Below are 288,358 nucleotides of genomic sequence, written 5' to 3' on the forward strand. Positions count from 1 at the left end.
CTTTTTACAAGTGCTATTGTAGGGCATGTTTGATTTTGTATTTTGCCCATACAGTAAGCTCTCAAATGTGGACTTTGTTGTCAAGCTCAAGTGGGAGGACACTCGGTTAGTGTCTGACACATCAGATCCATCAGATATCCACTGGCTTGACTTCCTTGTGCCTAGTCCAGCAGTGTATACCCCAAAGTCTCTTGCTGCTTGGGTTACTGTGGCTGACAGGTGGCCTTCTTGGGTCCTGCCAAGACAACTCCAGCTCAGCTGCCTTGACAGGGCTCTGCCTGTCCCAGGGGCGTATGATGTATCCTTGTTCTCCCAATGGTGGAGATGCTTATTACCTGATTCACTGTTGACTCCTCTCTAGTTTTGTTCTGCTCTGCTCTAGTAACCACAGATGGCAGATCAGTAAGTCCACTGTGTGGACTCTAATAGAATAAAATGCCAGTTCCCTAATATCTATAATTGGTGTTCTCTGGGAGCTATCATTAGTTGAATTGGGAGAGGTGGACCAAACCCAGAACATTCTCACTCATCACTCACTTTTCCCAGGTAACCCTCCAGCCCATCCTCTTCTGCTTATGATGACTCTTAGGACACAGGAATGGAAGTTCTGCCACCAGCCTCTTAATGAGTCCCACAGAGTCTCCCGGAGGGTGGGGGGGGGAGGGCTTTTAGGAGAGAAGAACAAGTCTTCTCAAAGCACTGAAGTGATGATGAGCGGCATCTTACCTTTGCTTAAATAACAATATTTTATCATGTGTGCTCTTCCTATTTGAAAAGCTTTAACTCTGAATTTCTTTCTTAATACCAACAACAAATCCTTGCTCCTTTTAGGCTTACAAAAGACTACTTAGTCTTACGGGTTGTCAAACTTTCTATTAGAAATATAATTCCCAACTTCCCTTCCACAGTCCTAAAAGAGGCAGGGTTGTCGAAAGCATTAAATGCTTTGACACTAAGCTCCTTACACATAAAAAGGGCTCAATAATTAGTTCTTAAGCACTTATCATACAGGCGTAATTCTAGTACAGTGTGGTATGTTGTACACACATTTTTGTACTGGAATTACTTATGTGTATCTTCCATTTCATGGTATATGCTTCCAGGAAGTAATTGTTATTACTATGCACGGAACTTTGCATGTAACAATTAGTTGCACAATATTCTGCCATGATTCTTGATATAAAAGCAATTATTAACATTGTTATCTCTGTTGTTCTCTCCCCATTATATACTGATCGGTGAAACAATGATTTAAGAAATGAGGAATTTAAAGACCCGATGGTACTGTTGATCAGGAATTATCAATTATATATTATAGTACATCATCCTGAAGACTTTCAGCATTTCCCAGATATGATATTTCTTACTTGGAAACTTGATACACCTTTGACATTCAGATCTATGACATAGGGGCAATTTTATCTATTAGGCTATCTTAAAATTATGATTTTGGTACTTAATAACTAAATTACCTAGGATGGGTACACCTTGCACCACTTTGTTCAATTAGACATGAAAAAGAAAAATTACATCATAGAAATGCTCTAAAATTTTTGTGTTCATTTGAAAAATAAAGTACCAACTCTGCATTTAGTTAACGTTCATTTTATAAAATACTTTAAAAGAACAGATAAAGTACTTGAGGTTACATAATAACCAGAATTGAAAAGGAATGAATAAAATATAAATTAATTGAACATATGACTATTTTGCCACATTACACAAGTTTTAAAAAGGCATTTTAAAAAACAATAAAATAGTAATTGGGGAAAAAACCCTTCACTCTATTGGTATCTTTGTCTGGAAAACTTTCCCAGAATCACTAAAATTCCAGGTCAACAGGTAGTACCTGAATTATTCAAATATATTGTAATTTGCTTCCAAATCTGTTAGCTGAAGAGAGAAACTAAAATTTTATCCAAGTTAATTCAGTGCAAATCAAAGCTTCAAGTTGAAAATCTGAGAGAAAAAGTAACGTTTGAACTGTAGGAAATGCTTCTGGAACTGAAAAATTAAAAAATCACATTATGAAGAAATCTTTGCAAGTGTTCTTGGTATATGAAATGCTGAGTTAAGAAATGGGACCCTTTTGAGTTGCAGTGAGGGTTCTATTATGAAGACTATTTGCAATGTGGGCAAAAGGGAAACAGAGGGAAGAGCTGAAGGTTGTATCTGTGGAAGGAAACTCAAGTTAAGCAAAAACTGCTTTTATTCAATTCTAGAAAAATTTGGTGAGATATATCATACATTAGGGGAAAAAACAGATTATGGAGATAAATTTACTGGAATATAATTGAGGATAAGTCCTTCTATCTCCAGAACATGTTTGGGTTGGGTGAGAAGGGTTGATATTGGCCACATATCAATAAGTTAATTTGTCTTAATTTTATGTATTATATGAAATGCTGACTTAAAAAAAAATTGTTACCAAATCTTGAGAAATGGAAGGAATGTCTAACTTTTTGGATCACAGTGAAACAAAGTCTGGATCACTTCCAAACATCAACGAGCAGTCGCTTTTACGATAAAAAAATTTTTTAATTATTTTCTCAAAAAAAATTTTTTTAGGTTTAATTTCATAGGTGATAGATAGCAATGGGTCTTTCTTGACAGTGTTTAATAGAAAGTTTTCCTTTTTTCATTCCATTACGTATGAATTTTTGATTCATTCTTTTTAAATGACAATACTAATGGTTGCTATTGAGTACAAGATGCAGAGATTTTGCTGGAGGCTGGTAAATTTTCTCTGCAAAACAGATATCCCCCTACCCGCCCCCAAATTTCAAGTCCAGGTTTGCTATATCATCACTAGTTCTTCTTTTTTAATTCTCACTGGAAATTTTCAAATATTGTTTATAAACTGAATGAGAATGTGCTATGTTCTCTAACATTCTTATTTTACATCATTCTCTAATATATTAGGAATGTTGCAACAATGTTATCACAATGAAGTGGCAACTTTTGGCCTTTAGACTGTACCTATCATCAGCAATCATAAAAAGGCCAAAATAAACAGTGCTATTCCAAGGTGACATCTGAAACTGTTAAAACAAGTGAAAAATCATGACGACAAAACAGGGGTTCATAAAGCAAAAGAAAATTTGCCAATGCAATTTTAAAAGTGTAAGAAACTTCACTCATGTACCTACTCATGGGAAGAACATCTAAGGCAAATGAAAAATTCCCCTCCAGGGACATAACCAGCTCAGAACCATCTGAAAAAAATTCATACAAAAGCAGAAATTACCTAAGGCCTCTGAGTCCTCATCTCATACCATGAAAGCCAGACTGTCAAAAAAAGGGCACATGTCACTTTGCAAAGGAATGTATTAACTCCTCTCCCAGGGTCAACTTAGTCTACGTGTCTTTTGTATAACATTAATTTCCACCAGATCTACTAGATGTTCAGTCATGTCCTTTCAGGTCCTGAAGGCAGGCTCACTCTCTGATGCATCTTTGTATATCATGGTGGGTGTGAAGTGAAAAGAGGAGACACAGAAATATGCACAAACCCACAATTAGTCCATATTTAGAAAACTTTCTGTAGGTTCAAGCATTTACACAGAGATGATTTTATCTCATTTCTCCATTAATTTCCCATTTGAAATGAAAACCAGCTAATTCTAAATTCTAAAGCTCTGGGGGAAACCTTCCAGGCTTTGTCTATCAGACAGACTTTGTCATAAAAAACACAGAAAAACAAAAATAAAACATTACGCTGGAATCAGCTTTTGAGAGTTTGCGCTTTAAAAACACAGTGCCTAACAGCACCAAGCACATCATAGATGCTCAATAAATATTTGTAGATTTATTAAGAGTAATAACATGGTGTTTAAAGAACCAACCACCATTTTGTAAAAAAGGCAAAACTACATTAATTTCTTTCACCTGATTTGATAAAGCAGTGTGGAGCAATGAATGAGAGAATCTGCAAATTAAATAAGAACTCTAATTTGATTGCAGAGAGGAAATTACTGAGAACTTTGCAAAAAACATTGCCACAGTAGCCTTGACACTCAACAGTGCAACAAAGAGTTAATGTTTCCACTGCAATATGAACTGGTTCCCACAGCTCTTAGGAGATAGAGTGTAATCACTTAAATGGGAAATGAACTCTAATTCCACTTGAGAAAAGGTATGTTATGTTCATAATTTTATCTGAAAATTATTAATATATTTCAGGGAGATGGCCCTCTCATTCAGCATCCCTCAAAGTAATGCAGGCATAAGTATCAGGGGACCTTGTTATTTAACTTCAGTACAGCATTGTCTTATACAAGTGTTCTCTCTTCCACATCTGTAGTAGCTGCTTTCTAATATTGTAGATTTTTACAGTTGTGACACCCCTGGGATGACAGACATGAGAATATGGAGGATTAAAGGTTACAAAACTTAAACAAAAAAGGGAAGCTCCTCTATGTCATGTGAAAACCCCTTACAAAAGGCTGTTTATTGACAAATAAATGCTTTATACATTCAGGTTTTTCCCATCTCTCAATAGTGATGGTTTCCAAAGAAGAAACTCAGTAGTGAAGAACACATACTTTTTTTTTTTTTGCATTAGTTTGATCAGTTGAAAATCAGAACCTTCAAAGCATCTTGTGAATGGGAGAAATGGAACTGGACCTGGGCAAGGCATGGGGATGGTAGAGATCCAAATGAATAAATGATTTAGCTGTTGATGTGGACAGCAAGAGAGTTGGTGGGAAATGTTACAGCAGACCTGACCACGCTACAAAGGGTCTGTGAAGAACACAGTACAGGTATCAAAACACCAAAACAAAACTAAACTAAAAACAAGAACAAACTGCAACTTTGCCAAATTGTAAACAAGGTAAAGCATTTCACAGGTTCAAAGTTCAAGGGAAGTAAACGTCTTTAAATTATTTTTGTCAGTTCAACCCTGATTTAAAAATATGGCTAGCAAAAACAAGGAAGCCACAGCTGTCGACATCCTGAGCAAGCATCGGTCTCCTTTGAGAAGCTGCACTCCCAAGCCTCTTCTCAAGCTGCTACACGAGGAGGAGACACTTCTCTCTTGAATTCCATCTCAGTTCTCTTTATTTCCACACTCTTGGAATACGTCGATTGCTTTCCATTTTGGTGTCTACAGTTCTGGCTGCTATAGATTTAGACGTGGGGATACTGGAGGAGGGAAGGCAAATTCTCGGAGGATGCTCCGGGCAACTTCGACATTATTCTGGGCTATCTCTAAGGCTCTCTTCACCTCTTCAAAGGCATAACCCTCTCCCATGAGTTTTGCAATTTTTGCATCGACATTTTCCAATGCCGCCTCAGGCCCATGGGGTTTTCTGTGGTGAATTTCTGGTGCAGTCCTGCGGGGTCGTGGTTTAGGGGGTCTGGCTGGTGCCTGTGAACCATCTGTGTAGATTTTTAAAGAGAGATACTATTTAAACAGTGAAATAAAAATGAAGGCAAGATAACATAACAGCATTATCTCATTTCCTATGGAAATATTATTTCTTGTTTTCTTTACAAATAAACTTTTTTTCAATTTTTCCATACTATTGTGGGATAGGTAGTATTATCCTCATTTTGAACAACAGAAAATTAAGGTACAGTGTGTTGGTAGTTCCACTGAGAAATTTACACATCTCCTTCTCTATTCCACATTTTATTCTTCAAGCCATATGTGGTCAGAGAGATAGAGAAAGGAAAAAATAATTAAAATAACTATCTAAAAAGGGAAGGCTTTCACTTTGTTTAGCAATACAGTTCACACTCTACTACAGCACAGGCTCTGGTTGATGGTTCTCCAGAGGAACAATCTTGGGAGGTTTCTATGAGAGGAAACTTTGTTCACAAGCTCACAAATAGCCATGGCAGAACGTCCCCACAGGTCCTGAGTCCCATCCATGTCACAGCAGAACTGCTCTAAAACAGATGCTCTGTAGCATCTTCCTAGCTGATTTTTCAAGTTAATAATCTGTGCCTTGCTGATGCTAGGAGAAAAAAAAACAAAATAGTAGATGCTTTGACTCTACTGTTAGTCAACAGGCTGAACGGAAGGAAACTCAGTGCTTTGCTCAAATACTTTATACAGATTGCAATGTAGGAAGTTTTGCTCAAGAAAAAGCAAACCTAGAAGAAATATTAGGAGTAGAGAACTGGGTTCTAGATTAGTCCCTTGGTGATAATACAGCCTCCAATTTAAACCAGTGACATTGGCACCCATGAATGGAGAGTAACCTTAAGAAAAAAGAAAAGGTCCCAGGTCATGGGCTAGCTAACTTAACAGGGCACTTTCATCATGTATTTCCTGGTTATGTACAGCACTTTATCTCAAAAGCCTAGACAAAAAATACACACATACACACACTATACGTATACATGAGATGGAGTTTTACTCTTGTTGCCCAGGCTGGAGTGCAATGGCGTAGTCTCAGCTCACTGCAATCTCCACCTCCCGAGTTCAAGCAATTCTACTGCCTCAGCTTCCCAAGTAGCTGGGATTACAGGCGTGTGCCCCCATGCCTGGTTAATTTTTTTTTTTTTTTTTTTCCAGTGGAGACAGGGTTTCACCATGTTGATCAGGCTGGTCTTGAACTCCTGACCTCAAGTGATCCACCCACCTTGGCCTCCCAAAGTGCTGGGATTACAGGAGTGAGCCACCGCACCTGGCCCATATATACATTTTAAAATGTCATCTTTATGTCATGAAATACACTTATGGATTTAAGACTATCTAGACAACAATATTTAATACCTTTCTCTCAGATCACTGACAAATGCCAAACAATAAATTCAAGGACAGAGTTAAGTGAATGGTGATGTGAGGTTAAAAGCCAAACGTCTCATGCTTAATGTTCCCATCTTGTCTCCCCACTCCTGCTGCCTCAGCAACTTTCCCAATGGCTTCAGGAGATACTGTAAGCTGATATTTTCAATAATAATAAACTTAAATAATAAAAGCTAATCTGATGTATTATTCAATATTTTTCCTTTCTAAATCAAAAGATGTATGATATTTTTCCAGGAGAAGGTAACTTGTAAAAACATCATCCTATATACAATTCTAGCAATATCAATATAACATACATAAAACAAAGCCTCTAGGATAAAAGCATTTGTTTCCACATCAAATAGGATGTCTTCTTTTTTTTTTTTTTTTTTTAAATGAGATGAAGTCTCATTATGTTGACCAGGCTGGTCTCGAACTCCTGTCCTCAGGCAATCCTTCCATCTTGGCCTCCCAAAGTGCTAAAATTACAGGCGTGAGCCACCACGCCCGGCCATGATGACAGTCTTATTTTAAATTATTCCTTTTTTGTAACAAAATTCCAGTTTTAAAAAATATTATAGCTGTAGACAATGTATATTAAAGTATGCCCATATATAAGAACATATAATTTCTGGTTCTTGCTAATATCTGTACTGTTTCTTGCATCTGTAATTAAACATCTCAAACTATTATTGTCTGCTAAATTGCGTTTCTTAGTATGTTTTGTAGTTCCATTTATTTTCCTATTAAGTATTTTCATTATGTCATACAGGAATGGACAATAAATTATGTTTTGCTTTTAATCATTTTCAAAACTACTAGAAATTATTGAAAGCTTTCCTTTAATCAATTACCAAAAAATTCGTACATTTAAATCATGTCTGTTCTGAGACACTTTTAGATGAGAAAAGTACCTAGACTTTGATACAAAAGTACCTAGACTTAGAAAACAATTAACTTGTTTTCTACGGGTAATTTTCTAAGAGATTTTTAATATTGTTATTTTGTCTGTCCAGGATACTGAGATGTGCACATGAATGCCAGGCATGTTTGAAAAGAACAGCTGTGTATACAAGTGGGATGAATACTATGACGAATGCCTCTAATAAATGGTATAACTGGCAATTGAATCTTAAATCTCAGTTTGGCCGCTAAGATCTTGGGCTAAGCAATTTACTTTCACAATTCTCATTCTCCAAATCTACTTTATATATCTGTGTTTAGAGGTATTATTTGTCCCTTTCAACCAGGTAGTATAACAATTAATGTAATATACAGTATATGGACTGAGGAGACCATTAAAAAGAAAGAACAATGAATTAATATTTATAATGATAAGTGCTATACTCAAATGCTATAAACCAGCAATTACTATAACAGGAATGCCAGAGAAGTGTGAAAGAAGAAAGAACACAAAATTTGTTTTGAGTATCTGATTCTACAGAAAGCCTTCTAGCAGAATATTAAAAAGCAAGATCTGGTGCAACCTGAACTACTAGTGGAAGCTGTTAAAAAGTGGGGATGAGGAGATCATTTCCACGCTGACCATTAGAGCAAATTGCTTAGAACCGATTACTCTTTCTGTCTCTTCCCAAAGCCCAGACGCAGCCTTCACTTTCTCCACTTTTCTTTTTCATAGTACCTAAAAGTGGATTACACCAGGTCCTCATTTACTTTAGCACTTTCGAATGTGTAGGGTAGTGGAAGGAAGCAATGAAATGAAGATGAAACTATCTTCTGGTCCCCTAAGATTATTATATTGCAGTTTGGGAGCACACTGAAATAACTATAAATTTTATCAACCCTGTGGAATCTCTGTACCTGAATATACATCATCCTTAAAAATAGTTATTTTGGAAAAGCATGTGTTTGTTCTAGTGCTATCATCCACGTTCATGGTATTTTTGAACTCTTATGAGTAATTGCAGTGGTATCAAAATAAGTACAAGAATGTGAGCCACAGAATATAAATAGTACATCTTCTGGGTTACCAATTTTCTTAAAAGATATAAGGTCATTAATATTTTAAAGCACTGAAATGAATACAGATACACTAAGGAGTAAAATATAAAGTTTGCACAAATTTTTGAGACAAAATAGAAACAATGTCTTGCACTAAAAAACTAAATATTGTCTTCTTTTACCTAATGTCCCAGTTCTTGTGTTGTTCACTGTCAACTCTTCTTTGAGAAAGAAAGATTTGAGAAGCCCTGGTTTAGGAGTAAATTTTGATTCAGCTTTCCTTTTCTGAGCATATAAAAGAACAGAGTGATGTGGCCGACCACCACTGCTACTACCTGAGACCATCAATACTACAGTTACTATAATACTGTTACCACTTGAGACTGTCATTAGGAGAGTTACTACTGTTACTACTTGAGACCTTCACTACAACAGTTACTGCTGTTACTACTTGAGACCGTCACTACGAGAGTTACTACTGTTACTACCTGAGACCTTCACTATCACAGTTACTGCTGTTACTACCTGAGACCTTCACTATGACAGTTACTGCTATTACTACCTGAGACCTTCACTATCAGTTACTGCTGTTACTACCTGAGACCTTCACTATCACAGTTACTGCTGTTACTACTTGAGACCTTCACTATGACAGTTACTGCTGTTACTATTTGAGACCGTCATTACAACAGTTACTACTGTTACTACCTGAGACCTTCATTACAAGCTGAACTAAGGGAAGAACCTAGAAATGATAACAAAAAACAAAAGAAACTGTTTTAAGGAAAGGGCCTAAGGAAGAAGAAATGAGCAAAGGCAGCAGCCCTGAGCTTCTATAGCCCTTTGTATTTATTGGGGAGAAAGAGCAGGGATGAGGAGGTAACGATTGGTCAGCTGCGTCAAGCAGCTGATCACAGGGTCACATTATTGTTAACAGGCTTCAGATGTGCCTAATCACAAGAAACACTTGTGCCTGGGTCGTGACTGCCCTCAGCATTCCTCCTGGGCAGCAGATGCAGTTTGTCAGTTTGTCAACATTCTGCTTTTATGAGAACAGTTTGCTGTTCACTCATATAGCCTCTAGTGGTATAGTGAGTTGATCACGACCCTCATTCTTTCAGCCTCCAACTGAGTGACAAACAGAACATTCCTGGATGGCACGGGAATTAGCCTAACATGGTTGGAATAATACCCAGAATGATTACTCTAGGTCATACATTCTAGACGGGGGCAATTATTGGTTCTTGTGGGATGAAAGAAAACAATTTTAGATGGTAAAATGGTTTGTGGCCTTCCAAAGAGCCATGGTACATAGAGAAATACCTCTATCTCTATGTCTACTAAGCACATCTGTAGTTTAAACTTTCATTATTGCTGCGGACAGCTTATTAGGAAAAAAAAAAAACGTGTCCAAAAGGCCCATAGGCAGACCATATTTTTTTTTTAAGTGAGACACACTGCTGTATATCTACATAACCTCCATTTAAAGAACTGAGGATATTTCATTTCAGTGGCTGTCAATTATTTTGCCACAAAAAGCCTTTATTACTCCCCTCATCATCTAAAGATTGGGTTGGGTTTTCTTTTTCTATATTCTGAAAGATGTGTCTAATAAGCAAATGCTATTGTATTGATGAATACATTTTCCCATTTTCTATTATACTGGATCATGTTCAACAATAAATATAACACTGAGGTTCTGTATATCTAGGTAACAGCAAAGGGATTTAATGTGAAAGTTTTCTAGCATATAAAGTTAGGGTTTCTGTTAGACTTTCAAAATGTTAAAAATAGTATTTGATAGCACATAAAAATAATGGACTGTCATACAATAATTTAAAATGACATTTATTTTTTAAAATAATGTGGTAAATTACTTATAATACTCCTAAATGGAACTGAGATAGAATTGACATATTGAGTATGATCTTAAGATCATAAGTGAAAATGTGCATAGACAAAACATTTAGAAGGTTGCACTTGAAAATGGCAATAATGTTCCTTGTTGAAGATAGGGTTTTAAGTGATTGCTTTTTCTCATTAATTGTTTTCTCTGTAATTTCCTTTTATTTTCCAATGTGTGTATAATATGTGCATAATTAGAAAAACCACCACCAACAACAAAATAGTCTCCGATCTCCTCTGATACTCTTAAAGGCCTCAGCTGCACAAGTATCTAAGACTGAGAACCAGAGATCCATTTTGCTCATGTGAAAAATATAGGAAGTACATAGTGAGTGGCTTTCCTAAGGTCATGTGAAAAATAATCAGAATCTAGATTTTGAAATTTCTAGTACAGTTTTACTATTTCTAAAACCCTTCATTATTTTGTCATCACTACTATTCCATCACTATTATCATGATTTTACCACTGAACATCTCCAAACTCAGTCTGGAGATGTGAGATGCATGTGTACATTTTTTTCTAACTTAATTCTGGCATGATGATGGGATAACAACATAAACTTTATTAACAAATTTTTAAAAAACTGAAACTGATGTAAATTCTATCAGGCTTACACTTTCTGCAGTAGCTTGAGTTAGTTACTAACCTTTGTTATGTCTTTCTTTCTTCTATAAATTGACATTAATAATATCTATTTCAGGCCAGGCACAGTGGCTCACGCCTATAATCCTAGCAGTTTGAGAGGCTGAGGCAGGTGCATCACCTGAGGTCAGGAATTCAAGACCAGCCTGACCAATATGGTGAAACCCTGTCTATACTAAAAATACAAAAACTGCCTAAGTCCCAGCTACTTGGGAGGCTGAAACAGGAGAATTGCTTGAACCCGGAACGTGGAGGTTGCAGTGAGACAAGACTGCACCACTGCACTCCAGCTTGGGTGACAGAGCGAGACTCTGTCTCCAAAAAAAAAAAAAAAAATATATATATATATATATACACACACACACACACACACATATATATATATATATATATTTCAGAGTGGTTAGGAGAAATAAAATTATATCTATTTCTATATTACACAGTAAAAATAAATTTATATCTATACCATATTATATAACCATATATTTGTATAACAATATTAAATATATAAATGTATAATTATAAACAGATAATAAAAATATACATTATCAAATAAAATAACATGAATATTTATATTTTACTGCATAACTATATAAATACAATTATATATAATATTAACTTATATAAAATTTATATATCTGTATCTGGCTGGGCGTGGTGACTCATGCCTGTAATCCCAGCACTTTGGGAGGCCGAGGTGGGCGGATCACAAGGTCAAGAGTTCGAGATCAGCCTGGCCAATATGGTGAAACCCCGTCTCTACTAAAAATGTAAAAATTAGCTGGGCATGGTGGTAGGCACCTGTAGTACCAGCTACTCAGGACGCTGAGGCAGGAGAACTGCTTAAACCCAGGAGGCGGAGGTTGCAGTGAGCCAAGATCGTGCCACTGCACTCTAGCCTGGGCAACAGAGTGAGACTCGTCTCAAAAAAAAAAAAATTATATATCTGTCTCTAAAATACTTAGCAAAGCATCAGGACTATAGTAAATGCTTAACAAACTTAATGAATTTTAATTAGATAAAATAATATTGTATATATTATCTGAAACATACTGTCTAAATTTACTTAGTAAACCAGTGACAATTCTTGGGACAGATATCAAAACTCTTAGACTACTGACCTTCTCAACTATAACAATAACAGAATTAGAAAAAAATATAAATACATTTAATTGATCAAGGAATAAAAGAAATCTCAAACACATTATGATTAACTTTGTTATTCTACTAGAAGTTGGATCAATTAATTCTGGGATTCATTTTTATGCCATAAGGTTGAATTACTGCCTCTAGAGAAATACTGCTGGCCACGCGCAGTGGCTCAAGCCTGTAATCCCAGCACTTTAGGAGGCTGAGGTGGGCAGATCACAAGGTCAGGAGTTCGAGACCAGCCTGGCCAACATGGTGAAACCCCATCTCTACTAAAAATACAAAAATTAGCTGGGCATGATGGTGGTATGCCTGTAATCCCAGCTACTCGGGAAGCTGAGGCATGAGAACTACTTGAACCTGGGAGGCGGAAATTGCTGCGAGCTGAGATCGCGCCACTGCACTCCAGCCTGGGCGACAGAGCGAGACTCCGTCTCAAAAAAAAATGAAATACTGCCTATAGAAGGACATGATTTAATAAACTAAATTACAAATAAAAAAATCTTCACATACACTATTTTAAATATATCCAGAAAATGGTTATTTAATATTAGATTTGTAAGGAAAACAACTCTAGGTTCTCTGGCTTTCAAACTGAAGCTGTCTGTAAGCCCCAGTATTTCACATAGCTAAACTGTGGGAAAACTCAACATTGCCATTTCCTTTGTTGAAACACAAAATCTTAAAGACACATAATCTACCTTAAAATTCCAACCCTTGCGTGAAGTGAAGCCACGATTTCCAATTGAGATCTTAACAGAGATAAACTATTGAATATTTGGTCCTAATATAAAATGTATTCAACATTCCATCAATTCTCCTTTAAGCTAGTAAACTAATAGTAGTATTGAAATTAATTCATTTTGTAATGAGATCTCCTTTATTTTATAATGAGATTGGCTTATTTGGCAATAAGGTCTTTTAATGGTTTCAAACACATTTGAGTTGTGCTAAAATCAAGCATTGTTTTCAAGTGTTACCTTGAACTTCCTTCTAAATACTAACAATATGAAAAATCACCTCAAGAGTGAATGGTGCACTTCATTAATACAGCCTTTTAGAGTTTTCAAAGAATGGTATTCAAACTGTAGTACAATATGTCTTACAACAAGAGAAAAACTGAGAAATTTGTAAAACCTCACACATAGATAGAAGAGACATGTGCCCCACGTGAATAATACATCCATGTAAAGAAACAAGCAGATTACTAGCAAAAATGTTTGTCCTATATACAGATAATATGTGAATTTAACATGGGCTGGTAAGCTCTTCTTATATCTGGACTACCTATGATACGTTCATATATTTAAATTTCAATTATACATTTAGAAAAACTTTAAGAAAAGCATAAAATATTTTCTTTGGGAGGAATAAACATTTAGAAGGCTCTTTATATATGTAGACATACATATACATGCAGACATACTTTTTAGATAAGAAAACAAGGGAGATATTTTTAAATCAATGAAACTACATTTTAAACTTCTTTAGAAATATACTTTCCATAGAAGCCTATTCATAAATAAGTGACTATCAATTATTTAGACAGCCATAAGTGATAACAGAAGTTGAATTCATAAGGCAGAGCAATCATACCAGAACCCCACTTGGTCATCTTAAAAAGGCCTTAATAAAAACAGATTAATTACTGCAAAATAAGAGCTACCAGAATCCTAAAGGCACATATGCATTCAGTCTCAAGGGTTGAATGGAAAGACCTCATCTAGAAGGCAAGCTCAGTCTCTCTGCTGATGTAAAATAAACTAGTGAACAGCCTGGTAGGCCTGTGAACTTCATGTGAACAAACATACGTTGGAAAAAAGTATCTTATTTTCTGTGGTTGACTGTGTTTGTAAAGAGAATTTAGGGAGTAGATTGAAATATTTGATGTTACAGCTAGCTGGGCCCTCAGAGTAATAGTCAGGACTCTTTTATTACTTAGGTAAAAGCCAGTTCAGGCTTCTGGCAAATGGCTATTCGGGGATATTTCAACAAGGTTTGTGATTTGAAGTTCTTCCAGACATTTCTAGTGTAATGCTAATCGGGATTCATACTGCTTGAAATCATATATGTGAATGATGTTCCTCTGGGCTCTACAACACCCACTTATTGAGAAAACTGTAAAGAAGCTGTGAAAACACTGTGTTTTGGCTACAAGTTTTCCCGTAACTAAAGTATAGGTTTCTTTTCATCCAGAGCTGGTGGTACTGAATATGTTATTTTAAATCAGTCATAGCACTTTGCTCAAAGTTATATTTTAATACTATTTTCTTTAAAAAAAATTGCTTCCTTATGTTATACAGAAGCTGTCAGATATTGTCTTTCTTTCTTGACTTTCATGTTTTGTCATCAAATTATTTTGACTGGAATTACAGGCTACTCATGGATACATATGAAACCTTAGAATGACTAGAAATAAACTGATAAGAGAACACTGGCCAAAATTTGAAAAGATTAAAAAGATTTTCTATGCTTTCCTGAGTTACATGCAAGCAGTTAAACATATAAAACTACACAGGGATTTCTGCATCTCCCATGCATGGCATCGAGCACGTAAGAACTACCATACTGACAATTCTTAAAACAGCTCATTAATTATCTTGATTCAGAAGTTTCAGAATGTATTGCTATTAGTATTAGCAAATCTTCTACGAACTGAGGTTTTAGCTTAAAAAAATTTTGAAATCAGACAAAAGTTCATGTAGCAAAACTTCTGATATTCACAAATATGTGACAAAAATATTGCTTATCAGATATTTGCATTTAGTTTAATACAGACATCGGCTATTCTTCCCTCCTTTTGCCTATTTGTCCACTCAAATCCATCCATCCATCCATCCATCCATCCATCCATCCATCCATCCATCCCCAACTATCTATCAAAGAGACATATGCTGGGCACTATGTTGGACACTTGAGGATAAAGCAATGCTACGGACTGAATGTCTGTCCCCTTTTCCCTGCAAATCCATATGTTAAAACCTAATCCCTTTTGTAATGATATTTGGAGGGGAGGCTTTTGGGAGATGATTAGATTATGCAGGGGAAGCCCTCATGAAAGGGATTAGTTTCCTTATGAAACAGATCCCAGAGCACTCCCTTGCCCTTGTGAGGACACAGTATGAAGGCAGTTATCTATGAACCTGGAAGAGGGCCCTCACTAGACACTGAATGTTGGTAGCTTGATCTTGGACTTCCCAGCTTCCAGAACTGTGAGATATAAATGTTTGCTGTTTAGGCAATCCAGTCTATGGTATTCTGTTATAGTAACCTGAACTGACTAGGACAAGCAGTGAACTAGACAACATTCTTATCTCCAGTGTTAATACTTCAGCAGATGAGACACATAACCAACAATCAAGCAAATGAATTTGAATAACAAAATTTTAAGTAGTGACGGGTGCTATGAAGAAAAATAGAGCAAAAAAGGAAAGAAAATGACTGCAGAAGATAGGAGCTATTTAGATATGTTCAGGGAAAGCCTCCTCAAGAAGCAAAGAAGCAGCATTCCATTATTAACGGTTGTGAGTATGACTTGTATTTACAAAAATGGTACATCCTTCTATTTGATGGCTGTCAGTGCAGCACTGGTTGGAGCCCTAAATAACCTAAGAAAATGAATAGTTTGGTGTCAGTATTAATTCCATAGAGATTGCTATAAAACAGCATTGCAATGTACAAAGAGATTTTCCTCATTTCCTAAATCTGAGACAAAATGAAAGTTAGATAATGAATACATTTTGAATCAAAGAAGTGGCTCCACTGAGTGATCAAAGATAATATTAAGCTTGATATTTTTCTTTTCAATGAGGCAGTTCTGTAGCCATTCCTCTCACAATGCCAGCTTTATAAGCAAAATGCAATGATGATCAAAATATTTTCTTGGGTGGACAACATTCATTAAATTATATAATGAATAAGAAGGTGTTCTGAAAAGCAAAAAGCACTATATAACAATAAGGTATTACTGTTACTGTTATTAGCCAACTCACCTGAACATGAAGGAAGCTGATCATAGTCCTGTGATGTTCTGTTAGTTTTGACATTTTCACCTGGTAACCTTCTAGCGGGAGGCAAAGGAACTTGGCCACTTGCTAGATCAACAAAGGGATCTTAAAAATAAAAACAAGTTTCAAATTAAAAGGATGATCTCTGTTGATTGGCTGAAGAAAAAAATTCTAGAATTATTTTATGAAGATTATGGCTTTCAAAAATAAATTGGAAAATTAAATTCATGACTGATATTAACCATTTTTTACTGCCTGCATATTTTCTAATTTATTCATCACTTGCTTAAATATGCTCTTCACATTTATTTCCAGATAATAAAGACTACTTGTTTTATATTTATATTTTGCAGATATATTTAATTATAAGATTGTTGACAATAAAAACAGCCTCTAAATTTTATTTTCTGTCCCAATCCAACCTGTACAATGTATAGAAACTGTTCTAAAGTAAAAGCAAAAAACAAACAAACAAATATACATAAAACCATGGGTTTGGATCCTCCCTATAAGAGTATTATCAAATTATTTGATCTCTCTAAGCATTGGGCATACAAAATTTGTAAAACACACCTGAAACTTCGCATTTGTGTGGATTAAATGAATTTGTGCGTGTAAAATCTTCTGTACATACAAGGTGCTTATTATTATATTGGGCATCCTATGCTTAACATCATTGTTGTTAGTTGGCTCACAAAATAGTAAATTTAATTGTTAAAATTATGCCATTTAGTAATTAACATTTGAATATACAGTAAAATGTGATAATTTACCACCTTGGCAGTCAGAGACGGGGCATCTGAAATAGTAAAAAATATGATATTTACTAACTGGAACTAAAGGGAGAAAAAGAGATTTTGTCAGTGTTGCTGTATTAAATCATTAATACCATAAACCCAACTGGTTTAACATTCATAGTATTATATGGGTTTAAATTCTTAGAGAATTGATTCCCTTTTTGAGTAGACAAACATTACATCTGAAAATCTTGGTTCACTAATAATTTATCTAGCTATCACTCCCACCTCAGGCACCGCTGCTTTCCTCTCATAGTACTTTTATGTTGTCGATATCTCTGAAAGTACCATCAATTCTTCTGAGGACAGGGATCTGAGGGATCTTTTCCTACTTCTCATGTTTGAATTATACCTCCTAAATCAAACATAGCACCTAGAACACTCTTGGCAAACAGCTTGCACTTAATATTTACTTTTAACTACCACAAATAAATCCACACAAATTCAGACTGTTCACAATTTTAAAATCAGTGAAACCTGAATTGCTAATGTAAAGCAAAAATTGTAAATATTAAAGAAGACCTGATTGAATTTCATTGTTTTAACTTCCACTCCCTTAGACATTAATAATATGTAAGTATTTGATTACTTACGATGAAAACATAGGCTTAAATATTGACTATTTTTATATTAGTTTTTGACTGGATAATGTAAGGCAGGATTTGAAGCCATTATCTTTTCACCTTTTTTGGAGTATAATAATTATCACCAGCTTTGCTGAGGACTTTTTGACTTAGACAAGGCTCTTTAACTTGTTTTCATTAATTTCAAGATTAAAATAACTCTTAGATTTTGAGTTTTCAATATTTGAAGAATTGGTGGTCCGGCTCCATTAATTTTCCAGAAATATTTTTAGGAAGGAATGAGAAGATAAATCGCATGAGACAATGTTGATCTTTTGGTTTGTTAGAGAAACCAAAGGAAACAAATATGGTGATTTCAGCATAAATTTTGAAATTTCCCAAAGATTTTGAACTAGATATTTCATAAAATTTACTTTAGGTTCTTGTAGACTCTAAATGCCCCTGATACAACATTAAGTCAGAGGAAAGACTGTCTTTTACAATACATACACTTGCTTATTTCTTTACGGGAAATTTATAGGTTTGTCAAATACACTTAATGCTATTTCTAATCAACTATTTATTTAAGGTTAAAAAGTAAACTCTGGATACACTTCAGAGCCATACATAGACTACAAAATATACCACTCTACTATATTCTTCCATTAAACTATATTATTTAAAACGTACTAGATACACTCAAAATATTATTATAAATAGCAAAAATACCTGCTTATGGTTCTGTTTTGAATCATTATCATGTTCTATCTTGCATCATATCCTAAGTTTGCTATTTGTCAGCCATAGGGTAAACTGGGCTCTCTAAACCAAATTATAAAGTTGGAAGCATTCAGGCTTTAAAGGGAAAGACATTAGATATAACACAATTGCTACACAGAGTATAATAATTACCAATTGTCCCCTGATAAGAAAACTTTGTAAAGTAATAAAGCTTTTCTAAAATAAATTCTTCAAAAACTAAAGAAAAATATTATATCCACAGGATTAAAACAAACTGAAATGATCACAGCCAATTTATCACTTACATAATAATAAGTGTTTGAGAAATAAATGGATACACATACAGAGACTAATCTGTTGTAAAAAGCAAAGTACTACTGCCTGTGATTTATAGTATAGCACTGCAAAACTGAAAATTTAGTACTTATTTGAGAGATTATAAAAAACTAAGGGAAGACTGGGAGGAAATGGTATGCTACTTAAAAAAGAAATGAGGAAATATACATCAATAAAAATTATATTGTGTACAAATATTTAACAACTATATACATTGCTCATGACATATTAACTGGAAAATGGTTATAAATAGCATATACCATGAGAAATAAATTTTACATAAATGTGAACTTACATACTTATAGGCAAAAAACAAAACAAAACTAAACAAAAAAACAAAAAAAAAAAAGGAAGGATACCTATCAATGTTTAGGAGGAGGAAGTATGGATTTTTTTTTTTTTTTTTTTTTTTTGAGAGAGAGTCTTGTTCTGTCACCCAGGCTGGAGTGGAGTGGTTCAATCTTGACTCACTGCAACCTCTGCCTCCTGGGCACAAGCCATTCTCTTGCCTTGGCCTCCCAAGTAGCTGAGACTACAGGCGTGAGCCACCAACACCCGGCTAATTTTTGTATTTTTGTAGAGCTGGAGTTTCACCATGTTGGCCAGGCTGGTGTCAAATTCCTGAGCTCAAGCAATCTGCCTGCCTCAGCCTCCCAAAGTGCTGGGATTACAGGCATGAGCCACCGTACCTGGCCTGGAATGTTTTTCTTAATTCTTTTTTTTCTTCACTATCTGAAACACCTCCAAATTTTTACCAAGTGTAAAAACACAGGCAAATAAAATTAAATAATTAAAACAATGGCAAATTTCCTCCCTGGCCGTCCATAAACCACCTGGAAGATTTATCAATTATCCCCCAAATTTTAATAGAGTATATCAAAGCAGAAACTGATGCTAGAAAAGGTTTGAAGAGCCATTTAGGTGAAACAAAGTTCTCCCCTCTTTGCTGCCCTCATGCTTTAGCTCATGTTCATATCTCTAGTATGTAATGATCTACCATTGGTTTAAATCCTCCAGTGTCAGATAACTCACTACACTCAAGGTAGAACAATTCGTAATGATTTAGGAAATTTCTTTGTAGGATGAATGCAATTTTCATTCTTAACATTTCCCATTGATCTTACTCCTACCTTCTGAAGTGACATGGAAAAAATATAATCCTTCTTTCCCAAATACCGTAACTGAAGACAAATCTTGTCTACATCCAAGGTCTTCTCTTCTCTGAGCCAATTCTCAGTTCCTTTAATCCACTCTAAGTTTATCATCCTGGTTGCACTTTTTTGAGAATACCCCAGCCCAGTATATTTCAAACTTGAACATGCATCAGAATCACCAGGAAGGCTTGTGACCACTGAGTCCCATTCCCAGGGTTTCTGATTTATTAAGTCTTGAATTTTCATTTTCAAGCAAATCCCCAGGAGATGCTAATGTTGTGAATCCGGAGAACACAATTTGAGAATTGCTGCTCTAGCCCATTAATGCTTCAACATCTGAACACAGTGGTCTCCACAAAGGCTGAGTACTGTGGAGGACTTCACTCCTCAGATTTGAATTCTGTGAGTTCAAGCCCCAAATGGCATGCGCTTTCTCATCATGATGATGCTTTATAAAGATTGTAGTCAACAAAACCCCTAAAACCTTTTCAACAATTGTTGCTAATGATCTGGATTTTCTTCATATTTTACTTATGCAGTTGCATTTCTGGATCCAAGAATAAAACTTCCATTTATCTTTAATAAAGTCAATTTGGCTAGCTTTCAGAGTTGAACTGTGACTTTAAGATTAGATAAGATCTTCAAGTGAGATTACAGGTTAGAGAAACAGCAAAATAAAGGTAGCATAAGGACTGACAAAAACACTGTATTTTGTGCACTGCACAAAGACACCTAGTTACGGTTATGAGCAGGACTTAAATACAGCCTTTGCTTTGTTTCTTGAGCCCTGACCTGGCACAAAGTAGAGGTAGGGGTGTCTACTTCAATCTACCAGCAAAAAGGAAGTACTTTTTTGTAATATGGAAAAAAGCACATATACACTAGTGGTAGCCTTGGGATTGGAGACAAAAGAGTGTAAAGCTTTTGTTGGGGACTTCAGGTTTTGTTAAGATATGATTGGCCTGTCCAAAATTGAGGGCTCATGTACAGCTGTAGGCATTACTATTCTGCCAGAAGAAATCTTATATGAAAGCCTAAAATAGAAAAGAGATAAAAGAAGAATGAGAGCCCTGCCTCTTCTTGCCCTGCCCCCTTGATCCTACAAGAGTACTGAGGCACTTTTGCAGAGACATAGGACACTGCAATTTGACAATCACTACTACATAGAAGTCAATGAGCTATAAGGCTGAAAAGCTGAACCTGGCCCAACTGTGCAGGGCACTGAATGCTGGAGTAAAAATGTAGGCTTGATTAGGTACTTAGTATAATATCATGAGAAAATTCAACCTCTCTTCCTAAGACACCTATCATTTGTCTTTAATTAGAAATAATTATTTCCTCAGGAAACCAAATCTCAATAATGTTTAGAAAAGATGTATCATTACACCAGACTAAGATTTTACAGACTGAACAACGAAAACAATGGTAAAATGCTCACAGAGTTTGTTTAAATTTTGCAGTCCCTTTTATTTACCTTTTATAATTCTAAAACTACTGAGTTAAACTTTAGCATTTATAGCATATTCTTAATAAAGTCAATTCTTAGAGAGAACTGCTATAATGAATCTTTTACATTTCTTTAGACAGTATAATGTATTAAATACTTTGCAAAACAATACTCAAATGCTCATTTATCAGCCAAAAAAACCTTTATGCTCTATAATATGCAACAGCATTAAAATATTAAAATATTTCTTTTGAAAAGGAGGAAAGCTAATATACACGGTTTTAAATTTGAATCAAAATAATTGTCACAATGAAAGTCATAAAGGGGTTGGATGCAGTGGTTCACGCCTGCAATTCTAGCATTTTGGGAGGTTGAAGCAGGGGGATCACATAAGGCCAGGAGTTCGAGACCAGCCTGGCCAACATGGCGAAACCCCATCTCTACTAAAAATATAAAAAATTAGCCGAGTGTAGTGGTGCACACCTGTAATCCCAGCTACTTAGGGGGCAGAGGCAGGAGAATCACTTGAACCTCGGAGGCAGAGGTTGCAGTGAACTGAGATCGCACCACTGTACTCCAGCCTGGGCAACAGAGTGAGACCCTGTCTCAAAAAAAAAAAAAAAAGTCATAAAGGATCTGGTACCAGACTAGAAATCTGTCATGTAAATGATTATGAAAGACTGGAAAAGGAAACAAAAAAGTTGCCTTTTTTTTTTTTAAGAAATACTTATTATAAGGGATGTTGATATTATTGGGAAGAGAATTAGAATATGTCCACCTATTAATGAAAGTCAAGAGAGAGTCAACAGGCTTGAAAAACATTGCCCTGACCCCCATGCTATCCTGACACTCCAAGTTAAGGATAACTGTTGTTGAGCTCCCTGGCAGCCAAGCAAACACAAAACAGGCAAATCTATAAAATAAATACAATGGTTTATAAAAATTGCATTTTAGCTAATAAGAGGGGACATTTTCATTTTAAACTAGTAATTTTTTTAGCAATTAATCTTGAGGGGTTTCTTTATGAAGATTTTATATAAAAGGAAATGAACAATTAAGATAAAATAAATAACTAAAACCTTTTACAATTAATTCTTTTGACAAAAACAGGTAAAAGTGTGTATTTGTGTAAAATGTTCTCTTTTATTATAGCTCTTGGAAAGCTTGACTTTATTTGTCAAAAAAGCCACATCATCAAAGTTCCATCTATTGGGGCTTAAGTTACGCATATAAAAGGTAATAGGAGAGCCAGAAACTATCTTGAACTTAGCATCAGGAAATTTAAGTAACTAAGATTTGGAATGACTCATTGTTCTAAAAATCATGTTAAAGTCTATGTATAAGACAAAGTTTTGAATAAGTGAAACAAAATAGCGAAATACAGCAGCGTTTACATGTAACTATATAAATAAAAGCCCAAGCAGTTATGATATGGTTTGGCTCTGTGTCCCCACTCAAATTTCATTTTGAGTTGTAATCCCCACGTGTTAGGGAGGGAACTGATGGGAGATGACTGGATCATGGGGGTGGTTCCCCCATGCTGTTCTCACGATAGTGAGTGCTCATGAGATCTGGTTTTTGATAAATGTCTGGCATTTTCCCTGCTTGCTCACTCTCTCTTGCACCTGCTGCCATGTAAGACATGCCCTGGTCCCCCTTCACCTCTGCCGTGATTGTATGTTTTCTGAGGCCTCCCCAGGCATGCAGAACTGTGAAGCAATGAAACCCCTTTTCTTTATAAATTACCTAGTCTTGGGTAGTGCTTTTATGGCAGTGTGAAAACGGACTCATACACTATACTTCCTGCTTGGACCGGAATGGGTTATGACACTAGTGCTTTAATTGGCAGAATCCAGTAAACTCATAAGGTTCCACAGGTCAGGAGGCATCTATCACAAATGGGTAAACAGTGAATGGCTCAATCAATATTTAGTGATGTAAAAGCAGAAGATTATTCTTGAAAAATAAACCACTTTAAGAAAGTGAAGCTGTGTATTCCAAGTTGTACGTCCATAACTTGTGTGTCTTATCAAATCTCTTCAAACTTTCTAAACTATCAAACCAAGTTAAAAAAAAAAAAACTAAGAAAAACTAATGGTAGACATGACTAATAATCAACTGAGGAAGCTGATAAGGGAATCAGTTGGGAATAAAGATTCTCAAGTTTCCATGAGGCATATACGTAGCTAAAGGACAAACTGAGCACTTTTTAAAGATTTTCATGATTTATCTCATGTAGAAATGTAAGGAACTGTGAAAAAAAGAACATCTTTACCCTGTATTTTCCCAAATCAAGTCCAGGAGGCAAAGGTTTCAGGGCACAGTATCACTAACAAGACAGACTGGAACTGTTAATTAGTATCAGCAGATTCCATATAACATTTTTTTCTTTTTCCTGATAATTCTAACTAATGCAACAGATAGTTTATTAAGTCTTCATTTTTATTTCAGATCCTCTTTTGAAATTTTAAAATATACTAATATAAAAAATTAGTTTACTAATATTAAACAAATATTATATAATATATACATATATAAAAAATAATATTAAATAGTTACTAAGAAAAAATTAGTTTTCCTTAGAATACCAATAATTAGTGAGTAGACACACACTGAGGCATTAAAAATATCACAACAAAACAATAAAATGCAGCTATTTCAGAAAAACTTCTCTATTCTTGTTATAACAACATAATTTACCAAAATCTTATGTTTTGAACAAAATTATGACACTAAGGCATATCTAGTAAAATTTTAAAAACCTATTAAAAAACATTGCATTGGGAATCGGAAGACAAAGTCTAAATATTGTTCCCATTACTATTAGCCTAACCCCTTAGCAGTTCTGGTCCTCAGGGTTGCATTTGTAACATAAGGAGATTTCTGGACTGGACAATCTCTACAGCATCATTTCTACATTCTGTAGTTCCTTATTGCTCTTTCCATCTCTGTAATTCTGTTGGCATTAAACCAATCAACTGACAAACAAACATACCCACGATTGCTACTTTTACCACCCAGGGATTTTTCTGTTCTGCTAGGGAGGTAGAGACTAATGAATCACTAACATTTATTTGATAGTATGGTTTTGGAAATATTTTTGCTTTAAGTGAATAGTTTTCTTTGGCTTTTCCCTCCTACCTGAAGGAAGAAGAAAAAGATCCTGTCCTGAGGATGGCCGGCTACTGGAGCCAGGAGGTTTTGAATGTTCAATGAGACTATGCCTTGCAGGAGGTGGGGGAGGTGGGAGAGATGGAGGGAGGGCATCAAAAGCATCTTCACCTGCATTTAAAGAAAGGTCGATATCAGCAGCAGAACTTCATTAATCAAAATACACAGCATCTAACAAAAGTAATAATTGATTTTCTCTTGCTGCTTATAAAGAATTTCACTCGCAGGGTTTATCCAGCAGTTCACCAACTTTGATAATGGGATCTAATTATTTTGTGGGAGAGTCTGGAGAGAAACACACACATGCACACACATACATACATACATACATACATACAAACACACCCATGCAAACTTTTTCTATCAGGCCTTTTTATAAAAAGCAGCATTGTAACTTATGAAACAGCTCATAGTTCACTTGTAACCTTTATAATATTAGGACTCAGAGTTTGAACTAAAAATTATTATCAGTCACACTATGAAAACAGGATTTTCTGTGTAGCAAAAAGAGTTCACAGCTTTTAACTGGAAAATCACATCAAATACATATAATTTAATGTCAAAGAATAGTTTAGATTATCCCATATAGTTTATTCCACTGGATTTTAATTTATTTAACCTAATGTTTCATATATTTGATATGCTGTCAAAATATACATAAAATGTACCTAGAGCAGAGAATATGATATTTTTCAATTTCCCAGATTTAGCTACAGAAGAAAGAAGCTAAATACAGAACCTTCTCTGGTTCCAAGCACTACTTACATGTGCATATTTCCCAGCTTTAATAACTAGAATATTGCAGCATAGTTTTATATCTACTTATTTGTCCCCTGCCACACCTTACTATTCTACTCATAGTTTTCATTACCTTGAGTCTTAAAAAAAAAAAAAAAAAGCACATGTTTTGTAAGCTATCTCAAAATACTTTAGGAATGAGACAGGGTATACATAAACACATATTCTAATAATAAAAATTCACACTTTTAAGTTGAATGATTTAAACATAATGGCATATTTAAAGAAAAATGAGGCTTGACGTGGTGGCTCATGTCTGTAATCCCAGCATTTTGGGAGGCCAAGGTGAGTGGATCATGAGGTCAGGAGATCTAGACCATCCTGGCCAACATGGTGAAACCCCATGTCTGCTAAAATACAAAAAATTAGCCGGGCATGGTGGTACGTGACTGTAATCCCAGCTACTCGGGAGGCTGAGGCAGGGGAATCGCTTGAACCCAGGAGGCGGAGGCTGCAGTGAGCCACGATCGTGCCACTGCACTCCAGCCTGGTGACAGAGAAAGACTCTGTCTCAAAAAAAGAAAAGATATTACTATTTACTGAACTTGCTTTAGAAAAAATTTGCACACTAATTTCTTTAATCATATTTTTCTTATTAACACATCTGAAGATGCACGAGACAGAGTTTTGCTATCATTTTAACCTTCAGCTATTTCCTACATTATCATATTTATTCAAATCTTTTTTCAGCCCTTAAATATCTGACACTGGGCCAGGCTCATGCATGATATGAAAATCAAAATTATAAGGCTCTGACTCAAGGAGCTGAGATTCCATGAAAGGAGCTTAAAAAAAAGCTCACAAATAGGTATGATTTACAAGTGAAAGTGTTTGATTGGTCCCATAAAAGAGACATATGCATTGGATGATGAAAGAGAAATGTAGACAAGTGGTATTCAGTGAAGTGTTGAAGAACAGGAAGTCCTGGGATATCAGAAGGCTCAAAAATTTATTCATCAAATGCAAGGACAGGATCGTCTAAGTAGAGTAAACAGTATGAAGAAAAAAATGACACGCATAAGAAGACCTAGAAAAAGGTCAAGGTAAAAAGACAGGTTGGAAAATCTGTCTACTTTGTCATATAAAGTAGTCACCCATCCACATATAGCTATTTAAATTTAATGAAAAGTCAGTTCCATAATCACACTTAACCCATATGCAAATATACAGATCCTTTACATCACCACAGAAAGCTTTATTGAACAATGCTTATCCAGGTGATGAAGATCTGGGTAATATGTCAAAAACCAGTGTGCAGGAAGAAGTGGAAGGGAGAGAAAGACTGTAGGTAACAGAGTTAGGAGGCTTTTGTAATTGATGTAGGTGAGAATAAAGTCCTGAACTACAGAGAGAACAGGAGCAAAAGATACTGCAATTGTGTCATTCAAAATACTAGTCAGTGGTACTTGTGAGAAAATGGAAAGGTTCATTTCGTATTTCTGGTGGCCTAACAGCCAGTTCAGAAAAGCTTGTAAACTGACTTTCATCATATATTATTTTATGTTACAGTGACTTGTTATGTGAAGCCTTATGTAAGGTGTGCAGACATTCTGTCTTCTAAAAACAGGGTGAGATGCTTCCTAATTAGAATTAATGAAATTAACAGTGACAGTGACACCAGCCAACTTCAACATATACACACACCTACATATACCTTCACCTGTGGATACAAAAAAATACACATAGGATGTTTCTTCATTATTATAACTTGAAACAAGGAAATTGAGATTTTTTTGAATGTGTTATAGTTGTAATGATTAGAATAAAACAGAATTTATTATCAGTTCTCTACATACAACTATTTAATTTTGCATAATTTAATTAGCGTAAGTGGAACTGGTGCTCATGCTGCAAGAAAAGCAAGCTCATATTTATTAAGAATTATTATACTTAAAGAAAATCTCAACACTCAAGTCATCACTTCAAAACTACTAGAGCACAAAGCTCTCGTGTTTTTAGACTACGTTTAGTATGGACAAAACAACTTGCTTAAAACCTGACTGATGCCCAACTACTACACTACTACTTTAATCATCTACATGGAGTAATGGTCTCGTGAACTTGGGAGTCACCGGCACCTGGAGAACCCATTCAAATTTCAGGCAAATTCACAACCCAGTGAGTCTGTGTTATACTGAACTCTGAATTCTGAAAATTCTGAAATTAAAAGAAGGAGGGGTGGGTTGTTCAAAACTTTTTTAAAGGTTTCAACCTAATGGAGGGATGAGAAGATCATAATCAGAGGGCGTCCTGTTGAGTGAAGAACCATGCTTTGGATTGTCCCGAGTTGGAGGCCTGGCAGGTGGTAATGGCACTGGATCAGAGGCTGAATCAAAAACATCTCCTAGAGGATAACACAAAACCTTAATGTATTTTCAGTACAATGGCATGAAATTTTGCCTTTAAATTCTGACCATTAAGATGTACATCACAAAGGAAATTATATTCTATACGTACCCTTTAAATATATGCTTAAGTCAGGGATGTTTGATTTCTTCTCTGAAGATGGACCATGTGTTCCATTCAGCATACAGTGACCATTATCACAAGACCTAAAGGACAGTTCAGAGTAAAATTATATAAGGAGAATACTTTCCAATTAAAAGTAACTTGAGAGGTAGAGGGAACTAGTATTCCTGTTTATTTAATAAAGTTTGAACATATATTTTTCTTTTCTGGAAAATTACCAGTAATAACATCAAGATACTCATCCCTTATTTTAAAATGTAGAAGTAAATATCTCAAGTAACACAGTCTCTCTATTTTTAAACTATAACCAAGAATTACAAGGGCCACAAAAATTGTTGATATCCTAAACACTAAGTAAAATTAACTTATCTCTGTGGAAGAATTCAATAGAACCTGGTCAAGTTTTTGAAGTAAAAAAAGATGTATGTGCCAAGGCAAAAACATACAGCAGTCTCAATGACTTTATTATTTGTTGATAGTATTTAATATCATATTTTTGCTTCTGTAACTTAAAATTTCCTTGTAATAAAAATAAGCTACAGCACATAAAAGAAGAAAAATTATTGAACTTTCAATAATTCCATTACAATTCTGACAGGAACATTCAAAGAACTAGAGCCTGTGGTACTATTTCACCACTGCCAAGAACAAAATTCTGGCCCTCTGACACTACAGAAAATGACTTTAGCAAAGGCCTTGGGTACACGACAAGTACAGTTTTTAATGTGTTTGTAAACGGTACTACTTACCAGAAAAGTATGCTTGAGTTGTTGGGGCTTTTTTTGTTTTGTTGTGTGTGTATCTGTGTGTTGCAAAGGCTGGAGTGCAGTGGCATGATCTTGGCTCACCGCAACCTCCGCCTACCAGGTTCAAGCAATTCCCATGCCTTAGCCTCCCCAGTAGCTGGGATTACAAGCGTGCACCACCACGCCCAGCCAATTTTTTTTATTTTTTAGTAGAGACAGGGTTTTGCCATGTTGCCCAGGCTGGTCTCAAACTCCTGGCTGCAAGTGATCTGCCCACCTCACCCTCCCAAAGTGCTGGGATAACAGGCATGAGCCACCGAACCCAGCCAAATTATTGGTATTAATTCTTCGGAATCATACTATGAACACAATGGCTAAAATTGAGCCATGGGAAGATAGCAGCAGGAAGAGAAGATAAGGAGCATATTTTGCCTTCAGCATATAGCTCTATAACAATCAACTGACAAAGAGCTATAGAAATCAGAGTTTACATTTTACTTTTCTCTGATTTACTCTGAATTTTTAGAGCAAAGTAAAAGTGCATATGTAATGGAAGAGACAGTGGATATTTGAATAGATAATGCAAGAATGCTTCATCTGAAATTCATTTCTATTCTCTCTGGTGGCCACTTCTCTTTAAGGGGCCTTTCAAAATAGTTATCATGTATTGAATCTTCATAATAATGATGGATTTTTACCGAAATTAAATTGAATTACTCATTTACTGGGTCACTTTTTCTACATATTGACAATTCACTTCTCCTGATGTTCCAAAGGGGGAAAAATACACACAGGGAAAGAAAGTGTTAAGCTTAAAGAGCTCTTTGGAGAGCACAAAAGAAGATACTTCATCCATCAGCTTTCAAGAACAAATTAGATAAAGAATTCACTCCAATTACATTTAGGGATTATCAACCTTTATTACTTTTCTGTAACAACAGAAAAATGGTAATGATGGTTATACTTCAAATTTATTTTCAAGATTTGGGAGCTCTGCCACAAAAAATCACATCCAATATGATGTAACAATTAAAATTTAACGTATTAAAATTATACTCCTCACTTATCCAGCAATGAAAAAAATAAGACTCCCAAAGAGACCAAAAAAAGCTCATCCTACTTTAGTTTTTAAAAATTACTGCACATTTGTAAGAGCCAAAGAACCGAAAATTATAACAACTTATATTTGATGAGAAGGAATATCTTTTGTTCTCAAATACATCACTAGCTACTTGGTTCTTCTGATACATAAAATTACCTCCTGGTTATTTCTTTGTCTTCTCAATGATATGATTTTATCAACAGATGTCTTATCTAAACATCAGCAATAGCAAGGAGTGTTTAGGTTCTTGCTTTTAAAAAAATAAAGTCCTGCGCTGTAGACTATTAATAATTCTGGGTAATAATTCAGCAGAATGTTGATAATTCTAACCAGGGTCACTTATTAAGACAGACATCTGCTTAAAATGAAAATGTGCTTCTCTTTCCAAGTACTGCATTTCCTACCTCAGTGAGATGCCTGAAGAAACACATTAAAACATTTTTTAGTTTTTCATTGGAAAAGAAGGAACACTGTACTTATAAAATGTTTTCAGTTGATTGACTTGACCTCAAAAGGAAATGGCACACTAAGTAAAGATGGCACAGATGACTGAAGTAATTGCCATCTCCCCTATCCCTCAGTCAGTTATGGAGAGATGCTGGAATGTAGGGCCACCAGCAGTACTTGAGCCCTATTCTATGTGCCAAGCATGGCCCCAGGAATGTTATACAAAGGAAACCAGAACTCAGAAAGTAAGTTTTGTAGCTGGGAGTACTGAGTACCTCATATATGTCAGTCAGGTAAAACAAACAAACCCAGAAATAATAGATTTCAGTTTATAAATTCAATAATATAAATGCAGACTCATGCCTTTACTTAAAGACAAAGTAATATTTCAATACAAACGACCCATTATTAATAACTCTTATTTACCTCGATGGAGCTTCCAAGTCAAAGACCAAGGCTATCCCCATGTAAGTGAGAATAAGCCACAAAAGTAAGGAAAAAAACCCCATTATTCCTCACATTCTTTTTTTTTTTTTTTTTTTTTTTTTTGAGATGGTGTCTCGCTCTGTCACCCAGGCTGGAGTGCAGTGGCACGATCTCGGCTCACTGCAACCTCCGCCTCCTGGGTTCAAGCGATTCTCCTGCCTCAGCCTCCTGAGTAGCTGGGATTACAGGCGCCCACCACCACGCCCAGCTAATTTTTGTATTTTTAGTAGAGACAGGGTTTCACTATGTTGATCAGGCTGGTTTCAAACTCCTGACCTCATGATCTTCCCGCCTCAGCCTCCCAAAGTGCTAGGATTACAGGCGTGAGCCACCACGCCTGGCCTATTCCTCACATTCTTATTTGATCTAAAGGAAGGTAAATAGCACTTGAAAGAAAAACAAAAAGTTAAGAGAAACACCTTGGTATTTTTTTCTCACTTCTTCAAAATCTGAATAGAAGTAGGTAGCAAGTACATCAAGAAGAAAAATGAATTTAAATTATACTAGTATGTACACCATGAAGAAAAATTCTAAGGAAGGTCAGAATAATACCTTAGTTTCTGAGCACTAATTTTTCTTCATGAGATAGGTGCTTAGAACTGATAAAATAAAGTGACTTCCTGATTAATGAGAAATCTGCATCTTTTAGTTTTCTTTAAAAGTAATGCTGGAAATGGTATATAGGAAGAGAAGGATTTGAGCTGGAAATCAAGGATTTTTAACTAGACGTGAATCAATTGTTTAAAAACAAACATTACAAATGATAATGCTTATGCAGATGTAAGTGGCAAAAATCTGCCCATACTCTTACCGAACAGGAGGTTTTACATTATGACAATGAGATGGTTGTGAATTCAGGGAAACAGGGTGGGATGAAGGAATCTTGTATTCATCATCATCTTCCTCTACTGGGTCTCTTGTTTTCTCTGAAAGAGAATTTGCTAACGGACCAGTACACCTACCAGGGGAAAAAAATCCAATCTAGTTTAAGCATAATATTCAAAACAGGCAAGTCTGATGTGACATATTCAAGTCAAAGAAGCTACTTTATCACTTATGTTCATTTTTCAATTACAGGGTATCATCAGAGAAGCTGTTCTTATATCAAATACAGATGAAAACAATTTTCAATCTTTTGTTAAGACCCTTGATGGGATAAAAGAATGTTCATCCTCACAATTTTAAATGGCACAATAGGAAAAACTAGTAACCTGTCGAATAAAATAAAAAGATGTTGGATTTGTAAGACAAAATGTATAAACTTATTCAAACCAAATCTATTAAAATATTAATATTTTGTTCCAATTTAAATTAAATGGGTAAAATATGATGCTACAATAATAAGCATGGTTGTTTTATATATTAAAGAAGTCTTTATAGAATGGTCAAACTTTTTGTCTCCTGTGAATATTATCTATAGTTGGAAAAATATCCAGTTTAATTCTGTAAAACTTAACTATCCTGTGAAATTATAGTTGAAGTTGTTAGGTTTTTCTTCCTACCAACAACTGAGAGCTAGAAATGAATGGAATGATTAGATGTAGATAACGAGAGAACTTATTTTTAAGTCTTTGAAGTACATTATTTTTATGGTTTAAATTCCCTGGCTAAATAAAAGAGAATTAAAATGAGTAAAACCATCACCTAATATCAAAAACATTAAGCATTTCACTTATCCATAAGAGTAAATAAACCAAATAAAACAAACCCAAACAAATGGGCAAACATAAACAATGTTTTTCATAACTGTTGCTACCAGAGTTTAATCTAACCCTGGCTGAAGCCAATGAAAAATGCCAAGGCAGAAATGCACAAACTCATCCTGATTCACTTTAGGATGACCAACTAGTTTGCAAGGCATTGGGAATACACACATGGATCCAAATCTTTTTGTTAATCATCATGAACCTCATGAGAAATCTGTTCAATTTAAAAAGGAAGGAAAAAAAAAAACCAAAAAAAACTAAGTGACTGCAATTCTGAAGCACCTTCTATAGAGGGAGCAAGAGGCCTTTGGTATATTAAACAAACATGCCTGAATTAACATTCATTTTTATTTCTTTTTATTAGTTAGAACAGAAAGAATTTTAGGGGCTTTTCTTTGTGACCATTACAAGAAGGCATTTTGAAAAATCTAAAGATTTAAGTTTCAACCATATTATCTAAGTCATTAGATAGGACATTCAAAGATCAAAGAAAAACTAAGATTTTTCAAGTGTATGTTTATTGATACCTATCTTTGAAAAAAATTTCATTACTGATCTTTAAATTCTTGTTGTTTGAGCAACTTTAGAATTCACATGAGCGTTACAGGGAGACAAAAGCACACAGACAAAAGCATAGTGACAAAAGGTCCAGTGTCACTACCTACAGCACAAGCTAAGGGCCTTAATAATAATCTATTATTACACCTATTATGGTTTAACTTTGGAGGATTTACTTTCCAATTAAAGGAAGTTAAGTATATGGGCTGCAAAATGGTGATCTGATGGCACTGGAGCTGGGAGAGACTTATAATATTACTTTTCCATAAATTCCTGTAAACACAGACATCAATTTAGCTAAGTCAAGGACCATAATGGGTTCTATTACCAAATGAAATGAGAAATATATACTGTACATCCTCTCTATGCCTAAGATACTTTCATTTATAATGAATCCCTTTCTATGCAATTCAAGCATACACTATGTAAAAAGAAAACAGTATTTTTCACTAAACATTCAACAACTATTCAATATCAGAAATGTTCTAAGATCTGCCTGTTGCAGGTTCCCTCCAAAGATTTAAGTTTCCAAAGAAGCAGTTCATTATGAGTCAACAACGGACCATTTTTTAAATCACATATGTTGTGGCTAATTTGATATTTTACCTTCATTGATAGAGAATTTCTCGAGTAATTTCCCCCACTCTTTTGCTTTGCCACAAATCAGTAGATTATTTCAGAATGAAGTGAAAAGCAAAGCTCATCTAATACTTCATGGAATAATAAGGCTTATTGCTAAAACTTACTAGTATAAATTGTCAGCTTACACAGATTTTAGAGAATTATATCTAGAAGTGAAAAAATAGTTTTCAAGTGGTGTTTGTATCTAAATATGAAAAAAATACTTAGGTGTTCCATTTATCACCATTTTAATAAAGTTCTAAAGATTCAGATTTTATTTTTCTGCTTATGTTTTTTAATGAAAATGTTTAATATCAGTATAATAGTCTATTTGGATTAGAAATAAACCAAAAGAATAACATTCCAGTGTATTTTATTTAAGATTACATAGTTTTTATTAAAAATTAATCTTATCCAGTTCTGAAAAAAAAAACTGGTTTCTATCAAAAAAATAACAGAAGAGGATGGTACAAATGAGATAAAGAAGTTGTATATAAAATAGCAAAATAAAAAACTAGAGTCATGTAACTAATTATACCATCTGGAATTACATGTGGGGTTTTATTTTCCTCTACAAACTCATTCAAAAAACAGGTTTAATTTTACTTACTACTAAATAACAGGTAAAATAATTAGATTTATATTTAGTCATTATCTATTCATGTATGTGACATTTGGCAGTAGAAAAAATTTCTATCTTATGGGGCATGGGACAATTTTCAGTCATTGACTAAACTTATGGGAAATTTTTAGGATACCAGAGGAATAAAGCTGAACAAATTGTATTTGGCTGACTCCACATTAAAGCCTACCATTACACTTATTACTGCAATCCCTTTATATTCTCATCCTACATTCCCGGAGTGTTCTGCACTGTTGCTGTTATTACTGAGTTAATACACTGGTAATACATAGGGACATACACTCTCAAAGATGCATAGTCACCCCCCCACAACCTGGACATTTTATTAAATTCATTGTGTTAGTTATTTGAGCCTTCAGTGATAAATACATTCATCTTCTACATATGCACACTTGAAACAAACCAAGAAACAAGTGAATTTTCACGCCAGCACAGGAGATAGTATCCAATGCTATGCTTAATTAGTAAGCTTGTTTTCTACATATAAGAATCTATCTTCCTTTAACAGTATCTGAAGGCAAGTAACGAAAAATATCTTCTGTTAAAATAGAATCTTTAGAGCTTGCCCTATACATTACACCATATTTCTTATATTACATTATCCCGATCCTAACAGGGAAAAATGTCTAACTCAAATAAATAGTCCAGAGAAGAGACAAAACAAAATATAGCTATATTTGAAATGATTTTTGCACATGTGCCACATATAAATCATTTCCTCAAAACACTAAATTTTATCATATACATGCTAATTTTCAAGGGTCTTTCATGACATCAAAAAAAAAGTCTGTGTGGTATACTATCAAGCTTTAAGATAAGCTTTACTTATAAGCATTTTCACTAACTTGTTTGTAAATCGGAGAAACAGATTTGAAGTTGCTTTGTACTTGTGTTCTATCCAGCCTCTGTGCTCTTCACACAGATAACCTCAAGGTTTGCTCCCTTACTTCCTTCAAGTTTCTGTTCAAATATTAGCCTTTCAGAGAGGTCTTTCCTAATGACCTCATCTAAAGTATAAACCTCTCTATCATTATTTATCCTCTTCCCTGCTTATTTTTCCTCCTAGCACTTACCACTAGCTGACAACATACAATATAGTTATTTGTTTACTTTCTCTTCTCCCTAACTAGAGCTTAAATTCCAAAGAGGATAAAGGATTTTATCTTGTACACACTGAACCTCTAGTCAGTAAAGCAACTGAATGAAAATAGGACAGCTAGGTGAAATTTGTATTCTCTGTTTATGGAACCAAAAATACAAGCATTTATCTCTTTAGAAAAATATATATTATAAGAATATATATTCATAAAAATAGATAATACCACCTCCAACAACAAAAAACCTTTCTTACAAAAATGCAAAACCAAGTAATATTGGTTCATGGCTATTTGAAAGCCTAAGTTTAATATATCAAAAGTACAAAAGGTCCATCTCTAAAAGACAAGGCACACACACAAAAAAAATTCTTAAAAAAAAAAAAGATATTCCTCAGCATTTCAGAACATTATCTTACCTGGAAGTAATTACTCCATTATTACTTGTAATAATGCCTCTGTTCATTTGCCAACCTATTGTGTGCCAAGTAAAATAAATATTTCCTTAACTATTCAGAGTATCATTTAGTTTTAATTTTGAAAAATCAAATTATTTCAAAATAAATATAATTTAGTAAATAAATAATTTAAACTATAAAGTAAAAAGAATCCACATAGGATTATTTTGTTCTCCCTCCAAAAAAATAATTACCCATGTTTCTAGGATTTACTTAAAATTTTGTATTTATAGCTAAGTGTCAAAGATGTTAAGCAGAAACCATTTAGAAAAAAACATTAATTTAGAAAAATTAAGTATATAGATACAAATAATTTCAGATTACTTTTACAACAGTAGGTTTTTTAAAAGTAAATTTCATACTCTTCTAGGTCTGAAGACAAATTACACAATAAAAGTCAAATAATTGCAAAGATACAGTTTAACAGGAAACACTATGACAGAGCAGCCTCTGACATCATGTAAATGGGAATCAGAGTAAACAATATCAAATATTTAACAATTCTATTTCAGTAAATATTTATAACAACATAGTATAAATGTAAGGTAAATGTTAGCTTTGACATTATTGGATTTAACATTGGAGTTTTCAACATTTGTGAGAACTACAGAAGTGTACGTTTGGTAGCAATGCGTAATTTTGCTTTGGCCTGATTTTGAAACATATACCAAGAGTCTAAGATGGAAATGAACTCTCGAACATCCGACATTCCTATTTCTGTGAGTGGCATTTTGCTAAGACCTCTGTCCTAAGACCATCCACAGCCAGAACTCTTGACTCACTGTTATTGTCAGGTTTGCCATCAGTATCCTTTAAAAAAACACACTGTATAGAACCTAAAAAGCTGAATCTCAAAAGGATTTTGGAGATAATTTAAGTTAAACTGATCCTCTCTTCTACCAGATGGGGAAAGGCCCAGAGAAGTTTTCCTGTTAAAAATAAGACAAAGGCTGGGCATGGTGGCTCACGCCTGTAATCCCAGCACTTTGGGAGTGTGAGGTGGGTGGATCACAAGGTCAGGAGTTCGAGACCAGCCTGGCCAATATGGTGAAACCCCGTCTCCACTAAAAATAAAAAAATTAGCCAGGCATAGTGGCGGACGACTATAGTCCCAGCTACTTGAAAGGCTGAGGCAGGAGAATCGCTTGAACCCAGGAGGCAGAGGTTGCAGTGAGCCGAGATCGCGCCACTGCACTCCAGCCTGGGCGACAGAGTGAGACTCCATCTCAGAAAAAAAAAAAAAGACAAATACTTAATGGCGGAGTCAGGTGTGGTACACACAGTCTGATTTTATTCTACTGTTCACATCAGCATTCCATGCTGGTTTTGTAATAAACACAATGCATAACTAAACAATTAAGAAAAACGCTTATGATAATGTTAAGAAAGGAGGGCATAAAATTATCTCTACCATATAATCTAAATAAGGTAAAAACAAGTTTAAATAAAAAATGTCAAAATGTTAAAACTCTGGCCATTCATATTTAGCATATGCATATGCTTGTGCTTATGTATCTCACTTTTTTCTTTCTCTTATATACTTTGCATATTGTCTACAGTGAACAACTGCTACCCACAGAGTCAGAAACAAAAATAAACTGGAGAGATAACTGTGCCATTAAAAGCTAGCATTTGTACTCCTAACTATGGCTGACTTGCAGCATGCAAAATTGAAAACTAATTTGCTGGCAAGCATGCACTGTTAAAATATTTCTCTAGTTAAGTGAAACAATTGCACTGTTTCTGAGGGAAAATCAAGAGTAAATAGGGAGAAAGTATGACTAATTTTAGATGCACTTACAAACTGAAGTATTAGAAAAAATACATTTTACTATGAATTTGTTATTCTTGCTTCATTTACAGGAGAAGCAGGTATTTAATGTTAAATACAAATGAAGCACACTGCAACTTCCAGCTCGCTTGCCAATATGAATTTAATAAACAGAATGTGAAAATTTAATCTCTAATTAGCAAGATTTCATTTTCTAATGTTCTGAGTTATCAAAGGTAATTGAGCTTAGATGTTTTATTACATGCACATATATCCAGAGTTCATTTAGCACTAGAATATAATCATATGTTGTCACTGATTTAGAGCCTACTACCCAGAGTATGTGTAATTGCTTCCAACTCCCATGCCTGCTAAATATCTCGCAGTTCCAAGAGAAGTTCCCACTGGAGAATGATCTAATTCGCTGAGTTTCCCACCGTCCCCTGAACGATGCCAAATTTCACACCCTTGTTTTTTCTCATATTCCGCCTTTCCCAATTGTGCCTGTACTTCATGAGTCATGAAATGCCCATCCCTCCATGAAACATCCTTCATTCACAAAGTCTGCAACAGCCTCTCCTCCAAACTCATTTGAAACTACTAAGTTAGCATTATAAATGTTAGTGCACACCATTCTCTAGTGATTTCATATACATTAATGTTATTTTCTAAAGTAGACTGTAAATTTCTGGGGGGCTGGGATCTACCTTATTTTTCTTTTGCATTGATATGTATAGTGGGAGTTCAGTGAACCGCAGATGAAGGAATGAAGAAACTCTAAGACTTTCTATTGTAAATAAGGACCTCAGCAGATAAAATTTAAATCAATCAACCAAGCATCCACGTATTCTCTGTGTACTTACTTACTATATGCAAATCATTTACTTAGTATATATCAAATACAGTAAGATGTTATGGGAGATAGAGAACACAAAGTTTTTGTCCTCAAAGTCTTGTAATCTTTTCAATTGGAGAGCCACATTAAAATTAGAAAACAGTATGGCAGAGTATATAATTAAATGAGTAGGAAATAAACTGCAGGAAGAGGAATGTAAATCAGTCTTAATCACTACAATTGAAGAAGTCACAGAACATTTCACAAAGAAATAGAGTCTGAGATATGGACCTTTAGGATAAAGATTAGGAAAAGGTGAAGCACAGGAGGAACAGCATAAAAATCTCACAAAGTCAGAAAAAACAATCCAGATATAATTACAGGGCAAGTATTAGGAATCACTGAAAAATATTTTAGTTGGGTAAAATTCTGTAGGATCTTACTGTTAGCAGAAGTGCATAGAGTTAATTTAATGGAAAAAGGGAAACAATGCTGGTTTTTGAGTGGGAAGGTGACCTGGGGAAGGCAGAAGTTAAATCAAATGAACTCAGTGACAGTGAACAAAATACACTGGAGGAAAGGCAGACATCCTGACTTCATATAAAGAGCAGGAAAATTAGAACTGGGATATCCAGTTTATCCTGGTTTAACTTGGGAAGATATCAATGAGAGATATCTACTGTGCCTCTGGGGCCCCATTTTTCAAATGAGATACCCAGTTATCTCATTTTACTAGCCATAAACCCATTGATACTAACTCTCCGATCATATGAGATTATCAGATAAAAGGCTCTTTCAGTTGTCCAGCTCTGAGGCAAAGCTAGAGCAATGGAGAAGATTAGAGGAATACGAAAAACTCCAAAAGAATAATCAAAAGGACTTAGTAGCTGAATGGATGTGAGAAATGAGAAACCTGGTGGAACCAAAGATTATTTTATGATGTCAAACTGGGAAGCTGAGATAAAATGGGATACCTCTGAGGAGAAGAGGTAAATATGAAGGGATACCTCATTGTGCTACTCTACCCTCTTTGATGCAAGGAATGCGTAGCTTTCTCTCCCTGTTGCTCTATGCAACCTCAAGAGTTTAGGTAAGTCTCACAGATGTTGTGGTTACCAGCAAAGTATAGGGAAGGATCTTAATTTATGGTAATTTAGTTTGTAAATACAGCTGGCTGTTTACTATCAATGACTTTCTATTCATCATGTAGTGTCTGTACTGAGAACCTCTCAAAACCACTCTTTACCATATCTTGATGCACAGACAAGTGATCTCCAAATTCAACAAAACTCACTTTATGCTAGGGAGGAGGGTGGTAACTGGAGGAGGAGGAGAAAGCCGGGGAGGAACATCATATTCTTCACTTCCAAGGTGACCATTGGAAAAGACCTGAAAGTAAATCAAATTGTTAGTTTCCAAGAATTTAACTTCTGAAGGACCTTAAAGCCATAGCTGCTCTACCATTCTGAAGACAATATGTAAGTTCAGTATATTTAAATAAGTGAAATGTCATACAATTTATTCAGGAGTCAGTAGCACCACACTGATGATTCACCACTGCCCAAAGGGGTTCAAGCTTATACAAAAAATAAAAATGTTACACCATGATTCTTAAACACTGAGAGGGAACACTATAATTTATATACACCAGATACAGATATTAATGGCTAAATAGGTAGATAGTAAAATTCACCAACTATGATCAGTTTTTATTGAAAAGTTAGCATTCTCTATAAGGGGTAAAGAAAAAAGCAGCACTGATGTTATTCTTTTTTTAATTCCTTCCAAATTAAAGTGCTCTAAATTATATTTCTCCATGGTGAACAGAACATTCTTAAACTTTCTGATGAAACAGTACATTAATATAATCAGAAGTGCCTTTTGTTCTTTCATGGTTGAAGCTTCTGTGCTAATGATAACTAGAGACCTGTTCTGGCTTTCCAAGTGCAGGCAAATTTAAACAAAATTTTCAGTTTGTGAACACACAAACCACAATTTCTAACTTGCTCATATGGGACCATCCAAAGCCAGTGTTCAATTACTCTGAATTAGGAGATTCTGATGTCTAGATTTCTGTTACACTACAGGAAATGTCTGAAAAACTGTTCGTTTCTCCTACAATTTGAAATTACAGCAACTTAAAAGGGGGGGTGGTTATGAGAGGATAATTTTGCAGAAACATATTCACAAGAAAAGATTGAACACATTTTAAGACCTATAAGCAATCATTAGATTTTTATCATGGAGTTATTTTGCAAACTCTTATTAATTCATATTTAATAGGTAGACTGATGGTGGGGCTAAATACATGTAAAGTAATTTGAGCAGTGCTAGATAATTCAGTCAAGGACTTACCAATTACTTTCCCCCATCATATTTCTAAAATGATGTGGAAGCTTTAGAATACAAAATTTAAAAGACCATACCCTTACCTATCAACTTAAAATAAGAAACAAGTTTAAAGAACATATTTGAAATGTATCAACGTTCGTATTTCAAAGCTACAAAATCAAATTTTATAGCTTTAAAGTTTCACTAGAGACTGGTCCTATGCTTTAGTACCAATTTCTCTTTTTTCATGTTTCCCCTCATTAGACTCAATATACTGTAGCCATACCATGACAAAATATTACCTTTAAATACAATGATTTTATCTGGGCTTTTGACTGTGGCCAAATAACAGAACAAGGCAAAGTGTTCTGAAGTGTGCCAGAAAGAAGAAATTTCCTAATAGATATTAATCATTTTGAAGTTTAATAAAATCCTTTAACATAAAAAAAGGCCTTTTAACAGACAAACACACATATCAAACCACAAACGCTCATTGTGATATTGAGCATTGGAAGTCATTCTTCATTGGAATTCTTTGCATGCTGCAGGAATAGATACAATGTAAGATATCTACAATCAAATTTCCTTAATTCATATTACAAATACATATAAAACTCATTTGGGAAAATGTAATGTGGATTTTATATGCAATAGTTTGTTATTTTAGGACAAAGCATCCAACATAGATAGATGCTTAATAAAATTTCAGCAACAATAAAATAAAAGACAGATATGGGAATAATAGTTTCAGCTGTATTGGCTCTAATTTAACAATAAACCAACTATGATTTTATAATCAGAACATTATGAACATATCTTTAAAAAATACCAATACACTCAAACATTTACTGGTATTGAAATTGCTTTCATCTTGCACATTAGGTAAATGAGAATAAAATACTAATAACAGAGTTTGCATATTTTTATGTACTACTATTAAATTTCATGAAGACAAGTCATACAGGCAATGATGTCTATCACTAGTAAAGCCACAAAGTACAATTAATGAGGTAACTTACTCTTGGAGGGCAATACCTAAGAAAATTAAGTGACTTATTCCTAATTTTTTGAAACAATCCATTAATCTGCTTTAAAATGCAAATGGCACTTTTTCTAACTGTTTCAGAAATACCATTTGTTACTGATGTATAGTAACAAGGATTTCTATGGCCACTGAAATGCTGTAGTGTCTTTTCTGAACCATTCATTTGATGTTTGGCATCTGATAATATTTTGCTCATGTTCTGTGTACTTACGTTTTGTCAAGGAGAATTTAGGCCACACTGGGCCTCTTTCCGGACAAAAATTCTATTACTCCTTTACCATTTTATAGCATATGCCTTACGGTGCTTTACACACAGTAAGGCTTAAATTATTATTGACTGCTGATTGGCTCAGATGTACTTATTAATGGAAGTATTAACTAGTGAAATCACTTTCCTTAGGTTTAGCTGAAAGAAATTCATTATTACTGAAATACTCTCAGCAAATATGTGTGAGTATATATATGTATATATATATGTTATATATGTATATATATGTTATATATATACACATACATATATATACATACATATATACACACACACACACATATATATATATAATTTGCTTAATGGCTGTTATTCCTATAAACTGTTCATAAATATGTACTCAGAGTTGACAATACGCCTAATACAAAACTTGGAATAGAACTGTATAGTTCTTTCCTAATTAGTAGATTGAGATAGCAAAGGACCTAAATGTGCAGGTACTTTATAAAGTGATGATCATGTTTCCGTTCATCTAAAATGGCTGTTCATATTTATTGACGGTGGCTAGAGGACAAGATTTAACATTATGTCATTCTGAATTCCATGTTCTCACCTGCAACCATTTCATTACACCCAAAAATCATTTTAGCTGCCACTACCTGAGTGAGTACAACAAATCACAACTTTGGGGGCTAAAAATAAATACTTTATATATTTTCCAGATATCTGAAAAACCTGTTTGCAAATGGTAAAAAAGAACTATAGTTCCTCAAATGTACAGACTGATAGTATCAACTGAAGCAGTTCACACTGAAACCTCACTGAATCCTCAACTAAGAAACATCTTTTTGTCCTCTGCATTCTTAGCTGTCTGAAATCTATCACAATTGCATTGGAAATGCTACCAATTTAAATCTTCTAAATTCCCAATTCTGTTTCTAGCATTCCTCTGCCAGAAAAGAAAACTTTAAATATTCTTTCCTGCCTACCAAATTATGATTACTTAATGTAGAATTCAAGACACTTCATAATTGGTTTTAACTTACCTTGCCATGGTCTTACCTCACCTGCCTACTCTTTTTATGCTATAGGCTATCCAAAACTGACTACATTATTACTATACATATTCTCCCACCTCCATGCTATTCCTTTCTGTCATACCTACAAAAACAACAGCTGCCAATCTTTTAATGTTTATAGCCAGTGACCCTCTTGCATGAAGCTTTCTTTATTCCTTTTTCAGTCCTGCATCTTGGAATTTTTTTTCTTCTTGGGGATCCCACACATTTTCTGGATGCTTCTCATATGCCTTACCTCTTAATCACATGCCTGTCTCATCCTGACTAGCTTTTCTGTGCTTTATTCCTCTTTGTATTCCCCAGAGTGTCTTGAACATCCTAGGCACTCATATAGCTGAATTAGGTAATGAGGTTGAAGAACTAAGAAAACAATAGTGGAAGTGTAGACTTGTGAAAGAAGTATAAACTGGCTTGTATAATTTATTAGAAATCTAGGTTATCTTAGAGTAATATTTCTCTAAATGCCTCAAGGTATCATCTAATCCTAAAGTGTAAAATGTTTTTTTGTGATTCAGATATTGTTTAAAAACTGAAGATTAAAACATGTGGGACCCCTGAGATACAGAGAAAACAATTTTGTGAAAATCTTAGCACAATTAAGAAAAACATTTTTTAAAAATCTTACAAAACACAAGCCTTTACCTTATCCTACACATGTAAACCCCTACACATGCTACCTCAAAAGTATCCCTATATTTTGTCCTTCAACGTCAGACTGTACATGAAACCAGCACACACAGAGGACTGATTTTCTGAAAGACAGCCCTTGAAATTTATAGATAACTTTAAGGTCATGAATGTAAACATGTGCCTCTCCACCAAAAGTACAACAAGCCACAACTGCAAAAAGGGAAATCATTTGATATATTTATCTTGCAGCATCTTCAAAAGATTATCATGCAAAGGTCATCTTTAGGACAATGTCATTGTAAGTAACATGACCAGTTAAAGATAGTTTTATCATATAAGAAACAGCAGTATTCTTACTGCCTCAAGAGAACAAATAATGACAGTTGGGTATAATGTTAATATCTAGAGATAAGTAGATACATTGCAAGTTTTTAGTCATATTTTAATATACTTTGGTGAATTATTTTGCTTAGATAATTAAAACAAACCACCAACAACAATAAATATCTAGCCAACAAGATGTTTATTAAGGAACAGCTTTATAAGGTGACTAAAATCTGAGACTTTCAGAGAATGGAAACAATGCTATAGGATAGAAATCTCTTACCAACAAAATCAGATAAATAAACTTAATAACTCTTAGCTTGTAGATCCACATTTAAAGTAAAGTATTACCTTGGCTAGCTTTTGATTATGCTAGGTAGGAGGGGAAGAGTAAAGGGAGTAAATGAATATCACGAAAACTTCTTAGACTTCATTTTAACCATGAGCTAGAATAATTTTTTCCTCAGAGCTCTCTACAATTACCAAATGGAGTAATTAGAGCTTAATTTATTTCCATTTCCCCTATCATTCATTGTTCTAGTGACAATGCAAACAGAAAAGGCAAATGGTTCTTCTGGATGATGGGAACTGACATACTGACAGGACGAGTAATGAAGGGAAGCGAGTCCTCGCCCATCGACAGGGTATTGACTTTTATAAATTCCCTTGTGTTCCACATGTATAATTAGTTTTCACTTAAATTTTTAGTACTTATCTACATTTTCTTATCTCTAAAATGGGAAGATGCTACTAGATTTGAAGCTTTGCCGCTAATGAAAACTACTAAACCTAAGCGGCAGTTTTTACCATTTGACCAAAAAAAAAAAAAAAAAGCGTATTTGCTTATATTAGGGGCCTGATAAATTATGTGAATAAAACAGCCTCCAAATACCTAAATCTCCACACTCTTTAATCCAATGATAAAGTAAGACAAAATAAAATGGCACTATTAGGTATGAACGGTGAAAATACGTTAACATCTACTATTTTCATTAAAAATCTTAGTCTTTTTAAAAAATCAAAATATCTCCCCTTTCTCTTCACCCGCTCTCCTTTTCTTATTGTATATTATCTACATGTTTAAAATGACTACTCTTCTGCAGAGGAACAAAAATCCTATTTTAAACAAGAAAACTATGCAAGATACATAAAAACCTGTCCATTTGTAACTCCTTGCATATCACAGCCATCCTCTCCCTCCACCTTTTCTCTCCTGGCCTACACCTGCCCACACTCAAACCCAAGCACATATACTGTTTGTCTCCACCACTCGCTTTAGTGTTAGATTACTAGCACCAAGTAAGTATTATATTATAAGCACCGAGTTATTAACTTGGTTATTGAATGCTTAACTAAGTTATTAACTTGGTTATTGAGTGCTTACCAAGCATTCATTAGGAACTACGTTAAATAAAAGAAAAAAGGAGTGAAACAAAGAGAAGATGTTTTGGTTTAAAAAGCAGACAACTATTTTGAATAAAAATGCCAAGTGTTACAACTTATTTTGACACTCTATGTACAGCTGTTATTTTTGGTTTTATTCCTGAACCAAGGGATTTAGAAATTTAGATAGCTGGAAGCTAACTATTATCCTAGATACCAGGTATTATTATTATTCCATTTTATATAAAGGAATAAAAAATAAAGTTCCACTTTATTTATAAGGAAAATAAGTGAGGTTGGAGACAAAGCCAGTATATTCTAGAGCAAAAAGTGAAATCCAGGCCTGATTTTGGAGTCTGGTAACAAACTCCAACCCAGGATCACAGAAACTGAGAATTACAGGATCCTAAGTGATTATGTCAGTTGTTAGTTGAAGCCAACCTCTTAAGTCTCCCAACAATGAAATGAGAAGAGGAATTAGGCCTTTTCTACTTTATCTAAGTTCTGGTATGCCCTATGATCTAATGAAGTGAATCATTTTTGCTTTATAACAGTAATAAAAGAGGAGACATGGTCTGTTTTATAGTTTTGTGGCATTCAATACATCAACTATATATAAATTATTCTTTACAGCTCACTCCAGAAGTTAAACAATTAGGTTGAAATTAGAAATCTCAGAAGTGTAATTTTGGTTGAAACACCAAATCTAAGAGTAACATGAAATTAACTGGAGGATATTAGCATTGCAATATAAATACACACAATATATGAGATTAGAACTTAGGAAATCTTAATGAGAATTATTTAGAGAGAACTAAGCAATATTAAAGTTCAGCTTTCAATAAGAGATAAAATTTTCACTCAGTGTTCTCTGTTATACTAATCTGTTTCAATGATCACAACATGAAAGTTCACATAGAAATATTTAAAGGAATGCTTTTATAACTGAACTCACAATATTTCATACCTATAGTTAATAAAAACAGTATCTCATACCAATAACCTAAGAAATTGGGGTAACATCTCATAAAAAAACTAACAGCCAGTTTTCTAGAGCTTAGGAGGGCAAATTTATAATAGCATTAAAACTATAACATGTTATCTAAAAGAACCCCGAGACAAGATATCTTCAATGAAATGGCTGTAACAACTATTATATTTCAAGTATTTTTGAAGTCCATTTAGAAAATAAATTATAACATGCTGCTGAGATATAACTAGTTAATTACAGCTTCTTCTAACACTCTTCCCAAGACAAGTGTGATCACATATGAATAAAAAGTAAAGCTAAAGGGGAAAAAAAAAAACTGAAAATTTTTGAAAATAAATGGCAGGTCCTTCCAATCAGCATTCTAGGTTGTGGAAAAACTCTTCTGAGGAGGAGCTCCCCACTGACAGAGATTATTATAAAATTGGTTTTATTAGTATGTTCTCTTACATTTACATTATATTTAGGTGACCCTGAGGAAACCTTTAGAGATCCTCATATTTATAATAGATGAGACTGAAGGTACCAAGGTGAGTCATCAGCAAAGAGTCAAAGCAAACTGCCACCACTCCTTGCCTTTGTTTTGAATGCTGTGCTACTGAGTTGTGACTCTTCCTTTCCTGGCTACCCCATATCACTGAGGTTAAATACTGTCATACAAAGTGTTCATTATCACTGTACCTCCACACACAGAGGAGCTGAGTGCAAGTCACGCTTCTTCCTTATATCCTGAATACAAGACGAACTCACCAACTTTAACCATTATATTGAAGGACTAGACTACTTCTGTAAAATATCAATGTAAGGTCTACAAAGATGAGATCACTTTAATATTATAGTCTTCAGAAGAGCCAAGGCCTCCAACAGCAGAGGGAAGATGGCAAGGATCTAATCTCAGAGTCATAAGCATCCTGGAACCAAATACCAGAAATTATTACAGTATACCTCTGCCAAGGAACTCCCAAGAATTCTAAAGTAAATGATTTCTGCTGCTGTCTCTTCAGTTTCCTGCACACATAAACTCCTTCCTGGACATATAAATGATAGGAGTAACATCCGTCAAGTGAGAAGTCAACAAGGGTGAGAATCTCTCAATTTTAGGGGAAAAGAACTTGGGAAAAGAACTTGATTTTTAAGAGTGAACTTGGTTTAGTGTTTTTAAGTATATAGGAAGTTCATTTTACCTGGCTGCCTAATGTGTACTGTCCCAGGCAACAATAACTAACTCCAACAACTGATTTATGACATGTATAGTAACACAACTTATAAAAATTGGATGGAACTAAAGGAGTTTGTTAAAAATACTGTGCTAGCTGGGCACAGTGGCTCATGCCTGTAATCCCAGCACTTTGGGAGGCTGAGGCGGGCGGATCCCCTGAGCTCAAGAGTTCAAGACCAGCCTGGCCAACATGGTGAAACCCCATCTCTACTAAAAATACAAAAATTAGCCAGGCATGGTGGCAGGTGCCTGCAATCCCAGCTACTCAGGAGGCTGAGGCAGGAGAATCGCTTGAACCTGGGAGGCAGAGGTTGCAGTGAGCCGAGATCACGCCACTGCACTCCAGCCTGGGGGGCAAGAGCGAGGCTTCGTCTCAAAAAAAAAAAAAAAAAAAATGCAGGCTGATTATACCACCACTAAGTTGTTAACAGAAGAAATTTTTGGCAAATGAAATAAGGGAAGGTGAAATAAATCTCTGGCAAATTGTCTAGTGTCTTCACATTAAAATTAAATCATTACTCAGAACCTCCTGACTTCTCTTAAGTTCAAGTTTTAATGAGCTTCTGATTGTTTATAACTTGGGGATAATTAAATACTTACAGGGAAGTGCCATGCTAGGCAAAAAAAACCACTTCCCAACCTTTTATGCTACTGACCATCAGAAGCATTTATAAGCAGATTCTCTAGCTTCTGCTTTGCATATTTCTTACCTTAGCTCCTTCTAAAGGCAAATCATGGCGTCTGTGTTTCCGCATAAGCACTGGGTCAGAGCCCACTCTACTGTGCCTTCCATTGACATTTGAACTCGCTGTGATTCCAGGTTTTGGAGAGCCCTCCCCTAGGAGTCGACATCCCACAAGCTGATTAGTCCCAAACACATCCCGAGGGCACCATGCTTCAAGAGGCATTGGCGGGTCTCTGGAAGGCACGCTTTCCACATGATGGATGTGTCTACTCAGTCTATTGTCTGGTGGGATTGGTGGAGGTCTTTCAGGTGGCGGTGGAGGAGGATCTCTTAAGGGAGGAGGTGGTGCTGGGAGTGGTTTATCTTGTTTTCTCACCATGCAAGGAGAAGACTAAAGAAACAGAAGAGAAAAAAAAAAAAAAAACACTAAAGGTTGTACCATGCACTGAAAGAACTTCCAAACTAGTGTATTGTTGCTTTAATTTTCTAAGCCAAACAAGGAGTTTTACTAGATTCCTGTGCCATCTTTTAATAAGTTGCTTTTATTACCAGTTAATGAAATTTAAATGAGAATAAAAAACTCATAAATACATTTCATTAGGAAAAAGTAGAAATGAGTACATAAATCCAAATGTTAAGTTATAGAAATGATACAGAAACAAGTAGAAGATCAAAATCATACGATGACTTTGACATTAAAAGAATATGTCAATAATTTATTTGCACATCTCTATGATTTAGGAGAGAGGAGAAAAGTTGTCACGGTTTCAGTTTTTTTAAAGAGTAACTTGATTTGTAATATCTGTAATATTTTTAGAAGATTAAAAGCTTTTTCTTTATTTTTGTTTTCATCACTGTGATACAGCAAAACTGATATGGGGGCAAATGTGCTCTGCTTCTTTATTGGTTATTACCAGAATAGTAAAAGATCACAAGTAACAGAGCAGCACTACATATGGAATTACTTCAATTTTATGAATTCTTACAGTATTTTAAAAGATCAGGCTGATTCTTACATAGAAATATAAAGGTATAGATCAATGAATTGAATGTGTATGCTTTTCATAGCTTTTGACTTTTATTTACATGGTTAATCTGATGATTGATTTGTAATTTTAATGTTAGAAAATAGCAGAGAAAAAAGGAATCTGTTGTGTTTACATAATTCTAAATGATATTCTAATAATGTGTGATCTTAAAACCAGGTTAACTGGTAATACAGGAAAATCAAACACTACTAAATATATTGTGCTTCCAACAAATTTTAGACAACAGAGCATGTTACCAAATAAAATTAATTTTTAAAATCTTATACTTATCAAATTCGAGGAAAAAATCCACATGGTAAAATAAATTGTAGGTTTAACTGTAGAGTAAGAATTATGTCTTTAATATTAAACAGTAATATAATTACTCTGCAAATATTGCAATTCATTGTAATTAATTTCCCCAGGTTTAAAAACTACATATAATTTCCTCTTCTGAGTCACATTGAAACAAGGGTGATAATTTGTCATACCTTAAGCCCTTATGCAAATATACTCCCATCACATTTTTCTTGTCATGGCACTATAAAAATGAGCGTAAAATATCATTTGATAACAGCATGCAAATTATTTTAATGCATATAATGACCTTTTAAATCTATTTTACAAAATAACTATACTTAAACTCTGCTACTTATTCTGGCAAATCATGGGGCTACAGACATATGCTCTCTCTCTGCAAAAATTATGTGTAACTTTCACAGTAATAAAACAAGAAATATGAATGTGGGCTCACCATAAACTAAACGAGAAACTCATCAAACTTATTCACAATTAAAAGCAAAAAAATATGAGTAATGGAATTTAAAAGAATCTGAGCACTCAATAATTGTCTTACAAAATTTTTATCTGTGTTTCTAATAAAATTGATCTACCTTTGGTGAACCCGTTGGGCTGCCACAGGGAGATCTAACTATGCCTTTCTGAATTAGATCCAGGCGAGGAGGCACTGGTGGCAGGCTTAGATGTGGGATCTGGAGTGGGTCAGGCTGTGGCTTTCTTCTCTGGGCAAGGGGAGAGGATCCTGGTGATGTGACTGGTGAGTTCTGCCTGTCAGTGCACTAGAACAGAAAAAGAGAAAGATGCCGCTGTTTATTAGCTGTGCAGAGCGTTCTCTGTTCTTAAAGAATACATTTGGTTGGAAGAAGGTTTCTGGCACCATACATTTGTTAAAATGAATTCCCTTAGTTTACCCTGATTAATAGAAGCAAATAGTTCATACTGTCCCTCAAGGGTAGTATTACGAAAAGAAAAGACTGATAAGTTTTTCCTACATATTGCAGAAAGGGACTAAGAAAAAAGAACAGCAAAAGTATAGTATAAAGACAATCAAATGCAGATATTCTTCAAGAAAACCATCTATATTTTATGAGGAAGCCAGAAACACATAATGCAATAATGCACATTGCTTTTGGATCTCTATATTATAAATTTTTTTGCTCGAGCTTTGTACATTCTAATACTTAGCTATTGCTTTGTTCCAAACATGTATCTTGTATGTAGTCTATTTTCCTGCAAACCAATTAAATCAGGTGGGGTTTAAAAAAAAATTGTGTGTTTAAAACAAACTGATTTAAGCCTATTTTTTTTTCCTTAATACTACACATGGAAAAGATTCTCAAGTTAAACATTTTTCTTGAAACACAATGAACTATATCTAGGAAAGTCTGTCTGTACTTCTGGCAAAAACTAATTAAGTTTCTGTTACTACAAGTTTTCCATATTGTCTGGTAGATAAAGTAGCATCGAAAAGCCAGTAAGTATTTCAATTTGTACGTAACACTTCCTATTGCATAACGTTGTGTGTTTGTGTGTGTGTGTCTATGTGTTTTAATGCAGCATAACCTAATTTCTATTTGTTATAAAAGCCATACAGTTGATCAAGTAGCCTTAACAGGATAAACAATATTCTGTTCTAAAATACTGGGCAGTTTCCTTTTCAAGTCTAAGTTACTAGCTCTTTGAAGATTTAGGCTTAATGTTTACAACACTATCATGCTTTGATATTGTTCTGTTTCTGAATGCTAGTATTTATAGTTTTAAACTTATTTGTAAGCCATTTTCCTCCTAACATTACTTACCTTTGTACGAATTGCTGATGTCATCATTTGACAATTTAATATGAACTCAGCAGCTTTATCATTTAGTCTGTCTTTAACTGAGATAATGGATTTGCGTTCACATTCACACTTAGTTACATTGTATAAGGCTTTTGTTAATTAACTAAAATCCATAGTTTATTCAGATTTCCTTAGTTTATACCCAATGTCCTTTTTCTTCTCCAGGATTTCATGCAGGACACTGTATTAGTTTTTATTATTACATCTCCCTACTCTCCTTTTGGCTCTGACAGTTTCTCAGACATCCATTGTGTCTGATGACTTTGACAGTTTTGTAAAGTACTGGTTAGAGATTATACAGAATGTTTCTTTATTGGGATTTGTCTAATTTTTAAAAATAATTAGCCTGGGGTTAAAAGTTTTGAGGAGTAGGAGTAGGACCACAGAAGTAAAGTGTCATTTTGACCACATTATATCAAGGATCCATGCTATCAACATGATTCATCACTGCTGTTGCTGACCTTAATTACCTGACCGTGGTATTGTTTATCAGACTTCTTCACTGTTTCTTTTTTCTCCTCCTTCCCACAGTATACTCTTTGCAAGGAAGTCACTGCACAGCCCACATTTATATAGCTGGAAATTTATGCGTCCTTTGTAAAGACTTTTTAAAAATAAATCTGAGGCCAGCCCTGGTGGCTGATGCCTGTAATGCCAGCACTTTGGGAGGCCAAGGCAGGAGGACTGCTTGAAGCCAGGAGTTTGAGACTAGCCTGGGCAACATGGCAAGACCTCCTCTTTACTAATTTTTTATTTTTTTTAAATTAGAACAGTGTGGTGATACACGCCTCCAGTCCCACTACTCAAGAGGCTGAGGTAGGAGGATTCCTTGAGCCCAGGAGTTAGACTCTACAGTAAGCTATAATCGTATCACTGCACTCCAGCCTGGGCAACAGAGCAAGACCCTGTCTCTAAAAAAATAATAAAATAAATAAATCTGAGTAGCTGAACAGAAGACTATACCTCCGATATGCCTGAATATTGTCATGACATTACTAAACTGCAAAGTCTTTGTCTCTGTTGGTGCCGAATAACAAAATCATTCAACAAAATTCAACATAATTTTACATTACAATTTTTAGAAACATTTCTTTTTTAAAAATTAATGATTCTTTTTCATTTCTTTTAGCTTGGTTATGGTAAGTAAAAAAAAATTCAATTGTCACTGAAGGAGAAAATAAAGAATCTCTATAGTCACAAACTGACTTGAGTACAGCCAGTGATTCTTAACAAAAGAATAGTTCTACCCAGAAAGTCACAGGGCCTCACATGTTCCATAAATTTGAACCTTCTGGAGCAAAACTAATCCCAAAATCATCATAGATCAGAAAAAATTCCTCATGTAAAGCTATTTGCATCACAGCATCTTGACACTGTAGATCAGCAATTGTCACAGGACATCTAATTCTCCACCATTCCTATTAGGATAAATTATATTCTCTGAGAACTAGAAAAGCTGTTACCTGAAAAAAATGCTTTGTTGATATGGCTACTCTCCTTTACAAATAAGAATCAAGCAGCAAAGCTATCAATACTGTTTCTAGCCCAAACAATATATTTTTTTATATATAGAAAGAATGCACAGTTCTTTAGTTACTTGCAAAGACGCTTTTCAGGGCTAGATGCACACACTGCAAAGACTGCTGAATGAGACCTGTGCTCCTCCAAGCACTTTTTTTCTGCAAGTATTTTCCCACCTCTCATTAACTGAAACAAGACACAGAATTGTGATAGAGCTAACAGCCCATTATCAGTATTAGGACTTGACTTTCACCCTAGATTGGATTAATTACTAATATTTAAGCAGTTACTAAATTTCTAGCATGTTTAAATGGGGTAAATTTGATTTCAAATGTGTTGAAGAGCCTGTTGGATACTGAAAGAGTATAATGAAAATCCTCAGAACAGACATCCAAACCAGTGTGTGTGGCAAAGTAATAACCTTGAACTTTTAGATACTTCCAGACGAGCAGGCTCTCTGAAGCTTTGTGAATGTAATTGGAAGCATATCTTGCTTAGCACAATTCATACTGTGTTCTGAAGGTGATTATGTACTGTCCTTTTGAAGAAATAATTCATTTAGAAGCAACACAGTATCTGTAAGTTGGCTTAGTTAGAAGGATTTTATGGAGAGTATGTGAAGAAGCAAAGTATCTTTCATCTTTATTGATTATATGTACTAAACTCACCAAACCTCATTTTCCTGAGTTCTCCTAAATTAGAGTAAAATTCCTACCTAAGAGTAGATAATTTAACAATGCTCTTTTGATAGTAATGCATTATTCTTTGCTGAACCTTTTACTGTTTTTAAAAACAATTATGCAATTAGTGTACTGAAGCTTTGCCTTAACTTTCATTGCTGGTAAAATTCAAACACTATGAAGATTTGTAAACATTTTTAGTAGGTAATGTTCATATAGAAGGTCACTTTTAATTTATTTGAGTCATCACAAATTGTGTTTTTTCCTTCCCATTTGAAAGTCTATGGAAAAAAAGGAAATCTAGCACAATGTTGCACAATCCAGTCTGTAATTAATTTTTTGGATGAGATATTAAAAATTCAGGACATCAAAATTTATCAGCTCACTTTAAAGAATAAAAAGTCTGCTCTTTTTTATCCTTCTGAAAATAAAAAAAAAAAGTAGATCAATTCAATGTAGACCAAAATTATTTCTCCTTTAAAAGACAATGCTGTCTTTATGTAATAGCTGCATTTTTTATTTTTATTTTTGCATTTTAGAAGACTAAATTCTAGAGTAACAGACTTTTCCCCTGTACAGGTAATCACCAGGTAATTCAAATGCCTCTATAGCTGGGACCTGAATGTGGGAATTCATCTTTAGCCCACCAGTTCATATTATCCCCTAAATTGACTCCTTATCAGCCATTTCCTCCACCCTTTTCTGGGCCTTCTTCCACAGTTCTAATCCCCAGCTCAAATCACCCAGGCCATTTATCTTTTTCTACATATGATAGGTGATAAAGGGAGCTGTTGGGGTAAAACAATAATAACAAACAAACATAGAACCAATCCCCTGGCTCAGGCTTAAATTCTAAGACTGTGAACTGTGCTAATTATCACTTACTGATTTGTCCACTGTTCCTCTTAATCACTACTACTTCCATTGTGTATAAAAATGCAGACCAAATACATAAGTAGAAAACATCTTGGGTAGAAAAGTAGCAAAGGATTCATTTAAATTCTGAATAACAAAAGTTAGTATTTTGTTCATACGGATACTCTTGATTAGAAAATGTAAATTTCAAGTATGACTATCTAAGCTCTAATGCCAACTGGTTATAAAGAACAATTTTTTTTTGCATTTGAGTAATCATATAAATAAATGTATAACCTGATTTCAAACCACAGATCTCCTATATTTAAATTTCCTATATTCAAATTGCTTATATTTAAATTTCAGTTATAATATAAAGAGGCTATGCAGTCTTGAAAATGTCACCACCTATTGGTGTTGTTATGTGTAGATTAAAGAATAAAATTAATGCATTTGACAGAACATTATGGGTTAATAAAATTAAATAATGCATTATAAAATAAATGCTGATGTAAAACATTTATAAACATTATGTAAAATAAATGCTGATGTAAAATATTTAATTTTTATTTAGATGAAATGGTTAGGAAAATGGATTATTTTGATGTAAAAGGGACAGAATGTAATCTATTATATTATCTCCAAATTTCTAGTCAAAGCTTGCCCATCTACACTGCCAAAAGGTAATTCCATTAAAGTTATTTTTAAACAAAATGCCCACCCTTGTTATTTCTTATTTTGTCCCAGACAATTCCTCCCACTATCAGCTCTTAATGCAATAGTAACAAAATCAAATATCTAACCAAATAATTAAATTAAGTAAAAATGCATTCAAAAGTCAAATAGAAATGCCTCTTGGATTATTTGCTATTATTAGCACTGAACTTTAAAAAAGCAAACTTAAAATTTAATTTAACATGATTAGGCTTTCTTTTTAACCTAGAAAGGGTCTTAAACACAAAAACAACAAATGATAACAAGAAAAGTAGTTTAAGAATTGGATTAGGCTTATAAATTTAGGGGTATGCATGTTGTCAAACTGTTTGCCATAAAAAATACGTTTTACTGGTTTTGGCAGTTCTGTCCTTGTATCTTTTCAATTTTCTGTTTATTTCACTTTTCCTCTCTTCATTATAAAGAACATAATTTCACTCTAGGAAATTTTGGAATTATAGGGAAATATAAAGATATTTTAAAGAACACCTACATATAGCCATTGATGATGGTTCCTAATCACATACACAATGTTAAGTCTACTCAATGTTTATTATACAAAAAAAAATTAGCGGTAAACATTCTTCATGAATATAATTTTAAAGTATGCATATATGGATGTACCAGCATTTACAAAACCATTCCTGTGCAATGAACACTTATGCTGTTTTCAAGTTTTCTTTATTATAAAGTAGTATCATAAAGAAATCTTTAACCATATATGTGCTAGTTTTTAAGGAAAGAATCATAGAATTTTTTTGAGCACAAGATACTAGACATGTAACCATGTCGAATTTATGAATATTCTTAAGGCTCTTTTGCTGTCCAGATGGTAAAACCAATTTATTCTCTCACCAGCCATGTGTGATAATTACCATTACACAAAACTCAAATGCAAAGAATATTTTGTTTGCTTTGATGCTTGATTGTCATTTTAATGGGCCATACCAATGTTTAAATTTGCCCTTCCTTCCTTGACAAATAATTTGAAAGAAATGCAATCTTTGTTGGACATGTGTACTTCTTTGGGTCACTAGCTTTTTACGTTTTTTTGGTCCCCATATCCACTAATTTCCTCTTTGTTGATTTGAAAGTGCTCTTTATATATTAGGATAGTCAACCTCTTTCTATCTGTTATAATTGCTGTCACTATTTTTTCTGCAGTTAAATTTTTCTGACTTTTTCATGGTAGAGATTTCGCCTGTGCTCTTCTGGTTTTCATGTGTTAATGAATGACTAAAGTATCATGTCCTTTTGAGCACTGCTTAAATGAGTTCCTTTCTTTGTCACTCCTTCATGTTCATCTCTCTAATCTTAAGACAAACAAATATAAGTATGGAAAAATTAAGTCATAAAGCATAGAAAGTAGAATGTGAACACAGAATTAACTGTATAGAACTTATTCACAATATCCAAAATCCTTATGTAGAGGTAACTGCAAAAGTTGGGAAAGACACAAACATCCTTTCAAGTTACAAGATACTGATCAGTATCATTTCATTCCTTTATCTTAATTTTAGGTGATTCTCACATTTTTCTAGTATTACACTTGTTTCTAAAACTTTATGATAAATTATCTGTTTCAGCTTCTTTCCAAATCCAAAGGCTGAGCCAGCCTTGATTCCTTCCTGTATTATCATCACACCAGTATATTTGTCTAACTAACAATTTCTCTTAAGTTCTTTAATCCTAGTAACAGATGAGAACATCTTTTACAAACTAGAATCCTGGTGTTCTAGAAATTTAAAGACCACATTGGATTCTTTTACGTCTACATACTCATCCATTTGCTTTGGAAATTAATAAATACTATTATTTATTTTTCTGACAAAATGCACAGAATCCTTTATAACTACCATGAGGAACAGAGAAATCCACATTTTCAATCTTAACAGAAAATCCTGACAGAAAAACCCTAAGAAGTAAAGTAGTCAAAAGCCCATCTCATTATGTTCAGCAATTACCAATAATAATTGGGAACTCATTCTATTTTAGTCACTCTTCATTTTATCCACACCTTTAAAGAGCCATTTTATAAAAACATTAATAAGATCCATTATTATGGAAATGGCAAAACATTTGGTAAGAAACTTCAAGCACAGTCAGGCTTATTATAAAAACAGGACAAGAGAAAACCTCTCCAATTACTAATAAGATGAGAGTTCTGACAGTCCCAGAGATAATCAAAGTCAATTTTATAATACTTTTAACAAGATTTTTACTTAATGAATTTCCATATCTGAACAAGGTATACACAGGTACTATAATAAGGATGATGAGAAGGACTCAGAGAGTCAATGTTTTTCCATAAATGCGTGAAAATTAATGAAGGACATTGATAAAACTTTTATCACATGATAAAATATTCTAAGCATATTTTACTTGCTACTATTCTCAGTTTTTTCACTTTATTTTGTGAACAAAACAAAAATCAAGAGTATTTAAAATAGTAGGCTATACAGAATATTATTCAGAGAGGGTATATGCTACAAAAATGCTTACACACACACTCACATATTCATATGGCATTATAGCTTAAGTAAATGACTTGTGTTATCTATTTTAGAGTACCTCCACAGATAATAAACAAAAGCTTATGTAAAGAATATTGTGTTAGAGCAACACAATCATTTCCTGCTTACCCATGGTCATACTTCCAGAAGTCTCAACCTACAATAATTTGGGGAGAAACCCAGAATGAAACAGGAAAGTCCTCTGAAGTAGGAGGAACATTTTTTTTTTTCTACTTCTTAATACAGAAACAGCATGTAGGCACCCTGCTACCTTCCTAAGAATATGGATATTTGATTTCTGTGTAAAATGAAGTTCACTAATTCAAAGGCTGAATTACTGTATATGTTCCACTAGTAACTTCTGGAAATTTTCAAATGAGAAGCAATAAAGAAGCAGAGGAAAACAGAAACCTATATATTAAGAAACACCAAATGGAATAAGAGCTGATTTCTCTTTGAGATCTGGCAGAGAAGTGGTCAACAAAGTTGCCGATAGGTCTCCTTTAAAGTAGCGCAGTCTCACACTTGGGGATAACCTTAAGGGCACTGCTCTACTGAAATATTAAACACTGTTAACACAAGTGATGATACTGCTTCTCCTTGAAGTACCTTCTTATGAGAAGGACTTGATCTCCTGGCCTATGATCAGCCTCTATAACCTTGAAATTTCTTTAAAGTTTTATATTTTACTTTAAACATTTACACAAATTTTATATCCTAATCCAAATATATGTGTGATTTTAATTTAAATTTATGGTTCTCTTCTCTTTATGCAAGCTACCCTCAAATCTTGTAGCAAAATGTAAGCTTCTAGAAATGTGTCATGTTGACTATAGTGGCTTCTTATGCCCTTTGGTTCGCTCAGCTGCATAACCAATTTTGAGAAGGCAGGGAAGGGTGACATATAATTCAGAAATATTTCCATAAAAATGGCCAAGAAACAAGAACATTCTGAGAATTAAAGGAATAAATTTCGGTCACTGAAAAAACGCTTTCATGTGAAAACCCTTATTGCTCTCCAAATGCCAGCTACAGCTGGTTGGAACAAGCAATTGCTATTTGGTTACTGTAGTTCTTCACCCTACTTTAGATAATACTTAATCATTTCAACTTAGTTATACAGAAAATAAGAACACTGTAACCTTATCTAAATTATTTAATCCTCAAAATAGTGTTTCAGCTGACATGCTGACAAGTTTGCATTTTCTGAGTTTCAAACTTGAAGCATGGTTTAACAGTAAATTATTTTAATGTGGTCATGCAATGAAATTATAACTATATAGATGTTAATATGTTAAAGAAATACAACCAATTGCTTGGTAACCAATAAAATTTTGGCATCTAATTCTTCCTAATGGAATGATATCAATATCTAAAAGAAAACCTTCCATAGACAACTCAAAAATACTAATAACTTAATTCTTAGAAGTACCGCAATATTTCAGGAGTCTTAAATAACACTAGTATAAAAAATGTGGCCAGGTATGATGGCTCACACCTGTAATCCTGGCACTTTGGGAGGCCGAAGTGGAAGGATAACTTGAGGCCAGGATTTCAAGACTATGCTGGGCATTAGAGTGAGACCCCATCTTTGTTAATTTACTTTAAAAATAATATTAATAACAACTAATACTTAGCATTTTCCATGTGCCAGCACTGTTCTAATGGCTTTTTATATATATGAACTCATTTAATCTTAAAGAGGCAGAGTTTTATGGACCAAGTACTTGGGGGAAGGGGAGTGGGAGGGGGTGTTAAATAAAGCAAGGCACATAGATACTAAGTAGGAAAACTAGAAGATGAGCCCAGGCAGTTTCACTCCAAGAGGGCAGCTCTACTTAAGAATATAACAATTAAGAACAGTGTCACCACTGATCATTAAAAAAAAAAAAAATCTTTCTCAAGGGCCTACTGTGTATCAAGCACCATGCAAAGCTCTAAGAATGGAAAGAAGAATAAAGCATAGCCTGTGTCCTCAAGGAGCTGACAATCTACCTGAGGCAGTGGACTCAAAACTTTTAGAGTTCAAGTGTTGCTTCTTCTAATATACTATGTATTCAAGTTATTTTTGAGAAATATGTAACAATGTCTTCAAGGTATCCTACGACATCACACAGCACTTGGATGATGCAGTTGTTTCTTTTGTTAATCACATGCTAATAAAGAAAATACCACTATTTTGCATGAAGAGCTTTTAGAAGATCAGTAAACAGAGTGCAAGTAAATGATGAACAACAAACCTGTGCCTTCGGATTGCTTACTGTCACTCACGACTCTACCTAAATGTTGTGGGAAGGCAGTGGTGAGGACTAGACTATTAGTACTATGGTCAGAATAATTCTTTTGGGTAGGACCACCCATGGGGTTGCAGGATATTTAGTATCTCTGGCCCTTCCCACTCAATGCCAGCAGTATTTGCCATCCTTTAGTCATTGCAAAAAACAAAAGTGTCCCCATATATTACTGAATACCCTCAAGAGCTAAAATTGCCTATAGTTGAGAACCATGTTCTGCATTTCGAATGTCTATTTTTATTTTTGTATTTCACTTCTGTTGTAATTTTTGACCTTACGGCTCCAACACGGACTCTAATCCTGTCATTCAGATTTAAATAGACAACATAAAAAGGCAACATCCTCCTAAAAATAGCTGCAAAACACTGTGATATGCACACATATCCCTTTCCTTAGGATCAGGAATACTATGCAGCAGCAGTCCCCAACTTTTTTGGCACCAGGGACTGGTTTCGTAGAAGACATTTTTTCCACGAACGGTGGCAGGGAGGGGAAGGGGATGGTTTTGGGATGATTCGAATGTGTTACATTTATTATGCACATTATTTCTATTATTATTACACTGTAATATATAATGAAATAATTATATACCTCACCATAATTTAGAATCAGTGGGAGCCCTGAGCTTATTTTCCTTCAACTAGACAGTCCCATCTAGGGGTGATGGGAGACAGTGACAGATCATCAGGCATTAGATTCTCCTAATAAGCGCACAACCTAGAACCCTCCCATGTGCAGTTCAAAATAGAGTTCATACTCCTTTGAGAATCTGATGCCACTGCTGATGTGAGAGGAGGCAGAGCTCAGGCGGTAATGTGAGCTGTGGGGAGTGGCTGTAAATACAGATGAAGCTTCGCTCACTAGCCTATTGCTCACCTCCTGCTGCACAGCCGATTCCTAACAGATCACAGACTGGTACTGGTCCATGGCCTGGGGTTTGGGGACCCCTGCTATAGAGGCGTTCTTCACACTTATTAGGAAATGCAATACTTAGATGACATGTTACATTTCTAATTAGCAAGATGTATTTTAATTGAAGAAGGCAACAAAGGAGAATGCATAAAAAAGAATAACTTCCTTGACTTTTGTTCATACCCATTTTTGTTCTAATGTGGCCATTCATTAAGATTTTAAATATTATTTTAAGAAAATACAATGTTTAAGACAATAAGAACTAATCTGGGCTCATTCACTAGTTCAGTCTGTCAACATTTTATTTTTATATGCAAATTTTTATTTATTTCAAATGTAAATGTTATGTATTTGGTGATTAATACTGTGAAAAACTGTTAAGATTCCTCTTAATCCTCTGGCAAAATGAAGCAAATCACTGGGTAGCAACAGATACTCTTTTTTAGCTGATCTGACTGAAGTCAGAGAGAAGGCTGTGATCTTACCAGTCACATCCTGGACTTTGTCTGAGGGCTCACATCAGATCTAATTATCCCAGGATTCTGACAGCTTGAAAACTCAGGCAACGATACAGACTTGGGCAAAATCTAAAACATATTCTAGTTAGAATCACAAAATACTTTCTATCAAAGAGGGAATCAAAAAGTATGTATTATAGACTTTTAGGTTCTATTGCTTCTGTAAGGATTAGCATTATTAAACACATTTAACTATAAAAGAAATAATAGAAATACACTATATGTTTAGTATACTAGTATTTATGAACTCCAGCTGTGGGATATCACCATGGTAACAGGAATATACAATCAAAGCAGGTTTCCATGCTACGATGGCAGCATTATTCATTTAAAGAATGTAATATGCTGAAGACAGGCAGAAACAATTTCACAATATTATCATCGGCCCGCTCATAAAAGAAGAAAAAGATGAGTATTCAAAATGGCAGATAGAAACAATGGAACCATTCTGTTGGACAATCACTGGCAGTCACTCTTTTAACTGAGAGAATAAAATGTTTTAAAAATAAATGAGTAAGTCCAGGCACCAGGCACGGTGGCTCATGCCTGTAATCCTGGCACTTTGGGAGGCTGAGGCGGCTGGATCACTTGAGGTCAGGAGTTCGAGACTAGGCTGACCAATGTGGTAAAACCCTGTCTCTACTAAAAATACAAAAATTAGCCAGGCGTGGTGGCAGGCATCTGCAATCCCAGCTACTCGGGAGGCTGAGACAGAAGAATCACTTGAACCAGGGAGGCAGAGGTTGCAGTGAACCAAGATAGTGCCACTGCAGTCCAGCCTGGGCAACAAAGCGAGACTCCAGCTCTAAATTAATTCATTAGTTAATTAAAAAATAAATGAATAAATGAATGAGTGAATGAATGAAAATGCATGAATGAATGACAAAAGAATGATTTAAAAAACAAAGGAAGAACATTCAGGTAGAAGAACTACTGTGTCAAAATGACCATGTGACATTTGTTTATAACCACTCCTATAAGAAAAAACTGGATAAAATCTATCAGTTTGATGCTCTGCGTATATATATATTTAGTATTCAGGTTGGAACAAAGTTTAAAATATGCATAAGATTAGGTCATTGCCCTAAAGGAACATGTGTGCAGGAGTGTGCATTTATTAGTTCACTTAGTAAATATTTATTGAGTGCATTTAGGTGCCCGGGAACATAAATACAAGGCATTGTCCCTGGCCTTAAAGACAGTCCTTTAAATAACAATTTAGTGTAACTTCTGATATAGAAGTACATATAAAATACTATAAGAACATAACATCATAGCAATATTCTTCCAAATTATTCAGAAAGAATTATGCTTGTATCTATATAAAACTTTAGGTTTTATTGAAAATTAAGTGGTACACATTTATGAAATGCTATAAAAGTCACAATCAGTTTAATTGACTAGAGGCAGATCAGTAGACATAAAGACATTTAACTGAAATATACCTCTTCAACTTAAAAACAAATAATTACAAGTGATATAAATTTCTAAACTATCTAACTCCCATAGGAAAGTATAACAAGATTGTAGTGAAGTCAAGCTTTATTAAATGACACTGCTGACTGCCAAATAAGCTACTGAAGTGTGACTTCTAGGACAATAATGCTTGAGATCATCATTCTACTCTTTGTGGGGTAAAAAACAGAAAGGATCAATGTGAAAATGTCTCAGCTCCCTTGACAGAAAGCTCACCAGTGTGCCAGAGAGAATGAAATATGAATGGTCTTGGGAGCGGGTGATAAGATCAAGGAGAAACACTAGAGTCACCTTGGAACATTCTGCTTCTCATGTTATGTTCCCAGCATTTCCTTTCGATTGTTAGTGCCACTACTGAAAAGAGGCTCAAGCTTCAACTTAATTCAATGGAAAGCAGGTTGAGACTGCAACTTTTCCCAAATTCACATAGGGCAAATACTGTTTTCTCCCAAGCAGTAAGGTATACAAAAATTCTTTTTAAAATTTCTCTTAAAGCCTAGACCTACCCTCTCACATGGATCATTGAAGATGAAAACCCATTTAGTAAAGAAAATTGAAATGTCTTCACAGCTAAAAAAAACACTGCTACCTGGAGCACTTCAACTACTTGAGCTGTTGTATCTCAAATACTTTTCTGTCATTCTCCATTATCCATCCATTCAATAACCATTCTTTAAATGCTTACTATGTCCTAGACCTGCGGCTGCAAACTTTTTCTTAAAGGGCCAGGTAGTGAATATTTTAGGACAAGATGTAAAATCAAGGACATTTTGTAGGTACTTATATAGGAATTTAAATATACACCACTTAAAATGTAAAATCATTTTTAACTTGCAGTAAAAAGGGTCACAAATCAATAAAACCAGCATTAATAACATACGTCATTCTTTCAACAATTTAGGGAGGTATTATTCTTCTCATTTTTCAGAAGAGGAAATCAGGCTCAGACTAGTCATGTGATTTGTTTCTATTTGTACATTGTAGAGCCAGTATTCAAACTTATGTCTTCTGGGGAACAGGACATCAATATCACCAACTCCGCCTATGTAGCTCTCTCACATGCATAGTGATGAAATGATTTCTACTAACTCAGATTATGGAGTATATCCTAGAATATGTATTACATAGTATTATTAATTAACATTGGTAATAATATAGTGAGCATTTATGACTTTGGTGACCTGACGTTCTTCTAGGTTCTTAGGTCCTTGATCCCGTTTGATCATCACAACACCCAACAGAGAAGCTACTATTATTTTTCTGTTTTACGAAGGGGTAAACTGAGGAAGAAAGAGGTTATATAACTTGCCTAGCATCCCATTACTACTCTGTAGCAGAACTGGTGCTTTATTCCATGTCTTCCTTAAGTTAACTTTGTTTTGAGACTCAAGTCTCAAGTCTGTTTCAATCTAAGATTATTTCTTCTTGTTCATCCTTCAGGATTTCTGAGGAATAACTACTTTCTTCCATTTCTTAGGTCAAAAAAAATCACATAATTCAAACTATTAATAAAAACTGTATCTTTCAGGATTAAAGAGTGAAATCATGTGTAGTTTCTCTGAGTGTTAAATTATAACATTTATGAAAAACCAATAAGATAAATAATAAAAATCATTCCAGAAAAAAGCAAAATTTGAGAGTAGCCATGTTGGTGATGTTAACATATCTTCCTATGTAAAAATTTGCATGTAAAATATCCTAAGGGAATGTATTTGGTCAGCATGGAACATTGGAAGGGAGAAAATGCAGGAGTTTCCCAAGAGGAAAACTCGCACACAGCCCTAAAAATGAAGTAACCCAAAGAAATGCCTTGTCAAAATTCCACTACCAAGCATTTCCTTCCTACAGAGATAGATGAATACGGTGAATACAATCTGATGCCATTACACATTATCATCACTCCACCTAGTGACAATGGCAAATAGGTTTCATGCTACCTGCCAAATCCTAATGAACTACAGTGGAAGATCTTCAGGGCTGTGTTGAAAAGGCTCTGCTGGCCAAGTCTGAACTCAGCGGCAGTAAGTATCATGACTGATTAGCCATCTCTGCCCAAGTCAGGAGGAAGGGTGGCACCATATATGCAGACCTTTCACACCACTCAATCCCATTTCTCTGATTTTGAGAGCAAAAAATTTGTGAAAGTAATTGGGATTTCATGTATCTTCCTGTACAGGGAATAGCCTGATATCCAAGAGTCTACCCCTCTTGACCACTGTATTTCTGGTCTGCAAATTAATCAGTTGGCATTCTGGTTCATTGACTAGTCTGTTGTGTACCTGGTTAAATAAACTTAAACTGGGCAGTAACATCCATTCTCAGTGAACTGACAAGGTCAATTTTTCTGAGTCAACAACATTAATGAGCAAACTCAGATTCTGGTAAATTCACAAAAGTAAATCTTATGTGACCTCTTAGAAGCCAAACAGTGAGACACCCTTCCCATTAAGAAAAAACTCTATCATACACTTCTTCTAGATTTGAACAAAGAATATTTTTAATCAAATTCAGTTTCACCATTTCCAAATTTAATAATTTCCTTTCTTAAATTTTTTCTTCACAGATTTGCTATTGCCAGTGTTAGATGATGTTTAATTTTATACAAACACTCTCATTACCTCTCATTATGATGTTTAAAACCAATGAGAGTACCTTGAGTAGAATCTAATTCTCTCTCAACCTATGATTATATCAGCCTGTCAACATTATAGTAGTTGTGCCCTGCACAATGACATTTCGGTAATGGACCACATACATCATGGTGATCCTATAAGATATTATAAGATTATAATGAAGCTGAAAAATTCCTATTGCCTGGTGGGTGACATCATAGCCACCTTAATGTCATAGCACAAAGCATTACTCACGTGTTTGTGTGATGCTGGTGTAAACAAACCTACTGTGCAGCTGGTTGCATAAAAGTATAGCACATATACTTGTGTACAGTACATAATATGTGATAATGATAATAAATGAATGTTACTGGTTTATGTACTTACTATACTATACTTTTTATCATTATTTTAGAGTATACTCCTACTTATGAAAAAAAGTTAACCGTAACATAGTCTCAGATAGGTTCTTCAGGAGGTATTCTAGAAGAAGGCATTGTTATCATAGGAGATGACAGCTCCACGTGTGTTACTGCCCCTGAAGACCTTCCAGTGGGACAAGATGTGGAGGTAGAAGACAGTGATATTGATGATCCTGACCCTGTACAGGCCTAGGCTAGTATGTGTGTGTGCCTCTTTTCTAAACTCAAATACACTGAGTCATACTCCATTTATGATGGCATCATTTCCTTTTCATATGGTCACATCACCTTAACTAAACCCATGTTTCTAGTTTTACCTTTCGGACGTTTGCCAACCGATTCATCATCAAGGACTCCTCTCGATCATCATCATCGTCCAAGTCGAGCATCGGCATGCCAAAGGGGTCAATGATGCTGCAACACCTGGAGCCTTCATCTCTTGGATCAAAGGGGTCCACGATTATGGGCTCAGTTCCTTTTATTTCACAACGACAGAAAGGGCAGCCCTGACCATCCGACTCCTAAACAAATAGAAAATGCATGGATTGGTTTTGTTCAAACTAAACAGTACCGAGAAATGCTAATAATGTTCTACAACTATAAAAGTCACACCCCCAAAAAGACTTTTTGGGGTAGGAGGTGGGGGAAGATTTCTCTTGAAGTGGTAGTGGGTATAGAACAGGGAGCCAACAAAATGTATAATAAATGGTCAGTATCTTCAGTTTCCGAAGGAAAAAGAAAGTTTTAAAAAAGTTTGATTTTCCCAAGAAAAGAAACCTCTTTATTTTCCTGACTGTTCACTTATTATTCTAATGTATCAAGGCATTAGAGTCCTGAAGAAAACTGGAAATTTAATCATAACTCTCCTTATGAAAAGAGAGCAGTACTAACTAAACATTCCATAAAAAAGTATATTTTGGTAAAAATTCATAATAAAGCAGTAGTATCGGTGAGAAAAATACAATACTTGTGCATCTAACTGTGGCTAAATATTTGTTTTAACTGCCTGTGTATTTTAAAATCTTTATACACAATTAGGAAAAATTAAAATGTGTACATTTATATTCAAAAGCCATCATCTGTCCTGAAAGCCTGTCATCCTGACACACAGCTCAAATATAAAGTTCTCTGTGAGATACTAAGTTTTGCCCTTATCTTGCTTTTAAACAATATGATACAAAAAGATTTGTGCAAATACTTTTGGGCTGGAAATGTATTTACTGGTCATTATTGGATGTTTTTGCTCAAAGTTTCCTACATTCATTTCTCAAAACTAACTACATTAAAAATTCACAATTTGCAGGGAAATAAAAAAAGACTTTTCTTGCCCTACAGACAACATTGCTTTCTAGAGATAAGATGGTATATGATATTCTCCACCCGATTTTTGGTTTTGCATTATTCCCTGACTTTAGCAATGTGTTATTTAAAAGTGGTAAAAATCACAAAATTACTTTAAGGGAGAAATGGGATGAAATAGCACCATTTCAGTGGCAAGACAAGGGATGCAGAGAGCTGACGTCTTTAAAGAAACTGTTCCATAATTAATTCAGGACTGTCCTGTCCACTTGGTTTAATAGGAAATTAGTGATCTTCCTGCCCAACAGTGATGTTTGGATGAAGGATGGAATAACTCTCTCACTCTCTTCTCACTGAACAACTACCTCGCATCTATTTTGTGGCAGATCCTGTGATAGTTTATTCTTTCTAAGTTTCAGTCAGCTCAACAAATTGAACACCTCCTTTGCCAAAGTGTCAAAAAACAAAAAACACTGAGCTTGCTTAAGAAAAATCAATTGCAACATATTCTTATTCATCTGCTTGTACATAATTTGGAAAAGAAACTTGGAATGGTAAAACAGTTGAACTAAGGTGGTATAAAGAAATACAGACATATAAATATAGAATCCTTCAAGGTTTACCACCATACATGTTCATGTCCAGCGGGCTTCAAAACACATTAAATATTATTTGCTCCATCATTTTACAGATAACAAAACCAAGATTTAATTCTTCTATTTTTGATAATCTCCTTGCAAGGATATTTTCTAACACAGGAGTAAATATTTAAGAAAAGCAAAATCTTTCTCCTATAAAAAGAATATTAAATTTAAAGTCATATTCAATATATATTATCATTTAGGCAAAACTCCCCTTGTTATAAAAGTCAAAAGAGATCCATATTAGGTGCCTATAGTGGAATACTTTTACAGATTTACATAAGACAATTTCAAAAAGATAGTTTTATTTAACAGCAAGCTGTGCCAGCCTGGGCAACATAGCAAGACCTTGTCTCTACAAAAAATAAATGTTTAAAAAATTAGCCAGGTGTTGTGATACACACCTGAAGTCCCAGCTGGTTGTGAGGCTGAGCTGGGGGCTTCGCTTGAGACCAGGAGTTTAAGGCTGCAGTGAGCTACGATAGCATGACTGCCCTCAGCCTGGGTGTCAGGGTAAGACCCCGTGCCAAAAAAAAAAAAAAAAAAAAAAAAGAAAACAAAAGAAAGCAAGATCTGAAGATCTGATGGTCCCTCTGTCTTTAACACATGAAGAATGGAAAGCAGTACTTTGAGACGTACATAGTCTCATACATTTAAAAAAATTATTATAGAAAATCTCAGATACACATAAAATTTGAGGGAAAACTATAAATTTCTATGTACCTATCACCCGACTTCAACAATTATCAATTCATCCCCAATCCAGTTTCATCTATATGTTCTCTTGTTCCTTTCACTCTTAGATCGTTTTGAAGTACCTCCTACACATCATATAAATTCACTGGTAAATATTTTAGTATCATAACTAAAAACCAACAACCTTTTAAAGACCTAATTTCAGTGCAAGTATCGTAACTAAAAATTATTCCACCCAATCGAAATCATGAAAGTTACATTATTTTTTAGTACAGTGCATAGAATGTGCAAGCCACACTATTAGGCTACGTAAGTTTCTCTTTGAACCTCCAGGGTCAACTCACATATTGCTCTGGTTAAGGATGACTTCCAGTTTATGTGATCTATTTCCTCACAAGAGATAACTGAAAATATTGAGTTTTGAAGGGGGAGGAGGTCAAAGGCAATAACTGTGTCTTTATAGCACAAGAAAAAACAAAGAACTGTTCATCTAAAACTGACTTTAGATTTTTCTCTATGCTACTTGAAAATTTAATGTTATACAAATTACTGATGTTGTTAAGAGTACCTGTTATAGAAGTAGATATCACAAAATACATCTTCTCTTCAGCTTTGTTGTTGAGAGTTTACATTACTCAACAGATCAACAAACAGCTGCAATGACCATTAATTTTGATTTGCAAAAACACAGATCACACTGAATGTGTCTCTAATGGTACTTACTCTAATATGACTTCATCCATCACACTTTATAAATGGACTACTGTCACATGCAAATTAGACGTCTAACCATAAAGTCTCAAATGTTACTTTGGTTACTCTGCCCTAGTTTCTGTCAGGTGGTTGATTAAATACACACGAAGAATGTCTTCAATACAATAATTAAAATAATGTTTCTGTCAATGTATACTTAATGCAAGATCAAATAATATGCATTAATGGAGAATAAAGACCAATAAATAACTCATTTTCTAGTTCCCACCATTCTGTGAATGTTAAGAGGAAGTACTGAGGACTCCGTCTATTCTAAATGACTCAGTAGGTTTCACTTCCTCGAATAAGAAATACTTCTAAACCAAAGGATACAGAAGTTATCAGTGAATACTATACACAGCTGAAACTAAATTCTGTCATTTCTCATAATACAGTAAAATAATTCAGACTCACATCTCAACCATTAATACTGTAAGTCAGTGACATTACTTAAAATATAACTTTAGGTAAACTCAGATAATTAACATTGACAAACAAACAAAAAAATTTTAAACCTTCATAATACTCCATTCTCCACAAATACTCTATGTAAAAACCCAAATGAATATTGTTAGTACCATCTCATCATCATCATGTATCAATCACCTTCCATACTTTGTTTAAATATTGCTAAGACAGACATACTATATATTAAATACCTTCTTTTAAATGTTTTTCAAGGTAGCATTATATATAGTATAAATTATTTGCTCTCAGCATGATTATTAGAGGCATACTTTGACTTAAGGTCAATCACTTTATGCCTTGCCACATATGTAATATACATCAAGGGCTGTAGGGTATATACATAGGGCCTCCTAAGTCTCATTTTGGAGTGCATTTTATATTTTTACTGTACGTGTATGCATATGTATGTGTGTATTTTTTCCTTTATCAATAACTTCTAATTTATATTACCTTGCTATATTTCATGTAGCTATGAGGTTGCCACAAATCTTTTTTAAACATAGCAATTATAACTGGAAAAATTATATGTATATAAATGCACTGAGAATAGGTTGGATCCATACCAAGAATTTTCAAAGCACAGTATCTCCCACAGAAACTCAATAACTTCTGGCTGAAAGAACGAATGACGGAATAAGGAAGGATAGTTAATAGTAATCTTAGACAAAATGCCCCAGAGCAGGAGAGATCTTTGGTTCTGGTTTATTTTATGATGGACAAGGAAAAAAGACATTGGTGAATCTAGACTCTTCTAGTTTTGATTTGGGATGCCCATAAAAGCCTGCATAGTGAATCAGAAAAGGAGCACAGACATTCTGAATTAGGATACTTGGACAGGACTTCTACCTTCCCCAATTACAGCTGTGTGACACTGGGCAATTCATTGCACCTTATTTACAGGGCATAATGAGATAATGCACATTTAGAGACACCATAAAGATAAAATGAGATAAATTAGTTTAAAGCTTTATAAAGTGCTATAAAAATTCCAGCTGGCATAATTAGTATAAAAATGGTCTCAAGAATAAATATAATAAGAAAACTAAGGAAACATATCCTAACATTTGAAAAAACTCGTATCTCTATACGAATTCCATTTTGTAATGTAATGAATACAATTTTAAACCTGCAGAATTATCAATGTGCATAGATTAATCATAACTGGAAATATGAGATATCTCCTAAGCACTTTATTAGAAACAATAATAACTAAAATTCCAGGCACTGTTGTAAGCACTCTCTAAATATTAATTCATTTAATCCTATAAGGTAGGTACAATTATTGTTCCCCAACAAGAAAAAGGGGTTTACTAGTTTGATGAAGGTCACATAGCAAAAAATACTATGTAGGAAATCACGACAAGGGGATCTATTTCAAGAGTCTAATCATTTCAACACTACACTATAGGATCAGCATGTAGTGGTTTTTCAATCTCAGATTCATAGTCAAGGTTAAAATAAAGGTGAAAAATAGCCGGTTGCTACTACTGATCATTCATAAATGTAAAAAATTTAAAACTATTTTGCTCAAATTGCAAATATCAAAATTAAAAAAACTACTACAATCAATGAATATTCTGTTCGCTCTAATTGAAAGTTTCAGCTCTTTAACAGGAAGACGTAAAATGTATCTGAATAATTATACCATTTCTGAGGATACGTTTTTACATAGTAAAAGCTTTTTGTTTTAAACATTTGTTGCTTGAATCCAATTTAAAATTTTAATGCATGAAGTTGGTCTAGAATGAGCTGGTCATTTAGAATGAGTCTACATTCTAAACACTTTTTAAAAATGGTGTCAACTTTAAAAACACCTATAAAAGATCCATGTTGGAGTCAACTGAAAATGTTTCCAAAGTGCCAGTATCTGTTACTGTCCACACACTCTACAATATAGTGGGCATCCATCTAATTTAGTCATTAGACTTAAGAATCAAGCACTTATTCTACTAGATTTTATTTTCTCATATCCATCAGTTCCTTTCCTTTTCTAGTGCATCGCTCTAGTTCATAATGTTAGTATAACGTGTTTGGACAACTCTCGCAGCTTCTTTATTACTCCCAACGTGAAAGGGAAGCTCCAACATTTAATCACTTACACAAAAGACACAACGGGTGGTTAAAGACAAAAGTGCCAATTTAAAACATTCGTAAAGGCAAGTATTATTTTCTATTTGTAGTACCTAAGTTATAAAATTTCACTGAGGCTAGAAATGTGAAGACTGGTGGCCTTTGAAGGAAGATAGAGTAAAAGATTTATTTTATTTTATCTTTTTTTTTTACTTTTTGAGACAGAATCTCGCTCTGTTACCTAGGCTGGGGTGCAGTGCCGTGATCTCAGCTCACTGAAACCTCTGCCTCTAGGGTTCAGGCCATTCACCTGTGCTTCAGCCTCCCAAGCTGCTGGGATTACAGGCTCCCGCCACCACGCCCAGTTATTCGGTATTTTTAGTAGAAACAGGGTTCACCACGTTGGCTAGGCTGGTCTTGAACTGCTGACCTCATGTGATCCACCCACCTTGGCTTCTCAAAGTGCTGGGATTACAGGTGTGAGCAACCGCGCCTGGCCAAAGATTATTTCTTATTGCCTTAAAAGTGATCATTTGAACTTGTTTCTCACCTCTCTCAGACAACTATATACATTTTCCTAACAACACTCTCTACATATGGAACATCTATAAATCTCCTTAATCATATTCCACATTAAAATCAGAGTTTATTGATTTTTTGGTAAATTACTATTTTGAATACGCTGATACCTTTCTTTTAAATTATATCAAACAATATACAGGAAGAATAACCACAGGAAAATTAATTTTACATTTAATTGAATTAAAGTCCTTGGCAGTAATTCAAAACATAGCTGCATATCCAACTGACAAAGATATCCATTTTTATTTTGGAAGGAAGATATGAAGAACACAGTTTGGGGTTTGTTCCATTCAGGAGCTCAAAAGCCATTTTCCTTTTTTTTTCTTTTTTCTTTTATTATACTTTAAAAGTTCTGGGATATATGTGCAGAACGTGCAGGTTTGTTACACAGGTATACACATGCCATGGTGGTTAGCTGCACCTATCAACCAGTCATCTACATTAGGTATGTCTCCTAAAGCTATCCCTCCCCTTGCCCCCCAGCCACTGACAGACCCTGGTGTGTGATGTTCCCCTCCTGGGTCCATGTGTTCTCAATGTTCAACTTGCACTTATGAGTGAGAACATGCAGTGTTGGCTTTTCTGTTCTTGTGTTAGTTTGCTGAGAATGATGGCTTCCAGCTTCATCCATGTCCCTGCAAAGGACATGAACTCATCCTTTTTTATGGTTGCATAGTATTCCATGGTGTATATGTGCCACATTTTCTTTATCCAGTCTATCATAGATGGACATTTGGGTTGGTTCCAAGTCTTTGCTCTTGTGAACAGTGCTACAATAAACATACATGTGAATGTGTCTTTTTAGGACAATGATTTATAATCCTTTGAGTATATACCCAGTAATGGGATTGCTGGGTCAAATGGTATTTCTGACTCTAGATCCTTGAGGAATCACCACACCATCTTCCACAATGGTTGAACTAATTTACACTCTCATCAACAGTGTAAAAGCATTCCTATTTCTCCACATCCTCTCCAGCATCTGTTGTTTCCTGACTTTTCAATGATCGCCATTCTAACTGGCATTGAGATGGTTATCTCATTGTGGTTTTGATTTGCATTTCTCTAATGACAAGTGATGATGAGCTTTTTTTCATATGTTTGTTGGCTGCATAAATGTCTTCTTTTGAGAAGTGTTTGTTCATATGCTTCGCCCACTTTTTGACTTTGTTTTTTTTTCTTGTAAATTTGTTTAAGTTCCTTGTAGATTCTGGATGTTAGCCCTTTGTCAGACGGATAAACTGTAAAAATTTTCCCTCATTCTGTAGGTTGTCTGTTCACTCTGATGATAGTTTCTTTTGCTGTACAGAAGCTCTTTAATTAGATCCCATTTGTCTATTTTGGCTTTTGTTGCCATTGCTTTTAGTGTTTTAGTCATGAAGTCTTTGCCCATGCCTATGTACTGAATGGTATTGCCTAGGTTTTCTTCTAGGGTTTTTACGGTTTTATGTCTTACATTTAAGTCTTTAATCCATCTTGAGTTAATTTTTGTATAAGATATAAGGAAGGGGTCCAGTTTCAGTTTTCTGCGTATGGCTAGCCAGTTTTCCCAACACCATTTATTAAATAGGGAATCCTTTCCCCATTGTTTGTTGTTGTCAGGTTTATCAAAGATCAGATGGTTGTAGATGTGTGGCATTATTTCTGAGGCATCTGTTCTGTTCCATTGGTCTAGATATCTGTTTTGGTACCAGTACCATGCTGTTTTGGTTACTGTAGCCTTGCAGTATAGTTTGAAGTCAGATAGCGTGATGCCTCCAGCTTTTTTCTTTTTGCTTAGGATTGTCTTGGCTATACGAGCTCTTTTTTGGTTCCATATGAAATTTAAAGTAGTTTTTTCTAAGTCTGTGAAGAAAGTCAATGGTAGTTTGATGGGGATAGATTGAATCTATAAATTACTTTGGGCATTCTGGCCATTTTCATGATATTGATTCTTTCTTTATGTCCTCTCTGTTTGCAGATGACATGAATGTATATTTAGAAAACCCCATCGTCTCAGCCCAAAATCTCCTAAAGCTGATAAGCAGCTTCAGCAAAGTCTCAGGATATAAAATCTATGTGCAAAAATAACAAACATTCCTATGCACCAATAATAGACAAACAGAGAGCCAAATCATGAGTGAACTCCCATTCACAACTGCTACAAAGAGAATAAAATACCTAGAAATACAACTTACAAGGGATGTGAAGGACCTCTTCAAGGAGAACTACAAATCAAAAGCCATTTTCTAGATTCCTGAAATAAGCACAGAATGAAAACAATTCCTTAACTTTTAACCTTACATGGTAATGCTGCAGAATCACTGCTGCATAATATACTACCTCACAAAGGAAGATGTGCAGAAGTTCAGGGTTGAGAAGATAAACGTTTTGTTAATGTCCCATTAACACGTGGATGTGAAAGACAACTCTCCAAGTTTTATTACTAAGGGTAGCACAAAAATGTTGCACACAGAGTAGTATTACTTCAAAGAATGTCTCTAGAAAGGTGATTATTCAACTTACTTAGTATTCTGTGCAAACTCTGCTTGCTTATTCAATTTATTAAATAACACAGATGTTTCAGAAAGAGAAAAAAGCATCTGACACCTCTTCAGAGGCATGACTAATGGGCCATTATGACAGCAATTAAAGAGTAACCACTTGCAGCCTGTAACTACTGACACAGCTACTGTGCATTTCTTAAGTTTTCGGTTAATTACATAAAATTTAAGTCTCTAATGAATTTCAATTAAACCAAAGTAGGGCATCAGATGGAAGGAAAAGTTGGTGAAGAATGACTTGCTAAAAATGCACACTGCTGAGCATAGTATGATTTATGGTCAGGTTTTAATATTTCCTATTGGATTCTAACTGATTTATCATAGCTTCTTGGCAGACACGCAGCCTTTAAAATCATGTTCATATCAGCATGCCCAACCAACGTAGTAGAAAGTAAGAAAAAATGTCTAGCAGCCATAATTAAATTTGAAGGATAACAGGATACTCATTTTAAGTAATTATTAACACCATGCCCCTCAATAGAAATTTCAGGTTTAATTTTAACTTTAACTTCTTGAGGCTAAGGATTGTGTCTCAGAGTTCTTTTTAGTTCAGAGCATACTACAGAACATGGGATATTGCAGCTGCTCAAAGAATGTTTCCTAAATAAATAAATAAATAAATGGAAAATGATAGTTGAAATCATCTTGGTTTGCTTCTACCAAACCAGTAAGAGGAAGAAGCAAAATAACAAATTCTTCCTGTGCACAGTTAAGCTTGCAAATTTAAGCATATAAAACAAAAACAATGTCTTTAAGGTACCATTTTTGAATGAGGAAAAAATTGAACAAGAGAGACGTAAGTTATTTTAATCTAAGTCCAGACACCTAACACCTTAAGAACATTTCTCTATATATGTACAAGCTTAGATACCACTTTTGGCAATATTTTGTGGAACTATGAAGTGTGCTATAATTTTGTTCTTCTTACTGACATATTTATCATCAATTAGGTTAAGTCAAGTGAGCACAGCTAGGTGAGATTACAGATACGAGACCTTCAGCATATCTAATGCTTTACAACTGTGCTTTAATTAGATTAACTTTATAGGACTTTTACTTTTATTAAATACCAGAGGCACTTTGCAATAACATATTTTAATGATCAACAAACATTCCTGTTCATGCAATAATACAAAAGCTGCCAAAACAGATACGCTAGTTGGCAGGAAGCATTACGTGAAGACTATATCTAAATGTAAAAATATTTAGATTATCCAAAAGTAGAAATGTTCAAAAGTTGAAACTTCCTTTGACCAGTAAGATCCCACTGAGATACAGAGACTGTGAAATATCAATTTAGAATTATTGACCTAAGAACAATTTTCTTTAGGGGGAGAGAAAACATGAACCGGGGATTACTGTGCACATTTTTTTTTTGGTGTAAAACAGCGATAAAAATGCAGTCTTACTGCTTCTGTGTTAGTGCTGGTAGTACTGCATACAATAAACGTAAAATAACATGGTTCAAGAATGGGTGGAAAAAAATCACAATGTAAAAATTAAGGAAATCACACAATAGCTAGTGAATGGAACAAAGGGAACTAAGCCTTACATATTCTAGGATTCGTTCTCAGATACTGAGTATGATAAAAGGTCTTTGAAAAGATCATAAATAATTCTCAGAAAAGTATTGTAAGAGCTTTTCACAACCTACAATACTGTCTTTTTATTTAATGTACTTTTAGACTTCCTTTTCTTTTACATTACCTAGCATGCAATCTATAAGTATTTACTGAGTAATGACCAATGTGCAGATAACATGCTAGCAGAGAGATTCTAAAATAGGTAAAGTAATCCACATTCTAGAAAGGAAATACATAAATATGGAAATATTTACAATATGAACATAATGAGGTAAGAGCTTACAGAAACATATACAAAATGTATCAGAAGGATGCTTATTAACGATGAGCTGCTTTGTGTGAGGAGAATTCAAAAACAATACTGAAAATAAAGGTTTGCATATTTTTCATTAATTTAGGTGCAAAATTCAATGATCAGATTAAGACAATAACATTACTGTCTAGTAACATAAATGTAATTTATTATTTCAACCTTCTGAATAGTTTTGAATTTGTCATTTTTGTTTCTACTTTACTTAGTAAACTACTTTATTACTCTCACATAACTTTTAAAATTTTAGCTAAACACAATTTTCAGAGCTTGACAATTATGTACTTCCTCAATTTATAAAAGTAAAACTGAAAAGTAGCTGAGAGTGAAAAACAGAAATAGTAAATGTTAACAACTTACCAACATTACTGAACATATCTTCATATAAGGTCATTAGGCCAATATAAAAAATCATGAAATAATTCAAGGAATTGATAAGCAACAAGCAAGAGGAACTACACCAATTTGGAGAATGCACAGTAACACACAGACATGTTGTGGTGATGTAAAATGTTGTGGTGATTACACAGCATTAGTAATACAGAAAGACAACTGGGAAATGTTCCTATGCCTTTTGCACATAATGAACCTACTGCAAATAGTTCACAAACCTAACAAATAAATACAGTAAGTCCTCAATTAATATTGTTAATTAGTTCTTGGAAATTGAGACTTTAAGTGAAACAACTTACTGTATAATGAAATCCATTTTACCCTAGGCTAATTGATAGAAACAAGAGTTAAGGTTCCTACAGCATACAGTATGTCACTTTCCTCAAAGTTGCAGTTTCCAAGAATGTACTGACAATGTGAAGTTAGGACTTAAGTAAAGGTAGTATTTATTTACTAAGAATAAACTTTCTTTTAAGAAGTATATAGAAAGTAAAATAAATAAAATATTCGTTGCTTTACATTCAGCCATACTTTTCTACTCACCCTGGGCTGCAAGGCAAACAACTATTTTATTATTATTATTATTACTTTATAGAGACGGGGTCTCCTTATGTTGTCCAGGCTGTTCTCGAACTCCTGGACTCAAGGGATCTTCCTGTCTCAGCCTCCCAAAGTACTGGGAGGTGTGAGCCGCCATGCCTGGCCAGTAAACTATTTTGTATGATGCTTTAAACAAAACATTTTACTAAACAAATGTTTCTGTCAAACTAATAGCAGCTTCTGACTTTTAACCAACTTAACCTCCAAATACTAAGCACAGTATTGAGTTACAGATGTGAAGTCTTGCAACATGTATGCATGTGTATGCTCTAAGACTGGAGCCCCAAGAAAAATGGCTGAAATACACAAGCCCTGCATGGAGGCAGAGTGTTAGGAATCTGTATCAGCCTATTATTCTGATTTTCTTCAGGGAGAAATGCAAGGCTTTTAGTTTCTTTGTACTTGTAAAAACCACACTACCACCCTGAAGGCAAAGAAGGGTGACAAATACAATTTGTTTTCTTTGTTAGTTTAACACGTATCCTGAAACACTGAATGATTATCAGGTACACCAATCCTAAGTAGTCCAATTACAGACAATCTATCACTGAGTCAATATCTCTATAATACCTCCTACTGACACATTTGAAATAAACTTGCAAACAATTCTGTCTTCTACCAACATATCTACATTTATTGAATGTAGTTTAAAAGGCACTGCTAAGTTTGCAGAACTATTACTGTTAACGTAATTTAAATAGGAATCAAGTATCTATGTTGAGAATGATCTCCTTCAACATCTCCCTGTAATATGCAAATTTCGCCAACATCATGAAGGGATAAAAGGAAATAAGGGAGAGGATATAAAGAAAAACCTAAAACAAAATATAAGCCAAATGCATATGAAGAAGAGAAGTATAGGGATTTTGAACAATGTTACTGAGGTAGCAAAGATCTCTGGGCATTCAGAAAGGACTTTGAAAATATAAATCAACTGTAATTCATTTCCTAATTCTTCCTCTTTTCCTCGTCCATTAAAAAAATGTTCACAAAAGAAGAAGCAGGCCCTTTTATGACTATGAAAATGGGAAAATCATTATATTTTATTACTAAGTAAGGAGCTCGGCAGGCATCAATGCCTCTCTGAGTCTGTCAGCCCCCTTCCATGAACCTCAATGTCCATCCTTCCTCAACTCATGCAGAGATGCAGGGTTGGACAAAGAAAATCAAGGACTGAGAGGGCTTAGAAATAGGGTAGGAATGTCAACTTTATGCTTCACCGAAAATCTTTTTTAAAGACTAGAAAATTTAATTATTTGCTTTCTAAACCCTATCAATATACTTCTAGCTTCAATATAACTATGTCAAACAGTTTCAAAATGGCTTGATCAAAATATTCCATGACTCCTCCAAATACTCAAAACTGGAAATCTGTCCAAAGATCCATTTTAAAAATCCCCAATCTTTGTTACAGATGAAGAAATATAAGAAAGTCCTTGGGCTCACACCTGTAATCCCAGCACTTTGGGAGGCTGCGGCGGGTGGATCACAAGGTCAGGAGATCGAGACCATCCTGGCTAACATGGTGAAACCCCGTCTCTACTAAAAATACAAAAAATTAGCTGGGCACGGTGGCGGGCACCTGTAGTCCCAGCTACTCGGGAGGCTGAGGCAGGAGAATGGCGTGAACCCAGGAGGCGGAGCTTGCTGTGAGCCGAGATCATGCCACTGCACTCCAGCCTGGGCGACAGAGCAAGACTCTGTCTCAAAAAAAAAAAAAAAGAAAGTCCTTGGGAAAACCAGTTATTCTCCAGACCTTCCTATAAAACTTCAAATCAATTTATATTTATTGAATGCCTGCTGCAGATGGGAAGGCAATTTGCCTGAGATTATCCTTCAGTAAATAGGGAACTTTAATGCCTGTTTCTGTGGGAACTATAAGTGTTTGAGAGATACTTCCTGTCTGATTCTCCAATTTCAGCACTACAGAGCATATGTGAGACAGGAACCATGCCTCCTCAGGAGTAAAGAAGTTTGCTTGAAAATATCAAAATAAGATTTATCTACTACGGTTTACTTGGCTTCAGAAACTGACCTACTACAAACAGATTCTGACCTATCAATAAATGGCATAAAAATGTCTAGTTGGTAATATCTATAAGTGAACATACTGAAATCCATGGTACTACAGAAGTAGAACTACTGATGACTAATATAATAAAATTTATACATTTAAAGATAAAATATAAGATAGTTAAAAATCAAATTATATATAGCAACTCAAACATATAAAATCTTTACACAATCATTTCAAATAAAGCACTTACCAGCATTACTTCCTAAACCATTAAGAAAACTGAAAAGAGAAATATTAGTAGGACATATAAGAAAGACATCCATGTTGCTAATGATTATACCTGCCATGCCGTAAGGCAAGAGGTGCACATCAAATGCCCACAAGGCTCAATCTTGACATCTTTGTCATTCTCTGCACAAATCTTACAGAGCTGAAAAGTGGAGCCCATTTCACAATATAATTCATATTGTTCCTGGAATTTGGGGAGGAGGGAGAAAGTAATGTTAATGTATTTCCAGCATGAATTGTTAGTATCAAATTTTCCCAAATAAAATGACGCACAGTCAATATCTCACAATTGACCTCGTCAGAATTTTGTTACCATTTGAGACATGTTTTGAATTGATAATCACAATTTGGTCTACAAAATTCATTTTAAAAAGGTTTGAACTTTTATCATCTATCTTATATGCTTCTTAATGATTCATATTATTTAAGGTTCCTTTACTGTTCCTTTAGGAAGGGACTTGCTTCAATAGTCATGGTGACTCAAAAGACAAAATCTATGGTTTTAAAATAGGAATATAAAATGACTTTATCTTTTTTATAAATGCCACATGCTCATATAATTTAACTGTCAAATTGAAAAAAAAAAAGATACTTGGCTAAACATTAAATTTTATTGTTTCAATATCTTTAGAAATCCCTGAATGGAAGAAAAGTGACAAACATTTACCAAGCACTTCCCACATGCCAGGCACTGTGGTCCACACTTACTATTTCACTTAATCTCCAAAGCACAAGAAGATATATTGAACTTAACAAAAGTTAGGCCTGGGGCTTAATCAGTTTAAATTGTTTGCTTCAAACTCTAAATTAAGCCTCTGACTGAAAAGTGCATACGCTTTCCCTAACACTGTCAAGAAAACAAATCACTTCAGTAACCAAAAACCATTTTATTAAAACTGCAATGTTCTTGATTGATTGGGTTTTTAGCTTAAAACATTTGACACAGTAAAATTTTCAAAATTCAAATACTGAAAAGATCTTCGTGACAAAAATACAAATAAATTGGTAAATTTGAAAAAATACAAATAAATTGGTAAATAATGAAAAAAGATGTTAGGAATACAAAGAAAAGAAATTATGAAACCAATATTTGGGTAAATAAAGCAACTTTTAGTTCAGTAGGTGACTACAATGTGCCTGGCACTGAGTAGGATAAATAAATAATAATATTTAGTCCACAGACTACTAAAATATATTATAATCCTGGTGAGAAAAATATACATATACATAAACATACATGGATACATATGCATGTACATGCAGGTACACACATATACACATAAACTGTGTCTATTATGATGTGTGAATATACAAAAATTTTGTGGGGAACTTAAGGAAAGAGACAAGAGAGAATGCATAAAAATGGAAAAGAAATATAACTAAAGTAATTCAAAGTAAGTTATAAATTGTTGATGTCCCTGAAATAATAGATAAGTACTGATACTGGTTATGACTGTCCAAAGGACAAATATGCAATTATAAAAAAATTACATTAAGCTAAAATCAAAGATGCAGATCTCAATGCAACCTAAACAGTAAGAATATTTATGAGTAATTTAAGGGAATGTTATTACTTCCAAAGATTTATTTTTTTAATGGCTTTATAAAGAGGAACTGTCTTTCCTAAGCATCCTTTCACACATATTTGAAAATACAGGATCACCACATAACTTTTAAAATGGCAATCATATATTAAATTTAAAATGGCAATCATGGCCGGGCACGGTGGCTCACGCCTGTAATCCCAGCACTCTGGGAGGGCGAGGCGGGTGGATCACCTGAGGTCAGGAGTTCGATCCTGACCAACATGGAGAAACCCCATCTCTACTAAAAATACAAAAATTAGCCGGAAGTGGTGGCAGGCACCTGTAATGCCAGCTACTCGGGAGGCTGAGGCAAGAGAACTGCTCGAACCCAGAGGGCGGAGGTTGTAGTGAGCCGAGATTGCGTCACTGCACTCCAGCCTGGGCGACAAAGCAAGACTCTGTCTCAAAAAAAGAAAAACAAGGCAATCATTTATTAAATTTACATGTACAATATGTACATATAAATGTCAATGTGTATGTCTCACATAATAATGTAAAGACCACGGGAACTGAAATCTGAAGAATTATAAGGTAAATTATTATCTACTGTCTTAAAAAAAGCTGTTAATTCTTCTCTTGTTTTTTCCCTTAGATTTTTATTATTTATTACACAAGGCGTGAACATATCTCAAATATAAAATATTTTAAAACTAGACTGAATGTAAAATAAAATATTCAAGTTCTCCCTTCATCCCCTCCCTGACTGCTCAATCCCTTTTCACCTCTCCTCAGTTAAATCTTCTTACCAGTTTGGTGTTTTTTTGATCTTTTAAAAACTATACTCACATGTTCATATACAGCAATTAATTTATTATTTCCTTACAGAAGTTGAACGTACATAATGTAACTTGACCAAATGAAATGTTACCTACATGTACTTTACATAAATGGAATTATTTTACAGTACAAGATGCAGAAGTTCCCATGTGAGTATGTAGAGCTACCTCCCTCCTGTTCATGACTTCACACAATACAGTATGAGAATAGTAGTCTATTTTATTTAATCTATTACTAAAGTTCTTAGTATTTTGTGATTTTTCGCTTTTACAAAAAATATTACAGTAAATACCTGTTGTACAGATTTTTGTGTGCATGTGTAAGTGATATATATGGGATCTATTACATATATAGAATTTAAAGTGAAAAGATATTTTCACTTAGATTTTTATAATTACTGAATATCACTCTCAAGAAAGGTTTTACCAACTTATATTCCTATTCATAAGCTACGAGGCTGCCAGCAATGGATTTAGAAAAACATAATTGATTATCTTCAACAGGCTTCAATTACCCATTTGACTCTAAAATCTAAGGCATATAATTATTCTAATCTTTTTTTGGTAGCTTTCTAAACTATGGCTCTCTCCTTACATCCACCTACTTGCTTATGGATTTATTTATTTCCCCCATATAAATGCCAATACTATATGGAAAGCAAGAATTTTAACAGCATAAATTTGTATAAAAAAATCTAAGAAAGTAATATAATTTCTCCTTAAACACTCTTAGAATTCCTTAAGTATATTTTGTATTAAATACCTGTGCATGATTTTAACTACACTATGAGAGTCTTATTTATTTCAAGGGCATTATGGATACTTATTTAATTATACTCTTCTAGAAATTATCCTTACCTGTGTAACTTTTATATGGTCATGAGGTGTAGGTTCACATAATCCAGTTAAATCAGGATTATAACTCCTCCCATCAGGATAAAGATAACTGAATTTAAACAGAAACTTTATTACCTTAAATATACAAGTTTTAATTGCATTTAAGGATATTTAATCAAATTTTTCTATATTCAAACATACATTTGGATGTTTCCTTTTTACGTAACATATCAATAACATATTACTTCAATGTTTCCAAATTACTATGTTGTTTTTAGGACACTTAAAATGTAGAATTTTCATATAAGAAATACATAATGAATATAGCCTAACCCACTAAGCAACCATTTTCAATGAAATACCTTTAATACATGTCTCTTATATAAGTTAAGAATTTATTTCACTGGTCAATCATGTTGTATTCCAAAACACTTTGAAGATATACCTATTTGCAACTATTACATCCTTCATCTGAGGCACAGGTAATGTTAATGGTATCACTTTACACCATGCCTAATACCACATGGAAAGAAAAATATAATTAAAGGCCACAGTTTTCTTGTAAGTTATTCAAACACTTCTGTGGTATTCCTGTTTCTACAGTTTCCATATCTCTTCTCCCATCTTCCCCTCACCTAACACAAACACATGTGCACATATGCAAACACACAGACACACAGGCACATACACATTTTAAAAAATTAGAAAATGTTACGTTTCCATGTTTCATTGACTTAACACTACAAACACAAAATGGTCTATAGATACAAGGTTCTATTATCAGGGAAAACTGAAATCTGAACTAAAAGTTGTAGTAATAATGCATTCTTGCCGTGTTAAATCAGAAGTTGTACTTGTCATTGAAAACTTTATTAAAAAATAAAATTTACTGTGTTGGTAAATACTTATTTTTAATTGAAAAAAGTGGTAATGTCACTGCTGTGTTTCATCAGTTCATTAAATTATGGTTAATTCTGTTTAACATCTTTCTATACTAAATTTCTTAAAACAATAAGAATATAGTACTGTAGTATGTATATTTTAAAGGGTAAAACTATAACAAACCTATTCTTTAAAATAACAAAAAATATTTATCCTCGAATGAGGAGTCTACAAACATGTTAAGTGTTAGAATTTACCCAGGAAAACCAGAAAAATGAACTTATAGGACAGATAATTCTTACATAGTAAGGGACAAATCAGTGAAATGATTTTTTTATGATTTAGCAAAAGGAGTTTACTACATCTGAGTATGATACAAATTTAGAATGTCCTTGTGGGTGTGTTACAAAATTTGACAAACATTAAATGAGGAATGATAATCCAAAGAAGAATAAGCAACTTTTTTATATACCCTAAAAATTGGCCATTTAAAAAAAATTATATAAAATTTTATGTATCACATTTCAAATAATATGAAGAAATTCTAGCAAGAATTCAGAAATTAAAGATTACAAAAATCATGATTAGGGTACCATAGGAAAGGTTAAAGGTTCTTTTTAACCTATCAGGAGGTTGTTGATAGGTTAAAAAGGTTAAAAAGAACCTTTAACCTTTCCTACGGTATGCTAATCATCATTTTTGATGATTTCTGTCCTTAGTACACCCAGGATATACTGCAGTGAGCCCTTTTCAATGGCATTGAAGGAGTAAAGAATGTTGGGAGGTTATCAAAATAAACATCTGTATCAACTATGCCATACAATATTGGATTAACTATTAATATAAGGAAATACAGTGGACCCAGATGGTAGCTGGAGATGATATCCTATACTGACCTTATGAGAAACCTTATCTAATTAATTTATAAATCCTATTTTATCCTAATACATTATTAAAGTTCGAAATTAACTAGCTAAATCCCTCTGGAGATATGTGTGTGTGTGTGTGTGTGTGTGTGTAACTCTTAAGAGTTATTGTGCTCAGGAGTTTAAAGGCTTTGCTCAACTGATTACAATACTAAAATCTGTGACTCTTTGAATGACATCTGAAAAATAGAAGGAATAATTCAAACAAGCTATATCAAAATTTTTCCATCTACAGATTTGCCCTTTCACCCTCTACTTATAAATTCAAACTTTAAAGTATATTTTCTTAAAAAAAAATCTGTAATCATGGTAAATCAAAATCTATACACAAAGCTTTGATGCATTAGAAGAAAGGTATAAATAACCGATACTAGCAAATTTATGAAAATTAGAAGGAAAAAGAAAGAGAAATACACATTTGGTACCATAACTTGCCATACAATTACTATGTAATTAATTTATTGAGAGGTTTTGTGTGTGTTGGTATTATTATTATTTTTTCAGATAAGGTCTCACTCTGATGCACAGGCTGGAGTGCAGTGGCACGATGTTGTCACTGTAGCCGCAACTTCCCAGGCTCAGGTGATTAACCCATCTTAGCCTCCAGAGTAGCAAGGACTACCGTCACGCGCCACCATGCCCAGCTAATTTTTTTGCATTTTTTGTAGAGCTAGGGTTTTGCCATGTTGCCCAGCCTGACCTCGAACTCCTGGGCTCAAGTGATCCTCCTGCCTTGGCCTCCCAAAATGCTGGGATTACGGGCGTAAGCCACCACTCCCACTCAAAAGCTCATAGGTTTTTAGAAATTCCTAATTTTTCTTTGTATAAATCTCATCACTTTTTTTCTTTTCTTTCTTTCTTTTTTGCAATTACTTTGAAAAAGGTAAAACTCAAATCATTTGCTCTTTGTTAACTCTGGTGGACTTTCTCCTTCTAGGTTTCTATCAGAATTCATACTGCAGCAAGTTTGATCACGAGCATCTCTAAGTTATCCAGCAAGGCAGAGGGGAAGAAAAAGCAGCATGATCAAGTGCACTGAGAATACAAGGAGAGGACAAAGGGAATGGCATGTGAATAAAACAAATAAGAAGAATCAGACATATTTACTACGAAGGGGCCCAACAGATTGTCCATACTTTGTGTGTGGAGTAATTGGGGGAGAATTCATTATTAATCTAAAAAACAAAGGGGAACGAACTTAACTTATTTTTAAATTTTAAAAAGGAATAGCTTGAGATAAACTAAACTTAGCTATTAACATATAGTCCTGAATATGGAGTTATTATTCGTGTGAAAAAGGAAAGATCTACAGAGAGAAAAGAAAAGGGGTGGAGGGAGAAACAGATAAGAAAGAGAAAAGAAAATCTGGCACTAACAATCAAAATAAAAAAAGTGAAACTGGCTGAGCACAGTGGCTCATGCCTGTAATCCCAGCACTTTGGGAGGCCGAGGCGGGTGGATCATGAGGTCAGGAGATTGAGGCCATCCTGGCTAACACGGTGAAACCCCGTCTCTACTAAAATACAAAAAACTAGCAGGGCATGGTGGCGTACGCCTGTAGTCCCAGCCACTTGGGAGGCTGAGGCAGGGGAATCCCTTGAACCCAGGAGGCGGAGGTTGCAGTGAGCAGAGATTGTGCCACTGCACTCCAGCCTGGCAACAGAGTTAGACTCCATCTCAAAAAACAAAAAAGAAAGAAAAAGTGAAACTAGTAATCTAAGGGTTATATGAAGAAACAGAAGTCAATTATTCTAAATAATTTTCTCTTAATATATAAACAGTTTTACATCCATTTTAAAACTACCTTTAAGTCCCAAGTTTTTATCATATGAAAGATAAAAATTCATGTTGTAATTTGAAGTTGAAATGTATTTGCTATAAAATAGTTTCAAATAATTAGGTTACCTTAAAATGATTATATAAAAAGATGAACAAAAAACTAAGGAACATCCATTATTTCTCAGTCTTAACATAAAAAGCAGCCTTGCTATCCATTTTCGCCATCACAAAGCAATCTTTATTTTTCAAATTCATGAATCATAAGCACTCCAACTTCCATTTCTCATACTTACAATCCTTCCCTGCTGCCATCAATCAGGGCTTGAAATAAGGGCTTGTTATGAGGTATGGTCTGTAAGATATTCCCATCCCCAGTCACATAGCCAATGGCCCACTGTCCCAATCGAGTGCAACTTAACCGGAAAATATAGCTGCAAAACATAAGAAAATTACATCTAATTACATTCAGAATATAAATCAATACTAAACAATTTGTTAGGTTTCTTCCAAGCAAAACAATAAACAGAATCATTTAGAATTCCTGAATACTCCTCATATTCTGTCTTCTAACTTATTTTTAGCAACAATGTACTTCTCCATTTATCAATTTACAAGAGAAACACTGATCATTTCTTTTTATTTAAATACTTTCAGATATATATATAAGAAAATAAACAAGATTGTAAACTAGGGATTTTTTTACCATCATCATCAGGATGCGGTGTATGGAAATGCTGATGGCATGGAATAGCTACAAAATAAATCACTCTTGGAATGTAAAAATAAAATAAATAAGTAAAAATTTAAATTTAACTTGCCTACCTCAGACGAAAACTGAGCCAGTTTCTACTGTAGAACTCAATATATTCCTTTGTAATTGAGACATAAAAATTAGGGTTTTGTTTTTTTTTTTTTTTGAGATGGAGTCTTACTCTGTCACCCAGGCTTAGAACTCGATATATTCCTTTGTAATTTAGACATTAAAACTAGTTTGTTTGTTTTTTTTGAGACAGAGTCTCACTCTATCACCCAGGCTGTAGTGCAGTGGCGCCATCTCGGCTCACTGCAACCTCCGCCTCCCAGGTTCAAGCGATTCTCCTGCCTCAGCCTCCTGAGTAGCTGGGACTACAGGCATGTGCCAAGACGCCCAGCTAATTTTTTGTATTTTTGTTGTTGTTGTTATTTTGTTGTTGTTTGTTTTGTTTTTGAGACAGAGTCTTGCTCTGTCGCCCATGCTGGAGTGCAGTGGCGCAATCACGGCTCACTGCAAGCTCCGCCTCCCAGGTTCACGCTATTCTCCTGCCTCAGCCTCCCGAGTAGCTGGGACCACAGGTGCCCGCCACCACACCCAGCTAATTTTTTTGTATTTTTAGTAGAGACGGGGTTCACCGTGTTAGCCAGGATGGTCTCGATCTCCTGACCTCGTGATCTGCCCGCCTTGGCCTCCCAAAGTGCTGGGATTACAGGCATGAGCCACCGCCGCGCCTGGCCAATTTTTTGTATTTTTAATAGAGACCACATTAGCCAGGATGGTCTCGATATCCTGACCTCGTGATCCACCCGCCTCGGCATCCCAAAGTGCTGGGATTACAGGCGTGAGCCACCGCACCCGGCCAACTGTTAAAAAAATAGTAACTTTTCTTTCAGGTATTCCTGCCATTCATCCCTAAAGCTCAAAAGTGCAAATTAGGTAATTTCATGCCTGCCATCTAACCATGTCAAATTCAGTATCTTACAAGGGGAAGTTAAGATAGTTCAAAAATATAAATCAAAATCAAGTCCCTTGAAACTAATATCCAACAAAAGGAGGCAGCAACTTGGCTTTAAATCCATCATTATCATTTATGTATTCATTTAGCTATCTATGTACTTATTTCATTTTAGATCATTTCTCTTTATTTGAGTGTACTGCATTCAATCTTTCTATCAGGATATCCTTCTGGATTTTATTACCCATTAAGCAGAACAAAAACAAACCAACTTAAATCTGTTGGCTATATTTTAATATTCTAGCTGCTGTATGTATGTGGCAGACACAAGTATGTCAAAATATACTTTAGTCATTGATAGACCAAGCACTATAAATGTAACTTGAAAGATATACTTTAACATACATAATGGCTGCAGTCACTGGATTTAATTAACTTGTATATTTAGTAGTAGAGTGTAATTTCATCTTTGGACAAACTAGAATTTAAAAAAAGAAGTGATTTTTAAATATTAAAAACTTTATATTGGTGATAGAATCTTTGGAAAGAACTTTTCAAAAAAGTCTAAAAACATATATCCCTAGAGAAACTGAAAATAGGATATCAATCTGTCAATTATTGGCATTCTTAATCAAAATCAGATAAAATAATGCCACAGAGACTTACGGCTATGATATTATGAGAAGTGCCAAAAATAACAGAAAGTCACTATAAATTATAATTCAGAAGGACATTATTAAACTGTTACGTAAAAAAATTAATGATAAAATTCCTTCAAATTAAGTCAAAAGTTAAAATCTTAAAAATCTGTGTACTATGAATCTCAGCAAAGTTTACAGCGTATTAACATGAAGAAAATAATTACACATCTGCATTGCTAGTAATTTTAAATGTAATTCCAAATCTATTCATATACTAAGAATCTAGTAGATACTGAAATACATACTTGTGAAATTGCTCACATTTTTAATTCATGTCCTTCTCTGTTGCTCTAAACATTGTTTTGGGATGGTGTTTCTAAAACTCATTATTATACAGAAGGTTCAAGCAATTCATGTATATAAGAGATAGTAATACCAGCAATCTGGTAAGAGCCAAGGGCATTTTAGAACAATTTCTTCCTCTCATGCACCTTTTTCCTATTCCATTTAATTTGCTGCTGACCCTTTGGCTGGTGGATACCCCTTCCCAACCTCAAGTGAATTTTTGGCTTATTTTTAGCACCTTGCTCTCTTAAACAACATGCTTAATTTAAGCAAATTGGGGCCAGGAGTGGTGGCTCACACCTGTAATCCCAGCACGTTGGGAGACTGAGCAAGGTGGATCATTTGAGGCCAGGAGTTCGAGGCCAGCATGGCCAACATGGCGAAAACCCATCTCCACTAAAAATACAAAAAAACTGGCAAGGCATGATGGTACATGCCTGTAGTCCCAGCTACTCAGGAGGCTGAGGCATGAGAATCGTTTGAACCCAGGAGGTGGAGCTTACAGTGAGCCAAGATAGTACCACTGCACTCCTGCCGGGTGAACACAATAAGACTCTGTCTCAAAAAAAAAAAAAAGTTAAAAAAAAAAATATATGCATATAAAATGAAGTATCTTTCATGTTGACGAGGTGGTTTAGGGTTCAATGCCACTCTTGTCACCTAATGAACACTTCACTTAGATTTCCAAATGTTACTACCTTCACCCCATAACTCATATTTTGTCAGATGGATCCCCAATAATAAAGCACAACCTAAGGAGCCAAAATGTCCTTGAAGTAAATCCAATTGTTTTCTATACTATGAAGTCAAAGACATGAAATACTTTCCAAGATAAAAAAAAAAAAATGTTAAACACAGATATTCTCCAAAGCAAATATTTGTTACAGTTTTTTTTTTATTCATTAAGGGTGTTTTCCTAAACACATCTTTAGTACCCATGTCATACTTTACACATTATAATTTGTTATATATTATTTATTTCATCATTAGCTACCTAAAATTTAGTAGAAAAAATCATTACATGGCAAGTTAGGAAGGAAAGAAGGATTTTTTTCTCAGAGGACATTATTCTAGTTTTTTAAGGTATGACTGATATACAAAAAAGCTGTATAAAATGTATATATTGTACACATTTGAAGATAAGTTTACTGGTGGGTCTTATGATATTCTTATCAGAGGGCAGTATTTTTTTACTAAGAGAACTTTTCCAAATAGTAATGAGACCTGGCTGTTGTTCTCAATATTGTAATTCTTGTTCTCCATGATACTGAACAAGAAAACAAAACCAAAAATAAAGGCCTCAGTTCCCTCATTATTTCTATGATTGGACAGGAAAATTTATTAAATAACTCACGTTAAATTTTGTATGACTGCATAATTCCAACCACAACACATTTTTCACATCATACGCCAAGAGCAAGAAAGATACTTTATATGATGTCATTCAAGAGAGTAAAAACTATGGAAAAATCTGGTCATGAGAGATTCTTGAATGAAACAAAATCATTCATCTAAACCACTGTCAATATGCAAAATAACTGACCTTCTCTCATGGTTACAATGAGAACTAACTCTCCTTAGTCTAAATAGAAGATTTCAGTGGAAGCCAAACTGTTTTTGTATTCACTAGCTCCTTTTTCAAATACACTATATAAATTCTTAAAAAGACAAAAATATGGAAATTTTCATAATGGCAGAGAAGAAAAAATCAGCACTATTGGCTTGCACTTAAAAAAAAAAACTGTTTTGGCCAGGCATGGTGGCTCACGCCTGTAATCCCAGCACTTTGGGAGACCAAGGTGGGCAGATCACGAGGTCAGGAGATCAAGACCATCCTGACCAACATGGTGAAACCCCGTCTCTACTAAAAATACAAAAAATAGCTGGGCGTGGTGGCACATGCCTGTAATCCCAGCTACTTGGGAGGTTAAGGCAGGAGAATTGCTCGAACCAGTGAGTCGAAGGTTGCAGTGAACAGAGATTGTGCCATTGCACTCCAGCCTGGTGACAGAGCAAGACTCCATCTCAAAAACAAAGCAAAACAAAACAAAACAAAAATGTTATAAAGTACAAACATTATATACACCATAAACCAAATAAAAATGATACTAGAAAAAAAAGGTAGTCTTAAAAACCAGCACCAAATTCATCCCTAAAATGAAATGTTCTCTATATGAAAATCAGAGCACTAATGAATACCAGAATAGCATCTGAAATGTGAGGACTCTGACAAGCAGGTCTCTAATATCCCTACTGCTGTACTCAGCATACTGCCTGACATAGCACAAATGCCTACTATGTGCCTAATGCATTTTTAGATGAAATACATGGGAAAATGCACTGAACCATGGAAGAGACAGATTTTCTGGATCCAGATTTGCCATTAATAAGGTGTAATTTCTTGGCCAAAGCCACAGGGGCTGACCAACCTCTCCAAGTCTCATTTAGTTTCATCATGTGGAAAATAAAATATAAATTCTGAGGCTATAATAAAACACGAGGCATTATGAAAAAAGTTTTCAAGGACACAAAATTGGTTTTGATTATAACAATAGGTTTATATATGCTTATGGATATACATGTATTTGTTCATAAACTTACATGTATATTTATGTGTTCATGTGCATGTATATGTACTTATATTTATCAGAGAGCCTAAATGAATGTCTTAAAAATACCCTAAAGTAATGAACATAAGACTGTTCTATTTATTTGTTCTTTAGCACAGTATTCAAGTATTCAAATATATACATTCAATTTTGCACATAAACACGGATATCATGAAAACAGAAAGGAGACCATATCCCCTTTCACTTTATGAATACCAAGTTTCAGAGTAAGCACAATGTATCAATTTAAAACATTATATTAAGAAGCACCATTTTGGTCTTTTACCTTTTCTAGCCCCCTCCCAAGCATGCCATCAGTGGGTATTGCTGGCTGACTTAGGAACAAACCATGGAGAATTTTTCATCTTTGGATATATCACATAATATTACTGCTAAAAAGTCTTACCTTCCGGGTTTGGTGCTATATTTCTGTAGTCGTGCTTTAACTTCATCATACGTGAGAAATGCCATGTAACCTGGATGTGTCACAGCTAAGAAATTCCAATTCCGCAAAATAGAGCCCCAAGGCTAAAAAATAAAAAAATTAAAAGAGATTAGTATCTAGAGAATATCAAATATTCTGATTACATACTGAACCATATTTAATACACTTAACATTACCTTGGATATTTTAAAAGTTAATCTGACCTTACGTGGTTTAGGTCAACCTTTGTTACTTAACAGCAGATGTTCAAGTCTATTGTTCTTTACAGAAATATGATTAGGCAGAAAACAGATTTTTTCAGGAAGAGAATACAGAGAACAAAAAAGAAAACCACAAAATCTCTTCTCTACACAGCCTATTCTCACTATGGCACTTGTGACCATTGTAAAACACAAATGAAATAATTCTTTTGTTCAAAGCCTTCTAACTTTGAATAAAAGTCAAAGTCCTCATATATCACTTAGAAGGACTTTACAAGGTTTGATCCCCAGCAGTTCCCTTTTTTGTCTCCACCTGCTATAACTCTCCCACTTTCTGCATCTTCTCCAGCCTGCTATTGTCTTGAACAAAAAAGCCCTCTTCCCCCTCAGAGACTTTGTATTTGCCGATGCCTTTACTTGAATTTTCTTCCCCCAAATATCCATCTCATTCCTGTCTCCAAATGTCACTTCCTCAATGAAGCCTTCTCTGACCAGTGTATTTAAAACTGTTACCTCTTGCCATATTCTTCACCTCCCTGTATGTCTGTTAACTGTTAACAACTGCTTCATTTTACACAGTAAGAAACCATATCATAGAACTTGCATGACTTGGCAAAGGTTACACATTAACCATAAGCTACATAAGGGCAAGGGACATGCCTGTCTTGCTCACCCATGGGATGCCAGGACCAATGCAAGTGTCAGATAATAGTAATCAGCCAGGGATAATTGTCATTGAACAGATAGATCCTCTAAATAGTGACTTGTGTAAAAGGCTAGTGTTAACACTACAGTAGTCACATCTGGCTTAACTGTACATAACTATAAGCTTAGGAAAGGTTTAGGGTTTAAAATTGAGTTACATAAAAACAAAACTTTTCACAGAAGTATTTGGTTTGTACCACTGTATCATTCTCTCTTTAATCTGATTAGTTGTCTCTCCAGTTACCAGGGCAAGAGAAAAAAGGCAGTCAGTGAAAGACAACTTTACTCAAGGGTGTGGATGAATCATCTCCGCGATTTTTTTAAGGCTGAAGCTACATTTATTCCAAGGAACTGGCAGCATACTCTATCCGATGTGCCAGATTATTAAATCTTCTACATAAAAGAAAAAAAAAAGTATTTTTACGTTGCCATGTTAAATCTGTTAAAACAGTCATCCTAGACATGATTACTGGTAGAAAGGTCCTGCTTTTGTTTGTTTTGAGACTTGTTCCTCATTATTGTTAAGCAAGTTACAAATTTACAAGGCAGAATTCTGCAAGGATTATATCCCTTGAGATGAGGATAACAAAGAATGATTTAGTAATAATGAAGTTTTTTAGCCTTTTTCAACATAACAAGAAAAATCTTTGGGGTATTTCCCCATCACACTAAAATACCTAATTGGGCAAGAAAGGCGCTCTAGAGAATAATAATACGAGAGGTTGAAAAAAAATGCATGTTTTTAATTTTCTTCCTAATGCATGACTAAAAACTGCATTAAACATTACTTGGAAAATGTCAGCATATATTTTAAAAAACTGAGCAATAACTGTTATTCTAGACCCTAGTTTTTGTTTTGCTTTGTTCTACCCATCTATGAAGGACAAGGATGAAAGAAATACCAAACAAATATTTGGGTCACTTCCATTAAAGTCCACACAAATTAGTGGAAGAGTGGTTGAAAAAAAATGCTAAACTTTATAGAGCACCAATGCACAGATCAAAATACAAGTAAAAAAGTTAAGTTGGAGTTTTGAGCCAACTGCTACAGTATTTAGCAACTATTTCTTAGTACATAATCCAGAGGGCCAGCTTCTAATTGCAAAAATATTTATGTAATAGAATGAGTCTGTGTATTGTTTTCCTGGTATGCAGCCCATTCAAAACAGAAACATGTAGTACTTATGTGCTTTTTCTTTTTAAAGTATTTCCACAACTACTGGCTTAAAAAAGGCAAAACAAAGTGCTTTGGAGAGTAACTTTTTTTTATTTTGTTTTTCAGATTGAAGAAATTTTTGTGTGTACAAGAACATAAAATTATCTAGAAACTTTTAAATGACTATAGAAATTAATGAAGTGAATAAAGGAGACAAGTCCCTCCATTCTCCCAAATGCTACTATTTTCAAGAAGAGCCAGTTACTGACTTACAACTTAAGTTGGAAGAGGGTCCTTGGCTGGTCTGCCTAGACACTCTCTATAATTCTTTGCTACAACTGAGGACTTTCCTCTTCTTTGATTTTCCTCACTATTCCACTGATGCTACACATTCCATAGTCACTAGGATATTCTACTAAAATACTCCGTCCTTATCCTGCTACCCCCAAATGTAGTGCCCCATTTCTCAGTGACCCCTTTTTTTCTAACAGTGGGGATATAGAGGAAAAGGGGAACAACAGCCCCAGGGAGAAGGAAGGGAGAAGCAAAATCCCTATAATTTCTTTCCAGGACTAATATTAGCATGTGCGGATTCCAGCATCTCTAAGTGACTTTGAAAGAAAAGAGAAGGATAAAGAAAAGGAAAGAAGGAAGAAGAGGAAATGAGGAAGGTGACCACAGTAAGATCCCTCCAGTGACTCCCAAGTATTTGTTCAGGTTCTGCCTGCATATAAGAATGAAAGCCAAGAGGAAGCAAACATTTTTACTTCTTTCATTCCCTCTGCAATTCTCAACTTCATCTCCTGCCCCCCCACTGGCTCCTTCTTCTGCTAGTTTCTCTACTTCAGACCCCAAATTCTAAGTGTACCTTGCTCACCTTCAGTTCCCTTTCTGCTAAATACCCCACTCCCAATAATTTAGTCAGAAGAAGTCACTGCCAATTAACTACTAATATCATGGCTATAGCTGAATGTATGTTCCCGCAGTCACACAGTATTAGCAAAACATATTTTCATACAGAATATATAAATGTAAGGATTTAATAAATATAATACATTTAAGAAAATCACTTAATTTTTAAAGTTGTATAAAAATAAAAGATCAGCAAAAGTTAAACCATCTACTTCTCTATAAACAGAACCAATTTTATCATATTTTAAGGCACACATACGATTATATTCAAAGCATTTGATTACAGCATAGAAATAAACGGAATGATGAATCTCAGAAATACACAGGGGCTAACAAGAGTTCTTCAGCTGCTTCTGTAATCATGTTTTTAAAATGATTAGGCATTCCCTAGCCCAGGTAAGATTTTCATTTCATGATATAAAACTTTTCACAGTAGCTTGACTTAAAAATAGCCCTTTCTTTTCCCATCCCAGTGAAAGTAAATAAGATATATTTCCTTAGAGTATTAAGGTTGACTTGTGCTGTTTTAAAGTAAAATAGCTTATAAGAAAATATGTCCACATATTAAATAGCAGTTTAGGTAATTGTTTAACCAACATTAAGTTGCCCTCATACTTTCAATATATAACTGCAAGGAATTCTAGCATTTAATACCCACAGTAAAAAGTCATCCAGGCTCACCACAAAAAATATACTCACTTCCTAGAATGAGCAGTTAGGTTTAATGTAGGAAGATTACTTTTACTCTCTTCCTTGACAAGGTGAAGAAGCAAAGCTCTTACTATTTAGAATGTCTTTGTATCATGTTAAATAAATAAGATATTCTGTAAAATTATCAGAAACCTTTAAAGAAAGGAGAGGTTCCATTATAAACTGACCAGTATCAGATAACTTTTTTTTCTAAAATATATCTTAAAATCTTTGAAAAAACATAAACTGTCAAACTATAATACATACACCAAGGGAATAATCATGAATTTAAAAAATTTAAAATAATCAAAAGCACACTTTCATCAGTGATTTATGTAATTGCTTACCCTATGTAGAAGGTAGAATTATGATTCTGTAATTGTAATGAAGTGAAATATATCCTATATGTATTTTTTTTTTTTTTTTGAGACAGAGTCTCGCTCTGTTGCCCAGGCTGGAGTGCAGTGACACAATATCAGCTCACTGCAAGCTCTGCCTCCCGGGTTCACATCATTCTCCTGCCTCAGCCTCCCAAGTAGCTGGGACTACAGGTGCTCGTCACCACGCCCAGCTAATTTTTTGTATTTTTAGTAGAGGCGGGGTTTCACATCCTATATGTATTGTTGACAGGAGTTAATCTCTCTTCTATTAATGGGTTCCTTCATAAATTAAAAGCTAATCCTGTGCATTGTGGTTTTTATTACAAAACCAGTCATCCAATCCTTGCTAGCTAGTGCCAAGCAAAATTATAAATCAGAGAAGTAAAGTTCATGTAACATGAAAAACATGAAATCAGCATTATACTCGATATTTGTTGAAAGCATGTTTCAAAGAGAATCAATGTTACTTCAGATTAAAATGATAAAAATTAATATCAGAACATAAGTAAGCCCAGTCTGATCAATTTACCTCATTTACTATATAATTTATGTTACCAAATCATAAAAATGTTAAGCAGAAAATTTTTATTTTGTGACTACTTGAACTGAATCCCACAGATGATACACATTTTAGTGGCAGAGTCAAACTCAAAACACAAATTTCAAGTCTTCATGTTTAAGATAATTCCATTAAGGCATGCAAAAGAAGAAAATGATAGTATCCATATAACGCTACCTTCTTCTAATTTGCTATGTGAAAACAATTATGGAAGATAATTTAAAGGGAAAAACAATAAGCACAACAAAAATGTTCATCTTAAAGTTGTTTACATTAGAGAAAATGTGGGAAAAGACCTAAATTTTTCAAAAGAGAGCTTTGTTAATACTGACATACTATTTTGAATGAATATGACAAGGGAACTGATGAAGAATATTTATTGACTTTGAAAAATGTTCATTACACATGGTTGAATGTGCAAAGCAATTTACAAAATAAGTACAGGACACAGTTCTGTCCTATACAGAACAGTCTGATATTTCTAAGTTTACTATTTCCCTTTTGACCTAATAAACACAGAAGGCAAAGGGAAAGATTTTAGATCTAGCTGGCAAATGCCCACCTCCAGTTGTTGCATTCTATCCATCATTGTGCTAAAAGATCAACAAAATAAAGTAAGAAACTAAGTAGAGAGTTTAAAACAAAGCTCTTTTGGATGGATCCTCTCAAAGCTAACAAGCAGCCACCAGGCTCACAGCATCTGATAACTCCAAACTTAAGCCAAATGGCTCTAAACTTTTAACAATGACCAAACATACCAATAAAATTACAGACTAATAGGAATGACACTATTTTCCATATGTTTGTTTATGTGTGTGTGTGTGAGAGAGAGAGAAACAGAGAGAAAAGACAGGGAGAGAGAAGAAGGGAATGGATAGACTAAGCAAGTATAAACTTACCTGAAACAGCCTGGTAAAAATATCAAATTCAAAAACTGAAATGTAATCATTGCAAGTTAAATCAATTGTTGATTTTAGAGCCATTGCTTCCAGGCCAGAGCTAATTTGGTGGACCTCATGAAGGCACTGTCTGAATACTTTCCATGGTACGATAGTTCTGTGCAAGGTGGAAAAAAAGGGAAATAATTGAATCAAGTATCATTTAAGAAATACCTCCCTTTGAAGCAGCAAAATTCAATAATAAAATTAATATAATTGTATTTGTACTACCAGACAAATATTTGAGAATATTGTTCATATTTCAGAACAAATGTAGTGGGTTCTGTTTAACTCAATTATTTTGCATTTGCTAAAAATATGACAAAAATTTAAATTAATTTTCTCTCAAACAGTCCTAGGCTATCAAGATAGCTATAGAAACATATCTGAAAAAAGGTATTAGGTCAAAGTCTTATGTGTCATGACCTCTTCATGTGTGTATACAAGGTTATTTAATAATGAATCAATATTTAATTCTCATTTTCTAAAAACAGTCATAAGATGATGGGTCCATATAATAACAGAAATCCTTTATTCATTGCACAAATGAGTAATATGTATCAACCAATTCAAGAAGGCTAAGGTAGAAAGCCATCGAGACATTTCTGCCACAACCCTGATGTTTTCTGCAGAGATGAAAAACATATGTTATCTAACTTTTCATATTAATACAAAAGAAAAACTTAATTTTTAAACCAACCACAATGGTTATATCATGGGAGTTTATTCAATATTTATTACTTTATTCTGACTGATTATCATTCGACAAAATTTTAACATGTTATGCAGTTACATGATTCAAAAAATTTAGAAGAGCACAGAATGGTAACTAGGGAAACGTCTCTCAACCTATCCCCACCTGACCAGTTTCCAACTCACCTACCCTCTTTCCCACCATGAAAATTAGTGACACCCAGGATGCATTTCTTAGTTAACCTTCCTGCTTCAGAATAATGCCTATTCCTAATTCAGCAGAAGAAAGAAATCATTCAGTTTTAAAAACTTAAACTACAATTTTTACAACAGAATAGCATAAAAGCCGTCCCTCTTATAAGATAACATCCTCTTATAAGATAGCAAATACTTAAATCTTAGGTTTCCTTTACCAGTATCTCTGAAATACAAGACTCAGGCAGAATAAACTAAATTGTGCCTGGCCCCATTCTATATCAATCCTCTTCAATGAGATATCACCATAAAGGTACAACTTTCATATTCATTCAATAATTTTCTATAGCAGTGTTTGTCAAACTTCAGCATGCATCCAAATTATCTGAAGGGCTTGTTAACATAGCCTGATCCTCAACCCAAGATATTATGATTCAGTAGCATTGGGGTGGGTCCTGAACATTGACAGCTATAAAATGTTCCCTGAGGCTGCTGCTGCTGCTGCTGCTCTAGAGACAACACTTTGAGAGCCTACTATACCTATTCATTGCTAAAACAAGGCACTGTTGGGGAAATACAATTATAGAAATAAAGATAACATCTTTGTCTTTGAAGATCACACTTTAGGGACAGAAGTAAAACCTGTAATGCTAAAGAATCTAGAGTGGGGTACGTAAGGACATGCTAGCTGGGTGATGGATATACAGCAAGGGCTGGAGGGATTCCAGAGAAGTAGTCTGTGGGAAGTGGCATAAATTAATGGTGAGACAGGTTGACAACACTATGCTGTATTTATAAGAGAGTTTAGGTTTCAGGTACCATTAAAAGAAGAAAAATATGAGGCTTAATACCTCAAAAAGTGTTTCTCTATGTATGAAAAAAACAGGAAACCACAGAGACTGAGGAGAGATACCACATCAGATGCCATTTAGAAGAAACACACGTCAGGCTCTGATTAAGGTTAACAAAATGCTGCTGTTTTAAAAAAAAAAAAAAGGAACACTCTTAAGAATATTAGGAAGCTGTTGATTTACAATGAAGTATAAATATGCAATTATGTCCAGCTTCATTATAATTACCATAAAACTAATGTCTAAGAAGTATATTTTTCTTTTCCAAATTAAAGTTTCAAATACTCAGCACACAAAAGGGACATTGATCATGATACTCAGAGTAAAAAAATATGATCAGGGAACCACTGACTTCAGAACAGTATAAATTTTATTTTTTGTATGAAGAAGTTAAAGCATTTTTGTTTCGTATATAAAGTATACAATGTAAAGTGGTCAAATTGTCAATATTTATTTTGTGTATAACCTATAAAGTTTTTTTAAAAAGGCCAAATAGACATCTTCCACATCTGTTACTATAAAAATTATTCTAATCTAGCATTTACAGTGAATTCAATTCATAACTCTTTTGAGCACTCAGTGATTTCCCAGAGCCAGTTATACGAGATGTATGAACTTAAGAAAATTTTAGTCTTAATGTACCCCTTCATAATAACAATTTACAAAAGGACAAGCTACATTTCCACAGTACTTGTGTAAATGAAACTTTGTCAGATTACTTGTGATAAACCTCAAATCCGAAGAGGCATTCACTGGAATCTTAATTAGTGGTAGTAATAGGGATTAGGAAGCCAGGGCATTATTTTGTTAACTTTTCATATATGAGTGTTTGTGCAACAGATAACCCTCATTTGATCACTTCAGCAAAACACCCATTACTGTGTAGGAGGTGGGGCTGGAGAACAGAGGTAGGGGGAAGGGGATTTCAAGAATGAAGAATAGAAATAGAGTACAACAACAAAGTCTTTAAAAACAAACAAAAAAATTAGATTATTCTAAACTGTTGCACTAAGGCTCTAAACTTTCTTAAGACTAAGTGGCTACCATTCTTCTCTGAGGTATATGAGAGGAAGGGAACCCAGAAAGCATGAATTTTCACACCTCCATTTAAACTTCTGCAAAAAGACAGTGGTGGTTTCTACTACCTCTTCCTTTAGAGATGAAGCAAATGAGAGAAAATATCAATGGCAAATTGTTTTACAAATGTAGAAATTTCAGGGTGCTGGCAGAGACCTGGGAAGAAGAAAAGGGAAGAGAGAGAGAGAGAGAGAGAGAAAATAAAAAGGCCAACTAAACTCCAAGTTTTCACTAATCCAAAAATCTTTCAATATATTCTATTGACCCTTACAATTATAAACCACTTAAGTTGCAGGCTGAATCGCTTTTAAAATACAGTGAACAAGTATAAGTAACTGTCAATCTACAAAGAATAGAATACACGACCAATGGATAGCCATGCACCTGTAATAATAATATAATTTCAGGATCTTTTTATTTCAAATAAGAGTAAGAACTGCCATTTATTGATGGCTTACTACCACCTATCTATTACACAGAAATCTATTAATGACTTTTTGTTAAAGTGATAGTTCTGTTCACATAATGTCATGAGAGATAAGAACATGATAAATAAGACTATGTTATAATCCTGTTATTAGATAATGAGTTCTAGTCTGTCTACCAAAAAACAATAGTAATCCTCTTTAAAGTCTTGAAAAACAGTATCTTTTCAAAGACAATGGGATTAATCAGATGCAGGGAAATAAATCTGGAAAGGTGTCAGCTGGTCAGTAGTTGACAAATCACTTAATCTTCCAGGCTTGTTTTCTCCTGTGTAAATGTGGAGAAGTGTATTAGATATTCTAATTTGAAAATCCTGCAATTTTAAGAAAAGGTAAGAGGAATGGAAAATAGAAAGTGCGAGGAGAATGATTTCTTTTAAAAAAAAAAGGTAAAATATTTTCATGAAACCACTAGTTCATAAAAGGCTACAGGGTTTTAGTTTCAACTGATAGGAAAAAATGAAAAACATTTCATACAACAAAGGGTGAACATCAACAGAAGCCAGGGTGTTTGCAAACAGGAACTTTTGTATACTACTGGTGTGAATGAGAATTTACACAGCACTTCTAGAAGGCAATTTGGAAACAAATTTCAAAAGCCTATACATTATGACTAAGAATATCTACTTCTAGGGATTTCACCTAAGGAAATTATGTCCAAAAAATACATAGCAGCCAAAGGCCCATCCACAAGTCTTTTATATGCAGTGTTGTTTATAAGAGCAAAATATTTGAAAACAAATACGTTCACTAGTAACAATTTTGTGCAGAAAAATATTTATTGTCATGGAAAAGTGTTCATGGGATACTACTAAATGGAAATAGTATTTTTAAAATTTTGTCCTTTATGATCCAATGTTAAACTATAATGTCTGGAGATGCCACAAATTTAATAACTGGCTTGTGGAAGGGATTATAAGTGATTTCAAAAACATATTTTCTGTGTTTGTTCATGGTTTTTAACTTTTTATATGTCTAATATGGTCTAGTGTACTAAAAGAATAGAAGATGTACTAAAACTTTTAAATGTATATAATAGTAGAAGAATCAATGAAAACCACAAAGCAGTGTCTGCTTATGACATAGCTTTATATGTAGAAAATACAAAAATTTTACAGATTAAACTATAGGAAATAAGAAAATTGAACACGGTTGCTGAACACAAAATTGATATAAAATATCAGTTGTAGTTTTTATATTGGCTATATATAACTAGAAAATGAAACTTTAAACATTTAATTTTTATAATGCTATCTAAAAGTCCCAAATAAATAGAAATAAAGCTAACAATAGATGAGCAAGGCAAAAATATCAACATACACCCATACACAGAGATATAAAAAACATAAATAAAGGTATGTAACACTTTAATGGTAGATTCATATTATAAAGAGTCAGTTCTTCCCAAATTAGTCTAAAAATTTAATGTAACTCAAATAAACAATCCCAGGAGGTATTTTTTGTAGTAGATACTAAAAACTGGTTCTGAACTTTATGGGACATGCAAGAGTCAAGAACAAAAAAGGTAATCTTCACTAGGAACATTAACAAGTATATACTCTTTACATTAATTAAGACAATGTGGCATTGGTACAAGCATAAACAAATAGATGGAACAAAACTAAAATTTTAGAAACTTATGTACCCATATATAAACACTGGATGATAGAGTTTGGGTATTTGTTCCTCCCAAACCTCATATTGAACTGTAATCCTCAATTTTGGAGGTAGAGCCCAGTGGGAGGTGATTGGATCATGGGGGCATATTTCCAATGAATGGTTTAGCACCATCTCCTTGGTGCCATCCTGACGACAATGAGTTCTTACAAGATCTGGTTGTTTAAGTGCACGGCACCTCCCCTTGCTCTCTCTTGCTTCTGCTCTCACCACATGTGACATGCAGGCTCTGTTTCACCTTCTGCCATGAGCAAAAGCTCTCTGAGGCCTGCCTGGAAGCCAAGCAGATGCTAATACCATGCCTGTACAGCCTGCATAACCAAGAACCCAATAAACCTCTTCTCTTTATAAATTATAATTGATGTTATATATCCAGTTTCTGTGTTAGGTTGTTTTAGCAGTGCTATAAAGAAATACCTGAGACTGGGTAATTTATAAATAAATAATCGAATGAATAGGTTAATTGTGGTACAGCTATACAATGAAGGAAGGAGAATGAACAAAGTACTGCTACATGCAAGTAAAGAGTTGAATTCCATAAACATAAAGAGAGGAAGAAGCCAGTTTTTTCCAAAAGAGTATAATTAGTATGATTTCAACTATGTATGATTTATGATGGCATGTATCAGAACTACTGGGTGGTGACTATGTACGACTTTCTGACGCGCTGAGAGAGGGTGTCTTCCAAGATGCAGGCAGTAAGGTATTACTACTTTATCTGGGTAGCAGATAAACATGGATACATACTGTAAACATGGATTATGTTTACTTCATAAAAATTTCTCACTCTATATGTATGATTTGTGTACTTTTCCCCATGTACATTAAACTTCAATTATATATTTAAATTTTAAAAAATATTACACTAAAAATCTAAGACTAAAAATCAGATACATGGGAATGAGCAAAGTAACTACCATAATACAAAGAAGGAAATCAACATGTTTGTTTATTGTTGGTTTGTTTTGTTGCTGTGGTATTAGTGGTGGCAGGTGTTTAAGATCCATTGTAGCTCAGGAATATATACTGTCATCCTCATTTTAAACAAAAAGAAAATATGTTCTATATTCAGCAGCCCAACTCTATTTCTAATTTTATGTAAATATTGTCAGAAAATTCACCTTGATCAACTAAGATATGTTCAATGTCAGTATCTTTAAACAGAAGGCAAGCTTTGTTCAGAAGATAATAGGATATTTGTAACATATTTGATATGTTTTGATTACATTATGGACACAAAATATTAGCGCTGTGTTTCCTAAATCTGTTGACATTTTGTATACAGTTATTCCTTGAATCCAACCTTCTTTTATCATGACTCCACTTTTTAAGAATATGAAGACAGATTCTTATGGGACCATTATTACTCTTGCTGTTCTATCAATAAGGGAAAAGCAATTGTTTTCCAGCAACCCACAGAAACAGCATATCAAAACACTCTGGTCACATAGTCACCATATAGCAAGTCATCTTTGATAGGATGGCAACCATAGTTACCAAGGATATTCATAATTAGATTGAACCACTCTTCCTTATACATGAAAATTCCTGACACTGATAAAGACACAGATGCTGAGTATTTATGCTGCATAATTTTTATTTGTCAAAAAGCTCATAACACTTCATCTCTAGTGCAGATAAGTACTACTGTTGCTTATTGTTTGTGTGTCACTTTTCCAGCCAGAAACCTCTGTCATTGGTTGTGCCATTACCCGAGTTTTGCTGAGGCCTGCTGGGCTCATTCCACTGACTCAACCTGGCAGGCCACGCTCACCATGCACTACCAGCACAGATCCCACACCTGCCAAGGATGAGTCAGATGCGGAGCAGCAAGTGGTGCATGAACAAGTGAGCGTGGAGTCCAGCCACTGCGCACAGCCAAGCACACTGGCTGATGTAGCAGGGCGGGCAGCTCCAGGCACGAGCACAGGCACCGGCTCTGGGCAAGCCAGTGGCTGGATCTGATGCACAGCAAGTGGCTTCCACTGTGGGCACCTGTGTCTGGAGGAGGGGAACCAGTGGCACCCAAAAGCTTGGAGACTCCAGAAACTGCAGACCCCCAAATGGGGCTTCACAGCCTAGCTCAGGGAGCCTGTAGGCATGGGCTCCCCAAAGGGCCACAGCTCTTCTCTCCTTCTCATTGCCCACAATATGGGGAGTGAAGGGGGTGGAGGGTGGGCACATTTCAGCCCTGTTTGTGTTACTGTTTTTTCAGTCCTGCCATTTGGCAGGCCCTGAGTTCTTGTCCCGTGTCCAGGAAGAATGAGGTATACAAACAACTGGAGGGTGGGAAGGCAGAAAGGAGCTTTACTGAGCAGCAGAACAGCACTCAGGAAACCCAGAGTGGGTAGCTCCTTTCTGCAGGCAGCTCATCCCAAGGAGTCAAAGAGACTCAAATTGGGTAGCTTCTTCCTGTAGCTGGTAGTCTGATGTCTGTGTGAGTCTGGCTGGGTCTGGGGTTTTTCATAGGCTCAGAAGGAAGGAAGTGTGCGCTGACTGGTCCAAGGGCAGGCCCAGAAAAAGCACCATAAGTTTTCACTCCCACTGTGAACTCCACCAGTAACTGACAGCCCGGCCCTGAGGCTGTAGGCTGTCCCTGTCTTGAAGGTAGGGCTTCAATGGGGACTTTCCCCTTTCCACCCATGAGCCTGTCTGCCTCCTGCTGCCACCAATCATGTCATCTACAGGCTGTTTCTGTGGAGGGTCACCTGCAGGCCCATGTGGAGCTACCCTCAGCCCAACCCTGTCGGCCTCCCTCCAGTGCTCCTTGGTCCCAAAGTCTGGAAAGGGATGCGGTGGCAGGGGGCTGGCATGTCAGCGCCACCCTGAGTGTGTGCACACCCAGCCAGGTCACAACAGTGCCCAGGCTTGGCCACAGCTTTGCTCCATCCCAGAGCAGGCACTGTGAGCAGGGTGAGGCCAGACAGCAGGAGCAGGCACTTCCAAGCCTGCTGGGGTAGGGGGACTTCCTGGGCCCCCAAGAGTGTAGGGATGCCCAGGTCCACAGCTGCAGCTGCTCCTGGAAGCATGGGGCTCCAACCCCACCAACTCGGAAGAGGGTGGGGCTCCTGCCTGTTCCCAGATCCCACCTGCTCCATAGAGCACACAGCCCTGGCCATGCCTCCCCTACTGCAGCATCTTTGCAGCAGCCACTCCAGACAGGCAGCTGGGGCCATCATTACTTCTCTGTATAGTGGACAAGTATCTTTCACATATTCATATTCTGCAGCCTAAATCTATAATCATATTTTTATAAGATTGCAGGAACACGGGAAATAGTGTCTTTAGTATTATTTCTAATCTTCTCAATTATTTTGTTCACATGATAGATTTAATGCTTTCTAACTTCTGGTCTCACATCCTAACCTTGGAACATAATAAACAATAAATTTGCTGTAGTCATAAAATTATTTGTACATAATTCTATTTATTTTCCAGCTTAGAAAATAAAGTTCATTAGTGGAAAGGAACAGGAAGAGAAGCTGCAAGTATAATCCATAATAATGTGTAAAAATTCCATTAAAAATTTTTCCACTTAGAAGCCACTGACTGTAAAAAATAGAAAGATTCAGGTTTTAAACAATGAATACTTGTTCTTTTCTTTCTAAAGTACAACTGTTCTTCAGTATATATTCTCTGAAAGTTCACCAATACAGGATAAATTCATGAGATACAGCAGCTCATGGGTTATGCAAGATACCTTTGATATGCTGAAATCAGATTACATAAAATAAAAAAATTTCATACTCTAGAAAGTGCTGCCAAAGAGAGGTTTAAGTAAGGCTTTAAAATGATCCTCCCTTTAGCAATAAGAGCTCAGAATTACAAACAAAAAAAAAGTCAATAATAAAACATAGTTCCTTGTAAGTCTCTCAACATGAGCCAATTAAATTAACAACCAATGAGTGAAGTCTCCTAGATGTATAAGATAAACTGAGGCAAAAATTAAAGAGCTTCTGATAACATTTCTAAAACCCTGAAAGAAAAAACTCTGCATATATTGTTGTGCATAATTAAATCCATCAAAAAGTCCTTTTAATAAAACTGCTGATATTTTAAATAACTCCTTTGTTATTAAAGATTAACAAAACAAAAACAAATCTATACAAGAAAAACAACTACTGCATTTCCTATTAATAACCAACATTTAAAATAAGCAAGAATAGAAAGATCAATCATTAGCAGTCTATTACTGAAATGTAAATACCTACACACTGACTTTATTGTTGTTGTTTTTGTTTTTCATTTCATTTTGTTTTGTGGCAGGGTCTCATTCTGTCACCCAGGCTGGAGTGCAGTAGCATCATCTTGGCTCACTGCAACCTCAACCTCCCAGGCTCAAGTGATTCTGGTGCCTCAGCCTCGTCAAGTAGCTGGGATTAAAGTTCGCACCACCATGCCTAGCTAATTTTTGTATTTTTTGTGGAGACAGAGTTATGCCATGTTGCCAGGCTGGTCTCGAACTTCTGGACTCCAGTGATCCACCTGCCTTGGCCTCCCAAAATACTGGGATTACAGGCATGAGCCACTGCACCCACCCCCTAAACATTGACTTTAATAATGATATGGTTTGGCTGTTTCCCCACCCAAATCTCATCTTGAATTGTAGCTCCCATAGTTCCCACATGTTGTGGGAGGGACCAGGTGGGAGATAATTGAATCATGGGGGCAGTTTCCCACATACTATTCTTGTGGTAGTAAATAAGCCACATGAGATCTGAGGGTTTTATAGGGGTTTCCCTTTTTGCTTAGCTCTCATATTTTCTCTTCTCTGCTGCCATGTAAGATGTGCCTTTTATCTTCTGCCATGATTGTGAGGTCTCCCCAGCCACATGGAACTGTGAGCCCATTAAACCTCTTTTTCTTTATAAATTACCCAATTTTGGGTATGTCTGTTTCAGCAACATGAAAATGTACTAATACAGTAAATTGGTGCCAGTAGAGTGGGGTGCTGCTGTAAAGATACCCAAAAACTGTGAAGCAACTTTGGAACTGGATAACAGGGAGAGGTTGGAACAGTTTGGAGGGCTCAGAAGAAGAGAGGAAGATGTGGGAAAGTTTGGAACTTCCTAGACACTTGTTGAATGGTTTTGACGAAAATGCTGATAGTGATATGGACAATGAAGTGCAGGTTGAGGTGGACTGAGATGGAGATGGGGAACTTGTTGGGAACTGAAGTAAAGGTGACTCTTGCTATGTTTTAGCAAAGAGACTGGCAGCATTTTGCCCCACCCTAGAGATCTGTGTAACTTTTAACTTCAGAGAGATAATTTAGGGCATCTGGCAGAAGAAACTTCTAAGCAGCAAAGCATTCAAGAGGTGACTTGGGTACTGTTAAAAGCATTAAGTTTTATTCATTCACAAAGATATGATATGGAATTGGAACTTATGTTTCAAGAAGAAGCGGAGCATTAAAGTTCAGAAAATTTGCAGCCTGACAATGTGATAAAAAAGAAAAACACATTCTCTGAGGAGAACCTCAAGCTGGCTGCAGAAATTTGTATAAGTAAGGAGGAGCCAAATGTTAATCACCAAGACAATGAGGAAAATGTCTCCAGGGCATGTCAGAGGTCTTCACGGCAGCTTCTCTCATCACAGGCCTGGAGGCCTAGGAAGAAAAAATGGTTTCATTGGCTGTACCCAAGGCCTTGCTGCTTTGTGCAGTCTCAGGACTTGGTGCCCTGCATCCCAGCCATGGCTATAAGGGGCCAATGTTGAACTCAAGCTTTTATTTCAGAGAGTGCAAGCCTCAAGCCTTGGCAGCTTCCACATGGTGTTTGAGCCTGCAGCTGCACAGAAGTCAAGAAGTTAAGGTATAGGAATCTCTGCCTAGATTTCAGAAGATGTATGGAAATGCTTGGATATCCAGGTAGAAGTTTGCTGCAGGGGCAGGGCCCTTGTGGAGGTAGACATCTGCTGCAAGGGCAGAGCCCTACCTCTGCTAGAGCAGTGTGGGAGGGAAATGTGGGGCTGAAGCCCCCACAAAGAGTCTCCACTGGGGCACTGACTAGTGGAGCTGTAAGAAGAGGGCCACCGTCCTCCAGACCCCAGAATAGTAGATCTACCAACATTTTGCACCATGCACCTGGAAAAGCCAGAGACACTCAACATCAGCCCATGAAAGCAACCAAGAGGGAAACTGTACCCTGTGAAGCCACGGGGTGGAGCTGCCCAAGAGCATGAGAGCCCACCTCTTACATCAGCGTGCCCTGGACGTGAGACATGGAGTCAAAGGAAATCATTTTGGAGCTTTAAGGTTTGACTGGCCTGCTGGATTTCGGACTTGTGTGGGGCCTGTAGACCCTTTGTTTTGGCCAATTTCTCCCATTCAGAATGGCTGTATTTCCCAATGCCTGTATCCCCATTGTACCTAGGAAGTAACTAACTTGCTTTTGATTTTACTGGCTCATAAGTGCAAGGGACTCTTGTTATCTCAGATAAGACTTTGGACTGTGGACTTTTGAGTTAATGCTGGAATGAGTTAAGACTTTGGGGGATTGTTGCGAAGGCATGATTGTGTCTTGGAATGTGAGGACATGAGATATGGGAGGGGCCAGTGGCAGAATGACATTGTTTGGCTGTGTCCCCACCCAAATTTCATCTTGAATTGTTAGCTCCCATAATTCCCACATGTTGTAGAAAGGACCTAATAGGAGGTATTTGAATCATGGGAGTGGTTTCCCACAAACTATTCTTGTGGTAGTGAATAAATCTCACATTGGCTCTCATTTTCTCTCATCTGCTGCCACGTAAGAAGTGCCTTTCGCCTTCCACCACGATTGTGAGGCCTCCCTAGTCATGTGGAACTGTGAGTGCATTAAACTTTTTTCTTTATAAATTAGTCTCAGGTAGGTCTTTATCAGCAGCATGAGAACAGACTAATATAAGTAAGTTTTATTTACTTTGCTATTAAGTCACACTTTCTCTACCAGCAGAACATGATTCTAAAAAACCAAAGAATGAGATTCTATTCTTCTTGCAAGCTAAGAAGTTGGCCTATCACAGTTTCATGTATAGTGGCAGAAGATACTGGGTTTCTGTCAAAGGACTGGGTCAGAGTCAAAGGACTTTGTTACTCACAGCAAAAGCAGTGGCTAGAGTACCAGCATTTTCTTGCCCTTGTTCCCTAAACACAACTTCTCCTAAAAGATGCAAAGAGGGCCAGGTGACATCTGCATACACTGTGGGTTTGATTCTGGAGTAGAACCTAGAACTTAAGGAACCCAAATATTTTGTAATGGATAATGCATATCCTTTGACCCAGGGAGAAATACTACCTCTATTTTACAAGGCTTTAAGATCCTTGCTCTAGAAGGAGACCTTCTCTCTCTTTATTGACCCAAGTAGACACATCCAGCAGAGAAGAGAACAAATGTTTAGAGGATTAAGACCAGGACCTCTATAAATCCAGGGGCACACACTATTAGTCCAGTGGTTCCAAATAGCTTTCAGATATTAAAAAATCAAATATCTGGGGACCAGGTATATAATACAAATTAGTAAAGAGGTCCAGGAAAGGATTGTGATGAATTAGAAGAGAGATTATCTAAGAAAAACAGCTGGCACACAGGTCTAGCCAATTGCTGTCATATCACAATTCATACCTATTGTTGCCATCATTCCCAGTTCTTCAGTTTCAAAACAGTATTTTTTGTGTGAAACAAATAGTTTTTGGGAACTATGAACCATGCCCATGTAAGACAGCAAACTTAATGGTATATGTTCTCACTGCTCCACCAACACTGTTCTCTTTTCTCTCTCCCTCTCCTGGGGACTTTCTATTCCCTAAGACACAACAACACTGAAATTAGGCCAAATAGTAACCCTAAAATGACCTCACGTGCTCAAGTGAAAGGAATAGTCACAAGTCTCTCACTTTACATCTAATTATGGACGTGATTAAGTTTAGTGAGAAAGGCATGTCTAGGACAAAAGTGAGGCCTCTTGCACCAAACAGTTAGCCAAGTTGTGAATGGAAAGGAGAAGTTCATGAAGGAAATTAAAAATGCTACTTCAGTGAACATATGAATGATAAGAAAGCAAAACAGCCTTACTGGTGATATGGAGAAAGTTTTGGTGGTTTGGTTAGATCAAACTAGCCACAGTATTCTGTTAGGCCAAAGCCGAATCCAAAACAAGGCCCCAACTCGCTTCAATTCTGTGAAGGGTAAGAGAATTCAGGAAGCTTCAGAAGTAAAGTTTGAAACTAGCAGAAATTTGTTTATGGGGTTTAAGAAAAGAAGCTCTCTCTAACATAAAAGTGCAAGGTGAAGCACCAAGTGCTGATGTAGAAGCTACAAGTTATACAGAAGATCTAGCTAAGATCATTGATGAATGTGGCTACACAAAACAACAGATAATTAATGTAGATGAAACAGCCTTAAGATGAAAGAAAATGCTATCTAGAAAATGCTAGGGCTAGGGAGAAGTCAATACCTAGCTTCAAAGCTACACGATGGGTTCAATCATACCCCAAACCTCAGCATCATGCAATATGCAATAACTTGCATATGTACCCCCTAAATAACCTCCAAAATAAAGGTTGAAAAAGAAAAAACAAAAGCCCCCTGATAGTTCCTCACTCTTTCTACCATGTGAGGATATTGCAAAACGATGTTTGGCCATCTATAAATTAGGAAGTGGGTCCTTACCAGACAATTTGTCAGCACCTTGATCTTGGACTTCCTAGCCTTCAGAACTATAAGAAATAAATTTCTGTTCTTTATTTAAAAAAACAAAAAGCTTCAAAGGACAGGCTGACTCTTGTTAGTGGCCAATAAAAGTGGTGACTTTAAGTTGAACACAATGTTCATTCCCCATTCCAAAAATCCTAGGTCCTTTAAGAATTACGCTAAATCTCCTCTTCCCGTGCTCTACAAATGGAACAAAAAACCTGGATTATGAATATTTTAAGCCTACTGTTGAGATATGCTGTGTAGAGAAAACAATTCCTTTCAAAATAGTACTGCTCATTGGCAATGCCCCTGATCACCCAAAAGATTTGATGGAGATGTACGAGGAGATTAATGTTGTTTTCATGTCTTCTAACACAGTACTCATTCTGCAGCCCATGAATCAAGGAGCCATTTTGACTTTCAAGTCTTATTATTTAAGAAATACATTTCCTACGGCTATAGCTGTCATATATTGTGATAGCTCTGGGCAAAGAAAATTCAAAACCTCGTGGAAAGGATTCACCTTTCTAATGCCACTAAGAACATTTATGATTCAAGGGAGGAGGTCAAAATATCAACATTAACAGGAGTTTGGAAACAGTGAATTCCAAACCTCATGGATGACTCTGAGGATTTCAAGACTTCAGTGGAAGAAGTAACTGTAGATGCAGAATTTGCTAGAGAACTAGAATTAGAAGTAGAACCTAAATATGTGGCTAAATTGATGCAAATCTCATAAAATTTGAACAGACGAAAACTGCTTCTTATAGAAAAGCAAAAAAGTGCTTTCTTAAATGTAATTTACTCCAGGTGAAGATGCTGTGAACACTGCTGATATTACAATAAAGGATTTAGAATATTGCAGACACTTGGTTGATAAAGCTGTGGCAGGGTTTGAGAGGACTGACTCCAATTTTGAATGAAACTCTATTGTGAGTAAAATATTATCAAACAGCATTGCATGTTATAGATAAATATTACATGAAAGGAAGAACCAATTGATGTAGTAAACTTCACTGCTGCCTAATTTTAAGAAATTGCCACAGCCACCTTAACTTTCAGCATATGATCAGTCAATAGCCATGAACATCGAGGCACAACTCTCCAGCAGCTAAAAGATTACAACTCACTGAAGGCTCAGCTGATTGTTAGCATTTTTTAGCAATTCTTTTTTAGTTAAGGTACATATATTTTTTTAGACATAATGCTATTGCACACCTAACAGACTACAGTATAGTATAAATACAACTTCTATATTCACTAGGAAGACAAAAATAATCTATGTGACTTGCTTTATTGCAATATGCACTTCATTGCGATGTACTTTATTGCAGTGGTCTCAAACTAAACCCACAATATCTCTGAGGTATGCATGCACTAGTAAATTAATTATTTGTGATATTCTTTATGTGATTTTCTAATGGTACAGAGCTGATTTTAAGTATTTATCTTCTTTTTATATCGTGTCTTCCCCAAACTGAATATTGCTTATAGGTAGAAAATTACAATTGGCATCTTAGTTGTTTTGTATCTTGTTACAATGAATTGAACAAAATAGGCCTCCAATAGATATGTAAGTTTTTATTTTCCTTATTGACATAAAGATACCTGAAATTCTTTGAATCCTACTTTAGTTCTTTTTTCTTTCTCTTTAGAGTATCTGCTAAAAATTTTCATTGTAAAAACTCTTAATTTCTACTGTGTACCGCTTCTTTTAATTTAATATAATTAGGTTGTGCTTTCTTTACCTAGAGGGAAAACTGAGCTAGTTAATATGCTAGAAGAATATATATCTCACTCACTGGAAAGGTAAAGAAAGTATTTTCCTTTCTTTCATATTAAAAGTGAAAGGAAAATACGGGAAACCAAAAAAGGCCCTTGTTGCTTTTGCAGGAAATCAATCATAGAGGCAATAAATTGAGCTATAAATAAACCATTTTCCCCCTATGGTAACCAGTTTCTTATTTTCAATTCTACCTTCATCTCGGGATACACATAAAATAATTTTTAAAATTTTTCTTTTTCTTTCTTTTTTTTTTTTGCTTTTAGATTGCTACAGAGTATGAAATCTCCATCATACAACATCAAATGTAAATTACATTATTTAGAGAATTTGGACCACTTTTAAAGGTTTCAATTGGTTAATTATTCCACAAAATAGAATATTTATTATATGCTAGACACAGTTTTATGTGCCTTACAGGTAAGGTTTAGCTATTTTAAGCCGTCATAACAACCATTGATGGTAGGTATTATTAGTATCATCTACATTTTATAAATGAGGAAAAAGATGCATAGAAAAACCAACTAGATTCCCCAAAGTCACAAAGTGAGTAAATGTTGCAGTCAGAACCTGTCCAGGGACAGATAATCTGGCTGCAGAGCCTGCATGCCAAACCCTAAGTATGCTGTCTCCCAATCAATCAAGCAAGCAGGCTCCATCTCACACATACACATGCTAATGCACATTCCTCTACTTCTCAACTCATCTGAATTAAATGCACAATGGTTCCTGAAAGCCTGTATATAAAACATTGTGCTGAGCTACTTTAGAAATACAAAGATGAATAAATAAGCTTGATTTCATGGAGCATATAGTCTAGGGGGAAGTATGACAACTAGACAAATACTTGTAATAAAACCATAAAAACAGTAAATGCAGAAGATAAGCCAGAGCTTAACGAAGTTTAAGAGATCTAGTAATAACACTAATGGGAAAAATTATGAGCAAAATTATCTTTGAGGGATTAGTAAGAATTGTTATGCCAGAGATTATAAAAATCTTCAAGTAGAAGGAGCAATATAAGCAAAGACATAGAAACCTATAATTGCTGATGTGTCCAGAAAGAGCCAAATAAGCCAATTTGACTGAAGAACAGAACATAAGTAAAGGAAGAGAGAGCTTAAATGGCAGAAAAGTTGCATCCTATACTCATACATTCAACTAATAACTACTAAATGTCTACAATGTATATGGTACGTAAAAGACTCATTCAACAACCATTTACAAAGTAGTTTAAAGATTATATTGAAAATGAGGCTAGCATATGTGAAAGCACTGAACACAAAATCTGACATACAATAACTCTAATAAATGGGTCTGTTTTCACCAACTTTTGCATAGAAAGTCATTGAAGACTCTTGCAATCAAGCAAGAAAGACCTACATAGTAAACACATTTTACAATATAAGTGTGTCTAAAATACAACAGCAACCAAAGTATAGAGTAATTAACATAGATCATGTAGAAGGGTGTATATGAATGAGAAAAACTCAGAAAAGTGGACTTCTGAACTGAACTTAAAGAAAGGTGTCAAAATTCTGAGACAGATGAAAAGAAAGAGGGAAGAGAGGCATCTAAGGAATAGAAATGTAGGAACTGATTATTTAAAAAGAGATCAATTTATATACAATGAAGTCATTTGAAATTGAGAGTAGAGGACAGACATCGTCCATCTATGCAATTATTCATGTAGTCTGTTAACAATTATTGCCGCCGGGCGTGATGGCTCATGCCTGTAATCCCAGCACTTTGGGAGGCTGAGACGGGTGGATCACCTGAGGTCAGGAGTTTGAGACCAGCCTGGCCAACATGGAGAAACTCCACGTCTACTAAACATACAAAAAAAAAATTGCCGGGCGTGGTGGTGCATGCCTGTAATCCCAGCTACTTGGGAGGCTGAGGCGGGAGAATCGCTTGAACCCAGGAGGCAGAGGTTGCAGTGAGCCGAGATGGCGCCATTGCACTCTAGCCTGGGCAACAAGAGCAAAACTCCGCCTAAAAAAAAAAATTATTATTGCCTAAACATTCCAGGAAATGTGTCAGGCTCAAAAACACAAAAATAAGTAAGATGCAGTCTCTGCCTCCAAAGAAACTTTCCAGTCTATTGGAAACCTCTCAATTGAGAAATGGGGGCATGTCAGCAGTTCACTGTAATATATTATGACAGATGTGAGCTCAGGTACCTGGCAGCACAGAGTAGGGATATCCATTAGGGTACTAAAGTAAAGCTTTCAAAGTGGCAACACTGGATAGAGCATGGGTGACTGCCTATCCAAGCAGTGAATGCAACGTACGAAAACAAAGACAATGAGGAGTAAAAAATGAGACATACATTGGGAAATATGAAGAGTATTGAGTTGTTTCTTTGCAGATGAGTTAAGTATACCGAAATGATAAGTAGAAAAAAAGAAGCCAGCGAAAAAGTTTCTAAAGCTTGTGACGTTTAATGTGATTTTAGACTTTAACCTACAATTAATATTCATGCAAACACTTCAAGCGAAAGACTGGAATGATTAGCTCTGCTTTTTAGACAGCTCACTGGTCCCCTAAGAACAATGGGATAGGCTGTTATTGGAGATAGGCAGACTAATCAGAAGGTTGTTGGGGTAATGCAGAGCATGAATTTAAATTTGAAGAAGAGAATTTTATGTATGGAGAGGAGAGGCTATGTAAGAAGATTCAAGAGTTAGAATCTGTGTTTCTAATTGAATTATAATTTGTTTGGAAATTTATGTCTAAATCTTCTCAATGCTAATTTTTGTTTTTTGTTTTTTTCAAGATGGCAGACTGGAGGCAGTGTCAGCATGCTTCTCCCACTTGGAAGGACAGAATAATGTGCAGAGATTCAGTGTGAATTTTTTCTCAAAGAACCAACGCAGGAACTTAGGAAAACAGAATCCACAGACCCTGTGAAAGAACTCGGAGGCTACAGCCTACTACGTGAGACAGGTGAAAAACTCCTAAGTCCTCAGAGTGCGAGAGGGGAAGAGCCTGCCTCCAAGTACACATCCCCACCAGGGAATCTGAAAATCCAGGCCACTGGAGAAGCCCTTTACCCTTCCAATAGCTGGAACAGATTTAGGGAAATAAAAAAGTAGGAGCCGCAGCAGGACTTCCCAATCTCCAGCATGAACCCAGGGAAGCTATTCCTGACTATATCTCACAGGGACCCTCTGGAAGTCAGCCAATGAGCTCAGGGAAAGGACACAGGGTGAAAGAACCTCCCAACTGAATTTTGTAATATAATCTCGAGTGGAACAAATTCCCTTGAACAGAATGGGGAGGGAGGAGTTGCGGCAAGCGGGAAGTGTGCTGCAGACAGGAGCATAGGAGCTGGGTGCCTGGCCATGTAGGAAGACGAAGACGGGCATAGCTTTTTGAAAGCCATGGCAGCTTTCTATGTGGAGAAGCTTATGACCTGGGGCAGGTCTGAGTTCTGTCTATAGACTACCTGGATCTAAACCAAGCATTGTTAGCAGAGCACTGTGGGAGTGAGATCAGCCTCACCAACTGCAGGAGAGCTGGGTAAGGTTACTGCCACCCAATAACAATAACAAGCAGTGAGACTGAATCAGTAATTTTAAAAATGCAAACAGAGAAAGTCCAGGACAAGATAGATTCACAACTGAATTCTACCAGACATTCAAAGACAAATTGGTACTAATCCTACTGAAAATATTCTAAAAGACAGAGAAAGAGGGAATCCTCCATAAATCATTCTATGAAGCCACTACCATGCTAATATCAAAACCAGGAAAAGACATAACAACAACAAACTACAGACCAATATCTCTGATGAACATAGATGCAAAAATCCTCAACAAAATACTAGCTAACTAATCCAACAGCACAACAAAAAACTAATACATCACAATCAAGTGGGTTTCAGAGATACAAGGACAGTTTAACATATGTAAGTTAATAAATGTGACACATCACATAAACAGAAATTTTAAAAATATATATAATCATCTCAATAGTCCCAGAAATAGCACTTGATAACATACAGCACCCCTTTATAATCCCTCAACAAAATATGTATAGAAGAGATTTACCCGAAAGTAATAAAAGCCATATATGTCAAACCTATAGCTAACATCATACTGAATGGCAAAAAGTTGAAAGCATTCCCCCTGAGAATTGTAACCAGATAAAGATCCCCACCTTCACCACTTCTATTCAACCCAGTACTGGAAGTCACAGCCAGAGCAATCCAATAAAAAAAAAAGAAAGAAGAGGCATCCAAATTGGAAAAGAGGAAGTTGAACTGTCATCATTCACTGATGATATGATCATATACCTGGAAAAGCCTCAAGATTCATCCAAAAAGCTCCCAGATCTTATAAATGAATTCAGTAAAGTCTCTGGACACAAAATCAATGTACACAAATCAGTGGCACTGCTATACACCAACATAACCAAGCTGAGAATCAAACCAAGAACTCAATCCCCTTTGCAACAGCTGAAAAAAATAAAATAAAATACTTAGGAATATATTTAACCAAGGAGGTGAAAGATCTCTAGAAGGAAAACTACAAAACACTGAAACACAGAAATTATAGATGACACAACAAATGGAAACACATCACCTGCTCATGGATGGGAAGAATAAAATGACCACACTGCTCAAAGCAATCCACAGACTCCATGCAATTCCCATCAAAATACCATAAACATTCTTCACAGAACTAGAAAAAACAATCCTAAGATTCGTATGGAACCAAAAAAGAGACCATATCACCAAAGCAATACTAAGCGAAAAGAACAAATCTGGAGGCATCACACTATCTGACCTCAAATTACAACACAAGGCTATAGTTACCAAAGCAGCATGGTACTGGTATAATGACAGGCACATAGACCAATGGAACAGAACAGAGAACCCAGAAGTAAAGCCAAATACAGCTAACTGATCTTCGACAAAGCATACAAAAACATAAATTTGGAAAAGGATACCCTATTCAATAAACTGTGCTGGAAAAACTGGCAAGCCACATGTAGAAGAATGAAACTGGATCCCCATCTCTCACCTTATTAAAAAATCAACTCAAGATGGATCAAAGACTTAAATCTAAGACCTGAAACCATGAAAATCCTACAAGATAACATCAAAGAAACTCTTCTAGACATTAGCTTAGGCAGAAAATTCATGGCTAAGACCTCAAAAGCAAATGCATAAAAATAAAAATAAATAAATGGGACCTAATTAAAAAGCTTCTGCACAGCAAAAGAAATAATCAGGAGAGTAAACAGACAACTCACACAGTGGGACAACATACTTGCAAACTACGCTTCTGACAATGGACTAGTATCTAGAATCTACAAGGACCTAAAACAAATCAGCAAGAAGAAAACAAATAATCCCATCAAAAAGTGGGCAAAGGAAATGAATAGACATTTCTCAAAAGACATATACAAACAGCCAACAAACATTTGAAAAAATGCTCAACATCACTAATCATCGGGGAAATGCAAATGAAAACCACAGTGAGAAACCACCTTACTTCTGCAAGAATGACCATAATTAAAAACAATAGATGTTGTTAAACATCTTTAAAAACAATAGATGTTGACGTGGATGTTGTGAAAAGGGAACACTTCTACATTGCTGGTGGGAGTATAAATTAGTAACAACCACTATGGAAAACAGTATGGAGACTCTTTAAAGAACTAAAAGTAGAACTGCCATTCAATCCAGCAATCCACTGCCAGATACCTGGTCAAAGGAAAAGAAGTCATTATATGAAAAAGACACATGCACACGCTTGTTTATAGCAGCATAATTTGCAATTGCAACGATATGGAACCAACCTAAGTGCACATAGACAAACAAGCGGATAAAGAAAACATGGTTTATTTACACCATGGACTATTACTCAGCCATAAGAAGGAATGAAATAATGTCTTTTGCAGCAACTTGGATGGAGCTAGAAACCATTATTCTAAGTGAAGTAACTCAGAAATAGAAAACTAAATATCGTATGTTCTCACTTATAAGTGGGAGCTAAGCTATGAGCAAACAAAGGCATAAGAATGATATAATGGACTTCGGGGTCGTGGTGGGGAAGGGTGAGACAGGGGTAAGGGATAAAAGACTACACTACATATTAGGTACAGTGTGCACTGCTCAGGTGACCAGTGCACTAAAATCTTATAAATCACCACGTCAATCAATCACTTTTCTCAATGTCAAAAAGTACTTAAATGAGTCACAAGCTGCTACCTGACTCGCTAAGAAAAATGACTGTCACCCAGAGTCTAATCACATTGATGTGCTTCTTTTTTTAACGCTAGTAATATATTTTTCGAGCTTCATGCTTAAAGTTTCTGGATTATAAGTTATTATTCCAGAGTGTGAAGATTCAGTTTAGTATTGGTCTCATTTTGCTGAACATACTTAGACACATTTATTCAATAATGTCACTTTTCTTTTCCTACAGATTTCTAACTCCTGGTCAACAGACTATGAAAGGAAAAGCATGACTGCATTGTTAAAATATATCCATTTGCATAAACATTGACCATAAACAGAATCTCCCAACAAATTTGCCATGATACATGTTGTGTTACTGTTCCCCTTGGGCCACAAGGCAGGCAGTGCCTCTTGGCTGCTGGGCTTGGGCCCTGAGCAGAGAGGGTAGCACTACCATGTCTTCAAAAACAACAGTGCTATAGTTTGAATGCCCCTTCCAAAATTCATGTTAAAATTTAATTGCCATTGCGACTGTATTAAGAAGTAGGACCTTCAAGAGGTGGTTAGATCTTGAGGGCGCTGCCCTCATGAATGGATTAATGGTTCTGTTTTAGGAAAGAATGCTGTTTTCAAGTTTAAAGGCACTGGTTAGGCTAAATGAAAGCATTCTTACATGGCCTCAATGAACAGTAAGATAAATGACAGGCATGCTCCCACAGGAGAACTAAGTTTTGGGAAAATACAAACAGTATTAGAGCATAATGGAAAAAAAAATTCAACCTTTCGAAAGGATACACATTATTCATGCATATGTCCATTCATTCAATAAAATATTATGGAACCACAAGGTAAAAACCTAGGAAGAATAAAAAAATACTTTCTCCAATTATCTAATAAAGGAATAATTAATTTGTATGACTATGGTAATGCATATAAGTTCCAAAAAGAGCATGAAATTTGGCAGTCATCCACAAATTAAAAGTGTTAAAGAAAAATTAAGCAGCTTTCTCAATTCAGTAAAAACAGCAGACAAAAGTGAAAAGACTTGGGAGGTAGGGAAAGTATCTAATCACTATTTCAAGAATCCCTCATTTGATGTAGTAGTGATTTCACTCATGTAGCAGTTGAACAGAAATTTCAGCCCCTTGATGTCTGTGGTTATAAATAAAGGGAAATAAAGATGTCTCAAATGCATAATTTTCTGTGGCTTGAAGTACCAGCAAAGTAAACTCCTCTCTTAAAAAAACCTGTGAGCAAACTTTCCATTTTTTATTGACCTTATGACAAGTAAACAATTTTATAACTCACCAGAATTTTCAGTTTTCAAAAAGAAATACCATAATCAATTTGTCCTATATATTTTCTTAAAACTTTAAGAGAAAGTTTATTTTGAAGGTTACCGACTGTTTGAACTAAGCTTACAATGTTAATACATGAACTGCAACTACAGGAAACAAACCCTCTCAGTTCCTACACCCTGAACCTGGCAAGATTGTTCTGCTTTCTACAATTAATAAATATTTAATTAGTATAGTCTTAGCTGTCTCTGTTACTCTAATTCAGATAAGGATAAACTTTTTTCTAAATTCTTCATTTCTGAATGAATATATGAACATTATAAATAACTAGATTGCTACAACACAGAATTTCCATGTTAATGGCAACAATGGCATTTTCTCCTTTAGTGCCTAAAAATAATTCAGAATACATTTTAGTATAATGTGGGAAATAGGCTTTAATATTTTGGATGCCAAAAAAATTGTGTGCTTAATGAAATGTACATTACTCTATGTAGGTATATTCCAATCTTGGTGGTGACTATAGTAAACTATAGTACTTTGTAAAGAAAAAACAAAAACAAAAACAAACAAAGGAAAACCAATATTGCAGTTCAACATATCAAAGTACTAAAAAAAGTGTATATTAACAATTTTTATGTCTAATTTCATCAGTTAAAGGACAAATACAGACCTTTGATACAAGATTAAAACAAGAATCTATGTAAGCAGTCACACTTCCTCCTTACTTACTCAGCCAGGGCTTTGCCTACATTCTAGGACATTCTGAGGATGCGCTCTCATTAAAGGTAATTCGTAAAAGGTTACTGGGGAAACCACTTGCCTCCTGATGCTCATTCTTGATCATTTTACTGAGACATTTATGACAAAAGTTTTGCAACTTTTATATAAATTATGCTGACTTTAGATATTCAATTCCATTATCTACCAAGCTCACCAGAATCTGTGTCTCTGTAGGGCATACCTGAGAGAAAACATCTTTAACTACTTTGCAACAGACTACATCTTTGTGATAACATTATCCTCATATCTTGTTCACACATATATAATCTCTATGCAGTAAAACAAAGAAAGGCTGGATCAGGGTGCCAGGGCCTTCTCTCACCTCGATTTCAGATCTTAACCAAGCTTAACATACCACCTCCTCCAGGAAGCAGTCCCTGATCACTGATCCCAAAGCAACTATTCCCTTCTAAATTGTCACAGCAATTTACTTATGCAATTTTTTAAAGTATCTATGCCCTTCTACCCTTTATTTTGTATATTAAGTACATATTAAATTATAAGAAGTTATCAGCTTCTCAGGTATAAAGACTCTTACATACCTCTGCTTCTCAGAACAAACTCAATGAATGCTCATGAAACAAATAACATTGTATAATATTTACTTAGTGACTAAAAAACTATTGCATTATTGAGGCATACCTTTGGTGACTATAAAAATTACCAATCAAAATGCTTATCAAAAATAATAAAATACATTCACAAAACACTCAAGTAAAATATATACCATATCCAACTGGAGGGAGGATACAGTAACCCTTGAAAGATAGATCCACAGCTATAAAAATGATTTTTACTTACTTGTCTCCAAAAAACTTTCTCCAGAATTCAGCAGCATCTGCTTTTGTGATACGAAAGTTATCTCCCTGGAATTGACCATTGGGAAAGATTGCTTTGATTTCTGCCAGCATGTGACTGAAGATAAGGGACAGTTTTGTGAGATTTCGTCTGTAGGCACAAGGGAAAAAAATGAAGATAAGAAATAAACACCTATATGCATGCAAATTTTTATGGTAATATATATTAAGACAAATAATGTTATGTATGTATCAACGTATGTCTTGGTGGTTGATCATGAAAACCTCAACTTAATGCTGCCCTTAAAAAAACATTTATGAAAACATTGTACATTTAAATTCCTAACAAAGCTGTCAACTTATTAGTTATCCATGTATTCATTTAACATAAACACAAATAAGATAAATTACGTAATTTCACTGAGCTCACAGATTAATGGAAGAGATGGACACTTAAAAAATTAATAATCAAATATAAATGGTAAACATAAAAGAGAGAGTGACTATTTCTACCTGGGGGAGTAAGGAAAGATTTGCCATCAGAGGAGAATCTAGGAAGAAAACTCATTGTTTGACAGATAAAAGACCTGGAGAGGAGAGAAAGGGAGGATGCAGAGGGAAGTAAAAGGTATTTCAGGCAGTAGAAACAGCATGTACAAAAGTACTAATACAAAAGTATAAAATGAAAACGTATTTGTATTATATCATTTTTGGCACAGTGAAAGCAGAGCAGAGGGTAACAGGAGAAAATAACATGAGACAGAGTAAGAAACTTTAGTTTGGACATGACATAAAGAGGCATCTGAATCAATGCGCAGTTTTTGTTAAACATGCTTACCACTCCTACCTAAATATCAGATTTTCTGAGGAAGGGTTCTAGATATATGCATATTTTAGAAGCCCCGTGGGCAATTCTAATGTGCTTTCCTCATTAAGAGGTACTGCTATAAGAAATGGAGAGTCAGGCTAGGCGTGGTGACTCACCCCTGTAATCCTACCACATTGGGAGGCTGAGGTGGCCAAATGGCTAGAGCCCAGAGTTTGAGACCAGCCTCGGCAACATGGCAGGACCTCATCTCTACAAAAAATTAGCAGGGCGTGGGAGCGCATGCCTATAGCCCCAGTTATTAGGGAGGCTGATGTGATCTCTTGAGCCAGGAGGCAGAGGTTCAGTGAGACATGAACATGCCACTGCACTTCAGCATGGGTAACAGAGTGAGACAATGTCTCAAAAACAAAAAATGAAAGAGAAAAGAAATAAATGGAGAGTCAAATGGATTAATGGATTCAGAATTCTGAAGACTTGATGAAGTCTGTTTTAGAAGGAAAAAATTGTAGTAATATGACTAAATGGTTTAGAATGGAGATACAGGTGTCACCTCTATTCTAATTTCCATGTTAAGTTCTGGGGATTCTGACAAGATTTAAACCATGCTTCATACTACAAAACAGTACTATCAATCACCTATAATCCTTGCTAACATTTCTTAAATTTTCAATAGTACGTTAATCGGCATAAAACTACTAGTGTTAGATAGTTAAGAAGCAATTAAAACACAAAATACTAAATGACTTCCCCAGTTTCAAACAAACTTTATTTCTTTATATTCCCTTTTGCTCAGAATGACCAGAAATCAATAGGTACATTCTGCATATGTTTTCATTTTGAAGCTTCAGCTATTATGCATGTGTATGTGCACCTGTATATACGAGAGAGAGAGAGAGTGTGTGTGTGTGCGTGTGTGTGTTGGGATGTGAGTGGAGGCAAGTGTGTTAGGACTCAATAAAAATATAGAGGGAAATTAACACAGAGAAAGTCATCAAATTTGCAACATATAAAACCATACAATGTATCAGCAGACCTTTGTCATTGAAAGTTGTGTTTCTTTGCTCCATATTTACTCATGTATCTGTGTTTAATAACTGTCAAATAATAATAATAACTCATGTTTGTTACCAAGGAGATCATTTAATATGCACCTGACAATAAAATCATTGGGTGACACTCTTTCTAATTTACAAAGGAGATACATAACTTCCTGTATAAGATGAATATAGAAAAAAGATACGCATGATCAAAAGTGGGAAAAGTAGTAATAAGAAGAATGCAATAAGATATTCTATAAAATCAATAAATTCATCTTCCTTAAAAAAGTTTAAAAAAAACAGTCACCTATTTCCATAACTTATCTACGAAAAGCTTTTTGATGAAAGGGGGGAGGGCATAACATAGGCCTTATTTTAATGCTTGACCTGTACCCATAAATAATCTGCAAAATTCATTATAATATATATAAATGTTACATCTTTTTATTAGATTCAGCCACTTTTGCACAACTCATCCTAATCCAAGTGTAAAATTTCTCTTAATCAGTTGAATCTTTGATATCAATATGATTTTGTCATTTATGTTAACATATCCTCAATTTAGATGATGGTAGATATAAGATATTATTTTAAAAAATAAAAAGTAAACTGTTTTACTATATCAAAGGAAAGAATTGTGGCTCGTACAAACTACAACCGACTTTTAAGATTTGAGTTTAAGAAAAGTATAAAGTCACCTTAGGAAATCTGCAATGAATTTATTTCTATAATTGGGCTAAAGATTTAATTTTTACCAAACTTCCAATTGATACATACAAAAGAAAAATCAAAATGGCTATAATTAGGGTAAACCAACTGTTCTTTATTTTCTGAATTGGCTGCACTCCATCCCCTTGATTGTTTGTCCTTTAATCATATCCAATTTATTTTAATTTTTACTTGTTAGATCTAAAGTCTGAAACACAACGCCAGTGATTACCCACCCATTCTGGGTATCTGATCCACTGGCTATGCAGACACTAAACTTTAAAAGAAACATAGTAACATTTTTTATAGTCTAGAAGCTCTAATAATCACCAGTACCTATATCAATACTCACTGATTGACTATAAAATGTGTATATGCTTCTATTTTCTTGCTTCTGCAAATGGATCACCACAATTTTATTTGGCTTTTGCACAAAATAAGGCAATGAAAAAATACATTTTGCCTTTAGTCTTGAAAGAAACTCAAGCTCATATTGTTAAAAATAGTTGAATATATATATGTATATATACATACACATTACAGTATATATTTACTTTATACTTATACACTCACACACACTCCATATATATGTAGATAATCATCTTAGAAATCCATTATTTAACATATTTATAGAGGTTGCAATCGACACCAAGGTATGAAAAGAACTGACAAACTCATTCTGTTGGAGCTTAAAAGGAAAAAAAAAAGAGAAAGAGAACTGAAAACTAATTCTGGTATCTAATTTCATTTAAATTTGTTATCATAGAAAATACGTTTTCTTTTTTATATGACGCTGTGACTTCTTTTTGTTTACAATGTTTTGCTATGTAGTATGTGCTTTCTTTATTCCCCATCCCACTATGCATCCTTTGATACCTATTTTTTTTTTTGAGATGGAGTTTTGCTCTTGTTGCCCAGAATGGAGTGCAATGGTGTGATCTCGGCTCACTGCAACTTCTGCCTCCCGGGTTCAAGCAATCCTCCTGTCTCAGCCTCCCAAGTAGCTGGGATTACAGGCATGCACCACCATGCCCATCTAACTTTGGATTTTTAGTAGAGACGGGGTTTTACCATACTGGTCAGGCTGGTCTCAAACTCCTGACCTCAGGTGATCTACCCATCTCAACCTCCTAAAGTGCTGGGGTTACAGGCATGAGACACTGTGCCCAGCCTGATACCCATTTAAAAAAAAAAAACTTTCAATTTTGAAAATAAAACAATCCAAGAATACAGTCATCTCTAACCATCTAGACATAGAGAGAAGAAAAGAAACAATCACACATCTTTGTAGATGGAATTTTTTCTATTACGTAATTTTTCCACACTTAGCCAATTTTCCCTAAGCCCATGGGATTTCCCATCATTGTAAGACCTAAAATGATGACTGCCTAATAAAGAATCTGATATTTATGAAGAATATATTTCTGCCACTAAAACCCAAACAATCCCAAAACAACTAACTAAATAAAAATCTGCCCAGAAAGAAAAGACTCAATAATCTTACAAATGTAATTTTAATTTTAATTAATTTTACATGGAATTTTCAACATCAGTTCTTTCACTTATAAGAGAAGCTACTTATTTCCACATATATTCCATTAACCATCACATTTATTCATTTGCTTTGCATGGGATTTTGTTTGTAATAAATAATTTTACAATAAAAGTTTTGGGTTTTTTTTTTGTTTTTTTTTTTGAGATGGAGTCTCGCTCTGTCACCCAGGCTAGAGTGCAGTGGCGCGATCTCGGCTCACTGCCAGCTCCGCCTCCCAGGTTCATGCCATTCTCCTGCCTCAGCCTCCCGAGTAGCTGGGACTACAGGCGCCCGCCACCATGCCCGGCTAATTTTTTGTAGTTTTAGTAGAGACAGGGTTTCACCGTGTTAGCCAGGATGGTCTCAATATCGACCTCGTGATCTGCCCACCTCGACCTCCCAAAGTACTGGGATTATAAGGTGTGAGCCACCACACCTGGCCAATAAAAGTATTTTAAAATACCAAATAATCAAAAAGTAGTTGTCAACACTGGCCAAACTGCCAAAGATGTTAACATTAGAGGAGGCTTGAAGAAGAAAGGAGGAGGGAGGAATAAAAACCAAGGAGGGAGAAGAGCTACATTAAAAAGAGAGAGAGATGTGAAATGAATCCACAACGTCATCATCTAAGCAACAAGGTACCTCTTCATCCTGGATTCTGTCACCTATATCATATTTCTTTAAAATGGTATGAATCAATTTCTCCAAATGTCAAGTTACATTGCAGGGATTCAACTAGAATGTGGATTTGAACTAGAGTGAATTAGCATGCTGACTCTGTTGGAATGATGGAGCTTCGCCGTTTATAAACAAGTCTTAACAGTTTAAGGTTGCTACAGTCAACATCATAAGCACAAAGAAAGCATATAATGCTTGATGGAGGATGACACAATGCTACCCTTAATGAATATCATATAGTATGAAACAAAAAAACATGAAGAGATCATCATAATACAATGTGGTAGGAGTAATCTGCTCTAATTATAGCCATCTTGACTTGATGAATTAAATTCATAAAAGAAATAGAAAATATATCAAGATTTGATTAGTGGCCTCCACTAAATGCAGGAGACTCACACAAAGAATGTAATCTAATTAGATTGCATGTAGTCCTTGAGATTTTTCTATTCAAGAAACAGCTGTGTTATAAATCAAGGAGGAAATAAAAAGCTTTAAATGCTGAATTAGTAAAAACTTTCAATGACTATTTTCAGTGAGGTGCAAAGTCTGTGAGGATGTGCTGCTTTTGGTAGAAGAAATGGGAGGTGATACTTTTACCCAAAAACTATTAATAATTCAATTCTCACATTTAAAAGCTAGAACATGCTCTTCTTAATTTTTACAAGGTGAAACAAACTCAATATAAAAAGAAAGGCAAGACATAAAGAATATAAACAGTGGTGCTTAAAATGAAACTCACATCCAGCTAAAGAGCAATTTCCACTGTATTTCTGAAGTACTGCCCTCCAAAATGGGTTCAGAGACTTACTTCACACTGTTTCTGACCTTAGGAATGTTGTGATTCCTAAGTGAGGAGACTAGGCTGATGTAAGCCTTGCCTTTCATTTCTCTCTCATGGGAATAGATACTACTATTGAGATGGGTCCTGACAGTCTTAAATAAAACTGGATCCTTACCCATTCCCCCTGCCCAAATGCTTTAAAGTTTTAAATGTGTCTAAGGAGAGTACACAACAGACATTAAAATTTAAAATACCAGTAAAGACTGAATCTACCCAAAGTCATAAGAGAAGTCAGCAGTGCGCCTAGGAACAATCTAAACTGAAACACAGGCAGAAGGACAATTTTTCAACTTGCTCCATTTTACTTCTTGGATACTAAACTGATCACTTTAAAAGAAATTTAGTAAACTAATTCCAAAAAACTACACTGAACTGGCAACTAAAGAAAGATCTTACATTTCCTTTGTTAAACACCTCATCCACCACTAGCACAGCTAGGGAGGTTACACCCAAAATTCTGACTGGGAGAGGTAACTTTGGGCATTCTTTGATCTCTCTGTAGTTTTCTTTTCTTTTCTTTTTTCTTTTCTTTTTTTTTTTTTTGATACAGAGTCTCACTCTATTGCCCAGGCTGGAATGCAGTGGCCCTATCTAGGCTAACAGCAACCTCCACCTCATGGGTTCAAGCGATTCTCGTGTCTCAGCCTCCAGAGGGTGCATGCCACCACACCTGGCTAATTTTTGTACTTTAGTAGAGAAGGGTTTCTCCATGTTGGCCAGGCTGGTTTGGAACTCCTCACCTCAAGTGATCTGCCCACCTCGGCCTCCCAAAGTGCTGGGATTACAGGCGTGAGCCAACTGAGCCCGGCCTGTGGTATTCTTTTCAACATGTTATCTACGAAGTTTTATTAACGGCAAGAAGCTATCCCTCAAAATAAGGATGCTCTTCACAGGACAAATATATTTGCTTTCTAAAATAAATATAATTAAATGGACAACTTACAAATGCCTTACTTAAAACACGAAATAACATGCCAGCCTATGATGCTCAATGTAATATCCTTTGAGAAGCTTCCACAAGATATTCAAAATATATTCTGATTAATTTTTCTAGTATCTTACATATTGACGAGTTTGGTCCTTAAGTTTGTTAGTACTGGCTTAATATCCTTAGCCTGTTTAAAGATAAAGAAAAGGTTACTTCACCTCTCTGTTTCCTCATTTCTAAAAATTTTGAATAAAAATACATAAGACATGTAGGTAAGACCCTGATGCATCTAATTTTTTGAAAACCTTCAATAAGTAAGTTGTTTATCATTAATTCTACTTACCACTTCTGTTTAAAATTATAAATATTTATCACAGTAGCATTTCTTCTTTTTCCATATAACTATCATCCAATAAACTGATGGCTCTCTTACTAAGGTAAGAGAATCATATTCTCACATTATTAAGATCATCAATTATCATGATGGCCTTGTACAATTCAGAAACAGCAAACAATGGGCAAGTATTTGATACAGTCATTTAGTCATTTATTCTTCAAATCTCTGAGTGCCTATTATACGCCAGGCTTAGTCTAGGCACTGATATTACAAAGATGAAGATGACAGAATCCTATACCCAATGAATTTAAGGGATTTAGAGAGCTCCAAAGATAAAGAACAATGCAGTGGGAATAAAGCTGAGATGGAACCAGAAAAAGAGGGCAATCAGAAGAGAGAGAGTGTGTTTAAAATTTCCAGGGTGATGCAGTTCTGGCCAAAATGCAGCTAGTCCTGCAACTGGTAGCTACAGCAGAGTGAAGGTGAATTAGGCCAGGAATTGGACAGTTTGAGGGTTGAATGGGGTCATTCACATGGATTTTGAAACCTCCTGGAATTGTAACAGCAGTATGCATGAAGAGAAGGACTACAATAAACCTTATCTCAATATATTCAATAAAGCTTCCCAAATAATTTTTTTAATGTCAGTTATTTTAACTTTGCACCAATGCTAAAGCAGGATTAACATCTCTTTGATGATTTCAACAAATGGTTTTAATCTGGAAAATCTATTACGAAAACCTACTACAGTATAATATGACCACTCATACTTTCATTTGGTTTAAAAGCTTGACAATATATATTTCAATAAAGAAAACTCTTTATCTTTAGTATTGAACTTCTTTTGATGAAACCTAATATGTAACAAGTATCCTTTTGTAAAATAAACCTTTAAAATGTAGACCACTCCATTATTTGAGACAAAAAAGAAAAAATAATCCACTCTTTCTTTCCTTTACGATAAAACACAATGAAAGTTCTGTAAACACAATGGAAAATCATGATTGCTATGAGATTCATACAGAAGTAACCAGAACATAGCAGAACTTTTTCTTTGATTATTTTTCAAAAGAAAAAGAAACATTAGAAATGTTGGAAATTCAAACTATACTTTTATGACCTAGAGTTATGTGATAAAAGACCAGTTTCATCAACAAGCAAAATAAACTTGACATTGAAACAACAGTAGTAACAAATTTTTTAAACAAATCTACATTAAGTTTCTTACTATTTGCTATTCCCAGTAGTCTATCATAAAACAGTGAAGCGGCAATCTGAATGGAGTCAACTAATCCATATTTATTGCTTCTGATCCTCCACCTTAATTTTAAACACATGGCTCAAAAAGACATAATTGATCAGTTTTTTTCCAAGTTCTACCCCAAACCCAGCAGGAAAATCCTATTTCTACTTGTTACATCATTTTTATCACTTTTGACAAATCAAGGATGGCTTTTGTCTTGTTTTTACTCAATAGAATATAGTTAGAAACTCCTCAAGTATTTCTAGTGTCCTTTCCACCATTTCTCACACTACTTCTGTTTTCTCCCCAAGCTATCCAAATGGTCTGCTTTCCTTGAGTTAAGCCATTCCTTCACCCCACTCTGATACAATGTTTCTATGTCTCAGCCTGTTGAATTCTCAAATGCACCAGCTTTATGTCAAAATACTTACATGGAATCTTTTCCCTACCCCTTCCCATATGTGACATGCCACAACACTTTATCTGCCAGGGCACAAAGGTTTCCTTGAAGGGCACCATGGTTATTTTACATAGATATTGTGTTTCAGCTCTGTCAGCGCACATCTTTGTTAGAGAAGAAAAAGTCTTATACCTGTAACAACTTCTTAAAATAGATATCAAATAAGTTTGCTAATTTCAAAGATTATAAAAAATATTTTTAAACTATAAGGAATAATTTGCTGACCCCAAAACTGTGCTAATGAACAGACAGATAGGAAAAGCCTATAAAATTAGTTTACAGAAAATAATTTTTAACCAAAACCCACTTTAACAGAGAATTAAAACTCTGAAGTTTGACTTTAAATTAGAAAAATATCTTTACTCTGTGAGTTCTGACACCTTTTATTTTCTCTCATTTTTTTTCTTTCTTCATGAATGGTAAAACAGAATACCAACAAGACAAAGTAAATTAATGCTATATCCCTCATGTGCAGTTTCCAGAAACTCAAGTAAATGTAACATATTTGTCACACTTTCTGAGGAAGCATAACATAGTTTCCCATCACACTAATTGTTCCCTGACAGTTCCTTCCTTCTTCTGGCTCTGGAAATTTTCCTTATTGATACCTGTGTCTCATTTCAATACTGTTCTTTTGGAATAGGACAAGTAAAATACAAATGAACCAAAGGAGGAAAAAAGTCATCTCTCTGGTGCTTATGTCGTGCAATACTACCAGAGAAAACTAAAATCATGAGATTTTTTCTACCTCTTCCCCAGGATTAAAATTATCTTTATTCAGTATGTGCAAATATAAAGATAAAAACAAACACAAATTTGCCAAGCAATTCCCACTCATTTTAGCCATGATCTGATATAGATACCTCATAGAAAACTGGGAACCAGTGGTAGTGCAAGTGCATATCAAGTGCCCCAGATATGCCTTCTCCATTTGAAAGCCAACACAGACTGGTTGCCAGTGGGGCCCTTTGAAGGATGGGAGACATTGCAGTGAGTCTGGAAATCTATTCTCACACATAACACTGTGTGAGAGAATCGGGGGGGAAAGTGGGTAAAATGAAAGTGTAGAGTGAAAAAGGCAGGGTAATCGATACTATGCTCAGTACAATCTTAGTTCTATTAAAAGGCTATAAATACCACATTATAGATGATGTGTTGTAAATAGGAAAACAAATACAGGATATACACAAAAAGGCATTATCAATAGTAACCTCTGGTTAGTAGAATTACTATAGTTTTTCTTTCTTTTATTCTTTAAATTGCCCTATTTTCAGTAAGAAACAAAAATGTCATTAAAAAGCCATTATACTGATGTTCTCTGATAAACCTGAGATGTGCCTACTGGAGACAGAATAGATTTCCAGACTCACTGCAATGTCTCCCGTACTCTGAAAGGCTCCACTGGCAACCACGCTGCTTCGGCTTTCAAACGGAGAAGGCATCTCTGGGGCACTCAAGCCAAACCACTTGCATGACCGCTGATTACCAATTTTCTAAAAAGTGTTAGTCCTTCCCCCATAGTACATTCACAAATGGCACACCAGTATTTTTTCCACATCCTTCCCCAAAAGAAAAACCTCTTAGTTCTAATTTCATATCTTTAAAATAAAAACCAGACAACAGAAAGCTCAAACACTTAAATCCACAGTCTAAAAATGCTTTAAACAGAAGGAGGGGTCTGGATCCTTAAATCTAGTTCATGATTTATCTCCTTCCTTTATAATAGTCTCCTAAAAAATGCAACTAAAACTAAATTATTATTAGGAGCAAGAAACCTCAGAATAGTTACATAGATAAATTAGCACATCACATGTGTTCTTTGTCATATAACATCATGAAAGAAATGGTATAGCCGAACCCAACCAGATGATTCAATTAACTACATTTTTCTTCCATTTATTAGATATATGATATGTCTTAATATGCAAGATAACAGTTCAAGAGAACACTAATTTAGATGTCAATGGTCTCACAGAAAAATCCTGTCTTTTTAAAGCATTGAGACTATTCCAGGCAGTTTTTTTCTTTCAAAATGAAAAATAAAAAGTAATCACAGAAAAACATGGCTGTAATAACCTACTAGTTCTCAGCAGTACAATTTCCCTGAACCACTATAGAAGTCTTAAGCTTTCTGAATACAATGACGACTAAGCATTTTTTAAAGGTCTAAGATTTTCACAAATGCAAAAGTTAAGCTGGATTTAACTTATTCTACAGTTGAGTGGTGGTGACAGGACCTTCTTGGATACTTGGTTTACATTTCTAATAACAAGGCTAATTAAGGAAATACTGGGATACAGTGGAAGAAAACACAGTGCTGACAGACCAGGTTTCTAGACACAACTCTGCCCTTCACACTATTCCATGATATGAACAAGAGTGAAAGCTTCTCTTATCTAAACCTTCTTCTATAAAACCAGGGGGTTGTGGTACATACGTTCTATGGCCCCATAACATTCTATGGGGCTATCTACCACTTTTATTCTGATCAGCAGGAGACTAGATAACTCTGGCACTAAAATGTCTATATGCTTTAAGCAAAAACTGTGAATCCATTTCACAACTTACAGCTAACATGAAAGCACAATAGGCTATATAATATTTTCAACTTACAGACTTTCCTCAATATGCCTCAGTCTTAGACTGAAGAAATCCTGAAGGCAGTATGCCAAGAATCTAACACAGAAAACTCAAATTACCGTAAGCATAAAAACTTTCAATTAGTATAATTGAAAGCCTTGACTTTTATTTTGTTCTTTACCATCACAGGCATTACTGACATTTCTTTTTTTCTTTTTTTAACAATGAAAACTCCATGAATAACATGGCCCTCAAAACAAAGAAAACCACAAAGCAGCAGAAATAATTTTTAAAAAGGCAATTTAAAATCCGTGTTTCATGTTAATGAATAGTAAACACTAGAATACTGAAACCATATGAAAAATATAAATTGTAGTAGAATGGAATATGCCCACTGGGAAACTTATGGTTTAAGAAGCTGACTTATTTATTTGCTCTTGGTGAGGCAATGTGCTAATATTTGTAGTAGACACAGGATAACATCAGATGTAAAAATTTTACCTTTCATATCACCCAACAACTCAGAAATTTCCAAATTTGGAGAGACTGCTACTTTTACCACATGATGGCTCCTCAATAATGTGATCCAAATATCTTTATAATCTCACTGACTGCAAAGACAATTATCCCGCCACATAAATAAAACTTCCTCAGATATTAGCTTTGGAGCAGAAGGACAAATTGATCTGCCTATACCATTGAAGGTAATATATTACAATGGTGAAAAGCTCCAGCTCTAAAGTAAAAAAAAAGGCAGGAGTGTCCAATCTTTTGGTTTCCTTGGGCCACACGTAAAATACACTAACACTAACAATAGCTGATGAGCTTAAAAAAAGAAGTCACAAAAAAAATCTCATAATGTTTTAAGAAAGTTTACGAATTTGTGTTGAGCTACATTCAAAGTTGTACTGGGCCAGGTCACGGGTTGGACAAGCTTGCTCTAAAGCTTAAAGTACTTAGTAACTAGATGACCTTGGACACTGACTTAACCTCTTCAAGTCTCAGTTTTCTGATCTCTAAAACATACATTGTAAAAGTACTTAGCTAATTTTGTAAAGGATTGAGTACTTAGCTCAATTTGTAAAAAATTAAAAATGGCCACAAAATCTTTGGCACTCTTCCCAACACAGGGGAGTCTATTTCCCTCCCCTTTTACTGAAGTAGCCTGTGACCTGCTTTACTCAATAGAATGTGGTAGAAATGATGCTACATAAATTTTTGAGGCTAGGCATTACAAGTTTGGCAGTTTCTGCCTCTGCCTCTTTAAAAATGCTCTTGCGTTTAGCTGCCATATTCTGAGGAAGTCCAAGAAATCACGTAGAAAGACCCAAGTATGTTCCCAGCTGCCAAGTACCAAATGCTAGGCATGAGAGTAAAGCCACTGGACCTTCCAGCTGAACTAGCATCCCAACCAACATTATATGAAGCAGAAAAAACATTCGGTAAACCCACAAAACCATGACAAATAATAATTGCTGTTAAATCAAGCCACGAAATTTTGGGGTGGTTTGCTATACAGCAATAAATAATTAGCTTAGAAAACTGATAGAGTATGCATTCAATAATGTTAATTGTTATTAGCACTATTAGAGCTACCGATCTACTACTATTATCATGATACTCAATTCTAGCACTTGAAAGGAACTTGAAAGGATAGGGCTCTTTTCTCTCTGAGAATAGAAATAAGTGACGAAGCTGGGTAGAAAGTATCAAACATCTTATTTAAGAATTTTATTCTTGTTAAACAAAGTAGTTTTTACATTAGAAATTATAAATTTTACATGTTCTGTATTTTCTCTGATAAAAAAACCAACCAGGGAACGTTTTTAGAAGAAATTTGTACTATCCTATTTGGAAAGCAGCATACCCAGATTTGAATCAGAAGGAATTTACTGCAATTAATTCCCAAAACGTATTTACTTAGATAACCACACAATGAATTGAACTGTGAAAATACCATTAAGCTAATCCACTGATTTCTACTGACAATAGACTTAATTTCTACAAGTTTTAAGTTCTCAAAGGTAGAAAAACCCCTGACATTGTATGTAGTAAAATGTAAGCAAAGACATAGAATGTTTATAGACCTAACAGCAGTGTCTTTTAATTACGCTGCCATTTAAATTATGTGTTTTCTGAAGACAATTTAACGTAACTAGATTTGACATATGTCTAGATAAGAAATCATCCTGGGTATTGGCTTGTCTAGTTCTATTCAATGGGGTCTCTGTTTAAAAGTCAAGCACTATTAATAATCCTACTTATCAACACTAAAGATACATACTGATTTTTTTAGCATAATTCTTTTGGCATCCAGCTGTACCTGACCTTTCATTACAATACTTTTAAGAAGACATTTAAAAATATTGCTTAACAGATCACTGTACCTGGCTACCTGTGTAAATGTTATTAGTGAAATGGTTATTCAATAGATGCATTGCTATACCCAAGACTTGCAGGACTTAATCTATATGGTAAGCACGAGAATCAACCGTTATTCCTCTCTGAAGATACTGATCATTTTGTCGTAATAAAAATAAGAAAATAATTTTAAAAACAAATTTTAATATTTCTGTTAAACATCAAAATGATGGGAAGATTGTATACTTTTTTAAAATGATTTCTTGCTTAATTATTTCTTAAGGAATTAAATATTAAAATAGAGGAAAAAGTGCTACAAATAATCCACAAAGATCAGGCTGCAAAGCAGCACTAGAAAATCTTTACATTTTCTTACACATCTTACTCATGTCACAGCTTGCTGCTTCTTTGTCTACAAGTATAGCTTACTTACACAACTATCAGTTTTCCCTGTTTTCAGATTGATTTTATATGCATGAAAATTATAATCAACATATATGGAGTTCCATCGACTTTAATAAAGTTTATTCACTCAATGAACATTTTTTGAGGACCTGCTAAAATCTGCCACTACATTAGGTAATGGAAATATAAGATAAAGACCAGTTCAGTCCTTGCTTTCTGGGAGTCGACAGTCTAGTGGTTACTTAGATATAAAAACACACAATTACATACTCTCTAACTGTACAACTAAGGTCATTCAAGGTGCTTCCAAAACACAGGAACTAAAGAGAGGTGTTCAACTCTGTTAAGAGGAGCAGAGCAAATGCAGAACGTGCCAGGCAACAAGCCTGGCAGATGAAGGCATACAGATGTAGATCAGTATGGCAATAAGACAGACTACAGGGACAGAAGTGATGTGTATTCAGTAAAGAGGCTGATAGGGGAGCAAGAACACATCATAGATAGGACCCTGCCTCCCCATCCAGGCTGCCCATTGCACCAGCACAGGACCCCTTCTACCCATGCTGCTCAGGAATTCAGAGGTCTGCATGTGCAACCATGCTTCCACCAGGGAGAACTGCATGAGTGGGGAGTTCAAAACAGAAAACCACTTTCAATAATACGTTATCACCAGGCATAATTTAATCATTAGGAATTCTTAGATTTTTACCCCAATTTAAAAGATCTGTTGAAGATTTCTCTGTTGTAAGATAACAAATGAGTTAGGAGCGTTTCTTCCCTGTGTCCTTATGAAATATAATCTAGATTTAACAAATTGAGAAAACAAGCAAAAGAAAGCAATAGTGCACAGAGAAGAATGCACCAGAAGCCTATGTCTTAGAAGCAGATGTTCTACTTTGGCAGAGTCTCAGCCCCTGGTGTATTAACCGTTTGAAACACATTCAGAAATCACACTGTTGATGTACTTCTGAAAAGATGTGTTTCTCTTTCAAAATACCACAGTTAATTCCCTCACTTCCAGAAATGATTCATCCGATAAATATTTAGTGTAGTAAAGAAATATATCCTTTATTCATGATCTAAAATAGAATACTGAGCTGAATATGGCAAACTCAAAACACATATTATCAATAACCAATCAAATACCATGCCACCCACTGACGTTCTCTTAGGTAATTCTCTTGATAAAGAGACTCCTAGCAGCTCTCAAGAATAAATCCCACTTGATTCTATGGACTACACTGAAACCCGTTCTTTTAAAATGGACTGAAGTTAAGCATTACATTTTTCCATTAAGTTTTATGGAGCAAGATAAATTTCCTGTGTCAAAATTTGTCACAAAAATCTGTTTTCCAGACATCTGGTGTCACACATACATGAATACAGTACCACATGGGGATATCTGTAAATAGCAATGGGTGGCCTAGCATTTGGTTTCTGATCAGCATTTATTTCCATTATGTTAGTTGGTGAGTTTAATTTGGATTTTATTAATATCTATTTTTATCGCGTTCATTCCATAATATTTTACATATGCCACAAGGAATAATACAATATCTTGTTTACAGCATTTTCATATTTAAGTGTAAAGAAGGAAAAACTACATGGAGTGGTGAATCTTAATTTAAATTTTATTTAAATAAGTGTCTAATAATGGCACTCAAAATTTGGTCCTTAGACCATCAGCATAGCAATTACCTCAGAGCTTGTTAAAAATGCAGAATCTCAGGTCCCACCCCAGAATTGCTGACTCAGAATATACATATCCCCAGGTGATTCTTATGCAAGTTTAATGTCTGAAAGCACTGGTTTAGCAGGAACCTCAAAAGATCCTTTATTTTTCATTGCTCTGCCTCTAGGTAAAACTACATCTAAAGCATCTTCAAGATCTCAGTACTTACTTAAAGATTTGTGAAAGCAATTCCTCTCTGTTGTCCCAAACCACATATCTATCAGTCAGTCCCTCCCAAGCGGGGAGGCTGCTAACGTCACTACTGGACTGGAGCATCATTGTTTTAGAGTGAGTTAGCTTCTCTCTCAGGTCAGACCTCAAGGGCAACTACTTATGGGACTTTCATTTGTCATCCCTCTTGCTCAATAACCCTGAAGTACTCATCCCCTAGTCTTTGACAGCCCAGTCCTGGGACAGCGTGTACTTTTCACATTTGTAAATATCAACATCAGACTGATAATTCCCTCATCACCACACCCCAGTCCACCCCCACATTTCTATCCTGGGAGAAAAATTAAATTCTTCCGATGGGTCAACAGATTGCCAAAGGTCAGAAAGAGGGCTGCTCTTTCCTTGCTTCCTCCCACTACAAGAAATGGAAGAGGACCAGGCACATCACAAGTTCAGTCTAAGTGTGACTCACCTCTGCCTAATTTGAGAAAGGAGCAGATTAGTTCCTCCTTCAATAATCTCCATCAATCACCATTAACCTCTGAGATTCCTAAATGCAAACAATCCATCTGCCATGTCTAGTTCTATCCTTAAGGTCAGGAAAGGAGGAAAAAAATTTAAAAAGGTAAGACCAACCAGTAAAGAAATAAAAAAGTATTTTCTCCAAATGCACCACTAAGATGCTTTATCCTCTGGAACTGATTTTTCCTCCTCTTATGTATCTCCTTGTAACTTAATAATTAAAGAGCAATCAGGGCCTCCCTGATTGCTTCCACCAGCATAAATATCTTTGGAAAATGTCAGTCGAGCACTGTTAACTTATTTTGTCATGAGAACCTCTAATCAAAAGAGAAAGATCTTGACACAGTCTGTGGTGGGATGTTGAATGCAACATCACAGAACAAGGCCAGAGAGTGATTTGAAAGGAGCACCTGCAGAATCCTACAGGAAATGCCACTACATTCTGGTACCTGAGAGAAGGAAAGTGAAAGGCAGAACTCTTGGTGGAGCACACAAGCATGCCCAGCACTCTCTGGGAAGCTGGCCCTGGAGTAATAAGCCAAGGGTAAAATGAACTAAGGGGCTCTGAAAAGCTGGGATGCAGGAAGCAAGTCTTTTCATAAGCAACTGATGGAGGAAGGTGTTCCTTCCATAAACCTCTGGTTTCCAGATGCTTTAAGAGATGCTAAAATGTTTAACAAAAAAAAAAAAAAAGGAAGGGGGAGGGATTGACATAGGACTCTTATTTAGTTCATCAAATAACACCATTAACACAAAATCTATTATTTACCTGTCATTAATATTTTCACACAAGAAGAACAAGGAAAAGAATCTCAGGAAAAAAAAAGTATCCATTTAAATGAAATAAACTGAATTTCATGAAAGATTCACTAAAATGCCTATTATAACTTCCAGTTCCACGTCACAAATGGGTGCTAAGGAACTCATCAGGAGCAACTCTCAGGAAAATCCGAGGTGTAGCTGTTCCACTTTGCAGTACATCCATATGCCTAATCACAGGTGAAGAACTGAACTCAATATACACTACAAACTTTGAAAAAGAAATGCAAAAAAGGGTGACAAAGAAGCTTCTTACAAAAATAAATTAAATATGGCCTGTTAATAACTATTCATCTATGAATATGAAGTATGAAAATATTAGCTCATTATTTTCCAACTCTGAAAATAACTTGCAAATATAGTTTATATATGGGAAAAGGCCAAGAGAAAAAGAATGAATTATTAAAATATACCCATGCAACACTAAAAATAAGACTGATGATGCCCATCTGACTCAATGAACTCAACTGAAAGTGTAACACAAAATACAAAGATTTATTTGGGCATAAAATTCCCGGTCATCAAATTACTTAACAGTGAGTAATACACTTGTAGTGCTTTAATTTAATTATGAATATTTTCTGTGAGATTTCTTGACAACTGTTACCATGTAAAGAAAAAAACTGTTATTTTAATATCGGTCTTATGTGTACTAGCCTATTACTAAAAGTCAGGCTTGCTACTGAAAAATCTAAATAGATTTCTGCCTAACCTAATACTACTTAATTACTGTAAAAAAGATACAATCTGACATTAACCTTACAGGGCAGTTTGTTTCCCCAGAGTCAGCAGCATATTTTTAAAAAGCATACTTCTGTAACAGTCTTTTAGGATATTTTGAAATAATCACAGAATTGTACAGATGGAAGTCACCTCAGAGATCATTTATTAATTTCGATCTTACTTATAAAGGTGAAAATGCAAACCTAAAGCTGTGACAGACCCAATGTCACAAACCAACTAGGGGCTAGAATTGAGTCTTTGAACTACAAGTTCCACTGAAACTATGCGTACCTTATCGTATTATCCCCAATACAAGCAGGCAAGACGTTCTTGTGAGCTAAACAATTAACAAGCCACAACTCATTATTAAATGACTAAAAAATGTTAATAACAGATACCACATAAATACATAAAACTACATTTAAAAATATATACATACATTCTACCAAAACAGAGTATATACATACCCAACAACCCAGCAATCTTACTCCACATATCCAGAAGAAATGCATGCATATATGCACCAAAAGACATGCACAGAACCTTCTTTTGAATAATGGCAACTTTTTTTTTTTTTTTTTTGAGATGGAGTCTCACTCTGTCGCCGGGCTGGAGTGCAGTGGCGCGACCTCAGCTCACTGCAATCTGTCTCCCGGGTTCAAGAGATTCCCCTGCCTCAGCCTCCCAAGTAGCTGGGACTACAGACACGCACCACCACGCCCGGCTAATTTTTTGTATTTTAGTAGAGACAGGGTTTCACCATGTTGGCCAGGATGGTCCAGATCTGCTGACCTCGTGATCTGCCCACCTTGGCCTCCCAAAGTGCTGGGATTACAGGCGTGAGCCAATGGCAACATTATTCAAAACAAATGTCCATCAATAAGCAGATCAATTATGAACCAGTCACAAACTAGAAACCTAAACAGCAGTGAAAATTAACAAAGTACAACAATATGCAGCAATAAGGATGAATCTCACCATCATAATGTTGATCAAAAGAAACCAAAAACACAAGTATACATCATATAATTTCCTTTATCTAAGAAACAGATATTTAGTTAGATATGTGGAAATATTACATATTAATGACTATAAATATGCATAAATATGTGGATAGATATATGTTGAGTATGTGTGTATAAAATGTATTTATTTCCCCCTTATTCTCTGGATAAAGAAGAAAGAGACTTCTGCACCCTTAACATTAACTCCTTGAAACACAAGCTCATGACCACAGGAGAGGAACCTCTACTTTCTGTCAAAACTTGTCGCCCAAAGCTCAATGTGAAATAGCCAAAGTCCATGAACTGAGGCTAATATCAGAAAGTTGGCTTATGGTTTTTTGTTTTTCATCTTTTATGGTGAATACCATAACACTGTGATTTGTTTGTTTTTCTTTTTGTTTTTGTTTTTTGGAGACTGAGTCTTGCTCTGTCACCCAGGCTGGAGTGCAGTGGCGCCATCTCGGCTCACTGCAACCTCTGCCTCCCGGGTTCAAGCAATTCTCCTGCCTCAGCCTCCCGAGTAGCTGGGTCTGCAGGTGCCCACCAACATGCCTGGTTAATTTTTGTATTTTTAGTAGAGACAGGCTTGTCTCTAACTCCTGACCTTGTGATCCACCCACCTCGGCCTCCCAAAGTGCTGGGATTACAGGAGTGAGCCACTACGCCAGGCCAACACCGTGATTTTTTAAAATTCGTCTTCCTTCCACAATGACATTCTTCACAGAATTAGAAAAAAAAACTATTTTAAAATTCATATGCAATCAAAAAAGAGCCCAAGTAGCCAGAGCAATCCTAAGCAAAAACAACAAAGCTAGAGACATCACAATACCTGACTTCAAACTATATTACAGGGCTATAGTAACCAAAACAGCATGGTACTGGTACAAAAATAGATACAAAGGCCAATGGAACAGAATAGACAGCCCAGAAATAGTACCTCACACCTACAACCATCTGATCTTTGACAAAGTTGACAAAAACAAGCAATGAAGAAAGAACTTCCCATTCAATAAATGGGTGCTAGGCAAACTGGCTAGCATGCAGAAGATTGAAACTAGACCCTTTCCCTTACACCATACATAAAAATCAACTCATGAGGATTAAAGACTTAAATGTAAAACCCAAAACTATAAAAGTGTGGATGATAACCTAGGAAATACCATTCTGGACAGAGGACTTACCAAAGATTTCACGAGGAAGATGCCAAAAGCAATTGCAACAAAAATAAAAATTGACAAATGGGACTTAATTAAAGAGCTTCTGCACAGCAAAAGAAACCATCAACAGAGTAAACAGACAACCTACAGAATGGGAGAAAATATTTGTAAACTACATATGTGGCAAAAGTCTAATATCCAGAATCCGTAAGGAACTTAAATTTACAAGCAAAAAACAACCCCATTAAAAAGTGGGCAAAGAACATGAACAAACACTTTTCCAAAGAAGACATACATGCAACCAACAAGCATAGGAAAAAATGTTCATCACTAATCATTAGAGAAATGCAAATCAAAACCACAATGGGAACCATCTCACAGCAATCAGAATGGCTATTATTGAAAAGTCAAAAAATAACAGGTGCTGGGAAGGGAATCTTATACACTGCTGAGAAAAGGGAACACTTATACACTGCTGGTAGGAGTGTAAATTAGTTCAGCCATTGTGAAAGCAATCTTGATTACTCAAAGTACTTAAAACAGAATTACCATTCCACCCAGCAATTCCATTATTGTGTATATACCCAAAGGAATATAAATCATTCTACGATAAAGACACGTGAACGTATATGTTTACTGCAGCATTATTCACAATAGCAAAGACATGGAATTAACCTAAATGCCATCAATGGTAGACTGGATAAAGAAAGTGTGGTACATATACACCATGGAATACTACACGTCATAAAAAAGAATGAGGTCATGTTCTTTGCAGCAACATGGATGGAGATGGAGGCCATTATCTGAAGCAAACTAATGTAGGAGCAAAAAACCAAATACCATATATCCTCTTGTTTAGCTCTCACTTGATGTTTAGTTCTCTCCAAGAACACATGGACACAAAGAGGGGAACAACAGACACCAGGGGCTACTTGAGGGTGAAGGGCAGGAGGAGAGAGAGGATCAAAAAACTACCCATGGGGAACTATGCTTATTACCTGGGTGATGAAATAATCTGTACACCAAACCCCCATGACATGTAGTTTACCTGTATAACAAACCTACATATTTACTCCTGAACCTAAAATAAAGGTTAAAAGACAGAGAAAGAGAAAGAAAAATCTAACCACCAAGTTTACATAATAAATTCTGGATTTCAATACATATTCAGTTGTCCAATAAAATGCTTTTGAATTTCTGATGGCATATACAACAATGTAGGTAACATTAGACTTGATTTAAGTTTGTAATTTAATTCAAATTTGTAATGTGATTCAGACATCAGGGCAATTTGCTTTTCATGGGTGTGAATTTCTCTTCCATGAGCATCCCCTTACTCTGCCCATCAAAGTAGAAAGGAGAATAATGAGAAGTGGAAGCTCTATCCTTTTGATTAACCTGCTCAAGCTCAAGAGCAAGGCAGTTTCCCCTGGTTTTACCCATTACAACGGTAGAAGCACTGCAAGGGCCAGTCACTGAGCTGTGCTCAGGAGCCATATGAAGGGCAGATGCAGAGCAACTTATCTTGGCCATTCCAAATTTTAAATTGACATACATTATCAGAAGTAGGAACACATTTAGTTCTTGTAAGAGACAAGGTAACGTACAAAATATTCTCAGCAAATGGCAAAACATATCTACTTTTCAACAATTCTTCTTTAAAATTATATTGAACGAAGAGATATAAAGTCCTAGTTAATTCTTTTCTAAAATGGAGTTTTAAAAAACAGGTATCTCACAAGACTGTTTCACTTCTGCCCATTTGAATGTATTACTTATTCAAATGTTGAAATAAATTAAAATTTTAAAATAAAATAAATATTATCAGTAGATTAATTAAAGGTTTCTGTTTTTTGTTTTCTCTTTGAAATAAGACAGAAACACATGAGGTCCAGCAATAACTTATTTCCTTCAAAGTTTCATTAAATAACGATTAAATCTAGCCCTATCTAGAGATTAGAAATGTTGGCATGTTACATTATAACCACTCAGAGAAATATAAGGCATTATCTTCCCTTACAAATCATTAACAAAAACATCTGATCATACAGACCACAACAGAAATAGAAATGCTATCAGTGATCAAACTGTTTGGTGGTAAGACAGGATGAATGGAGATTTAAGTCTGTTTTTCCTCCCCATCTTTAGTCAGAACCAGATGTTAAATATTGAGACTGGGGGTAGGGGAAGTAAACTTCCTCTTTTAAAACCCAAGAGCTACTCTTTTTTTCCCCTTTGCTGCTTATTTTGAGTGACATGCATTTATGCAAACACAAGATTTTCTGCAAGATTTTCAATGAAAAGCTGCAGCCTAGATGTCAAAATCTCCTAACTGCCTGCCTTATATGTGTGTGAGACAGAGGGGGTCAGGCATTATGCTGTTGTTCTGGATGGCAGGAGCATCACAGAGAAAGACAAAAGGTGACTAATTAAGTTGGACTCCCGAACAGTAAAGGGTCTTGTTTCTTTTAAAAGAAATATCAATACTGATTAAAAGTTAAGATGAGATCTCAAGGATGACAATTAGTTGCTAATCCTTCAAGATCTAACAAAGTATCTAGATGGAAAAATGAAATGTTTAACAATGACCAGAATAATAAAAATAGAAATGGGAAAATAATGAATAGCAGCGAGAGAAAGAAACACGTGGTAAATAATGACAAAGAACAAGAAAAAAAAAAAAAAGAAATCCCTGCAGTTAAGAAAACGAAGAAAAAAGTAAAAACATTAAGAGGGTATTATCAAAATAAAAAAGCAAATTAGCAAAACAAAGGGCAGGAAAAAACAAACAAGGATATTTTGGGTAGACGTTATGTAAGAGAACATTAGAGCATGGAAAAGCCACCTTTCAGCTATCTTTACATTTTTATTAACTACATAAATAAGCACAATTAGTACCATTTGTTAAACAGATGAGGCAACAGTTGCATCATGAAGTGTGTTTCAGTGCCTTTCATATAAAGTTATTCTATGCACAACTGGAAAACACCTGCATAACAAGCATTAAAAAGGCATTTCACCATTTGATTCGCAACATAACGTTTGTGCTGTTATCTCTGGATGATAAGATTACATACAAGTGATTTTTTTATTTATACTCATATATTTCCAAAATTTCTATAATATTCACCCTATAACCCAGAAAACAATAAAATGTTTTTTAAAACATTCTCCTAGAGAATGACCCAGGTTATAAACACAGGCATTTACAATTCCTGCTATAGAAATAGTGACATGGAGTTAATCTAACCTAAGAAAATTTCAGTTGGGTTATTTATTTGCCTGATTTGCTTCTAGAAAATGTGGACAAGTTATAGGATACATGAACGTTTCTAATTCTCAGCTCCTAAGGTCTCTTATGTCATAACTAAGGTAATGGCTGGATCTTAGTCATGTCCTTTTATATTTCCAGTATTAAAATAAATAAAATAAACATTGATTTTTTAGACTAAGAAGCCAGGGACATAATTTTAAAAGTACATCTGAAATACCAAAGCCCACATTTCCATAAAAATATGTGATGTCCTGGTAAAAACATTTGATAACAAGTCTGAAGATCTGAGTTCTAGTTGTGTGGTTCTGTGGATCTTGGACAAGTCACCTAATCTCTTTGGTTTGGGCCTCAAATTCCTCATCTGAAAAACAGAAGCGGTGGTCAGTGGTTTTCAAACCTACCTGTATGTTACAATCACCTGGCTATTTTATTAAATCCGCATGTGCAGACCAATATCCCAGAGAATCAATAAAACCTCTGGGGAAGGGACATGGCTATTAGAGAGTTCAGTTCCCCCAGATGATTCCAATGTGAGCCAAGGCTGAAAACCACTGAGTAGGAGGATGCTTTCTAGTTCCTTCTAACACACAATGAATCCCAAGGTGAGCTGCATATCGGAATCATCTGAGGAACTTGTAGAGCCTACCATTACCAGGGCCCATCCTGGCTCAACTCAATCACAGCCTTAGCGGTACCAAAGCACTGGTATTGCTTTAAGAGCTCGCCAGATGATTTCTGATGTATCACCATGACTGAGACTCACTGTGAAGACTCACGTGTTTGACAGAACAACTAGCCTTAGACTTATTTAAATAGCAAGGTTTTGTCTGGTTACAAGCAGGTTGTTGACAATAACCTAGAATTACATAAAAATTTCTAGGAAAACAAAATATACACAAACCCCCCCACCCACTTCCTGTGAGCTAAGCAATATTCCAAGGACTCCTACTGATAATTAAGGAATAATGTCTCTAATATGATCTGACTTACTGGGAAAATACAATTATAGTAAATTACCATAGGAAGAAAGAAGGAACAAAGTGAAAAGACATACATATAATCTGGGTTTTACCAAACTGCTACACAAATCGAATTTAGATAATAAACATGAAAACAAATTATGACAGTACAATGCACACTTTGTCAAAAAGAACTGATCCATTTGGCTTATATGTCATGTGAAAGTAAGAGGGAGAAAGTGAGAGAAGGCTATCTCAGCATGCTTTAAAAAAAAAACTCGGGAAGAGACTTAAAACATGTTTCTTAAATATTTGACTAATGAATTCTCACAATTGTTTTTTTCTTAATCGCTTGTGAGTTGAGCAGGCTGAAAACCAAATTTTTTAGAGAGGATTTACCCTTACTGTGGGCTGAAATATTGGCTAATTAATAAAAATAACCTTTAACACACTCAGGAAAATAGCATAAAAAGCAACAGCAGCCATTATTAACAGATAAATGGTCTATAACTTTAATAGCTTATAAAACCTAGGTATAGGAAACTAAAATGATACTTAATCACTGTGTAAAATACCCTACTTATAAAAGTGGTAAAAGATAGTATTTTTAATGAGAAAAGCATATCATAGTTTTAATATTTTAATGTATTACAGATTATTTAAAATGTGTTTAGCTACTTTAACTATAAGGAACTCAAAAGTTAAAATGAGTAATCCTCTAACAAATGGCTAGTCAAATTAGTCATTTAGACTTTTAAGCAAGCATTAAGCATCAAGACAGGTCTGAACAATTTTAATTTTCATTTTACGAAGAACTTTGATGTGCTTACCCACATCACTGCATTCATTTACATGAAATGGTCTTCTTCACTTTCTTCTTCACTGTGGTACAGGCAAACAGCTAGGGGACTTCCTAAAACAGGCTGGGCCTTGCCCACCGCCCATTTTGAAGATTCCTTTGCAATCTGTTGTTGTTGCTTTAGCATGGGCAAGTTACAATTCTAAGCTAGCCTACTGCTAACAACAACAACAATGACAAAAAGTGTGTTAAAACTCCTTGGGATAAGAATCAAGGATATTGAATTCATTCAAAAACATACTTTAGAAATGGTGACAAGCTCCAGCCTGTCAACACGACACTTTGAGCTGTAACCTTGGAAAAATCCTGAAAGATCCACAGGATGGTGGGGAAAGATGAGGAAGTTGCCTGGATTCTAAAAGAGACTGAGAACAGCCTTGTTCAAATGCGTGAATGAAAGTATATATACATTTAAACCAGAAATGATAAAAACATCAATTAGCCAACAATAACTCACTGAATCACTGTAATAACCTTCAAGAAAAATCTCACAAGCAAGCCACTAACATGAAATAAATCTGAAATACCCCAGGGAGAAACTCATACACCCAAAGATACCTGCAGCATCCTGGATGTCAGATTCTTTTCTGCATTACTCGGCCCCTGCCTCTAGCCTCTTTTCTTACTGTAGCTTTCACGCACAAGATTTGCAGTTACCTAAACAGGCAGACACCAGTGTCCTCTCCAGCTGGAACAGTTCCCAGTTTGCTTCTTAGTCTCACTAATTCCTCCTTGGCCTTATGCAAAATCGCTCACATGCTTATGTACATCTCTCCGGTAAAGAGAATCCCTAGGTCACCATTAGACTCTTAAAGGTATCTGTGAGCCAAAAGAGCTTAGGAACCAGTATTCTCCAGAGTTGCCAACTAAAAACATAAGAGAAAGTTGCATGGGTGCCAAAGATCAGACTGGAGGTCCCATACACTAATGTTCACACCAATGAAGGTCCCACGGGATTTCTAACGGACCCACAGCTAACACCAATACATGACAAAAATATTCAAATCCTAAAAGCATCTACCTATAAAAATCATTTACTTGCCCCTATGTTTTGGGAGAGAAGCTTAGAAGAGGAAGATGTACAGCTGGCTCCATCTAGACACACCTTCAATCTGTACTTCAGGATACAACAACTATTGAAGCAGCTCACACATTTTATAGTCATCAGTGGATTCAACTACTTAATTTGAACTCCATAAAACATTTAGAAGACACTTAATTTTCATTTAATGGAAAAAATCGTAATGAAGTTAGCAAAGGGATTAACATATGAATTAAACAGTATTTTCTTAGAATTTATACACATATATGTATATATTTTGATACAGTGTTCCATTACACCAGTGTAATTTAACTGCTTTATTCTAAAAATAAAACCCCTTTGCTTAGATACTGAAGCAGGTAGTATTTAAACCCGTAGTGTTGATGAAAATTAAATTAGAGAAATCAGAGAAGTCTTTACACAGCCAATATTAACAAGTGCTCATTATAAATAGCAGTCATGCATAGTCATTTTATGTACAAATTTTGGTTACTGAAAGATATTCACTGAGCAAGCAATTTCAGGTAATTTGCTGGTTGTGATTATTGTAATACGTAATTTTTAGTTGTGATAATTACCCAAGAGATTCAGAATACACAATTTGTAGAATAATTATGGAACTTCTACTTATTTCTTTAGGCTTAGTATTTTAGAAGAGAGGCTGTGAATTTATGAGGCCTGCAATTTATTTTTCAAGCCCCTGTTGATTTATCTTTGTATGGCGGCTTGCATGTGTCAGATTCTCCTCCGTAAGTGCTATTTCCTATTAAATACGGCTCCTTTCAAAGTGTCAAGGGTAGCATAAAGACGTTCAGAGTTCATTTTCATGGAGTGGACCACCTACCTCCTCATGATTCAAAAGTCAGTAAAAAGAAGCCTAACTCAAAGCAATGTTTATAATTTCCACCATTCTCAAGTCGAAAGTCAGGTAAGGCACAGGGAGTTGTGGCTCACTTGAGCCCCACTCTGTATCCTCGAAATCTATGAAGTAATAGTTTTAATTATTTGTTCCAAAATTCTAACTGAGGGTGGGAGTAAGGAGACAGTCCATTCTTAGTAGAAAATCAAAATAATTTGGAAGTTGATTAATATAACAAAGTTAATAAAGCCGGGTATACATTCTTAAAGATAATAGAATGAACTTAAATTTGTTATACTACTTGAAGGGGTCACTTATCTTTTCACTATAATTTTTAAGTTACATTTTCCCCTCAAAAATACATTGCTGACTTAATAATATTGTCAACAAGAAACAGTTCATGAAAATAACAAGACATTCAATTACAGGAGTGATTTTTTAGGGTAATGTCGAGAGTAAGTTTCTTCTATTCACTCAGGAGTCTGTGTGCTTTTCTCTTAGGCTACAACTTTATGAAGTTAGTTCTCACATGGCACTCTGACTGCACACTTAAACTGCCTAGCTTCAACATTTTTAATATACACATAAAAATCATAGAGGACTTTAAAAAGTTGACTTCTTAAATCTCAAATGCCCAAATGGTGGTCACTCAGGATGTGTGCTACTCTGCACTTCAAATGTGGTTGCTCTAAATTGAAATAGGCTATAAATGCGGATACACACTTAATTTCAAATAGTTTAAAAAAATGTAAAGCCAGGCGTGGTAGCTCATGCCTGTGGTCCCAGCACTTTGGGAGGCTGAGGCGGGTGGATCACGAGGCCAGGAGTTCAAGACCAACCTAGGCAAGATGGTGAAACACCGTCTCTACTAAAAATACAAAAAAACTGGCCAGGCGTGGTGGCAGGTGCCTGTGATCTTAGCTACTTGGGAGGCTGGGGTGTGAGAATCGCTTGAACCTGGGAGGTGGAGGTTGCAGTGAGCCAAGATCGCGCCACTGCACTCCAGCCTGGGCGACAGAGCGAGACTCCGTCTCAAAAAAAAAAAAAAAAAAATGTAAAATATTTCATTAAGAATTGTTATAATGAATACATCCTGACATAATATTTTAAATATTTTAGGTTACATAAAATAGATTGTTAAAATTCATTATATTTGCTTATTTTTACGTTAATATTAACATAGCTACTAGATCATTTAAAATTACCTGTACTTACATGATACTTCTGTTGGATACTGTTGTCCTTAAAGTTCACCAGCTCCCAACAACTGTTATATCCATTCTTTGTTTCTATTTCTCTTTAGTTTTTACCTCCTCTTTATTTTCAAGGATCTTTAAGGATCCTTGAATCCATTTATATATTCCCCTATAGTAGAACAGCCTTCCTTTATCCTTACTCCACAGTGGGAGAGTATCCCATCTCTAATACCCTCCATACCAACCATCTAAAAAAAATAAGGAACATTATATTTATCAGTTCCTCTTCTTCACTGCATGGTAACTTCCATACCCACCACCATAGTAGTTGCTGTTTGAGAGGTCAGGCCCTTACCATCACTTATCCAAACAATAGCCCATGGCCACCTATTGGTTCCACTGCTTCCAATCTATCACCTTTAACACATTTTCCATACTCTGCCACCATCATCTTTCTAAAGCACAGGTCAGATCACTTCATTTACCTCCTGAAATAAATGCCAATGGTACCCTAATTTTTATAAAGTTCGCATTTCTGAGCATGGCATTCATTCTCTCCAGGCCAAACGAGAAAATCCCAGCCACATTTCTTATTACATCTCTCCTCAAAACATATGGCCCCCAATTTTTTTTTTTTTTTTTTTTTTAGAGGGAGTCTCACCCTGTCACCCAGGCTGGGATGCCCAGTGGCATGATCTCAGCTCACTGCAACCTCTGCCTTCCAGGTTCAAGCAATTCTTGTGCCTCAGCTTCCCAAATAGTTGGGATTACAGGCATGTGCCATCACACTCAGCTAATTTTTTGTATGTTTAGTAGAGACGGGGTTTTGCCATGTTGCCCAGGCTGGTCTCAAACTGCTAGCCTCAAGCAATCTGCCTGCCTTGGTCTCGCAAAGTGCTGGGATTACAGGCATGAGCCACCCCACCCAGCCGATGACTCAAATTCTTATACTACTATATTTTATTCCCGCAACTGCCAGGTTCATTAAAAACCCTTTACATGTCTTACGGCTTCAGGCTGCAAGAGCCTTCCCTCACATGGGTGTTTATCAAAATCCATTCATCTCCTAGTGAAACTATCTCCAGTCCCTGAAACTGGAATTAATCACTCTATTCTCTGAAGCCGCATACCACTTTGCCACCATCAGTAGTAGGACATTAATTTTTTTATTACCTTGAATTATATTCACGTATCTCCACTGCATGATTCTTAAGAAATAAGAATGAAAGAACGAAAGAGAGGGAGGGAGAAAAGGGAAAGAAAAAAAAAACCAGAAAAAAATTATTCTTAGGGATAGGAAGCCAGTCACATAAACCACTATGTTCCCACAGTGCCTATTCCTCCCATGGTCTACATATGGGAAACTCTACAGGAGAAAAGTTTGCTAAAGAAAGAACAAGATGAATGAAATTGATTCTGGGTTTAAAAACTCAGAAATTCAGTGGGATTTTAATTCTCACTTTAAAATGACATTTTGCTCAAGAAAGAACAATGTGAATGAAATTGATTCTGGGTTTAAAAACTCAGAAATTCAGAGAGATTTTTAATTCTCACTTTCAGACGTCATTACATATAATATGTGTTGAATTAATGCATAAATGAATACACTTCTGTATATACTCATGTAAATACCTTGTAACAAACTTAACTGTATTTACCACTGAAATGAAATCTCTGGACAAGGAATACAATCCTCAATGGGAAGCTGTCTATATTCTCAAATATTCATAAAACTCCACTTCGAAACAAAAATAGAAGTAGTAACTATTTAATATGGGTTTGTGACCTAATACTAAAACCTCAAAAAAAAAAAAAACAGAAATTGTGTGAGATCCCTATCTGTTACAGCAAGTGGATATTCTTTTTAAAGGTCACAAAGATATGATGAGTCATAACCCCTCAGTAAGCTTTGCCAATTAGCTGGCTGAAAACCAACTCAAAGAACACAGACATGCCATGGGAAGCAGGCATGTCATACCAAGTTACTTTTAATTTTTTTTCATTGAAATACTACCCTGCAACAGGTTACTTTTAATTTTCAGTGGCAAATTGATGGATAGAAATGCACAAAAAGGAGATATGGCAAAAATATCCGAAAACTGTCAAAATACTGGTCAATAATATGGAATACTTAGAAAACTAAATCTTAATTTACCAGAATTAAAGAAATTTAATTGAGACTGATTTGTGTAAAACATTCATTGTTGCTTCCAAAACTTAAAAAACATTTTTTTAAGCAACTCATTTTTGTTACGAAACTAAAAATGGAACCATATGAATTGCTAGACTACTGTTATTGAGCTGCACAGGGACACGAACAAGCTCTTTTAGGCCCACTCACTGCTATCTAGCTATAACAATAAGTTAATTTTGAGTAACACCAAACTAAACATTTAAGTCAATTAGTACGTTGAACAGTACATCATACATACATCCAATAGAATACCATTATATGAAAGGAAACTTTAACTTTTCAAGTAAATTTCTGCTAATACATTCAAATGTCACCTAAATAAATTTTACCAGATTAAATTTTTGAGAAAGATTAGTCACTTATTTTCTTAAAGATTCTACATTTCCTCAAAAAACTGTTAAATGGCCGGACACAGTGACTCACACCTGTAATCCCAGCATTTCTGGAGGCCAAGATGGGAGGATCACCTGAGCCCAGGCGTTCGTGAACAGGTTGGGCAACATGTCCAGACCTCGTAGGTAGAGATATTCTGCATTACCAGTGATATTACTGCACTAACTAGCAATATAATCTTGAAAAGAATCCTGAGAATCTGGTATGTGTCCAGTGAGCCCTTTTAACAGTTCAATACATAGTCTTATTTGTGAAGTAAAATCCTATGTTCAGAGAAACACATATAATTTCATGGAAAAACATAATTTCATCATAGTTGGATATAATCATACATTTTTATATATATTTTATAATTATATATGTAATTATATATGGCACAAAACATAATGAGAATTTATTTTTAAAAGTCCTTATTTGCTTTAAAGAAAAAAAAGCAAAACAAAACTGAGATCCTTCTCAAGACTATACTGTGAGTTTGTGCAAAGGTTACTCGGAATAACTTCTTTTGAAGTAGAATCTAATATATCAACATAGAGCTGGAAAGGACCTTAGACATGGTGTGGTGTAACTCCATGAATTACTAGATAAGTAAAGGAACTCAGAGGACTTGCATGATACAACTAGTTGGAAATAGAATCAAGACTAGAATTGGGATCCCTTGATGCGTCAGTGAGTGCTCAATCATTACACTATCATTGTGTAGGTAACAAATATGTAACCGCTCTATGTTATAAAATTAGAAAACAAGCCACCAATAAGGAACCTAAGTTTACAGAACTTTTCCTAAAAAATATTCTTCATCCTTTGGCTGTTTGGCCAGCTTGACTATTTAAGCTTCAGTGCTAACACTTGTCTTCAACTGAGCCTTATAAAACCAAGATGAAAAGTATCTTCCATATAAATTTTAAAAGAAAATATTAAGTTAACTTTCCAACCTTCTACAAAGCCATTTTTCATATAAAATGATGTTTTGTTAAAATACCTACAAACTTTAAAGAAGAAAATTTATTTTTAAAAATCTTTAGCTTAATACAAAAACTTATAAAAGAACTTTAAACTATTCCTGTCCCACATCTTTAGTAATATGTGTTTCTCTAAGGACCTGTCTGTGTATTTGTTTTGTAGTCTTTGTTTACAGGTAAGTTGTCCAAGTACTCATTCACCTGAAATTCCATCAGGACAAGATCTGTGTTTTCATAATATAAACTTTATGCCAGTTTCATGCTGTATACTAGGCTGTCTTATGTCATTACACTATATTTATCCAACTATATTCTTAAGTTTCTTGAAGGCAGGAGTCATATTTCATATTTCTTTTGTTTTGCAAATGGTAAACATACAATAACTGTTCCTTGTAGATAACAAAATCTATGACTTAAATCTCACTATCTGAGCCACCAACAGAAATATGCATTCAGGTTAAAGTACACTGAAGAAGAGAATAGCATTAATAGGTATTATTCATTGCAAATATTTCAAAAAAATAAGTATTCATTGTTTATTTGGTGGATTTATAGAAACCAGTTATAGAAATAACTGATACAAATGCTTTCCTGTAACAGTTTTTAAATATCACTTTAGGATAAATGCAAGAGTATATTCAAAAATAGGAGCACTGAAAATAAATTAAGAAAAATTCCTAATACTATGTATTATTTAACTTAATTGTAGCTTTTAGATTGTAAGATCAGAATCACTGTCAGCTGCTCAAAAGACAAAATAACCCACCATTTAGGAACATTCATTCATTCACTTAGCTCATATTTATTGAGTTCAGCTACCTGCATGCACCCATCTGGGCAACAGTGACACAGCAGTGAATGTACAGAAAGATATCTGGATAAACCAATGAAACGGAGAAACAGATAGAAGCAGACAAATACACACATAAAGCAAATCTTAAAACATAACCTTGGTTTTATTATACTGAACCTTGTTATAATAACATCAGAAGTAGTTTAAAAAGTATTATGTATATAAACACATATTCTGTCTATGAGGAACTCAGGAAACAAATATACCCAACACTTGAGTTTCATCATAGGAGATTATTAACATAGACTGAATGACAAGAATGGAATTCCACTCCTTAAAAATTGTATCAACAGTCATTTAACTCCTTGAGCAGCTTAGAAGCTGGAAGATGATTAGCAGGAGGCTATACTACCAGCTCAGTAGATGCTCCCATCACAGAGCCAGTCACTCATGAGTCTACAAACAGCACCTTGAGACTTATTTTTTAAACATACATACAGTCTACCAAGAATCACAAGCAAAACAATAACCTCATTACCATCTTGGATTTGTTTTTAATCCCAGAATATCTACTAAAAGATCTGCTTTATGCTTACTCTTTTTTATGATTGGTGGAGTCATAAACTCAAAGTCTGAGAGAAAGAAATATGTATAAACCCCAAGCTGCCGCAGCAAGCTGCCAAACACTGTTCTTATTGTTTTCCTTTACAAATCCTGGTTGGTTATCTACTTTCTCAAACAGATGAGGGATCAGATGGGGGAAAGGTCATGTACACTGTTTAATAATACCTATAATAACAATAAAGCAATGGTAAACTACACATGTGGTTTTAATGTCCCATTATCATGTTTCTGAAGTGAAGAAATTCAGTGAGAAAAAAAGATGGGACATTTAGAAACAAGGAATCTGCACTCCCTAATAACAAAATATAAGCTAGCATAGCAAACTAGCAAGCCTAAAATTACTAAAGAAACATATTTGTAAACATCAGAAGAAAAAAAGAAACTTTAAAATGTCCACTGGCTTCAAGATGAAATATAAACTAACACTTCCACCAAAGACAGAACGTGTACACCCTGAGACCTGCTTGATAGGAGCTCTACAAATTAAGTTAAGCTGGTTCTGCTATGAATTTATACCTGTTTAAAATCAATTGTGCTGGAAATATTGCCAATTCAAAGAGATTTTCTATTGGGAAATGTTTTGCTCTTATTTTATTCAATAAAATTAATTACTTACATTTCCAATTGCATTTACTATATAGCATGCTGTTACTAAAATAAGTTTCTTGGCCCAAAATCTTTTTAAAAAAATGTCCTGGTAAAAAATTAAAATACTTGGATTTTTTTGTGTGTGAACCAGATTCACTTAAGCAGTTTAATATTTATTTTTATTTTAAATTCCTAAGACATACTCCACAGCCCACCAACTAGCCTATTTTAGTGAAATTACAAAAACAAATCAGAGGTTTTTGCACGGGTATAACTTAAAGCACTTAGTGAAGAAATAGCTAATCTTCATTAAGACTTTAATTCGAAACCTCAAAATAAAAAATCAAAGGAAACCTATATACTCTTCTGTTTATGTCCAATGATAGATAACTTACTGACCCAATCAATAATATTCCATAGATTCAGAAAACAATTTATAGTTCTGTCATGTTTCTATAATTATAAAAAGTAGGAAGTATTACATATAATTATTTGCAAGACAGAAATGAGTTTGATTTTTAAAAATCAGACTCCAACGCTGAATCAAACTCTATATTAATTTCTTTGTACTTCTTGTTAGGAGTAAATGCCTGCTACTTCCAGGAAATACTAAGTAAGGTTGCCTCCTGATCAATTTTAGACTGTAAGTACTTCATATGTATAAGTTTAAGATACTACTTAATGCACTAAGTATACATATTTTATAATATGTACAGTATAGAAACATGTTTAAAATCCATTAGTTCTCCAGTTTTATTACTACTTTTTATTATCAAAGCAATTAGATACTAGAAGAAAAGCATTAGCAGATATGTATGTGATTAAAAACATTTCTTTTTTATTCTAATCCAAGTGATTAAAGAGTATTTTTCAGGAAACCTTAATTAGGCCTTTCTCTGAATAGCAGAGAAGTCCTGCTGGGCAAAAACAAAAGTAGGATTTTAATTCTAATTTTTGACATAGATCCAAGCTGATAGAACTAAATTTTTTGAGTCATTATAAACACAGTTAGCTAAAAGGTATAGTTAATATCTTTCAATATTGTAGGATTAGTCTAAATCTGGCACTAATGCTAATGAACAATCCCTGATATCTGTAGAATTTTATGACAGAATTCATGGCTGTTGGGCAGACAGCAATATAGAGTTTAAAAACCAATTATTTCACCTCATGGCCTGGTGGCTTTGAGTAAGTCACGGAAACAAGTTTATAAACTTCTATTATCTTAAAACTGACTGGCCTACACACACACATACACTCTCAAATCAATGCATGCATAACTAGAGAAATATGAATGAGCTCTGTGGATGACAGTAATGTCAATTTCCTACTATTGATATTGTGCTACAGACGTTAACACTGAGGCAGACTGGGTAAAGTTTCAAAATAAAAAGCTTTAAAAGAGAGACAGAGAGATTTCCCTAGATAAACCCCAGTATTCCATCAAGCTCTGTAATTCTACAACCCTACGAAAATCACTTCCTTTTTTTTTTTGAGACGGAGTTTCACTCTTGTTCTCCAGGCTGGAGTGCAACGGCACGAACCCGGCTCACAGCAACCTCCACCTCCCAGGTTCAAGTGATTCTTCTGCCTCAGCCTCCCAAGTAGCTGGGATTACAGGCGCCTGCCACTGGCTAATTTTTGTATTTTTAGTAGAGACGAGGTTTCACCATGTTGACCAGGCTGGTCTTGAACTCCTGATCTCAGGTGATCTGCCACCTTGCCCTCCCAAAGTGCTAGGATTACAGGCATGAGCCACCGCACCTGGCCCCACTTCCTTTTTGTTTGTTTGTTTTTTTAAATACTTGGTCTCCCTTCCCTTCTTGTTTGTTTGTTGTTTTAACTTACCTATCAATGACTTAAACCTGCCAGTAATATCCATATTACTGCTCTGCTGCTAGTGGCATATACAGTTAAAGAGGACAAATAGGTAGATGCAGAAATTGGCATATATGACTGGCTAGCTATAAATATTAAAAGATAATGCTGCAAATGTTTGCAAAGATACTTTCTTAAACCTAAACACTCATCCAACAAATATTTACTGAGCACCTACTATGTCTCAATGGCTATGCTATTAGTCACCTAGGGCACAAGAATGAATAAAAACAGACCAGTCACATCCCACTGATCTGTAAACTCAGATCAGTGGGATAAAGGAAGGAATAAAACTAACATGCACACAAAAGTAACACCACAACTGTGCCAAGAGCTATGCAAAGGAATTTGACTTAGTGAAGTCTGGAACATCTTTTCTGAGGAAGATACGATCTAAACAGCAAAATGGAGTTACTGATGCTAAGAGGAAGAAATGACAGCTCCAAGTAGAAATGAGCAAGGGCAAAAGTTTTGTTTTAAAAGGAGGCAGAGCAATTGCAAAGGGACTGGAAAAAAGGGTCAGCATGGATGCAGCAAAGAAACAAGGGAAACCCTGTGAGATAAAGATACAAAAGTAAGAAGGGCTAGACTCAGGAAGATCTTATAGGTGATATTTAGATGTGGTATCTATCAGAAATGTGGGGTGCTTATTCTTTGTGCTTCCTATTTCTATATTAATTTTATCTAAAATAACTACTAACCTTCTTCTTGAATGCTGTTTGAAATAAAATCAATATCTTAATGTCAGTCCTAATTTCTCATTTCAACTTAGTCATCTTAGGTGGTTACTTAAACTGATAGTCTATCAATTTTCTTATCTAGGAAATGTAAATAAAATCATCCTCAGCCCTATTTACGTCTCACTGCTACTAAAAGAATTAAATGGTAAAGTACATTTTAAAGGATAAAGTAAACAAGCAGCATATTAATTCAAAAGGAGTATTTCAAATACTATTAAAGCTAACCCACCTAAACTATGGCTTAGATAAAATTCAGATAACTTAGCAAACAAAAGAAGGAAACAATGGCACGCCATTTCCCTACAAGAAGGAAGAGTAATAAAATGATTAAGAAACAACTCCAGAAAATATTTCACCTTATAATAACACATTGCAAACAGAAGGAAGTCAAATTAACTAGATCAAACAAAACATGGGGCTTATCCCTGCTGGCTTGTTTCACAGAGGAAAATATTTTAAGAATGGAGAATGACAGACATGGGGATAAAAGAAAATTCACTTTACAAACAATAGTTATTGAATATTCTAAGTTATTAGTAAATAAAAAGTGGGTGCCCCTTAATCACTTTATTATATGTATAATTTTTATGCAATGGTATTTTGAGTAAAGTTATTAATAAATCATCATTTCTCCTCCTAAATATTAACATTGTCTGACTATAAAAATGAGTCCTAATTTCAATTACCAACTAGTCTTTCAATTGTCAATTATACTTCAATAAAGCTGGAAAGAAAATAAAAATTAAAATTAAAAGTCTTTAAAGGTTTGTAAGGTTATTCCTCCAAGGACCAAAACCAATACTGTATTTATAATTAATCACAGAAATATTAGATATATATTTTTGTGATGAAAGTATTACATGAAACAAGTAAGCAGCTATACATATGGAACCAATATTACAAGATTTTTATTGTTAGACCTACACCAAAAAACTTCAATAACAAGAAACCAAGTGTGGTATTCCTCAACTAATCTTAAAAAACTGTGACTGTTTCCTTGTCCTTCTCACTTGTGGAAAATCAGCTTTTCTCCTCTTCAACACTGGCAGCATTTCAATGAAAACCTGTCATATATACTGCTTACAAAGCCTATCAGACTTGTCTAATAAGAAAGATCGTAGGACAGAAAAAGTTGATAAAATTATAACTACCTCTATAATTTGGTTTCAAATGTAGTTCAATTAAGCAATTCTGATTGTTTGCTTGTTTAATTCTTTCTAATGAAAATTTAAAAAAAGATCATCAGGTTTTTATGCCCAAACACTCATGACTCAGAACTTGAGAAATCAAAGAGTGAGACTCAAAATCCGAATAGAATTTCGGAAAGAATTAAATTCTCCCAACTAAAGCTTTTGTGTGCTTTATGTTTATACGTGCATCAGAGATAAGAAAAATAAAATGTGACGGAAAATAAAACTAACAACATAGAACCCAGATAAGAGGATTTATCAATATACCTAAATCATTAATCAGTATTACTGAGACTGTTGATTCCCTTTTGTTTTGTTTATGCAAATGGTATATTTAACTCTTTTAAATTCTGTAACAAACCTGAACTCAGTTATTTGTCACAAGAGTAAACAGGCTTTGATGCTACAAAACTAAAATCGTCTAATCAATTAACTTCCACCACTGAATATATTGAAGGAGAATAGTGTACATGTACAATATGTACTTAAAGAATGACAAAAAGGATTCATGGAAATATAAATGAATATGGCAGCAAGTTATGCTGAGTCTCTTGAAATCACTCTTGTGTCCATTCCTTCTTTTGCCTACTGCCATTCCTACTGCCATTATCTTCAGTTTAGGCTTCAATCATTTCTTACTTATACTACTACAACGTCTTGTTTAGGACCGTCCTCATTACCAATTTCATGATGCTCCAATTTATACTCAACAGTGTTGACAAATTTTCATAAACACACCTCTGGTCATGAAAATTCTCTTCAATTATTCCTCATGTCCAATGAATATGAGAAGAAAATCCATAGTCTAAGATTCAGACACCTCCCAGATATGGTCCCACTTATCTCCAGAGCCAAATTTTGTACCCACCCCCCACCCTCTAATGCCACACACCCTGCATCTCCTGCCCCTGTGTCTCACACAGTACAGTCTCTCCACTTCCATCCTCAGCCACTAATATCCCAACTGCTTCCGAAGATGAATCCAAATTCTAGCTCCTTCACAAAACTATATGTAATTAGCCCTGTCAGGCATAAGAAATTCTCTCTCTTCAGAATGTGTTTATACATCTATGAAAGCACTTCCCAGTGCATTTTCATGCAAAATCATACTGTCTTTTGTAAACCTACATTATTGCCCTAATTTAAGAACTCCTTCAGTGCAGATTGAGATTTAAATCTAGAAAAAATGCTTTGTACACCTGTAGGTACCTACTCTTTATTGAATGAATGATAAAAATATCTTTTTTCTTTTAGAATGTAGTAGTGAAAGGAAAGACAAAAGCATCCATTCTGTTCAAAGGATGATTAGCAAAAAACACAGGAAGAAAGGCTGTTAATGGCTTTATATTACAATGGAATATCAATGACAATTTCTATCAGTTCCAATGAAACTGAAAGAAATTTCATGATGTATCACTGGCCATTAGAGAAATGAAAATCAAAACCACAATGAGATACCATCTCACGCCAGTTAGAATGGTGATCACTAAAAAGTCAGGAAAAAACAGATGCTGGAGACGATGTGGAAAAATAGGAACGCTTACACACTGTTGGTGGGAGTGTGAATTAGTTCAGCCATTGTGGAAGACAGTGTGGCGATTCCTCAAGGATACAGAACCAGAAATACCATTTGACCCCATAATCCCATTACTGGGTATATACCCAAAGGATTATAAATCATTCTACTATAAAGACACATGCACACATGTTTATTGCAGCACTATTCACAATGGCAAAGACTTGGAACCAATCCAAATGCCCATCAATGTTAGATTAGATAAAGAAAATGTGGCACATATACACCATGGAATACTATGCAGCCATAAAAAAGAATGAGTTCATGTCCTTTGCAGGGACACGGGTGAAGCTGGAAACCATCATTCTCAGCAAACTAACACAGGAAGAGAAAAGCAAAAAACCAAATACCGCATGTTCTCACTCATAAGTGGGAGTTGAACAATGAGAACATATGGGCACAGGGAGGGGAACATCACACACTGGGGCCTGTCGGGAGGTAGGGGGCAAGGGGAGGGATAGCATTAGGAGAAATACCTAATGTAGATGATGGGTTGATGGGTGCAGTTAACCATCATGGCACATGCATACCTATGTAACAAACCTGCACATTCTGAACATGTATCCCAGAACTTAGTATATTTTTTTAAAAAGAAAAAAAAATTGCATGATGTCATCTGATCTTGTTTTTCTCTTTGCAAAACCATGAAATTAGTAAAAATTAGTAAATTGACTGCCCTTATTAATTTTAAAAGATGAACAAATTGGCTGCTCCAAAATCACTTGAAACAAACCTGTCAACTAATTTTTTCTAAACCATTTAGAAAACTACTAAGCAGGCAATTTCAAATTTAGCACTTAAGCTATTCTTTCTTCAAAAGCTTGATTTTTGCAATGTTAAGCTCCTGGGTATACCTAAGGTTACAGGTACATTAACAGAACTCTCATAAATACTTCTCACTAATCCCTATGATAAGAAATACATTTTTAAACAATAAAAGCACTCCAGAAAGTAGTTTACAAAAAAAGAGAAGCAAAATGCAGTATTTTTAGAACTACAGGAGTAAATAGTGCATAAAGTAAGTTCTACTTTACATGTTCATGTACACAGCTGTTCAACTAACATAAAGCTAAGTACTTTTTAAAAACAAAGTCTCTATTTGAAAGTTGAAGTATCACCTATTTAATCAATTAAATCAATCATCAACTTTACTGAGCACCAAAATATGGACCCAGCACTGCTGCAGTGGATGCCAAAAAGTATATGGTCTCTTATCAATGGAACCTACTTTTAATCTTTAGTGACAACTCCACCACAATTCTAAGTAATGTTTAAAAAAAAGGGTTTTTGATATATACACATCAGTATCCATGCTATTAAAAGTGAAGACAGGTTCAGCAAAAGGAGAAATCAGCAAGGTCTGAAGGCTTATGGAAGAGCTGGGACAGGAACTGGGTGTGTAGGATTCCAGATGAGTGGGAGAATTAGCATGACATGTTTTTAGAATTATGAAGGCATGAAAATGAGATGAAGACAAGTCCGTAGTAGTGAGAAATAAGACGGCATATGTAAAATAAACCAGATTAAAAAGAAGATAATTAATCTTTTGCAAGAAAAGCAAATGCCCAGAAGAGGATTGAAGTGTTAAAGACTTCTCTAGCTTTAGCACATTGGGGAGCAAGATATTAGAAGGCCAGCCATTATCAGTAATCTTATCACGAGTAAGGGAAGGATGAAATAACACAGTTGCAAGAACAGGGGACAAGGAGGAGCAGCAAAGATTATTTTTAAGGGAGAGGAGATTCTAGGACTTTGGACTAACTGAAGATGGTAAGTAGAAGAAAAGGATGAGTAGCCATGGGTGACTTGAAGCTTGAGGACACTAAAAGAAGAAGCCTTGGAGAATACCGGCATTTAGGAGGATGAGAACCCTACGAGAGGAATGCACATTAAGTAGTTTAGAAGAACCAAGACAGACAATGTCACTGAAAACTAGAGTAGTGAATATTCTAAAAAAACTATCGGGAGATGCAACAGAGCCCGAGCCACTGAGTTGAACAATGAGGCCGAATGAGGCCTTACTTGAGCAAGTTCTGAAAACTGTAACATACCAAAGCTCATATCTAAGAAATAACTGAAGGCATTAGTTGTAAGAAAAGACAGTTGTGTATGCCACTAGTCTGGCAATAAAGGCAAGCAGAAAAGTGACTACTGTAAGTTTTCAGGTTAATGTGAGAAAGATGCTGGTATTTAACAAATATTTTGGGTATCTGAGGTATTATATAAATACACATAAAGCAAAGTACATCATCACAACCAACAAAAGCTAATTTGCATTATTAAGTTTTATGTCTTTCAATTTAGTATTTTAAATCATGATGATGAAACTTGCTTCCTGGAATAAAACACACTAGTGAAAATAAACAATTTTTTTCCCAAAAGATGTAATTATATTATCTTGTTTAAAATTCTAGTTTCCAGAAATCCATGTGCTTTCCTTTAAATATGTCACAATAATATTAAAGTGTCTGTTTCAAAAACACCACAAATTTCATCAAAATTAATGAAAACTTATCCCAAAGAAACTTCTCAGAATGATTATTCCAAAGAATGGACACAAATAAATTTGTAATAATAAAATGTATTTATAGGTCTAATGTAAAATCGAATCCTAGACTTAAAAGCATCAAATTTAGCAAATAAGCTATTAATTTTAATGGCTCATCATCATTACCAATTGACATTTATGGAGATTATACATCCACACTGATAAAAAGAAGGCTTGAGACATAAAATCTCCAGGTACTTACAATACAGTTAGGGCAACTAGAAGGACATTTAAAAAGTAATGAAATGGGGTTCATGTTAATAATATTCCCTACTGAAAGTACCAGAGCAATTTAAAAATAAGGCACAATGACTACATAGCTTCTTCACTTCAATAAAAATGCTAAGAAATTGCACTGAAATTTATGAAATTAAGGCAACTTAATTTAAGTTAAAAACTCAAACTTACCAGCAAAAAAATCATGAATAATTTTTACTTTTTATAGTAAGTATATTATAATGCAACTGTATATTACCACTGAATTTAATGCAAATGCTGTTTACCTAACTCTAAACACAAGAGAAACTGCAAAAATTCTTTAAACAATAAATTAAATACGAAAAGCATACAGATGTTCAGAAAAACAGATTGTGAAGATTAGTTTTATGCAAAATTCTAAGAAGAGTATGCAGCTATTTTAACCTATTCTATTACTTTAAAACCTTTAGTAGTTTATGAATATAGGATATAGAAAAATGAAAGTCTAGAGATTTAGATTAATTTGTAAAAAAAAAATAAAATGGCTACATGAGGAAGCAAAACTATAGTGAAAAAGTTTGTTTCAACTCAACTGTCTCTGACTTAACTTCATAATTGCATCTGTGAATCTGCAAATAGAACTTCTGCTTATGTATAGTTATACAATAACTCCATTCTGCTTCAAGCATACTTTGCAAAATGTTAGATATAACTTAAATCTAGCTTCATATATCAGTTAAATATAGTCAACAATGGTGAAAACACTTGAAGAGAAAAGTAAATATGAATATTTAAGTTGGAGCATAAATTAACAGATTCATCAAAACACATAATGAGGCCCGGCGCAGTGGCTCACGCCTGTAATCCCAGCACTTTGGGAGGCCAAGGGGGGTGGATCCCCTGAGGCAAGGAGTTCAAGACCAGCCTGGCCAACACTGTAAGACCCTGTCTCCAATAAAAATGCGAAAATTAGCCAGGCATGGTGGCACATGCCTATAGTCTCAGCTACTCAGGAGGCTGAGGCAGGAGAATCACTTGAACCCAGGAGGAGGAAGTTGCAGTGAGCTGAGATTGTGCCACTGCACTCCAGCCTGGGCAACAGAGCAAGACTCCACCTCTCAAAAAAAAAAAAAAGAAAAGAAAAACCATAATGAAGGGAAAGTAAGATGTATAGAAACAATTCAATTTCTCCTCAAAAGTGACAAGTAGTATTTTGTTGTTTTGTTTTGTTTGTTTGTATCTTTGCTCTCATTTCTACAAATGTGATATCATCAGAACTTTGCAGGAATTGATAAGAAGCAAAATTCATTCAATGGACACCATGCTTCCTTTCAGTTGGACTCGCTGTCTTACATAGAGAGTCTCAAACCATTCCAAAACTTCATTGATACACAATTTTCCTATTATTATATGGAAAAATATATTCCTAAAATGAAAATGTTATCTTTATACCTGTATGTGAAATCCCACTTACCCTACATGTGTTAGGGTAGCAGTCCCCAGCTATTTTGGCACCAGAGACCGGTTTCATGGAAGACAATTTTTCCATGGACCAGGGGCATGGGGATGGTTTCAGGACGATCCAAGTGCACTACATTTATTGTGCACTTGATTTCTATTATTATTACATTGTAATATATAATGAAATAATTATACAACTTACCATAATGTAGAATCAGTGGGAACCCTGAACTTGTTTTCCTGAAACTAAACGGTCCCATCTGGGGGTGATGGGACACTGTGACAGATCATCAGGCACTAGATTCTCTTAAGGACAGCACAACCTAGATCCCTCACATGCACAGTTCACAATAGGGTTCACACTCCTATGAGAATCTAATGCCACCACTGAGCTGACAGGAGGCGGAGCCCAGGTGTCATGTGAGCAATGTGGGGGCAGCTGTCAATACAGATGAAGCTGCCTTCATTCGCCCACCACTTGCTTCATGCTGTACGTCCAGTTCCTGATATCGGTATCGGTCTGTGGCCCAGGGGTTAAGGACCCCTGTGTTAGGGTTCAGAAAGAAGCAGCTAGCAGAAAGAATTTAAAATAGGAGAAGCAAGGTTCGGGGGCAGGGGGTAACATTTACTTAGAATCTAAGAAGATATTTGTAATGTGTAAATGAACAGTACAGCCAAGATATCAGAGCTCATGCTCAACAAAAGCAATTCTACTCTGCCACTCATTCCTTCTTTGTTCCTATAGTGACTAAGGAAAATAACTTGTCCCAGCTTAGAAAGAGTATCATTTGTTTTAAACCCCTCCCATAATTAAGTTGAATGAATTTTACACAAACACCAGATAAAAATGCAAAACCTCAAAGAGCACAGAAAGAAATTCTTCAGAATTTTTTTTAATTTTATACCATAAAATCAAGAAAATGTATAAAAGAAAAACTAGACTGTGTACTACTTCTAGGAAATAAATAGAACTATTAGCCTGAATATTCATTTTGCTTAAAAAGTCCTAGGAAGTTCATTCTCTGTCTTCACTATTTTCTGTTCCTTTTTGTTCTTTACTCAGAATTTTAGTTTTATAAAAACTAAAAATTCAACATTTTAATGGAAATTTGTAAAATCTGGTTTAAAAAATATACCTTTTACCTATATCATTGAAGGTAGGATATAAAGTGATGGGTTGTGAGGTACCATAAGAGACAATGATCCCCAACACTTACATTTTTTATACAAATACCAAATAAGAAATAAATATCATATTGTTTCTGTTTTACCAAATTTATAGGATGAAGAAAATTGATCCATGTAATTGTTCTGTCCCTTACATCCAAAAACAAAATACGTCCAAACACAAAATAATTTACATACCTAGCTAACATTATTCTACAATCCTGGTCCTTTAAAGATCAGATATCTATATCTGTATCTATCTATCTATCTATCACCTACTATTCAAATGGTGATACAACTACCTAAGAGATCCATAAATCTTTCAATGCCGAACAGTTCAAAGGCTTACACATTCACCTTCCTAAAAGCCAACTGCCAGAGCAAATGATCTAATCAGTCCTTTCTAGTCCTAAAATAGGTAGGAGCCCATCACACAAACCAGTCTATACAGTAAGTTAAAATTTCACAGTAAGGGTACAGGTTCACATAAACACTACTGCCAAAACAAAACAAAAAGAAATCTTTGCAGGGCAGGTAGAAAAAGAACCTGATTACAAAGGTCAGGGCTTTTCAGAAGTGCCAGTGCCAAATGTGCATTTGGACTTTCCTCTTTGAACACACAAGAAAGTACTGCAATCATCCAACCTATGACCCTGGCTTTCTCAAGATTGCCTGGGATTGAAATGTTTATAAAAACAAAAACAGGATTTGTGCTCACTGATTTGTCCTTTCTTCCTCAACTAATGTTTCACCATTTCATATCTTTACCCAACTTCTTTTCCCTCCTACCTCAGAGGAAGAAACAGCTTCTTATTTTCAAGGTCATGATTTCATCCCTTCTCACTTCTTCTCATAGTTCAAATATAAATGAACAGAGATGTGAAGTCTGCATCTGTGTGTATCTCTGCTTGCCTCAATGTTATGATACTAAACACATCTTTCTGCATCTTAACATTTTTTTTGCTTGTTCCATACCAGCACATATAAATGTGGCTCATTATATTTAAAAATGGAAATGTTTCATCATATGGATGTATAAGTTATTCAACCAATTGACACTTTTATAAATAACATATTATTATTTATCATTATCTTTTATTCATCTGCAACTATAATATGAACATATATGGTGCACACACACACATATACAATGGCAGTGTTGAACCAATGTATCAACAAATTACACTTTTGAATGGGATAACGTGTTTAAGTATTTATAAATGCAAGAGGCATAGAAAAGCTGCTCAAGGAAAGCTGGCTGAATGTGAAAGAAATAAAATACCTTAATGGTTCTAAGGCCTTCTAGTCATCTAACACCTCTAAAAGCTCAGGTCCTCTTCTTAGGATGGGCATTCTAACAGGCAAAGTTTCTATGTCTTTCCATGGCTGGTCAATTCTGGCACTAACCGGTACTCTCTATTTTGGGTATTATGAATTGGATCTCCCTCTTCTTTTGAAAGTGAACTAAAATAATGTTCCCACTCAGTTACATTTGCTGGGAGGTTATTATCTGTTCTAGCATACTCAGGGCCAAACTAAACAAACAAATCTAAAATGGAGTGAAGGGATAACACTAGGACCTTTTTAGATATGCATGGGAAAATCCGCCTCCTATTTAAATGGTCTTCAATCTACTCTACTACTCTTAGTACCCAAACAACTCTATCCATTTTGTTTCACTTTTCCACCTTGTGTTTTTTTTTTAAAAGCTACATTTAATTAATGAACATATATTACTAATATTATTCACTTCTCACCCAGTAGCACTGTCTACAGAAGTGAATAATGGCCTTCAGGTACATCAGCATTTTCTGCTCTCTATAACTCCACTGCTCCTTAAATCAAACAAACAAACATAGTTGCTTCCCCAGAATAGCATAGAGAAGGCTCTCAAGCCTTGCCCTTCTCACAATACACCCTACCTTGTTGACATGCTATCTTTGTGCTGCTTTTGTTCCTGTTTATCGCTCAGAAAAGTACTTGTTTATAGAATCCGTTCAATGCCATATTCATCCCCAGAAGTTAAGTGTGTTGAAATTAAAAGGCTCTGCTTGAATTTGATAAGTGAAATGACAGAGGACAGAAGGTTTAAACAACTTTATCTTAGGCTCCTATAAAAGGTCCTAAAATGCAAACATTGTCTCTGACATTCTTCCTGCTTCTACTGAAAATAGATGGCAAGTTTGAACTTCACTGAAACAGCTGTTTCTGTTAGGATCAGCGTCACTGACAAATGAAACCACACAGAATGGGGTGGCCCTGAAACAGAAGGCTCCCTGGCCTAATCTCATAGATGCTTCTCTTAGAGACCTTCCATCCACACAACGTAGGGGAAGGGCGAGAAGGGATGGCTTCCCCTCCAGACTGAACCATTATTTCTCTTGCTATACCTGTCTCCCTTAGTGGTCAAATCAATTGAGCATATACATTTTCATATCACAAACTATTTTCACAACACTAGAAGAGAATCTTGAGTTCAAAATAATCAGTTTAAGAAACACATAGGAGATTCATCTTATTTGGTTAGCTTAACCTACTTCCAAATCAATCATTCTATTCCAAATCCTCCCGACTCAGTCACCAGCACCCTTTGATAAACAACTTACGGCTTTGCTGCTGGTTACTATTCCTACTGCTATGCAAGGTCTGAGTCATGTACCTCAGCAATCTTGACCTTCGAAAAAGAGGAGGCTTTTCTGTCTGGGCCACAATTATCATGTTTATTTCAAGTAGCAACTAATCTCTTGTGTTGAGCTCTTACTCACTAGGGTCCATGAACTCTGCACCCAGAAATTCTCCATACCAGGGTACAAAGCACCTACATGGTTCTCTTGAGCTTCCATTCTTATAATGTCTCCATCACTCTCTTCCTTCTTAGGCCCTCAAACTCAACCCTACCAAGCTGACTCTGAATCTCCCCACTGTGTTCTATTTTATTCTTTAAAAGAATCCAAATAAACTCTGACATTTCTCCCTCACATTCTCACCTTTCCTACTTCACCCTTTTGAACTCATAGGTTCTCCAAAACTCCTCTGCTTTCCTAACTTTGGTCCCCATCATCAGTCCTCCTGAGTAGTGGGAATCCTAAACTTAAGCTTACTGGTGTTTTCTTCCTGAAGCCTCAGCATTCCCCAAACTCCAGGTTTATAAGCTGTCAAATCCACCTGAGCTCCTTCTGCAGTCCTGCTCACTCTTCAAGGATCCATGTAGGGTGGGGTCCTGATAAGAAAGACAAGTCACTACAGTCTGTCTTTACAGTACAATTGTAGGCCTAAAGGGCTCTGTAACATGTACTATTGGTGGAGACTGTTACCATGGATGCAAAGTCAAATCTTAAACACCTTCACCGCTTATGCTTGTAAAATGGACTATAGGCTAGTTTTTTGCCACCCAAGCAAGGCAACTTTAGTTAACAAATATGCACCTGGAACCTAAACCAAGTACCACATATTTCTGTCACGTAAGAGGACTGAATATCATAAACACAGTCTTAGGTCAGGAGGACTGTGGAGTAGAGTCAGCCTGACAGCAGCGAATTGCAATCTCCCCACTCTGGGCCCCTTTCTTCTTTGTGCCCTTCCCTGATGCCTATCACATAACCCATTCCTATTCACAACTAAATTATAGTAATAACATCTTAAAATACGATTTTTATGCCAACTGTGGGATTCAAGGTGGCAGAAATGACAATTTGGAGAGGGAAGCTAACAGCTCAGCCTCATCTGGTGTCCCTGATGAGACAGCAAGGGCATTCACGAAAGGGGAGCCTCCTATACCCTTCCACTTCACTCCAGCCACTGAGAGGGAGATCTCATCATTCCACCTTCTCTTGTTTAGACTTAGACCTACTAAAAGAAACATATCCCCATTCTTTGCAAAAGTATTAGGACATGAGAGAGCCCTATACACAATCCTAGAGTGTAATCAGAAGAGTACCTAGAGCGTTACTATAAAGGCATCTTCTCCTTTTCTCTCCTCCTATCCTAGATCATTCCTCTTTATAGGATTTATCACTAACTGAAATTATAGCATGTTTGTATATGCTGATTTCCTTGTGGTCTACCTTCTCCATCACAGAGTCTGCTCCATGAGGACTGCATCTAGGTTATTCACTACTAAATCCTTTGTGCCTCAAACAAGGTTGGCACACTGAGAGCCTGTAACATATACTAGTGGGATGAAAAAAAGAAATCAATCATGTCATGGTTCTTCAGCTAATGCCATATCAGATATTGTGCAAGAATTTAGAACCAGAGTGGGAAAACTATCTCCTTAAACCTATCTTCAACTCCAAATTCCCATCTCCTTGTTTCCTCTGACTCTCAGATAGTGAGAAAAAGGAGGACCTGGGATGGAAAGAGAAAGAAGAGAAGTGGGGAAAGGAAGGGGAGAGGAAAGTAAAAAAACATTCAAAGCAAAATGTAAAAACTGTTTAGTTTTCCTGATATTTTATGTTCACTCTCTAATCCATACAGGAGAGGAGTCAGGCTCAGTAACTCATAATTGTCCTCCATGACTACAGCAGTGCCAGGACAGAGTAGGCGCTCAACAAATATCACTGAAGGAACTGATGAATAAATAAATTAATGAATAAAAATTTGAGACTACAGTAGATTAACAATAGCAGATTTTACTGCCATGTATCTCTTGCCTCAGCTTTTAGAGTAAAAACAACTCCTCATTAAATTGTTTTAAAGGTACAAAGTGCTTTGCCATTAGTTGAAATTTTTGTCTGCTTTTGCCTGACTCTTCCTGATGAAAACATATAAAGGCTTGAATATAAAATAGCATGATATCACTATCACAGACTAATGTTAAGTATTCATTTTCCAGTACAATAAACAATGTACCAAAGATAGACCCCAACTTTTATACTCGTATTTCATTTCAAATCAGAACAGCATTTTTGAGAGTATTTTAATGACATACAAATTCCTAAAAATTAAACAAAATGAATTAGTAGATTTAAATTCTTGAAAAGATAGCTTCAACTAAGCTCCTTAACAACAATTTCCTTGACTTTTGAAATTTAACGTCAAGCACACTGGAGTTTGAAATGGCTCCAGCATGACACGGCTCCAGCATGACACAACTCCAGCATGACAGCATGACATGGATCCAGCATGTCCCCAATTTTGTTTATGGGGACTCAAGTTAATTGTACAACTCATGTAGTGCTACAAAATAGTAGATACTTCAAAATAATCCATTAGCTTCTTGATCAGAGAAACGAACATACAAATATTTACTACATACACAAAATGCTCTACTAAGTCATTCATAAAGAAGTAATAAAACCATATAACAAGGCAGTATAAAACATGATCTCCATTTTGAAAAAAGATAAAATATTAAACAAGACATGCTATCCTAGAAACACTTTAGCTTTTTGGTATAAAATCCAACAAATTTCTTACTCCGCTCTCCAGTCTTTGCCGTCATGACAAACTATATTAGACTAATCATTCATGTGCATTTTAAATGGTGCCACTTCACTGCTTAAGAATGCACAATGGTTTCTCGACAGCTTTTGTAAGATCAAATCTATATTCTTTCGCCCTCCATTATTTTGCCCCCAACTTCCATTCACCCTTTCATCCTCTTGTACCATTCTCTCAAATACTCTTCATAATATAAAGACTTACACTGACATCTACAAGGATGTGCCTGCTGCTGGGGTCAGAAGATTGTGGAAGCCTTGGCAGAAAAGGCTTCTGAACATAAACAGAAAAGCAATGATACACATGATGCAAATGCACCCAGAAAATCCCATTACTGCTCCAGGGACCAGGAGACAGGGGATGTGGTATTAGAGGATTTTCTATGTTGGTATGAAAGGAAATGTTCCCTCAACTTTCTCATTCATATATAAAATGAATTTTAAAACATAAATGAATCCCAGGCAAGAAAGACTATGTGTGTTCACTCCCTGGTTTTCTTCAAAATGCAAGATGTGTGGTATTTACATACACTGACAGCTATGCATAATGAATGTGATGGAATTTATTAGCACAGCCACAAATACAGGGCTTTGAAAGGAAACCAAGAGTAGGACATGCATTGTTCCTGTAATATAATATGGCGCTCCTTTCAATTTTTCCCCGCCTAGAGCTTCACACATAGTTTACAACGATTCTGGCAAAGGTAGGGTATTTCAACACAATGAAACATAACTAAATAACTTGGAACCAAATGCTGTCATTCAGTGAAGCTATATTCCATCCCCAGAGTAATGACGTAAGTAACCTTCTGGACTGAAAATGACAAACCAAACAATGCTTTCTGAAAATTTCTCATTCATCATTATGAAACTTTTTTTTCCCCTCATACTCATCTCCCACACAGAAGCTGGTTTCCATAACACTCACAATTTCTTGTAAGTGTTATTACTTAGTCTAAAAGGTTGCAAAGCACAGGGCATTTTTCCATCCATTACAATATAAACTCATAAACTCCCCAAGCAAGTAACTGAATTTTACGTGTGTGTGTGTGTGTGTGTGTGTGTGTGTGTGTGTGTTCAGAAGTAACACCAGGAACCTGGTCTCTGTTAAGGACCTTAAACTCCCATGGACAGGCCAGGGAGCACTTTACCAGCACTGGCCCAGACATTAGCCAAAGGCAGAAAGGGGAGGGAAAGACATGAGGGAGGAAGACAAAGAAAGGGAGGCAAAGCAGACACAAAAATTTAAGACAGGAAATTTAGATTATCAAGAGACAGCACTCTGTTTATGCCTCAAATGGGTCATACATCTAACAGTTACAGATAGTCACAAAATGGTTTAATACTGAATAACTGTAATATAAAAGCAGTATTAGCATGAATCCAGTGGTTGCTCTGAAAAAAGATATAGTTAATAATGTTTTATTTCACATGAAAATGCCTTCACATATTATGCAAATTTGAAACTTAAACCTCAAAAAAACAAAGCAGAAATGGTGAATTCTGTCAGCATGGTGATGTATTTTATATACAGTTTTGGCTAAGTGTGACACAGAATAATACTATCTGATGCTGATGTTTATTTCCTTCTCACCTAAGCAAAGCAGCTCTAGTCTATGGAGAAGTCAAGGACTTAGGCTCCTTCTGCCATCCCTGTTCCATCACCCTCCTTCACATGGTTGAGATGACTCATAACCCTGTTCACATTCTAGCCAGCAGGGAGCAGGAAAAAGGGGAATGAGCGGGCATGTGGCTTCCCTTTAAGGGCATGATCTAGAAGCTGCACAGCTCACTTCTACTCACATCCAATTCATCAAAACTTGCTCACAGGGCCACATCAGCAACATGTGAACCCAGGAAATGCTATCTTTACTATGGATGGATAACAATGGGGAAATATATAATGATAGGAAAGGGACAAAATGGATTTTGGAGGCAATTAGCAATCTTTAATACAGATGTCAAAGGAAACGACAAAACAATTTTCATTAAATATTAAATGCTGTTTCACTGAGTGGACTAAACTAAGTTAGAATAAGATTTTTAATTTTTGTCTTTTCTTGAAGGAGAAAATATTACGATAGATGCCAAAATACTTGAAAGGTAAGATTATATGAAATACTAAACATTTTCTAAACTAACAAAATAAGTATCTTTTCAAATTTTAGTTCCACACATTTTTTAGCATAAAATAGAAAAGAAATAAATATGCACTAATAAGTTTAAATAATTTCACTCTTGACCCTAGGGCAAAATACTATCTTTCCTTGAGTCATATATTTGTAAGAGAGATGATTATACATAAAATATAAACTGAAGTAATTTTACAAATAAACTTTATTGTTCAAACACAACCTACTTGATTTTAACAAGAAACTGTAGGTCTAAGGAGCTCAGCCCTGAGTCCAGAAAGGTCAAAGGAAGTTTTATACAACGTTCTCTTGGGACATTTCATGACATCACCTACAAAGACAGTTCAAGAAGGTGAGAAAACATTTTAACCACAGTGGAACAGAAGCTTCTAGGGAACCTCTATACCACATTTCTAGACCACAATATTTAACATATATAATTTGCCACAATTCTTTTTAAGTTACAGTCTTCCTTCTTCCTAAATACAAAAAAAAAAGTCATTAACAATCAATTTTGTTTTTTTAATCCCCTGTCCTCCCGTGTAATGAATGCTGATGAGATCCTGAAATATTCCCCAAAGTAATGAAAAAAAATTTAAAATGCCCAGTTCATATAGCTCCTAAAATATTCCTCCTTTTAGGAAATACAAGTTACTTTTCTAATCTGGTTTTGTAGCTTATGAAAAAAATAAACATTCTTGAATACACAGGTAAAATAAATGTAATGAATACTGTTTGTCTTTCCATAAAGATGTTTTGTCACAGTAAAGGCAAGAAGATCAACTCTCACACACAAAACTGCAGCTATCAGCTGGGTGTGGTGACTCATGCCTGTGATCTTGACACTTTGAGAGGCCAAGGCAGGAGAAATGCCTGAGCCCAGGAGTTCAAGACCAGCCTAGGCAACATGGCGAGACCCTGTCTCTATAAAAAATTAAAAAATCAGCCAGGCATAGTGGCATGTACCTGTAGTCCCACCTACTTGGGAGCCTACTTGGAGACTGAGGCAGGAGGATGGCTCGACCTAGTAAGTACAGGCTGCAGTGAGCTGTGTTCATGCCACCACACCATAGCCAGAGCGACACAGCAAGACCATCCCCCCCCAAAAAAAAAAAAAACTAAACTGCAGCTATCTTCATAATATGGAGGAAGATTTTCCAAAATCAAATTTTTCTATTTTTCTTCTACATTATCATACTTTTGAAATATTTCTTTATATTTCTAGTTAATTATCCTACTGCAAGAGAAATTCTTGCTATTGAAAGCCATGATAAGAAGTGTAGATCATCTATTACATATATTTGAAGTGGTATCTTCAAATAGTTTTAATTTAAGGGGATATCTCATTTCATATGTAATTAGTCAGCACATGTATAAACCCAAGGATCCCAACTGTCAGATGTATTTTATTTGCTTCCCTTTTCACTAGAATTCTTACTCTGGGGAATTCCAATGCCTTAGGTGTTATAAATGAGAGCAAAGAAGAAGGAGTGATGTAGAGTTATCACACTTTCTACCTCCTCCCCTGCCCCTGCCCCAGTAATGCATTGCTGCCAACATCAAAACATCTTGGAAGGCTGTCCAGGGTATCGTTACCTTACAAATCCCCATGAACCATGATGAGAAAAGCCTATTATTAATAAATAAATAAAGCCACGTAATAGGTGTCCAAAATTGCCTAATAAGATTGCCCATTGTTTATATGACAGACATTTAGATCCTTGTACTCTGTACTTAATTTCCTACCAGAAGCAATATTTCCTATCAAAGACTTTTCCTTTGTTGTATGTAATAATTTCCCCTGACTCAGCACTATAAGGATCTGAATGTTTTTCTTCTGTTACAGGAAGCATTGGTAACCCGGGTACAGAATCAATCTTATAAAGCATCATATAACAAGAAAGATCAGTCAGACTTAGTCATGAAAGACAGGAGCCAGATTAAAAACTAGGTATTTTTTGTTGTTGTCTTAAAAGACCAATTTCTTCATCTACAAGTTTGTTTCCAATAAATAAGTAAATAATTTACAGTCTAAGATTAAGTTGTAAAGTTTAAAAACAGTAAAAATCTGTTTATATAATTTCAGAAACAGAGCCATTATCAAGTAAGAAAGTAAGACACAAGCCATGTAATGGAAAGCTTATCTAAAGAGTAGCCTAATGTGAAGTACAATGTCTACTTCTCCTTCAGTTAAAGCACAATGAACCAAAAACCACCAAATTTATGTCAAACTCTGTTCTCAAAAGTTGGTCAATTCATTCATTCAGATATTAACTGATTGCGCATTGTACATATAGCAAGTAGTCTAGTGTAAATATAAAACATGGGAAGCACCAAAATTGTAATTCAGTGACACCAAACTTCTAAGTGACTAGAACTTAGCTGAGGAGACACGGCTGACATGAAATATCCAAAATGCAAAACCTTGTCATTTAAATATGAAATTGCATGGTAACCAGAGTAACTTCCTTTCTTGTTTTATTTTTTCTGATATATACTTCCCCCAAACCAGACCATACACATAACCATGTTCATGGTTGAAAAATCAGAAGAGCAGAAGAGAAAAAGTACAAAAATGAAAACACAATCCTTCAATTCCTCCACTCCTGAGATATCCAGCACCAAAGAATCACAATACAATATGCTTTCACATATTGTATTCTAAGCTAGGCGTATACTCCCATTCCTTTAAAATATCTTCCATGACATCTTTTCCTGCCTGTATCTCCTACCTGAGCATTAGCTTGGGGAATAGCTCAAATACATTTCCCCATTGAAAGGATGGGGATTTCCAGGTGGGCTCAGACCGCCAGGCGGGCTCAAATGCCATCCTCTGTGATTCCTGAAAATTGTGAGCTTCCCTCAAGTAGAAATGAGAACCTGAAGCATCAAGATAGAACTGTCTCTACACCACCAACTACAATGTTCTGACAAAAAGTAAAAGCTAAAAAATGCTCAAGTTCTAGCACTTGATTATTCAGAAAATGCTTCAAGAATGAGAACTTCAATTATACTTTGAAAGCCAGTTAAAATTTGTTGGGGGAGAAAATAAATCATCAGAAAATATTCACAATACTAACTGTGACAACCTACTTGATAGGATGGTCAAAAAAGACCCATCTAAGGAGGTGATAGTTATGCTTAGATCTTTATCCCTCCCCTGAAAATATGTAGAATCAAAAGAAAAACTTTTCAGGAAGGCAAAGCAATTTGAGGAGGCAACAAGTAGAACATACCTCGGAACTGAAATTAGACAAGTGAGGCTGAAGTTTAAATGTTATTCAAGAGTAAGCAAGAAAGTCACACATTATGTTTTTTAAATTATTTCCAATTAAGGGAACCAAATAAAAATACACAGAGGGATACTGAATAGTTAAGAAAAGAAGGTTGCAGCCAAAATGCTAGTCAAAGTAGTTTCAGGTTGATACAACAGGAAATTAAAAAAAAAATTTAATTATATTAAATAGAGCTCGTATAATATAATTATTAAAGCAATGGATGAAAATTCTTTAAACAAGGTATAAGGTAATGCCCGAATACTACTCACCTGTTTGATGAAAACAGATGTGTACCATAAAAAGATTCCCATATACAATATACAACCCATATACAACTAAGAAACTACCCCAACAGCACCTTTGTTATAGCAATTTTGAAATTTTAATGTCCATTAAGAAGAAAATATAACATGAATCAGGATAAATAACAAACATCAGGTTCCAATTATGTGCTTCTCAGTAAAACTTTTAAATATGCTAATCTTCAGCAGTTAATGGACAACAAATAACGTGGAAAGTGGTTTTACTTGTAACTCTGATACTTCAGTTCTATACAAAAACAGATTCTGGATGCTGATTCTAATTATGGCTCAGCAGGCAAAAGAATGATGCATGTGGCTGTAAGACCCTTTTCATCCTTTTTAAAATGTCACATGAAAATACAATCCACAGCTGATTAAAATAAATACCTCTCGACCATACCAGATTGACAGGTCCAGCTTAAGTTTCTCTGGCTTTATCACTATTAAATTTCTTTTTCCATCTCTAGAAAGAAAACAAAACTGAACAAAACAAAAACAAACCATCAACAGCTCTTGTCCATATAAAGGTCTAACGATGCCTGCCAAGTTTTATGGTGCTCACTAAATAGGATGTAGCTCAAGATGAGTGCATTATCTATCCTTCATTCCTTCAATCTGTATTGAGTACCTACACCGTGTTGGAAATGAAGTAGGCACTGTGGTGACAGTGGTGAAGAAAACGAAGAAACAGAAACTGTGACAAGTACTGGAAAGAACACAGCAGAATACCATGAGATAAAATAATGTGTCAAAACATTTAATGATCAGTCAGGGAAGGTCTCTCTGAGGAAATGACATTTAAGTTATGATACGAAAGATGTGTTAGGTAGTTGGAAAAAAATCAGGCACATGAAGCCTCAGATGTGGAGGTCCTAAAGGCCTGAAAAACTGAAAAATGACGTGAGTGGATAAAGAAGGAAGACCTGAGGGAGAGTGTCGTGAAATGAATCTAGAAAGGTAGATGATGAAGAAATATGAATGACAAACCCTTCATATGAGTAAATAATGCTTTTTGTCTTATTACTTCTCTAGGTTATAGCCATCGCAGTTTCCATTCATTCTGATCATATAATCTTGAATTATGAGAATGAATTTGAAGACTAGCAAATATTGCAACTCATTCTATAGCAAATAATTACAACTCATTCTGCATGATTCTGAAGAACATTCCAGAATCCTGCTTCAGGCAGAATAGTGAAGGCAGAACAAATATCTCTCTCTGAGACAGACAGGCTTATTAATTTCTATGATCAGTTAAAACTAAAGACAAAATTAGAAACTTTATTGTAAGAACAAAAACTACGAACTTTTACTTTTTTTTTTACAACTCATTTGGCTTTCAAAGCGACACTCAGCAAGATATTTTCTCTTGCTGCTTGCAACCAGTTTTGTTTTCTGAATAAGAAATGCTGTTAGTATTTATTTTCAGTACTTAGGGGTATTATAAATATAAATGAGTTTAATTCTGGTTTGAAAAGAATGCACATTCTTGGGTATTTTCCTTATAATTTGAATAATTTTATTATTGATGGAAATTTCTAAAATTAAATATACTTTTCTTTTATATCATTTAACATCAATAATAATCTAGATTAGATCTGTTTTGAAATCTTGGAACAACACAAATTTTAAAATGAAAATTCCAAACTTTATATAACAGTTTCCTCTGAGACATTTAAACAATCACTGAAGACCAGTATCCTAAGGGAATTAGAACCTGATAATTAAGTAAAACCTTTCGTTTTAAAAAAAAAAATTTGAGAGTAACTATTTTTCCAGACCTTAAGGTTGTCAGGTCCAGAATTAACTTGCCCTCTGAAAAAATCTCTACCTAGCCCATTTTACTATTAATATATTTTTTAACTGCAAAAGAGACAATTAATTCAACATCCTTAAAAAATATATCAATCACAATTTCCTGGGGTGGGGGTGGGCAGTTGAGGCAGTGGATGAAGAGCTATTGGTCAAAGGATACGAAATTTCAGTTAGACAGGAGACATAAGTCCAAGAGGTTAACAACAATGTACTGCATATTGAAAATTGCTAAGAGGGTATATTTTAAATGTTCTCACCAGTTAAAAAAGAAAAAAAGTAAGTATGGGAAGTAATGGCTATGTTAATTAGCTTGATTTAGCCATTCCACAATGTATACATATACAGAAACATCACGTAGTACAACCATAAATGTATTTATCATTTTTAAATAAAGAAATAGGGCCGGACGCGGTAGCTCATGCCTGTAATCCCAGCACTTTGGGAGGCCGAGGCGGGTGGATCACGAGGTCAGGAGATGGAGACCATCCTGGCTAACACAGTGAAACCCCGTCTCTACTAAAAATACAAAAAATTAGCCGGGCGTGGTGGCGGGCACCTGTAGTCCCAGCTACTCAGGAGGCTGAGGCAGGAGAATGGCATGAACCCGGGAGGCGGAGCTTGCAGTGAGCCAAGATTGCGCCACTGCACTCCAGCCTGAGCGACAGAGCAAAACTCCATCTCAAAAAAGAAAAGAAAAAGAAAGCAAGTAAGCAAGCAAGCAAGCAAGCAAGCATGACGGAAATCAAAATCAAAAACAAAATCTTCCCCACTATACATAAATGAACTCAAGTATTCAGAAACAAAATATGAAGGACTAGGTTAAACTCCGACAATAAGAGCACAGATTTATCATAGGGAAGATGTACCCTGCTTTTACCTTGCTGTATCACAAGATACCCTATATTCTTCAGAAATGCTGCAGTCTCAAAGGAAAAGATCATCCATGGGAGACTTTATTGGAAGCTTTTCTTGTTTACCAGTTAAACTATGACTTCATGTTATCACAACGCTGACAAGGTGTACAAACTATGTAACATTTTGCAACTACAGGACAGTCTGCCTTTCACATATCACTTATTAATCTCCATGAACTATTAGCATCAGCCATTTTTCAAGGCTCTTTATCTTCATTTTAACTGCAAAAAGGAATTGCTTTTTCCAGGTTCTTGAGGATTCTTTCCATTGGTAAAAAGCGGCATGTAATGTTACAAAGAATAACCCAAAAAAAGCTTTCAGTTATGAATGTATTTTCCTATATCATGAATAGTTCTAAAAACAAGCTTCAGTTTAAAAGAGTAACTTTGAAGTCAGATTTCTCAGAAATCTTTTTGTGAAAACTGAACAACTGGATGTTGAATGACGTGTAAAACTACTATCTCACAGTGAAGGAAATGTCCAGGGAAGCTGTGGGAAATTAGAAATGATCACCATTAAGAAAAATGAACACCAGTTTAGTAGGAAGGAGAAGGGAAGACATCAGGAGAAATATTTAAATCTTTAACTCAACCAACTTGATACTGAAGCCCAACTTAGAAATTTAAAATAGTATGATTTAAAATTAAACAGAAAAATTATTTTACTCTAAGTCACACTGAAACCCAGTAAAATGTTTACACTCTTAAAAATACAACCTACTAGCTCCAGATTAACTAAATGCAGTGGATTGCTAACATATTAAAATACTTGGTGTACATTCTGCTCCTAAGCTTCAATGACCTGCAGTAAATTGAAAGCTTCCTAAAATAACATCTAATTAAAATTCTTGACAGCAGTTTGAGATTGCAGTACAGCAAATAAAGTCCTGCTCTCACCTTGTTTACTTGCCATCTGTCTCTCTTTTAAATGTCAAGTACCAAACATGCTACAAGAATTCCAGTTATTTAGGCTTTCCAGTTATTTTAATCCCACATAAATGACAGTTTACAATACATGCATACAAAGAAGGATTAAACTTGCTGCTGGAATGATGCCACACATACAGTAGAGGAAGTAAATAAAGAATAGTTACATAATGGAATGTTATCTGGTACACAATACATCTACACTGATCTTCCAACATAAAGGTTACCTCGAGTGATTAGAGGTAAACACTGCTTGCCTTTTGTGCCTCACCTCTAAAGCTTTACTTCACAACCTTAATTAATCTCTTGATAAAGATGTGGGAAGACCACCATGTTACACAACTCTCAGAGGTACCACTTCTCTTAAGAAATAGTAAAAAGGTTACGACAGCTCTGTCTAGTACACCTTTCCTTCACTAATGGTTTCTGAAATCAAAAGATCCTCTCAATGAAGTCCAGCAGCCCCGTCCTCTCTTTCTAACACGCTTACCTGGATCAAAATAATTTAGCATAGTTATCTGTGTCTAACATGATCTCCCAGGAAATGAAGTGTGGATTTGGGAGTGTCCCCAATCTTGCTATAATAAATAAAAATTAAATTTAATTGTGTAAGAACTATCCAGATGAATTTTAAAAAGTAATTCAAGGAGGTTCCCAAATTAGTCTGGGGACATACCATGAGCACCCCGCAGAGGCAATATGAAACAGGAGTTTATCTTAGGGCTGGGTTTTGACCTCCAGAGTTATAAGAAAAGAAAAACTATTTCACAAATATTTACGAGCAAGTTTCGGAACCACAGTATGGCCTGAGAAATAGGGCAAATATGACGGTTTCTTACATGAAGGGATCATGGCCAACTAAAATGGTAAAGCTGAGATTACTGACATCCCACACTAGTTAACTTACAAAAACACACAAAACCACCCCCACCCTTGGTCTAGTGAGTCAAAACAAACTGCTGACAAACCCTAACAGCTATGTGAGGGGGCGCGACGATAATACACAGTGAGAACACACATGCCTCTGTTTTCCTGTCAAGTCTAAGTCTGCATGGTGGATGTAAGAAAACAGCAATTCCTTTCTTTAAAAGCCCTGCCTACATATTCAAAATATCTCAGATGTCCCTCAAAGCTGATATGCTTACATCAAAACAAAACAAGACCAAAAAAAAAAAAAGAAAAATCATTTATAGCAAGAATATTAGATCCAACCCTCCGACCTTTACTTTAAAAGGAAAGAAAAAGAGATAGCAGTTAAGCAATACATAAATACAAAATAGCCTTAGCTAAAATTTAAAAACTAGTTTTCAAGTTTGGGAATCTTCATCCATATTAAGGAATTCCGTCAACAAGGACACAAGACAATTCCCACAATAAGACTTAAAAAACATTGTGCACGTGTATTAATGCACTCCCTCAAGAGTCCTGAATAATATAACAACCATCTGCTGCACAGCAAGCTATAAAGAGGATGAAGCACTTCTGTCAATAATACATACCAAATGAAACTGGACTATTCATGTCGAAAGCATAGATTTTTGGAGGATTCCCCAGTTGCCGAAAAGTCCTGTGTATTCAGGGTCATAAGTACAACACATCACATAAACAAAAACAGTCTTTGAAGAAATGTTAATATAAGAATAAGAGGAAGTGAAAACACTCGTTGGAGCTCAGATACAGAACTAATAAGTCAATAAGAAAGCTATGCAATATGCTCATTGCTTTGAGTAGTTTGTGAGAGCAGGCAGAATGATGTGAATTTTTTAGGAATTTATCTTACAGGTACTAAGTGTAGCTACAAGGACACTCCATTAAAGAAGTACTTGTAAACTGTAGTAATTTCATGAACTTTGTCCAAGAATGTTATTACAGTAAAGCTATTTTGAGAATACATACAGTTAAGAGTTGCTTTGAAATATAATATTTATAATTAAAACATAAATAATAATGATATTACTATCCTTATAAGCATTTTCTTTTCTTCTAAAATCGCCAGTACTCATGCCCAAATGTGAAGAAGCTGACATTCAGAGTGTACCTACAAATTCTAAAAACAAGCCTTCAGACACTTCAACACTTTCCAATGTAACATCTCTCTTCTGCCTCCCTCCAGGCCCCAGCAGCTCGTAATCTAGGAATACATCAGGATTTTCAAATCATCCTATAGTAATTCTAAAGAAATAACCATATATCATTATGAGTGTTTGCCAAGTATAAAGCACTGTTCTGGATACCATGGGAGACACAGAAGAGACATAGCCTATTACCTTTTTTTTCTTTTTTTTCTTTTTTTTTTTTTTTTTCTGAGACAGGTTCTCACTCTATCACCCAGGCTGGAGTGCAGCGCCATGACCTCAGCTCACAGTAGCCTCAACCTCCTTGGCTCAAGCAATCTCACCCATTTCAGCCTCCAGAGTAGCTGGGACCACAGGCATGTGCCAACACACCTGGCTATTTTTTTTTTTTTTTTTTTTTTTTGTAGAGATGGGGTCTCTCTCTGTTACCCAGGCTCCTAACACCATTTTAAAAAGATAACAATATTTGACAATATATCATTAACTGCCACATGAAAGGCCTTGATAAATGCTATGGTCAGAAGGAAAAGACACATTTTAGCTAGAATGATCAGAAAATCAGAGCCAAGATGGGCATGGGGATAGAGTGGGAATATTAGCTATGCCAGTAATAATAAAGAATATCTGCATAAACTGGAAATAGGAAAGTGAGGAGAAAGGGGCAGGATAAAAGGCTGGCAAGCAAAGGTAAATTCCAAGGATAGTGATTAGGCTAATCTCAGAAAAACATAAGAAGAGAATTGCAATCCATCTTTTCCAACAAAACTTTAAAAACCTTACAGAAATGTATCCTTCTTTTTTTTTTTTTTTTTCTGTCGCCAGGCTGGAGTGTAGTAGTGTGAACTCGGCTCACTGCAATCTCCACCTACCAGGTTCAAGCCATTCTCCTGCCTCTCCTGCCTGATTACAGGCGCATGCCACCACACCCAGCTAATTTTTGCATTTTTAGTAGAGACAGGGTTTCACCATGTTGGCCAGGATGGTCTTGATCTCCTGACCTCGCAAAGTGCTGGGATTACAGGCATGAGCCACCACGCCCGGCCCCCTCTTCTAAGTGACTCGAGACTGGAAGTGGATTCCTCCGGTAGTATAAAGGAAGCTTAGTAAAATGAAAGGAGTTCTGAACACATCCAGGATTCCATCCCCACCTGTGCCACCTCAATAGTCCTTGATAAGATTATACATAAAAGGAGATAATTTGACTCATGTGGTTTCTGAAAGCAGACAGAAGGTCAGAAACTGCTAGGGCACTATTTACCAATATATGTGCAGATCCCAACTGGTAAATTTAGCAGGCATTATATAAAGGCTGGGAATTTGTATTTAATAATCATTTCAGAGGATTAGAATGTATCTGATCCATGGAAAATGCAGGAAAGCCACTAGATTAAATGCTTGTCAGACATTAGTGGCATACCTTGTGTTAAAAACAAAAACAAAAAAGGCCTAAATTTATTACGTTTTAAAATGATTATATACATCAGAATATTGAGACAAGAAGATAGGAAATGTTAGTTTCATAGGTCTATAGCTATCAGTCATTGACTACCTACCATTTTTTTGCCTTTAGAAGATCACAATGGTAATTCACAAAGAACTGCTGGCAGAGATAGGGTAGAGAAGAAAGCGACAAAAAGAAAAAAGTATTTAAGTTTAAAAATGCCAAGTTTTTAAGACTGTTATGAAAATGATATCAGTAATGCAGGAGTCAGCAAACATTTGCAGTAAAGGCCCAGAGAGTAAAAGTTTTCAGCTCTGCAGGCCAGATAGTCTCTATGGAACTACTTACCTCTGCCATTGTAGCCACAGACAGTAAGTAAATAAGTGAGCATGGCTCCGCCATTGAAAATTTACTCACAGAAGGAAATACAACCTGGATTAGGCTCACAGTCTGTAGTTTGCCAAGTGTTGATATAATGGGGAAAAAAGTATTGTGATAAATTATCAACTTCAAAGTTTCAGTTGCTTTATCAAAAAATATTTTTTACATATGCAATTGTAATGAGAATAAACTAAAATTAGTATTAAAGAGGAAAAAATTCACACAAAATTTGGTAAGGAGAATTTGCTTTAAGACTTTATCCATGCAAACCTATTTTAATCAGGTAAATGAGACCCAGCTGACCAGTGTGGAAATCTTTAGTTAAATTAAAATTTTCTGAAATCTCTGGAAAAAAGAATAAAATTGACAGCTCCACATACTGTTACAATCATAGAAAATCAGTATGCCCTACAAAAACCTTCAGAACAAAACGCGAAGGGTTTTCAGCATCTGTAAAATGAGCTGAGATGCTTTATCATTAATATAGTTCAGAAAAAACTAGGTAATCTTTCTTACTTCCTTTTTAAGAATCTGTGCCCATCAAGACAAATTAAATGCTTAAAAAGTTACAAGCAATATTTCACACATGTATATATATAAACAGTGAGAAAGGAAGAGATATTTACAGAAAAAGGTATACTTGAAAAATAAAGCTTTAAATAGTCTTTCTGAATTTAATGAATACAAGCATCGTGTTAGAAAAAAAAAAAAGTTGCATCGACTGACCAGATGACATACAATATTAATTCTGGTTTAATGAAGAGAAAAAACAACAGTTCATTTTCACAAGCATAAAATGTGCTAATTCTTCAAATGAGTCCTCCTGAAACAAAGTTGAAAAAGGCATTACAATTCTGATACCCTTCATATGCCAACAGCTGCAGGCTCAGACATGCCAACTGGTAACGAGACTTCATTTAGAAATATATCACACATGAATATTATATGCACACCCCAGTGTGTCAAGTCATGTAACCTCCAATCTATTTAGCTTCTCCACACAGAAAAATGGAATTGGACTACCTGGTGCTCATCTCTGAGGTTTAGACACTGATAACAAAGATAAACAATATCATTCTTATATCACATAATTTCAACCTTCCTTACCTACTGAAACCAATTATTTGGGTCTAAACCTAAAGTTACAGTAGTCAAAGTTGAAAAGTGAATGACGTATTACTCAAGAAAAAAAAAAGAAGAAAATAGAATTGTCTTCTCTTTTAAAGGATAATTAGCTTGAAATGAAAAGTCTTTGTAAAACTGTTCCTTCTTTAATTATGAAAGTTTTTTTTCTAATATGCAAACAAGAATAAAAAATGTAGGCCAAGCACAGTGGCTCATGCCTGTAAGCCCAGCACTTTGGGAGGCCGAGGTGGGCAGATCACCTAAGGTCAGGAGTTTGAGACCAGTCTGGCCAACGTGGTGAAACCCTATCTCTACAAAAATACAAAAACAATTAGCTCTGCATGGTGACATGCATCTGTAGTCCCAGCTACTTGGGAAGCTGAGGCAGAAGAATCGCTTGAACCTGGGAGGCGGAGGTTGCAGTGAGCCGAGATCGTGCCACTGCACTCCAGCCTGGGCAACAGAGCAAGACTTCATTTCAAAAAAAAAAAAAAAAGGAATTAAAAATGTTTACACCACAAAGTTTCCACAGTTGTTCTGGAGATCACATTATTTCACATATATGTGAGATTTCTAATATACATATTAGATATATCAAATACATAATTTATTATATATATTAAAATGGCAGAACCCAAGATATATATATTTTTTTGAGACGGAGTCTCACTGTATTGCCCAGGCTGGAGTGCAGTGGTGTGATCTCGGCTCACTGCAAGCTCCGCCTCCCGGATTCACGCCATTCTCCTGCCTCAGCCTCCCGAGTAGCTGGGACTACAGGCACCCGCCACCACGCCCAGCTAATTTTTTTGTATTTTTATTAGAGACAGGGTTTTACCATGTTAGCCAGGATGGTCTCGATCTCCTGACCTCGTGATCTGCCCACCTCAGCCTCCCAAAGTGCTGGGATTACAGGCGTGAGCCACCACGCCCGGCCCAGAACCCAAGATTTTAAGCTTACCAATAATCCAAAATAGAATCAATATCCTTACTCTTAAGTAGCATTCAAAACTGAGAACATGAGATACACTATGGTTTTTAAGAAAGAACAGAACATAAATATTTTGGGGAGAAGTATCTATAGGTCTCTCACATTTTTTCATGTCTTGCAACCAGATACTGCCAGCCTTTCAAATTATCCTTTCAGGAACATTTGTGTATCAAACAGCCTTAGATAATAGGGACAGTGTTTTCCTCTGGAGAAAAAAAAAAAGAGGCTTACAGTCCAGTTCAATAAAGATAATGTCTCCTTCCAGGGCAAGAGTCAGGCAGGTTTACTGTCCATTATAAAAATTCAGGGTCCTTAGGCTTGGGATTCGTCTGTAATGCCAGCCACTGCACATGCAGGTGTCTCCTGCCCTTTATACTGTCCTGTAGAAACTGAGGGTTGGTTACCTGGCACAAGTGATGACCCCTTGCCTAATGCTGTCCCTCTGTGACTAATAAATGGTTCATTTTCCCTGACCAAATATTCTCCTGTCTTCTGCTAGCCCTGAAAGTATGGCAAAGTAGCTTCAGGCTCTTCACAGTCCTTGACAATATATTTTTAAAGAAATATGCCTTAAAGCCAAGTTATACCATGTTTAAGTGAAGAGTGTCTGTTTATCTCTCAAAAAGAGATATCTGGCTATCTCTTTTGACAATTTAGACTGACTAAACAAACACCGTTTCTCCCTTGCCCTTCTTTACTATGGAGGCTGAAATTTCAAAGTTTCAATATACCGCTACCTTTGTAACCTGGAGTGACCCAGTGGCTTAAATAATATGGAAGAGAATCTGCTAGAGAAGCAAGTAGGTGGTAAAGTACTGGGACAGCTTTGCAATCCAAGATAAGAAGACAGACACGTGTGGAGTTGCTCTTCCCCTTTCCTGCCTTGTGTCTTTAAAAAATGAAGCTGCAACAGGAATTCTACAACTGTGAAGGGAACAGAATGAAGATAAAACCCACATGCTAAGGAAATGAATTACAATAAGCCAGAAAGAGCCTGGGTCTCTGACAGCATTGTATTGTTAGATGGGTATTGTTACTTTTAGCCAACTTATATACTCAGTCTGTGTTGATGAAACTTACATATAATGCAACTTATATGATGGATTGGTGTTGATAAAATAGTTTTAAAATTTTACTCTCCAAAAATTAGATAGGTACTTTAAGCCAAGGGTTGGCGAAGGACCACCCAATGGTCAAATTTGGTCTGGCTCATTTTTGTAAATAAATTTTTATCAAAATACAGCCATGTCAATTAATTTACAGACTGTCTATGTCTGCTTTCCTAGTACAGAGGCAACGCTGACTAATTGCCAGAGACCATCTGGCAAAGTCTAAAATATTTACTATCTGGCTCTGTACAGTTTGCTGACCCATGGTTTAAACCATTCAACATGCCACTTTCGGAAACAATCATTTACTCTTGTTTAAACTAAAATCCTCAAATTGATTTCCTAAAATTTGAATTGAAATCATGTTTAATACTTCATATTTTAATATTAAAGACAAAATGAATGTGGTGTTGCCTTCTCTTTGTCACCAACATGGAAAACACTTCCCAATTATTTATTTTCTATGTGCAACAGGGAAAACTTTATAAACAGATTTAATAAGTTATAATTATTCTAATTAATCCTCCAGAGATTATCACAAAATTAAAGAAAACAGGGATTGTTAAGAAATAACCAGGGCTATTAATATTATAAATGTAAATTAAATGTACATATTTGTATTATTAATAATTACTAAAGAGAGATGGCACTTTATACATTAAAATCAGTAAGAATGTTATAAAAAGGCACTTACAAATTCAATTATATCAATAAATACAAAAATGTATTATTGGGAAATGTAGAATACACCATGTTTTCCAATATATTTATAAAAAGTAATGCATAAATTAACCATGCATTACACACCTGAAAAAAACTTATTTCAGCTACAGACCTTTACAAAAAATAATTACAAGTAATTTTGTTTGCTATTATATTCTATTAATCCAATTCTATTATATTAATCTAATATAATCTATTAATATTATAATCCAATAGATTATAATATTAATCTATTGAAAATCTATTAATTTTCAAACCTCCATGACATGTTCTAATGAGTTTCAACTTTCTTCCCCTCCTTAGTATAAATGTACACTGCCATATTTGGTCACCGTTAGGGACTGAATGGTGTCCCCTAAAAAGATATGTTTAAATTCTAACCTCAATCCTACCTGTCAATATGACCTTGTTTCAAAATAGCATCTTTGCAGCTGTAATGAAGTCAAGATGGGGTCACAAGGGTAGGCTCTGATCCAAAATCACTGGTGTTTTTGTAAGAGGGAAATTTGGACACACATGTACATACACAGAGAACACTGTGTGATGACAGAGCAGAGAACAGACTTACGCTGCCATAAGCTAAGGAATGCCTGGAGCTACCAGAAACTGAGGCAGACAAAGAAATTACCTATTATAGAGGGTTCTGAGGGGGCAAGGCCCTGCTGGCTGACACCCTGATTTCAGATTTCTTGCCTCCAGAAATGTGAGAGAATAAATTTCTCTCGTTTAAGCCACCCAGTATGTGGTACTTCGTTACCGCAGCCCAAAGAAACAAATACAGTCACACATTTGTGATTATATGTGAAAGTGGTATATTATAATCACATGATCAGATGTTCAAAGTAATACATTTCAACAGAACATCTAAATTATCTTTCAGTTTAATTTGTTCTTCAATGTTTCCACTGAACAACAGAGCCTCAATCTCTCTTTATTATTTTAATCTATAAAGGGCACTTTTTGTAATGATCTTGTGTGTCTTGCTGTTTACAGCACATCTATGAACCATTGATGTATACATGTATCCTCAAACAAAAACTCATGCTCAAACAATAAATCGGAAGAGACAAAAGATTAATATTTTTAAAAGATTTAGAAAACGAAATGGTTATGAAGTACTTCACATCAAAACAACCAGACATGAATACTATTTTACACCCTACCCAATTAGCACTGAATGCTAATCTGTTTGGATTCTTGGAAACTCCACTTCTTTGTTAAATCACTGAAAAACAAGACTCTTCTTGGGCTAGATTTCCAAGCATTCTTGAGGCTATAGGATTATCACTGTAGCTTGTCTGTTTTATAAACAAACTTTAATTTAGTTTTGTAAGAAACTGCCAAAGGAGCTTTCTCTAACTAAATAACAACTCTGCCACTTGAAAGACATCATTCATCAACTTTCTTGGTGGGAGTATTGTTATTATGAAACTAAAAGCAGGCATTCTTTCTTGAGTGCTTCTGGATTTTAATTATCAAATTTTAATGTCACCAGATATTTACTGAAAGGAAAACATCAATTTTAATAAGCTACCTAAGACTGAAAAACATAAAAGGTATTCCACTGCAAAGCCAAGTTCACTTGAGTCTTGTGAGTTTGCTTAATATATATAATAATTGGTATCATTCTCAGGAATATATAAACATTTAACAAATGCTCATCTGTGGGGGGAAAAAGTCCTCAATTTTAATATCCAACTATCATATGTGCATAATATATAAGCTGATTTAGAAGAAATTAAAATACTTGCAATAAGTTTTAGTTACTAAGAAACCAGGAGTTGGGGGCTGAACAGTATTAACATGGGGCTTAGAAAAAAAAAAAAAAACTAAACTAAATAAATGAAATAAATAGCAAATAAATGTATTACAAGTAAGCATTTTATTAAAATTTAAAAAGCTAATGGTGGAATTCATTTTAATTACATCTGAATAATTTCGTTTTCTTTTGTATTTTGTAAAATATACCCTAGAGAGGAAACTGCTATTAAAAAAAAAAAAAAAACACTTTCACTTTTCATTGAAAAATCAACAAGAAAATTACATTGTATCTAGCTAGCTAAGCAGCAGGGGTGCAGTTAGCCAAATACACAGGGCCATAAAGTCCTTAACAGTCAAAGATTCTGCAAGCTCTCACCTGCCTCCCCTAACAGACTCCCTTTGTTTAACTTTCAAAACATTTGTCTAAATAACTTTCTTGTGGCCTCTACTTTCATGGTGTGTTAAAGAAATGAGCCCCTTCATTTCCAAACTTTAGAAAAGTCTATTCACACCACTCAGATGCTTGAAATATGCATAAAAACATTCTCATCAAGATAAAATAAACTTTTTATTCATTTACAATAAATCAATCTCAGAAGATTTTTCAAGCTTTCTAAAGCAAATTCTACTTCCTATCTGGCAGACATACTTCTACATAAGAGATTGATTACTATTTGTCTTCTGAATCCAAGATAAAAATTATTATTTTGAAGTATCAAAAATTCATATTTTCATTCCTCTAGTTTCCCATTTAAAAGGAAAAAATGCCTTGAATGCAAACAAATATAGAAAAAATGAGCAAATGTATATGTTTATATCAAAATACTTGTGTTCAAAAGAAATTAGTTGCCTATTTTGATTTATTTAGAAATATTTTCTACTTGCAATTTGTCCTTTGTCCTCATCAAATTCAAAATAATTGCAATTTTCACCATTAGTAAACAAAAAAAGGAGAAACAGAAAAACTAGGTTAATTTTTTAAATGTAAAATTATTTTAATGATGAATATAAGCCATTCCCTTTCATGTATCATTACATACTTCATAGATATCCAATATAGTATAATTTATTTATAAAAGACAAACCTTCTTAAGATTCTCTTGCAAATAATTGTTATAATAACAAAAACAATATCTTTACTATAGAAACTACTACTAAAGTTGAAAAATTAACAGACTGAGGTAGCAACAGTAGCATTTAGTCTGAAACAACTTAATTTTCATTTGTGATATTGAAATGTCTGAGGTGAAAATGTTATGAATAACCAGAAAATAATTTAATAACTGAAAAAATGTAAATTGGAGTCAGGAAGCCAACCAAAGTTACAAAGAACACTGGGAGCAGAAATGGCATCAGAGCATGAGATTTCCTGGCTCCACATTCCTGTACTTAGTTAAACAGCACTTTTTTCATTTTCTTCTCACAATATACAGAGCTGACTATGAGAAAATGTGGTAATTGATGTAGCATTATAAACATGACCATTAAACTGTGAGGTCCAGTAACTATTAAAACTACCACTTAAAGCACAAATTACACATACAGATCAATCTCTTTATATGGTAAACTGAAAACCTATGAGGACTTGCAAAACTATTTCAATGACCATGTCATCAACATTTGTATAAATATAAATTTAAGCATTTAAATTAATACTACTTTATTCTTTACTCAAAGCAATGATGTCATACAGTAATATAAGGAAAGAAAGTAGGTTTGTTTGCAGCTTTTGTTTTGTTGTTGCTCTTGTTATTATTGTGGCTGCTGTTGCTTTTGATTCAACTTTTAACCATGTATCTTCAATGTACCAGTTGCAAAATGTTTTTTGGTACACTATCTTGTAAATAACCAACACAAGTAGAAACAGCAAGCATAGTGATCTGTAGTCCTTTAAGGGGAAAGGCACTTTATTAATGGAGCAGATTACAAATTATTCTTTGTTTAGCCAAACAGTCAATGGAGAAAAATATTTCTGCCTGATGCTCCTCAAGCATTTTAAATACAGGCTAGCTTCTTCTAGAGCTAATTTTTCTATGTCAAATACTTTTTTTAACTACAGAACATGTAACCCTCCACCACACACACACACACACACACACACACACACACCCCATTTTGTCATTTATTTTTTCTACAGCACTGGTTATTAAGGCATGATTCAAAGGCTCTGAAATGACATTAATGTTAATGTTAAGGCAACATCTATGTTTTCCTCTCTGGCCAGAGCTTTTGTTAATCTTTATTTTCTTCACAGTCTATCAAAGGCAGAGCTATTTTTTCCACCTCAGTTGACTTTTTTTTCCAGTGGTTGTCTAGCAGTGTGTAGGAGGGGAAAATGGGTTGTAGCACCCTGGCTCACTCAAGCAGTTCAAAAATAGGGAAAATCTCAGTATCCTTCGGCCATCATCTGAATGTTTTAAAAAACACAGTGGCCAACACCAGACCTTGCAGAGCAGCTGATTAATACACACTTTTCAAAAGAAATAAATTTTACTATTAAAATGGTTAACTGATGAAACTGCCAGCCAAATCATAGAAATGCCTCCTATCAATTATACATTTGTTAGCAATGACAACCTTCACATCCATTTTTACTTGTGCCACTAAAACTTTAAGTAATATAATACTTAGAGTTTCTCCTTTTCTCTGTGCTTCAAACTACAGACTTCTCCACATGTTCTTTACCCTCTCTCCACACATACACACACATACATATGCAAGCTTTATGCTTGCCAGAAATCACTGAATTACTCTTCCCAGAAATGTCAGCTGAGAATGGTTTAGACACCCAGCTGGAGTAGCACCAACTCAGTGTGACATTGAACTGTTTGCAGGAAAAGAGAAAGAAAGAAAAAGAACAAAACAACAGAACACCAGCAACAACAACAATTTGGGAAAAATGATATAAAAGATGAAGGTTTACTGTATCAGTCGGGGGAGGCATGCAGCCTGCTCATGCCTTTTCTCTACTAGAAATCATTATCTACTCTCAAGGCAAAAGACTTTCACTGTGCCCTAAATATCTATTTCAGTAGCATATACAATTATGTGACTATAATTTCTACCTCTCTCCTTCTACACAGGACCTAAGTAACTAGGAAATGTATTGAATGCCATTTACTTCTTTATCTTTCTATTTATTACATTTATATAAAATTGCTTTAAAATTTGGGCTACTCATTCATCATTAACAATCAACTAAAATTTTACAAAGCAATCAGTTCAGAATTGACACCTAAATTTTTTCTCATCTCCCCTTAAATTTATAACAATCCGCATTTATTGTTGACACAACAGAGGTGCAGGAACATTAAAATATGCATCTTGATTCATGTACTCATCCAGCACAATTTCTTCAATAAAGCGGGCAGAATCACATGAAGCAATACTGATTAAGTCAATTAACTCCAAATTACTGTTTCTACTATTACTGTCCTTCATTTTTAGCTCAATTATAGTAATGTCCCTAGTGAGCTACTTACAGAATCAAAGAAACAATTCTGTAGTGAATTTATAATATTCCCAGTAACCAGCGTTGTCATACCGATTAGGTGGAGTCATTCTACTAAACCATATACTTTGTTGCCTAACTACCTTTGATTGTTTTGCTTATGTAGAAACATTTCATGGGAGACTTTTAAGTTCTGATTGGTAATGTATAGGTTTTCATAGATCAATAGATCTCACAATGCTGACTATTCACAATGAGGCCACTCTGTAAATGAAAACATGCTAAGAAGACTCTTCTGTAGAGCAAAATGCCTCAGAGCTCTGTGTGCAATGGCACATTTTAGACTCAGTTTGCATTTGGAATCCTAAGGGAACCTAGAAGTGAATGTGTCCAAATATATTACTAGAAAAAGAAACACAGTTCGAAAGTTTATGTGCCTGTTACGGTGTACCAAGAACGGTACATTATTATGAATTGTTATGAAACATTTATCAAATGTAAATTCTGCATAAACACAGCTGGCCACAGAACACTGTCAGTAAACAGAACAAGGATAACAGTAATATCCAATTAAGGATATGCTATATCAGCATAGAAACCAATAAATTTTGTCTTAGGGTTGCATTTAGGACAGTGAACAAAATTCACTTGGACACTTAAAATGCAGGCAAGAACACACAGAATGAGTGACCTCATTGTGAATAGTCAGCATTATGAGAGCTATCAAAATCTATGGGAATCTATACATTATCAATCAAAACTTAAATGTCTCCCATGAAATGTTTCCACATAAGCAAAACTATCAAAATTATCAAATGGAAATTATAAAACATCTACTGAGTTAGAAAATGTTTCAAGTTTCCACAGAAGATGTAAAAGTGGGATACAAGTTTACCACATCATATATGATTACATCCAATTAAAACACTGTATCCACTCAAATTCCTAGTCAAAGGAGTTATATGCCTTGTCAATGTACTGATACCCTAAAGAGTAAAATTTAATGGATGACTTGGCTGGATCAGGAAGAATTTCAAAACTACTAAATTTGAAAAAAGAATTATAAAGACATTTGTAAAGAACTTAGTTTTATTAGGTCAATGGCAGAAATACAATGTGAAAAATAAAAATTTAACATAAATATCTGGCTTCCCAAGATGTTAGCACTTCTTGAAAAGTGTACAAGAATAAACAATCACTATAATATTTCTCTACCTTACTTCTGTCACACTGTGGCAATTCAAATTCCTCTTGTTATTCCTGGAGAATTTTAAAGCATTAATTAATGCTAAAAGGCAACTGGAAGATTCACCACCCTCAAGATGAATAAACTGTGGCCCAAGAATATTAAGTGACAAGCCCAAAGTTACATAATTGGTTAGACGTCTACAAGTATGTTTGGGTTCATCTCTAATTGAGAGAGAAAATTATAAATTATAAATATATAATTATGCCATTTTACATCTGGAAGAGGGTTTTTTATGTTTGAATTTGATGGTTTTACTTGTTATGGGTATTTGGCCAGTATTCATAGAAAATTTAGAGTTCACATACCTCCATAACTGAATTTTCTATTTTACAACCCTATGAGGCCAGTTTTTCTGACCTGAAAGAAATATTAGAGGTTTCTTAAAGGTTTTCCTATGTCAGAAAACTAAATACAGAGAGGTTAAGAGTCTCACACTAAAATTTAACTAACATGTTAAGACACTATATATTTTCATTAATATTGGTTTTCCAATTTGGAAATCTAAATAAACTATCACTATCATGAATATTCCATATATATTTAAAATAGCCCAGAAATGGAAAACTCTATCATTTTCTTTATTTTGTTTAAGATAGATCCTGAAATTTAACATTAGAATGGCCAAACAATAAACTTGAATGAGGATATCTAAATGAAGAATCCTGGCTATAAAATTAGGATTTGGTTGATGTCAATTCAGTCTTTGCCAGCCCAGTTCAGTTTCTCACTTAAGTCAAAATACACAGATGGAAGTTACATCTCCCACCCACATCTACCACATCCGCAGATTCAATCAAACTATGTCTTCAAAACACTTGTCTCCAATACCAAATTCTGGTGTGGATGTGGAGCACCAAGAACTGTCATTCGTTGCTGGTGGGAATGAAAGAGGGTAGAGCCACTTTGGAACCAGTCAAGGAGTTTCTTACAAACTTTCTTTAAAGTTTCTTATGTGCTTTCTAAACTTATGCATACCCTGAAAATCTAGCAATCTTGCTAGGTATTTTACCCAAATGAGTTAAAAGCCTAAATCCACATTAATACCTACACACAAATATTTATTGCAACTTTATACATGATTACCCAAAAAATGGAAGCAACCGAGATGTACTTCAAGGTGCGAGTGAAAAACCAAACTGTGATACAACCACACAATGGAGTATTATTCAGTGGCATAAAGAAATGAGCTACCAAGTTATGAAAAGACATGGAGGAACCTAAAATGCAAATTGTTAGGTGACAGAAGCCAATCTGAAAAAGTTACATATTGTGTGAGTCCAACTATGTAACACTGTGGAGAAGGCAAAACTGCACAGACAGTAAAAAGATCAGCAGTTGCCATGGGTTCAGGGGGGGAAGTGAGACAGTAAGTAGATCACGGGGCATTTTTAGGGCAGTGAAACAATTATATATAACACTGTAATGGTGGATACATTACATTATGCATTTATGGAGCATAGAACAGCACAACACAAAAAGTGGACCCTAATGTAAACTCTAGGCTTCAGTTAATAATAATGTATCAACAATAGTTTATCAACTATAACACACTACACCAATGCAAGATGTGAACAGGAGAAACTGCTTGGGCAGAGGAGATTTATGGGAACTGTAATTTCTGAATAATTTTCCTGTAAACCTAAAATGACTCTGAAAATAAAGTCTACTAAAACATTGAGAATACTGTATCATGAACTAGCTACTATCATAAGTAAATTCACATAAACCTATTAATGTTAAAAGCAAATACAGTCATGAACCCCGTAATGACATTTCAGTCAAGGACATTTCAGTTAATGACAGACTGCATTTATGTTAGTGCTTTCATAAGATTATAATGGAACTGAAAAATTCCTATCACCTAGTGATGTCATAGTCATCACAAGGTCATAGTGCAATATATTACATGTTTGTGGTGATGCTGGTGTTAACAAATCTACTGTGCCACCAGTCACATAAAAGCATAGCACATACAATTATGCATAACACATAATACTTGATAATGATATTATAATAAGTGACTATATTACTAGTTGATGTATTTACTATACTATAAACTTTTTAACATTATTTTATAGGGTATTCCTTCTACTTATTAAAAAATAGCTAACAGTAAAACGGCCTCAGGCAGGCCCTTCAGGAGGTATTCCTGAAGGCACTGTTATCACAGATGATAGCTCCATGCATGTTATTGCTCCATGCTAAAATGCAAATTGTTAGGTGAAAGAAGCCAATCTGAAAAAGTTACATATTGTGTGACCTTCCAGTGGAATAAGATGTAGAGGTGGAAGACAATAATATTGATGATCCTGACAGTGTGCAGGCCTAGGCTAATGTGTGTGTTTGTGTCTTAGTTTTTAACAAAAAAGTTTATAAAATTTTTTTAAAAACTTAATTTTTTAACATTTTTTAAAGCTTATAGGATAATATAGAAAGAAAATATTTTTGTTAAGCTAATTGTTAATACCAGAGTCAAAAAGTTAAAAAAAAATAAAAATTTATCAAGTTTATATGTGACAGTAGGCTGTTCATATTGGAAAAGAAATTTTTTTTATAAATTTAGTGTAGCCTAAGTGTACAATGTTTCTGAAGTCTGCAGTAGTGTACAGTAACAGCCCTAGGCCTTCACATTCACTCACCATTCACTCACTCACTTGCAGAGCAACTTCCAGTCTGGCAAGCTCCATGCATGGTATACAGGTTATTACAGGTTATCCATTTTTATCTTTTATACAGTATTTTTTTTTTCTTGAGACAGTTTCGCTCTTGTTGTCCAGGCTGGAGTGCAATGGCGCAATCTCGGCTCACCACAACCTCCACCTCCTGGGTTCAAGCGATTCTCCTGCCTCAGCCTCCCGAGTAGCTGGGATTACAGGCGTGTGCCACCACGCCAGGCTAATTTTGTATTTTTAGTAGAGACAGGGTTTCTCCATGTTAGTCAGGCTGGTCTCGAACTCCCGACCTCAAGTGATCTGCCCACCTCAGCCTCCCAAAGTGCTGGGATTACAGGCATGACCCACCATGCCCGGCCTTTTATACAGTATTTTTACCATACCTTTTCTATGTTTAGGTATATTTAGATACACACATACTTACCATTGTGTTACAACTGCCCACAGTATTCAGTACAGTAACATACTGTATAGATTTGCAGCCTAGGAGCAATAGGCTACATCATACAGCCTAGGTGTGCGGTAGGTAATACCATCTAGCTCTGTGTAAGTACACTCTATCATGTCCACACAACAATGAAATTGTCTAAAAATGCATTTCTTGTAAAGTATCCCTATCGCTAAGTATCACATGACTATATACAAAGTGACTCACACTTACCCCAAAACAATTACATGGTGACGTTTAGGTTAACTATTAAGTAAAAAGCAACATAAATTACCTTTACACCAAAACATCTGAAATATTCTTCTTACCTGTCCTGTGACTGTTCTTCATACATTCTCTCCTTGCCTTCTTTAAAGAGTCTTATTGCCCGTTTTGACTTTTTCATAAGGCTATCAATGTAGATTTTAAAGTACTCATTCTCACTGAGTTGGGCAAGTTTCTGGTTGTCATCATATTTACTCAATATAAGTCGTAAATGCTGATATGTATCAGGCAAAATATCAAGTATATATGGTGGGCTATTTTTCAACTGAAGTTTGGGATTTTGGCACAGTCTTACCTAAAAACAAAGATAAAAATAAAATAAATCATAATATTTTATTTCACAGAAAAATTAAAAAGTTATAGAACCACGTCCTATTTCTTCATTTTTCCATAATATAAATAATGATCTTAACTTACTATCTCCAATTTATTAACTGATAAATAGTCACATTTGTCATAATATAAATAAATCCTATTCTGTTCTCCTACCATTCAATCTTTTCTATATCATATCCTTATTTTGAACCTCTAAAGTTTAATTCTAAGATCCCTCATTGTGCATAGCTTAAAAGAACTCCAGTATGCTAATCACTGTATATCACTGATAGTCTTTTTTTTAAATAAAAATGAGGAAATGGGCATTTTCTGTTGACAACCAATGTCTCACATTTATATGTTATTTTACTACATTGAATTCCCAGCTGTTGCTGTCTCATAGTTTGTTAATTAGCGTTTTGGTGTACTGTTCTGAACCCCGAGGACAATAAAACAAAGAGGTGCAATTTGAATAACTGAGTTATTAAGTAGTAAATGTGTGTCAGGTCAGAACCAGTCTTTTCCACCTCCCCATACTGTCTACCACGCCTATAAACATGTGGCATATAACGGTTCAGTCATCCCATCACAGGTGCTGCCCAACCACTGGGGCGTTCAGGGGCTGCCTGCAGAACTGAAAGTACCTTCTGCCGGCCAGAGAAGGTAGTAATCCAACTAATGTATTCACTTCTACATGTTCATGTGATTTAGCCAAGAGTAAGTTAGTCCACCACATTCTTATACCTCCAGAAAGGGCACAATCAACTCTTTACATAAATAACTTTCAAATGAAATAATTGAGAATTGCACAATAGCATTATATAGTGTAATGGGACAGCACTCTTACAAAAGGTTAAATGTTCACATAAAGATCATAAAGATACATGGCTCTAAGGCCCTCGTTGTATTTTTTTTTTGTAAAATTGTCAAGAGTATATCTTATTTTATTTTATTGTTTTTTTAAGACAGAGTCTCATTCTGTCACCCAGGCTGGAGTGTAGTGACACGATCTCAGCTCACTGCAACCTCTGCCTCCCAGGTTCAAGTGATTCTCCTGCCTCAGCCTCCCAAGTAGCTGGGATTACAGGTGCCTGCCACCGCACCTGGCTAATTTTTATATTTTTAGTAGAGACGGGATTTCACCGTCTTTGTCAGGCTGGTCTCAAACTCCTGACCTTGTGATCCACCCAACTCGGCCTCCCAAAGTGCTGGGATTACAGGTGTGCGCCACCGTACCCGGCCTAAGAGTATAATATCTTAAACATAATTGGCTAAAGCCTCCTGTTGGGTGGCACTGGAGTGGCTGTGGGTATTTTTGGAATCTGGCTAATGGAAATTTGAATTGAAGACACATTTACTTTGGGTTTAGTGGAAGGTATATGTGAGGCATACAGTCACTCCTGTAAAATGGTTTAATTACCGTCAGCAATCCCAGTGAAACTGAAATAAGGCAGGCAAAGAAAGAATATACTATTAATATATGATCTCATTTTCATATGCAAAATCTTAAAAGAAGGAGTTAAGCAACAAAGAAACAGAGGGTAGAACAGTGGGTGGGCCCCAGGGATGGGGAGGGGAAGAAATGGAGAGAAGAAGGTCAAAGAGTACAAATTTGCAGTTATGTAGGATAATTAATACTGGAGATCTAATGTACAGCATGAGGCCTATAGCTAATAATACTGTATTCTGAAAATTTGCTAAGAGAACAGAGTTTAAATGGTCTTACCACAGAAAGGTAATTATGGAATGTGAAGGATATGTTAATTTATTTGATGTAGTAACCATTTCACTATGTGTATATATATCAAAGCATCATGTTATACACCTTAAATAAATACAATATTTTTAAAATCTGTAATAGAACTTTTTTTAAAAGATGGTTTTAGAAATACCTGAGGCGCCCACAATGCTGACTAGCCTACCATGGGAACAGTGAAATCCAATTCAAATCTGGCAATTTCAATGTGTTTCATGGCACCCAAAACTGGAAGTATATGTGGTAACGGAAGATAATCAAAGTATAAAATGTACAGAGCCAAAAACTAGTCTAGATTATTTCTCTAATCACTTGTAGATATACCGGCTTTTTAAAAATTATAGTGCTTTGTGGATTTTTCTCATTCTAAAAAAAATTCACTTTCATAAACAATTTGATGTTTGTACTTTCGTATTCTTTATATTTAGAAAGATTCTTCCAAATTATATAAGTTTCAGGGGGCATAAAACATGGATCTGCCTCTGGGCACCCATAAAAGTGCCTGGGACAAATAAACAATCGAACTATAATAACTTCAAGCATAACGAACATAATAAATCAAGGAATCAACAAATTTAAAGAGTACTCTTATACACACTATCACACTTACTTTCTTAAAGAAATTGGCCAGGCGCAGTGGCTCACACCTGTAATCCCAGCACTTTGGGAGGCCGAGGCAGGCAGATGATGAGGTCAGGAGTTCGAGACCAGCCTGGCCAACATGGTGAAACCCTGTCTCTACTAAAAATACAAAAATTAGCTGGGCGTGGTGGCAGGTGCCTGTAATCCCAGCTACTAAGGAGGCTGAGGCAGGAGAATCACTTGAACCCGGGAGGCAGAGGTTGCAGTGAGCTGAGATCACATCACTGCACTCAGCCTGAACAAGAAAGCAAGACGCCATCTCAAAAAAAAAAAACAAAGAAAAGAAAAGAAAAAGAAAAAAAAGAAATCACTGGGGATCAGGGTTTTTTTCAGGGGGAGTAGATGGAGAGAAAAATCTGGTTCAAATTTCCAACCAACAGCCTCTAATTTAAGATGTTTTTCACATTAACCCAGGGCATGATCTTATATTCTTCCTCTTTGTAAACAATGCCTTAAAGCAGAATTGCTGAGTATATAACCAACAAATTAATGGATTGGTTGACTGCTATTTTTTTTTCACAAATAGTTTGATTGTATTATTTCCTTTATTTTTACAATTGAACTCTAAAGTATCAAGTATTCAAATTAATAATCCAAAGGTATAGGCTTAGTTAAAAAGTAATAATAGTATTTTTATCTCCAAGAAAGTCCCTGGAAAGGTAAGATGTCATCTCATTTACTAAATAACAGCAAATCTTTACAAAGTATAGCGAAAATGGCTGACAGAGCTTTTTTTACCCCCTTTTTAATATGTGATACGTTAGTATAATCAGAGTTCATTCTGCCCTAAAGATTAAGTCCCAAATATGCCAATTATTTAACAAATCCTGCTTGAAAAAGAATATGGTTTTTAAATTATTTAAACCAAAAATACTATCACAAGTATACATAAATACCAAGAATATTGCCACCAACATTGTACAGCAAGCATAGTTCAATTTCAGCAACATAAAACTTGGTGTAACATGTCACAGACTGATACACTATTTTCTTCTAGTTTGGGGACCAGGCAGCTTCAAATTCATTTCCTCTACTAGAGAACTTTTTAACTGATACATACAAAACTTCTGTCAGGTATTTTTTTCCAGACATTCCACATAAATATTCTTTGATAGAAACGTTTATGTTTTACAAATATTTAATTCACTATTCTTTATCTGAACTTTTTTCTCATTTGCTTTATTTAAAACTGTAATTCCATGCGGGAATTTATTGCTTTATCAGGTGGAAATTGTTTGAACTACTATATGCCAGGTACTGAGCTTAGAGCTAGGAAATTATAGATGACTAGAACATACTTCCTGATTCAAAGAGATGCAAAGAGTCTGGCAGAAGAGACGTAGTTCTCTATAATTAACTTAAGAGCAATGTAATTCTTGCTCTAAGGGATCTTAGTAAAGATTCCACCCAATCCATTCATTTCCAGATTTAAAAAAACTAAGAACTAGAAAGATTAAGGGACCATTAAAATATCATTAATCCAATACAAGAGCTTTTATCTTCTGAATATCGGGCTGATCTTTCTAACTATATCACAATTTAATTAAAATTAGGCATATAATTAATGATCCCTGCTAAACTCATTTACATTTTTATTTTATTCCATTTGCAAATTTACATAAACTTCAGGACCCATTTGTTAATTCAACAAACATTTATGTGGCAGGCATTGTTTCAGGCTCTAGGGAACACAGAAAGGAATAAACCACACACCTGCCCTCAAGCAGCTGTCTACTGGGAAAGACTGGTGGCTTAGGAAAAGAATTACAGGAGAATTTAGTGCTATGATGGAGGCAAGTACAAACTGCTACAGGAGAAAAGCAGCAGCTCACTCATCTCCACATAAGAGTGTCAGGAAATACATACTTAAATTTGCCAAAAGGAGTATTCTAGGCAAAGGAGTGTGCTAAGGCTTAAGAGACATGAGAGAGCAAGCATGTTAAGAGAGAAGTAAATGCAGTTATTCTAAAAGGTCAGAGCATAGGAAGGAAGGCTGTGAGTGAGTAGTACGAGAGATCTGAAATAGGCCAGAGTCAGTTCATCAAGGCCCTATAGGCTAAACTGTTTTCTAAATTTGCACTTGGGAAAGTGCAACATACAATGCTAAACTACTGTATGCCACTGAATGCGCAGTTCATCAGTTGGATTACTATTAAACCCTGTGATTTATGACAGCTTCTGCCAAAAATGAATAACCCTACATCAGGACTATGACTTCTAAGCAGGTCAAATTCAATTCCATTCAATAAATATTTATTGAATACCTGCTATGTGCAAGGAGCTGCAAAAGCCAGGAAAGAAAAATTGCTTTTCTAAAAGCAGTATATTAGAGAGAAAATCAAGCTCACCACCAGGGTCAAGTTCAGATTCAAATGGTTACACCTCTTCTAGAAATACCTAAATTGCTTCCTAGAATGAAGCTTGGTACTAACACAGAAGAGCTTTGACAAAGAACAAATCTGTAGTCACATTATAAAATGATGAACTTTGTAGGGCACCGATTGGTGCATAAAAGAATTGGTTCGATAGCAATATTGCTCTTTTCTGTTGAACTAAAAGGCAAAACGTTTATTATTGGAATTAGGCTGAAAATTCCACTATAGCCATTGACTCAAAAAATTTGGAAATTACCAGGACCAATTCCTTTTGACGTGTCAATACTGAAATACAGAACTAGAACCTAACTAAGGTTACTGCTCAGAACCCTGATAGCTGGACTTGAGAATCAGGAACTGTCTCCATACCAATATACAACTGAGTTTTGTATTTGCTTAAATGTATTAGAAATATTTAAGGAGACTCTCTCTGTACATGCATTGTTTCACATGAATAAAAATATATTATTAATATATTGGCTATGCATTCCAATACATAAATATGTATTTAGATACATATATTCAACCATATCAAAGCAAAAGCACAAATACAAAAACAGGATTTACTAATGCTATAAGAATTTTCAAAGTCATTACTTATTCTTGGAATAATCTTGCATTTAAAGAGTTTTCTGACTGCACCTTAATTAAAACTTCCAGCCAAAATGTAATAAAAATGTATTAGATCAGATAGTACATTCCTTGCAAACAAGGTTCAAACCAGCCTGTGAAACATAGGAAAGAACTTTTACCAAATAAAATGAAAATTTCAACAGTAAGGAATTGTGCCTATACTATAAGACTTTCATTATAAAGCATGCCTCACTTCATGGAGCATTCAGTTATACTGAATCAAGTCATATACTCTCAAGTGAACTGCCTCATTCTTAAAAACAATATAGAAAGCCCTGGGCTAGGCGCGGTGGCTCACGCCTGTAATCCCAGCACTTTGGGAGGCTGAGGCGAGCAGATCACGAGGTCAGGAGATTGAGAACATCTTGGCTAACACGGTGAAACCCTGTTTCTACTAAAAATACAAAAACAAAATTAGCAGGGTGTGGTGGCAGGCGCCTGCAGTCCCAGGTACTTGGGAGGCTGAGGCAGGAGAATGGCGTGAACCCAGGAGACGGAGCTTGCAGTGAGCCGAGATCGCGCCACTGCACTCCAGCACTCCAACCTGGGCCACAGAGTGAGACTCCGTGTCAGAAAAAAAAAAAGAGAAAGCCCTGTCCTCCTCCTATAAATGTTAGAAGAGGTTTCTTATTACAGTTACCTAAAAGTATATATATATCTCTCTCTTTATAATAACAGGTACCAAAGAGTTCTTTGGGTTCTTTCCATTTTAATGCAGCAAATAATTACTAAATATAAAAATTATAAAAATGTATTTTACTAAGTATAAAAATATACAGTGTAAAAAAGTATAAAAATACACTTTTTTAATAGATTATTCATTGGGCAGAACAAAGTTGGCATATAAAATTGATCATGAGTCCAGCACAGCTGAATTTACAGAAAATTACCAAGACCTTTATGGTTTTCCACGAAGATGTCTTCAGAAGATTGACATTAAGAAGCACCATTAAAGAACTGACTAGTTGTAATTAAAATATCAATTGTGTATTCTGTTCACTCTCTTTCTTCCAAATGAGAATGGAACTTCCTTGAAGGTGAAGAACAGTCTTTCTCATTGGTCTCTATCACCTAATATGGAACTTTGCATATAGTAGATGTGCAACTAATATTTGATGGCAGAAAGGAGGAAGAGGAGGAGGAAGCAAACAAGGTAAGGACGAACCTCTCAGGAAAATTATATTACAAATAGCATATCCACAACTATATTGAATAAAGCTGCCTAAAAATCAGTACAAAATTTGGAGAAGAATTTGATAATATCAAATATGGAAGTGGAGGAGGGGAAATGCCCTTTTGATTTACTTCCTTTGGAAAAAGGAAGCATCATATTATTCCATGGAGCAGTGTGCTTCACTCTTCATACTGTGAACACAGACATTAGAATCAAGCAAACCTAGGATCTGGCCCTAACATTTACTAGCTTTACAACCTTGGGCAGGGTTCTTCTTCGGGAAACCTCTTAGGATATTATAATTCTTACAAGAGGAAATGTAAAGTGCTATGCACTGTGTCCAGAACATAGTTAGCCCTATCTCCTTCTTAATATTTCTTCTCCCTTCCATATTTTACATTCCATCACAAGGCAAAATCCCTGCAGATTTTGCAAAGGTATGAAAATTAGACCAAGGGCACTGAACAGTTTGTTGAGGATCATGATTTTTAGAAGTTCTTTTAGCTCATAAAGTTACTCATGCTGCCTAAAACCCTTAAAAAGCCTGGAATGTTCTGTGCAGAAAAGCAGGAAATAAGGCTAAGCCCAGGTCAGTGTTCCTGTCAGCTGACATGGAATCCTCTGGTTTCTTCAAACCCAAGAGGCTCTCAGGAAAAGACATAGGGCTTTAATATTTTTTTAAATCTTTTAACAGGTAGAATATTATAACTATTAATACTTTTTTCATTGATACTGTAAGATAATATAAGCTCAACAAATCATGTAAATGTAACTATGTTAAAAACCTATAAAATGTGTTGGATATTTTCAAAATGTGTCTTTCATTACTTGAAAAAAATTAGCAACCTACAAATACTTAAAAACAAAAAACAAAAAACTTTAGTAAAATTGTAATATTATTAATATACGCCCAAGCAGAGTAGATAAAAATAGCACTGTGGCATCCTTTAAGTCACAGCAAGTGTATAATAAGATGAACTTAATATTAAAGATGAGAACTGATTTCCATTTTAATTTTTTACTTATTTACCCACTTAATTGCTAGAAGACTAGTTAAAATACATATATTGCATATTTCATGATACAAAAATTAAAAACATGGTTTAAACATTATAAATATTATGCCTTAAATCACTTCCTGACAACCCAATATAAAATTTACAAATTCCCTCAAAACTTCTCCGTATATTCCCTTGCTTTCCTCCTGTGTAAGTGGAAGTTACATTTATCCGCCAAGATTAACCCTTCTACTTGTTCCTACTCTTTCCCTCCCACAGTTTAATCTAGAATGCTACTGCTTCAACTATTTCTTTTTCCCTTGCATCTTAAGCCATTCCCTAACCACATCCTTTCCAATCAATCTTTTTTTTTTCCCACCAATCTTTGAACCTCTCCTATGGTGCGTGCACACATACACACACACACACACAGACATACATACACACACACACACACACACACACATACATACACACACACACGCACACAGAGAGTTATTTCAATGATGTTCAAATCCTCAAGCTAACAGAACTCCCTTCCTTTTCATTGTTGTTACAGTTCTAGAACAATTTTTAAATAATCCACATACTCATTTTAATCTCACCCCATCACATAAGTTAAACTGCTCCACAAAGGTCAATAATGGCCTCTAATCATACAATTCAATGACTTCTTAACTTTTCACCCTGTTTGGTTCTCTCCACTTGAATCTGAACTTAGTTTTATCAGAACTTCAGATTTTATCTTCTTCTTAAAGCTGTTTGTACCTAGGATATCAATATGGTTTAATTCTACCTTTCTCATCACTAATCTATGTAGGATTCTCTTTCCTTCTCTGGTATTTAATTACACCCCTCAATCTCCCCAAAATTCAATTATCTGACTTTTTCTCTGAATTGCTCCCTCTACTCTTCCTCCGAAATCTCTGACAGTTATATAGCTTGAAATGCTATCTCTATGAGAATATCTACCAAATATGTGTCTCTTGTTTCTACTTCTCTCTTGAACTGTACACTTAATTTTCTGATTTTAAATGAAATTCACTCTGGTATGGTGAACTTAGCATGGCCAAAAACTAACCCCCACACTTCCTCTTTTCCTTCTTACGTTCCTTACCTCATTAAGTGCATCACTGCCTTCGGAGTCAACTAGGCTGAAAACCTCAAGAGTCACTTTCACTGCACCTTCTCTTTCATCCTCTAATTCTAAGGGGTCACCAAGACCTGTAGATTTTACCTCCAAAATGCGTCCCACATCTGAACCAACACTTGCTACACCTACTTCCAATTATCTAGGCCAGCATTTCATTATTTCTTGCCCAGACTGTTTTAATTCCTCTTGATCATTACTCTTGCTTTCAGTTTTTTTCTCTTAATTCAAGCTTTACAGAGTCAAGTAAGTATTCTATCAAAGCACAGCCCTGATGTTTTCCCTCCCTGATTAACAGCCTTCAATGGTTTTCTACCAAATAAATTAAGACAAAATTATTTGACAAAAGCAATCAAAACCTCTATCATCTTACCCTAACTTCCCCTCTCTTACTCAACAATCTATCATTCCTTCAACCTAACATGTCCTCCATCCATCTCACTGGAATCCAACCCATGAGCTGGACAGTACCTCCTCCATGCTTCATTCTACACCAACTTTTCACCCTTAGCAAGCAACGGTTCACCTCTGCCACGTACTACATCTCAGCACTTTATTTATACTACCTTAAAGCACTTACTACATTTTACTCTATGGCATAGCTATTTGGAAATGTCTGTCTTTCCATAGTTGAGGCTTGATAAATGAATGATGAAATCAACAGACAGCACATAAAGCACCTTCTAAAAAGAAGAAAGAAATAGATTCAAAATCTGAATGCTAAAAATTCTGTAATATTTAAAAGACTATTAACTGATTAAGGCCTGCATTATATGAATGCCTTATATCACAGGGATAAACCAAGGTAAGTCTTCATAGGATTCCTTTAAATCTTTCACTTTATCAATAGCTTTTCTAAGAAGTCATGTACCAAACTTTGGGATCACTTCATTTATCACAACACAAATTCAAAACTGAACTGAGTACTAAACAAAACTGTCCAGACAATTTGTTATTATCCCCTAACCAAGTCTAATACAACCCATGATTCTGCTAAGGTGGAACAACTTCAGTGAGGAAAAGGAAATATGTCAAGAAGTATAATTCAAATGAATGATATCCCTTGTTTTAAGGCTCTAGGAATGTAAGAGTCTCCAACTTAGTAAACACAAACAACAGGCATCTAAAACCTGTCTTAGTCCACATGGAATATCTTTCAGAGATATGAGGAACTCAGCTTAGAAAAGAAAGTTGACTTGTATTCTTTAAAATATTTATATATAATCCAAGCATCCTTGATTGACAAACTTTAAAATATATTATGATCACAATTAAATTAAAAGGAGTATAAATTATATTTCAAGCTTGAAAAATGTACTAAATAGACTGAGGGCAAAAGGCAGGAAAAGCCTACTGGGCATCATCACTTCCTAAATGCTTTTTAAATTCTTTTGGTAATGTAATTTAAAATAAATGACAAGGACAGCAAAACAAAAATTTGAGGCAGGTACTCAGAGTGCTTTGTTCTTCAGCATCAATTAATTATTTTCTAATTTCCTAAGCATCCATGTATGCTCAGTACATTTAGTATCTATTAGATGGAAAATTGTTTCTTCTATTTTCCATCACCTGGCTAAGATTCTTATGAAAACCATGCTCAGGAACCTCACATTAATAAATTATCATTCCAACCATACTGATTAGTAATCATTTCCTTACTCTCACCTCAGCATTTCCAACAAGAACACAATAATGCTGTTCCTAAAAGGCAATGGCCAGCAGAATCCAGACAGAAAACTGTCTGAACACTGGCCAGAAAAACAAGGAGGATGTTCTCTACTCTGTTCCCACTGTACTTAGGGTTTGTAATACAGCCCTTTCCATACTACATGGCAATTATCCATTTATGTGTTTGGCTCTGATACTGTTCTCTGAGTTCCTTGACAGGTCAAAGGCGGGATTTTATGTCTTGTCTAGCTTCATATCCCCAGTAACGAGCACTCAGTGGAAACACAGTAGGCCCTCAAAAAATGTTTATTAAGTGTTTAAGAAACCTTGTCTCTTGAATAGCTTCAGAACAGACTCCACATTTCATTCTGGCGCACTTGAACCTAGATATGTATTCATGATTAATACTTCTATCACTGTATCAAATAAGCATCCACTGATGTGAGGGCTTCTGGGTCGGCTATCAAATTACACATACACAGAGCTAAGGCCAGAAAATCTGTAATGGGATGTTTTGGGATATGCTACTATCTACTATTCTTTTCCTCAAAACATGGACTATGCTAACTCTGTGCTACTGATTTTCTGTCACAAAACACTCTACATCTTATAAGGAACACAACTGAGCAATTACGCTCTCCTATTCTCAGTGACCTTAGAGCAAAAGCCTGCCCTCTGAAAACAGAACATTAATTGGAAAGAATTTCAATTGACCATTTTAAATTCCAGAGGCCAAGAAATGGTAAAACTACATACTCACTAGATATTTCCCCTACAACCCAAGACTGCTTCATTATTCCCTGTAAAAATAGTTATTTTACTTTATTGGTAGCTGAAACACACTGAAATTGAAGCTTGTGTTCATATTTATACTTCCAAGATCTACCCTTGCAAAGAGGCTTCATAAGAAAAAAATATTAACTATACACTTAACTCTGCCTTTTACATACCTACCAATTAGACTTGAAAATTGCTATTTTCTGTTATTCACAAACTAAATTCATGCTATTGCAGTTATTTTTTTAAAAAGGTAATGTGTCAAGGGATTAACTTCAGAACTAATAATAAAGTTCCTGATGTAATCATCAGGACAATGTTGATATTATGAGCCACTTCCTTCACCACTAACAAATAAGAAAAGATAAACAAAAGAGGGGGATGTTTCTGTACTGCACACTTATATACTGCCAATTAGTAATTATCAATGCCTTTCTATTTACTGTATCTTACAGTAAAAATAAACATACTGAATTCTTTCATAATAATTTATGCGATTTCTCTCCACAAAGCCCCTGGGTACATTCACAAATGAACACAACCATTTTCATCTTTGACAAATAATGAAGATAAACAGGCAATGTACATTTGCCAACACCCGCACCCACATCCCACTAAGTAGAGACTTTTGATAATAGATTTCCTTGTTGGATCAAGTTTCTCAATTGGAGAGACTAAACCTAAACCCACAGAAGGGTTAATAAAATAAACAATAGCAGATGTTTAACTATCAAATAACCATCTATTTTACCATAACTCATGGTGAAATAATTAAAAGTGAATAAAACTTATGTTAACAACCAGTTACAGACCAAAATTGTGTACATCATTTTTAATGTTTCAAAAATAATGATTTTATAGTAACTATAGCTCACCACATCCTTATATAAATCTTTTTGATTTGATGTCCTAACACAAATGTACAAACACTGACCACTCAAAGTTGGAGGGTGGGGGAAAAAGAACAGCCCCTTTATAGAATCTGAACCATTTGCTGTCCACTTACATAGCAGATAAGTTAGAGAAAAACCTTGAATTCCTTCTCTTACCCCAACTAATGATTTAGGCAGTGAGAGTGACCTTCAAATGCACACTCTTTAGCAAAGACAAGATAGGCAGCATTGTGCTTGACAAATATATGCTATTTTTCCAATTGAATAGTCCTTATTCTAAAGTATCCAATGCTAAAATCAAAACTGAACCCCAAGCAGCAAGTTGCAATATTCTGACACTATGACATCATTCTGTCTGGAGCACTTTAATATAACAATTTGAATAAATTGGCAGAAGCGTAAATAGGTCACACTGAAGCCCAAAACTAAGGCTATTTATCTGGCAAAAATATTCTGGCTCTGCATTTAGCACCATTGCCTGTAGAATGACAGGCCAGTCATTCATCTGTGTGTCCTTTTCCATCAGAATAAATGAAAATAATGGAAATCTTGTCACGTTCGTATATTGCTACTACTACTGACAGTGGCTTTTGTAGCCAATATTTACAGACAGGAGCAAATCAAAGCAAAGATGAATGTTACCACATGATTTCATGGATGCTTTGGCACATCCTTACACAGAAATTTGTTTTTAAAACCTCCATTTCTTCAGTTATAAAGATACTGAGTCTTGCCTCAACTAAACTTATAATTAGCCCCAGATATCTATGAAATAAAGTCATAATGTGTTCCAAACATTTACTAATAAATCCAGGACAGTGCTACTGCTTCAAAAAAAAGAATTATTAATTTTTGCAAAGCAGCAAGCTACATCTTAAATTTATTTTATAATCATACTTAGTAAGGTAGGATACTGACAGCTACAGTTTCTGAGTAAATCTCTGTAATGTATTCAGATTGACTTCTCTGGATACTGACACCCATCATGATTTCTTCTTGTGAAATTATAGTTTGTCTGAAAGCAACATGCAGAAACCACAGAGGTTTCTGATACTCTCAGCCTCACCACCCCCAACATAAATTTTCCTTTCACAATAAACAATGTGCCATCGAAAGGTTTCCTGTTTCAAAATGGAATAGTAGATGAAAGAAACTGTTAACTCTCCCATTAACAACAAAAAAAGTTTCTTAATGAAGATGAATTCTCAAAGATGAAAATGGAAACTCCCTCAACTACTGCTTCTTCACTTAAGAACTAATCTGTTTCTTTCCCCAGTAAATATTTTCAGTATCATACCAGATGATTGTCATGAGTGGTCAAAGACTTAAATAACCTGCTGGTACTCTTTTGTTATCTAAGAGCAACACAACCTCACAGAAGACAGAACAAACACTTCCAAGCATTCTATGGCCATACACCAACAAAAAGCAGCCAATGGTAAAACTTTACATACTGAGTCATGTAGAGGAACTCTGAACCTTAAAGAGTAGAAAGGATGAAAGCTTAAAAAAAAAAAAAAGTCTTTGAATCCAACTTTTCAAAAAACACAGAGTTGAAGAAAAATGATGAATTGAAATCAAAAGATTGTTGCCATAACAATGGTTGGTATTAATTAACAGTATAAATAAATCTGGAGAAACCACAGACAAAGTGAATAGTGTTTCGCACAGGCAACGTCAGACAGAACTTACCACTTTGTCCATGAGCTTCCAAGTCTTCTCCACGGTCCTGCGATCTGCGGCAGCTTGCTTAGGGGGTCCAACTGCATCCTGAATAGCATCAATAATACCCAAAATTCGACCTTTTCGGGGATTTCCTCCTCGACCACCAGGGTTTCTGCCATTCATTGAGTTTGCCATCTGGAATTTTAGTTCTTTAAAAGGCAGATTTAAAAAAAGAAAAGTTAGTTGGTTTTGAATATTTACCCACCAGAAAACTAGAGACTAACTTGTACCCACTGCATCTTCCTCCATCAATTAGAGCAAAACCAAAAGTTCCAGATTCATCTTTATCAATAAGCTTGTGAATTTACACTCTGAATCTTTACACACAGTAGTTTTAGGAGCAGTGATCCTAGATTTGCTTTTACAATACTAAGAGTTAAAGATGCATCCTGCTCACGTTTCAAGTAGCTAAGGCTGAACTAATACCCAACTCATAAAAAAAAAAAGAACAAACAAAACTTAAACAGGTTTCCCCCACCTAGATAAAAACAGAATGTTCTTCCCCTCCTGCCTTAATTCCAATTCAAAATACCAGAACAACTGAAGGTCCTATCATACATTTTGGGAGCCTTATGCAGAAACTTCACTTTCACTCTGTTAGATTTCTCCAAGTTATATAAACATAAAGATTATCCTACACAAACGTAAGGGACAGCTCTGTTGTCAACAAAAGCACAGAACATGTCCCACACTAAAACCACCAAGTACGGACACACGAACACCTTTCTTTAAAACAACGCGGTGAGTCGTTATTCCCAAGAACCAAATGAAATTAACACACAAATAGCCCATTTGAAAAGAGAAAAGAGAGAAAACTGACAAGAGCGGCCACGGAAAGGAGGAGTTCACTTCTCTGGCTCCTCGCCTCTGCTCTCACCCAAAGCTTTGTTTCAGGACGCCTGTGTCCCTTCCCTGCTCAGGCCCCTTCTCGGCCCCTCGGGTCTGAGCTGCAGAAGGAAGGTGGACTGGGAGGGGACAAAGTGTCCCTCCCGTGCCCGCAGCACCGTCCGTCTAGGGCGCGGGAGGGACACTGTGGGCTCGGCGCCTGGCTGGACGCGCCTCCCGGCCGCCTGCTGCAGTCCTCACCGCCGTCTGCCTGGACGCCCTCTCCCTCCTCCCCGGCCTGCGGGTTCTGGTCTTTAAATGCCCCACTTCAAACTGGACGGCGGCGGCAAAGGCAACTGAGAGCCAGGGCTGTCCCCTCTTCCTCCTTGGCCCGCGCCTGGCTACCCGGCAAGAAGTGTGGAGCCTCCCCGGCGACCCCTTCCCTTCTTGCCTTTCGGCGCCGTAGCTGTCCAGAGACACGCGTGTGCGCGGGTCCCACTCCACACGCACGCAGCCCAGTGTGTGTGGGGAGCCCCGGCGGGGAGTGGGATCGCTGAGAACAGCTCACTCCCGAAGAAGGAGCAACCCAGCGCGCAGGCCTCCGAGACGTGGAAACGCAACAATTACCGTCAAGACAAATCCACACCCGCTCTCCCCTCCCGCCCGACTCGGGGAGGCCGCGGGACGCCGCAGCAGCACTAGCAGGAGGAGGAGACCGCTCGCTGGACACCCCACCCCTGTGGCACACACAGGACCCTGGCTCGGGGCGGGGCGGGGCGAGGGCGGGGCCGGGCGCCGCTGAGCCAATGCCGTGCAACCGCGCACTGCCCGACAGCGAGTGCAGCCAATGGACGGGAGGCGCCCGTCCTCCTCGCGTTGCCGCCCCGTCCACGTCCTCCACAGTACACAATGGCCCCAGAGGAAGGCCCGCTCGCAGCACGTCAGAAAGGAATTGGACTCGGAGAGAAATGAGGGGCCTGGACTCTCCCGGGAACGAAAGTGGAAACGGGAAAGGAAATGGACGAAGGGATGCAAGGCACGAAGGAGCTAACCAATAAGGGGTGGCAGGTGGGCGTGAGCGTCGGGACCGGGAGCCAAAGCCATCTGGGGCTGAAAGGCGGGACTTCCTGCTTCGCTTACCTTCCTAGTCTTTTGTTTCATAGCAACAGAGTAGTGGCTGGAAGGGTGTTGCTTCTCCGCTCTGGGCGGGTCCAACGCTGGAGAAATTCATCTCCCTAGGGCTGCCAAACCCTTCTACCCAGGACAGCAGCCAAACAGGTCTATGACGTTGCTTCTTGTTGGCTATCAAAAAGAGCAACAGCCACCGAGCTTCTAAAATGCAGAGTAAATCTCACAGAGAGTAGGCTAGGGGTGACACCTGAATGCCAACTAAAACTTCCCAAGTTTCTGAGTTTCTCTTTTGCTGTTAGTTTTAGAGGGATTGCAGACCAAACATCAGGCTGATGAGAAAGCAGATAGTTGACAACGCTGGCCAAACAGTCTCTGCTAATCATGCCAAAGCAATAAAAGTACCAGATAATGGGAATTGCTGATAAATACCTTGCACCTTTTTACTTAGTGCAAGTTTCTGCCTAAATGACTGAGGAGGAGACAGCTACTGTGTTTTGTCGGAGTCACCTTTACATAGATTTCTATCCATTTAAAAACAACCTTACTGTAGCTGCCATTCTCTACCAGCATTGTTACCTCTTTCTGTGGCTCCCTTCTTTGTGCTCTTAAAAAGACCGACATCTGGCTAGTCTTTAAAGGAGAAAGCTACTGTGCTGGGACTTGTCTTTCAGCAATATCATAGGTTAAACAAATGCCTTCCATTTATTTCAGTTTACTTCAATCCCACCATTCATGCTACCAACAATTGCTCTGGACTTCATACTTTGGAACTTTCTTTCCACTACAGTTGATAGCGTTTATTATACTTTTCAGCTTGGACATCTCAGATGTTCTGATATTTTACAATGGGTTTTTTGTTTTTGATTTTGTTTTTTCAAATCTTGCTCTAACCACGTAACCTGATAAAATGTTTCTCAATGGTTCTAACCACTTTCTAGCAAATAAGAATTTTAATACTGTAATTATTACTATGAAGGATCCTGAGTTGTCCTTTACAGCCTTGAATTTACATGGTTAAGATTTTAATTTGACGAAAACAGAAAAAAAATGTGTCTTTGCAACCAGTCAGGTGATAAAGTGTGATGCAGGAAGTAATTTTGTTTCCTTGTCATTATTTCTGTGCCAGTAATTAAAGGGTAGTTCCTTGTTTTCACATTGCATTTATCTACAAAAGTGCTGGCCTCTCCATATCTCCTCCACCCATCCATATCTCTTTTACTCATAGTCGTAGTAGCTACATTTACTAAGGGGAGACTGTAAAAGAAAAAAACTGTGTTACCTTTAAAATAAATTTTAAAAGAATTAATGTGTAGAAGCATGTAGCAAAACAGTGGCTTAAGGGAATATTATAACTAAGTATATTACTTATATTCATATCTGGATAAATGTAAAATACCCAAAATACATGTTATAGCATGTGCCATTCCTTTTATATGGTGTTTTGCAACTGAAAGAGATGACTTAATGAGAAAATGGCATTGCCTATGGTATCAAGCATATCATGTTGATATAAATTACAAGTTTTGAGGTATATGGTTTGACATATTTTGAAATATACGTATGTGAGATACGGTAGCATCCCTTACCACTTATTTGCCATCTCACTTTCCTTGGTTCTAGTTACCTGTGGACAACCAGGGTTTGAAAATAGGTGAGTATAGTACAAAAAGATATTTTGAGAGAGAGAAAAATACCGCATTTATATAACTTGTATTACAGCATATTGTTATTATTTTATTAATAGTTATTGTTATTAATCTCTTACTGTGACTACTTCATAAACTTATCATAGGTATGTATGTATTGGAATACTCATAGTATATATAGCGTTCAGTATTTTCTGAGATTTCAAGCATGGACTGTGGGTTTGAGCATATCCTGTGTATGAAGGGAACTGCTGTATGTACATATGTACGCATGTGTGTGTGTGTGTGCGTGTGGTCAAGAAATTATAGCTTATCATCAACTAGCTATTTTATCAAGCAATCTGGAATCCAAGTTAAGTTCTGGTGTAGCAGGGTTCCCAGTTGAGCTGAAACTGGGATTCAGTTTGGTTTTCTCTCTTAAACTGATGGAGCAGTAGAAGTCCTCCCTGCCAATTATTAGAAAAAGTAAATGTGCACGGGGAATAAATAACTGCTGGGATAAAACTTCATACCCCGGGTGCCTCCAGTAGAGACACAAGAGATAAAGCACAATGAAAGATGCATGCTTCAGGACTATAAATAAGAACACAAAGAAATGTTTCCATAAGAGACTTTAGGACATAAGCAGTAGTACTTCAAGCTGACAGAGTTGGCTAGAGAAACAGTCACCTCATTTCTATAGAACAAGTCAGTCCCCAGTAGGGTGCAGTTTAAAGTGAATGCAGCATCAGTTAGCAGTGTGGGAAATTGTAACCTAGAAAGAACATGTATATGGCCTTATTACGGGACAGCAGTGTTCTACTGGAAGATCCTGACATGAGACAGAATGGTGGAGCTCCTACATGAAGGATCTTGTAAGCACGAGGATGGCTAGTAAGTGAGTAATGTGAGCAAACCGGTCATAAGGACATGTGAGACCCTTCCCCCAGGTCTCCCAGAAAAGAGGGGGAGACTTCGTGGCAAGAATACTTAAGAAATTATGTAGAGACAGCTGTGAACCCGTGTAATTTGAGCATTACTGTTTGACATTAATATATGTACCAATAGGCTGGTGCCATCTAGAAAAATGCGGCTTAAATTCCAGTCTGTAAACACAAGACATTAAGGAAAAAAAAGACAATTATTTGAGGAAAATATTTAGACTTTTGTCATTTGCTTTAATTTTTCTTTTCTTCTCTTTTTTCCAAATTCACAACTGACCTCTGTGATATTGGACATGAATTGACTAAATAACAAAGCCCCTCCATAACTTATGTAACCCATAATAGCTCAAAAATATTAATTGAATAAATGAATTGACTGTTTAAAAGTATTACATACAAAATATAATGCTGTTCGTGTTTCTGCACAATGGAGAATTCATTTAATTCACAATTCCAAGCAAGATTTTATTTTTACTATTAAGTAGATTTACAGTGACCATCCTAACACAAAAACAGAATACCACAACAGAAATTTCTAATTTCTCATAGAGAACATGGACCCAAATCTCAGGTTAGAGAGAAATAAGAGCAATATTACCTCGTAATATTTGGGCATAACAAGTTGTTCTTTGTTACGTGAAACAGAGTTCCATTCATCATTAACCCATTACATTTAATAGTTGGCATTGAGGGATGCTGATCCAGGGGCTCATCAGATATAACCAGACTCTGAGTCCTAGCTTGGGCTCAACTAGAATGCTAGCTTAACAACAGTATTAACAACAAAAATAACTGACTTAAATAAGATAAATCTCTCACACATAGAAAAAAGGCTGAAAGCAGGAATTATAGGTAGATATGGTGGCTCCACAATTTTCTCAAGGACCCAAGTTCCTATCTTTATTCTGTACCATCCCAGCCTTGCTTCCCACCTTCAGAATCACGTCGTGTTCCAAGATGGCTATTGGCTCTCCAGCCATCACCACTGATTTTAAGGCTAAAAGCTAAGAGGAAAGGCAGGAGGGCAAATGGATCTTCCATCTGAGTTAGTTTCCTTTGACCAATCTTCAGAGAACTCTCACAAGTATCTCTCTTAAACAACTCAAGGCCACAATTTAGTCCCATAGCCAAATTTAGCTGCAAAATCTGGAAGGCAATATGTTTTTTATTATGGGAAGCAATATAAAAATTCTAGTTTGTTTCTAAAGAGAAAGGGATGAATAGATGTTGTAGCAAGAAACTGGCGAGTCCTACCACAATAATACTCTAAAAGTTAAATATATTATTAATAATTCACTTCTTGAAGGAAAAACTGAAGATCCCAATGCAAGTGGTGTAAGATAATGATAATTTTGTATACTCATTTGAAATCCAGAACAATATGTGCATGCACACACACACACACACACACACACACACGTAATCTTAACATCATTCCCTTAGCCATATTTATTAAAAGCTGCAACCATTTCTTTAGTGGGCAGAAACATACATCTGCTATTACTAGACACATATATCCTTTAATGTCTATCATATGTAAGTATATATAGTAAATTATATACAATTCTCATTACAGCATGTGTGCTCAATAATCCTGAACAATCAATATCAGAGCGTACAATGGCAAAATTAAGCAAGAAACGTTCCTAATAGTTTTCCATCCCAAAGTTTACTTCAGATTAAACAGTTACTTATCTGAAGAACAAATGAATGTCTTCACAATCACTTCTTTGTGATTTTCTTTCCCAGACAGTTGATTCCCAAGTCAATTCTTTTCCACACAATGATTTATTTGGTAGTTGTTCTCTGTAATAAAGAGGATTTATACCAAAGCATTAAATATTGCTACTTGTAAACTTGGAGTAAACCTACTATTTCGTCTCAGTTCTATATTTTTTTCATGCCCCTCTCATGTTTCCTGTGTTTCCCTAAGAAGCCATGATTCAAAAAAAATGGACAATTTTCTTTTCCCTCAAGATTTTTGTGAAGAATGTAAAGTTAGAATTTGTTATAACAGTGTCTCTACAGTCCTCATGCATTTTGATTAATACCAAATAAATACAACACTGAATTTTTATTTTTATTTTTTAATTAACAATATAAAATTCAGAAATTTTAAGGCTGAAGGGGATCTTGGTACTGATCACACCACTCAGTTTGCCAGATGGGGAAATTGGCAAATTTATCCAGGGTGATTGAACCCTAAAAGGTGTAGGTAATAAACCTAAATTCATGGATTATTTTATAGTGTAAAAACCATGTAATTACATGAAAAGTAACCGCTAATCAGAATAAAATTAACATAGACCAGTTATATGTTCATTTTTCTACTCAAGAAGGCAAATTAAGATCCAAAACAAATATAGAAATCAGAAGAAAATGACCTACAGAAGTAACTCTAACAATGCCAGTAGAGATCTAATATATTGCAAATCTACAGAAAGTCTTCCCTATTGGTTTTCAAGTTCCTACTCTCAGTATAAAGGAAATGATCTTTTTCTATTTTAATTATCTTGTTTGTTTTAGGGGACAAAACTTATTAGGCACCTATCTTTATGTTATCAGCTAAAATTTCTGATTTCTTATTCACTCATCTATTTAATATGCCTTTTTTAAAGTACCTAATATATTCCAAGCATTATGCTGGACATCAGGATGTACAAAGATGATTATGAACCAGTCATTGTTTCCAAAGAGAAAGGAACATAAAGAGATTATTATAAACTCAAGTGGTAAAAGCAGTAATTTCTATAGGCAGAGGTCATTATGAGAACTGAGGAAAGGCACTCAACCCAGCTTGGAGAAAGTAATTACTAAACCAAGACATATACGATAAATAGGATTAATAGTTAATCACAGGAGGATCATTCTAGTCAGAGGAGAGCTCATGAACAAGGCCATAAAAGAAAGAAAGCTGTGTATGAAGAGAGAATAAGAGGCCAGGTGTGGTGGCTCACGCCTGTAATCCCAGCACTTTGGGAGACTGAGGTGGGTGGATCACCTGAGGTCAGGAGTTCAAGACCAGCCTGGCCAACATGGCAAGACCCCGTCTCTACTAAAAATACAAAAATTAGCTGAGCGTGATGGTGGGTACCTGTAATCCCAGCTATTCGGGAGGCTGAGGCAGGAGTATCGCTTGAACTCGGTGGGTGAAGTTTGCAGTAAGCCGAGATCACACCATTGCACTCCAGCCTGGATGACAAGAGTGAAACTGTGTCTCAAAAAAAAAAAAAGAAGAAGAGAGAATAGGAAAAAAGTCCATTTTGTGGGAAGCAGAGAACAGTAAACAAAAGGCAAAAAGTGGCAAGTGATGCATAAGTTAAAATATGGCTTCATGTGCCCAATTAAAGAGCTAGGATTTGATTTTTTTTTTTTCAAGGGAAGATACTGAAGGATTTTAAGCCAGGGGAGAGTGTATATAATAGAAACAGAAGAGGCAAGGGAGATGATTTTGTAACATTTCTATTTGAGAATGTTTACCCTAATGGCCGGGTTGATAATGGATCGGAGGGGGTAGGACTGAAGGCAGAGTGGCCATATATAGGAGATACCCATTAAGTGACGATGAGGACCTGAAATGGGGCAGAGGTAAAAAATAAGTGACATCTGAGAAAAGTGGTTTCCATTCCTCTCTGCACATTAGAAAAACAAATTCTAGGGTCTTACTCCCAGAAATTCTGTTTTAATTGATCTAACATTTTTAAAGATCTCCAGGTGATTCTAGTTAGCAAGGGAGGCTGAGAACCACTGATTAGTTAATTTAGTGGTCTTTGATAATTACAGAAATATGAGCTGTGCAAAAGATGGAGGAGTCAAGAATAACTGCCAGTGTGCTAGTTTTAATTACTGGGTGAGAGCCTCAACAACTGGCATAAAGAATATTATAGAACAATCTATTTCAGGGAAAGAAAGAATGAACTTAATTTTGAAAATGGAAAATTTAAGACATCTATGGAATAAGCAGATGTTTATCAGATGATCGAATATAAATGATCACACGTTTGGCAACACTGACAATTGAGTAATACCTGAGAGTTATTAAACCATAAAAGGAGATTACATAGGATAAGAAGAGCACTGAGATGATAATTGAACCCTGAGGAACAACATTCAGAGAATAACAGAAGAAAAAGATATTATAGACAAACAAAGGACAAAATAGATAATCACAAAACAAAAGTTGAGATTTCCATGTTTCTATGGAGTGAGCAACAGTTTCAATACAGGAAAGAGTTCCAATTTATTTTAAAAATTGCAGGCCAAGCAGAGTGGCTCATGACTATAGTCCCAGCACTCTGAGAGGCTGAGGCAAGAGGATCCCTTGAAGCCAAGAGTTTGAGACCAGCCTGGGCAACATAGTGAGACCTCACCTTTACAAAAAATACAAAAATATCTGGGCATGATGATGCTCACCTGTAGACCCAGCTACCTGGGGGACTGAGGCTGGAGGATCACTTGAGCACAGGAGTTCAAGGCTGCAGTGAGCTAGGATGCTGCCAGTGGACTCCAGCCTGGGTGATAAAGTGAAACCCTGACTCAAAAAATAATTTTTTTTTTTGCAAAACATTCATAGGCTATAACAACTGGAGATGAGAAGAGAAACATGAGAAATGTGGATAAGAGAATTTAAATAGTACCTGTACATAAATGCAGGTTATGTGGGGAAAGAAGAGAGCAAAATCTTGGAATGAGAAATTTAAAGAGTGTATATGTTGAGAGATAATTTTAAAAGGAAGAGTTTAAGGGCACGTCACCCTATGAGAATGGAAAAAAGGAGACCTCTGCTATAAAAAGAGCAGTACACAGATATACAGTCATGCACCCCAGAACAACATTTCAGTCAATGACATACCACATATATGACTGTGGTCCCATGAAATTATAATACCATATTTTTATTGTACCTTTTCTATCTTTAGAAATACAAATCTGACCAAGCCCATCTGACCAGGCCTTCTTTACTTAACCAATTTCAAGTTTCTATGACTCTATGCTCTTTAATGTCAGAGCTCACCCACACTGTACACATTGTACCCAGATTGTGTTATGTTTTTTTTCCAGGCAAGTTCCTGTTCTCTCTCAGTCTTCTTTCCTCCAACTGACTGCTGAAAAATTATGACAAATTTTCTCACACTGACAGTTATATGAGCTTAATATGTTATTTTTTCCCAAATAGTTACCTTTTATGCAGGAATAACAGGATGTCTTCATTTGGTAGTGTTTTATGCCAGTGTCATGCTTGGGTAGGATTGATGATTTTGATTATGTGCACCCCCACACAGTCAAACACCTCCCCAACAGGAAGTCATTTAGTCTACTTATGTACCGTTTTTTTTTTTCTGTCATGTCTTGTTTTTGTTTTTATTTTGCTTGCTGGTTACAAGAAAACCTCAATCTCCAACAGAAAAAGAGAAAATGAAGGAGGCTTCATGTTGCTATTTAATCTTTGGTATTAAGGAATAAACAGATGTACATTTTAAATATAATTTCATGACCAGCAGGCAAGGACAAGAGGCAGGGTGAGGTCAGGAGATATGTGTAGATTATACCCTCTATATAATACAAAGGAGTATTCATATGAGTAATACCAATAAAATATAGATCAAAGCCTTTCTTACTACCTAAGGTGAACTGAATATAAAGAAAAATGAATTTGAAAATAAAAGGCAGCATTTTAGAAGGCAGTCTTGGGAAAGGGACTGGGGTGATGAAACAGTTGATTTCCTACACTTCTCCATTCCCTATGCCTGCTCTCTAAATGACCTATTTTTAATGCTTCATCTTATTCTCACAAGTCTCAAGAATATTGTGAAGAAGGCAATCAAAATTGCAAACATTGATTTTTAAAAAATATATATATACATAGAAGGATAAATGACGGAATTGTTTGTGTTGAATGTCAACAGCAGAGAAAGAAAGACCTAACTACCTAGTTAGTCAGTTTCCTAAAGGAACCTGACTTAGAAAAAGAGGTTTATAAAAATTTGGGGGGAAAATAGCCACTTCATTTCTTCCTAGTTACCAAATATCTTGACAGTCTTTTCTTTTTCAGTTACAAATAAGTCTGCCAAAAAGAAAAGCAAAATTGTTTACCTACCTACCCTACAACTCTCTTTTCTTTTTCTCAAGTTCTTCCTTACTTGGTTTTTAAAGCATGAAACAATCCTCCCATTGCATCAACATATACAAAGAATAGCCAGGGAGTCTTTGCTCTGGGTCAGATGCAAGATAATTCTTGCATGAAATTAGCTATTTCTTGGCAGAGCTAAAAATAACAAACTGTTTGAGATTTTACCATGGCTCATCCAACTTTGAAACAAGCTTCTCTTCCAAATTCCTTGTGGATAGCTTGTCCTCTGCCTCTTCAACCTTGAAGTACCTGATGGAAGCATTTTCTTTCATAGGTGAATGCTTCCTTTCCAAATTCACAGAGAATTGCCACATGTTTTCTCAGGGTCTAATGTTGTAGGAAGTAAGTGTTATTGTAGAATTGTGATTACATATGCACAATTAAACCATATTATTTGTAAAAAAAAAAAAAAAGAACAGGGATATATTATAAATCTGGAGCTTCTTCAAACACACTGTAAATTGAGTGCTACCAGCTTATTCAACACATATGTACATAAATATGTAACTACAGTGCTTACAATAAACTAAGACAAAAATGGATGTTTAACTTGGGCAAGAGAGGTAAGGAAGTACACCAGAGAGAAAGTATGCTAGACCTTCCAGGATACTGAGTGAAGGAAATTGAAGTTCAGAGATGGGAGTTAAAATTGGGGGATGAAGTGCACACAAATAATCAAGTCTTGATGTCCCTAGGAAAGAACGGTATCAGCCCCCATACCAGAAAGGTCACAGTGAGAATGACAAAATTCAATACATAATAAAAATTAAGTTATGGGAATTTTTTAATTTTTTAATTGGGAGTTTGTACCAATTCTGTAGTCAAAGGAAATTTTAAAAAGGGAAAGAGGTAAAAGGTAAAATAAAATTATGATTTAAGGGATGTATTATTGGTATGGTAGAGTATCTAAGAAAATATAGAAATGAGGATACTGGTAGCAAGGGCTCTTGTTAGCAGGCTATCTACCTGGTTTGGGTTTGAGCAGATTAGGATCTGGGAAAATGTGGCAGCTCCAGCAATGAAAAGAAGTTAAAAATAATGAATATTAGACATACGTTTTAAAGAAAAAGGATCACGACTTTGATTTTAATTAAATATGATTTAGAAAAGAAGTAAAAAGGAACATTTATTTATAAATATACGTAGATATAGATATATACTTTTATCAAAGATATGTATATGACATACATATCTTACTTAAAAAAAATAGGGAAGTCAAGAAGGGGAATAGAATTGGGGTTATATCACAATTCCTAACAATATCTGGTTAAATAATCATTGGTTTGATAGATGGGGAAATAGCTTAGGATAGAGTAAAATCTCTGGGTTACGAAGATTCAATGCTTCAATTCCAAATACAACCCCGCTTTGTGATATAACGACCTTTGCTTAAACACAAAGAGAGTATTCTGTTCCCACTTAGGTACTTCTCTTTATGGGAAGAAAGCTGTTCCTTACAAGCAGCCGAAATCTATGTACTTAGACATGTCTCAGTGACCTCAATTCTCCCAATTGGGGCCATAAAGAGAAATGCAATGTGCGTTTTGGTAGAAAAGTCTTTACAGTATATTAACAAGACAACATAAAGTTTCCTGTACCTTCTATTATTTAGGATAAATAGTCTAAGTTTTTTAAACTGGTCTTCAAATTATTTGCTTTCTATTTCTTCACTTTCTGGTATTTCTCTCTTAAAATATAATGTTCATGTATGAATACTCTTGCAGACACTGTCTCATTACCAAGCATATTTAGACTTGTTCATTTTACACATAATAAATTTATTAAGACAGCCTTTTCTACCACCGATGTGGTCTGTCAGGTCATTGTTTTGTTTAAGCTCGAGTCTATTTCATCCAAAATACTACTTAGTTAATTTTTTTGCCCATCTTTTTGATTGCCTAAATAAAGTTATTAATTATAACTTTCTCATAACCCATCAGTTAAAACATGCACACACATATATATACACACATATATACACACACACACACACACACACACAAACTCTAGTGATCAATAGGACCGTTTACCATAGTAGCAGACCCAAATCCAAGAAAGTCTGTCAAGTCTACTTTAAAGGATCTCTTCACTAGAATCAAAGGAAGAGTCTTCAAGTCCACTTCAGATAATTTCTCTTACTGATTCAACATTTATGTAACAGAAGCCACCAGATGACATTTAGCTAATGCCTGAAATGGATAAGCTTATGAAGAATGGCTCAACATTTTTTGGCGATGTCATCAAAGGTTAAGCTTCAATAAGAAATAGAAATTCAAGAGAAGTCATTTTATAATAAACTCATATACAACATATAATTGAAGAGACATGCTGAATCAGTATTTGATGAAAATATTCTTATGCTTGTATAATTTAGATGTGTGTCCTTTCATACATAGCAGATTCTAATATGTAATTCTTAACTAAATAAAGAAGCTTATCACTGTGGAAACAAAAATGTTTACTTGAAGTCTGAAATGAACTCAACTGGGTGGAATTTATCTCAGAGGCCTCAGTGATGCTTGTATCATAAAATGTACATTAAAAATAGAAAAAGAATTAAATATAATAATCAAAGCACAATGTGTGAAAATAAGTACTCAGTAAATGCTACCTTGATCCAAATAGTGAAAAATTGCGGGGGCAGGAAGAGATGCTGAGAGTAATGGAAACTTTTACAACAGTATAAATTTGATTAATAACCTGACACATTAAAAAAAAAAAAGCTGGTTCAGACTAAGCCAGAAAAGGTACAAATAGAACTTGAAATCATAACTTTTGATAAAGCAGAAAAGACACAGCAGTAGTAAAAATGAATTATGCAGTGACTAAAGTTAACTGTAGAGGGTGGTGGTCGTGTATTTCAGTGGCGCCCACTCTGTTCATAGCCACAAACCAGATTTGTTACAGTTTCTGATTTAAGACATTACAGGTGTGGAGACTGTGGTAGGTAGAATCAGAATATTTATAGGCCCTAGAAGTGGACACTTTAAAAATTCCAGAGAGTGCTAAAATTTCATTACTTTTTTCTTTAAGGTAGTCCCAGAAAACAGTGGATTACTTTCCTTCTGGTAATAAAAATGGTAGCAGTGTCAGTAATTTCAGAAAGGAAAAATTAGCACCAAGATTATTGCTGCTACATTTACAGTTAGATAGAGAAGTCAGATTTTTCATTCTGATTCCATTAAAATGAGGAATAATTGAAAATTCTCTTTCCTCCCCCACACAATGGAAGACTCGTATTTCTAATAATCTTCACTCACAATTTTCAAAAGGAAAAAAATTATAATAAAATGGCAACAGTGATTATACCAGTAGTCATACTAACTTATTTTTCATAAGCTTAAAGGTGTATTCGCAACTTAGAGATACAAAAGGAATTTTATAAACACTTAGGTTGAAGACCAATTTGTCAAGTCAGAACCCAAGGGGGAACAAACGTAGGAAAAAGGGTAAATGGGATAATATACTTTAAAGACTAGAGAGAGAAAGGCAACTGAAACCATTAGATGAATGTTGTCCTAAAATTCTTCTTTGTCCATTCACCAAACTATGAAAATAAAGGGGAGAGAAAAAAGAAGAGAGTGACCTTAAATTTTTAAAAAATAGTTAAATTATTTACTTGTCAATGTTGACATTTTGAAAAGATCAACAATTTTGGTTGCAACTATGTTTTCTCAGAAAACTGAACATCTTTGTCTAGTAATGGGAGGAAAAGCCTTTAAAATCCTTTGAAAGTTAAACAGCTAAACTAATGATTTAATTTTAAATCAAGGTATGTTATTATTAAATATTCATTTTCCATTTTATTTAATAAATATTTATTAAGCATCTTTTATGTGCGGATGGAGATACGCTGGTATACACAGATAAACAAGTCAAAGTGTTGTACTAGAAATTCTGGGAGTTCAAATGGTAAAAACTCAATTCAAACCATTTTAAGTAAAATGAAGGAAGGAGCCGGGTCTGGGGGAGTTGTGCTGTTATCCCCAGGCCCCACTGAGTTTCCAGATGCTCACACAACTATTATGTTGTTTCAGCATTGGTCCTATTTGTAAGCAGTATCCTCCCCCAGTTGGTAGCACGTTAGACACTGGCAGTTCAAGGCGTTCATCATTCTCACAGCTTATTATCCCTGTGAAAGTAGTCCCCTACTCCACAGTTTAAAGAAATTCTTGGCGGGGCGCGGTGGCTCACGCCTGTAATCTCAGCACTTTGGAAGGTCGAGGGGGGCGGATCACGAGTTGAGGAGATGGAGCCCATCCTGGCTAACACGGTGAAACCTCGTCTCTAATAAAAATACAAAAAATCAGCCGGGCGTAGTGGCGGGCGCCTGTAGTCCCAGCTACTCGGCAGGCTGAGGCAGGAGAATGGCGTGACACGGTAGGCGTAGCTTGCAGTGAGCGAAGATCGCGCCACCGCACTCCAGCCTGGGGGACAGAGTGAGACTCTGTCTCAAAAAAAAAAAAAAAAAAAAAAATCTTAAGAAAAATTGATTAGCCTGGCTTGTATCATTAATTGATACCCCAAACAGTTACTGGAGCCATAAGATTGAAGATCTGATTACGGAATGAGGATGAAGTGAGGAGATAGTTCCTCAAAGAGGTGCTAACTAGACAAAAACCAAGCATCCACCTCAGGTATTTCATGGCCACAAGAGCTCTGTATGTAAGATGAATAAGATCTGAGTTTAGTCCTCACTCCGCTGATTACTAGTTTTGACCAGCCACCCAATCTCATTAACTCTCAGTTTCTTGTAAAGTAGGAACATAAATAGTTGCTCTGGAAAGACAATGGGGTATTCTATTCATCGAATGACAATTCCAGGACAACACACTTGCCTAGTTTTATTTCTTTCTCACCAGACACCACTTCTTGTTGTCTTCTGCTGCATCCTCCTCTCCTAGTTAATTTCTCAGTGGGGAACCAACTAGTCCTCTGGTCTGCTCTTCTCCACCTGCAACATCTCTTTAAATGACCGCATTCTCTCTCATAGCCTTAAATACCATCCGAATATTTAATTTCAACTCTGACTTCTCCCTGCCACTCCAGAATCTTATATCTCTGTATCTACTTGATATTTCTACATGAATATTTAATAAACCCAAAACAGAACTTCTGATATTATAAACCCTCAAGCCCGTTTCCTCCCGCACATATTTATTTCGAAAATCTAGGGGTTACTCTTGATTCTGTTTCTTTCTTTACCTTTCATTTCTACCTTACTGACAAGTCATGTAAATTCTACTTCTAAAACTTAACCCAAACTCATTCCCTCTCTCCGTCTTCACTAATAGTCCAGCTCAAGAAATTATTGTCTGTTGACTATTAACCTCCTAAATTATCTCTCCTGCCTTCCTATATTCTATTCTCAGCGGAACAGCCAGAATATTCCAGTTAAAACGTAACTTAGGTCACAACACACAAAACTTTCAAATCCCATTCAGCTTCCTATCTCACTTGGAGTAAAGATCTTCATCTCTAGCATTACCTACAAAGCCCTGCATGGTCTGGCACACATTATCTTTCCTACCTCATCTCCTGACCATTCCTATTTCTCAACCACATTAGCTCATTCTTGCCTTAGGGGTTTCTTTCCAGCCTCTCCTTTTCCTGCTCTTCCCTGTCTCTTCTTCTCAGGCCTGATTCTTTCTAGTAGCTATCAGTTTAAATGTCTAGTAGCTATCATCTTTGCAAAATGTTGTTTTCCAATTAATCAAAAATGGCCACCCAATCTCACTCTATTACAGGAGTCTGGAAACTTTTCCTGCAAGTACTAGATAGCAAATATTTTTAGGCTTTGCAGGCCATATGTTCTCTATCACAGCTAATTGACCTTGGTGCTGCAGCAGAAAAGCATTCATAGACAATATATAAGTAAATGTGTTGCTGTGTTCTGATAAAACTTTATTTGCAAAAATAAGCCAGCATAGTTTGCCAATCCTTGTTCAATAACATCAAACTGTATTGATCCTCTGCTTAGCTGAATCTTATTTGTGTACTGTGCTTTTGTTTATTAGAATTTAAACTCCACTGGAGCAGCAGCAACCTTGCTTATCTCAATCATTATTTTGTTTCCAACACCTATTACCTGGAGCATAAAGGGAAATACTTATTGAATGAATGAGTGGATAAATGAATGAATAAAACTAGTATGTAAAATCCAAAACAGAAAAAATGCAAACACCATCTCAGAGAGCTTACCTAATATTTCATTATGATAAGAAAGATTAGAAAATTGTTACTATTAGTAGGTGATTTTACTATTTAAAGGCTTGCCTTTATTCTTTAGGTACAATTATACCATATAATGATAGAAAGTGAAAAGGGAAAATTAAATTGTGATTATACTGTATATATTTTACAAATTCTACTCATTTTTGCTTTCCATTAAGATACTTCTCTTGCCAGTGCTTCTCAGCCTGCAGTGATTTTGCCCCCAAGGGAACGTTTGGCAATGTCTGAAGACATTTTTGATTATCGCTTCTTGTAGGAGTTAGGGTACTGTTAGAATCTAGAAGATAGGGGCCAGGGATGTTGCTAAATGTCCTGCAGTGCACAGGACAAACCCCCACAACAAGGAATTACCCTGTCTAAAATGTCAGTAGTGCAGAGGTTAAGAAACTCTGTCTTAGGCTTGTTTCTCATGAAGATAGATTTTGGTTGTTTTTAGGGAAATTCTTACGGAATTTCTGGATGCTACCTTAGGCTGTGGACTAATGTTGAAAATTTCTGAGAAAGTAAGTTGCATTTCTTAAAGACCATAACTTTTATTTGAGATACAAAGCCATTCTGAAGGGTTCACTTCACATGGGGGAAGAGACAAGCCTTATTGTCACATTCATATTCCAAGAACATTCGGCCAATCCGATAAACTCTTTAAAGGAGTCAGACTTCAGACTGCATGTTCGTTAAGTGCCTACCACATTTCATAATATTCATTGGCCAAATGACAATAATGACAGTAAATTTGAGCTGACATCCTATTGCAGCAACAAAACAGGAAGGGAAGGAAGGAGCATTCCAAGGGCAAGAACAATACAGCAAATATCCTTTTATAGTTATCATGTAAGCCCAGTGACTTTGTTGTTACATTGCTGATACTGTCTATTGTTGAGTTAACCTGGCTGCATGCCACAATATCTCAATAAGTTAAATGCAGACAAATAATAGCTGTAATTTCTTGACACTTGATGCTAGAGATAATTTTTCTCTTGTTTCTATTTTTCATAGATCTTAATAGAATATATCAAGAATCTGTTTATCTAAATACAGACCTATTATTGAGGATAATAAAGAGTACTTTCATAACCATTTACCTCATACTTACCTAACACAGCAGGAGAACAGGTGCGTGTGTATGTGTGTCTGTGAGTGTGTGTGTGTGTTGAAGTTTTGAAGGGAGGGAGTCTAGACAACCAAAGTCAATGTTTGTACATCTTGATGCTGTTCATATCATTAAATATATAAAAGGGATTATACATGAACAATATGGGTAATTAGGTCTTCATGAAACTCCATTGAGCTTTATTGTTCAGTTTATTCTACTCCCAACCTCTGTGATTGTTTCTTCCCTGCCAATCTTTTGGGAATGTCTTCCTTCTATTTTCTTATGTTGGATAGTTCTTAAAGTTCTGTCTTTGGTCTCCCTCATCTCATTCTGTATTCTGCTTTAGGATTTCATTTGCTCTAATGGCTTCAACTACCACTTCTGTGCCAACGACTTTCAGGTCTTTATCTCCACCTTTCCCCAACCTCAGAAATAGCTATTCTTCATTTTTAATAGCTATGGGTATATCTACTTGGAAATTGCAAATTATCTTATTGGCTTAAATTGTGTATGTCTAAAACTCAGCTGATAGTTTCCTCTTTTTATGTGGACCTTTTCCACTGATGCTAATATCATTTATCCCATTGGGTAATACAAAAACATAGAAATTACCCTGGCCCTTACTTCTCTCTAATGCATATCATATCTTAAAACCCTACCCTTTTTCCTCTGAAATATTCTTAAACAGGTTCACTTCTCCCCTGTTTCTCACTACCACACAGTCTATATTACCACTTTGTCTTCTGATTATGGTACTTTCATGCTTAAAAATTTTCAGTGTCATCCTCTTGCTCCTGGCTTAACACAAACTATAAGGCTGTACATGATTTAGCTTTCTTTCCCCTCTTCTGGGATTGCACCTCCTCTCCCCTTGCTCTCTGCTCCAGCAACATGGCCATCTTTCCACGTCTTAGACAACCATCTTCTTTCTACTCTCCATCAGATTCTGTAGTGGGTTTGTTGTTGTTGTTGCTGTTGTTGTTTGTTTGTTTGTTTGTTTTTGAGGCAGAGTCTGGCTCTGTCACCCAGGCTGGAGTGCAGTCATGCAATCTCGGTGCACTGCAACCTCCGCCTCCCAGATTCAAACTATTCTCATGCCTCAGCCTCCCGAGTAACTGCAATTACAGAAGTGCGCCAACCATGCCCAGGGTTTCACAATGTTTGCCAGGCTGGTCTTGAACTCCTGGCCTCAAGTGATCCACCTGCCTCGGCCTCCCAAAGTGCTGGGATTACAGGCCTGAGCCACCACGCCTGGCCCTGTCATGGTTGTAGCGGCATACACATGACCTCTGTTTTAGAAGGCCTTTTGCTGCCGTCTTCTTCTATTTGACTCCCTCTACTTACTCTTCAGATTTCAGTTTAAGAGTCACTTTAGTGGGTGAAACAATCTCCCTAGAAGCACTAGAAGCACTTTTTCTCTGGTCTCAAGTGCTTGTCACATTTGTTACTTTCATGTTTATGTTTCTTTGTATTGTCAAGCATCAAAGGTGTCTTCGTCAATGAACTGTAATCTGTTTGCACTCAGCATTTCATCCCCAGCATTTAGCATAGCTTCTGGCACATAATAGAATATCAATAAGTATTTCTTAAAAGTATAAGTAAAAATTACTCATCATTTCAACTTATCAGTCCACCCCCAAAATTCTTACATTTCTGATTTCTCCAGTTCTGATAGCATTAGCATCATCTCCCAAACGCCAGTCCCAAATTTTCAGATTTACTTGGCTTCTGTCTCTCTCCCTTGGTATCACCCCTGATTGTTTGCCAGGTGCCATGGATTCTGCCTCTAGAGCATATCGTCCTATAAACTTTCTCAATGCCATTACTGCTCTTTCCTGGTGCAGGGAGGTGCTCCCCATCCTGTCCCTGCGCTATTACAAAATCACCCACCTGGATTCCACATATAATCTCTTCTTGTATCAATCTTTCTTTTTGTCTTCCAAAAATAATGTTCTTGTTGCTCCTATCATCAAGATGATTTTAGGGTACCAACTGTGTGTCTATTCAATACAGTATCCAGCATTTAGGTTCTCTATGATCTTGATTCGATGAACGTTTACCCAATTATTTCTAAACATTCTCTTTTTACAGATTATATTCCAATCAAACTGAAATATTTTGTGTGCTCAATACACGCCTTGCATTTACCACTTCTAGGACTTTCTCTGTACAACTTCTTCCCTATGGATTCCTGTCCTTCAAGCACAAATTCTACTTCCTCCATGGTCTTTTCTGATTCTTTCAGACAGACATAGCTCCCTCAAATGAAACACTATAAAACTTTTCACCATATAGTAGCTTGAGTTCATGCCTTATTTCCTTTTCTGGACTATTTTCTTGCAATCCAGGATTCTTTCTTATTTATCATTGTGTAGACTGCAGTGTTTCACACCAGGAATTTGGACACAAATGATGTTCAAGAGATAGTTACATTAATTGCTTCATTTATTTCTTTATTTTTCCTATGTACATTTAGTCTATGAGTGATAAATACTTTCTTATGTATTTTATATTCTTTCAGTTTTTCCATATATTTTTTGAAAAGGGAGCCAAGAAATAACATTTTATGAAGCATGTCTCTTTTGCCTTTTAAGTGTTTCAGGCTGGGCACTGGGGCTCACGCTGATAAATCTCAGCACTTTTAGAGGCTGAGACAGGAGGTTTGCTTGAGGCCAGGAGTTCCAGACCAGCCTGGCCAGCAGAGTGAGACCCCGTCTATGCAAAAGAATTTTAAAAAAGAAGAGTACTTCATTTTTCCCCCAAATCAACAAAGTCATAAGAGTAGGATTTTTAAAGTATTTTGGGGGAACAGTGAGCATAAATACTTGTTAAAATGTACACTTTTTTATACTCAAAGATGACATGGAATTCATAAACTGGTAAAAGACTGGAAAAAGATAAAATTTATCTAATTAGTAGCACATATGATAGCATGAATATAATAGCCCTGGAAAACTTTAAGTGGTTTTTACTACAACAGTTATATTCCTACTGTTCCTTGAGGGCATTAAACATCGCTGTTACTGACATTTTAAGCCAGGACAACTCACTATAGTATTCAGTTCCGTGCTAGTCAACCTAGAAACTGTAATTTTGAATTGCTAACAATATAGATGTTTTCCTCTTTTCTGAAAAGCATACTAACCTTAAATGAAAACATAGTATTTTTAACAATTATACCTATGCTTTACCAAATGCCTTGCACAAATTTTTTGGTGAGACTCGTCTATATTTTAAAGTAGCCTTTATTTTCCATTTTAAATATTCTTTCTGCATAAACCATATAAGCATTACATTTTTTTCCTACACAGATTTTTTTACCTTAAATGTCTTTTAAATACTTCATTGCTCCAAGCCATATGCACACACCCATATTTCAGTGTGATTAGTAAAGTGCACACAGTATAAAAGAGTTATAGATTAAAAGGAGAATGTAAAAGTATAGAGTATAAAGTTTAAATACCATCTGTAAAGAATCTACACATATAAAAATCATGTTGGTAAAACCACAAACCAACCAATGCCTGGAAATCTTTCCTTTTCAAATTTCAAGGCTTTTCCAAACAGAGTTTTAAAACACTTAAGGCCTTTCTGTGAAGTAAATTTAATGTGCATATGTGCATACATGGAAGTGCTTAAAAATAAAATAATCCCATCTGTGGACCATTTTAAAATTTAACTCTTGTGGTCATAGGACCTAGAGTGAATGTCATCTTTCAAAATTGAGGTGTGCTAAGGAGACAAGCTATTATCTCTTAAGATACCTTGGTATGTGGCAAAGGATAGTTATTCACTTAAAATGAAATTACAATAAAGAAATCCTATTCTTTATGTTAACATAAACATTGCATTTGTGTTAACATAAGTTAAACATATATTTGTTAATTTATTCTCCCTTAAGTGAAGGAACCATGATAACAATAATGAGATAAAAAGCATTATTTAAAACATTGACGATCAGTAAAATGTTGATGAAAAGACTCTATTTTAGTAATGGCTGAATTGAGTTACTGGAATATCTTATTCTTTAATAATTGCAGCAGTGATAATTATTACTATTATTGTTATTTCTATATTTGGCAGCATTTTATACTTTCTATGTTTTAGTTTATGAAATTTATGGAAGTTATTTTGTGGTATACAAGTTTGCCTTGAGTATGACAGGTAACTCACATTTTGAACTTAACGTGTGACTATTTAATAGATACCATGCATTATGTAAAGTATTTTACTTGTATTTTCTCAGTTAATTCTTCAATTCTTACAACGCCTCTATGTGGTAGGTATTGTTATCTCAATCTAAAGAATTGGTGTTTAGAAAATTAAGTACTTTGCCCAAATCACATATCTGCTAAGGAGCAGACTCGGATTCAGACACAGGCCTGATTCCAGAGCCCATCCTTTTAATTTCTCACAATACAAACTTCCTAAACGGGGACATTCTGAGCTAAGACTGTCACAACATTTAATCCTAACAACAATGACATGATGCAGAAAATGCTGCCTGTGACTTAAACATTAAAATTGCAACACAGATAAATTAACTTGTAAGTGTCATTAACCTCAGCTAATGATTTTAAATTGAGGTCTATCTAAATTTAGAGCCCGTGCTGTTTCACTATTCCGGTCCAATTGGACTTTCAGCAAGCATGGAAGTGATCTTTCTCTTTGGCTCTCCGATGAGATTGTCACTAGCCACATGTGACTATTGAACACTTGAAAGGTGGCTAATGCTACTGAGGAACTGCATCCTAAATTCTATTGAATTAAAATACAAATTTAAATGATACATATGGCTAATGGCTGCCAAACTGGACTGCACAGCCATCACTGAACTCTCTTATTCTGACCTTATAAGCAACATATAAAGAGAACTTTATGAAAAATTGTTAAATGAGTTCACTTATTAAATTAACTCAATTTTAAATAAATTGTATTATTCTTCATAAGTTAATCCTTTAATTCATTATAAACCAGAATTTCCAAGTAAAGTAACCCAGTGATTTATAATGCAGAACTCAAAAATTTTTCATTTGAAATTGTTGCTATAATTTTTTTCCAGTTGCTTTACTTCTCTTTAACTTCCTGTCAAATTACCTAAAAATAAAAATTAAAAAATCAAACATTTAAAAATCATATTTGGAAAATATTTCTGCATACATCCTTGACAGCCTCCCCCTTTCGCTTTCTGTATCTAGAAAATGTGAACTCAGCATCTAATCTTTCTCTTTAAATCTGTTTTGTAGTTTCCTGGTTATGTTATGACATTCACAGATCAGTAAATCCCAATTTGGAGGAATAGGTGTCAGAAATGAGACAGTTAAGTCAAGATGGGATTGAGCTTAATGTCACAGTTCCTAGTCTGGGCAAACAACCCCAAGGCACAAACCTTTTACTTTTTCACTCTTTCAGTAACATGAGAAAACAACCCCAATCTTACAAAATTAAATGTTTCCCCAGGCTAAGGTCTGCAGCAAAAGTTATTGGCAGGCAAGCTGCCTCAGTACAGCTTAAACTGCTTCTTAAGATGGAGGATTCTGAGGCAACCTCTTGTTCCATTACCTCTCCCAGCAGCCCTCCAACCCCCGCCCACACCCTTACCACACACATACACATTATAGGACCTCAGGCTACTTCTAAATGTTATTTACATTTTAGGATTAGTCTTAGAATTGTCTAGGATAATATCTGGTCTTCTGAGAATCATCAGATAAAACAACTTATCTTTAGCTTGTAGACTTGATACAGATCCTCCTTATGCTACTCTGTCTCTTCTTATCCTATTCTGCCTTTAGAATCCAGACAGTATGCTCAAAGTCAAATGATTAAGAAAAGCTATTGATCTATACTAATGTATACTCATACCTGCTGAACAGTTTTTATCACACGTATTTCCCTGATTTTTCTTAGAATCCAGGAATGTCAATGTAAAGTTTGATTCAAATGTAAAATCACTCAAAGTAGTATTAACTCATTTTTCTTCATGGTTCAAAAACCAAGCACTTTCCTCCCTAACATAATCATTTCCTTTAGGTTTGTTTTTGTTTTTGTTTTTTTCCCCGTTTCCATTTTAAGATTAAGCAAAACTTTCACACTGTAGCTCATATATCAGCAGGATGGAAATGATTTAGAAATTATTAGCCACATTTCTGGTCATGTACCTCTCTGGACTTCATGTGAATTTTATTATTAAATTAGATGTATTAGATGTAAACTTTATTGGTTTTCTGTTAGTGCCTGAATTGTAACTGTGTCTCTTGTATGCTGTGGCCTTGATCAAGTTGTTTTAATTCTCTTGTATTTGATTTTTAATCTGAAAAATGGTAATAGATGGGACTACTGTGAAGATTATATGAGATAATCCATGTACTTAACATAAAGCTTGACATATTAGAAACGCTTAACGAATGATGTTAGTATCTTTCTATTGTTGTCCATGTAAATAGATGTAGGAGAATTGACTAAGTATTCATTTTGGTCTACATGTAGAGCCGTTTACAGTAATGGATGTTGAGTCTAAACCAGGGAGAATTTAAATTTACTGAAATGAGCAAGTTTGAAATGTTCTCTTAGTTCTGTAGTATTCTAATCCAAGGTAATAAAGAATATCAAATATTACTTATATGTGAAAATGGCTGAGAGCATCTATAAAGTGTCACGCACGTCCGAGTGAAGAGACCACCAAACAGGCTTTGTGTGAGCAACAGGGCTGTTTATTTCACCTGGGTGCAGGTGGGCTGAGTCCGAAAAGAGAGTCAGCAAAGGGTGGTGGGATTATCATTAGTTCTTATAGGTTTGGGGATAGGTGGTAGAATTAGGAGCAATGTTTTGAGGGCAGGGGGTGGATCTCACATAGTACATTTTGAAGGGTTGGGGAGATTACAAAGAACCTTCTTAAGGGTGGGGGAGATTACAAAGTACATTGATCAGTTAGAGTGGGGCAGAAACAAATCACCATGGTGGAATGTCATCAGTTAAGGCTATTTTCACTTCTTTTGTGGATCTTCGGTTGCTTCAGGCCATCTGGATGTATACGTGGAGACACAGGGGATATGATGGCTTAGCTTGGGCTCAGAGGCCTGACACAAAGAATCAAATCTGAAGACAGGATGCTAATGCCTGAAAACATAGTTTTTTCCCATTTTTAAAGAATATTCAAACATAAATCAGAAATCATAACACTGATATTTCCTAAGGTTTTACCTGGAGTGAGTTAATACCAATTTGTATATTTTTAAGCCAGAAATAATGCTCAATGTATAGACCAAAAAAGGAAGTACTACTTTTTATTGATCAAATAAATTCTGCTTTCTTATTTTCTTTATTTTGTATTTGCTCAAGGAAAGCTACTTGAAGACTAAATAAAGAACAGAGTTGGGAGAGGTAAAGTACCAACTTCTTGACCACATGTGAGGAGTTCTTAGACTGGCCCTCCTGTGTGTATAGTTAGTTCTCAATTCACCACCATAATAAGGCCTGCTTTGGCATCATCTCTAAACTCAGAGATGATCTCAAAATTATATCTTCTTCTTTTTTTTTTTTTTTTTTTTTTTTTGACTGTCACCCAGGCTGGAGTGCAGTGGCGCAATCTCAGCTCACTGCAAGCTCTGCCTTCCAGGTTCAAGTGATTCTCCTGCCTCAGCCTCCTGAGTAGCTGGGACTACAGGCGTCCACCACCATGCCCAACTAATTTTTTTGTACTTTTTGTAGAGACAGGGTTTCACTGTGTTAGCCAGGATGGTCTCACTCTCCTACCTCGTGATCTGCCTGCCTTGGCCTCCCAAAGTGCTGGGATTACAGGTGTGAGCCACTACGCCCAGCCTAAATTATATCTTCTTTATATGCTTCAGCTACATCTTCAACCAGTATTGTTTTCTAGCTTTTCACAGTAAAATTTATGCTTTCATCTTTTGAAAATACAGTCATAATGGTTCTATAAAATTTAAGACTGACTTGTTTATTCTTATTTCCTGAAATAAAGCAGAAAGAAAGCAGTTTAAAAATATATCAAAATAAAAATGTAATTATAAAAGGATAGTATTTATTATTTCTGTTTTAATACTGATTTACTATGTTGTGAGCATTTGGACACATAGTGTATGTCAGCAATCACAAGTTATTCAAAACACAGTCAAAAATAAATAACACAGCAAAACATTTTGATAAGACTTGAAAATATGATTGAAAGCAATAAAATGCATTTCAAGACTAACATAATAACTTATTCAAAAAATCAAAATTAAATTTTCGCTGGATCAGAACTTTTAATGGATCAAAGTCCTATCTGAGTTATCTTTTATAGGAAAGTTTTAAAATGGCAATAAACCTATTTTTGCAAAGCATATGCTATATTAAGTGGCAACTTTGTAGTATATTTGAGAATATCTGAAAGATGTCAAGAGAATAAATTATTGTCACTCAGGAAAGTTTGGCTGCATGCTTTTGTCTTAACTTTAAAAGTAAAATTTAAAAGAAATTGTCAAAATGTTAGATGTGGTTCTCAAGAATTGAAATAGGACACTACTAGTGTAATGTTTTGTTCCTTAGGGAACTCTGGTTTTCATTTGAGCCAATAAGGTATCCAGCTAAAAACAGACCCCCTTGCAGCTACAAGTGGCTATGTGACCCAGTACTAGACAGTGGGATGCAGGAGGAAGGCCTAGGCCATTTAATTAAAAAACGTAAAACTTGCTAAGACAAAGCACTTTTGCCATTTGCATTTTCTACTGCTTTCTGTCTAGAACACAGGATCAAGCTTGCAACCATGAATATGAAAGACTATATGTTTAAGATGGTGGGAGCAGAAAAACAGGAGCCTGGGGAATTGACAACATCATGAATATGCTGCACCATTCTGGACCACTGCAGTCAGATAACTCCTTATATGAGAAAAATGGGTAACCTACTGGATTAAGCACCTATAGGTCGTGTTCTCTGTTGAATGTAACCAAAAACAAACCTAATTAATTCAAAACTCTGTAGAATTACAAGTATTAGGAACCTTGATATTTGATTATTTGGTTAAGACCAATAAAAGAATGAAAGATGATAATATGTACAAATGGAAAAGAAAAATAATATGTGTGTGTTCTCTTAAACATCTTCCAGTACAAGTTATAACTTCAGCAATTTTGAAAATTTTTAGTGATTCTAAAATAATGTGTTTTTAATGACCAAAAGCAGGCTGCTAATTCATCAAGTAAATAGTAAACTTGTTCCTACTTTGCTCAAATATGAAGCTGACTGATAGAAATCATCAAAGTCCTTGGGTTAAAATTGTTCAAATTAGAAGTATTGGTGTATAAAGAAAATTGACTTTTTACTAGGTTTGGTAATTATCCCTTCACATGATAGAAACATATGATACAGCAATTGAATTTTTAGTGTTTGTGTTACAAGCAGTATTTGAAAACATTTACTAATCAACAAATTTATATATGAAAAAAGCGGGATTGAATATAAAAAGGAAAATTAATTATTGTTTCATGATACATCCAACATTACTTTTTAAAATAAAATATTTATTCTGTGATCTATATTTAAATACACACTACCTTTTGATATTATATGTAAGTGAAAATTATCATTTCTAATGAAAAATTAGAGTGAGATTCAATTTCTACCATAAGAAAGTCCTTTCATAAAAAATATTCTGGAACATTTCCTGTGCCTGTTTCCTCATGTATAATATAGTTACAAGAACATTTCTTAGCCCATAGAGTTGTTGAATTATATATATTAAGCACATCAAATAATATAATATCTTTCTTAAAGTAAGCAAATATTAATAAAAGATTATTATCATTGTTAGGGAGGTAGATATGATGATATAGCCACCAAAATTTACATTTTCCTTCTGTAATATTGAGTTTTTGCTGGGAAGTGGCTTCCTAGCCTGGGACTGTAAACTACTCTTGCAACACAATGGGTTGTGTGATTAGTTGTTGCTTGTGGAATGTGAGTGGCAGTGGTATACACGGTATCACTTCTGGGCAAATGTATTTACAAAGTATGTAGATGTACCTTCCCTATGCTCTTTTCTCCCATTTGTCAAATATATGTGGAGGAGCTCCAAGACCTTATGAGATGAAGCGACAAAAGGAAAGAACCCTAGGTCCTTGAATCACCATATATTGGAAAGTCACTTACACAGGGATGATTAACACCAGAATCAGAGTGTGACATAAGTAAGACACAAAATTCTATGATGTGAAAAAACTACAATGTAAATGTTAACTTGTTATTTGTTAGTCAATTGTCTAAATGTTTTATAAGTGATTTAATAAAATTCATATCATATTTATCAGCTACATGAAGAGCAAAATTCTAATTTTTCTTTTTTTTCTTTTTTTTTTTTGAGACAGAGTCTCACTCTGTCACCCAGGCTGGAGTGCAGTGGTGCAATCTTGGCTCACTGCAACCTCTGCCTCCCAGGTTCAAGCAATTCTCCTGCCTCAGCCTCCCAAGTAGCTGGAAATACAGGCACGTGCCACCACCCCAGCTAATTTTTTTGTATTTTTAGTAGAGACGGGATTTCACCATGTTGGCCAGGGTGATCTCGATCTTCTGACCTCATGATCCATCTGCCTCAGCCTCCCAAAGTGCTGGGGTTACAGGCGTGAGCCACCGCACCTGGCCAAAATTCTAATTTTTCTATGGGTTTCTTATGACATTCTGATATATATATATTTTCTAAATACATCTTAAAGTAAATTTTAAGCTCATTACATTATTTCATCTATATTTGAAAATTTTATGTTCTATGAAGTTCTCTTATCAAACCCAATTAATTTCTGTGGGTTTGAAACTTAATTATTGAAGCCAGAAAATACATTACAGAAGCTATTATAATTCAAGATATATTTTTTGCACAAGATGGTCATAATGAATATTTACAATTAAAAGGAGTATGTTCTAGTAATTGATATTCTACTAATTTTTCCAGAGGTCAGTATTCTGTTAATGTAAGTTGAACCATCTTTCAATTGACATTTGCCTGAAGTCATATTGTCTGTGATTTTAGTTACGATATTATGACCAGAAACAATAGCTATTTTATTCATACAAATGCTTATAATTTGATTTTAAAAATTCTGTAACCCTATTATTAAAAGCAAGATGGATACAATTTAAACCGTAGAAGTTGTGCTGGTATCAAGTATCTCAGTTTCCCTACCATTTAAAAAATAAAAGTAAAGAAATATTTAATCTGATATATTTTATGATATACTTAGATCCTTGAATGCAAGGGTACATATATGTATACACTTCATACATATACACATAAATATGTCCACAGATATATTGTTTAATCTTCTATTTGACCCCTATACAGAGTATGCTTATAGAGATTATATAGTTTATTTGCCCAATTAAACCTTATTTATATACTTTTCCCTTTTCAAAACTAGCTCTGGACTCATATATGACCCTTGACACATGTGTGTCTGTGTTATGTGTTTATGCATATGCATACATGGTTGTGCATTTGTAGATGGAAAAGGATAGATAAGGACCATTATTCAACATGTTTGGGTGCTCATACTTCTTGGAGACACTTGTTATAGAGAAGTGAAAAACACCAACCTGTCTTCATATATCTTAAAATATTAAAATATTTTTCTTTGAAAATAATTAGTGCTCATCTTAAAGGCATGGTGATATGATTGGTTTTGGCACTAACAACTATTTCAGGATGTTTCATTCATATTGTTTTGAAAGAGTTAATGGTTAATGTTGTATTTACTCAAGGAAACAGATTTGCAACCTGTCCAGTTGCTATGGGAACTACACTTTTATGTTCAATAAGTTAATCTATGTAAAAAAGGATAGAAACTGTAAATGATAACAGTAATATACATTTATTAAATAAGACTTTGCAAAATACTAAAAAGTATAATACGTCACCCATAGTTCTTTCAACAAACACATATTCTGTTGCTATTTTGAGACCTTTCCCTTCTTTTTCACCCCACACATTTTTTTGCAACTGTAGTGTTGTTTGTATCATGTATGCATTTTTACATCACTGGTTTCCAGCTAACATTATATCATAGTTGTTTTCATTAAAGCCATTACTTTAAAAAGAAACAAACACACACACACGGCACATAGGATTATCTATTCTTTTAATATCATTTTGCCATCTTGCATGTTAGTGCCTATGAAACAATCTGTGATAAAATGCATTTATATTCCTTCCCCAACTGTTCTTTATAACACATTTTTCTCTCACAAATTACCCTGTTCTTTAGTTCAGAATCCATTTCGCTCATTACCACTTATTATATTGCCATATGTGGGCAAGTTTATACAAGGTTTCCTCATGGTTATCTGCCAGATTAACTTCTAACACAAACACCCTTTTGGAGAAATTATCTGTGGTGATTATGTTGCATCTCTATTGCTCTCTGCTTGCTCACATATCCCTCTCTGTGTTTGTTCTTTCTCCTTAAGCTCCAACTTTCATTCATTTATTTATTTGGCAAATATTTACAGAGCACTTTTACATGCCAGGCAACGTGCTTGGCACTCGACTACCATAATGGTGAGCAGGGCACAATTTTTGACAGTCAATTACAAATAATATGAAAAGTGCTTATTTGTGTAAATAGAAGGTATTATGACAGAAAGAGTACAGGCAATCAGTTCTGTCTTTGGGGAATCGAGAATATCTTCCTTGAGAACATGGCTTTATCAGCTGTAATACTGCCAGCCCAGGATATGAGTACCTGGCCAGAAAAGGAAGACTTAGTTGTTATGAAGGATTTCCTCAAATATTATTTTGGTAACTCAGGTAGATTCAGGAATGAAATATGCTACAACTGGAACAATGCAAGCTGTTAAGAAATGGGTAACCAAGTTCCAGCCAAAGACTTATCTTTAAAGTGGGGAAGGACCTAGGCAAACTCATTTTGCTACAGAGCTGCCTCAGATGACTGTCCCAATGGGTGGCCCAATGCATAGTACCTAATGGGCATAGCAAGCCCCCATAAATGTAATATGTATATTGATATCAGGAGGTTTAGCCCAGTGGGTGAAGCAGTACTGCAGATAATTCTGAAGTGCAGGACATTAGGAGAACTTCCTATACACAGTAGATCTGTGGACAGAAAGTCCTGGAGGCAGGATCTAGATTTGGGAAAGGGCCCTGGTCTCTGGCTTTGAATTCAGTAGGCCTTACTGTAAGACAGAGAAGCATTCGAGTAGAGTCGACATGCAATGGCATCTAAGGGAAGGAAGCCCAGGTTGAAACTTTATGATATCCTGGGTCAACATGGAGTACAAAGAAGGCTGTGTTATTGGGAAGGTGACACACTTCAGGTACTAGCTACACTGAATTTGATTAGGTATGTTTTTTTTCTACCAAAATAAAGTATGCTTGCAGACACACTAAATTATTTTCCTCTATTTGTAACCCTTCAAAATATAATTCTACACTATCAAGTTCCAGTAATATTTTCAGTAAAATGCTGTTAAATGATAAAGTACACGAGTAAAGAGGAAAACAAATAGAAAAGCATTGTCTGAGAAACACAAAGTCCCACAAAGAATCTAAATTTGGGAGTAGTGAAGAGATCAGAATTTTTAAAAAATAAAGACTTTAAAAATTTAAGCAAACAATTTAAATTTTATTAAATTAGAAGAGTGGGCTATGTCTTAAACCAAGATGTCTTGGAGAAGCCTGAATCTTTGGATGTCAGCTTGTGGAGCTTCTGAGAATTAAGTGGCTAAGAAGAGTGGGGGCTCTACACTCTGTTATTTACATTGCTTTGTGAGCTCTCTTAGTAGGTGCTAACTTGGTGGATTTATGACATTACAAGCTTGGAACTGAGTAAATTTTTTGAAATGAATTCTCTCCCTAAGTTCCATTATGGTAAATAATTCCTGCTGATGGTCTTAAAATAAGAATCTGAGAAGGACACAAGAAATTCCCATAGACTATCTCAGGAATTTACTTGCTGACTCAAGAATCCCATTTTATTAAGCAATAGGCAGAGGCCTATATAGATGGTATCTATGACTCGTGTGAGTCGTCAAATGCAGGAACATCCTCCGACCAAAAATTTTCCCTGACTTTACAATCTTCTTAAAGTTCTTTATTTTATTATGCAGTTTATAAAGACCAAGTATTGAATTAATACATGTTCAACATAAAACATTTTGAAAGTACTGATTGTTAAGATGGAAGAAATATCCATCAATAATTTTACTGACTTTTTTATTTTACATGTCAAGGATCTAAGTGTTTCGGGAGCCTGTTTTCTCAAGATTTTAAAGCTCCCTGAGGCAGATCAGAGTATCTGAGACCCCTCCATTTTGGGGGGAACTCTTCCTTTGTTTATGAAATTCTTCAGAGAAATGCAATGGAATTGAGATTGAGTTGACAGCAGGTGGAATTTTTTACTCTTGAGCCTTCAAAAGCCAGCATAGTTTCTAACCAAACTTGTATAATATTTAAGAAACAGCCATTTCTAAAATTATGGCTCATTTTTATCTTAGGTAAAATAACTCAGAAACAGAAAGTCAAATACTGCATGTTCTCACTTATAAGCGGAAGCTAAATAATGTGTATACGTGGACACAGATAGTGCAAAAATAGACACTGGACACTCAGAAATGTGGGAGGATATAGGGGTAGTTAGAAATGGGAAATTACCTAATGGGTACAACGTACACTATTTGGGTAATGTTTACACTAAAAGCCCAGACTTCACAATATATCTGTGTATCAAAACTGCACTTGTACCCTTTAAATCTATACAAATAAAATAAAATTATGGCTCATTCATATGGTGGAGGAACACCAAGCTTGCAATATAAAAAGCAAAATGTAGTTCTTTTTTCATTAATATGAAATGATACTGAAGATATATTAAGTGCAAACAAAATTAGACTGTAGAATAGGATATTTGTGTTAAAAAGATTATTGATAGATAGATAGATAACATATAAACTTGTATATCTAAAGGATTTTTTGAATAGAATATACAAAACACTAATAACTGATAACAGTCGTTTCTTCTTGGTGGGTTGGGGAAGAGAAAATTGGGGAAGCTATAAAAGATGATGACTGGGTGGCAGGATGGAAGGAAGAAAATTCTTATTTAATTTCCTTTATTCCATTTGATATTTTTTAGGTATTATGACCTAAAAAAATCTATTATTACCTAAAAAATTTGTGTATATTTTTATTTTTATTAAAGCCTAGTTAAATAAACTTATCATTCCATATGCCTAATGAAATAGTATACATTTTAACACAAAATTAACTTCTTTAGCAAGTTATTGTTTTGAGACACCCAAATCATTACTTTATATTGAACCTATGATTTAATATTCAGTTGTTTGCTCATTTTCAACACGCAGCATATTTATGTAAATTGGGTCTCCACCAGGCACAGTGGCTCACACTTGTAATCCTAGCACTTTGGGAAGCAGATGCTGGCGGACAGCTTGAGCCCAGCAGTTTGAGACCAGCCTGGGCAGAATGATAAAATCCCATCTCTAACCACAACAACAAAAGTAGCTGGGTGTGGTGGCATGAACCTGTAGTCCCAGCTACATGGGAGGCTGAGGTGGGAGACTCACCTGAGCCCTGGAGGTCAGTCGAGGCTACAGTGAACTTTGATGGTGCCGCTGCACTCCAGCCTGGGTGATGGGAGTGAGATCCTATCATCTCAAAAAAAAAAAAAAAAAAAAGCCTATATGCTGTGATAGGGAATAGTGGTCTATCTATTCTTTCAGGGCAAAAGTTTCTTCAGGAAACTTTAAAGTTATTAATTAGGAATTCATAGCTTTGACAGAATTATATATTGTAATAGCCTTTATCTATTTATTTTCCATTTCTTAGACTATTGGGTATTTAGATAAACGTCAATTCATCCTTCTCTTGCGCTGCCAAAAGAGAGGTCTCCTGGGAGTATCATCTGAGAAATGAAATCTGCCTAACCTGGAAAAAAAAGTTGTGACATACAATTTTATTACTTTGGGAAATGCAATATTTAATGCATGGGAATAGCTTCCCTATAGCAGTTGATGACATTGCCTACATGAATCAAGAGAGATGCAGAGAGCATACAGTTGCTAATTTTTAATGCCCTGAAGAAAAATACAGCATTTTAAGACTTTATCTTCAGTCATGTAGATAATTGCAATTTAATTTTGAGTAATTCTTAGATAATTCTTGATAATAGTCCATGAAAGTAGACTATCCATAAAATCTTAAGAGATTGGCCATTTTCTGGATTTATATATTTAAGAATACATTTCTCTTCTATTATTTCAATTCTTCTTATTTTAGAATCTGCAAAAAAGGGATCTTAACTATGAAAATTTTATCTTATTGTAGAATATATGTTGAAGTGTCAGAACCCAATGTTTCATTTGAAATATTACATGAGATTTGACAGAATAAAAATATGTCCTGGCACTGAGTAAGCAAATGAGAGGGAAGTGAAGGAGATTTGACTGAAATAGTCTATCTTTTTGCTAAGAATTTTTTGTTTTATATTCCACCTCTAGCCTTTTAAAATCCTAGTTTTGATTGCAGAAGCATTTCTCTAATTGCTCTTTAGTCGATTCTAAGTTGTCCCAGTGTAAAGGTAACATGTTAGTAAGATTATAGAAAACCACATAAATAACTGACTTATAATCACACTCCTTGAAAACAAAAAAGAAGGGAACATTTGCACGCCAAATACACTTGACACAGCAGTTCCACTTCTGAAGTAATTTTTGTCAGTTTTTGAAAAATTAGATCCACTCCTAATGTACCTTTTATATAAGCTTTGAAAATGTTCCAAATGAATTGTGATCTGATTGTCCTGTAGGAGCCTAATGCTAAAAATGTCTAAAATTAAATTCAGTGTTTTTTCTTGCTCATTGCCCCAACTCCTTTTCCTGCTGTGTTTCTAACCTCGGCAAAGATCTCTATACTTCACTACCCTCACTCACTTCTTGTTTTGAACAATATCCTGTGAAACTGACCTCCAAACAACTCTTAAACCCACTCCTCTTTCTCTTTGTTTCCTCCCATTAGCCCCATTTTACTTAAAAATTAGTAACGTATTCCCATAAATATTGTAGGATTTAATAATTAGTCTCTACGTTTTCAATGTTTCCTCTTAAAGTCCGTTCCCCACAAATGTTTTTAAGACACAGATGTGATTACGTTAGTTCCTTCAAATGACTTCTTTATGAAGAGTTCAAGGCTCTTAATCAGGTGACACTCGCTTAATTTTCCATGATCACATTTTGTACTGTTTCCCTTATATATTCTGAATTCTCAAGTATAGTCCAATCATTACCTGTGCTTTCCTAATGAGACAATTTCTCTTTTGATTTCACAGAATTTGAAGTGTAGCTGGGCAAGTAAAAGTTCTAAGAAAGAGTTTTTGCAAATATACCTGAGGATTGGCCCAATAGTAAATAATTTAAAATAAACATATGGAAAAATTGTGCTTACCCTTTAAACACAAGAAAATATAAATGTATAAGAACCAACCCCTCACCAACAGACATTAAGGAAAAGGCTACAAAGAAACAAATCACAGTCTTAGAATGTACTTTCCTCTTTATGAAAGTAGGAGAAAGCCACAAAAGAATAAGAAAGCCAAGAAGAATAATATTTGTTTTATTGTCTTGATCTAGAAGGGGAAAGAGGGTTTAAGGAGTAATTTGCATCAAAGTATTAAGTGCTGTCCTAGGAAGGAAGTGGCACAATAATAACTGAGGCAGACAAAGAAATCCAACTTTCCCATGCCCCTTAATTTCCAGGCAAACCACTCTTGTTCCCTGAAACTCCCTGAAGCAGTATCACTTTTCCATAACTTTAGGCATGTCGCTCTCTCTGCTTCGAATGTGTTCCCCTCTCTTTGCCTGCCCCTTTAATGGCTATTCATCTTTCACGTTTTTTGGGGGGTGGGGGCCGGAGTTTCACCCTTGCCTCCCAGGCTAGTGTGCAATGGCGCCATCTCGGCTCACTGCAACCTCCGCCTCCTGGGTTCAAGCGATTCTTGTGCCTCAGCCTCCCAAGTAGCTGGGATTACAAGGGTCTGCCACGACGTCTGCCTAATTTTTGTATTTTTAGTAGGGGTTTCACATTGTTGCCTAGGTTGATCTCCAACTCCTGACCTCAGGTGATCTGCCCACCTTGGCCTCCTAAAGTGCTGGAATTACAGGGGTGAGCCACTGTGCCCGGCCTCAAGTTTCTTTTTAAGTATCACCACCTCTGGAGCCTTCTCATCCTTCTCCTCTGCTGCAGCATTGTCCACAGTATATTGAAGCTCTTTGCTCACTTGTTTCTTTCCTGAAATATCTTGCTTTCTTCAAAGATACCACTCTATCCCTAGTATCTGTTAATAAATAAAGGAATGAATCTACCACAAAGTCTGAGGAAAGAAACAAAGAACAGTGCTATTAAAATTATTAGGTAGGATGCAGATTTTATAATCATTAATTAAAAAATAACATTCAGTTCATGGTATAAATTTGGGTAATCTGCTGAAAGTTACTGACCTTGTTACGATTATAAGGGAAACCATCCTTTCCCCCTTTCCATCTTCTGTTTAGTTCATAAAACAAGAACTTAGACTCAAACGATGATTTTGCAAAGAAATCATTAACCTTTTTCTTGCTTCTCACTTGATGTTTTCTTTAGTAGAAAGAGTGATTTATATGACTGGTCTGATAGTGGGAGACTGACTTACATTGATTTACACTTTTTTTTTCTAATGGCCACCATCAATATGCTCATGCTTATTGACCATAAGTGGCCTTTCCTCTTGAGCTCTGTGTGTAGTTGGAGGTGGGACAACTAATGAAGAATGTGCCGGCTTTGCAAACCCAACTATCTACATATGTAAGTTCCAGTGCCTGCATATGTGAAGAAACCCATTGTGGTCTCAAGTACAAGAGTGATTTTCTAATCTAGCTGTATCAGATACAAATCAATACTACAATTTTATCTATAGTTAGCCCTTCTATTTCTTTCTTTTTTTTTTTTTTTTTTTTTTGAGACAGGGTCTCACTCTGTCGCCCAGGCTGGAATGCAGTGGCAGTGGCGCAATCTCAGCTCACTGTAACCTCCACCTCCTGAGTTCAAGCGATTCTCCCACCTCAACCTCCCGAATAGCTGTGAGTACAGGTGCACCACCATGCCTGGCTAATTTTTTTTATTTTTAGTAGAGACAGGGTTTCACCATGTTGGTCAGTCGAGTCTTGAACTCCTGGCCCCGAGTGATCCACCTGCCTCAGCCTCCCAAGTGCTAGGATTACAGGCATCAGCCACCGTGCCCCACCCCTTCTATTTATTTCTAAACTGGTACAGAATTTGTTGATGTTTGGAGAGACTAGTACTCTCAAACCCAAACAACACTTAATAAACCTCATAAATAAACATATTTATATACGGTGATATGGTTAGGCTTTGTGTCCCCATCCAAATCTCATTTTGAATTGTAATCTCCATAATCCCCATGCATCAAGGGAGAGACCAGGTGGAGGTAATTGAATCATGGGGACAGTTTCCCCCATGCTGTTCTCATGATAGTGAGTGAGTTCTCACGAGATCTGATGGCATTATAAGGGGCTCTTTTCCCCTTTCCTTGGCACATCTCCTTCCTGCCACCTTGTGAAGAAGTGTCTTGCTTCCCCTTCACCTTCTGCCATGATTATAAGTTTCTTGAGGCCTCTGAGGCCATGCTGAACTATGAGTCAGTTAAACCTCTTTCCTTTACAAATTACCGAGTCTCAGGCAGTTCTTTATAGCAGTGTGAAAATTGACTAATACATACGGTAAAACAATCTTTTGGCTACCCAGATGCCAGCTATATTAAATGTTAGAACTGAAATGTAACTAGAGGTTACTTCAGTGATTTGATAGAAGATAGTCCATGGAAATGAGATAATTAGATTCTACTTCTAAGAAATGCATTCAAAACACAGAAATCAGAGCTGGCAAAATTTAGGCCTAACTTGTCTCTCTCACCACCAGACCACTGGAAACCCTTAGACATTCCAGCAAAGTTACTCTCTGTGGTTGACATTGCAGTCAAAACTTGGCTCTGCTTATGTGATGGTTTAGTTGGCTCCTGCATTTTATTGCTAAAGCTGGATTTTACTGAGTTCTTCTTTCTTTGACCTACATGAAAATGTAGCATCCCCTCCTTCTTCCACATAGGACAGAAACCTCCAAATGACCAGGATAGTGGGAAAAGACAGGATAGTATCTCTTCATTTGAATGTTACAGTAGGTAGTCAGACATGAGCAGGGCAGGAGAGCCACCCCCTCCAATACCAACCAAGAATGTCAGGCAACCATCAGGTGATGGTCTGGTGGTTGTTAAGTGTGTTTCTAAAATAGTAATTGGTCACAGCCAGTGCCAGGCAAAGATAGTCTCCCAGTAGATAGAAATCCGATACTGGTGATCAGCAGCTTCTTGATAAGATCTCAAGAGTTGGGCAAGTGAGCTCAAGCATGTGCACTAAGAGGCAAAATCATGGAGTTTAACTGCTATATGACCTTATAGGAACATTTGACTGGTAAGGGAAGAACGCCTCAAGTGAGCATGCGTACAACTCCAGTAAACACAATGCACATGCAGCCCCTCCCAAGCGCTGGCAGGCCACTGTGCATGTAAAATGCCAACGTATAAGACCCCAAGTCAAGGTCAAACTGGACACTTGATCTCTCAAGTGACTCACTTGGCTCTCTTCCAAGTGTACTTTATTTCCTTTCATTCCTGTTCAAAAGCTTTTAAATAAACTTTAACAACTGCTGTAAAACTTGCCTCAGTCTCTCTTTGTCTTATGCCCCTTGAATGAATTCTTCCTCCTGAGGAGGCGAGAACTGAGGTTGCTGCAGACCCGTACTAATTCACTGCTGCTAACATACTTTGGTGCTGCATGAATTGGATATGTTCCCTAATGTTAAGAGAACATGATCTTCAATTTTCTGATTTAGAATAAAGATAAAGACATTAACTTGGAGATGATGTATTTACTTTTCCTCTTCATCCTAAGAAAGGGTCATTCCAGAAGTTCGTTCATATTTATTCATTATATGAATAAAATTTTTCCTCTTCAAGAATCCAGGACTTATGACTCATATTTGGGAAAATGCACTGTGGAAGGAGAATATAATCAAGAAATAGGTAAGGCTAAAGTTTCCTGAAAAAAAAAAAAACTGATGAAGATTAGCCAAGAAAAGCTTTAGAACAGGAAGCACTTAGAAGAGACTACCATTGATTTCATTATGGGGAGTGGGGAGAAAGATATGGTTAGAAAGTATGTGGGGAGATGCCCAGGATTGGACTCCTTGTAAGTAACTCAATTCTTATTGTGATTTCCTTTTGGAAACAGTAAATATACTATTTAACATAAAGCCTTAATTTCGCTCCTTTTTTGTTTGGTTATCATCTTAAATTACACCAATGCTTCAAAAAAGAAAAGCACCTATATATACCTGCATATATAGAGAGATGGTCTTGCGGAGGCTAAAGAAATGAGGTGGTAAAGAGTTGGGATGACCTGACTCCACCCCCAGGAAAAAAAACAGCCTCCCATGCAGACAGTGACCATCATCTCAGAAAGAGTGCAACCTCAGTCCTCTCCATTTTGACCCTTAAGCTAGATGTTGCTTCTCTCTAAAGGATGGGGCATGACACATCACATGTCTCCCGGATAAAAATATATGCGAGCAAGAAAGCCTAGTGATCACTTTTGAAAAATAAAACTGTAGTAATTTTCTGTTGAAATATTGATTTGAATGAACATGAAAATCTTCTTTTATCTAGAACACAAGCAAAATGCAGTCTTCTTTCACAACTGAGGGAGAGCCAAAGATAATAAAACATGAAATTAGAATCTAGAGCCAAAAAAAAAAAAAACTGATGAATTATTCAGTTCTCACTCCTGCTTTGGAAACTGAGGTTTAAAGAGGTTAAAATCAAGGTCACCCAGTGGATGTGTGACAAGGAGTAGGGATGTGGAAACCGAAGCTTTTGTGTACAATCTGTGTTTCTTACACTCCAACCTGTGCCCATTCTGAGACAGTCTCAGACGGTGATGAAAAAAACCTCTCCATGCCCCAAATCAGCAATCAGAGTCCAAGAATGATCAGTTTTCTAGTCAGCTGTGCTGAATGAGCTCTATGACCTGGATTTCTCCTGCAATATCTTAGTTTTCCCTTGCCCAGTTACTTTTATGACCTATTTAATAAGTCATAAAATTATGTACTAAATTAAAAAAACTATAACTTGTAATACTATATTATAAGGATAATGTCATTGGTAAGGAATCCTAAGTAGACTATTACTTTTTTAATTTCTCAGCTATCCATAAGTTCTGCTTGGGGGAACTGGTTTGAACTAGATACAAAGAAATTAGCCATATAACAGTTTATCTCTTTGGCAACCCCATTTTCCTAGTACTTCAAAATGACTCCTGCTTCAGAAATGAACACATATTCAAAGCCAGTGTACAAACTTAATGGTCATCCAGTAATATTGCAAAATATCATCTGACCTGCCCAAATACATATTTTTAGACAGTTCTATAAATGGCTCCTTCCCACGGGATACATATTTCTGTTCCATTTTTTGTGAATGAATATTCCCTGCTCCCACACCCTTCTTTACAGGAAGAGGAAGAAACACTGGAATTACTAAATGGAGCATGACTGTTTTTCCAGACAACAGGCCCAACCATGAGAATTAGAACGTCACTTGGCAGCTGGATCCCTTTTCTGTCCTCAGAGACGATGACACCTCAGGAAAGTGCTTACCTCCACATACTTCCTGAAGCCTTAAAAGGTCAAGAGTACTTATTGAGACACATTTTATTTTCCGCTGTCCAATCTAAAGGCATCACAATGTTTTTTCAGAGAGATTTTAATTCTACAAAATGATTCAGTAAAAGACTGGATCTAAAATTTGTCATGTTAAAAACTACTAAAATCAGGTCATGGTACAATAATTTCCTACAGCTTATAATAATTATCATGAAAGTATAAGTCCTGCATTTCTGTTTCTTAAACTATAACGTTTTAAAAATTATTGAATATTGTTTTATCCTAATCATATTCAGATCAAACAAAGGTATAGTTGCTTTTTAACTGGCAAAAATGCAGGAAAAATGTGTAAACTTTTAAACGACCGATATTCAGAGTGAACTTTTAGAAAATGTTAAATTTATCCCTCAAGTAAACTGTTTGTTATTTGCTTATATTCCTTTAGAAATCCACCAGGAAACTCTGTCCATTACTCTGACATGATTGTACCATTAGGACCTCTCCTGGTAATTCTGTTTACCTCGTTTTTCATATTAAAAGCCAAATACTCATTAATAACTCTTCATCAAAGAAGACAGTCATTGTGGAGCACAGAAGTTAAATAGGCATCCTAAAGATATTGGGATTCACTTGGAAGGAAAAATATAGAAAGCAAATTCGTGGTTGGTAAATATTGAGAGGCTTTTAACGACTAAGGTCTCATGTACTTCACTGCTAAAAAGCAGAAGCAAGCTGCTGGAAAGCTGGCTGCTGCAAAAATTTTTGAGCTCTTATCACATGACATTCTGAAAGCCTTTGGAAACATTAAAACATAAAAGTCACCACACTACTTCCTTCTGAGAGTTTCTAAATGCCACTGAGAGTTTCTAAAATGCCCTGATACCCTACAGCTCTTCACTCTTGGAATAAAGGATCCAGGATGTTTTAAACGTTACCTGGTTACATTGGCAACAATTATCCTGAGTCTTAAAATACTCCTTACATCAAACTCACTTCTTAGATTCTATCATGTTCAAAACAAAATATTATAAAATGCATAGAAACTGATTGGATCCTGACAAATAATTATAGTTGGGTTTTTTTTAATTAAAACTCTGATAATATTTAATTCATTCTTTTTATTTTTATAACTTTTGACATGTATGGATTAATTTTCAGATGTTTTTCCATTTTAAAGCAATAAATAAAATATAATCTAAGAGCTCATTTTTGGAGATATGTGTTATACAAAAGGTAATTTCTATTTTTTATGCAACACAGCATTTTAATTATTTAAAATATTGTAAGTCTGTTGGTAATGAATGGTGCTGTTGTCATTGATACTAGAGACAGTCTTGGAATGTGTGAAACTGGAATTGAAAGTTTAGATAGACTCACATCAGCTACTAAATTTAAGTAATAGATTTTTGTTTTTTTGTGTTTTTTTTTCTTTTTTTTGAGAAGGAGTCTAGTTCTGTTGCCCAGGCTGGAGTGCAGTGGCACGATCTCGGCTCACTATAACTTCAGCCTCCCAGATTCAAGCTATGCTCCTGCCTTAGCCTCCTGAGTAGCTGGGATTACAGGCACCCGCCACCATGCCCAGCTAATTTTTGTATTTTTCATAGAGATGGGGTTTCTCTGTGTTGGCCAGGCTGGTCTCGAACTCCTGACCTCTTGATCTGCCCTCCTTGGCCTCCCAAAGTGCTGGGATTACAGGCATGAGCCACCGCGCCGGGACTTCGTTGATTTTTTTGTCTGTTAACAACATCACTCAAACAAAGTACATAATTTGTCTTTTTTTCTTATGTAATATTCTATCTTTATTTTTCTTTTTAATTTTCGTGGGTACATAGTAAGGTGTATATATTTATGGGGTACATGGGATGTTTTGATACAGGCATGCAATGTGAAGCACTTCATAGAAAATGGGATATCTATCCCCTCAAGCATTTATCCTTTCAGTTATGAACAATCCAATTATACTCTTTAAGTCATTTTTAAATGTACAGTTAAGTTATTATTCACTGTAGTAACCCTATTATGCTATCAAATTGTACGGCTTACTCATTCTTTCTAACTATGTTTTTGTACCCGTTAACCATCCCCACCTCCCTCCCCAAACCCTGCCCACTACACTTTCCAGCTTCCGGTAAACATTCTTCTATTCTCTATGTACATGAGTTCAATACATAGACAGATTTGTATATTTGGAGCCTGGAAGTTGACATGGATCATATCTGAAGGCTCCAATAGTATCAATGCAGTTGGAATCAAGGTTTTGATTTTTAACTCCCAAAAATAAGTGAGAACATGTCATCTCTCTTTCTGTGCCTGACTTATTTCACATAACATAATGATCTCCAGTTCCGTCCATGTTGTTGCAAATGACTAGATCTCATTCTTTTTTATGACTGAATAGTACTTCATTGTGTATATGTACCACATTTTCTTTATCCATTCATCTGTTTATGGACTCTTAGGCTGCTTTCAAACATAATTTGTCTTTAAAGTCTGATTCTGTTCCTATCAGCCATTATTTGCTTCATAAAGAAATTTTCTTGCTGATAGACCTTTGTTTTACAGAATGAGAAATATCGAAGGTTTTGTCACTGAAATGAATGGTTCAGTTTTTACTTTACCCATATTAGCTCTTGTATCAGTGCATCCCTCTACTTTGCATCTCATGTATAAACTCCTCAAAGAGATTACTTACAACTTGTTTTCAATGTTTCTGACTTTTTCCTCCCTTTATTCTCTATAAAATCATCCATATGTCATCAAAGCACTAGGCAGAGCAAATTTTAAATGAAAAATAAGAATTAGAAGTTCCATCTTGGGTAAGAAGTTGCATAGATAAAGAAGCTAAAGTGGTCTAATAATAAATATTTAGATTACTTGTGTATCCTTGTTATACATTATTTCACTTAAAAGAGAATTTGATGATTGATGATTGATTTTATATTGCCAGATGTTATGACAAGGAGCTTTCCTAGAAGAACTCATAAAAGATCACATTAATTTATTAAAATTAACTTTAGTGATCATTAGAGAAAGTCAAGTAAAGATATCTGTCTCAAAAATGCATAGTGGTGGCTGGGTTTAGAGAAAGATATTCTTAAAGAAGTTTTTAGGTTAATTTTGGTACATCAAAATTGTTCATGGCAGAATTAGTTTACTCATTCATTTTTTAAAAATATATATTTATTGAGAGTCTATTATGCATCTTGCTAAGTGATGGAAAGCTATGGTCCTTGCTCTCAAAAAAGGCATGGTCCAGTGAGAAGATAGGCACAGCAAATGAAGTACAGCGAGTGAGTGGTTATGAAAGGGCTTTAAGCTGGATTCAGGATGATGGGAAATTGAAGCAGGCAATCCTTCTGTGGGAAATTTCTTAAATAATGAGCAGAAATTGGTCAGATACAGGTAGGTAGGCATTTGAGATCAGGAATAAAGGCTGAGGGACTTAAAGATAGAGGGGCTTGAAAGAGATGGTATGTAGGGCATTTCACTAATATTGCTAAAGCATAAAGTAGAAGACCAAAAATGGCAGTGAGTTACTAGATTGATGGGGAAAAGCCAGATTCCAGAGGGCTTGGGATGTCATGTTTGGGATGTTGGTCTTTTACTTATGAACAAAGAGGAGACACAGAAATGTTATAAGCAGTTATAGACATGTGGAGAATGAATTTGAGGGGGTTAGCTTGAAACTAATTAGGATCCTGTTGTAATAATCCATTTTAAAGATACTGTCTATCCAGAATTTGGAAACTTCTAGTAAGAAAGAATAAGACTAGACAGATCTGATAAATGTGTTTTGGTGGTCAAGTCAGCAGGATATTTATTGAATTGGAAAACTTAAAATTCAGGTAGTAAGTAAACATAAATATAGTGTAGGTAACAAAGTAGATGGGAGAGCCCTAACTTGTATAAAAGCCTCCAGAAAAGTAGGTTTAGAGAGGAAGAGGATAGGCTGAAGTTGCGACATTTTAATTTTAAAGAAGGTTTTATTTAGGTCATCCAAATGGAGTTATCTGGCAGGCACTGGTATATACAAGGCCAAAACTCAAAGGAGATTTCTAATCAGAAATATAAATATCAGTATTTAAAATAATGAGTGAGCTGAGATTTCCCAGTAAAAGTGTATGGAATGAGATCAGTAGCCCAAGAATATGGTCTTTGAAAGTAGTTTTAGGTGGTCAGAGGAGGAAAGCCCAATAAGAAGACAGAATGGGATTGGCTAGACTTTGTAAGAAAATTTAAGCTGGAAAATGAAGTGTCAAATAAGCCTACTAAGCATTAAAGTTTTATGTGTTTTTGTTTCTAGAAAGCTGGACAGAACAATTATCAATCTTAATTGAAACAGAAAAGTCCAGAAGGAGAAAGAATAGTATCTGCCTATTCATTGGTGATAAGGAAGTCACTAGTATCTTAGTAAGTGATTTTTCCAGAGTTGTAATGGGGAAGAATCCTTATGCCTATGTGTGAGGAATGATTACACAGATGAAAAAAATAGAAATAGAAACTAATCTTTTGAGAAGTTTGATGAGAAAGGAAGGAGAAAGATGAGATGGTTCTTAGAAGGAGGTATTGCACTAAAGGGAAGTTTGTTTGTTTATAATGGGGAAGACATGAGCATATTTGTGGGCTCAGAGGTTACAGCAAATTAAGAGAGAGAGAGAGAAGTTGGAAATACAGAGGTAAGAGGTAAGGTAAGGTAAGACAACTAAGAGCAAGGAATCTTGGAATCAGGAGAGCAAAGATGTGGGGATTGTTTAAAACATGAGGGATTGAGTTCTTAGCTAGGAGAGAAGGAAAAAGTCTTGGGTTTATACATAGACAGATTTGTATATTTGGAGCCTGGAAGTTGACATGGATCATATCTGAAGGCTCCAATAGCATCAATGCAGTTGGAATCAAGGTTTTCTGCTGAGAAAGAAGATTGTGGGAATTGATCGGAGAACTTAAGAAGAGAGATTGATTGGGATCTGGAATAATCACTGACAGGAATGGAAGAGGTAATTGACCAAGGACAAATAAAAACATTAACTACTGGTACAGAGGAGCCATCTGAGATTTGAAATTGTGTACTAAAGGTGACCACAGTTTGATTTGTTTGGTGATTTTCTGCACTTGTGCTCAGAGTCCAGGGTATATGAGCACAGAAGGCATATTTTAGCATTAATGCAGAGGGCAGAAGAGGAAGATGAACACAAGGAAATTGAGGGTAATCTGAAAGTCATTTAGATAATCAGATATAGATTTGGGGATACAAAAGATAGCAGAGATTGTAGGAGAGGCTTGATAGTCTGAAAGAACATGGAGGGGGAAAACAAAACTGGAGAATCAAAGTTGTCAAGGACAGATGAAAATAAATATGCAAGGGGCTTTAAAGGAATGTTTTGGCCAGGGATTAAAACTAAAGAAAAATCATTGAACACAACATGGCTATCTAAGGAGTAATTTGAACAAAAGTATAATATTATCTAGCATTTATAGTAATCTTTCTCTCTCTAGGGTGATCTTCTCTCATTAGTCATTTTTCACTTAATTTCTGTTCTAGTGAAAACAAAAAAGTTATTACTTTTAGACAGGTAGTGTGTGCTCTTAAGAGTGTTACCAAAGATTATAGAAAGTTTGTGAAGAAGAAAAAATATAAGTTACAGTGCTTGTTGGGAAATTAGATTGAAGGGGCCACTCAAAAACTTGAATAAAGTTTTACTATGTGTTTAAGAAGTATAGGTTGTTTCACAAAACACTGCTGTACAACTAACTCCATGCTTAACTGGGAGGGGAAAAAAAATAACAGTACTTAAGTGGAGATGAAGATGTCCATGTTCTGCTTGATGAAACCTTCAGAAGAAATACCAGCACTAGTTCAGTTTGTGTGTGTGTGTGTGTGTGTGTGTGTGTGTGTGTGTGTGTGTAACAGAGCAAGTTAAATGTCTAATGAAGTCTATCAAAATTTAACAAAATAGAGAGTTGAGGTGAGCTATAGGATTCCTTATATCCTGTAATATATCACAGACTGAAAGATTCTAGAATGCTCTTATAGACATCCTTCTGTGTCTCTCTTCTTCCTCTATCCAAAGTTAAAAATAAATACACAAATAAACTCTGTCCCAAATACACACTCCAATGGCTACTTACCTTTCTCTTCCTTCTCAACTAACCTTTCATTCTTTTCTCCATATACAAATCTCAGCCTTCCCCTTCATTAACATTAATTACATTGGATTGTAGGGAAGTGAGGCGGAAAGTAGGAGGGCTGAAAATCTAACAAATTAGTATTCTTTTCTGTTGGCCAAACTGATGCTAAGATATTACTAGGAATGGCACTATGATATCCAAATGCTGTTATCTTATGTTTGTAGATTAGTCTACGGAATAAAGTAGAAGTGCTGTTAGCCTTATAAAGCAAAATACTTTATTTTTGGAGAAGAACAATCTCTCTCAAGTTAATATTTTCAGTCCGATCTGATATCATGTAGTGGTGAAAGTGAGACAGCCAAGTATAAAGGGGACCCCGAAAAGCCTCTGACCAGCCTGCGCACTGGGAGGAGTGCACCCTGGGGTGGAGCCTCAGGAAGTTAGCGTTGTTTGCAGGGGGTGGAGCCTGCCCCTTCCTCTTCCTGGGTGATACCTGGGATTCAATCTGCGAGGCAGGAAGCATAGCGTATCAACGGTCTCTCTCTCTGCTGAGAGTCCCTGTTTCCCCTTCTTTCCTTTTTGCCCAATAAATTCCTTTTTCCTCACCCGTCAAAGTGTCTGTGAGCCTAATATTTCAGGGTCATATGACAAGGACCCCATTTTTAGCTGAACTAAGAAGAAAGTCCTACAACAAAAGCTTGGGCTCTGGAGTTAGGCTGGCTAGGTTATAAATCCTGGATCTTCAACTTATTAGCTGTGTGCCCCTAAGCAGGTTATTTAGCCTCTCAATATTTGCATTCCCTTACCTGTAACACAGGAGACGTGATAGCAGCGCCAAACTCAGTGTTATTATGAGGACTAAATGCGATATTGGTGATATACAGCAAGTCTCCAATAAATGTTAACCATTATTATTTTGACTGCTAATACAGAGAAAAGAAAAAGGGAAGTCAAAGAGAAAAGAATTTAAACACGTGTTAGTTTATTTCTGAAATAGTCCGCAAAATAGATATCAGAATTTTTACTTCTGGGTACATTGAAGTACTCAAAGCTAGCAGATCAGCAAACCTTTAAGGGTTTTTGACAGTGGGTTTGCTGGAAATGACATGGCTATTTAGCTTATAACTGAACTGAGGGTGAAACAAATTAGAAAGATAAAGATAATTTCTAACTAATAGATGGTTCTTAATAGTTATGTATCGTATGTTAGAAACTGATACTGATAGAAACTAACATTGTTCCTTGAAGCAATAATAAAAGATTATTGAGAAAGATTATTAACAGGCACCTTAAGCAATTATTACATTATCAGTGTTGTTTTATAAAAAATAATTGATTCCATGAAATGTTATTATGTGCAGTTTTTACCTTTAAAAATGGTGGTGAAGACCAGGCGCGGTGGCTCGTGCCTGTAATCCAAGCACTTTGGAAGGCCGAGGTGGACGGATCACGAGGTCAGGAGATCAAGACCATCCTAGCTAACACGGTGAAACCCCGTCTCTACTAAAAATACAAAAAATTAGCCGGGTGTGGTGGCGGGTGCCTGTAGTCCCAGCTACTTGGGAGGATGAGGCAGGAGAATGGTGTGAACCTGGGAGGCAGAGATTGCAGTGAGCTGAGATTGCGCCACTGCGCTCCAGCCTGGGTGACAGAGTGAGACTCCATCTCAAAAAAAAAAAAGGTAGTGAAAAATATGTGGTACTATAGTGAATGTCCACTCTAACCCATGCTTTACATTTCAGATTAGGTGACTGGTATTCCTACTATCACCTGTTGATAGGATAGCAATTCTATAGTTTAAAGCAGTAAATAAAATTCTTGAAATTTGAATCTGTAGCTTAGAGCTATGTAATAGCACTAAATCTTACATATAGGGTCAAATCTTCTTACAACTCTACAACAAGCAAATGATCAATAATCTCTACTTTTCTGAATTAATCCATTGAGATTCCAGACCATTTACTACCTACCACATATTGCCTTGTATAATTAATTAAACGTCTCTGGTTTATGACTTCACTCCTCAAGTCATAAGTTCCTTGAAATCAACATTATTTGGCATCTAGATGTGACCTAACATACCTGATATGGTTTGGCTCTGTGTCCCCACCCAAATCTCAACTTGAATTGTAATAATCCCCATATGTCAAGGGTGGGACCAGGTGGAGATAATTGAATTATGGGGGCATTTTTTCCTGTGCTATTCTGATGGTAATGAGTGATCTCACAAGATCTGATGGTTTTATAAGGGGCTTCCCCCTTCGCTCAGCACTTCTTTCTCCTGCCACCATGTGAAGAAGGGCATGTTTGCTTCCCCTTCTACCATGATTGTAGGTTTCCTGAGGACTTCCCAGCTATGCGGAAGTGTGAGTCAATTAAATCTCTTTCCTTTATAAATTACTCATTCTCAGGCAGTTCTTTATAGTAGTATGAGAATAGACTAATACAATACCATTTTACACAAGTCAGGTTTGAATCATAAAGAAAACAGATGATCAAAAAACTTTTTACATGCAACTTTTATTTGTATACTTGCATACTCTATGTGGAAGTGGACTTCCATTTTTCTAATTGGACTTTTTTTCTTCCTATTGAGTTTTTGTCCTTATATCTTTTGGATATTAACCCCTTATTGAATGTATGGCTTGCAAGTATATTCTCCCGATCAATAGGTATCTTTGCACACTGGTAACTGTTTCCTTTGCTGTACAGATGCTTTTTAGTTTGATGTAATCTCATTTGTCTAATTTTGTTTTTGTTGCCTGTGCTTTTGGGGCCAAATCAAAAAAAATTATTGCCCAGACCCAAGTCATGTAGTTTTCCCCTGTTTTCTTCTAGTAGTTTTACAGTTTGTGGTCTTACATTTAAGTCTTTAATCCATTTTGAGTTATTATTCTTTATAGTGTGAGATAAGAGTACAATTTCTTTCTTCTACATGTGGAAATTCAGTTTTCCCAGCACTATTTATTGAAGAGACTGTCATTTTCCCGTTGCATATTCTTGGCACATTTGTCATAAATCACTTGGCTGTGTATGTATGAATTCCTTGCTGTTCCATTCTCTATTCTGTTCCATTGGTCAATGTGTCTATTTTTTGCCAAAACCATGCTGTTTTAATTACAATAGTTTTGTAGTATAGTTTGGAATCAGGTAGGGTGATATTTCCATCTTTGTTGTTTTGCATATGACTGCCTTAGCTATTTAGGGGTTTTGTGGATCCACATGAATCTTAGCATTGTTTTTCCTATTTCTATGAAAAATGATGCTGGAATTTTGATAGACATTGCATTGAATCTGTAGATCACTTTGGGTAGTATGACCTTTTTTTTACAATATTATTTTTTCAATCCATGAACACAGACTATCTTTTTATTTATTTATATCTTCTCTAATTTATTTTATCGATGTTTTATAATTTTCAGTGTACAGGTCTTTTACCCTCTTGTTAAATATATTCCTAAATATTTTATTTTTGTAGCAATTGTGAATGGGATTCTTCTCTTTAGTTTCTGAATCATTTGTTATTACTGCATACAAATGCATCTACTGATTTTTGTGTGCTGATTTTGTATCCTGCAACCTCAGTCTGTTTGTTTTTTAGTTCTAACAGTTTTTCAATGCAATCTGTGGGATTTTCTTATATAAGATGACGTCATCAGCAAACAGTGACAATTTCACTTCTTCCTTTCCTATTTCAATGTCTTTTATTTCTTTCTCTTGCCTCGTTGCTCTGGCAATAATTTCTTTATTAATACCTTATTAAAGTGATGACAGTGGGCATTCTTTTGGTCAGACCTTAGAGAAAGGGCTTTCAAGTTTTCACAGTTAAGCCTAATGTTAGCTGTGGGATTTTCATAATTGGCCTTTATTGTACTGAGGTACATTTCTTGTATATCTAATTTGGAGAGTGTTTTTTGTTTTTTGTTTGTTTGTTTTGTTTTGTCTTTTTGAGATGAAGTCTTGCTTTTGTTGCTCAGGCTTGAGTGCAATGGTGCGATCTCGGCTCACTGCAACCTCCACCTCCCGGGTCCAAGCAATTCTTCTGCCTCAGCCTCCAGAGTAGCTAGGATTACAGACACACGCCCCCATGCTGGGCTAATTTTTGTATTTTTAGTAAAGACGGGGTTTCACCATGTTGGCAAGGCTGGTGTCGAACTCCTGACCTTGTGGTCCACCCTCCTTGGCCTCCCAAAGTGCTGGGATTACAGGCTTGAGCCACCGCACCTGGTGAGATTTTTTATCATGAAAGGGCATTGAATTTTGTAAAATGCTTTTTTGCACCTAATGAGAAGATTGTATGGTGGTTTTCTTTCATTCTGTTAATATGATGTTATCACATATATTGATTTGTGTATGTTGACCCATCATTGCATTCCAGGCATAAATTCTATTTGATCATGTTTCATGATTGTTTTAATATATAGTTAAATTCTGTTTGCTAGTATTTTGTTGAGGATTTTTGCATTTGTGTTCATCAAAGATATTGGCCTGTAATTTTCTTTTCTTTTAATGTTTTTGTCTGGTTTTAATATCAGTGTAATGCTGGCTTTGTAAAAAGAGTTTAGGAGTATTCCCTTTTCTTCAATTTTTGGGAAGAGTTTGAGTGGGATTGGTGTTAGTTAATCTTTAAATGTTTGGTAGAATTCAGCCACAAAGCCATCAGGTCCTGGGATTTTCTTTAATTAGAGACTTTTCAGTCACTGATTTAACCTTCTTACTCATTGCAATTTTATTCAGATTGACTGTTTCTTCATAATTCAGTCTTGGTAGGTTTTATTTGTCTAAGAATTTATCCGTTTCTTGTAGGTTGTCCAACTTGTGACATATAATTGTTCATAGCCTCTTATGATTCTATTTCTGTGGCCTTGGGCGTCATGTTTCTTCTTTCATATCTGCTTTTATTTATTTGAGTCTTCTCTTTTCTTAGTCTAGCTAAAGATTTGTCAATTATTTCCTTTTAAAAAATTCATCTCTTAGTTCCATTGATTCTTAAGTTATTTTTTAGTCTCTATTTCATTTATTTCTGCCCTGATCTTTATTCTTTACTTCCTTCTGCTAACTTTGGGCATAGTTTGTTCTTTTTCTACTTCTTTGAGGTGTTATGTTAGGTTTTATATTTGAGACTTTTCTCCTTCTTTGATGTAGGCATTTATTGCTATACTTTTCTTGTAGAACTGCTTTTGCTGTGTCCCATTTTTCCGATTTTTATTTGTCTCAAGATATATATTTAATTTCTTATTTAATTCCATCATTGCTGCATTGACTTTTTAGGAGCATGCTGTTTAATTTTCATGTATTTGTAAATTTTCTGAAGTTCCTTCTAATATTGATTTCTAGCTTCATAGCGTTGTGGCTGGAAAAAAACTTGATATAATTTCAGTCTTAAAATTGCTGAAGCTTACTTTGTGGCCTAACATATGATCCATCCTGGAGAATGTTCTGTGTGTACTTGAGAAGCATGTGTATTTTGTTGCTCTTGGATGGGATGTTTCTATACATGCCTCTAAGGTCAATTTGATCTAATGAGTTATTCAAATCCAAAGTTTCCTTATTAATTTTCTGTCTGGATGATCTGTCCATTGTTGAAATTATGGTATTGAAGTCCCCTACTATTGTTGTGTTGCACTCTATCACTTTCTTTAGATAGATCCTCTAATGTGTGTTTTCTATAATTAGGTATTCCAATGTTGTGTGCATATATGTTTACAAGTTTTAAATTCTTTCGATGAATTAACCCCTTTATCATTGTATAATGTTCTTTCCTGTGTCTTAAAAATTTTTTTTTCCTTAAAGTCAATTTTGCCTCAAATAAGTTTAGCTGCTTTTGTTCTCTTTTGGTTCATCTTGGTGTAGAATTATTTTTCCATCCCTTCACTTTCAGACCATGTGTGCCTTTAAAAATGTCTCTTCTAGGCACCATATATTTGGGCTTTGCTTTGTTTTGTTTTTTTCCATTTAGTCATTCTGTGTATTTTTATTGGGAAATACAATGCATTTACATTCAAGGTAGTTATTGATAGGTAAGGACTGAGGACTGCCATGTTGTTAGTTGTTTTCCAGTTGTTTTGTAGATACTTTGCTTTCCTGTCTATTGCTGTCTTCCTTTGTGGTTTGCTGGGGTTTTCTGTAGTGATATGCTTTGAATCCTTTCTGTTTTGTTTAGTGCTTTTACTGAATATTTTTGCTTTGTGGTTACCATAAGGGTTATGTGAATAACATATACTTATAATGGCCTATTTCAAGCTAATAATAATTTAACTTGGATTGTGTCTAACAAACCTACACACTTTTACCACTCCCCACTTTTAGGTTTTTATGTTACAATTTACATCATTTTGCAATTTATATCCCTTGAAAATTTATTTTAGCTATTGTTTTCTCTGTTTTGTATTTTAGCCATTTTCCTGGGAATAAAATTGCATTAGCTACCATTATAACAGTCCTAGAATATTCTGAATATGGTCCTATTTATACCATTAAGTTTTATGCTTTCATATGTTTCATGTTATTAATTAGCAGCTTTTGGTTTCAATTTAAAGAACTCCCTTTAGCAATTACTGTAAGGCAGATACAGTGGTGACGAATTTCCTTAGCTTTTGTTTATCTGGAAAAGTTTTTATTTCTCCCTCATTTCTGAAAACATCTTGGCTGGATAGGGTATTTTTGGTTGGCAGATTTATTTTTCTTTAGCACTTTGAAGATGTCACTTCACTCTCTCCTGGTATGCAGGGTTTCTGCTGAGAAATTTGCTGATAGTGTATTGGCAGTCTTTTGTATGTGATGTGTATCTTACCTTTTTCTTTGATTTTTGTTACTTGGATTATTATGTACCTTGGTATACTCCTTTTGGTCTTGAATTTAATTGGAGACCTCTGCACTTCCTGTGTCTAGGTGTTGACGTCTATCTCCATATTAGGGAAGTTTTCAGCCAAATATTATTTAAATATGCTTTCTGGCCATTTTTCCCTTTGTTCTCCTTCTGCAACTTCTATTATGTGAGGGTTTGGTCTCTTGATGCTGTCCCAAAATTCTGGTAGGCTTTCTTCATTTTTTCTCATTCTTTTGTCTTTTTGCTTTCCCAGCTGTTCTATCTCCCAGCTCACTGGTTCATTCTTCTTGACTGTGTCTGCTCTTGAAACATTCTATTAAATTCTTCAGTTCAGTTATTGTAGTCTTCATCTGAAGGATTTCTATCTTTTTTTTAATCATGAAACTAACCCCAAAAAGACATTCTTTTAAATTTTATGTTCTGAGATACATGTGCAGGATGTGCGGGTTTGTTATATAGGTAAAACATGTGCCATGGTGGTTTGCTACACCTGTCAACCCATCACCTAGGTATTAAGCCCAGCATGCATTAGCTATTTCTCCAAATGCTCTTTCTCCCCCTAGCCTTTCCCACAACCCCCAACAGGCCTCAGTGTGTGTTGTTCCTCTCCCTGTGTCCATGTGCTCTCACCATTCAGCTCCCACTTATAAGTGAGGACATGTGGTGTTCAGTTTTCTGTTCCTGCATTAGTTTGTGGAGGACAATGGCTTCCAGCTCCAACCATGTCCAGATTATTTTTTATTGTTTCTATTTCTTTGTCAAACTTCTCACCTTTTTTGTGCATTGTTTTCCTAATCTTATTAAATGTTCTATTCATATGTTATTGTAGTTCACTGAGATTAAGAGTGTTAATCTGAATTATTTCTCAGTAATTTCATAGATGCCCTTTCCTTTGAGGTCTATTTTCAGAACTTTATTAGTTTCTTTTGGAGGTGTCATATTTCCTGAGTCCTCATAATTCTTGTGTCCTTGCATTGTTGTCTACACATCTGAGGAAACAGCCTCTTCTCTGGGCTTTATAGGAGATCTTTGTCAGGGATAAGCCTTCACTGTTTAGTCCAGCCTGTGATTGTGGAAGGGCCTGCTGCTACGACCCTGGACAGGCAGACCTGTTGAATTCTCTAGTTGACTGAGCCCCTCCTTCTGCTCTGATGTTTGTTGGGGCTGCTGGCTAGGTTCTGCTGTCCAGTGAGACCACTGGCTAAGCTCTGCTATCAAGTAAAGGTACTAACTGGGCTCCTAGGGTAGGTGTAGTCTCTGCTTGGGACAGGCAGGGCCAGAGGCTCTAATCCTTAGAAATGCGTAACTGAGGATTGAAATCTGTGAAGATGAATGTATCCCTGCTTTGGCGCAGTTGTGGGTGGGCTTTTTGACTGAGTGGAGCTACTACTTGACTTCCTGGGTCAACCCAGTCTAGTCCTTTTGCTTCTCTGAAATCCATGGGCGTGGGAGTCTCCCTGGCTGGGTGGGATCATTTGGCAGGCATCTTGGCTGGTTGAAGCTGCTGCCTAACTTTTTGGTTCAAGCTGTTCTAGCCCATACACTACTCTGAGACGTATGAAGATGGGAGTCTTTCTGCCTGGGTGAGGTCATTGGGAGTGCCTATTGATTGAGTGGAGCTTCTGCTTGCCTTCCTAGCTCAAGCTTGCCTAGCACCTTTTCTTCTCCTAAATAGGGCATATAGAAGACCTGGGAAGAGCATTAAGGCTGTGTGGGGACGTGAGCTAAGGATTTGAGCCTAAAATAATTATGGACTATGTTTTCTGCAGTGTGATCCTCTTGGCTAGTTTCTCTGGTGTGGTGCCTCCCTTGCCTGGAATGTGGAATAGCCACCAAGTTCTGTACACTGTGAGCTCTACCTATATTATTTGTTTCTAGCTCATCTTAGGTGGTCTGACTCTGCCTGTGTTGCCAGTGTTTCTTGTGGGATGAAAGAAGAGTGGGTCCTAGAATGGTAGACAAGCTGCATGTCGATTTACCTCGCTTTTCCTACTGTGAAAACCATGGTTCCAAAGGAATTCTCCATGTGTGGTGCTGGGCTGACTTTGGGGAGGGCTGGTACACTCAAAGAGAACCATTCTTTTTACCATTTGATTACAGCTTTCCTTGGTGCTGCAGTCCAGTGGAGGTGTTTCAGCTTCACTCCCAAGTTATGGGATATTTGGGATGCTATTCTTGTCTGTGAATAGTTGCTGGTTAGCTTCTGTGGTTGTGTGTGAGGAGGGGTGGGGAGATGGAATGGGCTGGGGAGATAGAATGGAGCCAAAGAACTCCTATTCCGCCATCGCTCCACTCCTGACATACTTTTAATACTGTAGTGTTTATGAATTGAGACTACCCTCCCAGAACTAATTCAATAATAAGCCTTTATTTTTATTTTCAAATATTCTATAAAATTCATAAGACATGGAAGAATAATTTCCTCTTACTGACGGTCTTTTTCATGATGACCACAGTCCCTCATTCCAGAAGTCTGAAATTACAGGTTTGAATCTTTTTACGTTACAATCAATTATAAAGTTGCATTTGTGAAAAAAATATGTGCTCACAGTACTCTGTTCCATTCATTAAGTTTAAAAAAGTCTGAATCCAAAGGTGGTTAACACAATAATAAATGACCTGCGTGGCTCCTTGCCTCTTTAGCCAGTCTTCCTTCCCAATTACAAACACTCAACCTACACTTGTTGGTGAGTTTGTCCCAAGCTTTAGTATATATTTAGGGGGTAATTTTAGTTCAGAATTTCAGCAAGCTAATATACTAAGCCTTCATTTCCATCAAACAGGCCCAGAGACCCTGTTTTGTATTTCTCCGTGTCTGAGTTCCTGCTTTGATAACCAGCACCCCAATTTCTCTAACACAAGAATCTTGCCTTGCTCTCATTAGTCCTTGAAGCCAGAACACCCCTACCTTATGTCCTACTAGATCGTGGAATTTTGGGGGGATGCACATAAATGGGGAGAAGCACACAAAGTAAGATAAGTTCTATTTCCCTCTTCTCGCAAGTCACATTACAAATAACTTCTCTAGCAGCCTGGAAACTTTCTAGTTCCTGGACTGGGGTATGGCATAAGGCAGGTTTTAGTTCCTGGACTGGGGTATAGCATAATGCAGGAATGCATTCTCTGCATAGAAAAAGGCAATTGTGAATGAGCTGCCCTAATTGTGCGTGAAGACAGGGGAATTGTCTCCTGGCCTGAAGCTCTTTGCCCTAAAGCATGGGAAGAGTCATTCTAGAGAAATTGTAACTCAGAAGCTATGTTGCATACTGGTGAAAAGCCTAACATAATTTAAAATCTTGTTTGGTACTGGTAATTTCTGTACACTCCTGACAGGCAACTTTGAAGTAATCCCATAGGGTGGCCATTAAGACTCATGCACAAGTGTCTGATAGAAAATAACTGTCTGTGAACATGGAAAATACATATGATAATTAGAAAAAAACATGAGGCTAAGCGCAGTGGCTCATGCCTGTAATCTCAATACTTTGGGAACTGAGGTGGGAGGATCACTTGAGGCCAGGAGTTCAAGACCAGCCTGAGCAACCTAGTGAAACCCCGTTTCTACAAAAAATAAAAATTTAAGAAATAGCTGGATGCAGAGGCATCTGCCTGTAGTCCCAGCTACCCAGGAGGTTGAGGAAGGAGAATCTCTTGAGCCCAGAAGCTTGAGGTTGTAGTAAGGAATGTTCATGCCACTGCACTGCAACATGGGTGACAGTGCAAGTTTCTGCCTCAAAAGGAAGGAAGGAAGGAAGGAAGGAAGGAAGGAAGGAAGGAAGGAAGCAAGGAAGGCAGGCAAGAAGAAAAGAAGGCAGGGAGAGACGGAGGGAAAGACAGAAAAGAAAGAAAACCTATAAAAAAGTATAATCCTGTGAGTCCACAGATGAGACAGAGAAAAATCTGGAAAGGATTTTAAAATAAGTATGCTTAAATTCTTCAAAGAGACATAGAAAGGAATAGAACCCACAAAATAAGAATGGAAATATTCGAAAAAGAGTATCCTAGAAAACTTAGAAATAAAAAATCTATTGAAGGCTGGGCACGGTGGCTCATGCCTGTAATCCCAGCACTTTTGGAAGCCGAGGCGGGAGGATCACTTGCGGTCAGGAGTTTGAGACCAGCCTGGCCAACATAGTGAAACCTCGTCTCAACTAAAAGTACAAAAAATTAGCTGGCCGTGGTGACGCATGCTTGTAATCCCAGCTACTCAGGAGGCTGAGGCAAGAGAATCGCTTGAACCTGGGAGGTGGAGGTTGCATTGAGCTGAGATGGCGCCACTGCGCTACAACTTGGGTGGCAGAGTGAGACTCCATGTCAAAAAAAAAAAAAAAAAACCTATTGAAATTAGTATTATTAGAACTATTATTATTTAACCGATTAAGGAATAGGCTAGAACAGTGAACAGAGAATTGTTGAACTAGAATATACGCTGGTAATACAGATTAAATTGCAAAGATATAAGAAAACGAGAAATATTGACAAGGAAGAAGATAGAATGAGAAGCTTCAGTACATGTCTAATATTAGTTCCAGAAGAAGAGAATGAGAGAGAGTCAATATTTAAAACTGCATACTGAATGTAAAATGCAAACGTAGATACATCATAATGGAATTAATATTATAGTCACAGAGAAGGTCACAAAATCCACCAAGAAAATTGCCACCTATTTCTCTTGGAAGAAGTTGCTCAAGAGGAAGCACAAGTCAGAGATCATAACTACTCCTCTGTCCTAGGTTGGAACAGCCTAAAGGTAACTTCCTTTTTCAGTTTCTGTGGTCCCAATTCATGAAGTACTGTGCTTACCTCATTTTAGGGATAAAAAGTTCTTTTCTTTCTATACTCCTCCTACTTCTTGGTCCTATTCTCTTTCCATTCTTTAACTTCTGTTGGGAGAGGGTTTCATGGTGAAGAAGACCACTTGGAGAGACTTCATAGGAATATCCTCATATGTGAGTTGTTCAGGACTAATGGAGAGTGTGCACAGAGACACACAGGAGAGTTGTCATGGCTGCCCATATTCCCCACTCTGGATTGATGGAGAGTGCACACACACAGACACACATAGTTGTATATTTGGCTGCCCACATTCATCACAAAAGATGTGTAGTTTTGTGTTTATCAATCACTTGGATTTGCTTTTCTGTGAATTGACTGTTCATATCCTTTTCCCTCATATCATTTAGGTTGTTAAACTTCTAAAAATCATTTGCAAAATTTATTTATGCATTACAGATGTTTTTTATCTGTCATCTACATTTCAGTTTTTTCTAAACTGATGTTTGCCTATCAAACTTCATATATTTTTGCATACAAAAATATATTTTTATAACGTATTGCTTTTTCTTGGTTTGGAAAGACCTCTTCAATGTGTTTCTTTTTCTTGGTTTGGAAAGATCTCTTCCATCTCTAGGTTGTAAATATGGTGATTTTTATTGGTGCTTGGACCTGGGCCACGGTAAATAGTCATTATTACATTTTCTATAATACACATTATAGAAAGTAATATTTCTTGATATTCTCTTCTCCTAATGTTGACCATCAGAAGTATTTATGAAATATGTGCATATTTCTGTGGAAGGGAGCATTGGTCATCAAAGAGAGAAATTCTACTTTATTTGATGACACAGTAGACTATAGCATTCATAATATAACAGATTTAATGCCAATTGTGATGATAATACCTTTCCACTGGAAAGTTGTTAGCTATAAATATAAATGATGAGATAAATGATTAATGCTTGTTAGCAGATGATGAACGTAATTACAAATGCATGTAATAAGTATCTTTGTAATACTTGTAAGAAGTGTAATGTACCCTTTTAAATGATAATTTGATTTTTAGATGTGGCCAATAATTGTAGCTGACATTTATTTTATGGCAATCTTCTAAGATCTTTACATATAGTAGTTAATTTCAGGCTCACAATAACCTGGAGAGGTAGGCCATATATTTCTCATCCTTTTATAAAAAACTGAGGCAGTCTTAAGTAAAAGTCACATAAATAGTAAGTGGTGCAGTGAAACCCAATCAACTCTATATTATCTCTCAAAACTGCTAAAAACCATCTAGTATACAGATTTTTAAATAATATGTTAATTAAATCTATTTTAATAAGGAGAAGAATAAACATTTAATAGTTTAACTAAAAAACTTAGAAAAAATTTATAGTTGGTGTTCTGTGTACTTAATGTAATTATATTTGCAATCCAGGATTTCATCATTTGCATTTATCATTCAATAAAAGCTAATTTTCAGAAGTACTTCTAGGGAGAATGCTCATTAAAAGATAACTTTGCAAAAAGTAAAATGTAATTTAGAGAAATGTATTGTTCCATACAGTACTAGCCTTAGGCAGTAATCACGCCACACTCAAATTAATAAGTTAATGTAGACTTTAAGGGAAAAATAAAATGACCATTTTCATGATTATTAATTTGATTAAAAGTTTTGAGATATTGAGTTCATCTGGATCCTATAGACAAGTCCATTTATAGAAATATATTAGCTTCGTTTAATATATAAAAAATAAAACTGTGTGTCTAGTATTTTTTTGGCACAATATATTAGAGGGTTTAAATTCACAGAGGAGAACTGATGAATAGTGTGTTGAATTTATAAAGCAGGGCTTGGAAAATTATACTACATGGACAAATTCTTCCATATGAAATAGGATCTGTGAATACATATCGTTGATAATATTTTCATGCATATACACAAAAGCATGCTTATATTAATCTTTAGACCTCCAAGTTTGCTAAATGATGATAAAGAGACTGCTTGTCTCAAGAGACTGTTCTGAAGATAGAGAATAAAAAAGAGAAGAAGCAATTTTACGAGTATTGTATTTTAATGAAGAAATGTTTCCTTAGTATAGAGGATAAACCCCTAACTTCTTAGTATGGATGAAGCCTCCAGGACATGGGCGTTACCTATATACCTGACTTGTCTTATCCACAGCCACTTCCCCGTTGCAGGAATAATCAGCTCCAGCAAGTAGTTCCTGGTGTGTACAATATGTTTCATGGAAAGCCCTTACCTTTCACAAATCTCTGGTAAATTTCTGGTTCAAGATTTAGTTTAACAAGCTCCTTCTTTTAGAACTTTTCTTATAGTCTATTTGAACAGAATGGGTCTTTATATTTTTTGGGCCAAAAATCAATGCCATTATTGTTTACTTATATTATTATTTTATAGCAGACACCATTACTGTGTGTGTTATTTTAATAATATTTATCTACATTTAGATCTTATGTGCAGAAAGTTAGGTAATCATATTTCTAGTCCATACCATGTTATTATCATTTGTCCCTGTAGGGAACTCTTCTTAATTAAAAAAAAAAAATAGTATTTCCCTCTTATTTCCCATAGTCAGCCGTGTCTCCTGTAACCAAGGCAGGACTGTAATGTGTTTGATTTATGCCATTCAGTATATATGGAATCTTACAGAATATTTGCATTGTTTTTATGTGAATGTATTTTAAATTTATAGAAATGATATTATGCTATAAATCTCATCCATTTCTTTTTTCTATGCTTTATAAATCCATGTTGTTATGCACCATAAACAATTTTTATAAAAGTGGAATCAGTTTCCAAAATTTACAAGTAAAAATATTTTTCAGCAAACCTAAATTGTTGGCTTCTCTTTGAGTCTGCACTCCTGTATGGCAAACAATTATAGGAGTTGTATTGACTACTGCAAGAGGGGAATATACTTTCTGTTTCATCATTAGGCCCTAGTCACTCATTAACTGTCTCCTCTAAGCATTTTAATTTGCAGCCTCTAGAAGCTATGAAACATGAATGTGGCTCATGGGACATTGTAGCCTGTTAAACTTTTATACTTTCCTTCCCTTCCCCTCTTTTCCATCCCTATCTCTAAGTCTCCAAGTTAACTTACAACTACCAATCTTTTTCTTGGTTATTAACAAGTTTTTCTCGGTTATTAACAAGTTTTTCTCCAAGGACAAAAAGAGACTCCACCATTCCTCTCCATACTCACATTTAAATAAGTTCAGTCCTTCATTTCTACTACAGCCTTGCAGTATGTCCTGTTTGAACACCTTTTCTTTTATCTTTAACCCAAATGTACTCTACAATAGCTCTGTCTTATCTGAAGTTTTGCTTTCCATGGTTTCAGATATCTGTAATCAGTGGCAGTTCGGAAGTATTAAATGAAAAATTGCAGAAATAAAGAATGTATAAGTCTTTAGTTCCATGCCATTCTGAGTAGCATGATGAAATCTTGGGCCATTCTATTCGATCCTGTCCAAGACGTGGATTATCCCTTTGTCCAGCATCTCCACACTGTCCATGCTATGCACCTCTTAGTCTCCTAGTAGGCATCTCAGTTATTAGATCTACTGTCACAATATTGCAGTGTTTGTGTTCCACTAACCCTTATTTTGCTTAATAATGGCCCAAGGCACAGGAGTGATGATGCTGTTAATTTGCATATGTCAAAGAGGACCTTTGAAGTGCTTCCTTTGAGTGAAAAGCTGGAAGTTGTCAACTTGAGGAAAGAAAAAAAGTCATATGCTGAGGTTGTTGAAATCTATGGTAAGAACAAATCTGTTTGTGAAGTTGTGAAGAAGGAAAAAAAAATTGTGTTAGTTTTTGCTGTGGCACCTAAAACTACAAGTTACTGCCACAGCGCGTGATAAGTGCTTAGTTAAGATTGAAAAAACATTACATTTGTGGGTAGAAGACGTGAACGGAAACTTGTTCTAATTGACGGCAATTGGGTTTGGTACTATCTGCTGTTTCAGGGATCTACTGGGGGTCTCCAAACTTATTCCCTCCAGATAAGAGGGCACTACTGTATGCACTTTGTCCTCATTTGTGAGATGAGACTTCCCTCTCCAGATATAATTTCCAGTATTTCCGTTAGAGCCCTGCCTTTTCTCACTTCTCTATACCTTCATATATTAATCCTTATTCTATCACTGCTTCTAAACCCAGAATTCTCTGCACCCTCACACATCTCCTGTTTTGAAGTACTATATAGGTTCTGTTTTTACTATTCATTCCTTCCTTCAATCAGTTGGTCAACAAATATTAATTTAAGGGTTAAATATAGCTTGAAAATACACTGAAGTCTCAACATGTATTAGAATCCATAATTAGTTTGAAGAATCACAGGTTGATGGCTTAAAGTTATTTCCAGATTAATTTCTCTTCAGCTTATTACTATGTCCGCAAAAAGAGGTAGAAATAACATATTTAGGGTAAGGATAAGTGTGGAAAGTTCTCTCTAATGTATTGCTATTTCCTTGTGGAGCCAGATCTTTTTTTTTTTTTTTTTTTTTTGAGACGGAGTCTCGCTCTGTCGCCCAGGCTGGAGTGCAGTGGCGCTGTCTTGGCTCACTGCAAGCTCCGCCTCCCGGGTTCAGGCCATTCTCCTGCCTCAGCCTCCCTAGTAGCTGGGGCTACAGGCGCCGGCTACCACACCCGGCTAATTTTTTTTTTTTGTATTTTTAGTAGAGACAGGGTTTCACCGTGTTAGCCAGGATGGTCTCGACCGCCTGACCTCGTGATCCACCCGCCTCGGCCTCCCAAAGTGCTGGGATTACAGGCGTGAGCCACCGCGCCCGGCCGGAGCCAGATCTTAAGTTTGGTAGTTGTTGCAGCTGATATGAATCTAGGAATCCACGAGGTCAAAGAATTCAAGGCCCTGGTTCTGCTACACTTTAAAACATCAGGACAGAGGAGGAAATTCCTTGCTGTGACGCAGTTACCTATCTCTATGTCCTGTTTCTGATATGCCACTGGACTCACAGCAGACCTGGCCATGCTAACTGACCACAGTATGCAAGAAATTTCTAACCATCAGAGGCTTCAGTTCTTTCCAGTTTGAGCTGAAAATAGAAGGTCAGTGATAGAGAGGTTGTAGAGGAGCACTTTAAATTGTAGATCTCTTCCCTAAAGTGAGTATAAGGAATACAAGCATGACAATTTGTTTTATACATCTGGAAAAGCAATTTCCAATGTTAGTCATGGATCACAGGAAGCAGAGTACTTCCCTTTTATAGATCTTTGTCATGAAAGAATTTACTTTTCTCGTCTGTCTGAAGATCTGGTATATAAAAGTCGAAAGCAACATTCAAGATGAAAATTTTCATATACCTACAGAAAAATTTCATATGCCTATGGAAAATTTTTATATACCAGTGTTGGGTTGAATTTTGATGATTTATTTTGTTACCACTACAGTTTTAATTGACATGGTTTTTTTTGTAGTATATATAATGTAGTTCTGATATCTTAAAGTTAATTTCGTCTTTTTTGGTAAGTATTGTTTAAAGTAAGAAAGACAATAAATCAATTTAACAATAGCACATATTTCTACCAACTTGTTTATTTTTAGCCTATAATAGAATTATGTTTATGTAAGTTATTTATAAATATAAAATTTTGTTTATGCTAGTTTCAAGGAAACAGGTTACCTAAATGAAGTTGTTTTTCATTCAATGCAGTGTTCTCATATCTATTGACTACCTACTTTGTGTCAGGCACTGCACATGTTGCTATACATATTTTATTTAAACGTTCAAATTAAATTGAGGTTGGTGTTATTGTTTATATTTTATAGAAGAATGAGTCTCATAGAGAATAAGTAACCTGAAGAAGATTATACAGATAGTATGTGGCAGAGCTATAATTAAATAATGACATTAAATAAAGCCTACGCACACATCCGCACACTTTGAAGACTAAGCCAACTGTTTAGAACTTGGCAACGAACCTATCTGATTCTAGATCTTACAATTTCCCCACTTTAATGATTGTGTTACAAGAAAGAGACAACTTGTTTTGATTCCCTTCCCCAGGGTTGGCATGGAGATGTGCTTACCTAGTTTGATTTGAGGGGCACTAGGAAGGCAGGCTTACTCAGATCCAGACTAGCTCCGGTTCAAATCCTCATTTGAAAGGCTACCATTTAAGAAATATTTCTTAGTTTTTTTTTTCTTTTGGTAACATCTAGTTCTATACAAATCCCTTAGTAAAATATCAATATTCTTAGAGTATTATACTTTGAGTCAATATCAGTAACACTTCAGGGGATTTGTTGATCCAAATCATTTCCAGTGGTGAGAGATAACAGAGAGCACAATCTCGAAGGAGTGAGACAAAGGACGCAGTGGAGGTTTTCCTTTAGGAAGGCAGGCAGTAGGTAATGCTGAGAGAGCCAAACAAGTGATATGAAACAGAAAATAAATTGCATTTATTTACAGTTTTATCAAATTTTATCTGCATAGTGCATAGACAGGCATCAATTCTGACCTTGGAAAAAAATATCACTTGATAATATGAGACTGTCAGTTTACCATAGAAATTACTTAGGAAAGTAAACATAGTACCCTACAAAGTCTTAAGCTTGTTTTTTTGCAAAACAACAACAAAAAAGCATAACCTAGTTGAGATGTGTCAGATGTGTTCTCTTCTGGTAATGTGTGCTATCTCAAGGTCAAATGAATCCCAGCAGGGAGACCACAAATACACAGCATTATAAATGACCCCAGGAAAACAGAAACATGAATATTCATCATTTTTAAGCATTCCAAGACAGCAGGAGACTATTTTCATGAGGTTGTATGACACCTTTAGTGATATGACTATTTGACAGCTCTTTCGTTCCAGGAAAAAAAGTTCGACAAAGAGTCAGGGGAGTCATAAGTCAAATCAAAATCTCAAAGGAGAAATCAAACCTCAGAAGTACTTTTCAAAGACTGAGACAGAGTATCCAATGTAAAGGCGTGTTCCAGTGTCTCACGTTTGATTCTAAAGTGTTATACAATCAGTAATTAAGCAACAATAATTTCAATTGAAGGAGGACTAGGAAGATTTCAAAAAAGGGATAAAACTGTAAAGACTGCTCAACACATCTAGTTAATCAGAGACAGAATAATGATTAAGTTATAGTTTTAATTTTTATTTCCTCAACACTAGGCAATAAAATGATTGGTATTCTTTGTTGATAGCAATATCCTAGTTCCCACTAATAATATCCATTCATCTACTTATTCCTTTGACAAGCATGAAAATATTAGCTGTACTATATGCTAAAGACTGTCAAAATCACTAGGGTTGGGGCTGGGCACAGTGCTTACGCCTGTAATCCCAGCACTTTGGGAGGCTGAAGCAGGCTGACCACTTGAGGTCAGGAGTTTGATACCAGCCTTGCCAACGTGGCGAAACGCCGTCTCTACTAAAAACACAAAAATTAGCCAGGTGTGGTGATGGGCACCTGTAATCCCAGCTACTTGTGAGGCTGAGGCAGGAGAATCGTTTTAACCCGGAAGGCGGAGGTTGCAGTGAGCCGAGATAGCGCCACTACACTCCAGCCTGGGCGATGAGACTGTCTCAAAAGAAAAAAAAAATCTGTAGGGTTATAAGAATACCAGAAGATGGGAGAGATGAGATTGAAAGCAAGACAAGGAACACAAAGTTTCGTTACTGGAGAAAGAGCCCATGTGTAGATACAGTGAAGGAAGTAATTGAGTAAAAGGTTGGAAGCCGAGGAATCCATTCAGCATCTGTCTGGTTGCCTGCCGTGGTTGCTGGGTCTGCATACTTGTGGGAGTTATACAATATCCGGCACAAAAAGGGTCCACGTTAAAGTTTCTGTGATTCTAGCTGCCACGTATTGACTCAATGTGTTAACCCAAGCAATTATCAAATGCTGATCAGAAATGCTGAGCATTTTAGCATTGTAAATGGGATCATGTTAACATTCCTGTTAAAAATTGCTCCAAAAACTTTCCACTGCACTCAGAATAAAATTCGAACTCCTTAGTACCACCTATAAAGCCTTATGTGATCCAGTCCCTGCTACCTCTTCAATTTCATCTCATCACTCTGCCCCTGACTCTCCATTCTCCACTTTAACTACCCTCCCTTTAGTGCCTCCAACATGCCAAGACCTCTGTATGTGCTTTCCCTTTGCCAGGAATTCTCACGTCAATCGCTCTCCATCTGACTAGCCCCTGTTCATCTTTGCAATTTGAGTTCAAATGTCCCTTAATAAGGAAGCCTCACCTATCAAGTCTAAAATAAATTACTAGTTTCTCATTATGCTATCTCATTTCCCACTGTTCTTTTTCTTCATGGCACGTATTATAAATTGAAATCATATGATAGCATATGATGTAATTATCTTCCATTATATCTAGAGTGTTTTAAGCTCCGTGAGGACAGGGATCATGTTGCTTTTATTTACAATATAATGCTAGACTTATAATAAGTACTAGATAAATGTTTGTTAAAAGGATAAAGGACAATTATGTATAACTTTGAAGAATATGAGAAATTAATTACTATATAATGCATATAGGACGTTGCAATCAAGAGATTATTTTTGACTTGGGTTCTAAAATTTAGAATAGCAGATTCAGCCCTTGGTAACAACCATGTGGGCTAGATGACTGTGACTGTTCCTGGTACATTTGGCATCCAAAAGTATCCAATCCCGGCTCTCTGGTCCTGTCACTTTTCTTCTTTGAGCCTTAGTTTCCCAAAGCATTAAATGGGTGGTTGAGTTGGATGGTCTTTGTGATTCCTATATTAAAGTTTTTGTAAAATTATATTCCCATGTAGAAATTTTAGGAAAAAGTTATTTCTATGCAGCATTAAGGATTTTAATTCTTAGCAGCCTTTGCTTATCAAGTTGCTGGTATAACAGAGGAAGGTTAAGGACTTGGGTTTATTTACTTACTTTTCACCCATTCCCTTCACCTAAAAAACATATCTGATTCCTTGAGCAGAGACTAGAAATATGCATGGGCATGTACTCAAAAAAAAGACAAGCATTTAACTTTCCTAATACTCTTATCACTTCAACATCTAGGTTTGGCAGAGAAACACAGAACTCCTCACAACAGCTGCGTTCACTATCATGTGTGCATACCAAATAAGGGATTTCTACTTTACAAAATGCTGTTTCAGAAAGTCAAACATACAGTTGCTCTATCCTCATATGTCACTGTCTTAAGAAAGTAAATATTCTGTAAATTCATTTTAAAGAATATGTTAGACTTTTTTTAAAAAAACTTTTGATCTGTACTCACATACTGTAGTTGCCAAAGGACACATTAGGAATGTGGATAGAATTTCAAATATATGACACCATACTTATAAATGTGCTTGTTACTGCTACAGTAAGTCTTTTGACTTTAAAAATACCATTCTGCCAATGGACGTTGCCACTGTTTCTCAAAGGGTCAGTATTGTAGAGTATCTACCATATCATTTGGCGTGATTATACATTTACTGTTGATAAAGTTCAATTCATAGCCAGGAAATAATAGCCATCAACTAAGATTCACAAAGACAAGTCTATTAGTACATCTATTACCACAGCCACCTATAGTTTAGCATAAAAAAACTTTCTAAGTTGTAACATGACTTGAACTGAGAACCACAAGGTGTCACAGACTCATTTTATAATCTAGGAGAAGAAAATTTTATTCCTAATTATTCCTTTATTCTGAAAGAGAGACAATAATACCAGATACATGTCTCAGTCTCAGAAACATTCAGAATATTTGTGGATTGATGGTGTAGGCCCTGATCTGATGGATACTTTATGAACATAGACCTGAATAACCATTATGGGTATGCAAACATTTGTCTAATAATTATTTTTGGAGAAGATATTTTTATAAATTACTATATTAGTTAAGAGCTGAAATCAAATGATAAAGACCTGGAGGTACAATTGGAGCCGAATAAGACCCAAGACTTTGGTTTACACCATTTCTTCTGTAGTCTGGGATACTCTATGCTCTTTCTTTTCCCAACATGAACATCAAACATCCGCTTCTCTATAAAGTCTCTCTTTAATTTGCCTCCCCCAAGCAAATCGATCACTCACTCCCACACTTTTTTGTATATTACTGTGGTACTCTGCACACATGCCTATTATAAACTTTAATTACTTTGTCGAATTCACTTCCTTCTGGTAGTAAGCTTCTTGAAGGAAGTCACCATCTTATTCATCTTTGTTTATTTTCTACTTTATCTTAGTACTGTGTGCCATGGCTAAAAAAGATGAATAAAGTCTAGGCTCTGCTTGCTGGGACTTCTTATTGTGATCAGATTTTTAATAAATGTGGTTACTTGACACCTGGTATTAATAGCTTGTCAAAGATTAAAGATTATGTTCAGCAGAAAACTGGCCTTGGGCTCTCAGAAAAAAATAAGTAAAATGTGATTTGTTTCCTTTCTTTTTCCCAGTCTATGCCTATCTTCCAACCCTCAGGTTCTCAGAGTCTTCTGGTTGCCTACAGAGATTCAAAATCCTCACATGATTCACATAGAATAGATCTGCCATTCCTGGAAATGTCTCAGGTCTCTTCATTTTTTTATCTAATTTTTTCTTGCTCTAACCTGTCCCCAGTGAAGACTCCTTTTTATACATGTTTATGCTTGGTATTGATCTGATTATATGAACAAAGTAATTTATATTACACAGTAATTTATATTATAATAAATTATTGATATCTTATGGAGTATTAATAAGAGTTTCTGATTAAGAGAAAGTGTGAACTTACAGAGAGGCTATTGCTCAGTTTGATCCTGAACTACAAAGCATAAATCCGTCTACTTAACTCTCCTCTTCTGGGTTCCAGGGCAGGGCAGTGAATCCCTTGGATGAGACTCTCATCTCTCTTAGGTCCACTTTTCTGAAACATGAAGAAAATACTCTCTGGGATTTGGTGGAATGAGGTGGCCAGAGATGACTAATTTAAAAATGAATGAAGTCGATCTTTGGTACTATGTATATTCTCTCTCACATTTTTTTATTCTTGTGTATCCTAATAATCATTTTTTATTTTTCTAATAAGCATGTTAAGTAGATAATTTAAAAATTATATGAGAGTAGAAATTCATTCTCATGCTGCTAATAAAGACATACCTGAGACTGTGTAATTTATAAAAGAAAGGGGTTTAATGAACTCACAGTTCTACACGGCTGAGGAGGCTTCACAATCATGGCGGAAGACAGGAGGAGCAAAAGTCATGTCTTACATGGCATCAAGCAAGAGAGTGTGTGCAGGGGAACTCCCCTTTATAAAACCATCAGATCTCATGAGACTTATCTATTACCACAAGAACAGCACAGGAAAGACCCATCCCCATGATTCTGTTACCTTCCACTGGGCCCCTCACACAACACATGGGAATTCTGGGAACTACAATTCAAGATGAGATTTGGGTGGGGAAACAGCCAAACCATATCAGGTTATAAAGTGTTTTCTGGGTTAAATTGATAATTTTAAGGACTAATTTATCCAAAATCTCCCTAGCATACTTATTTATTTTGATGAAATGAAGTATACTTTCCACAAGGCATGTAGAAAAAAAAGACTGATTTATTAAGACAGTGTAGACAAACAAGTAAAAAGACTTATATAAGCATACATCATCCATATCCAAACCTTAATCTTGGGTTCCAATGCAGGGACACATCCATGGACTGGTTATCTACAATGTATAGTCAGTGATGGGCAGTGGGTCCATTATCCTTTTAGATCGTTGTGCTTTACTTCTGCTGGATCCCCAATTACTTGATTTGTTCCATGAACTTATGAAGATTTTGTTGACTGAAGTACAATTTGACCAAAGCAGTGGTGACTCGATGACCCTTCCCTAGTAGGCACCCTTATAAATGCCCTCTGTGCTCCAGTCACTCATATAAATTCCTAAATTAAAAGTAGATTTTTGCCCTTAATTCACTCCCTCAGTTTTGTTGTTTCAAGCCTTGAAAAAAGAGCCACTTCATGATGTGGTTATCCAAAATCATTATTGGAAACGACTGTTTGTTCTCAGAAAGGAAGATAGACAAACATTAGAACAGTTTACACTAAATTCATTTAGGTTTTTGTCACTTAATATATATCACATGCATTTTCTAATTGCTGTGGTTTGAATGCTTTTGTCCCCTTCAAAAGTCATGTTGAAAATCCATCCCCGATGCAACAGTGTTGGAAGGTGAGGTCTGGTGGGAGATGTTTAGAACATGAATGCTCTGCTCTCATGAATGGACTAATGCCATTATAAAGGGCTTGATGGCCGGGCGCGGTGGCTCACGCCTGTAATCCCAGCACTTTGGGAGGCCGAGGCGGGCGGATCACGAGGTCAGGAGATCGAGACCATCCTGGCTAACATGGTGAAACCCCGTCTCTACTAAAAATACAAAAAATTAGCCGGGCATGGTGGCGGGTGCCTGTAGTCCCAGCTACTCGGGAGGCTGAGGCAGGAGAATGGCGTGAATCCGGGAGGCGGAGCTTGCAGTGAGCTGAGATTGCGCCACTGCACTCCAGCCTGGGCGACAGAGCCAGACTCCGTCTCAAAAAAAAAAAAAAAAAAAAAAAAAAGGGCTTGATGGAGGGATTTTGCTCTCTCTCTCTTTTCTCTCTTTCTCTCTCTCTTTTTGCTCTTCCGCTTTCTGCCATGTGAGGACATGGTATTCCTCCCCTCTTCAGGACCCAGCAAGAAGGCTCTCATCGATGCCATTGCCTTAATCTTGGACTTCTCAATATCTAGAACTGTAAGAAAATTAATTTATGTTCTTTATACATTACCCAGTCCCAAGTATTCTGTTATAGCAGCACAAAACAGACAGAGACACCCATTTTATTTACTATTTATATAAAATAACTCCCTTGACTGCTTAAAAATAGTACGCTGTGTAAAATAACATGCTTTAATTTTACCAATCTCATAGTGTTGAATATTTAGTTTCTTTCTAAATATTTGCTGTTACAAGTAATATTCAGCAACAGTTTGCATATTAAAATCCACTATCACCTGACTTTTGTTCCATATTCATTTTATTGATGACTTAAGTGTCCTTTACTCACAAGGCACTAATTGGAGCACTAATAAAAAATGACCTTGGTTAGGAGCTGGGGATACCCTTGTTGTTCAATTATTAATTTGCCACCGTCTTGGCAACTGAAAGAACATCCAGAAGCCAAAAGAAAATTACCTTGATTTACTTTGTTTTTTCAAGACACTTTACCATCATTCTTATTGTCCTAATAGTGTTCTTTCAAGGCTTTTCTTAGCTGACTGAAGTGGTGAAGAACCTATGAGCAGAACTCTCATATTAATCATCTGTGACTCTGAGAGATTAGCAGAGCATCCGCTATCTATTAATTTTTTAAAAAGGAAATCACTTCTTAATTACAAATAGGGAAAAAATTGATAGCTACAAATAAGAAAAAAGAGAACCATTTTGTCTCTGTATATCCATTTTTTGCCTTTATAGTTATTTACAGAGGACTTTTATTTTCTCCCCTTGAAGAGGACCATATGCTTGAACATACAAATTTCCAGAAGGTCAGAAAACACAACACTTCCGTGGAATGCTGCTTTACATAGGGCTACTTGTGTTGGAGCCAGGAAGCTTGCTTTTAAGGACCCAAGGGGACTATGAGCCTTTTCTGCTGGATCGAGCTCCTGGTATTACTTTCACTATGTTTCTGGCCTTAGCAAAATCTGGAACAGACTGCAGGCTGGAGTGTGTTGGCACACGTATGCAGCTCTACCATCTGTTTTGCTTCTTCAATTCATCAATTTCCTCTACTTATGAGATCTCCCACCACTTAGTAAAGTTATGAAAAATATGTACTTGTCTTTAATTACTTTTACAGATCTTTTCAGAGGAAATTGTGCTGTAGTATGTGAGTAATGATAAAGTAAAATGATATTGCCAAAAAAAGCAGTAAATCATTAAAATTAAATATTTAAGCCTCAACTAATTAACAAGTCAATGAAAGTTGTGGTCTTGGCTGCCTAATGAACAGCTATGGAAAGGAAGCTGCGTAGCCTGTCCTTGACAAAGGCAGGGTCTGCTACTGTTCCGTTGCAAGCTTATTTTTTGTTAAGTACTTCACATTTATGTTTAAAACTCCTAAAGCCGTTTCCTCTATATATATTATTGGAAATATTTAAGCCCTAAGATGGACTATATCTGTCTCTTACAGAAGGTAAGAAATGATAACTCCCTTGAGAGGAGAACCACCATCATTTGTAATATCTAAAATAATTGGTAAAGCCTGAAAACATTTTGATATTTTAGAAGGGATATATTTATGTTAACATAGTAATTATATTTCCATCCTAGACGACAGAAACTAAGTGCCAGTCTGCCAGGGAATTTTTCCAAACCTCTTCAATTCTTTGCACACAACAGCCAGATGGGCAGCATCTGGGACAAAGAGTCAGCTAGAAGAATCAGAAAAGGTGAAAAAGAGTACCTATAAAGATAAAATACAGGGCACATAAACATACTCTGGGTCCTATAAGTGTCCACAGGAGTTCCCCTGTCATAGTAAAAATGTATTTTAAAAGAATATTAATACGCCACCCCACAAAACTGCCTGACAAACTGTAACTTGCCCAGCATAATGGAATCTGATGACCCTGTGGCAGAATTAGAAATACAACCTCAAATTCCTGACAAAATCATCAATTACCAGAAACTGTTCTCCTTCACGTCATTTTAGTTTATTGCAAAGAATGCCTTGTGGTCACAAAAACTCAAATTAAGGTGATTCTGAAAGCAGTTAAATTTGTATTTTTCCATTCTTCATGGAACTAAGAAGGGAAATGAGAAAAATTGCTTTTAAATTCCTTAACTATTCTGACCATTCACCAGTAATTTTAAGTAAGAGTTGACAATTGAGGCTTTAAACCTGAAGGCAACTACTTGGTGCAAATGCAACTTTTTGCAGATCCCTTCAGATAAACAAAAAACAGTTTCTCTACCTGTTAACATTTGTTGCTGCAACTTGGATAAGATTGTTCTTTTGTCTAATGAAATTAAGTTCATTACATTCAAAACAAATGTATTCTATTTTTCTCCAGTGTGTCTATGATTTTTTTATTTTCTTTATTTTTTCTTTATTTTGCATCAGTCTACAGAAGGTGAAAGAGATGGAGGATTATACATGGAATTTTTTGTTTGTTTGTTTGTTTTTTGAGACGGAGTTTCGCTCTTGTTGCCCAGGATGGAGTGCAATGGCTTGATCTCGGCTCACTGCAACTTCCGCCTCCCAGCTTCAAGCAATTCTCCTGCCTCAGCCTCCCGAGTAGCTGGGATTACGGACATGCGCCACAACTCCCGGCTAATTTTGTTATTTTTAGTAGAGACGGGATTTCTTCATATTGGTCAGGCTGGTCTCGAACTCCCGAGCTCAGGTCATCCGCCCACCTCGGCCTCCCAAAGTGCTGGGATTACCGGCGTGAGCCACCGTACCCGGCCTGTACATGGAATGTCTTTAAGGAGTTACGCCTGGGTCAACAGAAAGCTTTAATAAGGAATAGACCATAGTCTGCAATGAAGAGGTGAAGAGCACAGTTTCAGGCTCCATGTAATAAAATGATTGCGTTCTGCTTAGGTATTTCTAATTAAGTGGCCCAAGTATAAGGCAATTTCCTGGGGACAGATATTTAAGGAGTCTGGAATCATCATTGGAGGAGGCTTATTGGAATGCGGATTCCTTCTTTCCTTGACTAGTTTTAGACAGGTATGTGTGCGGAGACTGCCACTGCTCTCTGCATCGACATTAGATGTTTACGTATCTGTCTCCTCCACTGGACTGAGGCTTTCCCAAGAGCCAGAGTATTTTTTTTTTTTTTGAGACGGAGTCTCGCTTTGTTGCCCAGGCTGGAGTGCAGTGGCAAGATCT

General features: G+C 35.7%; 1 protein-coding gene and 1 long non-coding RNA gene across 20 annotated transcripts; one reads left to right on the forward strand and one right to left on the reverse strand.

The window, feature by feature from the left end:
- Positions 1 to 4,420: 4,420 nt before the first annotated feature.
- On the reverse strand, positions 4,421 to 216,130 carry CBLB (Cbl proto-oncogene B). Of its 18 annotated transcripts, none has more exons than XR_010132892.1 (20): positions 215,206 to 215,492; positions 213,897 to 214,078; positions 199,868 to 200,118; positions 122,756 to 122,902; positions 98,206 to 98,362; positions 92,666 to 92,787; positions 87,249 to 87,386; positions 83,390 to 83,477; positions 80,222 to 80,353; positions 66,244 to 66,447; positions 50,165 to 50,350; positions 48,269 to 48,634; positions 39,646 to 39,740; positions 31,477 to 31,623; positions 27,873 to 27,967; positions 27,628 to 27,759; positions 24,588 to 24,728; positions 17,182 to 17,207; positions 16,394 to 16,513; positions 5,345 to 5,382 (listed from the first exon to the last, which is right to left on the reverse strand). XR_010132892.1 is itself a non-coding variant. In XM_063703992.1 (19 exons), exons 2-19 carry the CDS (start codon positions 214,062 to 214,064, stop codon positions 5,123 to 5,125), a joined length of 2,949 nt encoding a protein of 982 aa, XP_063560062.1. In that variant the 5' UTR covers positions 214,065 to 214,078; positions 215,895 to 215,928; the 3' UTR covers positions 4,421 to 5,122. The 18 variants fall into 18 exon arrangements, 16 of the variants coding, with proteins under 16 accessions (XP_063560062.1, XP_030865279.1, XP_030865280.1 ...); XR_010132893.1 differs by having other exon boundaries at positions 17,185 to 17,207; positions 215,206 to 215,491; XM_063703992.1 differs by lacking the exons at positions 17,182 to 17,207; positions 215,206 to 215,492 and adding an exon at positions 215,895 to 215,928 and having other exon boundaries at positions 4,421 to 5,382.
- On the forward strand, positions 215,654 to 243,121 carry LOC129532667 (uncharacterized). 2 transcript variants are annotated; one of them, XR_008678506.2, is made up of 4 exons: positions 215,654 to 215,822; positions 217,506 to 217,536; positions 239,253 to 239,294; positions 240,653 to 241,033. It is a non-coding gene; the product is annotated as an uncharacterized lncRNA (long non-coding RNA). The 2 variants fall into 2 exon arrangements; XR_008678507.2 differs by lacking the exon at positions 217,506 to 217,536 and having other exon boundaries at positions 215,706 to 215,822; positions 240,653 to 243,121.
- Positions 243,122 to 288,358: the final 45,237 nt, after the last annotated feature.

Source organism: Gorilla gorilla, chromosome 2, assembly GCF_029281585.2.
Source record: "Gorilla gorilla gorilla isolate KB3781 chromosome 2, NHGRI_mGorGor1-v2.1_pri, whole genome shotgun sequence".
Classification (NCBI taxonomy): Eukaryota; Metazoa; Chordata; class Mammalia; order Primates; family Hominidae; genus Gorilla; species Gorilla gorilla.

What these genes read in the sequence shown, in the direction of transcription:
- CBLB (XM_063703992.1), bottom strand. Translation starts at nt 214,064, where the DNA reads ATGGCAAACTCAATGAATGGCAGAAACCCTGGTGGTCGAGGAGGAAAT. An exon ending in TTTTTACCAGGCTGTTTCAG is followed by an intron (nt 92,788 to 98,205) that starts GTAAGTTTATAC and finishes TTTATTTTTTAG; the next exon opens with CCTTGGGGCTCTATTTTGCG. An exon ending in CTTGCCTTACGGCATGGCAG is followed by an intron (nt 66,448 to 80,221) that starts GTATAATCATTA and finishes CTATTTGTTTAG; the next exon opens with GAGTCGGATGGTCAGGGCTG.